At 57.9% G+C, this 270,191-nt stretch overlaps 16 protein-coding genes and 1 long non-coding RNA gene across 29 annotated transcripts in view; 6 read left to right on the forward strand and 11 right to left on the reverse strand.

Annotated features, from left to right (window-relative positions):
- Nucleotides 1-520: 520 nt before the first annotated feature.
- KCNH2 (potassium voltage-gated channel subfamily H member 2) lies at nt 521-32,812 on the reverse strand. The gene is made up of 15 exons (XM_047096044.1): nt 32,737-32,812; nt 29,744-29,974; nt 14,986-15,150; nt 13,456-13,899; nt 12,474-12,685; nt 7,714-8,142; nt 6,872-7,259; nt 6,375-6,574; nt 5,680-5,932; nt 4,355-4,548; nt 3,978-4,077; nt 3,097-3,369; nt 2,836-3,022; nt 2,335-2,512; nt 521-1,037 (listed from the first exon to the last, which is right to left on the reverse strand). Exons 1-15 carry the CDS (start codon nt 32,810-32,812, stop codon nt 888-890), a joined length of 3,480 nt encoding a protein of 1,159 aa, XP_046952000.1. The 3' UTR covers nt 521-887.
- A 12,832-nt stretch (nt 32,813-45,644) lies between these two features.
- On the forward strand, nt 45,645-63,683 carry NOS3 (nitric oxide synthase 3). Of its 3 annotated transcripts, none has more exons than XM_047096753.1 (26): nt 45,645-45,808; nt 47,116-47,221; nt 47,567-47,715; nt 47,925-48,087; nt 49,355-49,446; nt 49,543-49,684; nt 49,882-50,021; nt 50,130-50,304; nt 50,794-50,895; nt 51,501-51,695; nt 51,807-51,880; nt 52,064-52,208; nt 52,471-52,575; nt 55,947-56,014; nt 56,411-56,527; nt 56,637-56,811; nt 58,164-58,296; nt 58,410-58,488; nt 58,793-58,980; nt 59,569-59,741; nt 60,011-60,221; nt 60,308-60,395; nt 61,596-61,717; nt 62,478-62,626; nt 62,989-63,183; nt 63,293-63,683. In XM_047096753.1, exons 1-26 carry the CDS (start codon nt 45,645-45,647, stop codon nt 63,452-63,454), a joined length of 3,612 nt encoding a protein of 1,203 aa, XP_046952709.1. In that variant the 3' UTR covers nt 63,455-63,683. The 3 variants fall into 3 exon arrangements, with proteins under 3 accessions (XP_046952709.1, XP_046952711.1, XP_046952708.1); XM_047096755.1 differs by having other exon boundaries at nt 47,119-47,221; XM_047096752.1 differs by having other exon boundaries at nt 45,645-45,796; nt 47,083-47,221.
- Nucleotides 55,452-59,474, reverse strand: LOC124524467 (uncharacterized). Its single transcript, XR_006965244.1, has 3 exons — nt 58,778-59,474; nt 58,362-58,468; nt 55,452-56,464 (listed from the first exon to the last, which is right to left on the reverse strand). It is a non-coding gene; the product is annotated as an uncharacterized LOC124524467 (long non-coding RNA).
- Nucleotides 63,684-63,777: 94 nt separating the features above from the next.
- On the reverse strand, nt 63,778-71,794 carry ATG9B (autophagy related 9B). Its single transcript, XM_047096756.1, has 14 exons — nt 71,254-71,794; nt 71,091-71,134; nt 70,860-70,924; nt 70,501-70,662; nt 69,822-69,963; nt 67,504-68,258; nt 67,164-67,317; nt 66,768-66,947; nt 65,943-66,179; nt 65,640-65,773; nt 65,366-65,462; nt 65,041-65,164; nt 64,813-64,954; nt 63,778-64,649 (listed from the first exon to the last, which is right to left on the reverse strand). The coding sequence occupies exons 1-13, from the start codon at nt 71,792-71,794 to the stop codon at nt 64,827-64,829; spliced, it is 2,763 nt and encodes a 920-aa protein (XP_046952712.1). The 3' UTR covers nt 63,778-64,649; nt 64,813-64,826.
- A 2,604-nt stretch (nt 71,795-74,398) lies between these two features.
- Nucleotides 74,399-90,420, forward strand: ABCB8 (ATP binding cassette subfamily B member 8). 2 transcript variants are annotated; one of them, XM_047096632.1, is made up of 16 exons: nt 74,399-74,565; nt 78,478-78,790; nt 79,159-79,314; nt 79,392-79,486; nt 79,620-79,725; nt 80,526-80,687; nt 80,787-80,872; nt 80,988-81,085; nt 81,373-81,478; nt 84,492-84,525; nt 84,727-84,863; nt 85,026-85,120; nt 85,298-85,431; nt 86,215-86,362; nt 87,722-87,972; nt 88,606-90,420. In XM_047096632.1, the coding sequence occupies exons 1-16, from the start codon at nt 74,471-74,473 to the stop codon at nt 88,729-88,731; spliced, it is 2,142 nt and encodes a 713-aa protein (XP_046952588.1). In that variant the 5' UTR covers nt 74,399-74,470; the 3' UTR covers nt 88,732-90,420. The 2 variants fall into 2 exon arrangements, with proteins under 2 accessions (XP_046952588.1, XP_046952589.1); XM_047096633.1 differs by lacking the exon at nt 78,478-78,790 and having other exon boundaries at nt 74,422-74,565.
- A 2,525-nt stretch (nt 90,421-92,945) lies between these two features.
- On the forward strand, nt 92,946-96,879 carry ASIC3 (acid sensing ion channel subunit 3). 3 transcript variants are annotated; one of them, XM_047095290.1, is made up of 11 exons: nt 92,946-93,533; nt 94,273-94,423; nt 94,667-94,794; nt 94,951-95,152; nt 95,246-95,302; nt 95,404-95,551; nt 95,854-95,945; nt 96,092-96,171; nt 96,269-96,340; nt 96,512-96,570; nt 96,680-96,879. In XM_047095290.1, the coding sequence occupies exons 1-11, from the start codon at nt 93,000-93,002 to the stop codon at nt 96,813-96,815; spliced, it is 1,659 nt and encodes a 552-aa protein (XP_046951246.1). In that variant the 5' UTR covers nt 92,946-92,999; the 3' UTR covers nt 96,816-96,879. The 3 variants fall into 3 exon arrangements, with proteins under 3 accessions (XP_046951246.1, XP_046951248.1, XP_046951247.1); XM_047095292.1 differs by having other exon boundaries at nt 96,703-96,853; XM_047095291.1 differs by lacking the exon at nt 96,512-96,570 and having other exon boundaries at nt 96,703-96,879.
- Nucleotides 96,880-97,921: 1,042 nt separating this feature from the next.
- On the reverse strand, nt 97,922-102,157 carry CDK5 (cyclin dependent kinase 5). The gene is made up of 12 exons (XM_047095293.1): nt 102,043-102,157; nt 101,298-101,386; nt 101,138-101,205; nt 100,909-100,969; nt 100,753-100,809; nt 99,945-100,040; nt 99,719-99,793; nt 99,458-99,554; nt 99,219-99,288; nt 98,503-98,563; nt 98,320-98,400; nt 97,922-98,193 (listed from the first exon to the last, which is right to left on the reverse strand). The coding sequence occupies exons 1-12, from the start codon at nt 102,077-102,079 to the stop codon at nt 98,107-98,109; spliced, it is 879 nt and encodes a 292-aa protein (XP_046951249.1). The 5' UTR covers nt 102,080-102,157; the 3' UTR covers nt 97,922-98,106.
- Nucleotides 102,158-103,980: 1,823 nt separating this feature from the next.
- On the forward strand, nt 103,981-119,455 carry SLC4A2 (solute carrier family 4 member 2). 2 transcript variants are annotated; one of them, XM_047095286.1, is made up of 23 exons: nt 103,981-104,111; nt 106,328-106,441; nt 108,127-108,292; nt 108,431-108,672; nt 108,753-108,871; nt 110,230-110,507; nt 110,599-110,741; nt 111,755-111,935; nt 113,879-114,014; nt 114,108-114,273; nt 114,426-114,540; nt 114,671-114,855; nt 114,968-115,193; nt 115,337-115,552; nt 115,633-115,781; nt 115,906-116,100; nt 116,960-117,214; nt 117,322-117,411; nt 117,611-117,777; nt 118,164-118,417; nt 118,513-118,682; nt 118,935-119,108; nt 119,215-119,455. In XM_047095286.1, the coding sequence occupies exons 2-23, from the start codon at nt 106,391-106,393 to the stop codon at nt 119,293-119,295; spliced, it is 3,759 nt and encodes a 1,252-aa protein (XP_046951242.1). In that variant the 5' UTR covers nt 103,981-104,111; nt 106,328-106,390; the 3' UTR covers nt 119,296-119,455. The 2 variants fall into 2 exon arrangements, with proteins under 2 accessions (XP_046951242.1, XP_046951243.1); XM_047095287.1 differs by having other exon boundaries at nt 103,983-104,111; nt 110,275-110,507.
- FASTK (Fas activated serine/threonine kinase) lies at nt 117,713-123,883 on the reverse strand. Of its 6 annotated transcripts, XR_006965008.1 has the most exons (13): nt 123,714-123,883; nt 122,508-122,930; nt 121,836-122,015; nt 121,570-121,709; nt 120,869-121,082; nt 120,605-120,764; nt 120,280-120,371; nt 120,060-120,195; nt 119,872-119,986; nt 119,659-119,762; nt 118,956-119,083; nt 117,944-118,345; nt 117,713-117,804 (listed from the first exon to the last, which is right to left on the reverse strand). XR_006965008.1 is itself a non-coding variant. In XM_047095288.1 (11 exons), exons 1-11 carry the CDS (start codon nt 123,793-123,795, stop codon nt 119,074-119,076), a joined length of 1,656 nt encoding a protein of 551 aa, XP_046951244.1. In that variant the 5' UTR covers nt 123,796-123,883; the 3' UTR covers nt 118,711-119,073. The 6 variants fall into 6 exon arrangements, 2 of the variants coding, with proteins under 2 accessions (XP_046951244.1, XP_046951245.1); XR_006965010.1 differs by lacking the exon at nt 117,944-118,345 and having other exon boundaries at nt 117,727-117,804; XR_006965007.1 differs by lacking the exon at nt 117,713-117,804 and having other exon boundaries at nt 117,819-118,345.
- A 314-nt stretch (nt 123,884-124,197) lies between these two features.
- TMUB1 (transmembrane and ubiquitin like domain containing 1) lies at nt 124,198-126,696 on the reverse strand. The gene is made up of 3 exons (XM_047096757.1): nt 126,597-126,696; nt 125,296-125,714; nt 124,198-125,013 (listed from the first exon to the last, which is right to left on the reverse strand). The coding sequence occupies exons 2-3, from the start codon at nt 125,682-125,684 to the stop codon at nt 124,662-124,664; spliced, it is 741 nt and encodes a 246-aa protein (XP_046952713.1). The 5' UTR covers nt 125,685-125,714; nt 126,597-126,696; the 3' UTR covers nt 124,198-124,661.
- Nucleotides 126,697-129,848: 3,152 nt separating this feature from the next.
- On the forward strand, nt 129,849-183,706 carry AGAP3 (ArfGAP with GTPase domain, ankyrin repeat and PH domain 3). The gene is given in 19 exon segments (XM_047096459.1): nt 129,849-130,013; nt 130,015-130,180; nt 155,443-155,501; nt 155,769-155,856; nt 156,060-156,145; nt 156,290-156,431; nt 156,818-156,952; nt 157,122-157,249; nt 158,837-158,995; nt 162,540-162,632; nt 167,230-167,334; nt 173,646-173,814; nt 177,572-177,685; nt 179,397-179,534; nt 181,231-181,385; nt 181,477-181,567; nt 181,714-181,936; nt 182,603-182,858; nt 183,000-183,706. Coding segments are annotated over 19 exon segments (2,679 nt in total). The 3' UTR covers nt 183,207-183,706.
- A 1,882-nt stretch (nt 183,707-185,588) lies between these two features.
- GBX1 (gastrulation brain homeobox 1) lies at nt 185,589-204,919 on the reverse strand. Its single transcript, XM_047097371.1, has 3 exons — nt 204,379-204,919; nt 187,127-187,822; nt 185,589-185,861 (listed from the first exon to the last, which is right to left on the reverse strand). The coding sequence occupies exons 1-2, from the start codon at nt 204,917-204,919 to the stop codon at nt 187,269-187,271; spliced, it is 1,095 nt and encodes a 364-aa protein (XP_046953327.1). The 3' UTR covers nt 185,589-185,861; nt 187,127-187,268.
- A 6,623-nt stretch (nt 204,920-211,542) lies between these two features.
- ASB10 (ankyrin repeat and SOCS box containing 10) lies at nt 211,543-220,407 on the reverse strand. The gene is made up of 5 exons (XM_047094974.1): nt 220,137-220,407; nt 219,074-219,341; nt 215,852-216,371; nt 212,009-212,122; nt 211,543-211,728 (listed from the first exon to the last, which is right to left on the reverse strand). Exons 1-5 carry the CDS (start codon nt 220,405-220,407, stop codon nt 211,543-211,545), a joined length of 1,359 nt encoding a protein of 452 aa, XP_046950930.1.
- Nucleotides 220,408-222,834: 2,427 nt separating this feature from the next.
- Nucleotides 222,835-235,200, reverse strand: IQCA1L (IQ motif containing with AAA domain 1 like). Its single transcript, XM_047095672.1, has 19 exons — nt 235,190-235,200; nt 234,198-234,525; nt 233,416-233,535; nt 232,908-233,093; nt 231,674-231,745; nt 229,917-230,122; nt 229,305-229,389; nt 228,722-228,847; nt 228,504-228,579; nt 227,990-228,096; nt 227,123-227,206; nt 226,979-227,034; nt 226,112-226,194; nt 225,848-225,955; nt 225,056-225,255; nt 224,593-224,679; nt 224,126-224,303; nt 223,497-223,735; nt 222,835-222,936 (listed from the first exon to the last, which is right to left on the reverse strand). Exons 1-19 carry the CDS (start codon nt 235,198-235,200, stop codon nt 222,835-222,837), a joined length of 2,454 nt encoding a protein of 817 aa, XP_046951628.1.
- A 1,684-nt stretch (nt 235,201-236,884) lies between these two features.
- Nucleotides 236,885-239,398, reverse strand: LOC124523789 (histone H2B type 2-K1). The gene is made up of 2 exons (XM_047095673.1): nt 239,123-239,398; nt 236,885-237,155 (listed from the first exon to the last, which is right to left on the reverse strand). Exons 1-2 carry the CDS (start codon nt 239,252-239,254, stop codon nt 236,919-236,921), a joined length of 369 nt encoding a protein of 122 aa, XP_046951629.1. The 5' UTR covers nt 239,255-239,398; the 3' UTR covers nt 236,885-236,918.
- A 2,514-nt stretch (nt 239,399-241,912) lies between these two features.
- On the reverse strand, nt 241,913-257,321 carry ABCF2 (ATP binding cassette subfamily F member 2). Of its 2 annotated transcripts, XM_047095671.1 has the most exons (15): nt 257,237-257,321; nt 256,378-256,575; nt 250,764-250,976; nt 250,083-250,265; nt 249,820-249,991; nt 248,342-248,437; nt 247,412-247,514; nt 246,128-246,223; nt 245,837-245,956; nt 245,662-245,751; nt 245,187-245,297; nt 244,471-244,533; nt 244,142-244,270; nt 243,250-243,453; nt 241,913-242,543 (listed from the first exon to the last, which is right to left on the reverse strand). In XM_047095671.1, the coding sequence occupies exons 2-15, from the start codon at nt 256,532-256,534 to the stop codon at nt 242,406-242,408; spliced, it is 1,875 nt and encodes a 624-aa protein (XP_046951627.1). In that variant the 5' UTR covers nt 256,535-256,575; nt 257,237-257,321; the 3' UTR covers nt 241,913-242,405. The 2 variants fall into 2 exon arrangements, with proteins under 2 accessions (XP_046951627.1, XP_046951626.1); XM_047095670.1 differs by lacking the exon at nt 257,237-257,321 and having other exon boundaries at nt 256,378-257,000.
- Nucleotides 257,322-264,690: 7,369 nt separating this feature from the next.
- CHPF2 (chondroitin polymerizing factor 2) overlaps nt 264,691-270,191 on the forward strand; it is a 5,757-nt gene continuing 256 nt past the window's right edge. The window contains exons 1-4 of the mRNA XM_047095504.1: nt 264,691-266,483; nt 266,919-267,483; nt 268,092-268,274; nt 268,984-270,191. The exon at nt 268,984-270,191 is cut by the window's right edge and continues 256 nt beyond it. Of these exons, the coding sequence (XP_046951460.1) occupies nt 266,197-266,483; nt 266,919-267,483; nt 268,092-268,274; nt 268,984-270,191 (2,243 nt within the window). The 5' untranslated portion in view covers nt 264,691-266,196. The remainder of the gene's footprint in view (nt 266,484-266,918; nt 267,484-268,091; nt 268,275-268,983) is intronic.

Here is a 270,191-nt window from a genome sequence, read left to right on the forward strand (position 1 = left end):
GGTCGAGGTAAGGCCAAGTCAGGGGGTTGGGGTACATGGGCCAGAATTAACCAACGCAGCCCCAGGTTAGGGTCAGTGTGGGCTGGGTTCATGAAGCGTGTAAGGGGACAAGCCAGTGTATGGTCAGCTCTGGGAGCCAGTATGCCACCCAGCGAAACACGACCCTGAGGGGCTGGACCCGGTCCTGGCATCGCATGAGCACTGCCTCTCTATTCACAACACTCCAGGCAGTGCTTGGCTATCGGGAACTCCTTGTGGGAGTCAGGAGGCCTTGGAGATGCCCCACGGCAGACCCCAGGGAACACCTCTTCTGCGCACGCTCCACCCCCAGGTATCAGGGCAGCCCCTGCAGACCCTGCCCACGCAGACAGATACGCCCAGAGTCCCACGGAGCCCGGCGCATGCGCACATGTGTGAATGTGAACGCACGCTACAGCCGGCCCAGGGCCGCACGGTCCGGCACCCTGGAGCCTCCTCAGGATAATTATTTATTATTCATAGTCATCAGCATCTTCATTAATTATTCATATGATCCTTAATTATTATCCTTAACAATAAGAGCAGTAAATAGCAGAAAAGTCCTTGAGGTGCCTAAGGCCCAGGGCCGGGTGCCTCCGGGCAGTTAGACCAGCTAATGCCCCCAGGGCAGTGGGGAGACCACAGACCCCCGTCCACTGCCCGGCCCTGTCCCTGCCCCTGCCCCTCCTATTGGGGCCCAGGGGACTGCAGGAAGAGATGGGCCCAAGGGCTGGGTGGGGGGGGGGCTGTGCCTTCATGTTCCTCTCCCCTTTCTTGGCCAGGGCCTCCCGGGCAGGGCCTCTGAGGGGAGCGGCCCAGGCAGTGCGCTGAACCCTGGGTGAGCCACGTGTCCACAGTGGGCAGCCCCACTAACTGCCCGGGTCTGAGCCATGTCTGTGCAGGGGCTGGGAGGTGAGGGCCCCCAGCTGGCCCGGCAGGGAGAGGCGTCGAGTGGGGCCGTCTTGGGGGAGCTCTGGGGTCCCCGGGGGGAGCTCCTCCAACGCCATGAACTGGGAAACCTGCAGAGAGAACGCAGTGTGAGCAGACGAGGAGCCTGTGGAAGGGGAGTGAGGGGACGGAGGGGGCTTTCGGGTGAATAGAGAGGAGGGTCAAACGACAGAGAGGGTCAGGAGAATTCGGTGACAGAGGACTGGGGAACAGAAGAGGGCCCAACGGGACAAGGACAAGGGCCGAGCCACACAGGGCGGGACCTGGAGCACAACAGGCAAGCGCTGGGGTTGGAAGAGGAGAAATGCACTCGCAGCGGGCAGGAGCCAAAGCGGGCAGCCGGGAGCCCTGGGAGTGGCCCCTGACACAGGGGGAGCCCAAGGCTGCAGCCACTCCCCTCTTCCCCCCAGGGAACATGGCAGACGAATCCAAACCCAACCCAGAATAAGGGGCCCTGAGTGGGGACAGGAAAAGAAACAAGGCCCCTTCCTCCAATCTAGAAGGCACTCAGGGACCTAGAAGCAGAGGCAGGCTGGCGGCCAGGCCCCGGAAGGCCGGGGAGAGTGCCAGGGCAGGCGGGAGGGGTTTGTGGATGCTGACGAGCATGCTGGGAGAGCTCCGCGGGGGAGGCCGTGAAGGGAGACTGGCACATTTGCTGACGTGGGCCCTGGTGTCTGCAAACAGGAGCAGGCAGCATATGGGAGGGGGAGCGGATGCCAGAGGAAGGGGGGAGCAGATCCCAGGCCACCTCTGGGAGCCAGAAGAACCCCCTTCTTGGGGCCCAGACGCAGCTGTCTTGTCGGGGGGCCGGGAGCGCACAAGTCCACTCAGGAGAGGACGAAGGGCAACAGAGGCCCTCTCCCGTGGGAGGGGAGAGATGCGGGCCAGAAGCGCCACCTTGGGGCTCAGCCAAGGCCATCGCGACAACCCTGCAGAGTGGCTGCCGTGAGAGCCACAGGTGGGCAGCGGAGCCAGAGCCGAGCAGCGGCTGGTCACAGCAGGGACCCCGTGCCGGGGGTGGACTGGCACGCAGCACCCACCACCAGGCCTCGGAGACCCCTCCTGGCCATGACACAGTCCCCCTGAGTAGATCTAGCCGTTTAGGTGACCCCTCTCAGCCCGCTGGTTTCCTTGGTCCTGCTGTTTGGGGGCTTTGGTTTGGGGGCTCTCCTGCCTCGCCCTGTGCCTGCAGCTCCCGAGGCAGTCCTCCTCCAAAAGTCCAGCCCGGGACGAGGGCAGAAACGGGGGTGGGAGGAAGCTGAGGCCCCGCGTTTCAGGAAAAGGACGGCAAAGCAGGTTTGAGTGGGCCGGGGGCAGAAACGGCAAGGGCTGGGGTGCCTTGGGCAGGCAGAGGGCTCTGGAACTTACCTGAGAAAGCGAGTCCAGGGTGAGGGTGGGGATGGGGCTGACGGGCAGCAGAGAGGAGGTGGAGGGGGGGCCGGGCCCCGGGGTGGTCACAGCACTGTAAGCAGGTGGGACCAGCGTCATCTGCCTCTGCAGCAGCTGCAGGACACTGGCCATGTCTGCACTCAGCCGGGTCTCCAGCCTGGGGCAAGAAGGAGGAGGATGCTCTGGCTCTCGGGGATGTGGAGACGCCGGGTGATTTCGGAACCACCTTACGGACCAGCCAGCTGGTCCACCCCAGGCTCCCTCTCCATTCTATGTGTGCGGTCCCTCTCTCAGCACTGAACGGGAGGAGGGGGTCAGGGTGTGGCCCACACGGACAAGCCCACACGGAGCAGACACCCTCCTTTCAGGCTATAATACTACCAGAAACCAAAGATCTGGCGCGCGCGCGCGCGCGCACACACACACACACACACACACACACACAGGCCCCGCCCCCTCGACACACAGAGCCGCCCTCACCTGTTGAGCTGCCTCTGAAGGGCATCCAGCCTGCTCTCCACGTCGCCCCGGGGCCTCCGGCTGGGGCTGGACAGGGGGATGTTCAGGAGGCTGGGGGTGGGGGCAGGGCAGCGAGGCAGCTCCTGGTACTGGCGGCCCCGACTGTCCCCCCAGAAGCTGAAGATGTTGGACACTCCTGAGAAGGCGCCTGGAGCCAGAGAACTGGGTTGAGGCCAGGTCAGATGCCACGCCCCACCCACCTGAGCCGGGCCCCCACCCTACCTGACAGCGGGTTACAAGTGTCACTGCTCTTCTCCCCTTCCTCCGTCAGCGGCTCCCCACCCGGCGGCTCTCCGGGGGGCCTGGGGCTGGAGAAGGGCACCAGGCGGAGGGGGCTGGAGCTGCGGCCTGGGCCCTCATCCTCACTGCTCTCAGGGCTGGAGGGGCCGCTGGATGGGCTCTCCCCCCACGGTCCCCCTGGCCGGCCCCGGCTACTCGGCCCTGCCCCCGCCCGGCCCGGCCCCAAGGCCGACACCTCCCCTGGCTGTTCCGGGTCTGTGGGAAACAGAGAACGGGCCTCAGAGAAGGCAGGAGGCACGGAAGGGGAGAGGAGGGGAGGGGACCGAGTAGGCCTGGGAGAGGGCTGCGCCAGGACGTCCTGGTTTGTCCCCGGTTGTTTCCTCCGCTCTTCTTACCCCCGGCCCCCTCCAACCCCGCCCCCCCCACCACCCACGCTCAAGCGGAATGAGAACCCCCGGGGGGGGAGGGGGACCAGGTCGACTCTGACTGCTGACTGCTGGGCGGGGCTCTCTGGGACCCCCTGCGCTGGCCCCCTCGCCCTCCTTTGTCTTTCTCTTCTGCCCTCATGAGTTCAAGGCAGCGCCAAGCCGCCAGCCGCTTGAGGCCCAAAGAAGCTTAGGTCGGCACCCAGGAGGGTGGAAGAGGGCCTCCCGGAGGAGGTGCCAGTTCAAGTGGGCATTAAAGGGAAGTGGACAGCGTTGGGGCAGTAGGGGCGAGAGAATGGGGAACACTGAAGGTAGGGGCACGAGAGTCTGCAGAGCTACGCGCAGTTACCGCCCGCCCCCGCGCCCCGTCCCCCTCCCTTGGACCCTGCCCTCCCCCCCCCCCCCCGCCCCGCCCCGCCCCCGCCTCACCCGCCTCACCCTTGTCGGTGCGCCGGCGGAAGGACAGCTTGCGCCTGCGTTGCCTGTTGAAGCCGCCCTCCAGCTCCGCGCTGCCGGGAGACCCAGGGATCATGTTGGTCTAGAACCAAAAGCGGTGTCAGGGCCCTTCCGCGCCCACCTGCCCTGCCAGGGTCAGCCCCAACCCCCTCGTTAACGCAGAGAACGTGGAGCCCGGAGCACCCGCCGTGAGGAAGCTTTCCCCGCGCAGATGCTCTGCTCCGCCAAGAGAGCTGAGGCCGGGCCTTTGACCTCCTCCAGCTCCGATACGGTTTGACAGGCAGGGAAACAGGCCCAGCGAGGTCACCCCAGTCGGGGGCAGCCACCAGGGTACAGCCTCCTCAGGGCAGCCCACTCACGTCCCGCAGGTTGAAGGTGATTTCCAGGCTGGACCAGAAGTGGTCCGAGAACTCGGGGTACATGTCCAGCACCTCCAGTAGGTCATCCCGGTGGATCTTGTGCAGGTCGCAGTAGGTGAGGGCCCGCACGTCCCCATTGGACTTGCCGGGCCGAGCATACAGGTTTAAAGGCTCTCCAAAGATGTCATTCTTCCCTGTAGGAGGGACACCAAGAGTAGGGGCTCAGCCCCTGCGCAGCAGTACAGGGAAAAGGCATCTGTCTTCCCGGCATTCTCAGCCTGGGCTGGGGGCTGGAGGCTGGGGGCCTCCCCTTGGGCTGGCCACCCACCCACCAGCCCCAGCCCCCAGAGCCAGGGAGGGACTAGCCAGCCCCATCTCCCCGCTGCTCCCCAAAGCAGGATTTGTTCAGTATGGCCATCGGTGCCGTGGGGGCATAGAGGGCTTGGACCTCCTTGCCTTCCAACAACTGGGACCGGCCAGCGGGACCAGCCTGGATACACCCCTCTCTGCCCATGGCCCTGGCTTCCTTGGGTTCTAAGTCCACTTTTACCCCCCTCCAAACCCTATGCCCCAAACACCATCCTGGCCAATCACTGCACCCTCATAAACAGGGCCCTTCAAGCTATAGGTCATAACACAGCAGCGAAACAAGACCAGCATTTTTGTTTACCAAAAGAAAATAGGATAGCAAAGCTGATCACAGCACAGAAGACACCAGAATGTATCACACGCACTAAAGCTAAGTGTTACATAGTGAAACTTGGGTTGTCTGTTGTGTTCGGGCTGTTTGTGGAGTGAGTATAGGTGTTGACTGACCTGAGAAATAAAAATCTAACATGGCCCCCTGTGATGCATCTGCCCTGAGGCACATGGCCAAGGGAAGGACAGGCAGAGGACAGGAAGCCCCCTGCCCAGGCACAACTGGGAGGGAAGGAGGGGTGAGACTCCCTTTGCTTTGAAGATGGTGAGGGCTGGGCTGGGCTGTATCACCTGAGGCCGCAGGGAACTGAGTAAATTTCCTTAGTAAAATCAGATGCATAACCTCCCTCCACTGCCCACTTTGGAGTATCTGGATTTGGTCCTGCCTTCAGGAAGCAAGAGCGTCGCTGCCTGTGGGGAGAGCCTGTAGGGAACAGAGTCTAAGGAGCCTCAGAGTTCAGCAGCCCCGCCCCACGTGGGGCTCCTCTCCACTGCCCCCCCCGTGGAGGGTCTAAGCTTAGGTGAATTACTTGCAGGCAGGAGTGGGTCCACGGCCCCAACAACCGTGTCCTGAGAGCTCTCCAGGCCTCCACCTAGCACCCGGTCCCCCGCACCTAGCCCCGTACCCAGGATGGCCACGACAACGTCGCCCCGCAGGATCTCAATGGAGCCCCGGGAGATGAAGTAGAGGGCGGTGAGCAGGTCCCCAGCATGCACCAGCGTGTCCCCTGGCGGTGCATGTGTCGTCTTGAACTTCATGGCCAGGGCCCTCAGGCAGCCCTTGGTGGCCGCTCGGAAAGGCTTGCAGTGCTGTAGCAGCGAGCGGTTCAGGTGCAGACAGATGTCTGCCTGCAGGCACTCGGGGAAGCCTTTCAGCACCTGGGGGCGTTGGGCTGGCTCAGCACGCTGTCTTCAGGCCCCGCACCCCCCACCCCGAGACCCTGAGAGGAGCATCAGAGAGTCCACCCCTTCTAGCTGGGCGCCCTCGCTCGCCCTCCGGGAACGATGCTTCCCTGCTCTCAGCCTCCATTCTCTAGTGTGAGGTGTAGAGACCAGCTCCTGCCTGGGGCCGTCGTAAGGATTAAATGCTTTGCCTGTACGGAAGGGCCTGGTTGGGCCCGCCCCACAGTGAGAGTTCTCCCAGTCCACGAGCTCCGCTATCAAAAGCAGAACGTACTTCTCGGGGTCCTTCTAGGCACTAGCACCGTGACCGCCTGAACCAAAGAACGTGATGCCGTTGGACGTGCTCACTGCATCCAGGGAAGTCTCACTGTGACCCTGCTCCCTCCAGCCCACCACCGGCGAAGCCGAGCGGCCTCACCGCGTTCATATCGATGCCGTTGGTGTAGGACCAGGCGTGCTGGAAATACTCCTCGAGACGCTGGCGGAGGGGGTTGGGGATTTGGTGGAAGCGGATGAACTCCCGCACCCGTAGCATCTGCGTGTGGTAGCGGGCAGTGCCGGAGTACAGACGCTGGATGATGGCCGACACGTTGCCGAAGATGCTGGCGTACATGAGGGCTGGGGGCGGGGTGAGTGGGGACATCAGCATCGAGGGACCCCGCCCGCCCCTGCGCCGGGTCGACGACACACGCAGTCACATCTCAGTGGAAGCACGCACGAGAGACGCACAAACACAGAAGCCCAGGTCCACGTGCCCTTGGGCTCTGCCTTGAGTCTCCGCCTGGTGTCCCAGCCCCCACACATGCTCTGCTCCTGGTCTCAGGGCTTCCCCCCACCGCCCCCCACCGCCCTGCTCTGGCCCATCTCGGGCTCTTCCCAGACTCCGGGCCACCCCGCCCCCGAGGACACACTCACAGCCAATGAGCATGACACAGATGGAGAAGATCTTCTCCGAGTTGGTGTTGGGGGAGACGTTGCCGAAGCCCACGCTGGTGAGGCTGCTGAAGGTGAAGTAGAGGGCCGTGACGTACTTGTCCTTGATGGAGGGGCCTCCCAGGCCGCTGCTGTTGTAGGGCTTGCCGATCTGGTCGCCCAGGTTGTGCAGCCAGCCGATGCGGGAGTCCACGTGTGGCTGCTCCATGTTGCCGATGGCGTACCAGATGCAGGCCAGCCAGTGCGCAATGAGCGCGAAAGTGCACATGAGCAGGAAGAGCACGGCTGCCCCGTACTCCGAGTAGCGGTCCAGCTTCCTCGCCACACGCACCAGCCGCAGCAGCCGCGCCGTCTTCAGCAGCCCGATCAGCTGCGGGGTGGGGGACAGACGTTCAGTGCGGGAACAAGGGAGGAGGGAGGGGGCACTGGAAGTAAAATCCCCAAATACCTCCTCCCAGGGCCTCCTAATGACGGAAGCTCCCATTCCCTAAGCCCGGCACACAGTCCCGTTAATCTCTGTCCCAGCTTTGTGACAAAAGGGGGGCTCACGGTCCCCCCGGTGAGAATGGGGCTCTGGAAGATACAACACCCACCCTTAGGCGCCCGCCTAGAACCCCCACGAGTTCCCAGGCCACTTCTGTGTGATTAGAACATGGCGGCCTCTTTGGACGGACAAAGACAAAAAGGCGGCCTCTCTGGCCCTCTGCCTGGGGAGTGGCTCACCTGGAGAGGGACAGTGGCCAAGGGGCAGCTGCCCCCTGTACCCCCTCACCTTCTCTCCTTTTCCCGGTGCCCTCCCGGCCCCGGCCTCCCTGCCAACTTGCCTCCTCAGAGCCAGAGCCAAAGATGAGCAGGTCGAAGGGGATGGCGGCCACCATGTCGATGAGGAACCAGCCCTTGAAGTAGTGGACGGCGATGCGGCCGGGGTGGCTGACCACCTCCTCATTGGCATTCACGTACGTGGTGCGGAAGTTGATGAGGATGTCCACGATGAACATGATGTCCACAATGAAGTCCACCACGGCCAGCGGCTGGCAGGCGTAGCCACAGTCAGGGGCCGTGGAGCCCTCTTCCGTCTCCTTCAGCAGGAAGGCGGCCGAGTAAGGTGTGAAGACGGCCGTGTAGATGACCAGCAGCAGGATGAGCCAGTCCCACACGGCCTTGAAGGGGCTGTAGTGCAGGATGGTCCAGCGGTGGATCCGAGGCGCCTGCAGCTTATACTCTGGCAGCACATCAGCCCCCAGGGACAGGACCTGGACCGGTAGGGAGGGTGGGGGGGCAGGGGTGAGGAGATGACGTCCCACCGGAGTCCGGGGCAGGGGAGGGCGAGAGGTCTCCAGGGTGGCAGCAGACGACATCTCTGCTGGGCCTCCAGGGAAGAGACCAAGCAGGGTAAGGGGGAGAGCCGACAAGCTCCAGTCGGAATGCCCATCCCGTGGCCACCTCGTGACCCAGGCGCTCCACTTCCCCACGGGGCACGCGGACCTGCTGTCTGGATACCTGAATTCGGAGCACCATGCAGTGATACCCAGACGTGCTACTCCCCACCAGCTATGCGCACCCATAGCTATGGTTAGAACTCTACCGCGTGACCTCGCCCACTGCCCCCAGACACCACATATACAACACACACACGCACACACACGCACACATCACTCCCCAGACCCAGGGCAGCCCTCAAGCTCTGCCTTCCCACACACCTACAAAGGCCCACGGAAGACCTAACCCAGCCATACTCATGCCCACGCGTACACAGAAGGACACGCACACAGGCAAATGTTCAGAAGTGTCACACCCAGTCCTGCACAGGCTCACCTCACATCCTGCCCTCTCAGAGGCAGGCCTGCCATCCACACCAGGTGGCAGCAGCCGTGTCGTTCTCTTCCCAAGCCAAACTAGGAAGGACTGAGGCCAGCCTTCCCACAATGGGCCAGGAGCCTGTCTGTCCCCCGTTGCCCCCTCCTGCCCCCGAGAATCCTCTCTTACGGACATCCGACTCAACCCAAGAGCCCCCCCACTAGGCCCTCCAGCCTTGGCCCTGCCACCCCTAGGGAGCCAAACCCAAGGCCTCAGCCAGCCCCTTGAGAACCAAGGTTACTGGCCCTGTTCCAAGAAGCACTGAGTGCTGGGGCCCCACATCCTCAGGCCTCTGGGCTGGGGACAGTTGGGGTGGATGGAACCCCCAAAGATTCCCATTCATACTCAAGCTGGGGATCCCCTGGGCCCACCATCACCAGATGGGCTGTTTGGAGACCATCCCCTTAGAGGAAGTAACTGGAAGGTAAGACGGGCCGTGGTTAGGGGTTTGGCCACCCTAAAGTAGATATGGGCAGCTCCAGAGACGTATGATGTGGGCAGGGGGGAGCAGCTGGGGGCTGGGGGACGGGAAGAAGCATGTGTCTTGCCCTGCCTTCAGCCCTAGCTGCTTTGCTCCTTAAGGCAGAGAGCATGAAGCAGTGGCCTTTCATTGGTCACATGAGGATTGAAAAAATGGAACCAGCCAGGGCTCCCACAGACAACGGGTGGAAGAAGGTGCCTGCCCCTGGATGGGGCTCATCCCCAAGCCTCAGAGGCCAACAGCAGTGACCCTACCCCCACCCCAGAGTCCACACATAGCAAGGCCCAGTGCACAACCGCACACACACGGGGCAAGCCTGGGACTCACGGCCTGGACCCACACCTTACAGGGGCCTGGCCTTGCTCTGCAACCACCAGCTTACCATACGGCCTTGGGCCAGGCATGTAACCCCCCTTGACTCGTGGTCCCACAGAATACTGAAGCTTATTTACGCCAAATCCCGGGTCCTCACCTGTGGGTGGGCTTCTTCCCCCCCACACCTGCTCCCCTGCTGGGAGGAGCCCAGGACCCAAAGCAGAGTCAGGTGCAGGTGGTGGGTGGGATTCTCAGCCTCACTCCTCAGCCGCCTCCCACTGCCCTGAGCCTGCTCCAGGCTGACAGAAGCCCCTGGGGGCAGAGAGGTGACTCCCAGGAGGTGCCTACAGAATCATCAACCTGGGGGAAGACAGCACAGCCACCAGCACCTCAGGCTGCCAGGGAAGAGGTGATCCAGGTGGTTGAGTTCCGGTTGCCCTCACCGCCATCCAGTGGCCTCTGACCCCCACCCTCCTCAGACCCTTGAAGCAGCCCAAGCCTCCCTCCCCCACCTCAGGGCCCACCCCGGCACACAGTGGGGAGCATTAGAGCCCCAGGGCCAGGCCGCGCCGGTGTCCCACCGTGCTCCTCTCCTCCTCCTCCCCCTTCGCCCACCGTCATCGTCTCTGGGCACCCATCTCATTCCTCTTCTCCCTCTCCTCCTTTTGCATTTGGAGTCAGGACCGTGGGCCAGGGAAGCCATGGCAGAGGGAAAGCCCTGGCAAGAGAAGCACTGTCCACCCGGGCACAGCCGGTCTGGAGGAGAGCGAGCAAGGGGCCAGCGGTGGGCTGAGCAGAGCAGCAGCCCCCACGGCTCCCCCGAACCATCCTGCTTCTCAGAAGCCCTCTTCCGGCCCGGCCCCGGAGCCAGAGCCTTCCAGGCCGCACCCAAATTGCCACCTCGCCACCGCCTGCCTCAGTGCCCCGGCCCGGGGAAGGGGGGGAGTGGCTGGGGGGGGGGGGGAGGGTCACCTACCTCCTGGGCCACCAGGCTGGAGATGCGCACGGCCCGCCTCACCCGGCCTTTCTGGGCCCTGGGCTGCAGAGCCCCTGTCCCGCTCGCCTTCCCTGCTGGGGCCGCCATGGAGGACTGGGCTCCCCCCAGCCTGCCCGCCCTGGAGCCCGAGGGCCTGGCCAGGGCCCCACCTGCGCCCCAGCAGCAGTCCCAGCCCAGGCTGCGCCCCAGAGGCTGGCGGCCTGGCGCCCAGGGCCGTCTCTGGCATGAAGCCAGGGTCGCTGGGGCTGGGCCCCGGGGCTGGGGTCACCCTGGCAGTGAGTGTGGACAGCAGCCTGCCTGGCTCGGGCCGCCCATGGCCCCCCGGTGCGGGGCCCCCCGCTGCCAACGTGCTGCGCCCTGCCCGCCCGCCAGCCCAGCAGCAGCTCCGCGGTCGGAACCTCGGCTCCTCGGCCGGCCCCTCCTCCCAGGCCCCCACCCCCACCCCCGCCACACTGGGCTCCCCCGCCCTGCCTGGGCTGGCCAGCGGCCCCCTCCCCCGCGGCCCGATCCAGGGCTCCTGCTGCAGCCGCTCCCGCAGCCCGCGCCCCTCCCCCTCCCCCCGGCAGCCAGGCCTGTCACCGCAGATTAATGGTCTCCCCGACACCCCCGCCCCTCCGGTCCAGTGCCCAGCCAGCCAGACTCAGACCGACACCCAGAGATGGAGAGACCGCCCGGTGACAGGCAAAGCCAGGAACACACACACGCACGCTGCCACATATAGACCAAAAGCACAGACCACAACGCGACAGGCACAGGCTGCGGGCGCAGGAGCAGGGCAGACAACCGGGGCTCCAGGTGGGAACGAGAGGCAGAGGCAGGAGGGGGAGAGGGGCAGGCAACCAGATATGGGGCCTGGGGTGAGGGGGAACATTCTGGAGTCAAGGCCAAGGGGCTGGAGACCTGGCAGGGACCCAGAGAGCCAGAGGCAGCGGGAGCAGGGCCAGGAGGAGGGCCGAGGAGGCTGGCAGCGACAACAGCGGGCGAAAGGGGGCAGCTCCCTCCCTCGGGCCAACTCAAGGAGCTGCCGAGGAAGGCGCAGGAGGGGGGCAACAGAGACTGGGGCTCAGCAGGTGCGGCCCAGGAGCCCCCACCATCCCGGGCTCGTCACCTACTGCAGGCATCCCCACTCAGGACCCTCTCCCCCACCCCACCCCCAAGGCCAGAATATGAAGGAGTTGGCATGGACCGGGCGGTGGGGGGTGGTGCCAGCAACCTTGCTACCGGGGGACCAGGAGACCAGGCTGGTCCTGCCACAGGACGGTCTTGGGCAGTGCCCCCAAAGGCTGGTGGTCTTCTCTGGGACTTAATCCCTCTGTATCAGGGCACCCACCATCATACCCTCCCCTCCCCTGTCCCGTGGTTTGGGGACAGGGATGCATACCTCCAAGCCGTTCAAGCCCTAGCACGGGACCCCCCCACCTCCCTCTAGCTTATCACGTCGGCCTAGAAGAATCAAGACCCCTGACCTTGACCTCCGTGGCCCCTTCTCATTTGAAGTCTCTTGTAAGTTTGCCCCTAGCCCACCCCATACCTCCTTCACCACACCCAGTGAGCAGACCCCATCGCGTCCCTGTGGCTGCCTTCTCCAGCCCACCTTGTCTCAACTGCCTTGTCCCTCCCGTGCCCCATCAACCTGTTCTCTGTATCTGCCCTATCCCAAGGTCCCTTCCCTTCCTCTCTCTTTTCCTCCCCTTCTTTCCCCTCCCCTCTTCTCCCCTCCTCTCCCCTGAAGTCTCTCGTCCTCAGGACCTCTCAGACTTGTCTCTCACCCCAGCTCTGCAATCCCCCACCCCACCCCCAGCCAGGGGGTCTGCCCACCCTCCAGAGGCCCTCACGGACCAGGCCCCTCCACCACCCCCCTTTGACCACAGCCCACTCCCACCCCCTCCAAGCTCCTCCAGGGTGAGAGGAGAGCCAGGGAGCTAGGCACGTACCTGGGTGACCTTCTCAGTGACATTGTGGGTCCTCTCCTTTATCTTGGGTGCTATGATCTCCCGGTCACTGGTGGGCGAAGCCAAGAAGGGGTCCCCCTTGAGGTCCACAAAGTTGAGGGTGATTTGGGGAATCTTGCTAATGGTACGGTAGCGCACGAGGTCGGAATCTGACGTGGAGTTAAGCAGGCCGCTGCGCAGGGGGTGCATGGCCCCTGGAGTGGAGGGGAGAGCCGGGTCAGGGTGGCAGGGAGGGGTGCGTGGCCCCCGGAGTGGAGGGGAGAGCCGGGTCAGGGTGGCAGGCAGGGGTGCATGGCCCCCGGAGTGGAGGGGAGAGCCGGGTCAGGGTGGCAGGCAGGGGTGCGTGGCCCCCGGAGTGGAGGGGAGAGCCGGGTCAGGGTGGCAGGCAGGGGTGCGTGGCCCCCGGAGTGGAGGGGAGAGCCAGGTCAGGGTGGCAGGCAGGGGTGCATGGCCCCCGGAGTGGAGGGGAGAGCCGGGTCAGGGTGGCAGGCCGGGTGTGGACTAGGCCGTGGGGTACAGTGAGTCAGTGAGGCCAACTCAGGAGACAGGCAGTCACTGAGAACAAGGCCAGAGTCCTTGCCACTGTAAGGAAGCATGCCATGGCACAGCAGTGAGGTGATGGAGGAAGATGGTCCTCCGTAAACGTCTGTTCAGTGGGCCCTGGGCACCCGCCCGAGGGCCAGATGGTAGCTGGGACCCAGAGGCCTCTCCTGCCCTTCACACTCCCCATGGCCGCCCCTGCTCCGGGCCATCCTGGGAGAGCGAGCTCCACCAGCCAGCAAAGGCTCTGCCAGTGGAAGAATGTAATGGGATGAATGGACATTTAATGGAGTAAAAGGCCACTTAATGGGATTAAGTAAGTGCTTAATGGGATTTCCATCTCCCAGGCGCACAGGACCAGGCTGAGAGAGAGGAAGCTGAGGGCCCCGAACGGGGCAGGCCCGGCGGGTGCTGCGGCCCTCACCGGTGCTGGCGTGGCGCGGCGGCGGGGGCAGCCCGGCGCGCATGGCCTCGATGTCGTCAGCGGACGAGGCGCGGCGCACGCTGGCGCAGCTCTCCCGGGAGCGCGTCCGGGCCAGGCTGCAGCTGGAGCCGGAGGCGTCGGGGTTGAGGCTGTGCGCCCGGGGTGAGGGGTGCGTGTCGGGCGCGCAGGCAGGCGATGAGCTGGGGCCCACCAGCGCGCGCCGCTCCTCCGCTGGCCCCAGCCCTGCCACGTGGTTGTCCATGGCCGTCACCTCGTCCAGGGCGAGCGACTCGCGGCTGGGCGCCGCCGGCGTCAGGTCCACGTCCACCACCACGGCCCCCGGGGCGCCCGCGCCGCCCCCGCCGCCGCCGGGCCGCACCGATGACTCCCGGGCCGTCAAGGCCAGCAGCGCGGGCAGCTTCAGGCGGAAGGTCTTGGCTCGGCCTGCGGGGAGAAGAGAGGCGGATGGCCACGGGGGATGGGGGGGGGGGGGTAGGGCAGCCGGGAGGCAGGGAGGCCTGGGAGCTGGCGCCACAGCCACCGAGGGGAGGGAGGCGGGGAGCCCCAGGCAGCCGGCACACCTTCACCCCCACTCCCGCTGCACAGAACTCAAGTCTCAAACAGCTTGCGGCATAGGATCTTATCTAAGGCTCTGACAATAATAAACTACCGTTTCTTGAGCCTCACAGGTCACAGTGGGCTCCACATACACTTTGCCTGACTCTCACAATGCCGGTGGGTATCATTATCCCCCGTTTAGACTTGAGGAAATTTAGGCATCCGTGAGTTGTGCAACTCACAAGTCAACGGCAGAGCCTGCATTTGCATGGAGGAGCGATGCCTTCCGGCCATGCCCCGCCATCCTGCAGACAGTACCTGCAGAACAGGTAAAGCCAGGGTTATTAACACTGCCTTCCCAGCGCTTGAGAAGCCAAGAGGTGGAATCTTTTGCCAGGGGGAAAAATTAAAATGAAACCCAAAAAGGACATCATGGAGAAGGGGGGGAGGCTTTGTGTTACGGGAGCACGAGGTGAGGCCTCTGTGTCTCCAGCCATGGTGAGCATTCCCTTCAAATCCTCAGTCAGCCAAGGCCAGGGCAGGGAGCTGGCCAGTCCAGGATCAAGGCCCAGGGGGCAGAAGCGACACAGAGAGGGAGTTGAATCCCTGAGAGACAGGGCCCTTCTGATGAGCAGGAGAGCTGCTCCAAGATGGTCAAGGCCATGTGGGAAGGGTGAATCCCTCATTCCTGGGGCTGAAGAGAGGACCACTCCCAGGAGACACTGTGGTAGGAACCCAAGCAGGTAAGGCTAGGAAACCAGGTACGTCCTGTCCCAAAGACCTGTGAATCTGGGCTCAGTCTGTCACCCCAGCCCTGTCTGTCCATCCTGAACCAGATGGGCCTAGGCCAGATCCTTGGTGTTCTTTCCCCAACCTCTGAAAGGGGCACCCCGACACCACTTCCTGCAGAGCACTGACCTTGGGTAACCTCAAGGCCTCAGGAAAGGGACCTGAGAGTATGGTTACACTTACCCGGGGCCAACCAGCTGGTGGGGGGTCCACGGTGATTGGTGTCATGGGCCGGGGACCCCACCACGTCCTTTTCCATCACCACCTCGAAGTTGAGGATAAACATGATGACAGTTCCATCTTCATTCTTTACGGGCACCACGTCCACCAGGCACAGGAAGCAGCTCCCTGCAGAGTGGAGGACGTGGCCACTGTGACCCCAGGGCCCCTCAGGTGGGCACAGCAGAGCGGGACCCAAAGGGGCCAGTCCATGCCTCCCCCACGGCCCTCAGCCACATTTCCCGGCCCGTCCTCTCCAGTGTCTCCTGCGCCGACCCCTCCTTCTGCCCTGGGCCTGCCATCCTGAGCTCCCTCCCTCAATCTGTCCACTCCAGCTCACTGCTGCTTTTTAAAAAAAATTTTTTAACATTTATTTATTTTTGAGAGACAGAGCGTGAGTGGGGGAGGCACAGTGAGAGAGGGGGACACAGAATCCGAAGCAGGCTCCAGGCTCTGAGCTGTCAGCACAGAGCCCCATGCGGGGCTCGAACCCATGAACCGTGAGATTACGACTCGAGCCGAAGTCGGACGCTTAACTGACTGAGCCACCCAGGCGCCCCGTGCTCGCCGCTTCTTGTGGAGCCCTCTCTCTGTCTCCCTCCCTATCCTCTCGATGTATCCTTGCCTTCCCTCGCCCAAGGCAGCCCGGCACAGCAGGTGAGCCCGCAGACTTCAGGCCCAGGATCTCTGCATCCAGCTTCCAGTTGTTTTGTTTTGTTTTGTTTTATCTTTAATTATGTAGCCTCCTTGTGCCTCATTTTCCTCACCTATGAAATGGGAATGATAGTAATTCCTTTCTCACGAGCTGTAAAGAGGAAGTAAGTCAACACGTGCCGAACACGGTGAGGGACTAACAGGTACTCTGACTCTGCTCTCCCTACATGAGTCCCCAAGTGCTATGCCGACCCACAAGCTGCGTTCACCAGTCGAGGGCAAGAGTTTCAAAACCATTACAGCAATGTGGGGTTCCCACAACGTCCACGCGTGTGATTTTGTAGTTCACAAAAGGGCTGGTCTATGACATGTAGACATAAAGGAAAGTAACCCTTTGGCAGAGAGTTGAGAAGCGTGGCCTCCAGACCTTTCCTCTCTGTCTCTCATTGTTCTCTCTGTCCCTTGACTTTTGTTTTCCCCTCCCAATCTCTGTCTCTCTGCCCACCAGAGCCCCTACACCAGGTGAGGTCAGTGCACCAGGCCCAGTGTACCCAGTCCTCCTCTGCTCCTTGTCCAGGGCACCACCCCTCACCCTTCTCTCTCTTCATTTCTTTTTTTTTTAATTTTTTTTTCAACGTTTTTTATTTATTTTTGGGACAGAGAGAGACAGAGCATGAACGGGGGAGGGGCAGAGAGAGAGGGAGACACAGAATCGGAAACAGGCTCCAGGCTCCGAGCCATCAGCCCAGAGCCCGACGCGGGGCTCGAACTCACGGACCGCGAGATCGTGACCTGGCTGAAGTCGGACGCTTAACCGACTGCGCCACCCAGGCGCCCCTCTCTCTTCATTTCTGAGAGTGACCACTCTCAGCCTCTGAGGCCCAGCTCAGAACTCCCACCCACAGGAAGCGATCCTGGATGAAACAGGAAGGCGCGTAAACACTGTTCCTCCTTCTTTATGGACCCAACAGGGACCAGACGCGTTCCTCATCTTCCTCTCATTCTGGGTCAAACTTCTTTCCTTGCCTTGGCTCCCCCGTGATCCACCTGTCTTCTCTGAACTGCAGGGGCCTACCTAACTCCCCACGGTAGGTTGTCCCCTCTGAAGGGCCTAGCACCTAAAACAATGCACCAGAGAGCAGGCCCCGCAGCAGGTGTGAGGGATGGGGGAGTGCTGGTGGTGAGGGTGAGGTCAGGAAGGAGGAGGGTGGAGAGGAAGTGTGGGTGGTGAACTGAGTCCAGGAAGAAGCCAACAAACTTGCCCCCCCACCCCACCCCACCCCCATCCCCGCAGCCTCCAGACTTGGACTTGGGCTAGTGCTAGATGCCTGCCAACAAGGCCCTGAGGGCTGAGCCTCCGGCAGGCCAGGTACAAAGGGCCTAAGTCCTGGGAGATGCTCCCGGTGTGGGGAGGACTTGTTGGGGACAAGGCCGGGAGAGGGAGACAGATCAGCACTCCTGACGCCATCCTCTGAAACCAACCGGAACAGGACAGCACTGGGATAAGGGGTGGGGGGGTGGGGGAGAGCTGGGCCAGGGGAAGTGCTGGCCAGGAATTCTCCGCACCCCACCCCGAAGTCCTTCCACTCACCGCATCCTTGCCCTCACGGCTCAGCCTGGGAGACCTGAGCTGAGGGCTCTGTCTGGGTCTCCCTCCAGCAGCTGTCCCCTGACCCCTGGCCTCTGACATGGCCTGGCTGAAGCCCCACTGCGGTGTCACGAGCCGCAGGGGGCCGGGCCCAGCTGGAGACCGTTTGGCACCCAGGCAGCCCGGCTAGAGTTTATGCCCTAATATGGTGATGGCCGGCGGCCTGAACAGGGACTGGTCCTCATCAGGACTAAGGAGAGGCCAGAGACCAGGAAACCTGAGCCCTCAAGACCCCCGACACCCATACCTGGGACCCCAGTAATCCAGGCCCCTGATTCTCATTCCTCGGTTCCTCCGGGGACACTCGTCTCAGAGAAGTCCAAAGTCTGAAATGGAGATGAGCCCAACCCTTCGAGAATGGCCTGGGGATTCTGCCCCCAACACAGAGCCTCGGGAGTCTGAACCCAAGGCCTCAATACCCCACGCCCACTCAGTTCAGGCTTCTCTGCAAGAGAGGCAACCAGAACTGCATGCTGTCACTCAGGTAGCCCAGGACTGTGGCATCCCAAATCGCCACCCCACCGCCCGCCAGGCCGCCGAAACTCCAGATAGAAGCCCCTTCACAGTACAGAGCCGCTCCCCGCTCTAGACAGACATCGACGACGTGCAGAGCCCCCTTGGCCCTCTCCCTTGGTCGACATTCAAGGAATTTTTCCTTTCAAATAACCCTGTCAAAGCCCTGGTTATTCCAAAAATGTGAACTGGAGCCCTGCCTGAGGGCTGCGGGGATGAGGGTGAGGAGGGAGGCTCCAGCTGCTGTTTTCAAGGGGACAGGGAAGGAAGGAAAGCTAGGGGCCCCAAGTCAGCCAGGGCTCTCTGAGGCTCCACCTTCCTCCCACCACCCTGCTGGGCTGGCTGGGTCTCCCACGGGCTGTCAGGCCGCCCATTCCCCAGCTCTTCCGCCAGATCTGCCAGCGATCCCCATCCCATCACGGGCTGGGATTATGGCGAGCGTGCGTCCCTCAGGGCGGCTGAGGCTCAGACAGGTCAAGGGCTGGGCCCAGGGACAGCCCGAGCAAATTGCAGCCTGTGGGTGGTGGGGCTCTGACCTGCACACAACTTCCCAGCAAAGAAACGCAGAGAGTCCACGGCTCAGCTGCCTCCAGGGCTGGCACTGCACACACAGAAGGGCGCCCCACCCTCCCCTAGACCCACTCCTACCTACCCCTGGACCCTGCACTTCGCTCCTCCCCCGCTTCCAACCTTGCCCTGCCGCCAGGGCAGCTCCCCCTGGAGCAGAGGCTGACTTGGGCCCAGAGCCGGGCCAGGCTGCAGTTCCGTGGAAAGCCACTCTGTGGCAGGCACGGCCAACTCTCCCGAGGCCACCAGCGCGGAGCGCTCCGGGAAGGGACAGCCTGGAGGGGAGCAGCAGGAACCCCACACTGCCCACAGAAAGGCTGTGAGGTTCCCCAGTGCCAAGGAGGGGGGGCGTTGCAGGCTGTGAGGTCAGCTGGCCTTTGCTCACTGCTCCAGGATGACCTTGGGCAAATCACCTACCCTCCTGGAGCCTCAGGGTGCTCATGGGTAACACGGCGGGGGGGGGGGGGGGATCACGCCCACCCCGCAGGGCTTGAGGGATGAATGAATATCCCATTCACCACCACCACCCCCCACACACAACCCCCAGCCCCAGCTGAAGATACTTGAAGGCTGGGTGTCCAGCCTTTGCCTACCTCCCGGAGCTCGGGGCACCCCGGGCCCTGTGGGGATGGACACAATGAAAGCGGAGGCCACGGCTGATTAATAGCCATACACTGACAGGTTCCTCTGTGCCTCGGATCCTAATAGCCAACAGAGGTCATGCAGCTGATGGCAGGTCACTAAGGAGGGGAGAAAGGACAGGCAGGGGGCAGGGTCCTGGGGGAGAATCAGGCCTGAACACATTCCAACTTCAGCAGGTACAGCCCCTCCCGACCCCCTGCTGTCTTCCACCAGAACACATGGCCCGGCCCACTTTCATCTGGTGCCAACCACACCCAGCCGGGCAGCCAGAGGCAGGGTCCCTGCCCGGCACCCCAACCCAGCCAGGGACCTGGGACCCCACCCACAGTCCCGAACTGCATCTCCCACCTCTGGGCACCCCTGGCCTTGGCCGGGCTCCAGGCAGAAGCCATACTCAGCTTCAACAGGGACAGGCCTTATCTTTCAGGGCAGCCCCCAGCAGGCAGAGAAAGGGAGGGCTGAGGTGACCCGGAGTGTCCTTGGGCAAGCCCCTCAGGTCAGAGTCCCCAGATGCTCATCCGTAAATGAGATGTCATCACTGCTCCTTTGAACGTGTCTCTTCATTCCCCCACGAACATTCACTGAGCACCCACATGATGTACTGGGGGCACCGTGCACAGGACAGGCCTGGCACCTGGCCTCACTGAGCCAAGGAGTCAAAAGGACCCCATTTGAGAGCCCAGCGTGAGGTGGAGGAAGAGAGAGTAACGCAGGCTGAGGGAAGAGCCTACAGGGCTGAGCTGACCTGCCCCAGTCAGCTGGAGAAGTGGGCAATTGCTGTGTGGCTGCAGGCAGGCCACCCACCTCTCTGGGCTTCGGTCTCCCTGTAAGTACTGCAGGGACAAGTGATTCCTGCCCTGGGGTGCCAGATGAAATGACAGATGGCCTTGTGGAAGCATCCAGAGCTCTAACGAGGCAGGGTGCCGGGTCCCTGCAGGGAAGGTGACCTCGGGGAGGCAGCCATCCTCACCCGGATCACCTCCCTGCCTGGCTCTCGGCAGGAGGAGCTGGGCCCAAAGTCACACTGAGGGCAGGAGGCTGGGGCTCCAGTCCTCCCCGTCCGCCCCCAGGCAGAGAGGCTGTCTCTGTCGGCGGCAGCCCAGGGCTGTGCAGTGTCAGGTTATATTTAGCCTGGTGGCGGCGACAGGAAGGTGCAGCAGGAACTGCTCCTGGCCAGGGGCCACCGTGTCGCTAACACCGCTCTCATGGGCAGCTGGGGGCCCAGGGAAGGCCAGGGATATTGCAGGCTAAGGGGACAGAATAGGGAACCCTGAGAGGTCAGCCAGTGAGGGGGCGGGGAGGGTCCTCTGCCCCTGACTCCCTCCAGGAGCTGAGCAATGCAGAATGTATTGGGCAGGAGCTGGGAAGCCATGATCCGGCCCCCGACTCACTCAGAAAGACCATCTCCCATCTCCAGACAGACGCCTCCACCAGCCTGACACCTTCCCAGGGATTTATAGGGTCATTTATAGGGCCCTCTGGGGCCTTCTGTGCTGCGAGCCAGACTACCACCCCTCCCCCGCAAACCCACTGCACGGCCAGCCTGTGCCACCTTTCCCCAGGGACAATGCAACAGCCTCAGGAGAAGAGTTCTTTCTAGACAAGCCCTGGGTCCAAGCCCCATCCACCTCCAGGGACACAGCCACGTGTCTATGTAATCTGGAAGCCACGACCTTGCCCTGCCCCCAGGAGCCTTGGGAAGGTGAAACAAGGCCATGTTCACGTGGGGAAGGCTGCTCTCCAGTTCCGTTCTCATTCCCCTCCTCCAAGCTTTCCCTTCCCCCTCCTACTTCCTGGAGTCTGCCCCCCCCCCTTGGAATCCTCCGGAATCCCTGATCCCAACCACCTCAGACCTTTCAGCCCGCCCTCCCGGGTGGGCCTCCCAGCCTGCCGGGTCCCGGGTGCTCCCTCAGAGCCCCTTCAGGGCACCCCAGCTTCGCCTGGTACTCCAACTCCACAGCCCCCACCCCTCCTCCTGCCAGCTCCTGCCATCCCTCCAGGACCTGCAGGACTCCCCTCTACAAAGATGTTACTGACTGCTCCCTCTGGCCCACGTGATATGTCTCTTTGAGAATTTCTAACACTATATCCCTAATGTAGGAGGTAATTGTGCACTGGCTTCTGGGGTGAGCTTCCTTCTTTCCCCCCTACCCAAGCTGGAGCCCTGAGGCCAGGGCTGGGCTGGTTTCACAGGAAGTGCTGGGCAAGCAGGTGTCAAAGGACTGGTCGTCAGGGTGGTGACCTGCACTTAGGTGGGTGCAGACAGGGCCATCCCCCCTCCCATCTAAACTCCCTTTCAGATCCCGGGGGGCCAACTGGCCTTTCATGATAGAATTTGCCCATTTCAAACCCGTGCTGAGTCGAGACAGTTGTTGGAACCACCATGAGAATCGAGGTGTCTTTTCTTGAAGTGCTATTAAATCTAATCAACAGCGTGGAACATAAAGGCCGGCAGCCCAGGAACCAGGGCAGGGGACCAGAGCAAGAGCCGCAAAGGCACGGAGTTTCTGAGCCTCAGACCCCTACCAGTGCTCTTTCCTGTGACTCCCGCACAGCCTGCCGCTGGGCAGCGAGGGCAAACAGCCACAGTCCACCAGGAAACAACCTGGGGTCCCTACCTGCCTCCAACTGTCTGCAAGCCCCAGAACTACATGCCCACCTTAGCTCCCAGAATACCCCAGAGAGCCAGGGGATGCCTTGAGAACACCCACCCCAATTCCAGCACGCTCATCGATCGCCCAGGTGGCCACAGCTTCTCAATCATTAAAGCAAGAGCTGTATTCCCTCCAGGACTCTCCCAGTTCACAGGACGCTGGGACGCTCCAAAGAACAAATGCAGGTACAAATGCAGACACCCGTGAAGCCTCCTGAGGAGTCAGACGGACCTCTGACCATCAAAACACATGGCAATGACCCAAACAAAGACATAGAAAACGGGCATTGTCTGCAGATGATAGGATCATCTCCCCACGGAACCAACAAAATCAACAGAGAAACAATTAGAACTAATAAGAAAGCAAGCTCAATGAGGCTGCCAGATGCAAGGTCAGCCCCAAAATGGACAGTATTTCTCTCCGCCAGCACAAAACTATTAGAACAGGTAGTCAATCAAAAACAAGGTCTCTTTCATAATAGCAACAAAAACTATAAAGTAACTAGGAATTGATCAAAAATGCACAAGACCTCTGTGGGGAGGCGGGGGCGGCGGGGGGGGGGGGTACTTAAAACTAATCAAGAGTACAGAAACAATCTGATAAATGGAGAGATAGTCCAGCCTCTCGGATGGGACAGATATTATACAGATGTCAATTCTCCCCCAAATTGATCTGTAAAACTAATCTAATTCCAATCAAGATTCTAGTATGGGTTTTCTTTCCAGGAACTCGAGAAACTTTCTCTAAAGTTCATAAAGAAGAAGAGAGGTCCACAAATACCCGAGTCAATCTTTAAAAAGAAGAAGAAAGACGGAACATGCGCCTTTCCAGATACTAAGACGTACTAAATGCCACAGTTGTTTTAGTGTGGTTTTGATGCAAGAAGAGACAAATAAATGTTTGGAACAGAACAGGGAGCTGCAAGACAGACCCATGGATAGATGGGAAATTAGCTTACGATCAAGGTGGCCCCACGAATGCTGGAAAAGAACAGGCTGTTTACTAGGTGTGTGGGGAAAATTGGCTCACTACACGGAAAAAAATATAACTTGATCCCCACTTGACACCACAGAGGGAGGCTCAGGATGGATGAAAGCCAACCGAGAGAGGTAAAACAATTAAATTAATAGAAGAAAACGGAGCCCTCTGCAACCTCAGGGTGGTGAACAATTTCTTAAACAAAACTTCAAAAGCACAAACAAAGCTAAAAGTCAGTTAATTTGTATCAACACAAAGTGTCTTTGTCGGATAAAGTTGAGAAATAATTGAACGGGAGAAGATATGTGCAATATCTCCATCCAACAGGAATGAATGTCTGGAACCATATATTGAGTATTTAAGTGTAAGCATGTGTATTTCTAGAATACCCAAGCAACTCCTGCAAATCACTAAGAACAAAAGACAGTAGCCTCATGAGAAAAGTGAGCAAAGATGGGCGCCTGGGTGGCTCAGTTGGTTGAGCATCCGACTTCAGCTCAGGTCATGATCTGAAGGTTCTTGGATTCGAGCCCCACGTCAGGCTCTGTGCTGACAGCTTGGAGCCTGGAGCCTGCTTTGGATTCTGTGTCTTTCTCTCTGTCCCTCCCCCGCTCGTGTTCCGTGTCTCTCTCTCTCTCTCTCTCTCTCTGCCTCTCTCTCTCAAAAATAAATAAACATTAAAAAAAGAGAGAGAGACAGAAAGAAAACTGAGCAAGGATATGAACAGGCAACTCACAGGAAAATCGACACAAAATGCAATGGAGCCTAAGACATTCCAGGACTCACACAATATCAAACAAATGCAAATTTAAGGCAGCCAGTTATCACTTTCACCTATTAGGTTGGCCAAAATTATAAACGTGGATGACGCCAAGTGTGGCAGAGATATGAGGGACTAGAAATCTGGTACCCTGTTTAGGCAAGTGGTGATGGGGGTAGCTATGCTGGGGTACGGTCTGACAGTGCTTAGTTGAATTAAGTGTCCACAAACCTTGTGGTCCAGCAATCCCATCCCTGCAGATACATCCCAAAGACATCCTCACCCGAGTCCGGAACGGACCATGGCTGAGGATGTTCACTGCGGCATTATTTATGCGGGAAATCTGGAGATGGCTGCCCAGGAGGGCGGGCAGGTAAACTGAGGTGGGTACACACCACAAAATACAAAGCTACAGACTAGATGTGAAGTAGCAACCTGGATGGACTGAAAGGCATACTCTTGTGCAAGTCAAGTGAACACCAGAATATAATATATAGCACATATCATTTACATAAATTAAGCCTGTGTGTATCCAGACAAAATACACATTTTGCAAGAACATATGCAAGCAACACATTCACAGTAAGTACATCTGAATGGTTGCCTAAGGGGAGGGTAATGGGGCTGGAGAGTGAGATAAAAAGGAAAATGAAATGAAAGAGAAAGAAAAAAAAAAAAGAAACATGAACACAAATACGGTTTCAGTGATTTGAGGGAGAGGCAGAAGCCTGGGAAGGAGGGGGAGAGGCGAGCAGGGGTTGCGAGCAGGGCACAAGGCAAGGAGGGGAGCACCGTAGGGGACAGAGATGCTGAGGCCCTGGGTCAGCTCACTTCCCCCGGCTGGCCAGGACCTGGGGACACATGGCCGATGGCCAAGCAGGTGCAAGTCTAGCTGAGCCAGAAATTGTTCCAAGTCATTGACTCCGAGTATAGGGCTTCTACAATACAGCACACTGCCCAGCCCTTCCTCCCTTCCTTCCTTCCTTCCTTCCTTCCTTCCTTCCTTCCTTCCTTCCTTCCTTCATGCATGCATTTGTACCGAGCTCCAGTGTGGACTAGACACAGATACCACAGAGAACAAAACAGACAGGCTGCTCTCTGCCCTCGTGGAGCTTATGATCTAGCGGGGGAGGTCAGACACGGCAATCTCATCCAGAACTGGGAAGGAGGGAGAATATGGGCCAAGGAGAAGACACTTCTTGTCTGGTAGACAGATGACCAAACCAGAGAGAGGCCTGTGTGAGGCCACCCACAGTCCACAGCATGGAGAGCTTTATGGCCCCTAGATTAAAGCCTGCAGGGGATTTGGGGGGGCAGCGGTTCATCCAGAGCCTCTCCCATTCTTTTTTTTTTAAGTTTATGTACCTATTTTGAGAGAAAGGGGGGGGGGAGGGACAGAGAGAGAGAGAGAGAGAGAGAGAGAGAGGGCAGAAGAGAATCCCAAGCAGGCTCCATGCTATCAGCACAGAGCCCGATGCGGGGCTCAATCCCATGAACCGTGAGACCATGACCTGGGCTGAGATCGAGAGTCGGACGCCTAAGTGACTGAGCCACCCAGGTGCCCCGAGTCACCCATTCTCGTCTCGTGTCCCAGGTGTCCCACCATGACCACCTCTTCTAGCCCTGCTCCCATATCAGGGAGGAAAGTTTCTGTCAAAGTCCATCGCACTAAAGGGCTGATATTTCCACATTCCCCCCTACGTGCAGGGGCAGGTGATGAGAGAGAACATGTTTTTCAAAAGCAAGGCTCATTCTCCACCCAAGTAAAACTTTCCCTAGTGGAGGCATCTGGGGCATCCTCAGAGGGGATATTTAAGTGCAAAAGGGCTTTCTTGGAACCTCTCAAGTCACATCGCCCTGGAAGCCACCTCTAGGCAGCAAAGAGGCTGAGTCTCACCCCATCTCACACACCCATGCCGGACCTCCTGATGCCCACAGCCCCCCTCCCCGGAGCCCAAGGCCACCGTCAAACTCTGCTCTCATTGTGGACGAAGGCTCTGCACAAATATTTACATAGCTCCTCTCCGGGGGCTACAGCAGACACAACACGGAGGAGCCGCCCTCCCAACACTCTCCAGACCCCAGAGCGGGCCAGAAGTGGCTGACACCCTCAGTCTTGGCAGGCTACCTCACCCCTGGGTGGTGCTGGGACAGGAAGCTCCCAAGCAGGCCAGGGCACCCTACTCTAGCTCAGGAATGACCCTTCCCTAGCAGCCTTGCAGAAGAAATGCTGGCTGGGGGCAGCAGGGCCCCCCAGGCCCCTGGGCCCTGCTCCTGGCTACCGTGCAGGGGCACATGCACGTGCTCTCACATGCCACGTATCCGAGCCACCCAGGCCCTGACTGGAGGCCCAAGGTGGAGGGAGCCCCCGTGAGGCTTCCGCCCTTGAGACAGGTGCTGCCTGCGTCTAAATTCATTCCTCCAGGAATCGCTCTGGTGTGCTCCCATCTCAGGGACACAGGACACACCTGGACCCCCACCTCTGTCTCACCTGCCTGCCTGGCCTCAGTATACCCAGGGGCTCCTTCACCAGCAGCCCGATTGATGAGGGTCTGGGCGCCTGAGGATCGCGACCTGGGCAGGGACACAGGAGGTGGGCGTCTGAGCTTGGGCAGAGGTCGGCCACGATGGAAAAGGGAGGAGTCTCAGAGTGTCACAGTGAGGAGTCTGATCAGGGGACAAGGAGGAAACGGGGAAGTGGCCCGGTATATATGGAGGGTTGCTGGGGCCCAGTGTCTGCCCAAGCACCTGAGACGCTGTAGTCTGAGTCTGGGAACCACCCAGCAGTGGGTGTGAGGCCACCACTGGGGCTCTGGCTCCCCGTGGGCACCAGGGACACCGGGGAGCAGGCTGGCCCCATGGTCCCCACCCCTCCCCCAGCCCACAGCTCAGCTGTTGCAGTGGGGGCCCTCTGACCCTGTCGCCATGGCAACCAGCCTGCAGCTGGAGTGGAGAAGCCGACTGACTCTTCTCTAGAGACACCCCCGTCCCCCACCCACGCACAGGCCCCCGGGGACACAGGGACGTGGAGACCAGGCCAGAACAGGCAGAGGTATGGGGAGCCAGAGAGAGAGACTTCCAGATAGAGCCCAGAGGGGCAGAGGAAGAGAGGCGAGGAGGAAGGCTCAGGGGTGCTGGAGGGAGGGAAGAAGGGAGACAGGTGTAAGGAGGAGGAGATAAAGACCAAGGGGACAGGAGTCGGCAGGGAGGCCACCTTGGGAGAGAAGAGGAGCAGAGTCCCTGAGCAGAGGCTGAACTCGGTGGGAGGCGGGGCGCAGACAGATGAAAACAGAGAGCAGAGAACAAAAGGGACAGAGAGCAGGGGGCCTCCCTGAGGCCTGGCAGAGGACAGAGCAAGTGAGGAAGAGCCGCCAAAGGACCCACAACCCACCCCTCCAACCGTGGAGGGACACAGGTGTGCACCAGCAGCACCTGCCGCCAAGACGTGGCCCCAGGGCCCCCCAGGCTGCTACTGCCTGCCGACCCCAAGCTGCTGGCTCTACTCCCAGGTCCGTCTTAATCCTGGGCTTCGTGTTAAGGGGCACGGACACAGGGCCGGCGAGCCCTGGCACCTCGTGTCTCTCCCTCCAGCCCGCACCCACCCCCCGCCCCAAGTCTGGCCTCCCCACCTCCCAGCAGTCCCAGCACCTAAATAATGGGGCTGTCTGGCTCCAGGCCCTGACACTGCACAGAGCTAGGCTTGAGGCACCGACACAGCACAGCTGTCCGCAGTGGCGCCTGCCAGCAAAAGGCCCCGCCTCCTTCCCAGCCACCCACCTCCCTGGAGCTGAAGCCCGGGGACCCACTCTCCGGTGGCTGGCCCAGGCAGAGACCCAGAAAAGGGCCTGGACAGAAGCGAGCGGCGGCACTGCCCTTCCTCACCTCTGCCTCCCTATTCATACACATACACGGCATACACAGCACGGGGCAGGCCACAGGCCTTTGCCCGAGGGACTAAGCATTTCAAGGCAGAGAGAAGGGAGGCAGAGGAGATCTGTCTGCATCCTGGGCCTCAAGTGCCAGGACAAATGGGGACCCATAGGACCCGAGGGTCAAGGCCAGCCTGTTGGCCAACAGGAGAAACTAGGTGAGAGCAGACAAGAGGGCAGGCAGAGAGGACTGGCACACGATTTTCTGGATGGCATCCCCATTTGGAGAGTAGCCGGAGGGAGGAAAGAACGTGCACTTGGGCAGGGGGCCTGGGTTCTAGTCCCACTTCATCCGCTGGTTAACTGGTAACTGGACCTCTGCTTCTCAGCTTCTCCATCTGTAACTCAAGTGGGCTGGATGAAGTGATCCTCAAGGTCACCAAGATTTCCCGATAGCACCTCAGAAGAAGGGGTCCCATGGCCATCTTCTCCCAAAGGAGCCATCTTGGGACGAGAGGGAGGGCCAGTTCCCCGAGCACCACGGGGAAGATGGAAGCACCCAGGCCCCCGTTGCCAAGGGGCTGCGTGAGCACCTTACCCTGGAAGCAGAAACAGGCTCAAGGCAGGAACCAAGTTCTCAAGCTACCTAATTTCTGGTGTTAGACCTGATCCCAGGACTTTCGTGTCAACATTCTTTTCATCACACCAATGGTTTGCAAACTTTCAGAATCAAATTGTACACAAAGTCACGTGCAGGATACAGATATGCCTGTACCTATGTGGGGCCATTTTTAATAGGTGACAGCAAAGCAGGACGGGTCGGGCTCGGATCAGACAGACAGAGCTCCGTTCCCAGCTCTGCCACTTTCTAGCTGTGCGACTTTGGTGCAATTTCTTAATTTCCCTGAACTTCAGTTTCCTCATCCATAAAATGGAGATACAAATAGTGTCTACCTCCCAGGGCTGTTGTGAAGATTCCATGAGATAAGCTAAGTGAAGCATTTAGCCCAGCGTCCAGCACATAGAAGCCACCCACCAATGCGTGCTAGCACTAGATGGCCCGGCAGGTAGAAAAACGGATCTGCTCTGATTCAGGTTCTGGGGAGACTTCAGCGAAAAAACAGAAGGCTTCAGAGTTTGCATCTACTCTCCTGGCCCCTGCCTCCCAGCCAGAACCCCATTTTCTATAAGCAAACTCCCTTCCACAGGACCCCAGTGAGAGCGCCCCTTCTAACGCGGTCCAGTGATCTCACAGGCTGTGCACGCCTGCAAAAGCGGGGCCATCGAGAGATGCAAGGCAGCTTCGCTAGACTCTGGGCATGCAGGGGATATTCCAGGGACAGCGCCAGGTGCACACAGGACCGCTGGCTCACTCTGCCTACCCACAGGGGAAAGCGGAGAGTGCTATCTACAGCAGGTAAGCTCCCATCTGGCAGTAACCTCATCTGTCTTGTTCACTGAGCTATCTACAGGACCCTAGCACTGCACCTGGCTCACAGGGGTTCAGTAAATGCTCATCAGATACACACTAGTGAGTAGCAGAGTTTGGGCATCCATGGCCAGTCCAGTGGCACCTTCTGGAGCCACCTCCCCAGCCCTCCAATACCTGCAGGCCTGCCAAAGCCCTGTTTCACTGCCCTCCTTGAGCAGAGCCCAGCCCACCAGGGCAGGCACAGTGCGAGAGCCGCCCCGCCCAGGGTTCTGTTTATCCACTGTCCGGAAGCCCAGAGCAGCTGGGCTGGGAGGCGGTGGCTGAGCAGAGACACCTGGCGAAGGAAGGGGTGATGGGTGATGGGCGGGCACTCAAACCATGAGACAAAGGGAACGGAGGTTGTGGGGAGAGGCACGCACCTCCTGCCAGGTGCAGCCTAAGTACAGGAGAGAGAGGAGCAGGAGAAGGACAGCAGAGAGCCAGAGTCCTGCAGGCCCCCTGCCTCACCCTCAGTGACATCTCCCCAGACCAACCACCTGGCAGGGGCTGCCCTAGGGGAGCTAGAGGCCTGGGCCGGAAGTCAGTGCCCAGCCACCAACCTGACCTTCTGTCAACTCCTTCCACTCACCTGCCATCCCGGTCCCGTCAAACTCCAGCCCACCTACCTCAACCTGCCCACGTTAGCCCAGGGAAAGAAGAAACCAAAGGCGCCATACCCACAGCCAAACAGCCCCTTGGTCACCCCGAAAACCATCCCGCCAGAACGAATGAGGTGAAGAGACCCACTCCGTCCGGCAGCCCCAATGCCCAGCCGGCGCCTGCCACCTGACCCACAGCAGTGGCCCCAGTTGGGGGTCACACACCGCAGGGCACTCGCCGGGTCTCCCGCCACGCTCCGGCCTCGCCCGATCCAGCCGTCCCTACCCCCACCCCAGTCCCTCGCGGCCCCGCCCCCTAGTCGCGACCACGCCCCCTCGTCGCGGCCCCGCCCCGGCCCGCGCCTACCATCCTTCCGGTAGAAGGCGATCTCCACTTTGCGCTCCTCCGCGCCCAGCAGGGCCTGCGCGATCTGCGCGGCCGCGCGGCGCTGCGTGCGCGGCCCGTGCAGGAAGTCGCAGGTGCAGGGCCGCTGCATCACCTCGGCCCGCGAGTAGCCACACAGCTCGCAGAAGCCGTCGTTGCAGTAGATGACGGCGCAGTTCTCCACCCGAGCGTTGGCGATGATGAACTTGCGGCCTGGGGGGGCGGGGATGAGCAGGCACGTGAGCAGGGACCCCTGCCTCGGGGGCCCCCAGCCCTTCTGCGCATTCTCCTGTCACACACAGCCACCCGCCGGGGGACTCCCCGCTCCAGGCAGCACAGCGGCGACTGGGGACCCTAGCAGGGGGCGAATGCAGCTGTGTGGCCCGACACAGGTGCCTCCGCCGGCCCTGCCCGGCGACGCGCCCCCTCCCCCGCCCGGCCCGCGGGCTGGCTGCATGGCTTCCCCCGGGCAGGCTGCCAGCGGCCCCCCGCCCCCTCCGCGCCCGGGGCCGAGGCCAGCCTGGGCGGGTGTCAGCAACGCGTGTCAGCAGCCGCGGCGGAGGGATAAACACTGGGCCTGGAGAGGGAGCCTGGGAAGGGCCAGAGATGGCGGCTAGCCTTCCCTTTGCATCAGGTCGTCCGGCTTCTCTTCCTGACCTCTGCTCTCTAGACTGGGGGCGGGGGGGGGGGGGGGGGCGCACACTGGGCACTCCTTACCCCGGGGATCCTTAGGATATCACTCCCCCAAGTACCCGGGGACCCTACCAGGTCAGTACTTCCCGGGACTTACGCGCCCCTTAAGGGCAGTCAGGGGCTGGACAGTGGGCACTCTAAAGGGGACGAGGGAAGTACCACGTGAACACCTACGATGCCCTCTCTCATTTAATACTCTGACAACCCCATAAGATAGGCATCATTAGCTTTGTTTTATAGATGAAGAAACTGAGGCTCAAAAGAAGTTCAGAGCCATGCCCACATCTTGCAGCTTGTAAAAGAGCTAGCTTTTGAACTTAGGTCTGACAGAAGAAGGAATAAAAGGAGGATCACAGGCAGAAGCCCAAGGTCATAGGGAGCAAGGAAAGGGACCTGAGGCTTCAATCCCAGAAAATACCGGGAGCCAGGGATGGACCTGAGACAGTGGCCCGCTTGTAAGAAGACAGACCCAGGGAAGGGAGGCCTTCTTCAGTTTGACCCCGTCAAGCTGAGGTGCCCCAATGGACCCATTTCGGCTGGACGTGGGTCACCCGCTCCACACCTGCCCCCAGGGCCCAGCTAGCTGGCAGGTGAGCCGCAGGCAGGCGGCAGACCCAGCTGGTGCCAGGGAAGGTACTCGGGGATAAGAGCTTTTTATAAACACAGAAGTTTCCGGCCACTTTGGCCTTTAATGCTGGGGCTTTGGGTAGCAGTTGGAACTCTGCCCCCTCGCCTTCCAGCAGGCACAGCCCTCTCAGTCTGCAGCTCTGGGCAACCCCAGGGACAAGGCCCAGGCTGCTGCAGCAAGGGCTCCCCGACACAGGCTGCCTAAAGCCATCCCTTATCCTGTCTCCGGGAAGTTAGTTTTTGAAGTTGGGTCATCTTTAGGTCAGTTCACCAGGCCTCCACAACTCCCAGGCAGCCATCAGGAGTCAGGGTTCCTTGTCACACGAAAAGACCCCTGACTTGGCCTCCACCTCCACCTAAGCCCAAGGCAGTCCAGAGTGCCAGCCACACACACCAGCTTTGGAGAAGAGAAACCAGCTCCCAGGCCCAGAGAGAGAAGAGCGAGTTTCTTCGAAGGCAGGCCCTACCCCCACCCCTTCCGAGCTCCTGGAATACACCACAGAAGGGATCTGAAAGGCTCCTTTGGCCACCCCCTCCTTTCCAGATGTGGAAACTGATATTCGGAGAAGGAAGAGTCACTCAAGGTCACATGGCAGTCAGTGGCAGAGGTGGGGCCAGAAGCTGAGCCCCCAGATCCTAGCCCAGGTTCTTTCCATGCAGACACAGCCTCCGGGAGCTTTTGAAAAGGAAAGACCCCACCTTGTGGCCCTCCACCGTGTCAGTCTCCTCCCCCTCAGGATCATCTTGTTCCTCGGCTTCAGACAATGCTGCCCGTCAAACTGATCCCTCCCTCCCCCCCACCACAGTTACAAGCACGCGTTGTCCTGTGCTCACAGGGTCATGGGCAAGGAATGTCACCCGCTCCCTGCTCCCAGGGCCCTTGGCAGTCACACCCACCATGGCACATGCAGCCTTGGAGAGAGACGCACACATGCTGGGAGGATAAAACACCCACACCAGAACATTCACCTAGCCTGGGACACTTCTGGAAGCCTCCCCTACTGGACCAGGCTTAGGGGTGCTGTAGTCCCCATAAAGGGGCTCAGGGCAGGAAAATCAACAAGACGGGGGCACTGCATTGAGCCTGTCAGACCCTTAGAGCCCAGTCTCAGGCCATGACACCCTGTCACCTGGGAGCCCACAGTTTGCAGCTCTGTCCAAAATACCTCCCCACTGCCCAAGCAGGGCCGAACTCATGGGTGACACACACACCCCAGGAGCAGGTTAGGCACTGACTCTAAGTGCTTGGCTCTCAGTCTCTCAAAAACACAGTCAAGACGGCTGAGACACAGTACTTAGTGTCTCACAGTTTGGACCATACATGTTCTGTCCCTGCCCCCACACAGCCCCATCCACATCCAGGCACCGGAGTTAGGGATACCTGCACACTTGAGATGTCACACACACTCCGGATCCTGGAAGCCTGAGCTGAGCCTCCAGCCCCGCGCCCCAATACAGCCCCCTCGGCTCCAAACCCACGGCCCCCAGCACCAAGCCTTGCCCTCGAGACCCCTGGCCAGCGCCTTGAGGCCACCAGCCCCCATTGACTCGCACCAGCCCGAAGCACACGGCCGGGGCACGCCCCTCCATTCACACTCGGGAGCGCTCGGCCCGCCCCCAGAGCCCCCTCCCCGCCGGCCCCCTCCCCCACTCACTCTGGCCCTCAAACTTGCGGATGATGGTGTCCAGGAAGGTGTTCTGCGGCGCGACATGGCCCCTCCGCACCGGCATCCTGAGCCCATGGGCGGGCCGGGCGGGCCCCCACCCACCCCGGCCCGGCCCGGCCCGACACAGGCTTCGGGTGGCCCGGCCCGGCCGTGATCCCCGCACCCCGCGGCCAAGCAGACCACGGGCGGGGCCGGGACTCGGTTGCGGGCGCGGGGTCCCCGCTCGGCTCCCGGCTCCTGACCGCGGGCCGGGCCTGGAGCCGCCTGAGCTCGGGCCGCCCGGCCGCCCGCACACCTGTCTGCCGGCCCCCTCCGAGCCACGGGCCCCGCTCCGCCGCGTCCCCGCGCTGCGCTCCGCCCGCCCGAGCGCCGGGCTCCCGGCTCCCGCCCGCCGCGCCGACAGCCGCTCCGGCGCCCGCGGCTCCGGCTGCGCCTGCGGCTCGGCCCGGCGGCGGAAGGGTTAACGCGGCGCGCGCCCCTCGGGCTCCGGCCCCCGCCTCCCGGCCCCCTCCCGCCCGCCGCGCGCCCGCAGCACCGCCCTCTTCCCCCCCCCCACACACACCCCGCGCGCCCGCCCTTCCCATTGGCTGAGCAGCGTCAAGGGCTCCCCCACCCCAGCCCCTCGCTCAGCCCAGGAGCCCCCGGGACTCGCGCGCCCCAAAGAGGGGGAAGGGGCCTCTAGGTAGGGGAACAGTGAGGGCAGGTGTGATGACCGGCCTTCAGACGGCCAGGGAGGGGCCTGGGGATTCCACCCCCGACCCCCGGACTGGAAGGACTGAGAAACCTGACTTGGAGAGGTCTGGTCCCTTATGCCCTTGTCGCCCACCACTCCAAGCACATGCTGGATACACACAACAAGCGCCCAAAGCCCGCTGTAGGTGACACGGCCGAGGCCTGGGCCCTGGGAGGATGAACCCAGGGTCAGGGGAGGCAAGCGAAACGTGAAGGGCAAGATGATCTGCAGGCCCCGGGTGGGACGCGATTTGGAATAAGGGTGGGTGAGATTTAGGAGGGGCACGCACCCAGAGCAGGGGCGACCCCCCCCAACACACACACACGCGCGCGCGCGCACACACACACACACACACACACACACACACACACACACACACGGCCCTCTCTGGGGTTATTCGGCGCTCTCCTGAACAGAGAGGTAGAAAGGTACATTTTGACACGGCCTCCTAGCTGCGGGATCAAAGATAGGCCCCTGAGCGCGAGTTTCCAGCCTGGGGATCCCCTTGTGCGAGTGGCCCTCCCTCCCTCTGCAGCGCGGGCCAGCCTTGCAGGCCCAATCCGCGGAGGGCTCGGGGCCCTGCGGCGCTGCGGCGGCCCAGCCCCTCGGAAAACCCAGGCCCAGCCGCAGGCCCCTCCCCCCCGGGCCAGCTGGCTCGCTCCAGCTGCAGCTCCCTTATTTAGGCAAGGAGGCCCGAGGATGCTCAAGGGCAGGCAGGGTGTCTGCCCGCCGCCTGCCCACCGCCTGCCTGGGTCTCAGTGAGGGTCTCTGGGGCACGGTGTCCCCGGCCTTCGCAGCCAGGCGGGGCCCTGCGAAGGCCAGGGCAGGGAGGCCGAGTGTTGACAGCTGAGCTGGCCGGTGGGGAGGAGTCGCCAGCTGAGCAGCCAGCCTCGGGTCCCCTCCCCTGCAGCCCAGATCTGAGGCTCCGCTAGATGGATGGGGCCATGTGGGGGCCCCTGAGGGCTCGCAGCTGCCTCTGTCCTTGGAGCAAGGGGGTGGGTCTTGTCACCGGGGAGAACCATCATGGGATGTAGGGGGAGGGGAGGAACAAAGGGCAAAGAAGGAAGCGGAGTCTGGAAGGAGAAAGGCCCGGAGGAAGAGGTCTTGGTGAGACCACCCTACCCAGACTCGCACCTTCCACCCAGGAGCAAAAAAGATGCACACACCGGGGCCAGATGGGGCCACTGGCCAGCAGATGACACCTCTTTTTTATTTGCTGGTGGGTGGGCAGTGACTCAGGGAGGCAGCCAGTGGGAGAGAAGGAGGTGGCTCCACCAGCTGATGCTAAAAAAGACCAGAGGCTCTTGCCTGTACAGTCATTCCTTCGGCCCTCTCCACCTCCGGCAGCTTCCTCGCTCGCACTCCAAGACGCCTGGGGCCTTCCTTAGCACAACTCCCCTTCTTTTGTGACCTGGTGTCAGGCACAACAGCCCATCTGGGTACTACTGCCCAGCCCCTCCTCCACACCACCACCACCACTACCTACCCCCTGCCTCCCCGACACTGGGTTGCCTGCCCTAAGTCCAGGCTGATTCAAATTGGAGCTGGGTGGCTTCCCCTCCAGACTGGGGGGTTGAGAGAGTCAGGAAGGGTTCACAGTGTGGACAGGCACCAGGAGAGAGGATATGGAGGAGGACATCTGCGGCGTTCCCTTCTCTCCAGAACTAAGGCTGAAGGGAAGGGAGCTGGTCACTTGGCCTGGCCAGCTGTTCCCGCTGCGGTACCCGTGTTCCCGGGACAGGCCTGTGCTCTCATCCCATGGGAGGATGAAGAAATCAGAGGGACCCTTGATCCTCCCAAAAGAGAAAAGACCAGGCACAGAGTAGCCTTCCTCCTGGGCACAGATACAGGTGTGAAGAGAGCTGTTCCCTCAGGCTAAGGAGAGGCAAATCTCTCTCTCTCTCTCTCTCTCTCTCTCTCTCTCTCTCTCTCTCTCTCTCAGAAGTCAAGCAGAATGCAGGTTTCTGACTTCCTGGAGGTTGAGAGGAGAGTCTGAAGGCAGTCCCACTAAGCCACCCCCACAGCCAAGGATGGGGATGAGGAAGGGGAGCTGTGAAATGGGGGTGAGGTGTCTCCAAAGACATCCTTCTTGGGGCCACAGGTACCAAGGCATGTAGAGGTATAGGGCAACAGAGAAGCTGATGAAGATGCCTGCCCCACCTTCCCACCCCCATTACCCCCAGATTAAGGAGCAAGAGGAAAGTGCCCAACCTTAAAACCCAGAGTAACCAGAATCTACCCATCCTACTTTGGGCTCACAGAGCCATTTGCAAAGAGGTTCCAGGGAAGACCTCTCCCCGAAATCTGCCTGTGACTGAGGGAAGGGAGAGGCTGTATTGACAGTGGGACACATAGGCTCCTCCCAGCTCCCAGAAAGAGACAATTTAGGGAGAAAAGTCTATGGAGAAAACATCCTGCCCATCCCACTTTGAGCTCCTGCTCAGTTTGAGGGAGTCAAGCCAGGGCATCCTGGAACGAGGCAAGAAATTGAAGTCTGTGCTTGCTGGTGGACCCCCAAGGAGCAGGCCAGGCAAGACAGAGACAAAATAGGACCCAAGAGAGCAAGTGACAATCACAGGGGACTGGGAAGCAGTTCCAGTCAGATGGGCGCAGGCAAGACAGCTTATGGAGGAATGATTCCTCAGAACCCCCCCCCGGGGGGGGGTGCAGGGAAGAACACAGTGAGGTCCCTCGTTGTGCAAGGGGAAGTTCGGGCTGCATTTTGTGGTCTTATTTTTCTGTACAACTGAGTCCTGAGAAACGGGATGTTTTCAAATATGAACTGGGGTTGGAGGGGAATAAGGTCAAAGAAGCCCCTCCAGAACTGGGGCTCAGGGCTTGCTGAAAGCAAGGAAGGAAGGGAAGGGAGAGTCAAAGGAGGGGAGGGAGGGCAACCCACCTCAGCCCCATAGCAAAGGAGCAAAGGAGCCAGAGCTCCCTCCAGTCACTGCCATCTACAAATCCCCCTGTCAACCCCGCCCCATAATCAAGGTCTCCCACCAACCTGCTACCAGCTGTCGGTGGGACTTTTCCACTGCCATGGGGGTATCAAAAGAAGCAAGGAAGGTGCTGGACACTAGGATTCAGGAAACCTGACTTCTGATTCTGGTTCTACCAGTCACATCCATACATGTCCACTGGGGGCTTCTGACATTCTGGGCCCTAGGTGCCAGACACTGTTGGGGGGGGGGGAGGTGGGGAACAGAAGGGATAAGCCAGGATCCCTCATCCAGGGAGTTACAGTCTACTGAGGCTTGAGAAAGGCAGAGGGCAGAAAGAAACAGTGCAGTCTGCGTTAAGTGCTGTGGGATTACAAGGAGGTGTGTTCACCTTCAACTGGGGGAGTCTGGGAGGGAGGACCCTGCAAGGGAAGGAGGTTTCAGAGCAGGTCTTTGAAGATCGAGATGGGGCAGGGCAGGAGCACTGCAGGTGGAAGAGACAACAATGAGCAAAGGCATCGAGACTGGAGAATAAAGAGTAGGTCTGGGGACAAAACAGTTTGGCGTGGTGTCATTGGAGCATTAGACGAGAGCCATTAGCACTAGACTGAGGAGTCTGGATGTTATTCTATGTGCACAAGAACAATGATGGCAGCTGAAATGTATGGCCCACAAATATAGAAATCATATCTGTCTTTGTATAGATCCTAACATATAGTCGGTATCTGATAAAGGTCTGTTGAATTAATGAAATGTGTATAACAGTTTGGAGAAACTGAGGCAAACATGAGGTGTTTCAATTACTGATTGCTGCCTAAGAGCCATCCCAAACTCCAGGACTTAAATCAATGACAGTGTTTATTTTGTCCATGTCTCTGCCATTTGGGCAGGTTCAGCCAGGACCACTTGGTCTGCGCCACTCATATCGGGACTAAAAAGCTCATTTGCTCACATTTGGTGGATGATGCTGGCTGTCAGCTAGGGTTGGGGCCAGAACACCTAAAAGCCTTTCCTTGTGGCTGCCTGGCTTCCTCACACCATGATGGCTGGGTTGAAGGGTAAGTGTCCCAAGAGCGGTTCAGGCAACAGCTGTACCCCCTTTAATAACGTAGCCTCAAAAGTCACATAAAAGAACTTCTGCCATAATCGTGGCTCATCAGATTCAAAGAGAGGAAAAAGACCCGCACTTCTCAATGGAGGAGTGTGACTGACATATTATAAGAAAAACATGTACGATGGTATCTATTGGCACCACCATCTTGAAAAAATATAACCCTCCCCAGCAAGGTACGCAGTAGTCCAGGGGAGGGATGTCAAAGACTTGAACCAGGTCAGAGGTGATGGAAAGAGGCCTGTTTGCTGTGTAACTTTAGGAGGATCACTAAATCTCACTTTCCTTACCTGTAAAATGAGGAGACCAAACAAGCTGATCTCTGAGATCCTTTCCAGCCCCAGCAGTGAGTGATTCCCTTAATTCTACACAACTGCACTCCCCACCCATCAACAATTCCTTTATTTTCCCCCAGCACCCAACTCCAGCTCCACCTCCTGCCTTTGTTTTCTAATCCAAGCTCCCTTGAGTCCAATGATGGCCCCACAGATAGCACCCTGGTCCATCCTACGTATTTATTTCGAACCAAAAATAAGTGCAGTGGGGGACCCACAAGGGTAGGTGAGAAGACCCTCAAACCCATCAGCTATGGTACAGACTCCACCTGCAAGGAGTTCATAATCTAACTGGGGAGGACTAATGAGCATGAATGTCATGAAAACAATCTGGTGTGACACTGTATTACTGATAATAGGTGCAGGGGAGTTCAGAGGAGGGAGGGCTCTGACTGGGTTAGGGCACCAGGAGGACTCCCTCGGAAGGCTGGGTCCTCCTGGACGGGCAGCATTTTCTTGGGTACCCAGAGGGAGGGAGTGAACATTTTCATTAAGCAAAATTCCAATAGGAGTCAGATGTGGAGTTCTCCCCACCGATCTACTTACTCCCAAATGACAAAGAGGGGAGGTCAGCTTAAATTTCCTCTGCCTGAGAACCTAATAGCCATCTGTATTTTTTATTTAGGGATGGAGCTCAGCCTCCTCAGACACAAGAAGGGGCTTAAGCAAGGCTCCAGAACTTATCGAATAGTAGAAGCTCCAGAATTATGATATAGGAGGCACTGATGGGGAGAGAGAACCTGATTATAAAAAGGCACTAAGATACTGGTCTAGAGGCTTAAATTTCCACGTATTCCTTTAAAATAATTATTTGCTAAGCACCTATTATGTACCTGACACTGTTCTAGGATATAATTGTTGTTGTTTTAAAGTTTATTTATTTATTTTGAGAGAGAGAGAGAGAAAGAGAGAGAGAGAGCAGGAGAGGGGCAGAGAGAGAGAGAGAATCTCAAGCAGGCTTGGCCCTGTCAGTGCAAGCCCAACGCAGGGCTCAAACTCACGAACCATGAGATCATGATCTGAGCCGAAATCAAGAGTTGGACGCTTAACCAACTGAGCCACCCAGGCATCTCATTGTTGTTGTTTTTAAATAATGCCCTCAGAGTTTGCAGAACCAGTGCACTGTTTGACATAGATTGGGGGGTTATTTTTGGGTGTTCTGAAGGACTAAAAAATATTAAGGAGCATATCACGCTTTGATGCCACCCTGCCAGGGAAGCTGGCCTGGCAAGAGATCCCAAGCTCTCTTGGCTGCACAGGTCCAGCTGGGCGGGAGCTCTGTCTCTGTCCAAGGTGCTGAAAGCCTTCCATGCCAGATTCAGCAGGAAACCAGGGAGGGCAGCTCAGGTGAGCAAAAGAGGGGCCCTTCTACGGACACAGTGAATAAGACAGTCACCCCAAACCATGAAAATGCTTCAGTAACTGGCCAGTAGTTCCAGGAGGCAGCATACGGTGAAGCAAGAGCTGGCTTTGCCAATTGGTGCTAAGAAGCACCACTTCCGGTCTCACTTACGTGTGTCCAGAAAGTGCCTTCCTCCCTCATCTCCACCCAAGTCATCAAGGAAAACATATGAATCCTCCCCTGAACTTTACATTTGAAATTCCTTGGCTTTCCCTTGGGGTTTGTGTTGCCTTATGAAATATTAGAGCCAGAAGGGAACACTTTCATACTTTAGATGAGAAAACAGATTCAGAGCAGTGCAGATTTTTTCTCAGGAATGTGCCACAAGTTAGAAACAGAGCTGTACAAGAAGCAGCTCTCCTGGTTCTTAGTTAAGTGATTTCCCACCCCCGACACCAGACCAGGTCAGGGATTATACACCACATATAACAAGAGCTGAAAGAAATCAAGAATTCAAGATGTCTTTGCGTGGGTGGGAGGGTGTGTGTTGGGGGGTATGTGTATGAGAGAGACAGACTGACAGAGAAGATACAAGACCCAAACAACTCCGGATACAGAGGTGGCTTTGTCAGTTCTTCATAACTATTCCCTGTTCATTCTGCCAATCTCATCAGGCAGAATTCAGAGCCTACCCCAGCTTGGGTGGGAGAATGAGCATGAGAATGCTAACCCCAAACTAACTCCACATCCTGAAGGGTAGCTACCCCATCCCATGAGTCATCAACCAACATGAAGGACTAGAAAAGAGAACTCAGGTCCCACCAGGTCTTCCTCTCCATCATCTCCCCAGTCTACTCACAAATAATTACCCCTCACTTTTCATGTGTTCCATGCTGTGAGAAAGCCCTAGAGAAATGCAGAACATAAAACCCAGCCCCTGGATCTTGAAAAGTTTGCAATTAGTTGGGAAGAAAACATGCTCACATGTGAATAGATTATATATTACAGGAACTAAATACAATTAATGGCATCCAACAAGAGAACTCACATGGTCCTAGATCCCATGTGGCAAGAAGTGGTACAAACAACGAATGCTTTGACTTCAGAGTAAGGAGATATGGTTTTAAGGCTAGAAAGGGAAGGGAAGGGAAGGGAAGGCTTTACAAAGCAGGGGTTAGGGAGAATTTGGCTGAGGGCTCAGGACACCTCATAGCTGTCCCTCTGGGTAATTAGCAGTCCAGAGTGGGGCCTTGTTGTAGGAAGATAGAGCTGATGAGGGTGTGAAGGTGATAGCAGAGGCCGATTATGCGCCGGGGCCCCAAATGTCCAGCAAGAGAGGATTCAGTTTTTCTCCCCTGAAAAAGAAAGGGATCAGGTGCTCCCTCTTCTGGATGCTCAGGGCAGAACAATATCTAAATTCGGATCCTCCAGGAACTGAGGCTGGCCAGTTCCTACAGCAGCCTAGGCTGGAATTTAGGAAGCCAGACAACAGAATGGGAACCCCAAGAAAGGACTGGATCATCATCAACAGCAGGAATGTCTAGTTCTATAATCATGGGGAGTCAAGGGACTTATAATCCAGTTGGGAGGGCAGGAAGACAACATAATGTCTAAAGAAAGGAGTCTCAGGGTTTGGGATCAGGGTCTCTGTATTTCACAAATCAGGCTACAGGATCCATAAGCTTCTCGTCTCATCCTGGGTTGGAGAGAGGGCCTGGTCCCTCCCTAGAGCACCTTAGAGGCAGGGAGAAGGGGTTCCGCCTAGCCAATCCTCGTGATGGTTGCTACGGAATTTCCATGCTGGGCACACTTGATGTTCAAAGCCACAGTTCCCAAGAGACCCAGCACCACAGCAACCACACCAGGAAACTGGGCCAGGCTGAAGGATTGGAGGAGACAGAGAGGAGGAGGGTGGGGGCAAGGGGGCAGGCCTGTCAGACCAGTCCCTGACAACTGTGGCCTCCTATGTGGAGGCCCTATGGCCTGAATCAGGGGCCCCCATGATCGTCATTCAGCCTTCCTCAGCTTGACCCTTAAAAACTCTTCATTTTCACTCTGGATCCCAGGAACAAAGGGCAATTTCAAGTCCCCGTGGATGTGAAAACATTCATATTCATCTTGATGTTCTTAGTCCAAATTAGCGTTGAAGGGTCAAGGACCAGAAGAGGAGGCAGGTCAAGGAGGAAGTTCCAGGAAACACTTGCCCAAGGGCACATGCATATGTGTGTTTACACATATACACACGTACACATACACATACATATACACACTCACGTACATACACACTCCTGCTTACACACATGCACACACACACAAACACACACACACAATCTTTTCAGGTCTGTGGTTCAGAAGAAACTGTCTAAACCTCAGAGAGAATCAAAGCCTGGAGATACCCAGGTTTCCCTCACAAAGATAGCGCCAACTCCCCAGGAGCTCCCAAAAGCTGACCGTCACGGGTCACTCCCAGAGTAAGGTCTTAGGAGTCTCAAAGGTCTCTCCACCCCCTGACTTTCCTATTAGTCTGAAAGCCAAGAGACATGAGAGTATCCAGAACAGGGTCAATGTGCCCTAGGGAGCCCACCTGTGCAACTGAGGCAGCATCTACAAGCGTCTACGAAGGGAGGCCCCAAACTCCTTCCCCCAACTCTCACAGCTGCTAGAATTGCCTCCTCTCTCAGGAGCCCTGGCACCTGATGTTCATGCCTCCAGTTGTGCTAAGCGTGGCTCCCTGCACCTTCAGTTCCCCATACTGGGATGGCCTGTGCAGAAGCAGGGAGGTTTCCCAAGAGAAGATACCCCTGTTCTCCCAGGGTGGGCTGGTCACAGAGCCGTCATCAGGAACTTCAGGCTTTATGCAAACAAACCACTTCAAGATTCCAGAAGATTGATGTGGACGTGCACCCCAGATGGGCCCAGAGGTGTGTGCCCCTGGCCCTTGCTCATCCTGGGTATCATAGACCAGGGGTGCCTGAGCCCAGGCGGTTTCTCCAACCTCTTCTCTTCAGCTCTCTGCTGCCCTCATGTGGCTCCCTCAAGAAGGGCTGGGGCGGCACGATGGCTCCACAGTGCCAGCACAGGAGCCCCCTTTAGACTGGCAACATCTCCCACTGCTTGAGCCCTAAACACCCCAGACCCGGCCCAAAGCCCCTCCGCCAAGCATCCAGCCTCCACCGTATAATCTGGAAGCTGAGCAAACCTCTCTGCTCCCAACCCAGCCAGCATGAGTTACATCAAACGGAGGCTCCTAGCCGAAGAAGGGTGCTCCCCTCCCTCTGCTGGGTTGCCCCCCTTCCCTTCCCTTCCCTCCTTTCCCCTCCGTTCCCCACCCAGGCCTTGCCAGCAGGCAGGAAGGAAGCTGCTCATAGTGGGGAGGGTGGGGCACTTCCAGCTCACACTGAACAACTCCGGGTTGGGCTATAAAGAGTCAGGGCCTTCCGCTCCCGTCACCCGCCACCCTCAACAGCCCCCGCAGCCCTACGCACCCCCCCTCAAGGCCGGAGCCTTCCCTCCCCCAAGGTCAGGGCATCCCATCTCAAGCCCTGCCCATTGCTCTGCTCTCAAGGGAAGGCAAGAACAAGGTTTGCATCCTTCTCAGGGAGCAGGAGGAGCCACAGGCCTGGCTACCTACCTAAGAAGGGTCTGTCACCTGCACGGACCGGGGCAGATGGGGGTGGGGTCTGGACCAGCCTTCTCAATGGCAGAAAACACAGCCACTGCCGGGGATCCAGGGGTTGGGCTCCCAAACGGATTCTCTTCAAAGACCTTCCAGCTTAAAGTCCCACAATCCAAAATTAAAAACTTTCCTATCAGTGGAACTTCAAGCCTGCAGGTCTTGAAGTTTTTGTCTTTTCAGAAATTACTCTTTAAAATGCACCTGCTAATAAGAGCAACGGTCCACTGAGCCGCATAAGCCTTAATGCCCTAGCAGGGATGACTGACAAAGAGCAAAGTGGAAAAAGACATGACTGGGCAGGGCCCTGAGGAGGGAAGAGAAAGGCCCCAGCCCACGGGTGGGAAATTCGGGAAGGCCAGAGTCCCTCACCGGAAGTTAGGACCCACAGGCCAGTACTGGCCACAGCCCCAGGAAGAGTGGGAGAGGAAAAACTTCCCTGTGGCGAAAGATAAAGCCTTTCTCTGTCTTTCCTTTGACGCTTTCTCCTCTTCCTAAAACCTCTGCCATGGCTCCCTCTGCCCGGATCAACGTCAATATAGCCATCAGCGCCACCGCGCCTCGTGACCAGAAAATGCCCCTCCTTGGGACCCATCACCTTTCACAAGACTGACGCTTTATTTCGGTTCATCCAAACCTGTCCTGCCTCAGCCGACCCCTTTCTCGGTGGCCCCCTCTCCCCTGCCTCCGGAACACAGCTTCCAGTCTCTAGATGGCTGCCCACGCTCACAGCTAAACAACCAATGTTCGTGAAGCATATACCTGGTACAGTGCACTCAGGCCCAACAGGATCCCAGATGAGAAGAACTTGACCTGGGTCTTCCGGAGCACACACGTTCATGGGGGAGAGAAGTCAAAGACAGACAGCAAAGCTGCCCAAGAGCCACCCCCGGGAAGAACCAGAGCAAGAGATATTCCCAGGGCCTGGAGGCAGGGGAGACAAAGAGTGGCCTGGGGGGGTGGGGCAGCACAGAGAGAGGGGGTGCTGAGGGAGGCCTCACAGAGGAAACATACTGGGGCTGTGTGGTGGTCAGGTCCTTCAGGAAGCACAGCAAGAAGGAGCTAGAAGTCAAAGACATCCATTGGGAGTCACGTCTGTGAAAAAGAAAGGGAAGGCAATGGAAGCTTCCAGAACAAGATGCAGGTCTGGTATCTGTGAATGGAGAGAAGGAACAAGGATCCGCCAGGAAGAGGCTCAGACCACAGTGAGCTCTGGGAGGCTCTCTGCCAGGCCAGCGGGGGCTCTGCGTAGTGAAGACCCAGCAGAATGGGAAGCAGAAGCGGAAAGGGGCCTGAATCCACCTCCTGCCTTGCTGGGAGAAGGGGGCGAGTGGGGTGGCGCCTCGGGCTCCGGGGCCCTCGGGGGCGGGTCTGGATTGGGCTTGGGCCTTGTGCGTCTGCCTCCCACTTGCCCCTTTGCAAGAGAGCGGGAGCAAACCCTCCAGGTGTTCAGGAGCTGAGGCCACTTTGTGTTTACAAGGTCCCCTCACCCACCTCCCCCCAGGCTGGCAGACCCTACCTTCCTGGTGTGACCCCAGAGCTCACGGTACAGCCTGTTCCTTCCGGCTGATCCGCCTGCCCGGCCCCCACCCAGGCCCACCCCAACCTTACCCTCCACTGCTTTTCAGAGGAGCCCAGCCAACACAAATCTCCGTGTTTGTTTGTCTGCCTGTCTGCCTCTCCCAGTCTCTGCCTCTCCCGGTCTCTCACCTTCCGTTTCTTTCCCACAGCTTCTGTGAGTCTCTGTGGTCTCATAGCCACGAGGCTCTGACCCCTAGACCGGAGTGCCCCAGCTCAAAGCCTCTCTCCAGCCCCCCGCCAACCCCGTGGCTTAGAACTACAAACCCCAGTTTGCACGACGGCCCGAGGGGCCTGAAGAGGGCTGCTGTGCACCTCCTGCACCCTGGGTATTGTAGTTTCCCCGTCCCTGCACTCTTGCGAGATCTTCCCGGTGGGCAGGCCCTGCCTCAGCACTGACCGCTGGGCCTATCCGCTGACCTACCACCCCCGGGGAAGCGTGCGTCACTGGATGACAGGGTGGGGGTGGAGGCCCTGGATGGCAGCTTCCTGCTCTTTTGTGTCCCCCATTTGAGTCATGGGGGGCGGGGGTTCCAGGAAATTGGGGCTGGGAGGGGAAGGGATACCCTAATGCCAGACTCAAGGACAAAGGGTCACTGAATCCTTGTTGAGCCTGTATCCCCAAGGAGCCAAAGGCACTCAAAGGTGGGGGTCCAGGAGGGCTTAGCTGTAGACAGAGTGGGGAAGAAGAGCACCCGGAGGGACCCTAGGGGTGCCCGTGGTCACTAGGAGTCCGGGAATCGTCCCCTGCTACTGACACAGCGTTCGCCTCCCACCCAAGTCCTCGGGGCAAGGCCAGCAAGGGCAAGGGCCAAGTCCTCCACTCTGCCAGACAACACTGACAGGCCTCTCTGACCCTCTGGTTGTCCACCCTGCCGACTCCTCCCCTAACCCCTACCCCCTCCCTCACTCCCACCCTGCCCCAGGGCTCCAAGAACACCTGGCTTCCCACTTATCAGTCCTAGTCCTTTGAGCGGAACCCAGGCGTCCGGCCCCCCACCCTCTGGGCGGGCTTGGAGCCCAAGGCTTTAGAGCCTCCCAGCCTGCCTTGTTCCTGTCCCATTGTGTGTGGGGCAGGGGCGGGGCAAGGGCCAGCACCGGAGAGCCCCCTCCCACTGCCCCCTCCCCTTCCTAAGGAAAAGGCCTGGGCTCTGCTCAGAGTGCCAGAGCGGAGGCGAGGCTGACATGGGCAATTTGAAGAGTGTGGGCCAGGAGCCGGGGCCTCCCTGCGGCCTGGGGCTGGGGCTGGGACTGGGCCTGTGCGGCAAGCAGGGCCCAGCCTCCCCGACAGCAGAGCCCGGCAGGGCACCGGCACCCGCACCCCCACCCCCACCCGCGCCAGACCGCAGGTAAGGGCCCTGGAGGCGGCGAGAAGCAGGGGGCAGGCGGGAGGGTGTCAAGCCCTAAAGCCCCAGGCTGGGAAGGGCTAGAGCCCGTAGCCCGGCCAGGAGGACCAAGTCGCCCGCACAAAAGGGCTACCTACCGGTGTGGATAGAACAGGACAATCAGGGAGGTTCGGAGAAGAGACCAGGGTCAGGACCAGCAGGCAACAGGTGAGAGCGGGAGGTAAAGGTGCCAGTTTACCAGGTTTGAATTGCTACTCTGCCGCCAAGAGCTGTTTGACTTTGAGCAAGTTACTTCACCTCTCTGAGCGTTTATACACAATAGGGATATAGCAGTAATTACTCCATGGGATTGGTGCGGGTTTCTGGCTCGCGACAAGCCTCCAACAAACGGTGAGGATTATTTAAGAGAAGAAAGGGGCCGGGGAGGGTAGTTACAGGGGAGTGAGAAGGCAATCTAGAAGGGGAGAGAGTCGGCCCCCGGGAGACTCAGGACCTTGGCATGGGAGGCTGAGAAGAGAGCAAACAGGCCGCATTCCTCTCCTCCAGGCCCCACCTCCTAGCGGCTGTCACCCCCAAACTAACGTGGTACCTTCAGCCCCGAGAAGAGAGAGAGGGCGGCTGAAGGCCAGGTGGGGTGCCAGGCCAAGCAGGGTGGCAGGGCCGGAGGCAGCTCCACGGGGAAGGCTCCGCACTGGCGCACCCAAGGTCCGAGGCCCTCCCTTCCTCCCCTCGGCTGGCCTCAGCCTCTGGGAGGAAGTGATAAGGCCTCTGAGGCCTCCTTTCACACAACAGTTACTGTCAGCAGGGGGTGACTGGGGAGGAAAATCTGGGCTGAGGAATCCCAGGGTTTCCCTCAGCTCAAGGGTGGGTTCCATGCCCCTCCTGGTAGGGTTCATCACAGCTCCGGGGGGGTTGGACCCCCCCCCCCTGTCCAGAAGGGGTGAGGTGGGCCCTGAACAGGGATGAGACTCAGCCTTGGGCCAGGGGCTCGGGAGCTCAGTGCTCGCAGCCCTGGGCAGCCCAGGGTCTGACGACTTGGGAGACAGGTGGGCCTGGGTTTTAAAGGGACCGGTTCTTCCCACGTGGCCCCTGGCAAGATTCCTAACTTTTCTGAGCCTCAGGTCCCTCCTCGTCTGTAAATGAGGACACAAATATATTATCTACCTCCTAAGGTTTTCGAGGGGGCTGACAGAGAAAGTGTAGGAAAGCACATGGCAGGCAAGCAATCAATCACTGCGGTTCTGAATGTTGTCGGAGGGGTCTCTGGGGGGAAAAAGTTCCTCCCCCATGACCCCTCCCCTGGGTCCCAGCAGTCCCCCGCTCACCAAGCCCCCGGAGGGGCCCAAGTTCCCTCGTGTGAAGAACTGGGAGGTGGGGAGCATCACTTATGACACCCTGAGTGCCCAGGCACAGCAGGTAAGGCCAGGAGCCCTCCCCGTCCCCTGTCAGGGTCAGGGGGGCGAAGGCCAGTCCCCTCTAGAACTCGCCCTTTGGTCTCCAAAGACAAGAGAGACTGGGAAGAGCCAGAGGAGATAAGGGACGCCCAGGGGACTTTGGTGACTCCCGGCCTCCCGCCCTTGCCCCAAGTCCTACCATAACCTGGCACAACCTCACCCCTACTTCCAGTCTCGGTCCCAGCCCTGAACCCACACCTGCCCAGACCCACCCTCCCTCTGCCCCCTCCCCTGCCTCTGCACCCTGACCAGGTCCTCACCTTTGTGCTCCCTGCTCTCTCTGCCTCTGCCCTCCACCCCAACCCAGGAGGGGCCCTGCACCCCTAGACGCTGCCTGGGCTCCCTGGTTTTTCCACGGAAACTGCAGAGCCGGCCCTCCCAGGACCCACCACCCACTGAGCAGCTGCTGAGCCAGGCCAGGGACTTCATCAACCAGTACTACAGCTCCATCAAGAGGTGACACCGTGCCTTGAGACGCACGGCCCACCCTTGTCCTCTGACCTGGGGCCCTGGTCCTGCCGAGGCCTCGAAATGATGATCACCTTCCCCAGGAGCTGCCCCCTATCCCACACCCTGACACCAGCCTCCCCCCAACACCCACACAAAGCCTGGGGAACCTCTCCCCCCACCCCTCGCTGACTCGACTTCCTTCTTCTCCACCACAGGAGTGGCTCCCAGGCCCACGAGCAGAGGCTTCAGGAGGTGGAAGCCGAGATAGCAGCCGCAGGCACATACCAGCTTCGGGAGAGCGAGCTGGTGTTCGGGGCTAAGCAGGCTTGGAGAAATGCACCCCGCTGCGTGGGCCGGATCCAGTGGGGGAAGCTGCAGGTGTGGCTGGCTAGCAAGCACCCAGAATGGGGACTGGGGGACACGAGAAAGGAAAGGAGCAGTGAGGGCAGCCCCTGAGGCTTCCCTGGGGGGGTCCCAAGCAGTGGGGACTTAGAGATCGGTACCCCTGGGGAGCCCCCAGTCCAGTAGCCACCACCTGGTTGTTAAGTCCAGAGGCAGTGTCTTGACTGGCTGCGAGGAGAAACACCCAGATACACTGGGTCAGTGAGGACAGCTGAGCCGTGGTCCCTGGGCGGTATCATCAGTTCAACAGAAGCAGTCTTCTGGAAGAGGCCCCTGGCTGTTTCTTCCGTGCCAGCCTCACCTGCCCAGCCCAGCCCTCTAGTGCCTGCCTGGGCCCCACAGACTCCTTCACGCTCCCACCACTGGAACAGCCTAAGAGAAACGAGCTGACCTGCAGGGGAACTTAACCCATGACCTTGGCCTCCTCAGCTGTAACTGGCCACCAAAGAATTTGGAATAAAGCCACCTGCTCAGCAAATGCCAAAGAAGTCTCGAATAAAAGAACCATCCTGTCTGAACCTTGCATACCCTTGAAGTTGTTCAAAGCTGAGCTTTGAACCCATCAGACCTTCCAAATGTGATCACACTCACTGCTACATCCCTCCCGTGGCCCCAGGCCAGCCACTGCCACCCCCTGCTTCGGTCACTAACACAAGCAGGAAAGGGATCTCCCGGCCCCCTGCGGGCCCCCCCCCCACCCTCAGCCAGTCAAGATGGCTTCTACTAGCATAGGAGTATCAGGACAGGCAGACTCCCGGACGGCCACCTCGTGCAGCCAACCCCCTTCCCATCAGCAGTGTGCTCAGGGACAGTCTGATGACTGGCTGGGGTCACCCGCCTTTGCTTGAGCACCACGAGGTAACGGGGAACTCACCACCCACACCCTTAGGTGGCCTCCCCGTCAGTTGGCACCCCTCCCTGGCCGTCGGGTTGGTAATGACTGGGTCCCTCCTCTGTGGCAGGTACTGAGTCAGCTTCTGCAGGGGTGGGGAGATGTCCCAGCAAGGAGATAAAGGCAGACAAGGCTGCGTTGGGTGTGTGGGGCACAGGGCAGGAAGGGCTCAGTGTGCGTGCACGCGGTCAGGGAGGCTCCTTGGAGGAGAAAGAACCATGACGAGTAACACCTCCAGCCTTTGGAGGCCTCTCAGGAGGTGGCGACACCCTCCCCTGCCTCCTTACCTTCTCCTAGAGCTGATACTCAAGACCCCTGTGTCCCCCTGTCCCCCTGCCTTGGCTGGCTCAGGTGTTTGATGCCCGGGATTGCAACTCTGCCCAGGAGATGTTCACCTACATCTGCAACCACATCAAGTACGCCACCAACCGGGGCAACCTCCGGTGAGTGCCCCCCCCCCACCAACGCCGTGCCAGATGGCATCCCTCCCCTAGGTGCCAGCAGAGGTGGGGCTCTGACAGCTGTCGTCCCCATGTCAGCTCGGCCATCACAGTGTTCCCCCAGCGCGCCCCAGGCCGCGGAGACTTCCGAATCTGGAACAGCCAACTGGTGCGCTACGCGGGGTACAGGCAGCAGGATGGCTCCGTGCGGGGGGACCCAGCCAACGTGGAGATCACTGAGGTGGGCACAGAGAGGCGGAGAAGTGGAGGCCGGCCGGTGAGGGCTCTGCGATGGGGCACGGGGTCCAAAGGGTGGGCGATGAAGCAGGGAGGGGGGACCCTCACTGAGATGACGGAGGGAGATGCCGATGAAGGGGGTCCCTGAGGAGAGTGGGGGGTTGGGCCCCTCAGACGCCCCTCTGGCCCCGCTCCCCGCAGCTCTGCATCCAGCACGGCTGGACCCCGGGAAACGGCCGCTTTGATGTACTGCCCCTACTGCTCCAGGCCCCAGATGAGCCCCCGGAACTCTTTGCCCTGCCCCCCGAGCTGGTCCTCGAGGTGCCCCTGGAGCACCCCACGTGAGCGTGGCAGGGCCTGGGTCAGGTGGTGGAGGGGCTGCCCGGGGGTGGGGTGGCCAGGCACCGAGGCTCCACGGGCAGCTCAATCCCACACCCCGACACCCCCAGGCTGGAGTGGTTTGCGGCCCTGGGCCTGCGCTGGTACGCCCTCCCGGCGGTGAGCAACATGTTGCTGGAAATCGGGGGGCTGGAGTTCACCGCGGCCCCTTTCAGCGGCTGGTACATGAGCACTGAGATCGGCACGCGGAACCTGTGTGACCCGCACCGATACAACATCCTGGAGGTGAGGACCAGAGGGTGGGGAGGGGGTGCGGGGGGCTGCCCGCCCCATCCCCTCCGGGCTGGAGCCTTTGACGCGCAAACGGATCCACAGACTGTCAGCAGCTGGGAGGATCTAAGGTCCCAGCTGCCTCTCAGATTAGGACTTTGGAGGCTCTGGGACCACAAGTTTGGGGCAAAGGAATGCATGCGTATTGGCACAAATATGGAATTGTGTTTCCGGGAATAGGACCTATGACTCTATAGCTTTCGTCAGATTCTCAAAGCAGATCTTGCAAAACAACGTGAAGACCCATTTTAGAGACGAGAAGTTAAGACCCGGGGCAGAGAAGTAACTGACCCAGGGTCCCTCTATGTTTTGGGGTGCCTTTGCAGGCAAGGACCTGAACCAGCCCCAAACTAAGCAGTCAGGCCTCTGGCCACCCTCGCACCTTCTACTCCGTCCTCTCCCCTACACCTTGTCCCTACCAACGCTATGCACCCCTGCTCCCAGGATGTGGCCGTCTGCATGGACTTGGATACCCGGACCACCTCGTCCCTGTGGAAAGACAAGGCAGCCGTGGAAATCAACTTGGCCGTGCTGCACAGTTACCAGGTACGCAGGCCCAGACTGGCCAGGAGGGCAAGGGGCTGGGGCTGGAAGAGAGGGAGGCACCTAGAGACGGGGTAGGAGTTGGAGACAACAGGAAGAAGTGCCGTAGTCCGTGAGGCACACTGGGCCTGCAGGTCTGGGGACACAGCAATGCAACTCCGGTCCGGGGACACAGCACATGCGATTCCGGGTGCCGCGGTAGGATGGTCTGGTACGCCGGGAGCCCTGCTGACCAGCACATGCTCAGTAACGCAAGCCCCCGGGGCACAGTGGGTATGGTGGTTTGTGGGACCCGCCAGCTTCTGGGAATACTAACTCCAGGATTGAAGGCCTGCTGAGCATTGTTGTTCGAGGAAACTGCCTGCTGAGGACTTGGCCAGAGTTTAGGATGTTTTGGTTGCGGGGGCAGGACATCCAGATGTGGGAGACCGGAGCTGCTGCTACTGAGCCTCGGGGGTGGCCGTGCACGCTGCACGCGTGCAGGGGTGACAGCATGGTAGGGGGACACGGCCTGTGTTAGGTGTGGGGTGACCCAGGACACAGCGGTGGTCAGGGTGACAAGTGTGGGTCTGTAGGCTGAGTCTAAGCCCCTGCCTCCCCGACCCCAGCTGGCCAAAGTGACCATTGTGGACCACCATGCTACCACGGCCTCCTTCATGAAGCACCTGGAGAATGAGCAGAAGGCTAGGGGGGGCTGCCCTGCCGACTGGGCCTGGATCGTGCCCCCCATCTCCGGCAGCCTCACCCCTGTGTTCCATCAGGAGATGGTCAACTATGTCCTGTCCCCTGCCTTCCACTATCAGGTGCCCACCCCGCTAGCTCTTGCCCGCTGTCAGCAGCCCCCAGGGGCCTCCAAATTTTTGCTTTCTTTACTTACCTCCTCCTCCTCCACTCCCCCCATCACTCCCCTGCAGCCAGACCCGTGGAAGGGAAGTGGGTCCAAGGGTGCCGGCATCACCAGGAAGAAGACCTTTAAGGAAGTGGCCAAGTAGGTGCCCTAGGAATGCTGCTGTTCCCCCACACCCAGGGCACCAGCTTTAGCAGTGGGAAGGCCCACCAACTCCCACACCCACCACTCAGCGCCCCAAGACCTTGCTTGGACCGTGCACCGGGGGAGGCCCTGGCTCCGTGTGCCTGGGACCCCCCCCTCACCCCCCCCCCTCGCCTGCAGTGCGGTGAAGATCTCTGCCTCACTCATGGGCACCGTGATGGCAAAGCGAGTAAAGGCAACAATCCTGTATGGCTCCGAGACCGGCCGGGCCCAGAGCTATGCACAGCAGCTGGGGAGACTCTTCCGGAAGGCTTTCGATCCCCGGGTAGGGCTAAGCCCAGAGGGGTGGGGACCTAGAAGGGGCGGGGGGGGGGGGGAGTTGATCTGTATCTTCAGATGTGCTCTGGAGGACAGGAGAGGGTCACAAGTCAGAGCCCAGGAGGAACCCCGGGATCCGAATGGATTCAGGGATTGAGTAGGGGCCTGAGTCAGGGTCGGAATTGTGCCCTGCCTCGAGAGACCAGAGTAGAGGTACGAGGGCAGCAGAGACCAAGTCCCTGGGACATCTGTCTTCTCCTTGTCCACAGGTCCTGTGCATGGATGAGTATGATGTCGTGTCCCTCGAGCATGAGACGCTAGTGCTGGTCGTGACCAGCACATTCGGGAATGGTGATCCCCCAGAGAATGGAGAGGTGAGACCCAGCAGTAAAGGGGCCACTGGGAATGAGGGAAGACTCAACATGGAGTGGCTGGGCAGGAACCCCATCCCCACGAGGGAGAGTGGTGATGCCCTGAGAGTCCCCCAGAGTGCGAGTGTGGACATTCCACTGGGACCCCAGAGCCTGCACAAGCCATTCTCCAGGTCACACAGGGGCTGCCCCTGACACACACACACACACACACACACACACACACACACACACACACCTGCTTCAGTGTGTCCCCAAGTCATTTCCATGATCAGTAAAAGCATTTAACACATGGAAGGCACTTCTGGGCTGACTGACGAGGTTAGACTGCTCTCAAGCATGGACAAATTAGAAAAACAGCGATACTCCGCCCGCTACACAATGTCGGCTTTTCCTTTTCTTCTTTCCTTGACGAAAGAAAAAGAGATGTCAACAGAGATCAGGCAACTTCGCTTTCTGAACAAATCCTTAAAGAAGCGAACTAGAGCACCGCCACAGAACACTTTATTATTAACCATTATCTTTCCAGCTTCTCCGTCCCTGGAGGCCCCAGCTGCACTCATTTCTAGGGCTCTCATGTTTCAGCATCTAGGCGATAAATGCCTTCTTAGCACGAAGTACCTCCTCAAGTACCCTAAAGCAGAATTCCGATGCAAGCCTTCCCCCTGCCGTGCGGTCCATGCTGGCCCCCATTCTCATCTGCATTGCAAAGGAAGATAGAATCACTTACTCTTTTAGTATAAGAGTAGTGTTTGCACCCGTGTGACCCACGAGCCGATGAAGACCCAGCACATTTCCATCACCTGGGCAGTCCCCTTCGTCAATGCCTCCGGCCAGCCCCTTCCCAGGCCATCCCTACCGAAGGCCAGCACCCTTCTGACTTCTGTCACCTTAGTTTCGCCCACTCTAGGATGTCATAGAAAGGGGAGCACACGGTAAGTGTTCGGCCTGCTTTTGAGGCTCACCTCACCGTGAATGATTCAGCACCTCATTCCTTTCGACCGCTGAGCAGTGCTCACTATGTGACTACAATGCGTGTTTCTCTGCTCTCCTGCTGACGGACACTTGGGCCATTTCCAGTGTTTGGCTATTATGAATCAAGCTGTCATGAACATTCTTGTGCAAGGCTTTCGTGGGCCTATGTTTTCATTTCTCTTGGATGAATACCTACGAGAAAATTGCTGGGTCATCGGGTAAATGTGTGTTTAACTTTAAGACCAACAAACAAACAAACAAAAGAAAAACCCTGCCGAACAGCCAAATGGATTGAACCGCACACTACAGTCTGTGCATTTCGATGTATGTAAATTTTATCTGATTTTTTAAAAAATGGAGCAAACCTAGGAATACGCCCCATAGAAAATGGGGTGTATTCGCTAAAGACACTAACAAGAATGTGTATGGCAACATTGTTCATAACAGTCCCAGACTGGCGACAATTCCAATGACAATCAACAGTAAGAATGGAGAAACACATTGTGGTTTTATTCAAAGTCTATACAGCAATGAGGGCGAACGGATCACAACCACACGATATAGATGAACCTGACAAATGTAACGTAGAGGGAAAGAAGCCAGACACAAAAGAATCAGACCACAGGGTTCACTCTGTATTCAGTGCAGAGAAGACAAAACCAATTCATGGTGACTTAATCAGGAGAGTGGTTGCCCTCGCGGGGTGGGGGGGGGGGGGCTGGTGACTCAGAGGGGTAAGGAGGTGAATCCTAGGATTCTAGCGATGTTTCTGGAGAGGATGCGGACTACGTAGGTAGGTTCAGTTTGTGAAAATCTAGAAAGCTGGACATTAAAGACCTGTGTGCTTTTCTGCATGTGTGACCCTTCAACAAAAGGTTCAGAAAACAAAATTTAGGCAGTATTTGAACCTAGAGACCCCCACAACCCAAATGCATCTACAGTTAATGCTGAGACGTCCCAGCCTTGGCGCATTTCTGGCTTTTGCTGCACCAAGATGTTCCGTGTAGCCCATAGCTATCTTCACGGCAGAACATGACGTGGCTCAGCCTTCCAGAAGACGAGATGGAGGCATGGCAGGGAGTCTGAGGGCTGTTCTCCCCCTATCGAGTTGGCTGAAACATCAAGGACTGGCCACATCCAGTGCTGGCAGGAGTGAGCAAAGAGCACTGCTCTACCTGGTTGCTGGGGGACGGTCTGACTCACCTTCCTCATCAGGTCTTTAAATCCTCTGACTTGGCAACTCCACTTTTTTTTTTTTTTTAATTTTTTTTTCAACGTTTATTTATTTTTGGGACAGAGAGAGACAGAGCATGAACGGGGGAGGGGCAGAGGGAGAGGGAGACATAGAATCAGAACCAGGCTCCAGGCTCCGAGCCATCAGCCCAGAGCCCGACGCGGGGCTCGAACTCACGGACCGCGAGATCGTGACCTGGCTGAAGTCGGACGCTTAACCGACTGCGCCACCCAGGCGCCCCTTGGCAACTCCACTTTTAAGGGCGGCCCTACCGAAACACGCAAAAGAGGCAGCAGGAGTGTATATACGCAAGTGCTTGGGCATCGGTCATAGACCACCCAGAGTTCCTGAGTCAGAGGGAAGTCTCCTACATGTAGTACCTGCCAATGAGGGGGCACTATGTAGCCATTCCAAAGAAGGAGAGGTCGGGGGCACCTGGCTGGCTCAGTCAGTTAAGCATCTGACTTCTGCTCAGGTCATGATCTCGGGGTTTGTGAGTTTGAGCCCTGGGTCAAGCTCTGTGCTGACAGCTCGGAGCCTGGAGCCTGCTTCGGATTCTGTGTCTCCCTCTCTCTGCTCCTTCCCTGCTTGGGTTCTTTCTCTCTCTCTCTCTCTCTCTCTCTCTCTCTCTCTCCCTCCCTCCCTCCTTCCCTCTCTCTCGTTCCCCCTCCCTCCCTCCTTCCCCCTCTCTCTGTCTCTCTCCCTCTCTCTCCCAAATAAATAAGAATTTTGAAAATTTTTGTTTTTCGAAAGGAGGTCATTCTTCATGTGATGACCTGGAAGGAAGGACATCCATGATATATCCATGACAGGTTGTTAAGAAAAAGCAGATAAATATGGTGTGGCCCCATTTTTACTTTTTTAACAAACTATAAATACAGATACATTTCTGAGTACAACGAAACAGAGCTCGGAGGTTAAACACCTGTCAACAGGGCCCCTGCCTTGGGGGCCCGGACTAGAGGGAAGGTAAGGTAGATTTTCCCTTTTATCATTTTATGGTTCTGTCATGTTTCCAGAAAGCCGCTACCTGGTTTGAAATTTTCCAAACAAAATCACAATTTACAGATAAGAATTCTAAGGATCAGCCCAGTACAGTTTTCAACTTCTGTGTGGTTTGAAGTAAAGCAAAACTAACCACGATAACCACGCTTCCCCTCGCCAGAGTTTTGCGGCGGCCCTGATGGAAATGTCTGGTCCCTACAACAGCTCCCCTCGGCCAGAACAACACAGGTGAGTGGGGGTGGGACTTTGGGGGGAGGTGGAGGGAGGGCAGTGAGGCATCTGGAGACAACGAGAAAAGGGGGGCTGAAATGTTCCCCCTCTGCACCTCCACAAGCTGGAGGGCAGAGGTGAGGGGGCCCGGACCCCATCACAGCTCAGGATGCCCTCCTCCCTTGTGACCTGCCCACTCACAGTCTGGCCAGTCCTGAGGTGTCCTTCAGAGAGAACAAGGGGGGCACGCAGGGCCTGAAGGCGCAGAGATCCCTGGGAGACAGAGCCCAGCCCGAGGACAGGGCCCTTCTTACCCCAGATGTAGACACCCTGAAGCTGTCCCCTGGCTGTGTCTGGGCCCGCACCGAGCCTCCAGCTCCCTGTGACGGCCCTGTCTTGGTCTTCTTTTGCCAGGAGTTACAAAATCCGCTTCAACAGTGTCTCCTGCTCAGACCCGCTGGTGTCCTCCTGGAGGCGGAAGAGAAAGGAGTCCAGTAACACAGACAGTGCAGGGGCACTGGGTACCCTCAGGTCTGGGGGGGGCTGCAGCGAGGGGAGGCGGGGGAGGGCGGGCACGCTGTCTGGGCACGCGTGGGGCTGGAACGGGTGTGGGCTCCAGTGACGGCTCCCTGCACCCCAGGTTCTGTGTGTTCGGGCTGGGCTCCCGGGCGTACCCCCACTTCTGTGCCTTTGCCCGTGCGGTGGACACACGGCTGGAGGAGCTGGGTGGCGAGCGGCTGCTGCAGCTGGGCCAGGGAGACGAGCTGTGTGGCCAGGAGGAGGCCTTCCGTGGCTGGGCCCAGGCCGCCTTCCAGGTGAGCCCCTGGACCTGTCCCCGCGTCTGACCCAGGCTTCCGCTCCCACCTGAACACCCAGACTAACAGAGCTGTGACTTTCTCAGCCTGGGCTTCCTCCGGGGGCAGCTCTGCCTGGTCTGGGGGTCATGCCTGAAGCTGGCCAGGCTCCTTCTCCCATTCCTGACGCTCTTTCAGGGCAGGGCTGGCCCAACCAAGGTTCCCAGAGTTAGCAGGTCTGGGCTGACGGAGAGGAGGAGGACATCCTTGGAGGGGGGCTGTGGGGGCACCTGGCGCAGGCAGAGGGCTTGCTGGGGTAGAGAAAGCCCAGCTGGAGAAAGAGACAGGCTCAAGTTGGAGGAGGAGGAGAATGGAAAACAAGACTAAAGAAACCACATGAAAGGGAGTGCCTGGAAGCTAGGAGTGGGACAGGAAAAGCAGGGCGCACTGTGAGATTTTAGGGACACCACTTTAAAGACGTGAGGTCAATGAGAGGAACATCCAACTAGAAGCAGGAAGGTGCTGAACTAACTCACTAACTCCGGCAGCAGCAGCGGTGGGGGTAGGAAGGAAGGGAGGGGGCCACGGAAGGAAGGAAGAGATATAAGACTTTACACACACAAAAGAAAGATTAACAAGACTGGTGACACAGGTCGGAGGAGAGGGAGCAGCCAATCACAGAGGGACCCTGGATTTCAAGGCGGGAGCTGGCCAAGCAGTTTGCAGGACTTGTACCTGAACAGAAACAAACAGAATATGCACCCTCCCAGGGGTCTTGCCCCAGGGGCCCCCTCCAGCCTTTGTGAGCCACTCAGGAGGGACAGACCAGCCAAAAACCCTTTCCACCGCCCCCCCACATGCAGGGTCCTGCGCCAGGAGCGCTCTAGGGTTTTACATAATCTTCGCCAGAACCTAACGGGGTGTAAAGATGGGGTCACTGAGGCACGTGGAATTTAAGCACAGGAGTCAGGGTTTGAACGCAGGTCTGAACGCACAGACGCACCGTGCGCCGAGCGCCGCGCTCCCTAAGAGATGAACGCTCACCAGATTTAGTAACCAGCCGGTGTGACCCGAATGAGTGGGTGTCAGGGGAGAGCTAGTGCAGTGGCCCAGCCACGAAATGGGCCGAAGAACGAGGCACGGTCGGCCTCAGCCTCCATTTCGATCCCATTCTCCGTCCCGCCGCCGGGGCCGCCCCCGCCACAGGCGTGAGCCGCGGCAGGGCCCCTCCACTCCCACAGTCCCCGGAATGGAAGGCGACAACCGGACACCCAGCAGGCCAGCTCGGCCTCCCACCTCAGCCCCCCTGAGCTCCTCTCTGCCCCGGCCCTCCCCGGTGGCCAGAGGCCCTCAGCCCCCACCTGGCCCCTCAGGCCTCCTGTGAGACTTTCTGCGTGGGAGAGGACGCCAAGGCTGCCGCCAGGGACATATTCAGCGCCAAACGGAGCTGGAAGCGCCAAAGGTACCGGCTCAGCACCCAGGCGGAGGGCCTCCAGCTGCTGCCAGGTGAGGCTCTGGCCTCCCCCTGACCCTGCCGGCCCCCCCTGGGCTCCCGGGGCCCCAGGACTAACTCTCAGGGGCCGGGCCGGGCTTCTGGCTGAGTCTCTCTCTCCCCCCAGGCCTGATCCATGTGCACCGGAGGAAGATGTTCCAGGCTACCATCCTCTCAGTCGAAAACCTGCAAAGCAGCAAGTCCACGTGAGGACAACCACTCCCGCCCCCACTCACACCTGTCCTGGCCTCTCCCCCGCCCCCCACACACACATACCTGTCCTGGACTCTTCTCCCCTCCCACATCTGTCCTAGCCTCTCCTCCCCCCCCCTCCAAACCTGTCCTGGCTTCTCCTCCCCCCACACACCTGTCCTGACCTCTCCTCCCCCCCACACACACACCTGTCCTGGCCTCTCCTCCCCTCCCCACCCCGCCCCGCCACCCCATCCCAACACCCTCCTCCCAGGTCCTCCTCGCTCCCCCTAACTGCCCTACCTCCTCACCCCCCAGCCGGGCCACGATCCTGGTGCGCCTGGACACTGGAGGCCAGGAGGGGCTGCAGTACCAGCCGGGGGACCACATAGGCATCTGCCCGCCCAACCGACCGGGCCTCGTGGAGGCGCTGCTGAGCCGTGTGGAGGACCCGCCTCCGCCAGGAGAGCCCGTGGCCGTGGAGCAGCTGGAGAAGGGCAGCCCTGGTGAGAAGGCGTGGTCTGGGACATGACAGGGACAGCCCGCCCTGTCCCCCTGACTTCAGGGTCCCCTTGAGCTGAGGGCCTGGCAAGAAGCTTCCACCTCCACTCACGGCCATAATGCCTGTGCTCGGAGCCGCCTGTGCCTCCTCCTGTCAGGGTGACCTTGCTGCGGGATGGTCCACAGAGGGTGGCTTTCCCAGTACCTGCCCCCCATGCCCCCCAGAAGGCTGCCCTCTCCCTCTGAGCTCCTCCCAAAGTCTCCTCCCGACAGCCCAGCCTGCTCCATAGCTGCCGTCGGGTCCACCCTCTGCCACACCAGTGCCTAGGGTTAAAGTTGGTGGGGGAGGAGCAGAGCCCAGACCAGCCCAAACCAGCCAGGGGCCCCAAACACACACACACACACACACATACACACACGTACACAGGGGCTGCCCAGGCAGGTTCACCACCACTGTTCAAAGGCAACGTCTCCAATAAAGCGCAAGACATGGATGGTCAGGGCTGGTGTTACCCCCAAGCAACCATCGCCTCAGACCACGCAGTTCCAGCTGGCCTCTTCCTCAGACCTCCCCTGTACACCACCCCCCCCAGGTGGCCCACCCCCCAGCTGGGTTCGGGACCCCCGGCTGCCCCCCTGCACGCTCCGCCAGGCTCTCACCTTCTTCCTGGACATCACCTCCCCGCCCAGCCCTCAACTCCTTCGACTGCTCAGCACCCTGGCGGAAGAGTCCGGAGAACAGCAGGAGCTGGAGAGCCTCAGCCAGGTGCAGGGCCACCCCGGCGGGCAGCAGGGGCTGGTGAGGCAGGACGAGCTGGGTGGGGAAGGGGAGGCACCCGGCTCACGTGTCCTGGGGCTTAAGACCCAGCCCCTGAGTCACTAACTCATCGCCGAGTTCTCGGCGCCCCAGAAACGTTTGTTGGCCCCAACTAAGGAGGCAGAGACCCCAGGGGGCTCAGTTCAGGAGGAGCGAAGAAGGGAGGTCGGCAGGCAGGGTTGGGAGGTTCCAGAGCCGTGACGCCCCGCCCCCACCAGGACCCCCGGCGCTACGAGGAGTGGAAGTGGTTCCGGTGCCCCACGCTGCTGGAGGCGCTGGAACAGTTCCCGTCCGTGGCGCTGCCTGCCCCCCTGCTCCTCACCCAGCTGCCCCTGCTCCAGCCCCGGTACTACTCCGTCAGCTCGGCGCCCAGCGCCCACCCGGGAGAGATTCACCTCACGGTGGCCGTGCTGGCGTACAGGACCCAGGGTGAGGTTGCGAAGGGCCGGGGCCAGGGCCACACGGGGACCCGGGGACGGGCCCCTCACCGGCACCCTCTCCTCCCCGACCCCCAGATGGACTGGGCCCCCTGCACTATGGAGTCTGCTCCACATGGCTGAGCCAGCTGAAGGCCGGAGATCCCGTACCTTGCTTCATCAGGGGGTGAGTGAGTAGTTCAGGGACATCAAAGGAGAGAGTGTCCATCCAAGCAGGGGTGGACAAAGTGCCCCGGGGACGGCCGGGGACAGACAGAGGAATCAGCAGGTGGTCGCACAGGGTGAGGGTGGAAGCTTTGGTGACTGGGAGCAGGGAGGACCGACTCAACACGTATCAAGGATGGGGTGTCCGCTCAAGCGACTTCAGAACTTCGACGAAGTTTTGGGCGCTTTACTCATTGGGACTTAGCGTCCTGCCCCGAAGCTTCCCCTCCCAGAGACAGGGCTGGGATTCGCCCAGCAGCTCCTGCTGCACTTAGGTACACTATGTCCCCTGCTTATTTGGCTTTTTTGAAAGTTGTATTTATTTGTTTGTTTTTGAGGGGGGGGGGGTAAGAATCCCAAATCCACAATGTCAGCGCAGAGCCCAACGCGGGGCTCAAACTCACGAACCGGGAGATCATGACCTGAGCCGAAATCAAGAGTCGGATGCTTAACCGACTGAGTCACCCAGGCGCCCCATCCCTCGCTACATCCTCGAGGTCAGTCTGACTGGGGAGGCAGTCAGGCACTTGGGAACTGTGTCCTGTTCCAGGATTAGTCCTCACTTAGTCCAGGGAGAACTAGTTAAGTTACCAAAGTATCAGTAAGGACTGGAAGAAAGTTAGTCTTCAGGATGCCCTTCCTGCGTGCCGTGTTCAGAAGTCTCGCCCCACCCAGCAGCCAGGACCCAAAGTCTCAGGGGGGACTTAAAAGAGCTTCCAGGATGGGCACCAACTAGGTCCCGTCACCCAAACCCATCAGGAGGAATCACACACTGTGCCAATCTACTGAATACGATCCAAATACCCATATTAAGGCTATGACTGAAAATGAGTGAACTCGTTACGAGCCAAAAGCTGTCCTTCCCTTCCCATGTTTTGTAAATCTCTTAAACTGAGACATCAGAACACTCTTCACTTCAAATTACATTGTATTTCCTGGGACCCAACCTCCAGAAGCACAGGTCCAGGGAGTTTCTGCCTGCAGGTAGAGTTCTTTCCATAAACACATCGTGCTCTCTGTGAGCGAGACTGTGTCGAACACACGTGGCAAGTATTATCCCACTTATCAGTGGAACCTGAGTTCTCTTCTCTCCCCTCAATGGAAGATGGTAAGAATCGGGGGAGCTGGGAAAGCACAGGGGCCGACAGCGTTTCTCCACTAGGGCTCCCTCCTTCCGGCTGCCGCCCGATCCCAGCTTGCCCTGCATCCTAGTGGGCCCTGGCACAGGTATTGCCCCCTTCCGGGGATTTTGGCAGGAGCGGCTGCACGACATTGACAGCAAAGGTGAGACTGGGGGCCAAGGGAGTGACTGGAAGGCAGGAGGGGGGAAAGGGACAGAGACTGGAAGACAGAAACCTGGAAGACAGGAAGGAAGGCAAGGAACAGGCCACAGAGGTGAACAGAAACTTAGTAGATCAACCAGAGGGCGGTGCCCTGTTCACTTGGCTCCCTGGTGCCAGACACAAAGTAGGCAGTCTAACCGGATTAAAGACAAGGGTACAGGGGGAACTGGAAGTCTGGAGAGAATGGGGCTAGGACTCAAATGGCCAAAGTGTACTTGGGACTGCCCCAGAGCCCACCCAGCTGTGTCCAAGACCCAAGGAAGCTACAGGATGTTCAGGTTGGACATGGGGTGTGCAGGGCACCCGGTAAAACAAAAGGAGGGGGCTGTGACGGAGAGGAAGGCAGAGAGTGCGGAAACTGAGGGTGTGGAAGAATATGGGGTTGGAGCAGGGACCGTGCTAGATGGGGGCTCTTAGAACTTCCGTGTCAGATGGTGCCAAGGGCGTCTGAGCCAGAAGCCCCACGTTCTAGCGCGATGCCACCGCTGGTCGTTCCACCCGAGGCGCCACCACCTCTCGTAAGCTGCCTCCCCGTGAGCGTCGTCTCCGTAAACCAGGGTCGGGCAAGGTCTCTGTGAAAGCATTCCGCACTCTTCTGGAGGCCAGACACCAGAGGCTTGGGCTGTCAGTAGCCAGTGGGCGAAGTCGCTAGGGCTGCGCCCCTGGGAGGGGGCTCTCCCAAGCCGCAGTGCTACTTGCAGGGCTGCAGCCGGCCCCCATGACCTTGGTGTTCGGCTGCCGATGCTCCCAGCTCGACCACCTCTACCGCGACGAGGTGCAGGATGCCCAGCAGCGAGGGGTTTTTGGACGCGTCCTCACCGCCTTCTCTCGGGAGCCCGACTGCCCTAAGGTGCGACCCCCTGAGGCCGTGGTAACCTGAAGCTAGGGGCCGGGGAAGCGCCCTCATGCGCTCCAGCAGGGCGCCCAGGCCCAGGCCCGACCACGCCCCTCCGGTGCGCGCCCTCCGCCCCGCCCCTCACCTGGCGCCCCGCCCCTCGGCTGGCACCCCGCGGCACGCAGGCCCCCGCCCCCACTCGGCCCCTCCCGCGTGCCTTTTGGTCTCACCCACCTTCACCAAGCCCCGCCCCTTGTTTGGCTCCACCTCTCTAGGCCGCAGAGCCGCGCACTTAAGCCTCGCAGGGCCCGCCCCTCCCCCGCCCCCGGGACCCACGCGCGCCTTAGGGCACGCCGCTTAACCTCCGCCTCCCTCAGACCTACGTGCAGGACATCCTGCGGACGGAGCTGGCGGCTGAGGTGCACCGCGTGCTGTGCCTCGAGCGGGGCCACATGTTTGTGTGCGGCGACGTCACCATGGCAACCAGCGTCCTGCAGACGGTGCAGCGAATCCTAGCGACGGAGGGCGACATGGAGCTGGACGAGGCCGGCGACGTCATCGGCGTGCTGCGGGTGCGGGGGGCGGGACCATGCCGGGGCGGGGCGGGGCCATCCCGGGGGCGGGGCCCACTCCCGCTTAGGTCCCACTCTTGTTCTGATCCGCTGCCCTCTTTCCCGGCAGGATCAGCAACGCTATCACGAGGACATTTTCGGGCTCACACTGCGCACCCAGGAGGTGACTAGCCGCATACGCACCCAGAGCTTTTCCCTGCAGGAGCGGCATCTGCGCGGCGCAGTGCCCTGGGCGTTCGACCCTCCCGGCCCAGACACCCCCAGTCCCTGAGAGCCCCTCTTGCTTTCCATCCCAGTTCCAGGAGAGGGGCCGTCGGTCTACTCTGGTTCTGCCGCTCTCCTGTCGGTGTTACCAGACCAGCCACCTCTCCCTCCCCTCCCGAGGTGCCGTCCCACCCCTATCCAGAGACTGCCCACGTATTCCAGGGGATGAGGGAAGTGTCTCTCTCTAGGTCTGTTTACCTGCCCCAGGTCCGGAGGGTCCCTCCCAGCAGTGATATTCCCGGGCCTACTGTCACCCCCTTTTTGTGTTCATTAGGTGAGTTTTAGGTTCCCCTTACCTTCCTCGGGAGTATCTTATCTCGAATCCTAATCTCTAAATCATTAAAATATTTATTATTGAAAATTCACCATAAGAGACTGGACCCGATGTTACAAGTGCTACCAAGACGCCTAACCCAGCCCCATCGATTAAAATTGCAGAACAACAAGCTTTGTTAACTTGTGCAGCTGGAGGGCGTGACAATTCTTTGACAGGGAGTCCTATCCTACACACTCCACTCTGACCCAGCGCTCTGGAAATGCGGCTTCCAGCCCATCACGGGCAGTTCTGTGTTGCTTCCTTGCTCTTGATTGAGAAGGAGGTACAGCCCTCCACCAGGAGTGGGGACGCCAGAGACGAAGGTCACAAAGAGGTGCAGCAAGCCATGAGCAACCTTTACAGCCGGTTTCAGACAGGATGAGGATCCACACCCACTTCCGCAGCCAGCGCTGCCAGTGCTCAGCTCCAAAACCACCAGCCCTCTGTAGAGTCTTTCCACTCACAAGTCCCCAGTGGAACGTGAAGGCCAGACAGGCTTGGAGAGCCCACTGCCATCCAGGTCCCGTCCCTCACTGTTTCCCTTGCATTTAGCTAGGCCTCCACCTTGGCCCCGTCCTCCACCCTGAGGATACCTGGGGATTTCTTCCCAGGCAATTGCTCGAGGACAGTTAGTTGGTGTGGCGTCCCCTTAGCCCCTTCAGACGGGGATAGTCTCTAACACTGTCTCCAGATGCCTTTGGCATCTCCTCTCCTACCCTTTCTCTGCTCTCTTGGATGAGCTTATCATTAACCTCCCCCAAGTCCTGCCCAACTAAAACATCCTGAGATCTAAAGTCAGGGGGGCGGGGGTCTTTAAAGATGGCTCGGCATCATGCCCTTCCACTCGGCCTTGTCTGATCTCCTACGGCTGGAGAAGCCAGGGAACCTGGGGGAGGAGAAGGCTCTTGGCAAGCAGTCGGAGGTTTAGATTCCAAAGATGACCATCCCTATCACCCTGAATTCCCACCACTGCCCCCATCCCTCCAAGTCTGGCTCCACCCAACTTTCTCTTCATTCCCCAGCTCCCACCCCAGTTAGACAATACTGACCCTGAGGAGCCCTCTCAGTCAGTGCTAGGGGCCTGGCCAGGCTCCTTCTGGGCATCTGTGGTCTCCTGAAACCTTCCGGGGAGCAGATTCTGGGTTCTCTGGGTTCTCCACTGCTGTCTGGGGCTGGAGGCAGGACTGGAGCCTGGTGAGATGAGCCATCAGCTGGGCAGTGCGGTGATGCCCCCCGTCAACCCAGGGTCTGTCCCCCGCACACCCTGACCACCTCACCATCACTTGACCAGGACGGCTTCTCCTCATCAGGCGAGAGTGTCTGGGAGGGGCTGGACCAGGGCCTGGACAGGGAAGAGGCTGAAGCCTCACCCCACAGTTCCTGCTGCTGCTGTTGATGGAGCTAAATGGAACGAAGAAGAATGATGGGCTTCCTTTCTGCCCCTCAGTGTGAAGCACAGCCCCTGGACTAGGTGCAGGGGGTTTTAAAACCTCCTCTTCCAGCTCCCATTGTGTACCTCCTTACACTCTACCCCACGCTCAGTCTCCATTTCATTCAGCTGCTTTCTCCCTACATGTCTCTTTCTGGCACCCTTCTGCTCACCTGGTGCAGGTAGATGGCATGCAGACTCATCTCAGCAGAAGCAAGCTCTGGGAGCTGGGCCAGCTTCTGGCCCCCAGTGCCTCCTGGGGACACACAGCTGGAACAGAGGGTGCAGTAGTCCAAAGACATGCCCCCCCAGGGCCCCCAGGGAGGGCCAGACTTGATCTCCCCTTCCCAATCACCCCCAGTGCCCCTGCATCCTCCTCCTGGGGGATCAGCCCCGCCACCCATGCTGTTCTCCATCTCATCTCGGGCCCCCTCCACTCCCCCTCACCTCGGGTCCTGGGCAATGCGGGAAATGGAGGCCAGGAGGCTGGCTGTGGCTGCGGCTGGGCAGGGGGCTGTGGGGCTCAGGTCCCGCGGGGGCAGGAGGGGGTGCACCAAGAGGTTGGCCAGGAAGGCCTCAGGCTGGGAGCAAGAGAAGAGGGTGTCAGAAGTGAGGCCAGAAGGGGAGGGAGGAGGTCTAGGGAAGGCCCGGGAGCAAGCTGGACCAGGGAGCAGGTCAATACAAACAGTGAGTTGGAGGGGAGAGCCTGGGGGTGGTGAGGGCAGAAGAGTAGTCCAGGCTGCAACTCACCAGAGGTGAGGAAGAGTCACTGAGCACCCCCGGGGTGGGGGGACTGCGAACAGAAGTGGCGCCCCAGGCTGCTGCATCTTGTTGGACCCTGCCCCGAAGGTGCCCCAGGAACTTGGAGCTGTGCCCTGGGGGGCGCCATTGTGGATGCACCAGGGAGAACCTCATCAAGGAGAGCTCAGTCTTTCCATCCTCCGCACGCTGAGAGAGCGAGGCCTCTGTCTGTCCTGCCGAGAGCCACTGAGAACAAGAACAGTGCATCGTTCACATCCTGTGGACACTGCTTTTATAGCTTCCGTGGGAGCCTTGCGGGGTAGGCGTGACAGGAAACACTAGCCCCGTTTTCCAGGTCAAAGAACAGAAGCCACGATGGGGACTTGCTCAAGATCAACCAAAAATACAGCGGCAAAACAGGACCTGGGTCTACAGCCAGCACAAGGGTAGGGCGCAGGCTTAATGTTTTGCCAGCATGTGCACGATGGACCCCAGGGCTGGCTGGCCTGACTGCCTTATGCCAGCCCCGTCTACTGACCAGCTCATTTCTCAGCCTCTCTGATGGTCTCCGCTCCTGTTTACTGGACTTACAATGTGCCAGGAACCCTGTTAGGGTACTGCACACATCATCTCATGCAATCCTCACAGCCCTGTGCATTGGCTACGGTCACCATCCTCATTTGACAGATAAGGACACTACCACATGGCAAGTGACAGGCTCCAGGTCACAGGTGGTCAGTGGTAGAACTTGGGGTGGAACCCAGCTTTGCTTTAAGTGAGGCAAGCAAACCCCTATCCAACCACAACCCCACACAGCCAGGGATGGGCTCTAACCTGAGGGTGACCGTGACGCTTCACATCCATCAGGGCAAAGGAACAGATGTCCCCAACTCCAGCCACATCCACAGTGAAGTGATGAAAAAAGTCAATGATCTCCAGGGAACGGGGGCAAAACCAGAACAGTAGAAACAGCGGAGTGAGGAGAGGAGACAGGAGCTCCTCCAGGAGGGAGACCTGGGGAAGCAAGGTGAGGCTGAGAAACAGTCGTTGAGGGGACTCGTGATCAGGACAAAGAGGTCTCCTAGGACGCCTGCCAGGGCCGGAAACCTCCAGAGTCACTTGCCGGCTCCCGGGATGGCCAGCCCGGAGCCCGTTTGCCCCACGCCCTCCCCCAGACCAGACGCCGGCGGCTCTGGGGTCTCCGCGGCCCGCTTCGGGCCGGACCCTCACCGCTCGGTACTGAAGCAGCCGCGCCATCTGCCGGTAAGCGCTGGCCTTGCCGGCAGGGCCGGGCTCCTCCGGGAGGTAATGCATGTGTGCCAAGGCCGCCTGCAGCAGGAACTGCGGGGAACGACCCCGGCCCTGTTCTTCCGGAATGAAAGACCTGGAGATCGAGATGGGGGTGCAGAAGGGGGCCCGCGGTTAGGAGGACGTGCGGGTGGGAGGCAGGGCCGGGGGAGAGGGGGCGCCCAGGGCGGGGTTGGGGGTGGTGGTGGTGTAGGGATTCGCGGGAGGCTCGGCCCCGGGTCAGAGGAATGCCCCCCTCCTTCCCGGGCAGCTCCCCGAGCACCTGGCCACGGTGGCGGTGACCCCGAGCGCGGTCATGGCGGTGAGCACGTGCTCCACGGCCAGCACGTCCTCGTCGTAGACGGTGAGCACGAGCAGCGCGGCGAAGAGCGCGCCGGCGAAGAAGACGAGCTGGCGGGCCAGCAGCGCGAGCAGGGGCGCCGGGGGCGCGGCGGCGCGCAGGAAGGCGGCGGCGGGGCGGTAGGCGCGCGCCAGGCGCGCGCGCAGCTCGTGCGGCAGCTCGTTGAAGTGGCGCAGCTGCAGGTGGGCCAGGCGGGACCAGCGGCGCGTCCCCAGCGCCCCCGGCTCGCGCCGCAGCAGCTCCGCGTGGCTGTAGAAGGCGTGCAGCACCTGCCAGGCCAGCACCAGCGGGCTCAGCGCCAGGTTCACGGCGGCCAGCAGCAGCACCGTGCGCCGCCAGCGCGCGGCCAGGGCGCCTCGCTGGTCGCTGCGCTTGTAGGCGTCGGGCAGCTCCCAGCCCCCGCGGAAGAGCGAGAAGGGCCCGCGGAAGAGAAGCAGGTCGACGTTGAGCGCCAGGCCGCGGCTGAGGAAGGCCGCGCTGCCTCCCCAGGGCAGCGCGCAGCGCGCGGGCAGCAGGCCCTTGTTGGCCAGCGCCACCTTGTAGTTGGTGTAGCGCAGGATGCGGTGGTGGACGTCGAGCTCGGTCAGCGGCCGCGGCTGCACGCACAGCCCCCCGCTCTTCTGCAGCGCCAGCAGGCGGGACTGAACCTCGGCCCAGGGCACCGAGCTGAGTTCCTCCTGAGGAGAGGGGGCTGTTGAGCGTCAGCTGGGTTCCTCGGCGCGGTGATGCCCAAACTCACCTTCACGGAGCTACCTCTCTCGTCTGCCCTCTCCCCACCTTCCTCACCCAGTGTCGTTCAAGGGGCGAAACCTGTCGCCTTTCCCGTTCTGCCCTCTCTTGGCCTCCTCTAACCTTGTCACTGACCGGGGCGCTTATTTCCCTTCATTGTCTCCTGAATTGTGTTCCTCCTGCCCCTGCCACTCTCAAGGCCATGAGTCTTGTGCTTCCCAGGGACACCTCGTAAGTTAACTTCTTCAGGTATTTGGTCTCAGCTTCTCAGGAGCAGATTTTCTGAAACCTCCCCGCCCTGGTTCTTCACAGAGGGCACAGAACTGCTGCTGGGACCTGGGAACTGTCTCTCCTTCCCAGCCCTAGGGTGCAGGCCAACACAGGACCTGAAGCCTCACCACCTCTTATCTCAGCATGCTTTGAGACCGACCCCCCGCCCCCAGCCCCATCCCACTCCACCGCCCATTAACCCTCCTAAGACACCGGCTGTGTCCATGTCTGGGTGGGGTGCTGTCAGATCTCACTTGGGTCTCATCTGCAAACCTCACGTTAGCCCAGTTTCACCCAGCTGCCCCAGTCCGGCTTAGTCAAGTCCCTCCAGGCCAGCCTCTCCAGTCCATCCCAGGCTCTCCCCTTCCCCTGGAAGGAATGGGGGAGGGGGAGAAAGAAGGGAGGAGGAGGAAGAGAAGGGTCAGCAGCCTCCTGGAGAAGCAGTGCTCTAACTCCTGCCTTCCCCTACCGGTGCTCCCCTGGACCTCTCCATCCTCCCTGCACTCTGTCTGTGCTCCCCCACTCGAGGGGCCGTTTGGAAACCTCTCCCCTTGGCCCTGCAGGAGAGACATGCGGAAGGTTCTGCGCTTCTGAGGGGAGCAAGGGAAGCAGGCTGCAGAAGACAGCCTTTGAGCTGAGCCTTAAAGAACGAACCGGGGAACAGAGTAAGAAGGAGCATGAACGAGATGGGGAGGAAAGAAAGGGCAAAGCATGAACTAGGACAGTGAAGGGGCCCACACAGTGGCTCACTGCAATCGTGAGGGAGGCCAGAAAGTGGGGGGGGGGGTATCACCCAACGGGGCCTGACCACTCAGTTGCGGGCTGGTGGGTCCACTCCTCACTGCTGCCCACAGATGCTCACCACCCCCCCACCTCCTGCGTCGGGCCTTGGAATGCCTTCCCACCTCCTATCCTTCCCAGCCCCACCCAAATTCCTCCTGCCCTGTAAAGTCGGATGACCGCCCTTCCTCTAAATATCCACTGTTTGGAGCACAAGCATGTGACCCTAAATCATCAGCTGTAATCCAAGTCAACAAAACTCCACTCGGGTAAGGACCAAGCCTTAGAAGTAAGTGGTGGTACCTCTTCTCCTAACATTACTCAGGGCCTGGGCAGGTGTCAGCGAGGCCTTCTGCCTGCTTTCCAGTGGGCGCTTCCATCTGTCCAGCCCCCGCTCCTCCCTATTCTCTGTCCCCACCCCTGACAAGGCACCTCTCCACAGACACGCCCGCCCAGCTCACCGGGGGGATGTGCAGGGCCTCCCTGTAAAACACCTGGATGTCCCAGTAGCTGAAGAGGTTGCAGACTGAGCGAAGCAGCTGTAACAGCCAGAAGGCTGCCGCCAGGATCAGAAGGAAAACCAGCAGGGGGCTGGAGCGGATCCTGTGTGGGGTGGGACAGATAGCAGAGAGAAAGTGGGGGCCCAATAGAAAGGGAGACTAGACTTGGGGAGCGAGGGAAGAGTCACAGAGAGAGGGACCCAGCTCCACCAGCAGCTCTCAGCGTGTGGGCCCTGGGAGACCCTGAGGCCCTTACAAGTGTCGGCAAGGTCCCAACTTTTTTCAGGTAAGACGAAGGTTTTCTGCCGTTTTCATGCTCATTCTCTCATGAGCATACAGTGGACTTTTCCAGAAGCTACGTGTGTGACACCACATCGGCAGCTGATGGAACGTGTGCTGGTGTATTCTTAGATTTTAAAGCTATTCTCAGCTTCGGTCTCGAATGAGGTAAATGTACCTCATAAACAAATGCTCTTGGGCGTTCTTGATCAAGTTTTAAGTGTATTCAACGTGTGCGGAGACCAAAAACTTGGGAGTACTGCTGATTTAGACCAAAGGACAAAAGGATGGGGGGGGCGGTGCTTGTCTGCTTGTCTGCTCGTCTCCCCCTTCCACGCTCCCCCCACCAGCTGTCACTCACCGCTGGGCACAGTGGGAGGAGGACAGGATGGCATCTGCCAAGGTGACTTTGCCGTGGAGCAAGCCAGGTGTCGTCCTGTTGTTCGGTTGGTTGGCGAAGAGAATGTTGTAATCCACGCAACGAAGGAGGAAGGTTGTGAAGGTGACAATGAAGACAAATTGTCTGGGAGACAGGGAGTGCAGTGGTCAGGCCTGAGGGCAGGGCAAGCTCCTGCCCCAACCTCCAGGTCAGCCCTGAGGGTCCTCCCCTCCCTGCCGAGCCTCTGGGCTGCTTGGGTGGGGTGCGACACGGACTAAAAGCAGCAGGCACTGCTGAGGGAGCAAGGTGACAGAGTCTGGGGCTTGGGACAAGCATCTCACCCCAGCTGGAAGACATCCTCCAGCAGGATGCAGGCAAAGCCATTCCTCTGGTGGTAGCTATAGATGTGGCGGTGCGTCAAGAAAGAAGCCTGAGGCACGAAGGGCCTTTCTCGAAGACACCCCTCCCTCACTTCCGCAACCCACTGCGCCCCGAGAGCCGCCGGCCAAGAATGGCACCAGCACCAAAGGGCCCTCCCACGCCAGTGCTGCCAGGCCGAGCACAAAGGATATCTTGGTGAAGAAGCTGTCCAGGTTCTGGATGTGGTGCCAGGAGCCTGGGCACAGAGGGGAGAGTGTTGGGACTTGGCTCTCCCCTGAGCGCCCAGTTCACATCCTCGGGGGCCCCCAGGCCCTTCCCAGCATGCTCCCCTCGCAGCCCCACACCCACACTCACCTCGGAGCCCTTCGGGCACATGGAGCAGGGGCTGCTGCTCCTCCCCGTGGAGGGGTGAATCTTGGGACCCCTCGGGGTCACAGTCCTCCAGCCGCTCATAATCCTGCTCAGGGATCAGAGGCCCTATCCGCAGCCCAGGAGGGTCCTGGGGGCATCGGTGCGAGGGAGGGGGAGTCACTGGGGCCAGGGGTGGGGTGGAGTGGGAGCCCCAAGAGGGGGGAGCAGAGCTGGGTGTCATCGCGGGCCCTGCCTGCGTTGTTGGGGTGGGGAGGGCACTGTGGGGAGGCTGAGAGCCCCCTGGGGCCTGCATCGCTGGGCAGGGGGGTCCCAGGGCCGGGGGAGGGACCGAGGAAGGGGAGCTTCTTGTGTGAGGGGCAGGGGACAGAGAGAAGATGGAAATCCGCCCTCTGCCAGGCCCCCGACATGGAGGAGGAGGGAGAGGGGGCAGCGGCATGGGGAGGAGAGGCACTGATCCAGGCCCCAGGTCTCCCCACCGCCCCAGCCGCCCTCGGTTCCCCCCCCAGCCCACTTGCCTCACCATGGGGCCAGTAGCTTCTCCTGAAAGCTTGGACGGATGGGAGCTGCTGCCGTATCCACAGAGGTCTGGGTTGCTGAGCAGGGACTCCGGCAAGGATGGTGACAACAACAGCAAGGTGACTCAGTCAGGGCAGGCCTCAGGCGTCCAAGCCGGCAGTCACCTGTCTGACAACTCACACCCCTTCCAGGGCAATCTGCGGCCAAACCTGTCACGGCCAAGCCTCTGTGCCTGGGAGGAGCACAAGCTGGAGAGGCAGAGGCGGAGAACATGCAGACCAGAGACACCTACTGTCCCCTCCTCAGACCTGGAGTGGATTTAAAGGGAAGGCCAGAAAGTAGCAGCCAAAATAACAAAGCCAAAAGAAACTCCCACCAAACGATTCTAAGGCTATGAGGCTAAGATGTTACATCTTTGACTTCTTGAAACCTGGTCTCCTCTCTCTACACATGCACACAGGGATCCACAGAGAAAGGCTTTAAGACCAAAAGCAAAAAGAAGAAAAAACAAAAGAAAAGGCTGGTGTTCTGTTTGCCTGCCAATAGGAAGGGGAGGGGAGATTGCCAGACTGGGCAGCCAGGTTGCAGGAAACTGAGGAAAGGGAGGAGGTAAAGAAAGGAGAGAGCTATTCCAGAAGTGAGAAGTGGTTTGGGGAGCTTCGGTAGAAAAAGGCTCCTTGGGAGTTCCGTTTTGTCTTCCTCTTTATCTTGGGAAACACCGAAAGTCTCTTCCCCAGTCCTCATCCAGTTTGGGGGGCCCCCTGAGAAGCATCAGAGCTGAACCAGCAGAGGGCAGCTGGGGGGCCAGGATCAGGAAGGAGAATTTGCATACCCAGGGATGAGCTGGTTGAGTTCCTTTCTGCCACCTCAAGGAGGAGAAGGAGGCAGCTGGTTTGTTGGCATGTTCGACGCCATTCCTGGGGCCCTGAATCACCAGGTTTGCTACTAAAGCCCATTCCTGAGGTGCTGACTCAGCTGCCCAGGTGTCAGGGCCTGCAGGGCTTGGGCCTGAGGGCTGTCTTAGGGGACAGTATCTGTGAAACAGAGAGAGGAACAAAGTGCTTCCTAGAGTGTGTTCACTGGAGGAATGTGGAGGCAATCATGGAATTGCTCACAAAACACGAGACCAGATATGCCTGTTTTTCTCCTTCTGTGCTGCCTTCCTGGGACAGGAATTGTTAAAGTAGCTCGGGGCTTGCATAGTTTTATCCCTGAGCAGGAGGCAGAACTCCTAGAGGTGGCATCCTAGTGCCCAAGATGGAATCCCACATTGCAGAGGGGCTAGGAAATTCCCATATCTTAGAGACATCTGCCAAGACATCTGCCTACAGGTTGTGTAGGGTTTTGCCTGATCTCTTTTCAACCTCCCTCACCCCAGTATTCCACCACATTCACATTAGGACCCCTCCCATACACCCAGCCCAACCTCAAGCTAATCTGGCACATTTTCATACCCAGTATCCCCCCTGATTCATTCATTGACAGCTGCCCTACCAGCACCCCAATTCAAGTTAATTTATTATAAAGGGCACTTTTCTCTATCAGGCACCACTTGGAGGGGAAGGGAGTATGGATGAATGAGCCAGAATTACTACCCAGAAAGAAGTCATAGACCGTGGAGGGGCGGGAGGGGGGGAGGGTAACTATGCAAATTACACGGAAGAAATAAATAAGTGTTTAACGGAGGTGCAAAAGCTGGGAGGTGGGGTCCTTAGACAAGTCACCCTGACTGCGGTAAGAAGGCATCTGTGGGAAAGAAGGATCTGGGGGGGGGGGGGGCGCGCCTCCATAAGCTATACGGGACCTCCACACTAGTGGTTCTCAATCGTTGAGTAGGCGGAGTGTATCAGAATCACCAGGATAGGGGCGCCTGGGTGGCGCAGTCGGTTAAGCGTCCGACTTCAGCCAGGTCACGATCTCGCGGTCCGTGAGTTCGAGCCCCGCGTCGGGCTCTGGGCTGATGGCTCAGAGCCTGGAGCCTGTTTCCGATTCTGTGTCTCCCTCTCTTTCTGCCCCTCCCCTGTTCATGCTCTGTCTCTCTCTGTCCCAAAAATAAATAAACGTTGAAAAAAAAAAATTAAAAAAAAAAAAGAATCACCAGGATAATTTTTTTCCCAAATACACGTGGCTGCCATCCCTGGCGCTCTGATCTGTCTGGGAGAAAGGGATGCATCACATGGAACGCGCACATGTTTTGAAAAAATTCCCCAGGCCCCTTTGGGTCCCTTCGTCCCCTAGGACCAACACTCTATACTCCTTAGAAGTCCTGGGACATCTAGAGTCCGCCGGCAGCACCCATAGACCAGCAACCCCGAGGTCCCGGGTAACGCTGGCGCGTTACTATGGATAACCCCCGCGGTGGAGGGTCGCACGAAGCACACGCTGCTAAAGTCACCCCAGGGCTGGCCCGGGCAGTAGGCGGAAAGCAATGCCCCACTTGCTCGGCCCCGCCCACAGCCGGGGGCGGGCGGATAGTCGGCTCTGTCCAATCACACTTCCGGAAGGAGAAGGACCGAAAAGGCTTTCTTCAATCACAGCTTGCGACGAGATTGATGCGTCTTTCCGCCAATCGTCGCCGAGGCGCGAGGGGGTTGTCGGGATGGGGGCCGGCGCCAACATGGAGCCCTCAATGGGATGAGGGTGAAGCTGCCGTTGCCGGCTGCTCCTGTGTTCACGTCCCATCATGTTGGTGCACTTATTTCGGGTCGGAATTCGGGGTGGCCCTGTCCCAGGCAGGCTGATACTACCCCTCCGCTTCCAGACATTCGCGGCCGTCAGGTAAAAAGTGACAAACCTACTGGGAGCGCGGGCCGTTGACCGGCTGGCGGGGCGTGGGGCCTGCCGGGACATGGAGTCCCGGGCTCGCGCGAGGCCTGCTGGAAGTTGTAGGCCGGCCCGGGGGTAGAATGTCACTCCCCAGGGATTGGCTTCAGTTATTTATAGCGAGTACCTAGGTGCCCGCAGGAGACTCGGCCCGTCTGTATCCGCCTGTGGGCTGCGCGGAGGGAACGCTCTAGGTCGGTGACCACACCGGGTCCGTGCTTCCCACCAGAGGGCGCCAGGTGTCGAGCCTGGGTGCTGTTCCTGCCCCCTCCCTGTCCTCTTTCTTGGAATTGGTCTGGCAATTTGGACAAAAACTGTTAGTGTCCAGAGACATTTAGTGTTGGTGTTGCTCCCAAGATTCAATATGAGCTGAACAGAAATTGTTCCTAGATCTGGATGTTTTCAGCAGAGATTAAAAAAAAAAAAAATCTAGAAACACGTACATGTGTGTTTTTGTGTGTTTACACACGTTGGTCCTGAGAGAGAGAGGCAGGTAGGAAACCAACGTGGACCCTGAAACTGCAACTCCAGTGTAACTGCTTTTGAGAAGGGACGGATTCCTTTCTGATCCTGGAGTGAATAACCTGTGGGCCAGGAAGGCAGCAGATTGGCAGGGGTGAGCTGATAGGGACTTGTGTCATTTTGAAAGCCCATCTGATTGAAAGAGGAGAAGAGCTGGGCCAAGCTGGAGCTAGAAGTACCGTTGCTGGGAAGCAATTTGCCAGTTCTTGGCAGTGACCAAGCCTTGCTTAGAGTCTTAGTTTGGAGGAGATGAGAGAAGCTGGAAAGTAACCATGGTAAATTATTAAAATGCTTGAAACACTCCTTAGGAAGAGAGTAAGGGTGTTGATATCATTTAAACCAGAGAGAAACCCGGAGAGAAACCTCAGATAATATGCAAGTATTTGTGTACCCACGAGTGCAATGTCTTTCAAATGTGCAAGTCACAACACAGTAGATCAGAAAATGAACGTAGTGCGTAGGATCATGTAAACGTGAATGTAATAGAGAGTGCCTAGTGAGCATGTGACTCTTGATCTCACGGTCTGAGTTCAAGCCCCACGTTGAGTGTGGAGCCTACTTTTTAAAACAAGTGAATAGAATAGAATACCCGCTTTAACATTAGGGAGAGTATTGTTTTGTGAAGCATTTCAATTTTGTGTGACCTGTGTTTATTGTACTGGGTGGCAATTTACAACATACTTCTTACTGTAGGCCTCAGTAAGTCTACAACTTGCAAACAATGCAGTAACAGGACAGGTCAGATTTTTCCCTTCTGCATTTCTTTTTTTTTTTTTTTTTTTTAATGTTTTTATTTATTTTTGAGACAGAGACAGAGCATGAATGGGGGAGGGTCAGAGAGAGAGGGGACACAGAATCTGAAGCAGGCTCCAGGCTCTGAGCTGTCAGCACAGAGCCCGACGCGGGGCTCGAACTCACAGACCGTGAGATCATGACCTGAGCCGAAGTCGGACGCTTAACCGACTGAGCCACCCAGGCTCCCCTCCCTTCTGCATTTCTAACAAGGGCATGCACTCAACAAACATAACCATAACCGTTTGCTGAATATCTGTTATGTACAAGAACTCTGCTAAGTGCTGGGGGTGAATGTGGATAAGATAGAGCTTCCTGCCCTCGAGGAATATAAAGTCTCATGGGGAAATTGGACAATTACACTGGGCAGAAGGAAGATGAGCTTCTCTAAAATTTAGGGTAGACATAAAGTACACAGTGGAAAATGAGACATAAAAGCCAGGCATGTGGAATGGGGTGGAAGGAGGCATAACAGAGAGGACCCGGGCCTCCTTGAAACAAGGGAAAAATTAGGTGGAGTCTGCAGTTGGGAGCATCTGAGAACACAAAAGACCATCCGAATAAAGAAAAACCTCATTCTATTTATTCCTTTTTTTTTTTTAATGTTTATTTATTTTGAGAGAGCGAGTGAATGCGTGCAAGCAGGGGAGGGGCAGAGAGAGGAGAGAAAATCCCAGTGCAGAGCTCAATGTCATGAACTGTGAGATTATGCATGACTTGAACTGTAATTACGAGTGGAATGCTTAACCCACTGAGCCACCCAAGTGACCCTTTTTGTGTTGTTGGGTTTTTTTTTTGTAATGTTTATTTATTTATTTTGAGAGAGAGATTGTACGAGGGGCAGAGAGAGAATCCCAAGCAGGTTCCACGCTGTCAGCGCAGAGCCTGATGCAGGGCTTGATCTCACGAACCATGAGATCATAACCTGAGCCAAAATCAAAGGCCAGACGCTTAACTGACTGAGCCACCTAGGCGTCCCCGTATTCGTTTTTAAAAGCCTCTCCCCATCGATAACCTCATTTGAATCTTTGAACATCCCACCATTTACTCTTGGCCAAATAACTTCTGCTTGTAACAGGGTCCCCGTAGCCAGGCTTGCCCTTCTCCAGCCTTCTCCCCTCTGCTGTGATCTTTAAGATGCAGATTTGATTATGTCATACCTCAGCCTAAAAGCCACGAATGGTCCTCATTGCCCTCTAAAGTCCAGCTGTCCTATAAAAACTTCGATGCCTGTCCTGCCCATGTCTCCTCTCCCTTGTATTTCAGGTTCCAGCTCTTCCTTCTTTCGTACCTGCACATGTCCCAAACACGCTCCCTGCTGCCTACAGCTCTCCCCCACTTTATCCCCACCACCTTCACTTAGCCAGCTCCTTCCCCTTCTCCCTCGGGTCTGGTCAGGAAGGCCTCTCCTGATGCCCTCACACAGGGAATTCGTGGTCTGTGCTCTGAGCACCTGCCGTTCCCCTTTTCACACTCAGCAAGCTTTGTCATTAGCTGTTAGTCCTTCCCACCGTGAGGGTAGTTACATGGTCTGTTCTGTTTACCTCTTGTTCCCCGTGCCTCACAGCAGAGTGTGGGCACGCAGTAGGCTCTCTACCCGACATCACCGCGTATCGATGCAGAAACCGCAGACCAGAGAAGGTGATTTGGGCCGGTCTGAGATGACGAGATACATTATTTGGATTGTTAATTTCTTTTTTCTCCCTCAGTTGATAGAGAGGGAGTGTGTCACCGTTTTTCTCCATACACTGCCACATAAGCACTCGGGGCCTGGGAGGAGTCTGGGTGTTGGGGTGCAATGAACAGTGACCAGGGGTCAGAAGACACGGGGCCGGTCCAGGCCCTGCCACACCCAGCCTTGGGCACAGCACACGTGGCAGACTAGAACAAGCCTGGATTCTCGAGTCACACAGCAGGGTTCCCCTCTTGTCCAGGTTCTGCTGCTTGGGGACAAATTATTCCAGCTCTCTCAGTCCCCGTGACATTCTCTTCCATCAAGTGAGAATAAGGGCGTCTCCCTCCCAGAGAAGGGAGGATCAAACACAGCCGGACCATTGACTGGCAACATGGGGACCACGTGAGCCAGGCATCGCCACTGCAAGCCAGCCCAGTGCCGGGTGTGGCCCGGGGGCACTCTCCTCTTGCCTCTCTGAACCAGACTCACTTAGGACCTCTGCTTCCTCAGCTGTAAAAGGAGTGCCTGCAGACTAGCTGCCGTCCAAAGTGATGTCCCATGATCAGAAAGCACGTGGGTTGGAGATGGCCCCTGTCCAGAGGGGTCCCTGGAGGCTGAGGGGGCCCAGCTGTCTGATGGCACGGCGAGAGGACCTTTCCGACTTGGTTACCGACTATTGTCTTGCTCCTCAGCGACTTGGCCTCAATGTGTTTCTCTTAGAAACTGAGGTGCTAAAGAACAGCCCTGGGAGGGGTCGCATAGGACCCTACGAAGGAAGAAATGCTGTCCAGAGGCCTCAGCCCAGAGCCGGCCTGATTGATTGCTCCCTTGAAGTTCACTCGGGGCCGTGAGCCATCGATGCCATTGTCTCCCTGCAGGTGCTCTGATGGCCGCCACGGCTCCTACCTCCTCAGGGCTGTGGCCCAGCTGCGCTCCCAGCTCCGGGCTCGCCTCCTTCGAGCGCCTCCAGCTCCCAGCCAAAGACCCTCTGCCTGGCGCTGGGTCGGGGGCATCCTTCTGGGCCCCGTGCTGTTGAGTAAGTGCCCCCGCCTCTGCCTTGTGGCGCTGTGTGAGGCAGAAGAGGCCCCTCCTGCCTGCTCCAGACCTTGTGTCGGGGATTCCCGCTTTAACTGGAAGCTCTTCTGGCAATTTCTGCGCCCCCACCTGCTGGTCCTGGCGGCAGCCATCGTGGTGAGATGCCCCTCCCCTTTCGCCCACACCAGGGACAGGGAAGGACCCAGCCAGGGGTTTGCAGAAGCGCCAGCCGGAGCTGCACAGGGGCAGCTTGTCTGCCTCACCAAGTCTCAGGATAGACCTCAGGAAGCAGCAAGGGCTGGCTGCCTTAGGGACTGGAAGCCAAGGGATGCCAGGCGATCCCGCACAGGGCAGCTGGGTGTGCAGGGTACAGGAATCCCCAGGCTCTGGCAGCCTGGGCTGGAACTCGAAGAAGCACACAGTTAGCCAAACATGAACAGCTGCAGGAGAGGGAGGGCCAGGGTCAGGGCCAGGGATGGGGAAGAATATGGCCCCCTCTAAATGTCTGTCCCTCCCTCCCCAAGCTGGCACTGGGTGCGGCCCTGGTGAATGTGCAGATCCCCCTGCTCCTGGGCCAGCTGGTGGAGATTGTGGCCAAGTACACAAGGGACCATGTGGGCAGCTTCCTGACTGAGTCCCGGAATCTCAGCACCTACCTGCTCATCCTCTATGGCATTCAGGTACAACAGGAGGGAGGGCCTGGGGGCACCCAAAGGAGCCTCCTGGGCGCCCCTGAGTGCCCCGGCCTCTCTCCCAGGGCCTGCTGACCTTCGGGTACCTGGTATTGCTGTCCCGCATCGGCGAGCGCATGGCCGTGGACATGCGGAGGGCCCTCTTCAGCAACCTGCTTCGGTACTGCCAGTGCAGGGTGCGGGCAGGGGGAACTGCTGGCCCCAGAGGTCTGGACAAATGTAGGGGCAGGGTCTTGTCCTCAACTAATGTCTCCTCTTCTTCCCAACCTACTGTACCCTTGACCTACCACCAGACAAGATATTGCTTTCTTCGATGCTAAAAAGACAGGGCAGCTGGTGAGCCGACTGACAGCTGATGTGCAAGAGTTTAAATCATCTTTCAAACTCGTCATCTCCCAGGTCAGTTCCCCAGGCCCCCCTGTGTGTATACACATACACACACACACACACACACACACACACACACACACACACACACCAGTGTAGACACATCAGGCCAGCCCCACCGCCTTGCTGTTGGGCTCTGAGCCTAGGCTCGCACCAAGTGAGAAGCCTGCTGTCTGGTGAGGGTGTGGATGAGGGAGTGGGGAAGTTCACGGAAGGGAGGTACTGTGGTATCGTCCAAGGTCAGGACAGTCTGTTTCGCTCCTGTTCTGAAATTCTACCTCCCCGGAAAACCTTCCCAAGGACTCAGACAAGAGCCTTTCTTGGACCAGCTTGCCAAGAGCAAAATTACCCTGGCCTGCCTTACCCCCAGAACGCCTGGCATGCTGACAAGTGTTAACGAGAACGAGTAAAGGCTTTTTACTGCATTACTGATGTCCTGTTCTCATCCACCCACATGGTCACTGTGGCTGCTGGGTCATGCCTCACACTGGCCCATAGCAGTCCCTGGGTGACGTTCCTGCTCAATTCTTTTTTTTTCAGTTCCTAAAGCAAAAGCCAAAGCAAATTGGGATTTGTCTGGGGGAACGAGGCTGTGGTCCATAGACATTCTCACCCAGGCCTTTCGTGCCTGCTAGGAGAGAAAGGGTCATGCTTTATGACTGGGTGGACTGCCAGTTGGCCTTCCAGGGTCAGACTCATGGCCTTGGCCTTGGGAAGCGGCCTGGGCCGCTGTAGCCAGTGGACCCTTGGTGAAGTCCCCGTGTCGTGGTGCTGATGCCAAACAGCCTTCCTGCGTCCCTTCTCTCCCCCAGGGACTGCGAAGCTGCACCCAGGTGGCTGGCTGCCTGGTGTCCCTGTCTATGCTGTCCCCCCGCCTCACGCTGCTGCTGATGGTGGCCACACCCATTCTTATGGGAGTTGGCACCCTAATGGGCTCAGCTCTCCGAAAGTTGTCTCGCCAGTGTCAGGAGCAGGTACCAGCATTCCTGCCATCCTTGCTTTCCCCGTTTCTGTCTGCCCCGCCATTCCTCCCCGTCCCCAAGCCAGCCGCCTACTTCCTGGACTCCTTGCAGATTGCAAGGGCGACAGGCGTAGCAGATGAGGCCCTGGGCAACGTTCGGACCGTGCGGGCCTTCGCCATGGAGCATCGGGAAGAGGAGTGAGTCCCAGACGGAGAGGAGCATGAAGCAGGGAGGACTCCCTGAATGCACCCCAGCAGCCCTGCACCCCAGCCCGGCTGCTTCCTGACAGCCGGGCTTGGCCTCTCTCCCCAGACGCTACGGAGCAGAGCTGGAGGGGTCCCGCTGTAAGGCAGAGGAGCTGGGCAGGGGCATCGCCTTGTTCCAGGGGCTCTCCAACATTGCCTTCAACTGTGAGTGAGCAAGTCCCCACCCGGGGTGTGGGCGCGCCCCGTCACGGCTGGGGATGAGCGTGGAGCAGTGAAGGGCAGGTCCCAGCCACGCAGGGGAGGGGCGGCTCTCCACCTGCTTGATGTCCTTCAGACATCTGTAGGAGTGCCAGGTGCATGAGCTCCACCACCACACATGCACACGTGCGCACACACACACACACACACACACACACTCGTTTACACACGAAACAGGTAGACGCTATTCCAGGCAGACGCCTTCCTGACCGTCTGTCCCTTTCCACACGCAGGCATGGTCTTAGGCACTCTGTTTATTGGGGGCTCCCTCGTGGCTGGACAGGAGCTGACAGGGGGAGACCTCATGTCCTTCCTGGTGGCCTCCCAGACGGTGCAGAGGTGAGTGTGAGGCTGTCCCCGTCCTGCAGGAACCCTGCTGAGTGGAGGGACAGGGGGTGGTGGCCCGCCCCGGGGGCTGGCTGGGGAGAGTGCCCCCGTGCCATCCATGAGCACCCTGTAACCTGATTCACTGTCCGTACGCTCAGGAACGCAGCTGACATCTTCGGCCGCCTAAACGGCTCCGAAATTTCCGAGACAGCTTCTTAAAAAATTGGTCATTATAGCAAAACATACGTAATGTCAAATTTACCATCTTAACTGTTTGTAAGCATAGAGTTTGTGCATCCGTTACCACCATCCGTCTCCCGTCCTTTGTGCTGCAGCACTGAAACCGCCTGTTAAATGATGAGCCCCCACAACCCCTTCCCTCAGCCCCTGACAACCTCCACGTCTGTGATTTGCCCACTTTGGGTGCCTCACGTAAGTGAGATTGCACAACGTTTGTCCTTTCGTGACGGGCCTGTCTCACTCAGCATAATATCTTCCAGGTTCGTCCATAGCGTAGCCTGTGTCAGTTTCCTTCCTTTTTAAGGCCGAGTGAGATTCCACGTATGGATAGACCGTCTTTGACATGCTCTTTACGAGCTCGCCTGCCATCCTCTCTGACATTCCCAGGGCTGAGCGGCTCAGCCTGTCCCCTGCCCTTCCCAGCCTGGAGCTCACTGTGTTTGTTGTTCTGCGATCTACCTGCCCCACTGGACCTGTCTGCCCGGACCTCTCGGCTCCCTTTGCTCAAAACCCCCAAGGCCTCCCCTTTCCTTTCTCTTCTGAGCTAAATGCTAGCAGTTCCTGCTGCAGTTTCTCATCATCTCCCCCCACACCACATATGTGAGAGCACGTAAAGTATAAGTAGATGTCGTGATGAATAACAGGAGCAAATATGCTGTAATAAATCATTGAAGAGCAGAGACCCGAATTACTGTCAAGCACGTCAAGAGAACAGACTCTCACCCCAAACACCCCTCTGTGCCCCTTCCCCATTGCTTCCGACACCCGTGGCCAGGCTCTGCATCGTGTCTTACTGCCTGTTTCTTACAGCGCCCCTCGTCATCAGCCTTGTTATTGTCCCAGGCAGACTGGAGCCAGTCCGAAGATGGGTTGGTAGAAAGGACTCCCATCCTTGGCCCCATTTGTGTCTGGTGCTCCCGTACCTGGGCCCGTTCACACCTTCTCTGAAGTTCAGACCCTGGGTGGCCTCATCCCTCCTCCAGCCTGGGAACTGTTGCCTGGTAGCCTGGGGACCGAGAGGACTGTTGTAGAGGTGGGACTTGGCACAGACCCCAAGCTGGGCCCTGGCCTCGTGCTCTGGTCCTGAGGAGCCCGATAAACCCGCCTGGTTCCACGCACACAGTCATCATATGGCCCTCCACAGGCAGTGATGGGAAGGTCTCCCTTTCCCTACACCTCCCGAGTCTGGCCCTCCTCCATCAGGCTCCCCTTCGTCTGGGCCCCCACTTCCCTTTGTGGCCTGAGTTCCGACCCTTTCCTTTCCTCCCCACAGCATGGGCTAGCCAGTTAGCAGAGCTTTCTTACAAACAGAAAAGCCTAGGAAGTTCATCTATGCTGTCTCTCTCTCTGGCTGCTACACGGAGCTGCTCCCACAGCCACGGGCCTTAGGACTATCCTTTGTGGGGGGCCCTCCCCACGTGGAGATCCTTCACCACCCACCTTGGAGGAATTCGATCTATTTAGGAGGCTGATGTATTTCCTCCTGGGGTCCAGCAGGGCAAGGGAGGGGAGGGAGGCAGCCTCAATCTTTAGACCCCATCCTAGGTGTTCTTTTTGTGGCACTGGGTCTCTGGAGGAGACGGAGAGGTACCCAGACAGACCACAGTCAGGGCCAGGCCGCCTGGTCTACATCCAGGTCTGGCCTCACCGGGAATGGGCCGCCCAGCCCCGCCAGGGCTCTCAGGGCTGCCTCCTGAGCTGTCTCTGAGAGCAAGGTCATCGCGCACCAACGAGTCACATACATCTGCTTTTTGGTTGCTGCCGGGCACCTCCGCCAGGCCCTAATGGCCTCCAGATCTCTTGTGGAGGATGTTCTCCCTTGTCGTCCACAGATAACTCACTGTCCTGGCTCTTCCTTGCTCGGTGCCTCTCCACTCACTCCGTCCGGCAAATGCCAGTAACTCTCTGAGCCTGCCAGAACCATTTCCTTGCAGGCCCCTCCCCTCCTCACCCCTGGCGCTAGAAGAAGTGACTTTCCCGTTCAAGGCACTCAGTCTTTTCCACTTCAAGGACCCACATGCACACTCACAGACACGCGCACTGTCGCGGACTGGCCAGCCCGGTCAGGGGCCGGTGACTGAGAAGCATGACTCTCCATCTTCCAGCAGCCGACAGCCTTGCACGGCAGAGGAGGTGACCCCCCTGGACAGAGACACACTCGCACCATGCCTTACACAGGGCAAGCCCGCGCTAGCGTCTCTATGGAACTTTGTTTTGGGGCCCATCCCCCACCCCTCACGTGCTCCAGGGTCTTCGAGTTCCTTCTTTCTCTGAAAGGATTAACATCCATTTTCCACCTTAATTAGCCCTTGCTCCCCCAGGAGTCCACCGCACTAGAGCTGACCTTGCCCCGTGGGCCTCGTGGCCCCGACCTGTTCACGGTGCTGGCGCTCTCCCTCGTGTTGTTGGTGCAGGCAGGCAGCGCAGAGCCCAGCTCCCCCGAGCCCCGTGCCTGCTTCCTGCGCCCATCTCCCCGGAGCCCCCCGGGCCTGAGGTGGCAGACAGTTGTCAGCTTCATCTGGCCAAGGAGAGAACAAGGAGATAACGTGGTTCCAAGGAGAAGCGACCTGCCAGTGAACTATCTGGTGCTGCTGGATCCCAGGGCTCCTGCTGTCCCAGATTTCAGGAACATCCTCTGTGTTCGCCTCCAGGCTGCCCGTTTCCTAGCCTCACGCGCCACGTCCTCTCCGCCCCCATGCAGCTGAGACCCATACCCTTCCCTCTGGCACCAGCCTTCTCTGGGGCTCCTGTCCCCACTCTTTGAATCTTTCTCTCCTCCTCACAGGTCCATGGCCAACCTCTCTGTCCTGTTCGGCCAGGTGAGTGGCAGTCAGGGGGCGGGCCCCGTGGTGTGGACATCGGATCTGGGCCGGAGTCCTGTCAGCAACCAGCATCACCTGTGTGCTGCAGGAACCAGGTGTCAGGTGGAGGGGGGTGTCAGGAGATGGGGCTGCACTGCCAGCCTTGCCCTCAGACCCCACCCCTCCCTCACCTCGGACTTTAATTAACCCCCTCCCCAGGTGGTGCGGGGGCTCAGTGCGGGTGCCCGGGTGTTTGAGTACATGACTCTGAGCCCGTGCATTCCGCTGGCTGGGGGCTGCTGCATCCCCAGAGAGCACCTGCGCGGGGCCGTCACGTTCCACAACGTCTGCTTCAGGTCAGCGGCGTCGGCGGGTGGGCACGGGGGCGTGAGGCCCTGTGGGTCCGTGTCTCCCTCTAAACGAGCCCCGCCTCGGGGTACAGTGAGACTCGAGCAGGGGCCAGGGCAGAAAGGGGCCAGGACCTGGTCTAACTAAGGATCTCCGTTGGCTCCTTCCAGTTACCCCTGCCGCCCCGGCTTCCAGGTGCTCGAAGACTTCAGCCTCACGCTGCCCCCTGGCAAGATCGTGGCCCTCGTGGGCCAGTCCGGCGGAGGTGAGAGGAACCCCCCGCCCTCCCACCCTAGGACCTTCCTTCCTACGGTAACCACTCAGAGTGGGGTGGGAGGAGGGGCCCCTTCACCTGTCACCGGGGGTCCCTCTTTCCTGGCAGAGCCTCCAGAAACCGTGCCGCCTCCCTGACCGCCCCGTGCCCCCAACCCCAATTCCCCAGGAAAGACCACGGTGGCTTCCCTGCTCGAGCGCTTCTACGACCCCACGGCCGGCGTAGTGACCCTGGATGGGCGGGACCTGCGAACCCTCGATCCCTCCTGGCTCCGAGGCCAGGTCATCGGCTTCATCAGCCAGGTGGGAAGCGTGTCTCCGACTTGCAGACGCCGTCTGTCTTTTCTCGCGGTCCTTACTGCACCTGGGCCTTTCCCCTTCTTCCTCCCTCCCGCCCACTTCACCCCTGCTCTCTTTGTGGGGCGGGAGTAGGGGGCTGAGGCCGTCCTGACTGGCTCCCCAGCGGTCATGGGATCTGGGGCTTGCCCTCCCCGGCCCGCCGCAGCTCTGCCCTTGCCTCCCCGGGGCAGGAACTCTGCTCCTCCCTTACTGTCATCCAACCAGGTGCAGTGGGACCCTATTTTAGGACCCCTGGGTCCTCTGAAAAATGTGTGGTGTTCAGAAGGTCTAGAGACCCCTGCCCCTGACTAAGCAAGCCCCCGCGGCCCCACCCTGAAGCCCTCGGCCCCACTTCTTTCCTTCTGTGTGAGGCGGTGCCCCCCAGCGAGGGTCCACCCTCCTCCCGTGATTGGATAAAGAGGGCACCCGCACCAACCCACCACTGCAGAGAAAGCTAGAATGAACACCCCCTTCTTCCCCATCTCTCCCAAGAAGAGAGGCTTTGCCAGGCCAGCTGGCCCAGCCACCTCCCCATCCCACTCCTGAGGGACCCTGTGCCCTGCAGGGAGCTCGGCCTCTCCCCACTTTGACGGATCTCTCTTTTCTTATTGGACTTGTAACTTTGAATTGCCCCTACCTGCCTTGCAAGAGGCCAGTTCCGGTGTGGCCAAAATCGCCTTTTTGCCCCCCTCCGGGGTTTGGGGCAAAGTCAGAATGTCCCATGTGGACCCACCCCGCCACCCGCAGGAGCCAGTCCTGTTCGGAACGACGATCATGGAGAACATCCGTTTTGGGAAGCTGGGTGCCTCGGATGAAGAGGTTTACGCAGCTGCCCGGGAGGCCAATGCCCACGAGTTCATCACCAGCTTCCCCGAGGGCTACAACACCATAGTCGGTGAGTCCCGGGGACAGTGTTCTGCTTGGATCTGCCAGGCCTGCGTGAACATGCCACAGGGACACAGGCCTGGCATCAGGGAAGGCTAGGTCCGTGGCCGAGGGGGGCAGACACAGGTCTGTGGTTCAACCACACGCAGGCTGCAGAGACGGGGATGCCTCAGAAAGTGTAGGCGCAGGACCCGGCCAGGGACACTTGCAAGGGGTCTGTGGTGTCAGGGACCTTCAGAGCTTCCCAGCGGCCTCCACGTCCTAAGACGGGACCAGAAGCACTGGACCGCTAATCTTCTCGTAATTCCTTGTGCTTCAGGCTCCTGTTTCATTCCTGCCCTTTTGTTCCTTAATTTAAAAGCGTTTCCGTCTAGTTACCCACAGGGATTGATGTGACTGAACAGGTCTCCCTTCTGACCTACCCAGAGAAGGGCTTTCGTGGTTCTGGGACGTTGCAGTGTTGCGGCCTCACACTAGAATATTCACATCGCGGCTCGCGGCTTTGTGCATTCACAAAGCGGTCGTTTTTTCAACCTCTGGGGCCATGTTTATCACCCCCAGTCCTTGGCTGTGTTGCAGAATGTTCTGGCACGTCTCAAGGTGTAGGCATATCTGGGGTTCTTGGCGCATCTTGAAACTTAGGCCTCAGTCTGGCTGAGCTTCAGGGGTGGTACCACCCCTGTCTATAGCCATCATCCACTCTCTATCACTGATCCAGCCCATTCTGGTCACCACCCAGAGTCCACACTCCCCCGACTGGAGGTGCTGTGCCCACACCTCTCGAGAGGCACCTTCCTTGTACCTCTGACCCCAGCACACTAGCAGGCTCATCTGGGGCTTTAGTCTGCCCTTGCGGACCTCTGACCACCGTCCCCATGGTGCTGTTCTTCACTCCCAGGCTGCCCCCTCTGCTGTTTTCCTGTGAGCATGGTAGACCCCAAGTGGGATCTTCCCAGAATGCCCCATGGCAGGCCGTCACTACACTCCAGGGCCCACATCTGGGTCGTGGACGTCCCCAGGGTGGCGGAGACCCAGCAGGCCAGGAGAAGGCAGCTGGAGCCACAGGCCCAGGCATGGCTCTGAGACCCCACCCCGGTGTGGGAGGGGCACCGGGTGTCTCCAGGGTGCACTGAATCCCGAGTGTGCGCCCCTCCTGCTGTCTGGTGTGAGTGCACGTGTGCGTTTGCACAGGGTTATGGGATCAGGATGCTGACCCATCCGAGGCAGGCGAATGTGCATGGTGCAAGGTGGTGAGCCTGAGGGACCAGATGGAAAGTTCCAGACGGCCCAGGTGCCCCTTTGTAGGGCCGCCCCCAAGTGCAGAGCTGAAGATCGCTTCAAGGCCCTGCCCTGTCCCCTTCCTCTCCAGGTGAGCGGGGTGCAACCCTGTCTGGTGGCCAGAAGCAGCGCCTAGCCATTGCCCGTGCCCTCATCAAGCAGCCCACGGTGCTGATCCTGGACGAGGCAACCAGCGCACTAGACTCAGAGTCCGAGCGGGTCGTGCAGGAGGCCCTGGACCGTGCCAGCACTGGCCGCACGGTGTTGGTCATCGCACACCGGCTCAGCACCGTGCGTGGGGCCCACCACATCGTCGTCATGGCCCACGGCCAAGTCTGTGAGGTCAGCTGGGGGCCAGTCAGTGGGTTGGGACAGTTTCAGCCGTGGACGCAGTGGAAAGAGTGGCTCAGCTGTGAGGGTCTGGCCTGGCCCTGGGAGCCTGGGGCGTATTCTGGAACCAACACCCTGTGTGGATTCAGGAATTCTTGCCCTGGCCTCCCAGGGCCCGTTTCTTCCACTGTCCCGTGGGGTAGTAGAACTACCTCATGACTCCCAGAACCGAAGGGAAGGGACTCAGAGAGAAGTGTGGAGCGCTAGGGAGAAGGGGCCTAGGGGCTGAGGTATAGCAGAGGCAGCACCAGGGACCCTGGAGAGGGGCTGGCCAGGAGCTGTTCTCCACAGGCTGGTCTGCAGCAAGGCCGGGAGGCTGCATGAGGCCCAGCCCCCAGCTCCCAGCTGCTCACTCAAGTGAAAGCTGGAGTCTCTGGGTTCCATAAGGGAGATGTTCTTCCAAAACCCAGCTAAGCAGGGAGACGGCGCTAGCGAGTTCAAACGTGCCGGTGCTCTGGGGTCATAGTGTCTCCAGGAGGGACGATGGCTGAGAGGACAGTGAGCTCGATGGCTGATAAGAAGCCAGCCCTCCTAGGGCTGTGAACTGGGTTGGGGTGACCATCTGCCCCTCCTTCCTCTCTCCAGGTGGGAACCCATGAAGAGCTCCTAAAGAAGGGTGGGCTCTATGCGGAGCTCATCCGGAGACAGGCCCTGGATGTCCCAGCTCCCGAGATGCCCAGAGGCCCCAGGAGCCGCCACCCCAAGTCCTGAGAGCAGCTGTTTAAGGTCTGGTTGCCGCCGAGCATCGGCACCCAGGACTGGGGCTCGGCTCAGGGGAGCTCCCAGGGACCAAACACCCAGGAAGACCAGTGTGCTGGGGTGTGGGCTGCTGCTCCCCTGCTCACAGTGCAACCTGGGACTCTCGCTGAGCTGGAGGCAGGGAGGTCGGGACCACTCCCTCCGCCCCCCGCCCCCATTTCCCCCTCCTGCCTACCTCCCTCCTGCCAGAGCCATGAGTCATTAGGCTGCACAGAAGAGGCAGAGTCCCCAGCCCCCTGCTCTGTTCCCTCCCTCTGCCCAGATCCTCCCAGCCCCTCTCAGGAACCCTGCCAAGTATCCCCCTACCTGATAGCCTAAAGGCTTCCGGCCTCACCTCTGTACAAATCAGGGGTTCACACTGGGGTTCCCCATACCCGTGCCAGGACCTCACCGTCCTAGCCTGACTCCCCTCTCTCCTCCTTCCCAACTGCCTCTCTGAGCCCTGGGGGAAGGAGCCCGCCCCTTGGGCCAGCCCCTCGAACCCATAGTCCCCATCCTGAGAACAGCTTCTCCTCCTCCCTGCTCCGTGAATAATGGCCCTTTTTCTAGGTTTCATATCCCCCTCCCACTCCCGTCCAGCGGAACAAGTGCCCCACATGCCTCCAGCCCGTGGGAAGGGGGAGAAGGGGCAGGGCATGCCATGGTCTGTTCCTCAAGGAGCTTCCGGCTCACCAAGCCATCGCAGCCCTGCCCTGGCCCCGTGCACCTCGTCTCCGTCACCCTGTGAGATTGTGGACAGCCCCCTTACATGAGGACACCCAGCCCTGAAGGAGACTAAGGAGGAACCGACATACCCCAGGCTCCAGCCACAGGGGTCATATGGTGCTGGCGGTCACCAAACCTCTAGGGAGAAGTTGATACTTTGCCCCCAGGCTGACAAAACACAAAATCAGTTGGACAGGCAGTGCCCTGGGTCAGGGGCGGCAGCCGTGCGTAGGACCAGCAGAGCCCGCTGTAGCCGGAGGCCAGCCTGGAAGAAGCAGCAGCGGCTCAGGTGTGAGTGCAGAAGGCCCCGCAGCCTCTTCTGGGTGTGGCTTAGGAGCAGATGCTCCTCTGGGACAAAGCACCTGAAATGTCCCCAGGCCACAGCCACCCTGGTTTGATACCTGCTTCCTTACGGATCAGAGGTCACTGCGGGGGCGGCCACAGCCCAGGGGGGCAGCACGTGGGCTGGCTCTGGGTTGCTTTGCCGCTAAACGCCCACCCAGGAGGCACAGCCCAGAGCCAGCCTCCGCTCCCAGCCGGGTCCCCTCCCAGGGAGAGAGAGCAGACAAGCTCCTGCTCCCCCAGCCCCAGCCCCCCAGAGACCCCTCCTGACGCCAGACTCCGGTCTCTCCGGACCTCTTCAGGGCGGCCTCTCCAAATCCCAGCTCCCCCACCCCCCAACCCAGGGAAGTAGTGAGGTCTGTGGCGGGCCTTGAGCCGGAAGGTTGTGCGGTCGGCCTCACGCTCGCCATGTGGCCTCAGCCTCAACCTTGGCCTCGGCGACTGTTCAACGTGGGTCGTAAGCCTGGCGGTACCTCATCCTGAGTTTGTTATAAGAGTTGAAATGGGATGATCTGTGGTAAAGTACTTAAAACTCCCAGTGCCACAGCCTCGAGAGCTGGTCACGTGTACAATAAACTGTTGTTCACTCCCTGCTTCCAAGATCCGTGTATCATGTGCCGCACGCCTGCCATGGGCGTGAGGATGTCCCCGCCCCCCCGTGAAAGTCTTGTCGGGAGGACAGACAGGTGGACAGGTGACGACAGCACAGCGTGATCGTGGTCTGTTGGCGCACTGTGTTTCTTCCACTCACGGCCAGGAGCCCGCCAGTGTGAGCCCGGCGGCCTCAAGCGAAATAAGCTTCAGTAAACAAATTAGTGGAGGTAAACCTGTGTTCTCCCAGGCCTACCGTACAGCGTCTCCCCATTCCCGGTACACAGGCAGGTGAAAATTTACTTCACCAAATGCGGGGCTGGACACCAGGCCCTGGCCATCCTCCTTGGGGGGGGTGTCTGGGCTGACCCCACCCCTACCCCCCACCCCCAGCCCTCAGCCACCAGGCTCTCCTGCTGTCCTTTGTCCCCATGCCTTGGATCAGCACGACACATTTGGCCCACTGCAGGCCAGTAGGTACCAGCCTTTCGGACCGCCGCTCTACTTCCTGGAGGTGTCTGTCCGCTCCAGCTGCTGGGAGTCCTGCCCTGGCCGCCCCATCGTCTCCTCTGGGTCATCGGCAGCATCATCAGTCAAATGGACCAGCTCTGCCCTCTCACGGCTGGCATTGCCGTGCCATGCTGAGTACTGTGGCCCAGGGCACCCCAGCTGGGTCAGGGGCACTGTATCTCTTCCTTTAGAAAAGCCCCCCTGCAGGGGCACCCAGCTGGCTCCATGGGTAGAACATGTGACTTTTGATCTCAGCGTCATGAGTTCAAGCCCCATGTTAGGCACGGAGCCTACTTAAAAAAAAAAAAAGAAGAAGAGGGGCACCTGGCTGGCTCAATCAGTTAAGCGTCCAACTTCGGCTCAGGTCATGATCTCATGGTTTGTGAGTTCGAGCCCTGCATCGGGCTCTGTGCTGACAGCTCAGAGCCTGGAGCCTGCTCCGGTTTCTGTGACTCCCCCTCTCTGTGTGTCTCCCCTCCCCTGCTCACCCTTTCTCCCTCTCTCTCAGAAATAAATAAACATTTAAAAATTAAAAAACTGGGGCGCCTGGGCGGCGCAGTCGGTTAAGCGTCCGACTTCAGCCAGGTCACGATCTCGCGGTCCGTGAGTTCGAGCCCCGCGTCAGGCTCTGGGCTGATGGCTCGGAGCCTGGAGCCTGTTTCCGATTCTGTGTCTCCCTCTCTCTCTGCCCCTCCCCCGTTCATGCTCTGTCTCTCTCTGTCCCAAAAATAAATAAAAACGTGGAAAAAAAATTTCAAAAAAACAAAAACCCCGCCCGCCCACTCCTGCAAAACAGGCACACTGCCCACTATGATACAGGTGTGCAAAATGGTAGAATTCCCACAGTGGGGAGTTTTGTGATATCTACCAAAGTATCCATTCAGCTGCCTCTTGACCCAGCAGTTCCATTTCTGGGAATTTACAACCATGCAATGGTATTGAGAGCACCATTGTTTACAATGGAAGACTGGAAACCCCCAGTGTTCATCAATGGGAGTGTGTGTAGATAAAACTTGGTCCGCCCACATAGTGGAATAGAATGGATCCATTTAAAAAATGGGGAAGCGTTCCAGGTACGAGGTAATTCCAGTCTCCAGAATGTTTTTAAGGGAAAAAAAAAAGTGAAATTCTAGGGCACCCGTGTTCCCCCAGAGAGTGCCGCAGTCACTGTGGCAGAGGCCAGCCTCTCAGGAGGGCCTCGGCGTGGGGAAGTGGGAAGAGGACACTCAGACCACTCCGGGACTTGAGACCTGCAGAGACTCTGGCCACGCGGCGTAGGCTGCTGGGGGCTCGAATCTGCCGACGCCAAACTTCCCACCACTTTCCAGCCTGGTCAAGAGCCAACTCCTCTCTTTGTGAAGGAGCAAATTATCCCAAGTGAGGTTAGTGGGAAGGGAGGAGAGACAAAAGGAGGGAGGGACCGGGCCGAGGGTCAGCAACTGACCCTCCACCCAACCGCAAGGGCCGCAGCTGGGAACCTAGAGGGCCATTAAGGCACCCCCAGCCCCGACATCTCTCCAGACTCCCCTCAAGCCCTACCCGGGATTGCTGTGGTTTTCCGCTGGCGCCTCTGGCCTCCACAGCCACGCCCCTTCCCCCCAACACGCTGCACTAATGGCTCAGCCTGGGGCCCCAGGGACCTTCCCTGCCCCCCAGACTGCTCCGCGGGCCCCCTTGCCCCCTCACTGCTGAAACCCAATCCTCTGCGGCAGCCCTGGCTCCGCAGAGCAGCCTCCGGCAGAGCGGCCCCTGCCTCCCAAGTCGGCTGCGCCCTACCTGGCCTCTCCTGCCGAGCCCCCGGCCCAGCGCTGAGCCTAGTGGAGCCCCGGCTGGTTCCTTCGAGACAGCCGAGCCGAGCCGAACCTGCCCGGCCAGTGCCTTCCCGCTCCTTGGTTTGGGCCCCTCTCCCCGCTCTCCCCTCCCCTCTCCTTCCCTGCAGTGACCCCTGCCCGGCCCCCCAAATCCTCAGTCCCTCCCAGTCCTCGGACTGACCCTCTTTCCTCTCTCCAAGTCCCCGCAGCCTGATCGCCAATCCCCAGCCCTCTCAGCGTCCCCCACCCTGGACCTCAGCCATGAAGCCCCAGCCTGGGCCAGAGGAGGCCCGGCGGCCAGCTTCGGACATCCGCGTGTTCGCCAGCAGCTGCACGATGCACGGGCTGGGCCACGTCTTCGGCCCTGGGGGCCTGACGCCTCGCCGAGGGCTCTGGGCCGCAGCCGTGCTCCTGTCGCTGGCTGCCTTCCTCTACCAGGTGGCTGAGAGGGTGCGCTACTACGGGGAGTTCCACCATGAGACAGCCCTGGACGAGCGCGAAAGCCACCGGCTCACCTTCCCCGCCATCACCCTGTGCAACATCAACCCACTGCGCCGCTCGCGCCTCACGCCCAACGACCTGCACTGGGCCGGGCCCGCGCTGCTGGGCGTGGAGCCCGCTGAGCATGCCGCCTTCCTGCGTGCCCTGGGCCGGCCCCCCGCGCCCCCCGGCTTCATGCCCAGTCCCACCTTCGACGTGGCTCGACTGTACGCCAGGGCCGGACACGCCCTGGAGGAAATGCTGCTGGATTGCCGCTACCGAGGCTGGCCGTGCGGTCCCGAGAACTTCACCGTGGTGAGCTGGCTGCCGGCCCGGCCTACCAGGGACCCGGCCAGTCCCTGCCCAGGACCCGCAATTCCCCCAGCCTTGCTGGCCCAGGCTCCTCCTAAGCTAGGGGACCTTCACACCTGTGCCGGGGATCCTTTCCTTCCCAGCCGGGCGGCGGGCTCCACACCCCACCAGTGCCTTTCTGTCCAGCCCAGGAGACGGCCCTCCTTGGGGACCCCTGCCTGCCATTCGGCTGGACTGCAATGTACAAGGTCATGCCTTCCAGCACAGGGCACTCACTGGGGCTGGCTCTGGGCCCGAGCTCTGGTCTGTGGAGCCCCTGCCCCTGGGGCCTGGGGGAATCCAGTGGGGCCGTTCTAGAGCAGAACGCTCTCCTGCCTGGGGGAGTGGGCTTGTCTTCCTTCTGCCTCTCCGACATTCTGCCAGTCCTGGAGGAGGGCAACTGAGACCCACTTCCTTTCTTGCCATTCTCTGAAGACACACTTGTCCTACAGGCTGTGCCCTGGGCTGGGGGGCTGGGGGGCTGAGGAAGGGGGAGGAGGGGCTGCGGTGATGGGAGCCCACAAGGGTCCAACTAGCTGTGCTGGTGAGTGGGAGGGGCTGGGGGCACTGAGATGTGGGTTCCGTGTTCAAAGAGACCACATAGAGGATGGGGAGGGGAGAGGTCTCATGCTTGCCTGGGGGAAAGAGCTGGCCGGGCTCCTTGTCCCCTGGTGAGCTCTGTCCCCCGTCTGCTCACCCACAGATCTTCACCCGGATGGGTCAGTGCTACACCTTTAACTCCGGCGCGGATGGGGCAGAACTGCTCACCACTCCCAAGGGCGGCATGGGCAACGGGCTGGAAATCATGCTGGATGTGCAGCAGGATGAGTATCTGCCCGTGTGGAGGGACATGGGTATGGGGGCACCCGTGTCAGGCTGGAGGGGTGGCAGAGATGGTGTACAAAAGGCTCTGGGAAGGAGACGAGGCGCTAGGAAGGGCCCCAGAGGAGTACATCCTCTCCTGTGAAGTCGGTTGGGCGGGGGGGGGGGGGGGGGGGGGCGCGGGCAGGGTTGGCCCGTCACAGTCCTGGGGCGAGCCGTCTGCAGCAGGGGGGGCTCCTGGGACACAGGCGTCAGGGTCCCCCTTTCCCCTGCAGAGGAGACCCCGTTCGAGGTGGGGGTCCGAGTGCAGATCCACAGCCAGGAGGAGCCGCCCACCATCGACCAGCTGGGCTTCGGGGCAGCCCCCGGCTACCAGACCTTCGTGTCCTGCCAGCAACAGCGAGTATCCTCCCGGGTTTTTCCAACCCCCTCCTTCAGCCGCAACATCTCAGACCATCCCAGGGGCCTCCAGCCCTCGGCATGCCGTCTCGGTGACCACTCACATTGCACCTGGTCGCCCCACTTCTCCCCGAAGCCTCCTTAACCCGACCAACTACAGCTGAGCTTCCTGCCACCACCCTGGGGTGACTGCAGCTCCGCACCTCTGGACCCCGACTTTGAGCCGGAACCTTCTGGTCCCCTAGGTCCTCCCAGCCCCAGCCCAGGCCCCCAAGCCCCCTATAGTCTGATGGGGTGTCGCCTGGCCTGTGAGGCCCGCTATGTGGCGCGGAAGTGTGGCTGCCGAATGATGCATATGCCAGGTAAGGAGCTGGTGGGGGCGGAGGCGGGGGTCCAGGTACGGCGAAGGGGCCTGGGAGCTGCTCCTGAAGCGGTCTCCTCCCCCACCACGCCAGGCGGGGCGCCAGTGTGCAGCCCCCAGCAATACAAGGACTGCGCGGACCCGGCGCTGGGTAAGGGGCAGACCTCCCCCGCGTCCCCACCCCCGCTCGGCTCCGGCTCCCGGACTCGCCGGCCGGGTGGCCCTGACTCAGGTGACTGTGGTGGCCCTTAGACGCCATGCTGCGGAAGGACGCGTGCACCTGCCCCAACCCCTGTGCCAGCACGCGCTACGCCAAGGAGCTCTCCATGGTGCGGATCCCGAGCCGCGCCGCCGCCCGCTACCTGGCCCGGAAACACAACCGCAGCGAGGCCTACATCGTGTGAGTCGGGCCACCCGGGACCAGACGGGGCAGGGTGGGGGGAAGGGCGGGGGCACCCTCCCGCGGGCGAGCCTTCGTGCGCACACCAGGGTGCAAGCCCAGCTTGTACATCATCGCGGGGCTCCTGGGACTCTGGCCAAGCTGTTTAACCTTTGTGATAGCATCTTTTCCGCAAACGGGGCCGTGACACCCGTCCCGGGGCTCTTAAGAGGAGTCACAGACGGGAGATCGCGCACCTCTCTCCTGCCAGCAGCTATCACCTGGGGGTGTCCAGCGAGCTTTCTTGGCCTCTTTTCCTCCAGAGAGAACGTGCTCGTGCTGGACATCTTCTTTGAGGCCCTCAACTATGAGACCGTGGAGCAGAAAAAGGCCTATGAAGTGTCAGAACTGCTCGGTGTGTGTGTGTGTGTGTGTGTGTGTGTGTGTGTGTGTGTGCGCGCGCGCGCGCGCGCGCACGCGCGCATAGAGGTCATCCAGAAGTCTGGGGAGGTGTGGGCTTGGCAGGTGGCTGTGAGCTGATGGGCAACCTGGTCTCCACAGGTGACATTGGGGGCCAGATGGGGCTGTTCATCGGGGCCAGCCTGCTCACCATCCTTGAGATCCTGGACTACCTCTGTGAGGTGGGCCTGAGCCCCAGCTGGGGGAGGGGGAAGGAATCAGTGCATAAGATCCAGGAGAAGGTGTGTAATGGCCACTTCCCCCACTGCTTGCCCCCAGGTGTTCCAAGACAGGGTCCTGGGATACTTCTGGAACCGGAAGCACTCCCAAAGGCACTCTAGCACCAATCTGGTAACAAACGCTTCTTCCTTCGTTGCCATCTCCAATGTCTTCCCCTGAAGCCTAGAACACCATCCCTACCCAGCTGAGGAAAGAATGGTGGGGGAGGAGCGTGCAGTGACTTTGGCTGGTCCTGGGAGGGAGGACTCCTCTCCACCTCTGACCCTCTCCCTCCTCCCACAGCTTCAGGAAGGGCTGGGCAGCCATGGAACCCAAGTTCCCCACCTCAGCCTGGGCCCCAGGTAACAAGAAATGGCTCCCTATTTCAAGGGAGGAGGGGCAGGTCCAGTCTAGGGGGTGACACCGAGGTTCAGGAGGGGAGGGCAGTGGGAACAAGGCCTCCTGTCCCAGCGCAGTGGTCTGGGTCTCACCAGGCCCCCCACCCCTCCCTGTGCCGTCACCAAGACTCTGTCTGCCTCCCACCGCACCTGCTACCTCGTCACACGGCTCTAGACCTGGCATCTGTGTCTTCCGGGCTGCACCTTGACATCTTGGACTGGCCCAGCCTGCACATGTCTCTGCCCTCTTCACCCCAAATAAAGTTCTAGTGCGTCAGACTCAGCTGTTTCTCTCACAGCCAGACTAGTCAGGCTAAGGTCAGAGAAGACCTCCGCCCACCAACCTCCAGTGGACGGCGTCTGAGATGCAGGTGGGTCCCAGTCAACCACCACAAATCTCTCTGGGCGAAAAGAGTAGTGAGAGGGCGTCCTCCCGTTGCACCTCGGCATGAAGGAGTTTATCGAAATGACATCTCAGAGAGAAAGGAGCCCAAAGCCAGGTATCAAGGCAAAGAGGACTCAGCGGGAGGACAGTTATGTTCGCGGCACACAAGGGAATAGTTGAAGAAGGCTCTGACCCAGAGCCTGGCAAGAAGTGGGGGGCAGGGAGAGGACAGAGGGTGTGTAGCCACTTCCAAGAACACAAGCTGCTGTCCGCCTTAGATCATGACTCTTTTCTCACGTTTGGGACCAAGCACCAGCACGCCACCTGTCTCCATGGGAACTGCTCTGCGTCTCCAACCTTCCCAAAGAGCAGAAGGTCCCAGCTTGAGATGGTGGAGGGAGGCCTTCCCTTCCCACTCCTGCCAGGAAGAAGACATCCTGGCCCCAGCTACAGCCCCATCCTTGCTCTTTCTCTGTACCTCAAATATTGGAAAACTGACAAGGGAGCAGGGGAAGGGATGTTCCTCGTCTAACCACATCTTTGCATCCCTGCTGTCCCAGCCTATCAGCCTGGGCCTGGGGGGTGGGGATGAAGGGAAAGATGGGGAGGTACACGTGGGGTATGGAGAGCCGTGAAGAAAGGCCCCGCCCTTTTCTCCCCATTCTGGTGCAGGCCCATCCTTACTCTGACACTGGCTGCCAGCATAAACACATGTGCGGGGGTGGTACTGCCCCGAGCCCAGCCGTCAGGGGTGGGGGGCGGTGCCCCCAGCCCCCAAGTGTCAGGCCACTCAGAGTAGCGGAGCAAAGGCTGGACCACTGGGCTGGGTCTGAGCCAGAAGCAAGGCCGGAGAGGGCGGTAAAACAGAGACCCCTGCCCAAGCCCACCCGCCTCTCAGAGCCACTCTACCACATCAGCCAGACTGTGGGAAAGGAGCCAATTTATGAAATTAAATAAAGTCCACGGAGGGAGCGAAGAACACGGGCCGGGGCACCCCCACCCCGGCCGGGCCCAGCACAGCTGGAGCTCAGCACCCCGTGCACCCCCGGCTTTTCCTCCCCTCCCGGGAGGGGGCTTAAATAGGCCAGGCCCCAGCCCGGCCAAGGTCCTGGAGCCTACGGGGGGCAGAAGTCGGAGAAGTAGGGGTGTTGCAGGGCTTCCTCTGCCGAGATGCGCTGGACGGGGTTACATTTCAGGAGGTTCTGAAGGCGCGAAGAAAGGCGCGAAGAAAGGCGGGTTCAGGCTGGGTTAACTGCCTCCGGCCCCGGCCTCCCCTAGACCTCCTGACAAGTGTCTGGATCCCACCCTCGGCCCCTGCCCTCGGTCACCTGTAGAAGGTCCCTCCCTGTGGCATTGAGCTTGGGTACGACATTCACCAGGGACGTTGTGGCCGGGTACATCGGGTAGGGCTGTGGGGGTGGGGGTGCAGGGAGAGTCAGACCAGCAGTGCGGGGGCCCGGAGGCTGCTACAGCTGGGAAGCAAAAGGGACCCCCGCTATTCCCCGTCACACCTTATAGTCTGGCAGCTTGGTCATGGCAGGCCACTGCTCCTCGGTTGGTGTCCCCAGAAGCGTGTCCATGGGGTCAAGGATCACTCAGGTGGAAAGGGGCGGGCGAGGGGCTCTTCCCCTCCTCGGGGGGGGGGTTCTCATATACCCACCTCCACACCCCTCACTTTATCCCACCGCTCATGCCAGAGGCAGGACCCAGCACGTGCAGGGTGTTCCCGGGGCGCGCCAGGCACTTTACAAACGCTCACTCCTCTGACCTAAATAAACCCCGATGTCTGTTGCTGATGAACCAGTCGGCCTTCTCCTACTCCCACATCTACTCCCCCCCCCCCCCCGCCGCTGCTTTTGGTTCCTGCGTCCTAAGGATTCACTTCTCAGCCGGAGGAACACGCTCACGGCTACTCCCCCAAGTGAGCCCTCCTTGTCACAGGTCACACACTCTCCAGCAGACGGCTTCAACCCCGCCCTACCGGGGTGTCCGCCCTCCATCCCCTCGCCCAAAGCCACCCCCTCTCCTGGCCCAGCCCATGCACTCTGCGCTCCACAGTCTCCTTACTCCCCTTCGTGTTTTTAAAATTAAACTTTACACCCAACGTGGGGCTCAAGCTCGTGACCCCCGTGGTCGAGAGTCGCACGCTCTACCGACCGAGCCTGCCAGGTGCCCCCTCTGACTCCCCTTCAGAGAGCTCGAGGCAAAGGGAAATGTCGAAGGATATCGGAAGATTCTCTTCAACTGGTCGTCTACGTCATTGCCCGGGAAAAGAGGCCGCCCCGCGTTGGCCAGCTCTAGGGGGTGCAGTGGGGTATGAAGAACCCCTCATTCCCATGGCACCCTCTGTGTGTCCTATCCCCAGCCCCAAGCGCCTCACTCCCTTCCCCAGAGGGGCCACTCCAGACCCAATCTGTCCACTCAGATGGGAGAGACAGTGGCTCCGCAGACCCCCAGGCATGTCACCTGCAAAGATGCAGCCGGCCGACCACATGTCGATGGATGTGGAGTACAGCTTGGCCCCAAAGAGGACATCCGGTGGGCGGTACCACAGCGTGACCACCTGGAGAAGACCCCACCCACAGCGACCCCCCTGCTTAGAGGACTGGGGAGGAGGGGCTCGGTGAGGAGGGGAAACAATTGTGTGGGACCTGGAATAGGAGACGGAAAGATGCTCAGAGGGGACCCCCTCCCTCACCCCCATCTCCCACCCCCCCTCCAGCTCACCTCAGCTGAGTAACAGCGAACTGGGATCCCAAAGGCTCGAGCCAAGCCAAAATCGGCCAATTTCAGCTCCCCGTTCTGAGTGGAGATGGAAGGGGACTTTGAGAGGGGTTTTCAACAGTCCCAGGGCAGGCCTCCTTCTTCTGCCTCCCAGCCCAGCTCCCCCCATCACTTGTGCCAGCCAGTGACTACAGCCTCCCTGACCTCCCACCTTCTCCCCAGGAGGTACCCTGTTTATCAGCAGGTTCTGGGGCTTCAGGTCCCTGTGCAGTACATTGCGGCTGTGACAGAATCCCAGGCCTTTCAGCAGCTGGAAGAGGAAGGACTGTGGGGTGGAGAGGGGTGGCAGGGGGAGAGCATCAGACCTTCTGGAAGGAAGCTGCAGCCAGTAGTGGGTCACGTTCCCCTCTTCACCCTCTGCTAGCCTCAAAACCCCACCCATCTTTCAGCAACCTCATTGCTTTGCTACGGAGGACCTGCTTTGTACGGTGGTAGGTATTATATACCCATATATATAGGTATACATGTGGGGGCCCTGCTCCCCACCCTTCTAGAACTTACAGCCTAGTGGGCCTTCCCCCCCTCCCACTCTGATCTCTCCCCTAACTGGCCTTAGGTAAGCACACACTTGTAGCCATCAATATATATGCTGTGCTGTATTATCATTCAGCGCTGCTTCCCCTGGGACTGGGGCCAGGCACTCGGGCCTAGCACAGTGCCTGGCATACAGCAAAGCATCCAATAGGTGTTTGTTGAATGAATGAATGAGTGAACGAACGTATCTCTCTGACTCTCATTTCCTCGTCTTTCAAATGCAAATCGTATCACTGATATCAAAGTATTACTGTCAGATCAAAGAGACCATGTCAAGATGCTTGCTCAGACAGAAAGCTCCTGGAGGGTAGAGACAGGGTTTTCTCATTCCGACACCCCAGCGTGTCCCCGCTCAGGCCCTGAACTTGGTGCTCAGAGAGTGCATACGCTGAAGACAGAGTGCCACTTGGCCTCAGTGAGTCTCCAGGACACTAGCCCCTCACCTTTACAATTTCAGGATCTAGGTCACCATTGCAGCTGTCGAAATACTTCTTAAGGTCCTAAAAAAGGATGGGGGTGGGGAACGTGACAGAGTTTAACCTCAGTCTGGGCCCCTATACCCTCCCCCAAGGCTACTGGCCCCCAAGTCCCCCTGTCACCTGGTCACAGAACTCAAAAACCAAAGTCAGCTTCTTGTCGCTATGCAGGACGTCATGAAGCCTAGGGAGGAGGGAGGACTCAGCGGGGCAGGTCCACGAGTTTCAGCCTCAGGTCCCCAAGGGATCTGTATCAGCCCAACCCTGGTCCCAGCATCAGCCCAGCCCATCTCTGAAGCCCCCCTCCTCCAACTGACCACACAGCCAAGGAGGACCCTGCCCATCTACACACCTGACGATGTTCTTGTGCTTCAGCTCTTTGAGTAGGCAGATTTCCCGAAGGGCTGAGCTCGGCACTCCCTACACATGGGAGGGGGCCGGGCGGGCAACAGTCACATCCCACCCAACCTGGGCCCTCAACCCCCTCCCTAGCCCTGATGTCCCAGTCCTACCTCATCATCGTCATCCAGCCTCACCCGTTTCAGAGCCACAATCTCATGGGTCTCTCGGTTTTTGGCCTTGAATACTGTTCCATAGGTGCCTACAGGAAGGTCAGGGGCGAGGGTAAAGATGGGACACCCTTCCTACCCCAGGAAGTCCCTGTCAGGAGAGCAGGCAACGCAGGTGTGCGTTATTTCTGATGTCTGGACGAGTAAGGGAAGAGATTGAGGGTGAAAGGCTCAGCATTTGCAGAGCTTTGTAAGTGACGAAGGGGCAGAGAAGGTGCCTGTAGATAGATGGCTCACGCGTGTCTGCAGCAGGGATAGGCTGTGGCTGCGAGGGTAAGGAGGTCTATAATAAAGGCGGTGCTTCCGGAGGGTCTGGGGATGGTGGCAGGTCTGGGAGAAAAGTGGGGGTCGGCAGAAATGTTGAGGTTGGAGGTCTGCATCGAGAACTGAGGCTGGGGGCTGGGTGAGGTTTTGCAAATGGTGCTGAGGCTACGGGTGGAAGATGCAGGAAGTGTTAAGGTCGGCAGGTGGGTCTCCAGGAAGTGCTAAGGTTGGGAAGGGGCGTCTGCGGGAAATGCTAACGGGAAGGACAGGTGTCCGCAAGGAGTGTGGAGCTCGGGGCCAGGGCTGCAGTCGGGGCTGAGGTCGGAGCCTGTGGGTATTGCTGACGGTAGAGGAGCCAGGCTGCAAGGAATGCTGAAGGGTCTGTAGAGGAAGATCTTGCAGGAACATCTCGTAGTCCCATTACCTTCCCCAATCTTCTCGAGTTTCTCGTATTTCTGCATCGCGGCAGCCGCGGGGACCCCTACGGGCCCTGGGTTCTAAGACTCCGGCCCCGGCGTTGCAGAGGAGGCGGCACCCCAGCCTCCGGCCCTGCCCCGCCTCCCCCCTCCCCTCCCGCCTGCGCAAGGGCTTCTGGGCCGTGTAGTACTAAGGGTAGGCAGGTTTCCCAGCAATGTCCCGGGCATTAGGCAACAAAAAGACTACAACTCCCAGCAGGCTGCGCGAAGGTTCTCTGCAGTACTCGCTTCCCGGGGCCCCGGTTCGACCGCGGAGGAAAACCTTGGACTTCAAGTCCCAGGAAGCATCGCGTGTCCGCTTTCCGGGCCTCACAGCCGTCGCGCCACAGCTCCCAGTGTGCCCTGCTCTCGTTATTCCTTTCTGTGATCACAACCTTCTTTTGAAAAGGGTTTCTCTGGGACTACACATCCAGAATGCAGTAGGGTGGGGGTGGGGCGCTCTCTGGGGTTTGGGGTTTGGCGGCCCGCATCCCCGGCCCGGATAGCTGCGCTCTGACGCGACTGATGGTGTCGAGGTTCCAACGACCTCCTGACAATCGCGCTACGGATTTCCACCTCTCCCCAGGCCATCTGGAGACCTCAGGATTGATTGGGGAATGGCTCCGAGCCATGTTTTGGTGATGACTTCACAGGGACCAGCTGAACCACAAGGCTGGGAAGAGAGGCAGGTGTGCCCCTGGATTTAACTTACGCCAGAGACCCCTCTCTGCCCTCGGCCCCGTGTGTCGTCTCGGAGCCCACCCGAGTCCAGCCGTTCGCTACACTGTGACACCCCAAGGCAAGCTGGCTGGAACACTGGGAGTCCCCCACCCCCACCCCCCCATACCCGTCTGGAGAGCCCGGGCCCACCGGAGTCAACCAGGGTGTGGCCGAGGACTGGCAGGTCGGCTACCGCCCTCAACAGACAGAAGCACAGACAGATGCTATACTTGCAGCAGCCTTGACCTCATCCCTTAAGGAGTTGATTATAGATTTTCTTGCTCTCCTCTCTAATTGTCTCATGATTGCATTCTTGAGGGCTGTGAACTGGACAAAAACGGCCCCAAACAGCACTCCTCAGCACCCAAACCATAGTTGGTGCTAAACATTTGTTAATTAACTCGTTTAGACCAGACCGTTTTCGGCAAACACAATGCTGTGCTTCACCTGGTGGCATACTAAAAAATATAAAAATTTTAAAAAGAAAAGTATACTCCTCCTCTGGAAGAATTTATCATCGAGTTGAGAAAACCAGAAATCCACAGAGCGATCTTTAATGGCAGGGGATGATTATAATAGGGTTCGAGGAGGGAGGTCGCCACAGGGAAATCTCTCGGAGGCACAAGTACCCGGTTGGAAAAGTCTAGGTCAGCTCAGGGTAATAGGAATCCAACCTCCAGCAGCAATCACCCCTATCGCCAACCCCCTCCCGTCCCCCAGGCAAAGACGCGGCCTTTCTTGGAGGCAGTGGGGATTACTGGGGAGGGGGTGGGGAGGGGGGTGGTAGGGGGAGAATCTTGACCCCGATGCATTCTATTTCAAGTTCCTCCGCCCGGAATTTCCCGATCATTTTTGTGTCGCCGTTTTCCTGCCTGGGATCCCCAGCGTAAGGCGGGCTCCCTTCCGCCCCGAGGTGCCTAATGCGGCCAAGAGACGGCGTCCTCAGGGTGCTCAAGTCCCGTGCCGGGAAGCCCGGGCGGCGGCCTCACGGGACTGAGCCGAAAGAGAGAGGGTGGCCGCTGGGGCGCCGGGCTCCCAGCGCGGGGCGGTGTCTGGAAGCGCGCCTCCGTCCCGGGTCTCGGCCCCGGCTCCCCGCCTCCCTACCCGCTGCGGCGGGGCCGCGCACGGTGCGCCGGGGGGGCGCGCACGCAGGGGGCTGGCCTGCCCGCGGCGCGGGGGAAAGTTGAGTTGGGAGAAGTTGGGAGCGGCGGGGGTGCGCCCCGAGGTGGGCACTAGGGAGTCGTCGGGAGCGCGCGAGGGCTCCGGAGAAGGGGGAGAGACCCCGAGACCCCCGGGGCACGAAGTCCAGAGCAAGCGGGTAAGCGGAGAGGTGGCGGCGGAGGAGGGCCAGGGCCGCGGAGGGAGGAAGGGAGGGGGAAGGAAAGGGGGGAACTCGGGACTCAGCAGGGAGGGAGTGGAAGTGGAGGAAGGGGCGGAGACTGGGGCGCGGGGAAGCGAGGTCTTGGGGAGAAGGATGCGGAGGCGCGCGGAGTGTGGGTCGGGAGCGGGATCTGGGGTCCGTTTTTTAGAGTTACCTAAATCGAGGGTGCCGCGCCCCCTGCCACCAGGAGAGGGTAGTCTCTGGGAGGCGCCGCCGGCCTTCCCAATTCCTGGGCGAGCTCCAGACGATACCCCCTCCCTAAGACCCCCTGCTCTATTCTTAAGGCCCGTCCAGGGTGCCTTAGCCTGGGGGTCGCCCCAGGCCGCTACCCCCGACCTCCGGGCTAGGAGGCGGAGCTGGGAAGGGAGGGGGTGTCGGGTCAGGTCAGGACAAGGGGTCAGGCAGAAGAGGGAGCACCTGGGTGGGGATGGGAACGATGAGCCTGGAGAGTTGGACCTGACTGGGGGGGGGGGCCGGCTTGTCTGGGTGGGGAGCCGGTGCTGAGTGTGGGGGCGGCGCTGCCTGAAATCCACTTTATCCTCCTCCCTCCGCCCCCACCCCACCCCCACCAGCCACACGTCGAAGAGCTGTGGAATGTGCGAGTTCACTTGGGGGGTGGTTAATGCCCAAGTGGGGGTCCGGGGTGCTAATCCCTTGGGCAGGGGTGGGGGAGATGCTAATCCTCCGGGCCGGTCGGGGCTGGTCCCGGAATGTGCCCCCACCCCGGATTATCGGCACCGATGCTCTGGACAGAAGCTGCTTTGTGTTCTGGGATGGCGGGGAGGGGGTGGGGGGCGGGGGGTGGAGGAGTACACTGAGGGCACAGCCTGGAAGTGGGAGTGGGGCACCTGCAGGTGCCCAAGACACCACACGCCCTTCTCAGGCGGGGGTGGGGGGGGCCTCCCTGTGCCCCTCTCCCCCACACCAGACGTGATCTGGCTGAAGGCCTGCTAGGGGGAGGTGAAGAGAGCGTCAGCTGAGTGGGAGTGCTTGCCAAGAATGTGTTGCTCCCGGCTCCCCACCCTGGACTGACCCCCCAGATGTATATTGTTTGACCCTCCGCTGACCTGTCTTATGCCGAGTTTGCCCTAAGTGGGACACTGTGTCCCCTTCCCCCCCCCCCCCGCCGCCCCCAACAACACACTGGGGAACTTATTAAGTACTTTACTTTGGAGAACCTTGAGTGCCCCCCCACCCCCCCCTCCCCCACTAGGAATGAGTACCCTGGTTTGCACTGGTCAGGTTCCTTAACCACAACTGTTCTGCTTCCCCACCACACACAGTGCCCTCCCCAGACACCCCTACAGTCACAGTCAGGAGGGCGTCAGCCCTGACACTCATATTTTCCTGGCTCCCGCCTAGGGGAGGGGAGGGATCAGGACTGCCCCTTAGGGCAGAACCTAAGGGTTTCTGTGCCCACCCTCTTCCCAGTCCGTCACGTGCCCCTCCCCCATTATAAAGCTCAGTCCTGCCAGTGCCCGCTGCCCGCTGTCTTCCCTTCCTCCCTCCCACTGAGTGAGTGGAGTTGGGCTCCTGCCCCTCCCCCCAGGGAGCAACTTCATCAGGGGAGGGGGCACAGTCCTGTGTCTCCTCCCAGCCCTGGGTCTGGTGTCTCTGCCACCCCCTTGCTTGCTGTTTGGGGCTCCCTCCAGTCTCTCCTTTTCCTTCTCCCCACTCTGCTCCACGGGGTGTCTGCCTCTCCCCAGGATACTCTTCTCCTGGCCAGCCCCCATCGGGTGCCACCAGTCACTGCTCCTGATTCTGCCTTTTCAGCCTGTCTTTTCTCCCCCTCTCTCCTCCACTCCCCACCCTGATTTCTGCTGCCTTCTCTGGAGGTCTGGGCCTGGACTCCCTTAGTCACTTGGCCTTTTGTGGCCTCCTTGGCCTCAGTCCTCTCCTCTCTGTTTTTCTCATTTCTTCCTATAAGTAACTTTTTTCTTTGCCCTCCGGCCTCTAAGGGCCACCCTAAAACCCTTCCTAGTCTAGAGGATCCTGAGCCACAGGGAGACCGGTCAGTGCCAGCTGGCGGGAAATCCCTGAGACCTGTTTTCCCCCCCTCCCCGGGCGGGGTGTATGTTGGGGGGCTGAGCAAGGCCGGGGCACTTCTGCCTGGAGGCCTGCTCTCACGTGATCGGTCCTCTCCCCCTGCTCAGGTTATGCCGCCGCCTTGTTGCCCTGAAAGCCGCAGTGACAGTGAAAAGGGCTAAGATTTGGCCATGAGCAGCGCCCCCCGGCGCCCCGCCTCGGGCGCAGATTCTTTCTGTACTGTGAGTATTGCCCAGCCCACCTCACCGCTCCTCCCACGGCCACAGGTGCTCTGACGGAGGGTCCACATCAAACGGGTGTGTGCGTGTGTGTCTGTGTGTGCATGTGTGTGTGTAGGCAGACTCTGGAGGAAGGGGAGCCTCTGATGGATTGGGGAGGGGCGCTGCCATCCCTCCCCTGGCCTTATTGGGGTCTCTGGGGTCTGGGATGCGTATTGGTTGGAGGGGGGTCATGCTACTTCCAGTCCCGTGGAGGGAGTGGAGGCTGTCTCCTGAAGACCTGGGAGGTTCTTTAGCCTCAGAGAGAGAGGAACTTTGGGGACCCTGGGTCTGTAACCTGGCGACCCCCTCTGACCCAGCTTTAGAGGCAGTAGCGCCCTAGCACAGTGGTCCTGGGCAGTTTGCGGCAACAGCCCCGCCCCTGGCCCCACGTGCCACCCAGGCCCGCCCTGCCCCGCCCCACGTGGCCATCGCCCCACGTGGCCCCCTCCTGATTTTCCTGAGGAGTGTAATGATTAACCCCAAGTGCCATAATCAGCCCCTTATTGGTCATCTGGCCCAGCAGGGCACGTGACCGGGAAGGGGCACGGGCAGGTCCCCTCCCTCTCCTTCCCGAGTTCACCCCTGCCTGCCATGGACTTCCTCCTGCGGCCTCAGGTGCGAGGGGCTCTTGACCCCCCTGTTCCCACCCTGGGTAGCTCCCTGTGCTCACTCGCTTCAGCCACCTCCTGCCGCCTTCCTCCTGCCGCTAATTCTGGTGAGAGTGGAGCCCGGCGCTTGGGGAACGGGCTAGAGCTGCCGAGATGGGCGGTGGCGGGGCAGGGGGGGGCGGGGAGCAAGCCCCCCGACCCCTGTATCTTGTATCCAGTATCCCTGCCACTCCCTGCTGCTCCTGTCCCCACCTCGGTGTCTCTCCAGGACCCGCCTTCTTCTTAGTCCTCCTCCCCTTGCTCTGGCCACTGGCACCGCCACGGAGGGGGCTCCATACCCCGCCCTTGGAGATCCCGATGCCCTTGAGGTCCAGAAGCTCTAGAGCAAATATTTGGCGGTGCTTGGAGCTGAGACTGGCAGGGGTGGTGGGGGCTGGACAAAGACTGTGGCTAGGCAGCAGGCTGCTTAGCTAGGCTGAGCTCTCCAAAGCATCGCCGCCACCGCAGTCCGCTGCTCCTCTCCTGCAGTATGACTCAGGTGGGGGAGGGGGTGAGAGGCGGGGCTAGGAGCCGGCTGAGGGGCCCTGGGCTCGGTGGGGTGCCGCTGGGGTTGGTGTGGGGGGGGGGGGGAATTCCTGACAAGGTGAAGCGTTGCATTCCTATCCAGGGGCTTGGTTTCACTTTGACTCAGAAGAGTCCCGGCCAGTCAGCTTGGGCACCTCCAGAAGTTACTTTTCAGGCTCGATAGTTGGATAGTTGTTCTCCAGCCGGAGGGGATTTGTTCACCAGCAGCCATGTGAACTGGCCAGTTCACACGCCCTGCCCTACCTCGGGGCTGGATCCACAGGATTCTGCCCCTGCCCTAGAACGGACCAGAACGGGCACAGGCACACGTGCCAGGCGCGGATAGTCCCGGCCTTTGAGGGGAAGGCTGCTGGTGGGGGGGGTCCCGGATCCCCAGCTCAGCACAGGGTGGGGTTTCGGGGTACGACCCTTGGTGAGCCCCCGCGTGTCCTCTCCACCCCTTCTTCCCCACAGCCAGAGCCAGAGAGCTTGGGCTCTGCAGCGCCTGGGTTCCCCGAGCAGGAGGAGGATGAACTCCACCGCACCCTGGGTGTGGAGCGGTTTGAGGAGATCCTGCAGGAGGCTGGGTCTCGAGGAGGAGAGGAGCCAGGCCGCAGCTATGGGGAGGAAGACTTTGAATGTGAGGGGGCAGCGGGGGCACTGGGCTCGACTGTCCAGCAGGGGAGGGGCTGGGGGGGCCTAGTGGGAGGAACCAGGGCGGCGGGGGAGGGGAGGGATGCTGCGCCTCGCCTGCATCCAGGCCCCCTCCTCCCCGTAGACCACCGCCAGTCCTCCCACCACATCCATCACCCTCTGTCTGCCCACTTGCCTCCGGACGCCCGCCGCCGCAAGACCCCCCAGGGCCTGGGAAGGAAGCCTCGCAGGCGCCCTGGAGCCTCCCCTACCGGGGAGACCCCCACCATTGAAGAGGGGGAGGAAGATGAGGATGAGGCCAGTGAGGCCGAGGGGGCCCGGGCACTTACCCAACCGTCCCCTGCCTCCACACCCTCTTCGGTGCAGGTGAGTGGGGGCAGGGCTCCTGGGGGTGCCTCCGGGATCCCTAGCCTGGCCTCACCTGCCCTCATGGATTCCTGTTCCAGTTCTTTCTCCAGGAGGATGAAGGCCCCGACCGGAAGGCAGAGAGGACCAGTCCATCCCCTCCTCCACCGCTGCCCCACCAGGAGGGGGCTCCCCGGGCCAGCAGAGGAGCCCAGACTGGGTAAGTGTCCCCAGAGACCTCCCCTCCTGATGTCAGTGAGGTGATGTAGGAAAAAAGAAAAGAAGAAAAAAGCACCAGCCTCAGGATCCTCAAATCCCAGCCCTGCCCCTTTGGGCAAGTACGACCTCTCTCAGCCTCAGCCTTTCCGTGTGCAGAAGAATAGAACCTCTCTCGCAAGGCGGTTGCAGGAATCGAAGGGTGGTGTGAATGAAAGTTAAGTGTGGGTTGGCCTGGCACAGAACAGGTGTGCAGGCTAAGGCCGCCCCCCACCCCCCACCCGCGTCTCCTGCACCTGTGGCTTCGGGTAGAGCAGCGAGCACTGGATCAGGGGTTGGATCCGTAACCTCCAAGTATCCCCTGGGGCTCCAAAGATGCGAGAAGACGAGGAGAAGCCCCTTTCGCTCCTGGGAAATGGCACCAGAAAAGTTACTGTGCTGAAGGGCAGATTTAGGCGGTATCAGCGGGGGATTGGAGTTTGGGGGTGTCAGCCCGAAAAGGCTTGTTGGAGGAAACCACTTTGCCCTGGGTCTCAAGGTCACCACTATCACGGACCTGTTGTTTTCTGGGTGCCAGGCAGTGTGAAGGGCTGCGGGGAACAGAAGGGCGTGCTCCACGACTCTCTGAGGCTGCAGGCAGCACACGGGCCGTGTGCACGGGGGCACAAGCTGGCGGGCAGCCCAGGGGCCGGTGGGAGGCGGAGGAGCCTCAGAGAGAGCGTAGCGTTGGAAAAGTAGGTCAGATTTGTGGGCAGGGGTGCAGACAGAACCGAGAGCCCGGGGGCGAGGGGTGGGTGGATACTGGGGGAGAAAGCCTGTCGGGAGGGCCTCGTTCGGCACCTGGGCTCGGGGCTGGGGAGGAGCCGTTTAGGATGATGTGGCAGGGCTTGGGCTCCCTGAAAGTGGCAGAGAGGAAGGGGGCATCCTGATTTGGGGGACAGGAGCAGAAGCTGGCGCCTGTAAGGACAAGGCGTTTGTGTTCTCATGACCTCCAGGGAGCCGTCTATACTTTTAAAGGCCCGTTCTTACGTACCTGACTCCATTTGGTTAGGAACTTGGACGCGTGACCCTCTTTGGGTCCATGGCGAGGGGTGTGCTTGGTGGGGGCGGGGGGCGCTGTACTAGGTGCGTTTCCCGGCACCACCTTGCCCCACACCCCGGGAGGCTGGCCCCAGCTCTCTTTTGCTGCTGAGCAGTTTATGTTTGGAGGGAGCCGGTGTGATTGCTCCGGCAGCACGGCCAGGAGAGGGTAGGGCCAGATTTAAACGCTGCATCCGCTCCTGGGATCTTTGCTCTTCCACGCCCACACCCACCAAGAGCGGGGAGCGGGAGCAGGAGGTCTGGTTGGACTCCCCTTCCCAGGATCCTGCTGCGTGGCTCCCGCTCACGGCTGCTCTGTCGGTCCAGAGCCCCGGCGGAAGAGGTGGCGGCTGTGGCCAGTGGCGCGGCAGGAGGTGATGACGGGGGAGCTTCCGGGCGCCCCCAGCCCAAAGCGCAGCCTGGGCACCGAAGCTACAACCTGCAGGAGAGGAGGCGTATTGGAAGCATGACTGGGGCTGAGCAGGCTCTGCTGCCCCGAGTCCCCACAGACGAGAGTGAGGCCCAGACGCTGGCCACCGCTGACCTAGACCTCATGAAGAGTGAGTGCTGGGCGCGGGCCATGCCCCATGCTGGTGGGAACGGGGCGTAAGAGAAAGGGGGAGCCCGACACCGTTCCTCTGCCTCCCGCAGGCCACCGGTTCGAGGACGTTCCTGGAGTGCGTCGGCACTTGGTGCGGAAGAATGCCAAAGGGTCTGGGCAGGGTGGCCGGGAAGGGCGAGAGCCTGGCCCCACGCCTCGGACCCGGCCCCGGGCTCCCCACAAGCCTCACGAGGTACTGTTCTCTACTTCGTGCTCTTCTGTCATCTCCCTGCCCATCTTCTCCCCACAGCCGCCCCCCGCCCTCGCCCCAGGAATAATTTCAAACTCCAGGACTGCCATCTGCAGTTGTGAGGCTTGTACACTGCGCAAGAATCCTTGACGTTGTTGAGTCGGGTGTTAGGATTCTGTTTCACGTCTTAGACCCTGTTCATTTCTATATCGTGGCCGTTTCCTGGCAGCTGGCAGTGAGGAGCTTGAGGACCCTTTGGGCCAGAGGTGGCTCTGTAGAGCCGTACGCGTCATTTTTCGGAATCCAGTCACCTGTGCTCATTTGGGCCTTCCACACCTGTGGAGATGACAGCCCAGCTGGCACGAGCCATCAATCAGGGGCAGCGATTGGCCAGGATCACTGTTACTTAGTGACGCTGTCCGTGTTAGGCTCCAGGGCTCTGGTCTTGAACCCCACCCCTTCCAGTGGATTTTTTTTTTTTTTTTTGACCTTTTTATTGAGGTCTCACAGCATACAGGGAGGTGCGCTGGGGCTGACCGTACAGCTCGGTGATTTTTTTTTTTTTTGCACACGGAAACACCTGGCTAACTCTCCCTGGACACAGAGCATTTTCCGCACTCGGTTCCTTCACGCCTCTGCTCAGTGCCCTCAGCGGTGACTGCTCTTCTGTGGTTCTCAGTCAGTTTTGTCAGTTCTTGAACGTGTAGACGTGGAAGCATAGGACACTCCAGTGTCGGGGGGCGTGGGTGGTGACTGTTCATCAAGCGTTTACTACGTCACGTACGGTGCCGAGCATTTTGTGTGTACTTTTTCTTTCGATCCTCATACCAGGCCTTTGAGGTGGGTATTCCTACTCCCGTTTTACAGAGGAGGGAACGCCGTACCTATGTACCTCCGTGCCCGCGTGCCATGCCCCGTGCCGGGTCACACGCCCACCCTGACACTGATTGTCTTGGAGAACAGCCCCTGGACTCCGCCGGCTCTGACCTTGTCGTGCCCTTTTATCTTATCCCAAGGTATTTGTGGAGCTCAATGAGTTGCTGCTGGACAAAAACCAGGAGCCCCAGTGGCGGGAGACAGCGCGCTGGATCAAATTTGAGGAGGATGTGGAGGAGGAGACGGAGCGCTGGGGGAAGCCCCACGTGGCCTCCCTGTCCTTCCGCAGCCTCCTCGAGCTCCGCCGGACCCTGGCCCATGGTAACCTGCCCTGCCCCCCCCCCCCCCCCCCGGCCCCATCCTCATCCCAGGAGGTAAATCTTGTTGACTGAGCCTGTTCTCTGAGGACCAGAAACCCACAGATTTATCTCTTTTTTTTCCTAATGGTTATTTACTTATTTATCTTTATTATTTTTTAGTTGCGGCGTGTTATTTTTTTAAATATTTTTTTAAGCGTATGTAATTTGAGAGAGCGAGCGCGAGTGCGGGAGGGGCAGAGAGAAAGGATCCCAAGCAGGCTCCGCACCGTCAGTGTGGAGCCCGATGTGGGGCTCGATCTCATGGACTGCGAGATCATGAGCTGAGCCAAAATCGAGAGTCGGATGCTTAACCAGTTGAGCCACCCAGGTGCCCCAAATGTTTGTTTATTTTTGAGACAGAGAGGGAGACAAAGCACAAGCAGGGGAAGGGCAGAGAGAGAGAGGGAGACACACGATCCAAATCAAGCTCCAGGCTCTGAGCTGTTAGCACAGACCCCGACGTGGGGCTCAAACTCACAAACTGTGAGATCATGACCTAATCAAATGCTTAACCGACTAAGCCACTCAAGCATACCCCCGCCCCCCTCCCCCCCCCCCCCCCCCCCCGCCAAATTTGTCTTAACCAGCACAGTGTATGATGTTACCAGAGCTCAGGACAGAGCCTTCTCTTCTCATGATGTCATATAGCCTGTCACCTCTTGGGCTCTGTCATTGGTGATTGCAGGGCAGGATTGACACAACTCTCTGTTATCTGGGATTTTTAGCAAATGGCTTCTTTAAGTGATGTTTTCAGATAACTGAAGCTGGTATGTTTGGGATGCTGACATGTTCTTAAAGAATTTTGATGGAAACTTTTCTGAAATGATCTAATCTATAGGGCTACGTGAATTTTCTTTTTCTTTTTCTTTTTTTTCAAAGATTTTTATTTTTAAGTAATCTCTACACCCAGTGTGGGGCTTGAACTCACAACCCCAAGATCAAGAGTCACATGCTGCACCGACTGAGCCAGTCAGGGGCCCCACAGGCTATGTAAATTTCACTAAAAAAATAAGATGCAGGAGTCTTGAGGTCTAGGTCTGATATTTCTGCTCTTTGTTTGCTCCTTCCTGTTGGGGAAGTCACTCCCGGTTGCTGTCAGAAGGCCTATTTGTATGCAGCTGGGGACTCAGAAACCTTCTGTCAGAATTATTTCAAAACCAGGAGTAAATAGGCTCTGAGCGAGGCTTGCAGGCTTTGTATGAGGTGCCACAGTGCAGGTGCTTTATCACAGGACTTTGCAATCCGTTTTGGCTGCTCAGGGGTCTTTGGTTCTGTCCGTTCTTTGGTTCTGTGTTCCTGCAAGTGACCTTGACAGATGACCTGGTCGCTTTTGAAAGGACTTCCATTTCTGTATCAAATAGTCGTTCACAGCAGTGACTGGGAGAAAGATCTGGAAACTGTCCTGTGAGCAGCTGTTGGACTTGGGGAAGTCGAGGAGCTCGGGGCGGAGGGTGACATATTCAGGTGACTCAAGGCCACAGATGGGCTGTGTCACGCTCAGAGGGCAGAACTAGGACCCTAGAGTGGATGTTAGGGGAGGCAGAGTGGGGCTCGCTGAAAGGAGGAACTTTCTAACAACAAAAAAAGTGGCCCTGTCTGAGTGGACGGCTTGGGGTGCCCCAGTTGAGGCTGTGCGCTCCTTGGAAGGGGCCTCTGGGAGGGCCCTGCCTCGGTGGCCTCTGCTGAGCCCCACGATGTTCTTGTGGGAGAGAGTGCTGGAAGGAACAGGTCAGAGAGGTGATGGGGCTGGGGCCTGGAGCCCTGCTCGCTGATTTCTGGGCCAGCGCTCCTTCCTGGGACCATGCTTACCTAGCTGGCCCCTTGTCCCTGGTTCTTTCTCCCTTCCGCCCCCTGGCTGCGTTTCTTGCCTGGGGATGAAGGCCCCTCTGTGCCATCCTGTTCCAGGGGCTGTGCTTCTGGACCTGGACCAGCAGACCCTGCCTGGGGTGGCCCACCAGGTGGTGGAGCAGATGGTCATCTCTGACCAGATCAAGGCTGAAGACAGAGCCAACGTGCTGCGGGCCCTGCTGCTGAAACACAGGTGAGACACCCCCCCCCCCCACTGCTGCCCCTGCCTGCCTGACCCTTGCCCTGGCCACCGCTCTCCTTCCTTCACCGCCCTCTGCTCTTCTAGCCACCCGAGTGATGAGAAGGACTTCTCCTTCCCTCGAAACATCTCAGCCGGCTCCCTGGGCTCCCTGCTAGGGCATCACCACGGCCAGGGGGCCGAGAGCGACCCCCATGTCACTGAGCCTCTCATCGGAGGCGTTCCCGAGACTCGGCTAGAGGTGGAACGAGAGGTGAGGGGGAACGGTGGCCCTACCTGGTTCAGGTCCCAGCCACCACGGCTGGCCGAGGGACTGCGAGCGAGCCCGGTGTGAACTCGCCGGGTGGGGCGGCGGGGTGGGGGCTGGGGCCGGCAGGGCTGAGCTCCGTTCTTCCGTGTTTCCAGCGGGAGCTGCCACCTCCAGCCCCGCCAGCCGGCATCACTCGCTCCAAGTCCAAGCACGAACTGAAGCTCCTGGAGAAGATCCCCGAGAACGCCGAGGCCACGGTGGTCCTTGTGGGTATGTGGGCGAGTCTCGGGGGCAGGGGTGTCGGCGGCCACGCCTGCCTCGGTGCCACCCTGGGGCTGGGGACTAGGGGCCGGGGGGCGGCCCGTGCCCTCTCCTGCCCGTGATGGCACCGTGCCCTTAGGCTGCGTGGAGTTCCTCTCCCGCCCCACCATGGCCTTCGTGCGGCTGCGGGAGGCCGTGGAGCTGGACGCGGTGCTGGAGGTACCCGTGCCCGTGCGCTTCCTCTTCCTGCTTCTGGGCCCGAGCAGCGCCAACATGGACTACCACGAGATCGGCCGTTCTATCTCCACCCTCATGTCCGACAAGGTCAGGCCCTCCCCAGCGCCCGCCGGAACGCCCCCGGGGGTCTCTCCCAGCCCTGCTCCGGGCCCCTTGGCCTCGCCCCGTGCCCTCAACGGTCCCCGGCCTGCTTTGACAGCAATTCCACGAGGCAGCCTACCTGGCAGACGAGCGGGAGGACCTGCTGACCGCCATCAACGCCTTCCTGGATTGCAGCGTGGTGCTGCCGCCCTCGGAGGTGCAGGGCGAGGAGCTGCTGCGATCCGTCGCTCACTTCCAACGCCAGATGCTCAAGAAGCGAGAGGAGCAGGGCCGGCTGTTGCCCACGGGGGCGGGACTAGAGCCCAAGTCGGCCCAAGATAAGGGTATGGGCCAGTGCGGGCCAGGGGCGAGAAGCGGGCTGCCCGCGGGGGCTCGGGGGCTCCGGCTGGGGTCCGTGTGTACGTGGAGGAGCGGGGTGAGCACGGAGGGGCCGCGGCGGGCGCCCTGACGGAGGCCTGGGCTGCAGCGCTCCTGCAGATGGTAGAGGCGACAGGCGCAGTCGAAGACGATCCCCTCCGGCGGACGGGCCGGCCCTTTGGGGGCCTGATCCGGGACGTGCGGCGCCGCTATCCCCACTACCTGAGTGACTTCCGAGATGCGCTTGACCCCCAGTGCCTGGCTGCCGTCATCTTCATCTACTTCGCGGCCCTGTCCCCTGCCATCACCTTCGGGGGGCTGCTGGGTAAGGAGAGGCTTCGGGTGGGGGCAGGGCACGCACAGGGCCCTGGTTGCCAGCTCCTGAGCCGCTCCCTGCCACCCCAGGAGAGAAAACTCAGGACCTGATTGGGGTGTCAGAGCTGATCATGTCCACGGCGCTCCAGGGTGTGATCTTCTGCCTGCTGGGGGCCCAGCCGCTGCTGGTGATCGGCTTTTCCGGGCCCCTGCTGGTGTTTGAGGAGGCCTTCTTCTCGGTAAGGGCCCGCAGGCTACCTGGGGGCTGGCTCTTCCTGCCCCGCCGCAGCTGCCCCTCCTGTTCCCCGACACGCCCGCCTTGTTAGCCCCCCGGGCTCTGGACCTGACCGGTCGCCCCCCCAGTTCTGCAGGAGCAACAACCTGGAGTACCTGGTGGGCCGCGTGTGGATCGGCTTCTGGCTGGTGCTCCTGGCCCTGCTCATGGTGGCCCTGGAGGGGAGCTTCCTGGTGCGCTTTGTCTCCCGGTTCACCCAGGAGATCTTTGCCTTCCTCATCTCCCTCATCTTCATCTACGAGACCTTCTACAAGCTGATTAAGGTGAGCAGGCCCTGCTGAGAACAGGGCTGGGAGGGGTGAGGCCTCGGGACCAGAGGGAGCCAGGGCACATCCTGCCCGTCTCTCATTCTCGCTTCCGGGTGTGAGGTTCCAGGCTGTCCGAAGCTCCCCTGGGCTGCTGTCTGAGGAGCCCACAGAGCACGGGCTGGTTCTTCCTCCTGGCCCCTCGCCACCCTCCCTGTCACCACCAACACACATACTGGAGCTGCACGTCAGTCTTAAAAACCCACCTGTTTTTGTTTTTTTAATTATCTTTTTATTTATTTTTGAGAGAGAGAGTGTGAGCAGGGGAGGAGCTAAGGGGAGGGAGACACAGAAACCGAAGCAGGCTCCAGGCCCCGAGCTGTCAGCACAGAGCCCGCCGCGGGGCCCGAATTCACGGACCGTGAGATCATGACCTGAGCCGAAGTCGGACACTCAACCGACTGAGCCACCCAGGCGCCCCACTCACACGTGCTTTAATAACAAAAGTAATACGTCCTTTTGTTGAAGTGGCAAACAACCCAGAAGCATAAAAGAGAAACGCCCCCAAGGTGACAAAGAGTCCCGGCTTGGGCACCAGACCCTCGCCTGGGTCAGGCTTAGGAGACTGCCACTGCGGTCCTCTGCGCCCCGCACTCTGCCCCTCTGTAGTCCGCAGCTGCCCGAAGTAGACGAGCCCCTCTCTTCATGCCCGGTTTCCCTTGCTCCCAGCTGGCGACTTCAGCCATTTTCTTGATCAGCAGGACAACCCCTGTGAGGCCAGGCCCACCATCCCCTATCCCGTCTGCCCCGCTCAGCATACATCCAGGCCCAGAAATCTTGCCAGTTGCACTGATGGAGTCCTTTGTCCTCTCCCCAGATCTTCCAGGAACACCCCCTCCACGGCTGCTCCGTCTCCAATAGCTCTGAGGCAGACAGCGCCGAGAACACCACGTGGCACGGGGCAGGAGCCACGCTGGGGCCGGGGAATGGGAGCTCATCTGTGCCAGCCGGGCAGGGGAGGCCCCGGGGCCAGCCCAACACGGCCCTACTGTCGCTGGTGCTCATGGCCGGCACCTTCTTTATCGCTTTCTTCCTGCGCAAATTCAAGAACAGCCGGTTCTTCCCTGGCCGGGTGTGTGGGCTGGAATGCCGGAGGGAGGTGGAAGCGGGGGGCCAGGAAGGGTGACTGAGTCACGGCTGGAGGGAGGCGGGGGGCCTGAGCACGGTGCTTGCCCACAGGTGCGGCGGGTGATTGGGGACTTTGGGGTGCCCATCGCGATCCTCATCATGGTGCTTGTGGATTACAGTATTGAGGACACCTATACCCAGGTAAGGTGGAGCACACGCAGCAGGGAGGGGGTGCTGCCTGGCACCCGGCTCCAGATGTTCTCCAGCCCAGCCCCTGCCTCTCAGCTGGGCACACACCAGGCCTCTGCCACAGCAGGCCCTCGGCATTCACCCTGCCTGTCGCAGTTCAGGGCTCTCCCTCCAAGGTTCACCGACCCCCAGGCCCACCTCTGTCCTGCAGAAGCTGAGCGTGCCCAGTGGATTCTCCGTGACAGCCCCAGAAAAGCGGGGCTGGGTCATCAACCCTCTGGGGGAGAACAGCTCCTTCCCCGTGTGGATGATGGTGGCCAGCCTGCTGCCCGCCATCTTGGTCTTCATCCTCATTTTCATGGAGACTCAGATCACCACGTGAGTGGTCCCAGCCAGGAGGGCGCCCTGTGGACAGGAACCACATCATTCACGGAAGGGAACCCCAGCCGGCCTGGGAGATGATGGGGGCACTGGGTGGGGGGAGCCCAGGATGCCTGGCTGGCCCCTAGAGTTTATTTTGTAGACAATAGAAAGTTCCACTGACGTTTGCCGGGATGGGCGCGGTACGGACCGGAAGCTGTCCTGAAGGGCAGGGAGGGTGGCCTGGGGAAGGCTCAGCCGTGACAGAGGTCTTATCCTGACGGGATGGGCAGGGACCACCAGCTTCCAAAAACAGCCAGAGGCTACTGGCTGGACGCTCTGGAAAGACACGGCTCTGTGCCAAGCCGGTTCCAGGGCGTCAGTGGGTGCCTGTCCCCACTCAGGCTGATCATCTCCAAGAAGGAGCGGATGCTGCAGAAGGGCTCCGGCTTCCACCTGGACCTGCTGCTCATCGTGGCCATGGGAGGCATCTGTGCCCTCTTCGGCCTGCCCTGGCTGGCTGCCGCCACTGTCCGCTCCGTCACCCACGCCAACGCGCTCACCGTCATGAGCAAGGCCGTGGCGCCTGGGGACAAGCCCAAGATCCAGGAGGTCAAGGAGCAGCGGGTAACAGGGCTGCTGGTCGCCCTGCTTGTGGGTACGTCCACCTCTTGCCCCCGCCCTTCCCAGACGGGTCTCTGAGAATGGGGAGCCCTGGTGCCAGCCGTTCCTCCCTCTCCGCCCCCCCGCCAGGCCTCTCCTTGGTTATTGGGGACCTGCTCCGGCAGATCCCCTTGGCTGTGCTCTTTGGAATTTTTCTGTACATGGGAGTTACCTCCCTTAACGGGATCCAGTTCTACGAGCGGCTGCACCTGCTGCTCATGCCCCCCAAACACCACCCAGATGTGACCTACGTCAAGAAGGTAAGAGCCCGCTTTGAAGAGCCCCGTGCCTCTGCTCCTCCGGGTCCGTGGGCGGGGGGGGGGGCCCCTCCGGCACCCCACCTGCCCACTTGGGCCAGCCGCCATTGAGTCTGCACAGACGCAGCTCTGGTAAGCACCCAGGAAGGCACTTCCATCCCCACCCCTGTGCAGGGAAGAATGCGGCGGGCCGGGTGGCCCTCCGAGGCCGGGGAGAAGCCTGGGCTCACGTGTCTCCTCCCGCCTCACCCCCAGGTTCGGACCCTCCGTATGCACCTGTTCACAGCCCTGCAGCTGCTCTGCTTGGCCTTGCTCTGGGCGGTCATGTCCACAGCCGCCTCCCTGGCCTTCCCCTTCATCCTCATCCTCACAGTGCCGCTCCGCATGGTGGTGCTCACCCGAATCTTCACCGAGCGAGAGATGAAATGTGTAAGGCCTCCTGCCCCTCCCCACCAGCCCCGCCGGCGCCCTCTGGGGTCGTCTCCTTCTGGCTTGAGGTCAGGATCCACCTTCTTGATTCCCTCCACCCCCACAGCTGGATGCTAATGAGGCGGAGCCAGTGTTCGATGAGCGGGAGGGTGTGGACGAGTACAATGAGATGCCCATGCCTGTGTAGCCGCTGCCTGGACCGACAGCCGAGGGACAGACGGACAGAGGGAACAGGGGCTGGGGGGTGCTCTCCCCCTCCCCTCCCTCATTTTTATTTAAGTGAATAATTTAAAGTCCCCTTACCATCCTCACCCCCCCCCACAGTAAAGTGCTTCGGCCCCCACCTATCCTTGGCCTTCTGTCTCTGTATGGGGAGGGGGCACGGATGGGAAAGAGGTGGGGGAACCCAGCCCGCTCCCTGTCCCAGAAACAAGATGCAAGATGAGGAAGGAAAGGGATTTTAATGAGAAACCGAAACAGAGAAAGCCAAAGTGCAAATCGTCCACCCCCCATCGGAGGGTCATCCTGAGCCCCGTGTGTGCCCCCTCACCCCCCTTCAGGCCCCCAGCGGAGGCCCAAGGCCTGGAGCTTCTGCCTCAGGTAGCTCTTGAGCTGGGGCAGGCCTCTCTGTGACTCCAGTTCCTCGAAGGGCAGCTGCGGGGGGGGGGGGGGGGGAGGACAGCTCGTTACCCACAGGGCCCGTGGGCTGAGGGGAGAAAGGACGGCGTGGAGTCTCTCCCGGGGCGAGGCAGGGGCCGCTCACCGGCAGGAGCTGGTAGCCCATCAGGCCCAGGTGCCGCTCCCGTAGGGCCCGCGAGCCCAGCAGCACTCGGCCGTCGCGGCAGAAATGCCAGCGCTCCCGCAGCATCAGCACCACCCTGGAGGGGGCGGACCATAGCTCAGGGCGCTGTCCACAGAGGCAGGGGAGGCTCCTCCGCCCTCTCCCCTTACCTTTGGGCCGGGTCGTGGGTCGTGGGCTGAGAGGCAGCCTGGCCCTGGGGACAGGACCTGGGAGGGTATGGTAGGAAGGGGTCCTGGGTCCTCACGGGCAGCACGGCACCAGAGCTGCTGACACACAACAGGAAGTCTGGAGGGAGGAAGAGAAAGGGCCGCTGGCTTCCAGCCACGGCTCTGTATCCCTGCGGGCTGGGCCACCCCACCTGGGGTTCACCTGTGCAGTAGCCTGGAGGCACGGTCAGGTCCTGCCGGTACTTCTCTTCCCCCAGCAGCTGGCGCAGCCCCTCCGCCACTATATCCTTGTGACTGAGAGGGGAGGGGGAACACCGATATGGAAAGGCTTGAGAGTCTCCTCCTAAATCACTCCTGTACGCTTCTCCACCCTGGGCAAATGCCTTCCATGTCCCGAGGCCCGTTTCTGTCCCCTCCCGTGACCACTTAGGGCGCACGAGCATGGACAGTTCAGGGTCCCCCTGGCTCCTCTACTCTGTGCTGCTTGCAGGCTGGTCCCCTCCCCTCCCCCAGGCTGCCCCATCCACCTGTACTTGCAGCGGGCACGGTCAGTGATGAGTGGCTGGGGGAAGATGGGCACTTGCTGCCTTCGGGGAAGGCGGGGACCCCGGTATCCTGGAAGTTCCAGCTCCACGGCTGCGTCCAGCAGGGAGAGGTAGCGCCGCACAATCAGGGCGTGAGGGGTGCCTGTGGGAAAGCAGGCCGGAGGCTCGCTGGGCTGCGGGGCCCCACCCCCACTCGCCCCTGCCCGCTGGCCCTCGGGGACCCAGCCAGCCCTCCTGTCCGCGCACCACTGATGTGGTTGATGAATCCTGGGGAAAAGACAAAGTGCAGGGCCCTGAAGGGCAGGCACCGCAGCTGGCACAGTGACATCAAGATGTTGACAGTAGCCAGGGGAGCCACCCCTGCTTCCCGAGCCAGGATCCTCTCAAGGCAGGGCATAAACTGCTGTTCCAGGGGCAAGTAGTTCAGCCGCCCAAAGGGCAGGACCAACTTCTGTACCACCTGTGAAGGAAGAGCAGCCCTTCACCCCGCACGAAACGGTTCTCCGGTATCCGCCACAAGCTGAGCCTCGGGGAGGCTTGGCCTGCAAGCTGCTGTCTCTGTAAAGGCAGAACGATCCCTCTACCCCGGCGTACACACCAGAAGTTTGACAGCGTAACCAGTGTCTTGAGCCCCATGTGATTAATCAAACCAGTGGAGGAGACGTCGCTGTGGGGGCCGGCCCTGAAGACTTAGAGGAGTGGGCTCAACGAAGCTAAGACAGCGCCGAGTGCTTGGAGAACTGCAGAGAACCAGGCATACACGCTGGGTAGGTGGACAAGCCAAGAGGGTGTGAGCAAAGACGAACCCCCAGGGGCCAGAGCAGAGAGCCTAGCTGGTTGTCTGCGGCAGGAAGCAGCAGCCGGCCAAGCTGCATGGGGGGCTGGGCCTGACACGGTGCCTGAGGAGGGCTGGGAGAGGAGCATGGCAGGGCGGGAGGTAATCCCACCTTGCTGCTGAGCTGCATTTCCTGGACCACCAGGAAATGGGCAATGGCTTCCAGAAGCTGGGGCTCCCGCAACCGGTGCCGGGCCAGGTGCTGGGCCAGGAGCACCATCACGTGGGGTGTCAGTTCCTCCGGCCTGGCCTCTGTGAAAAACGGCCTATTATGCTGGACCCTCGGGCCAGATCTGGACGACGCCTTTTAGCCCAGACACCACCACCTGCCTCCTCTTCGGCCCCTCCCCGCCACCTGCCTTTAGTCCCCTCCAGCACCTGCCAGGCTGCGGATGAGATGCTGCCGTGGATGCCTCAGGAAACGAGGGCAGCTCAGAGCAGCTTCCAATCTTTGCCCACCGCGAAGGACAGGTTGCAGAGAGGGAGGTGGCTTCGGAGGGAGGCGGAACCTTCTCTCCTGCTCCAGGGCACACATCAAGGGCCCATCTGATGGGAAGCCTGAGAGGGAGAGGGTCAGAGGAGGCAGTCCTGGTAACGAAGAGCTGCTCTGTTCCAGTCCTGGGTTCAGTGGGTGAATTCCCAACCTCTCACGTCTCCACGTTCTGGACTGGAAGGGTTGCTACAGTGTAAGTGGAAACACTGGAGAAAGGTGAAACGCCATGTGAACGTATGGTATCAGGACGGTCTGTGGGGAAGGCCTTATACAAAGATGGCAAGTGAGTTCTCATCTCATGCCAATGGTGACACGCTATAGTGGCTTTCTAGAGCACTGTATTGGAAGGAATCAGGGTTGGCACCCTAGCTAAGCTGGAACGAAGGCTGCTGGACTCCTGGTGTCTGCTGTGAAGACGGGAGGGGCAGCAAGCGTGCCAGGGTATGCGCCATTCCTGGCAGAGCCTGAGAGGTGAATTCTGTCAGTGATCTCGGGTCTTCTATGCTCTTTCTCTACTCTTCCGTTAACACCCACCCACCCCCAGACACCCTCCTCACCAAGTAAGACTGCAAGGTGCAGACACACGTGGATGGTGTGAATATCAAAGGAGGGGCAGTTTCGGATGATGAGCTGACTCAAGTCCTGTAGTGTGGCCTGCTCCACAGGAGGGGGCCGTGGCTGAGACCCCAAGAGCTGGCCCAGACGACGAAGTGCCACGGGGTAGTGATGGGCGCGCACCTTGGTGGGGTTCTGGCCCAGCCAGCGCAGCAGCTCCCCGGGGCTCCTCGCCTGTTCCAGAAGCCGCTGTAGCCCCTGCACGGGGCCTGCATGGAGGCCTCCTCCAGGAGGCCAGTCCCCCCACTTGCCGGGCCCCAGACAACAGGGCTGTACTGGCGGGAGCAGCAGCAGGCCAGAGAGCCGAGCAGCAGAGGCCTGGGCAGAGAGCAGGACTCGAAGCATGGAGTTTGGTGTTGGAGACCCTGAGGGGCAGCCCAGAAAAGGGGGTGAGGTTTTCTCCAAAGGGGAGGAAAACCCGCTATCTTACTCCTTACCTCGCTCCCCAATTCAGAGGGCCCTGGGGTCGGAGCAACCCAGACTCATGTTCACTCTTCCTGGAGACTGCTCTAGTCTTCCCCACCCCGCCCCTCTCTGCCTCCTTCCATCCTTTGAAACGGCACCTTCGGTGTACGCGGCACAGTGATATTTACAAAGCAATTCCACATGCATTGCGTATCTCCTCTGGTCCTCTACACACGCCTATGAGGTGGTAGGCAGGGCTGGCACTACATCGATTTCACAGGTGGAGAAACCAAGGCCCAGAGAGAAAAGGCAGTGAAGCCTGAGGTCACGAATCGGGTCAGTGGTCGTGCCCAGCCTGGAGCCCAGCTGGCCCCGTCGATACGCCCTCCCGACCACCTCCCCCTCCCGCAGGAGGCGGCAGCGGCGAGGAGGGTGGAACGCGGGCTCCGCAGCCAGCGGTCCTGGGTTCCATGCTGGGCGCTCCCGCTTACCACCGGCATGACCTTGGACAAGTGGCTTCGTCTCTCAGCCCAAGCCTCCTCACCCGTGAAACGAGAACGCAGCGCCCACCTCGCGGGGCGCCCGTGGAGCCCGAGCGCGCGGCTTTGCAAAGGTGCGGAGTCGGCCGTGTCAGGGACCCCCACACCCACCCGAGCCCGGGGACGCCAGAAGACCGTGGTCATGGTCGCCAACGCCAACTCCCGCCGCCCGCCCGCAGCCCGCCCCGCAGATGCCACCCCTACATGACTCCCCAGGCCCCGCGCAGGTCGCTCCCTCAGTCGGTCTCGGGGCCCGGGAGCCGGGCTCCCTCCGCGGCTTCCTCATCGGCGGGCCACCGAGTCCGCCATCTTCCCAGCAGCCCCCGGATCGCGGCCCGGACGCCAATAGCGGCTCAGTCCCCGACCGGGACAGACGTGGCTCCCGTCAGGCCCTGCGCGCGCCGCCGCCGCCGCCGCCGCCGACGCGGCCGCCGCGGTCGCCGCGCGCCCCGCCCCCCGCTTCCGGGAAGCTGCGCGCGCCGAGTCTGGGCGGTGCCGGGGGCGGAGCCAGAAGGCCCGGCTCTGAGGCTCCGGCGAACAGAAAGCGGAAGTCGGCGGCGGGTCGTGTAAGGTTGGTTGGACACCAGGAGAGCTCAGTCCGGTCCCTTCGCTCCTTTTCTCCCAGTGGGCAAGGGCTCCCCGCCCAACACCCCCGCGGGCCCGCACACTCAGAGACACACACGGAGAGTGAAAACTTCACAGTTATTTAATCTGCACATGTTCCAGAGAAGCCCTCTGCCCCTCCCAGCTCCCCTTCACCAGCGTCCCGCAGTCCTTGGGTCCCCAAATCAGCCCAAGGAGCTCTGAGGGACTAGAAGTGGCTGGGTCCTCAGACAGAATACTAAGATGGGCCCAGGGGTGTAGCCTGGCTCTGCCCAGGGCCAAGGCAGTGACAGCAGCTGCCTGACCCCGAAGAGCTGACTGTCAATGGGGGCTGAGAGCCAGCAGCCCCAGGAGGTGGCCCAGAGCCATGGAGGTCACAGGGAGGGGCCTCGGCCGACTCCCGGAGCGCTCTGCTGCGCAGCGCTGGGCTCCAGGGTAGTGGGAAGAGGCAGGCGGGAGTGGTGGGCCTGGGCAGACAACAACTCCCACTGTGTCGTGGGGAGCAAGGTCCGGAGGGGCCGGCGACACTGCCGAGAGCCCGTGGAGGCACTACGGGCGGTACATGGCAAAGGCCAGGAGGCTGAGGAGCAGGGTGAAGCCGGCCAGACCCAGAGTGGCGGTCAGGGGAAAGAAGGGCCGGTACTGGATCTGGCAATACCAGAGCAGCAGCAGCAGCAGAAGCAGGAGAGGCAGCAGCAGGCTGCCTATTTCCAGCCCGGAGGGGCCTGGCTCTGACCCCGGTGGGCAAGGGGGATGTGGGGGACCCACGCGTGTGGACACGTGGCAGTGGAGAACGCAGTTGGGTGGGAGGTGAAGGCTGCCCAGAGTCTGGGTGTCGTCTCCTAGCAGTTGCCCTTGGTAAATGAGTCGCACCTGCTGTTCCCGGCCGGGAAACTGGGTCCTGAGGAGAGAGGGACCTGGGTAAGAGAGCAGGCCTCAGGCAATCCTGGTCCCTTGCCCAGAACAACACTCACCTTTGCCTCCACCCACCACCCAGTTGGTGGCCTCTAAGGGGGTCCCTTCCTGCTATGGGGGGACAATACAATGTGCCATGTGGGGACCTCAGTTCCCTCCTCTATAGACTGAGGGGGAGGTCTCCGATCTCTCTCGTGGCCTCTCTGGGTCTGTGATCATTGCCACCCCACTCTTTAGAATTTTCTTTCCTGTCCCCATCCCAGCTTACCTTTTCAGGGAGCCAATGGTATCGTGGGGCCAGGCCCTGGCCACCTGCTCTGAATCGTTGAGGAATTTCAGCCGGAGCACTAGGGGCTCCTGGGGGGAGTCCGGGGTTGGTGACGTCGCTGAGAGCCCCATGCCAGGCTCTGGCTGTGCAGCCTGACCTCTGTGTCTCAAGCTGGGAGTTTCGGCTCCTGGGGCCTCCCCTCTGATGCTGCCGGTGACCGCCATGGCTTCACTGGGCTGTGCTGGTGTTGGAGTCCCTGATGGCTGGGGCAGTGGGTCGGCGCCCTCCGCGGTGTGTGTTGAGACCCAGGCGAGAGCCAGCACCAGAAGGCAGGCAAGCACCGCGAAAAGGATGGTCACCTCATCACCCACCCCTTCAATCAAGGCCATGGCACCTGCCTTGCCTGCCACGCTACTGAGCTGGAGAGGCACAAAGAACCCATGAGGGGCTGGATCGCTGGCCAACAGCCCTCTGAACTTCCACAGGCTCCTGAAGCCACCCCACCAAACTCTCCCACAGTCTTTATCCCTCTCCCGCTTGCGCAAGCTCCACCCTAGGGCACATTACTGCTCTGAAACCTGATGTCCCAACCTTGCTTCAAGGGCCCCTTCGCATCACCAAATCCCGAGTCCTAACTTGCTCTAAACTGAGTTCTAGGTCTTCAGCCCGCTCCTCCATTCATCCAAACACTCTCCCGACTTAAGGGCCTTGACATTCTAAGCAACCTCTTCCCTAAATTCAACCCACACCGAACTTCACCCCAAAGCTGACCTAGTCTCCCATCACTGCCCCAGAGTTTATCTACTCCTTCGTCTATTTCATCCCAACGCTCATCTACTCCTCCATCATTAAAGGTGCTCCAGGGGGATAGAAAATGGGTTTCTTTCCCCCGCCCCCCGCCCCGTTATCATTTAACCAAACGCCATCCGCGGATGGGGACTGTTTCCCAAGGCTTCCCCACACCACACGTCAATCTCCGCCCTTTGGCAATTCGGAGCTTCCAATGGTTGCCATCCCCCGACCCAAATTGGCCCCTCCAGTCTACTGAAGGCCCACCCCGTGGCGGCCCGACTCCGCGCCTCTTCTGGAAGCCTCTCCAAACCCATTCCGCAGGCGGACCCCAGATCCCGCCCAGGAATCCGGACTTCGCCCTCCCTACCCCCAGCTCTTCCATCACCCCTCCCATCTTCCCGCCCCCCCGGAGCCGCGTTAGGGCAACCGGAGAACCGGGGGCGGGACGAGAGGGGGCCAGCTGGGGCCCGGGGCGGTGGGGTGGGCGCGGTCAACGCGCGGGGACTCACCGCCCGGCTCCGCCAGCTCCATAGCGGACCCTCGGGCACTTCCGGGCGGGAGGCGCCGAGGTCGCGGACACCTGAAGGCACCCCCTCCTTCCCTGCCGCCGCCGCCCGAAGCATTGTGGGACTTGTAGTCCTGCGCGGTGCGCATTTCCCGCCCTCCACCCTGCGGACCCACGTGCGGGGATCTGCAGGATAGTCCTGGTGCCCGCAAGACGCTGAGGGGCCCGCGGGGGCGGGCTTGCTAGTCCCCTGAGGTTTGGGCGACAGTAGGATCCGCCCCCTCCCCTGCTGGCATCCAGGGCATCTGTCACTCCAAAAACCAACGTCAGCTAGAGCACGTCAGAGTCCCCGTGTTAACAGATGCAGTGACTGGAGAGCTCAGGTGGCCCCTATCCCGGTCTGCTCTTATGTCAGAGTGAACGCCAAAAGGCACCGTGGGCCCCCTAAATTGACTCTTTGGCTCAGAGCCCAGTCCCCATGGGCTGTCTCATCAGGTTGGTTACGCACCCCTCCCCAAGGCTGGCCACGGTGGCTTGTGCTGTCTTGTTTCCCTCGTCCTTTCCCCTTGCCCCTGTAACACTGTGCAAGAAGCATGGACCTTGGAGCCTGGCACAGATGCCGATCGATCTCTTATCCTGTGTTTATCACCTGTATAACCTTGGGTGCGCTACTGAATCTCTTTGAATCTTAATTTCTTTGTTCCTAAAGCATAATTTCATAATGAAATTCTAAGGAAGAAATTAGGTTTTATTAAATAAGCATGAAAACGATGTAAGGGATCTGTTACACAGTAGGTATTTGTTCACCTAGTACTGGTACACTCTCTCCACCCAGATCTGGGCTTGGAAACTGGGTCCTCAGAGTGTCACTGTGTAGAGGACATTGAGCCCCAGCCTGGCTTGGGTCAGCTAATTATGGCTTTCCCCTCCTTCCTCTGGGCCACAGAGATCTCATGTCTGGGTTTTATAGGCCAGTCTTGATGAAAAGCAATGTACCCTACAGTTTCCATTCATGCTTACTTGTGGGAGCAAGGACCCCAAGTGTTGCCTTGGGAAAGCCAGTTTAGATGTATGACAGACAGACCTGACTTCTCTCTAGTTCCTTCCCTCTCATTCATTTATTCTAGAAACATTTTTAAGTGTATTTATTTTGAGAGGGGGGAGGGGAAGAGAGAGACTCCTAAGGAGGCTCTGCACCGTCAGCACAGCCCCGACTCGACTCGGGGCTCTATCTCATGACCCTTGAGATCATGACCTGAGCCATAACCAACAGTCGGATGCTTAACCGACTGAGCCACCCAGGCACGCGGAACATTAATTAAAGGTATACCAAATGCCACACACACTGCATGATGCTGGGAATACAATGGTGAATCACGCAGGTAAACTTGTCCCTGCTCTCATGCGGCTCATATAATAATAGGAGACAGACATGTAGACAAGCCCACGAGTCCTAACGAAGATCTGTTAGGCTGCTGGGGCAACCCATTTGAGATACTCTTTACTCTCAGCATCTCTCCTGGGAGGTACCTGGTGCAGATTCTTACCGTCCTTTCTAGTTAAGCATCTAAAAGACGTCTTTGCTATTGCTTTTAGAATTACACAGTACGAGAGCTAGGTGTTTTGCTCAATTACTATATTTTGCCGATGAAGCATGGAGAGGGTACAAGACATCAGTAAGGTCAAACACGTAGACAGAACCTGAATCTTTCAGGAGCTAGGGAGGCCCCGGGTATTGAGTAGCTTGTGCCTGGTTCTTTGGAAGGTACAAGACACTTAGGTGACTGCCTTGGTGACTGGGGCAGAGTTATGTGAACGGCCAAATGGGGTCAACTGTTTGCTGGGAAAAGACCTAGCTTGGCCTGGGAGGTGGAAGTGTGTGTATCGAGATTGACATATGTCAACTGTCCCAGAGGACATCGGGGCATGGCCCTGGATTGGCTGGGGCCAGTGCCCTGCACATGCCCTCTCTTACACCTTTTAAGAAAGATGGGGGATGGAGGTGGATTAGCAGGACTGCTGACGGCTTTGGCAATGGGGATGCAGAGGAACTGAGACATTGAAGGGAGCTCCCTGTCCCTGGAAGGAGCGGACAGGAACACAGGGTGGGCGAGGGGGTGACAATTAAGAGAGCCTTGTGGGCTCTGGTGAGTCTCTTGAATGGGATGAGAGGGGAGAAGAAAGCATAATATTGGATTCATCTCCCTTCTTTGCCTGTGTACCAGCCGGGACCAGGGTGGTGGCAGTCAGTGAACCCTCCCGGTCCCAAAGGAAAGTCTTTTAGGGGAAGGTTGAAGATGAGTGGGGACTGTTGTTTAGAGTGTCATTTCCAAGGGCCCTGCTGATGAAGGAAGCTCTCAGGGAGAACTGGAAACGGAAGCAGGGAACCCAGATTTCTAGGCTCTGTGCCTCAGCCCCCAGTCTAGAGTCCAGGGGAGGACCAGAGAGAGAACCGTGGGGACAGAGTGGTCCCTGGGGATGATCTCGGACGGGAACAGGGGGGCTCGTGTCGCACTAAAAGGCAGAACTGTGTAAGTGAGGCACAGCCGTGCCTGGGCCGGAGGCCCTTCCCGGCCAATCTGCCGCGTTCATCAGCACCCTCGGGCGCAGGGCACCGTTTCGGGCACTGCCCAAAGATCGGACACCCCACCCAGACCAGAGCAGGGAGGCGAACGAGAGAGCCGGGGCCGGGAGGAGGCCAGAGCGGCTGTCCACTTCGGGCTGGTGGCCCTCACGGCGGGTGTGGGTGGGGGCTGGAGAGGAGGCGGAAGGGCCAAGGCTAGGTGGGAGGGGCCCGGGCGCCGGGGCTGGAGCGCGCGGCTTGGGGGTGGAGGCTGCAGAGCCAGCTAGCGAGCGAGGGGCGGGGGCGCTGGGGCCGGCGCGCAGGAGGGGCGGGGGCGGCGGGGAGGGGGGCTCGGGCTGCGTGTGCCGGAGCTGGCGGGGGCGGCGGTGCGTGCGCATGACGCGGGGGGAGGGCCCGGGCCGCGCGCTCCCGGTCCCGTTGTTGTTGCCGCTGGAGGCTGCTCCGAGGCAGCGGGATCGCGACGCCGAGAAGCGCCCTGCAGCGGCGGCCACAGCGTGCCCGGCGGCGCCTCCCGGCCTCGGCCCCCGGCCTCCGGCCTCATGCGCTAGCCCCGCGCCGCCGGCTCCTTAGTCCCGGCCCCGCCAGCCCCGCGCGCCCGCCCGCCACCGCCGCCGCCGCAGCGCCGCCCCGGGCCCCGGCCGGGCCCGCCTCGGGCCCCGCGGCTCTAGAGCCATGAACTTCCAGGCGGGCGGGGGGCAGAGCCCGCAGCAGCAGCCGAGTCTGGCGGCGCCGGGGGGCGGCGGCGGCGGCGGCGGCGGCGCGGGGGGCGGCGGGCAGTTCGGCGGCGCGGGGCCGGGGGCCGGGGGCGGCGGCGGCCCCTCGCAGCAGCTGGCCGGAGGGCCCCCCCCAGCAGTTCGCGCTCTCCAACTCGGCAGCCATCCGGGCCGAGATCCAACGCTTCGAATCCGTGCATCCCAATATCTACGCCATCTACGACCTGATCGAGCGCATCGAGGACTTGGCGCTGCAGAACCAGATCCGGGAGCACGTCATCTCCATCGAGGGTGAGCGGAGCCGGGGTCTGCGGGAGCTGGGGCGCGGTGGCCCGGTTCGGCCACGCTCTCCCCGTCTGGGGTCGTCGCGCGCCTGAGGTCCTGGCCACGCGGTTTTGCTGATCGCCAGCGCTGCAGAGCGGTCGTCCAAGCTTCGCTGTATCTCGTCCGGGGACACTGGGGCTCGGGGCCGGTCCCGTGCCAGGGGACACGTTTTCCGTTCTTAGTACCCCAGGGCGTGAGGGTGGTGTCGCCCCGGGGACAGGTGCGCTCAGAGCCGCAGAGGTGCGGGAGGCTGGGGCCGGAGCTGGCCAGGCATGCCTTGGGAGGGTGGGCGCCGCGGAGGGCCTCGGCGGGCCGGGAGGTGGGGCTGCTGCCCCGGCCCGGCCCTGCCCCGCGGCGGGGCGGGGGAATCGAGCCTCCCGTTAGTGGATGGCAGCCTTCCCGGGCCCAGCGCCCGCGGGCCCCGGAGGGTGGCGCTCGCCGCGGCGCCCTTTCCCGACGCACACCCCCCACGCTGCCGCTGCCAAGGCGGGCGCAGGCCGGGCCTGGCGCGGGGCTCCGGCGGCGCGACCGCGTGGGAGGCACCGGCCGGTACATCCGCGCTTTCGTCCGGTCCCCCGCGCACCCAGGAGCCGCTCGGGAGGCGGGCGCGGGACTGCGGGGCGCTGTCTGACCTCCACGGACACGGCGCTGGGCGTCAAATGCCAGAATCCCGGGCCACTGCCCTGCCTAGCACCCTTTTCTCTAGGCTCTTGAGCCCGGGAATTTGGCTGCCACGTAGGGGGGGGGGGGCGCAGAGGAAGTGGGTTCACGCTGTCGGCACATATCCCACGACCCCTGATGTGTCGGGGGGGGGGGGCACCACACCCACAGATTCCCTGGTGGCACCGTGACCTTTGAGCATCCAAGGGGCAGATGGGCCTCGCCCTGGGTCATCTCCTTCCTCTCTGGCTCCATTGGAAGGGGGACGCCCAGCAAGCAGGTGGTGGGTTCAGCTTTAGCGGAAATGCAGGGCTGGTTGCGAGGTGTTTTGGCGATGACATGGAGTTGTGGGCAACGGCCTGTCCACTTCTTGGGCCTGGCAGTTAGGGCCACACTCCCACCTTCTCCTCCTTGTGTAAGGCTCCAGGGCCCCTGTGCCTGAACACTACTCCCTTCCTGCTTTTGGACGTCCCCAGAGCTGAGGAAGGAGCATTCAGTGTTTTGGGAGCTTCAGACCCCATTTAGACCCAGAGTCCTGCCTTCTTCTTGTCACACTCCAAGCTGACTTCCTTCTGTCCTTTCCCCAATCCTCTGTTACCTCTTTCCTCTCAAGGCTGAGTTCACAGTGAACTAATTAGGCGACGGGGAAAAACTCATTAACATGGATTCAAGTAAATGGCCTGAATCACCGTTGTGGCTGGGGACCAGGAGATGGCATTTGTGTGAGCCCGGGGCCCCAAAGAGAGGAGATGACCAATTTTTCCTCCTCGATCTGAAACGGGTGGGGCAGGGAGAGTCGCCATTCCCCAGAGCGACACTGTCCCTCTGGGGAAGTAGAAGTTCAGGAACAGCTCTCAGATACCCCCCCTCCCCCCAGCTCCTTTTGTCCAAGAGACTTGATGGACTAGCCCGAGGTAGGGGCTGAGGGAGGATGCCTCCCTCAGAGCGCTTCCCAGAGCAGGGAGAGGCAGAATCAGCTGGGTTCCCATCCAGCTCCAACTTCCTTAGCAGTGGCTTGTGACCACCCCCACGCCCCCCCCCCCCAGCCCGGACTCAGGAGGCCTCCAGCTGGGCATCTTCTGTGCCACGAGGATCGTGATTCCCGGGACGTGCTCAGTTTTCGTCCCTGTCTTAAATTCAACGCGCTGGGCGGAATTTCTCTTCGTAGAGCCCTCCCCCGTGACCAACTTCCCCATTGCGGTTTGGAAGTACCCCATGTTCTGTCTGCTTAGCCTGGAAGCTTGGTATCGTGAATCCCGGGACCCGATGTCTCATTGTCACCAGGCCCAGCTGTTCCGCACACTGCATTCGCAGCTCTCCTGATCCCCACTTCCCTGCTCTCCCTTGGCGGGGCCTTGCACCTCTCTCCTCCCGCTCCCCTGTTTTGTCCAGCCTCTCTCCTGGTATCCATCTTTATCACCCACCTCACCCCTGCTTCCCCACTTTTGTCACATAGATTTTCTGCCCTGGGCAGGCAGGGAAAAACAAAAAACAAAAAACAAAACCAAACAAAAAAATACCCCCCCCCCAAAAAAACAAACCAAAAAAAAAAAAACAACCCAGAAAACTCCTTCTCCAATTTCTGCCCTATATCCTTTCTTGCTGTAGAGCCTCCATCTGCCAAACCATATTGCTGCTGCCTTGTAAAGCAGTGTCCCCACCTTCTTGCTTGGGGGAGGGAGGAGAGCAGCTTCTTGGGGCGTTTCCTGGCTCCCTGTGAGCCTGGCCGAGCCCCCCTGCCAGGGCCCAGCATCAAACCTGGGTCCAGGCGATATTGTTACGTAACACATCCGTAGCCGGGAGGCCGGTCTGTGTTTACTAGGGCTGAGCCTCTTAGTGGGAAGGGATGACATTTTCCTAGCGTATAATAAGCTTCCGCCTCACTCTGGTAATACTTCGGTGAAGGATTTATTTGTTCCAGCTCTGAAGGTGACCCAGGAGACGCAGTCGGAATCCATTTGGGACTGAGGGAGCACCATGGCACCTTGCCCTCCTGTCTTCTGCCTGCTTCACTCAGTCACCTCAGACCCCTGCAGCCAGGGTAGGAGGAAGGAAGCAGAGGAACATTCCGCTTTCCTGTCTCAGGACAGGATTTGAGGGGAAGCAGGCTGTTTTTGAAAAGTTCCTTTCCCACCAAAGGCCAAGGAAGGAGAAAAGGGGTCCATCCGGCTGTTTTAAGGCATGAAAGCAGTGTACCCGGCAGGTGGGGGTGGTGGGATGGCAGGCTCACCGTGTGCAGAGCCTCTGAGCCAGGCTCTTCTCCCCGGTGGGGAAACTGAGGCTCGGAGAAAGGAGGGATCCACGCTGATCAGTCAGGGCTTGTGTGGGGCCTCGGGCAGGAGCTCTCGGGACTTGCTTGGTCTCCTGGCTGTGCCCTAGAAAGAGGGCCGCAGAGGAACCGGCCTCAGTCCAGATAGGGGACAGCCTGGGCACATGGAACGTGCAGATGCTGGGCCAAGTAAGCCAGGAGCCAGGATGAGTTCCTGCAAGAAGCCGCCTGGGGTCCCAGCAAGTGGCCAGGAAAGGCAGGCTTGTCTCTGAGGAGATGTGAATCCCGGGAGGTCTGCCCCAGGGGAGTGCAAGCAGGGGTGGGCCCTGTGGGCCCACAGGGAGGACCAGGAAGCCGGCCTTGGCCACAAGTATGCCATGTGGCTCCTACTTGGGGAGGAACCGGACTTTGTCAACTGGGTGACTTGTCGCCCCCTTTGTTTTCCTCCAAAATTAAAAAAATATTGTTTTTAGTATTTATTTATTTTTGAGAGAGAGAGAGAGACAGAGTATGAGTGGGGAAGGGACAGAGAGAAAGGGAGACACAGAGTCCAAAGAAGGCTCCAGGCTCTGAGCTGTTAGCACACAGCCCGCTGCGGGGCTTGAACTCAGGAACTGTGAGATCGTGACCTGAGGGGAAGTCAGAGGCTCAACCGACTGAGCCACCCAGGCGCCCTGTTCTCCAGCATTTTTTTTTAAAACGATGAAGTGCCTTTGAGCATTCCCAAAGTGGGCTGATTCGTTCTCCCTTCCACCTCGCTCTTCAGGGTGAACTCAGGATCTGCGGGCCTGCCACCGTGGGCGCAGGCTGGGGAGTGTTCGGGACTGGGGTAAGGAGGTACAGGTGTTCCCGTTGTGTTTGAGCCTAGGCTGGAGAGGGAAGGGGGCCCTGAGCTGAAGGCAGAGGTGTTGGGGAGGGCTCAGAAGGAGCTCACGGGCCTGCCTGGGGGTTTGAGTCCGCCCTGCTTTCTCTGTGTCCTGTGGTCCCGACAGCAGCCCCATCGTGCGGTGAGGCAGGTGGAGGGCAATCATAGCCATTTTGGAGACCGGGAAACTCTCCCGGTTGTTCCCCAGCCTGGCAGTAACATTCACTTGGGGGACTTGCTGAAGTGCACGTTTCTGAGGCTTCCTGCAAGGGATCTGATTCAGTGGGTTTGAGATGGGGGCCCAGGGATCTGGGTCTGTCACTTACCCTGGAGTTCTGGTAATTAGCTGGTTTCGGGAATGAGTGCCTGGTGGTGGCCTGGAGGCTTAGGTAGGACTTTGCACAGATGAGTTCTAGGAATTCTGAAAAAGAGGATATCTGGGTGGGTGCTAGTGGCCTGGGAAAGCTGCGTTTGTTCCAGATACATTTATTTAGCTCCTACCGTGTGGCCCAGTTGCATGTAGCACAGTGGAAGGCAGGGGGGGAGCCCCGCCAGCATGCTGGACTGACTGAGGTTGAATGGATCCGCCTGCAGATGCCAAAGCAGGGGTTGGGAGGGGTGGGAATAAAGCCAAGATTTGAACACAACCAGGGCAAAGGTTAGAGCCTGGGGAAGACTTATCAAGACCCCTTTCTTCAAGGTCACAGGAGAGGGATGGATAGACTACCTCCTCCAGGCTGCAGGGTGGCCCCCCTCCCCCACCCCCCCCATTCAGTCCTCTGTCCCTGAACTTCTGTTCTCTGCCAAGTGGACGACACCCTCCGAATAAGACACTTCTTGCTCCTAAGTACCCTGGGGCTAGCTCATGCTACATACTTTTCTCTACCTTTTTTTTTTTTTTAACTTTTTTTGTTTTGAGGTTTACTTATTTTTGAGAGAGAGAGAGAAAGCAGGGGAGAGGCAGAGGGAGAGAGAGAGAATCCCAAGCAGGCTCTGCACTGTCAGCAAGGAGCCCAATGGCGGGCTCTAACTCAGGAACCATGAGATCATGACCAGAGCCGAAACCAGGAGTCGGATGCTTAACTGACTGAGGCACCCAGGCGCCCCTCCTCTGCCGTTTCTTTCTTTCATGGAACCTGTATGCCAGGCATGGGGCTCCAGGAGACTTTCCCTGCAGAAGGAACAGGTTTGCAGAGGCAGCAGGGGCGGGGCGGGGGGGGGGGCTGGTGAAAGTATAAGGTGGTATTCAAGGAGCAGCAGGTTGGTCTGTGTGGCTGAGGCATTGAGTCTGGAGGGGACGGGCCAGGGGACCCCGGTTTGAGCATCCAAGGGAGCAGTGGCCCCAGGGAGACCAGGCGGGAGCGAAGATGACTTTCTTGAAAAGCAGGCTTAGGGGAGCTGAGGCCTGGAGCAGGGGCAGGCTTGGGCCCTGAGAACTCCTGTGTCCTCATTCAGCATCCCCTGAACACCCATCCGGGGAACCTTCCGCTCACCTCACCCTCATTCTCTTTTTAATACGCAGCTAACTTGAAATTAGTTTAACCGGATTGCCTTCCTCCTGACTTCCAGGCCAAGGGGTAAAGGGGAGCTAATTTGGGGGCATGGAGCTGAGCCCTAGGGTTATGGAAGCAGGGGAGGGCGGTAACCTGGAGCACCTGCTTTAAGGATGTGGGCACTGGCTGGTACTGCGTTGCCCTGGTTACCGTTCCCCGCCTGCCCGCTGGAGATGGTCATGGGCTTTTGCAACAAACACTTGGCAGGTCTCTTTCTAGGTATGCAAGTATCCTCTCCATTTTGCAAAGCCTGGGACCTGGATTGAGTAACTCTCCCAAGGCCGTACCAGACACTGGTCTTCCAGCTGCGGGGCTGGTGCTCCCTCCCTTGGATGGATGGACTAGATGAGCTCTGGCCAGTCAGCCTTCCTGTGGCGCCTCTCAGGGAAGCTTTTTGACCTCCAGTTTAACCCGTGGAAACTTTTAGGATGTAACTTAGGGGGAACTCAGGGCTCCTCTCTCTTGCTGTAGTTTTCTTCTGGATGTTATGAATCCCCAGCTGAGTGGTGGCTCTGGGAGGTGTCTCTCCCCTCCAAGAGCAGCACAGAGATTGCATATAGCACAGAGATGCTTGCTCAGGAAACACTCAGAAATATTGAAACACTGCGGGGCACCTGGGTGGCTCAGTCGGTTGAGCGTCCGACTCGTGATCTCGGCTCAGCTCCCGATCTCGCGGTGTGTGAGTTCGAGTCCCGCGTCCCTCTCTGTGCCGACAGCGCTTGTACCCGCAGACTCTCTCTCTCTCCAAAAATAAATAAATAATTTTTTTTTTATCATTTATTTATTTTTGGGACAGAGAGAGACAGAGCATGAACAGGGGAGGGGCAGAGAGAGAGGGAGACACAGAATCGGAAGCAGGCTCCAGGCTCTGAGCCATTAGCCCAGAGCCCGACGCGGGGCTCGAACTCATGGACCGCGAGATCGTGACCTGGCTGAAGTCGGATGCTTAACCGGCTGAGCCACCCAGGCGCCCCACTTGGCTGCTATTTTAAAAGGCTGCAGGATGGGGCGCTTGGGTGGCTCAGCCGGTTAAGCGTCCGACTTCGGCTCAGGTCGTGATCTCGCGGTCCGTGAGTTCGAGCCCCGCGTTGGGCTCTGGGCTGACAGCTCGGAGCCTGTTTAGGATTCTCTGTCTCTCTGTCTCCAAAACAAATAAACAAACTTTAAGAAAATATAAAAAAAAACCATTAAAATGCTTTTTGTTGTTGTTGTATTTCATATTCAGTTGATTACTAGTGAGAGCGTTAAAAAAATTTCTAGGTCATTTGTGTTTTGTTCGATTCTGTTCGTATCCTTTGTTCATCTTCCTCTTGGTTCCTTCCTCTGTTCATACTGTATGTCAGATGGTTTTAATCTCTTAATGGAGATTTTTCTGAAGTGAACGTTTGTGTGCCTCCATCTCTCAGGCAGCGCCTGGGCCCCCCGCCCCAGACCCTGAGCCGGGCTGACCAGGCTGTGCTCTGGGCGCTGAGAGCGGCCCGACACCGCATGGCTTCAGAGGGACGTGCCTCTGTTTTTGCGCCTGTTCATAGCGGGTGTTTTTCTTTCTCTTTCTTGTCAGTCGGCACCCCTCCTTGCCACTGTTGGTGAGCCCGCCTCCACCGGTTTCTCTTTTGCCTTTTAATTTGATGTTTTGATGGCTTGCAAACCCAGAGCCCAAGCTCACAGAGTGGGATTCAAGCCCAGCCATGGCCTCTCAGGGCGTGTGTGACTGTGTGCGTGGTGGGGCGGGCGAGACCAGGAGGTCTGGACCCCACTCGGGACTCCCTCTCTTCCCTCTGCTGCTGGTACGTACCTTCCAGGGAGGGGCCGACGAGCTTCCCGGCCGTGAGGATTTTTTTTGTTAAACAGGCCCCCTTGGGTGTGAAGGGGCCCATGTGGGGCACAGACCTGGTTCCGGAACCACAATGCCTGGATTTGAATCCCAGGCTGAACCAGTTGGTAGCTGTGTGACCTTTGGTGAGTCTCTTAACCTCTCTGTGTCTTGGCTTCCACGTTGCCAAAATAAGGTTAACAGGCACCCGTTGCGTCGTGTAGGTGTGAGAAGGAAGTCGGTTAATGCCTGCAAAGCTTTTAGAGCGGCACCATTCCCTTGGAAGGGCTCCTCGAGTGGCAGGCCCCGTCACGATTTCCGGGGTGGGGGTGGCGACTAAGTGAGGGCACGAGAGTGAGTGCACGGTGCGCGGTGCCCGCGGCCTGGGGCTCCTCCTGTAGCTCGGACTCTGGAGGCGCGGAGATTGGGGCGAGCTGGTATAGCCTGGCAGGCCCCGGAGTGGGGAGCCACCTCAGGATTTGTCTGAGGCTCTGGCTGAGGGGTCCAGACCCTGGACCGCAGTTTGTCACAGTGAGTGTCACATGGCCATCCAGCATGGCCTTCATCAGGCCCCACATCAGGCTCCCCAATAACAGCGCAGCACCTGCTTGGGATTCTCTCTGTCTGCCCCTCCTCTGCATTCTCTCTCTCTCTCTCTCTCTCTCAAAATAAATAAATAAACTTTAAAAATAAAAGGTAAACCCCCCCCCAAGGTGAAGTTAATTTAATACTATATTTTATTGAACCCAGTATATTTGAAATAATAATCATTTCCACATGTGATCAGGATGAAAAATTATTAATGGGGTATTTTACATTCTTTTTTCGTCCTGTCTCCAAGCTCCACCCTCAGCACGGCTTCATTTGGACAGGCCGAGGGGGGAGCGCTCAGTAGCCACGAGGGGGGGCCGTGGCTGTGGTGTTGGAAGAACATCTTGAATTTTAGCCCATAATAAGCAAAAGAACACCTGTTTGTTGTAAAAAGTGAATGCAGAGGGTATATCCTTTCGGATTCAGCTTTCTAAAGCATTGTACAGTAAAACCTTGGATTGCGAGTAATTTGTTCTGCGAGTGTTCCGCAAGACAAGCAAACATTTCTGTTAAATGTTAACTTAATAAACGAGGGATGTCTTGCAATACGAGTCGTATGTGACCCCGAACGTTTCAGGATCACAACTGAGCCAATGGTTCTTGAAATGCGCTTTGATGTGCGACCGCTTTGGATGACAAGCATGTTTCCGGAAGAGATTATGCTCGCAAACCAAGGTTCTACTGTATTTAAAACTTTCAAGCAGCCAGTCCACAGGCACGGACTTCCTGAGCACCTGCCACGACCCCGATGATTGATCGACAACAGATCCACTGAGATCGCAAACAGATCCTACTGGATTTGCAGTAGGTTTTTGTCGCTGTGCGTTTTTCTTAAAATCTCAAGTGGCCTGCTGTTGTGGGAGCACCACCACAAGCTTTTTCTTGTCACGGGGTCTCACGCACTCCTGCGGTTTTGTGCAAGAATGGAAGGGGGGGTGTGAGCCCAGGCCCCCCTCTTGCGAGATAAATGGGTGCATCGGGGGCCCCTGGTGGGCAGCGCCTTGTTACCGGTGGGTTGGCCGCAGGCCTCGGTGTAGCTCACGTCACTTTGGTTTGGCCTCCGCATCCCATGCGGCTGCTGCTTGGCCCTCCTTGCGTCCCCTCTCAGCCCCTTGCCTCTCTGTCGCCTGGACCTGGAGGGTAATCCTGAATTTCGGGTGAGGGAAGAAAGGCGGGCGGGGAAGGGCCGTGACACTTCCCCGGGCTCCTTCCGTCTCCGCAGGACGGCCCGCAGGTTCTCGAGTGCGGACTGGTGAGCTGCTGGTGGACGGGGTCACGTGAACGGCCCAATCTGTGGACTAGGTGGCCTTCTGCCTGTCAGCTTTACACAAGGTCAGACGGAGCGCCTGCCGGGGAGGTGCACCCAGTCAGGGAATAGGGTGCTGATTGCGCGGCCTGGGGCACAGTTGGAGAAGGGTGAGCCCAGTCTTGATGCCTTGCAGGCCAGGAGGGCGGAAGCCACTGACCCAGGATTCAAGGTCACTGGTTAGCAGCCGGGCCCGGTTTGGCCTCCAGGCTTTTTTGCCTCATGGTGACCTCCTTCCAGCTCACAAGAGGAGAGGTGGCCTGGGCCATCCTGCTCGTCACCTCCCCTTCAGCCACGACCCATGGCGGTGGTGCCAAGATGCTACACGGAACCAGCAAATGTCACAATATTCTTTTCACCGTGTCTGGCATTTTAGGCAGGGGCTGTTTTTGTAGGCTTTCCTGGTTTATGTTTTGCCTTTAATTTATGGTTGTGTGTGTGTGTGTGTGTGTGTGTGTGTGTGTGTGTATGAATAGCGGAACATATATATTCTAGCAGAAACTTTGTAAACGTGTGTGCAGTTGGAAGACGTGTGGCACAGAGTAAAGCCCCCCATTAGCCCATAGTTCTCGGTTGGCTCCCTTGGTCTGTCTCAGCCCACTCTCCTCCTGTGGAAAGGAGGCGCCCCCCTGCTCCCTGCTCGGGGGTGAGGTTATCCTGGATCACACCCAGGAAGGTGTATCCCGTTTATTGCAGCAATAAATGCTAGGTTCCTTTTACTCCTCTGTTCTTCTAATGGCAGGAAGGGCCTGGATTCTTTGTCCAGAGAGCCACTAGGGAACCTGCGGATGGGGTGGGCTGGGCATCCCTTTGTGATAGCTTCGATGGGACACCTCCGAGCCAACCCAAGGAGACAGAGGGTGTCATCTCGTAGGCCTCTCATCGTCCCGAGCCTCGGCACTGTTGGAAAGGAGACCCTGTCCTGAACTAGGTTAATAGGTTCTCTTGTCATTTCCTGGGCCCCAGTCCCCCTGCCGGCTGGGGCCTCGGGGCTCTGCACCTTTCCCCCTGGACCCCGAGTAGTCTTGGGAAGAGAGCCTCATGGAGGTGCTCGGCCGGCTGGGGTCTAAACCTGGTCTGTCCAGCTCCAAGGCCCACCCTTCCAGTTTGAGGCCCTCGATCCTCACAGGGCCTAGAGCGGTTGGTGTTCTTACCCCAGCTGGCCTGTGTCATAAGCTGGTATCTGCTTCCCCTGTGGGCACAGAGCCCTGCTGTCACTTCCAGAGAATGCTTGGCCAACAACCAGGGGGCCTCCCTGCTCTGTAGCCAGCCCAGGAGCCTTGCTGGGCACTGGCGGTCCTTCAGGGAGTCTCCTACCTGTATCACTGTGCTCTGTCCCGCTCTGGGGCCATGGTGCTGCCCAAGGGGCCCTCTCCTGGCCGTGTGGGCCCCTGCTGGCCTGAGGAGCAGGGCCAAAAGTTGGGAGGCCATTTATGGTGGGGGCCAGGTGTCCTCGTTCTGAGGCCTGTGTCTTCTCTCTGGCAGGAGGGTCGGGAGGGGTCTCCCACTGGAGTCTGGGGAGCTGGCTCTCCGCTGGCTTGGGCCTGGCTCTGGACCTTCGTGGAGTGATATCGGGCGGGAGGAGGCATGCCTGGTTCTCTGTCCTCCCTCTTGGAGTTCACGCTCCTCCCCGAGGGGTCAGAGCTGGGTCAGAGCTGCGAGATCACTGAAAACACGGGTGTCGTGCTTGCTCTGTATGCTTCTGACGGGTCCGCTGGCTCAGGCCTGAAATGCCATTCCTGTCCAGTAAGGAAGCTTCCCTGGGAAGTATGGGAGTGTGACCCTGCCTCCATCAGGCCCGTGCCAGGCGGAGGTGGGGAAGGAGCCAAGTACTGGCAGAGAGATAGCCCTGAACTGGCCCACACTGTGTGACCCTCACTGGTGGGTGGCTTGACAGGGTGACCGTGGGTGAGGCCCCGAGCAGAGGCCTTCCCTCATCTCAGCGGCCTCGGCTGTTCTGTTGAGCCGCCACCAAAGAAAAATTGTGTCTCCTGCAAGCGTGCGTGCCTCGGGCCATGATGGGGTTTGTGCACAGTGACCTGGTGTGGAAGGGCGGCCGAGTGGGTACCAGGCAAGCCTGGCTGCTTTGATAGGCACGGCGAGACACTGTTTTACTGGAATAGTGGTTTGATTATGAAAATTGCTGGCGTAGTGTGTTTTTAAACTATTCAAATGTGCCACCCCACACTCTGGCACTTTGTGTTTGTGCTGCAAACGCGGCAAGATTGACGGCTCTTGCAGCGGTGCGGGGAGCTGCAGGGTTCTATGGGGTTCTACGTTAAGGGCGGCAGGATCAGATCTGGGATCTCGGAAAGAACGGTACTGAAAAGGTTAACTGGCCAATGGTTCTCCTTACGTGCCAGGCACCGCCCCGCGCGCCTCCTGGTCATTCTCTGGACATCCCGACAGGGTGAGTGTGACCCCCATCCTGCTGGTGGGGGCAGGGAGATGGAAAGGCATGTGCCCAGCGTGGCCCCCAGATGATGGCGGAGGCGGGACCTGACCCCGGAAGGCTGGTCTCAGAGCCTGTGCTCTCGGCCAGCATATGCAGCTGCGCCATGAAACGGAGAAAAATTTTACAACACGGGAGGGGGTGCCTGGGTGGCTCAGTTGGTTGAATGACTTCGGCTCAGATCTCACGGTTCATGGGTTCGAGCCCCGTGTTGGTCTGTGTACTGACAGCTTAGAGCCTGGAGCCTGCTTCAGATTCTGTCTTCCTTTCTCTCTGCTCTTTCCCCACTCACCCCCTGTCTCTCTGTGAAAAATAAATAAACGTTAAAAAAATAAATAAGTAAATTTAAATAAAACACGGGAGAAAATTTAAAGAATATTATCTCTTCTGGGGATAAGAGGGATCCTCTTAAGCCAGATAGGAAACCTAGAATTTATAAAGGAAAAGACCTGACAGACTTTCCCCCCAGCTTTTTATTTTGAAAAATGACCACCACAAAAGGCATCATTAACATTTTAACACGTGTGCAGGGCGCCTGGGTGGCTCAGTTGGTTCATGGTCTCACTGTTGGTTTCCGCTCAGGTCACGATCTCGCAGTTTGTGAGTTCAAGCCCCACATCAGGCTCTGTGCTGATGGTGTGGAGCCTGCTTGGGATTCTGGCTCTCCTTCTCTCTGCCCCTCACCTGCCTGTGCGCTCCCTCTCTCTCTCAAAATAAATAAACTTAAAAACAACAACAACAACGTACATTTGCTCCTTCCTCTCTCCTCCCCGCCTCACATTCTTTTTGGTGACGGGAGCGGTCAGCAGCTGTCGACGGGGTGGTGCTTCAGCTGGCATCTCCTAGCGCTGGCACATTCTTCCACGTCACAAAATACCGGTGTCCTACCCGAGAGAATGAGCAAGAATTGTCTGACATCACTTGAGAGCTCACCCATAACCAAATTTCCTCAGTTACCCCCAGATACCTTCCGTAACCTTTTTGTCTTTCCAAATCGGGATGGGATCAGGATGGAACAGAATCCATCAAGATGCTTTTTTCCCCACCACGCGGCCTTTGAAGAGGCTGGGTTCAGATTTCTTGTAGCGGGTCCGGTCCGTGCCCCGGATTCAGATGCTGTTGTTAGTTGGCCGTATCGACGTTCTTCCTCTCTTCCCCGCCTGCCCCCGCCCCTGCCCCCTCGTGCCGCCCAGGACCTGGAGTGAGGTCTGGGGGTTGATGAGATCCAGGTTAAACCCTGTTGACAGGGTTACCCCCTATTGTGTCACATCTGGCCCTGCTGTTAGTGATGCCGAGGAGGGAACAGTCTGGAGGGGCCATTTCCTCCCGTCCAGTAGTTGCAAAGTGGGCTGGGGCTTGAGCACCTTGGAAGTAAGCTGCCTGCAGGGACCTCACCCTCTCTGGGGCTGGTTCGCAGGCACCAGCGATCCTCGCCTGCATCGGTTGTGTTAGGGTGGCCACGGGCTGATTTTCTCAGGCGCGTGTTCCTTCTGCGAGTCCTAGCTGGCATTAATCTTCGATCGAGCAGAGCTTCGCCCCAGCCCGCCTCTTTTTATGATCGCTGTTTCACGGATTTTTGTTGTTGTTGTTGTTCAGACGTTCTAATAGAATCCATTACAAAATTAACAGATTTAATTACGTTTCTGTGGACTAGAGTAGGAGAGTTTGCTTGCCGTGTCCATATGCCAGTTAAATGCTTACGATGCCTGTGATACAGAGTTCCCGCGAACCGTTAAGAAAAAGATTTTTGAAATTCCAAAGACAAATGGGGAGAGCACGGGGCCAGAAAGACACTTCAGAGAAGAGGAGGTGAGCGTTGTTGGTAATCATGAAAAGATGCTTAACCTCATGAGTCATCGGGGACCCAGATCAGAAGAGCGAGGTCCTGGGCTCCCCTGTCTGACAGCAGGCGGCCAGCGCATAGCCATCGATGCTGGCCAGAGGGCCGCTGTCGGGCCGCCTCGCTCGTAGGAGATTGGGTCGATGAGTTGCTGTTTGGAGAAGCCGTCAAACACGATCCATTTACACGAAAAACTCATCTGCCTTTGAACACAACTGTCCTACTTTTGGGCCTGTAGCCCATGGAAAGGAGAAGCTTGTAGTGGCTTAAAAAATTAAAAAAGGAAGCCACCAGGATGCCGTCGAATAGGGGAATGGTTGGATAAGGGTGGTGAGTATGCGCCGTGACACGTGAAGGTGGTAACAAACCAGGGTGAACGAGAACTGAGTCCACAGCGGGGGGTGGTACAAGAGCATTCTGGAAGCCGCTGGCACAGTTCGGTGCAGGGCTGGAGGCCCAGTCCTTTTGAGGTAGTGGGGGGCTGGATACTCATTCTGGAAACTTCCCCCCGAAGGAAAGGGGCAGGGGGCCAAAAGCAGTTTTTGAGTGTGTTGTGAAAGCGGTTTTATACCCTCAAGTAAAATTTTAAGGGGCGCCTGGGTGACTTCATCTCAGGCCATGCACGATCTCACAGTTAGTGAGTTCGAGCCCCGCGTCGGGCCCTGTGCTAATGGCTCAGAGGCTGGTGCCTGCTTCGGATTCTGTGTCTCCTTCTTTCTCTGCCCCTCTCCCGCTCGTGCTCTCTCTCTCTGTCTTTCTCAAAAATAAATACACGTTAATTTTTTTTTTTTTTTTAATTTTAAGAAGATGGAAATGGTACATTTGCTATATGTACTAGCCCTAGCTCGCTTTCTTATCTTGTGTCTCACCCAGAGCTGGGCTTGGAGGAAGGCTCTCGTGAGTCCTCGTTAGAATGCGTGGTGACCCCAGGGCAGCTGCAGATGTTGAGGCTGGGGGCTGGCCAGAGCAGGGCTTTGGGGGGCCGAGCCAGCAGCCAGCAGAGCGCAGACTCGCCTGTGTTTCTGGTGAACCGGCTTTCCTTTCCTCGTGCAGCTCTGACCCCCAAGCGTAACAGCCTTCTGGCTGCTTCCGTTTCATTTTCCTTTTACAAAAGTCGTGTGCTCCCTGTAAACGTTTTGGACAGCAGAGTGAATAAAACAGACATTTCGCAATTTTTTTAAAATGTTTTTATTTATTTTTGAGACAGAGATAGAGCATGAGCAGGGGAGGGGGGGGGCAGGGAGAGGGGGAGACACAGAATCCGAAGCGGGCTCCAGGCTCCGAGCTGTCAGCACAGAGCCTGACGCGGGGCTCGAACTCACGGAGTGTGAGATCATGACCTGAGCCGAAGTCGGACGCTCAACCGACTGAGCCACCCAGGCTCCCCTGTTTTGTTTTGTTTTTTTTAATGTTTATTTTTGAGAGAGAGTCTGAGAGCACATGCTCATGAGCGGGCAAGTGGGGGAGGGGCACAAAAAGGCAGGGACAGAGGCTCGGAAGCGGGTTCCATGCTGACAGCAGAGAGCCCGACTCAGGGCTCGAACTCATGACCTGAACCGAAGTTGGACACTCAACCGAGTGAGCCACCCAGGTGCCCTGTTTTTTAAGCAACGTTTGTGATATTAACCCATTGACACGGTCACCTTGTTTCCCCCCCCCCCCCCAGGTTTGATTTCCCTTTAATTCTATTTTTCGTTGGGTACTTAGAATTTGTAATTGCTCTGGATCTTGTATTTTTACGTAGTTGGACCTATTGATCCTTTTTCTGCTTGGAAATCCGACAAGCCTTGCTGCGTATTGCTTCCTGCCTCCCCCCTTCCCCGCAGCAGTAGCTGATGGGCGTCCCCTGGCTCCCCCCTTCCCCCCCTGCCTCCCCCGCCCCCCGCACTGTCGAGTGTGGGTAACCAGGGCCTTTGGGCGGCGAGGGGCGCGAGGAGGGTACGCAGAGGCGCCCCGTGTCCCTTCTGCATGTGGGCTGGCACGGGGCTTGGGCACCACCGTCGGGTGTGGGCAGAAGCGAGGCAGCAGGCACCCTGCAGGGCAGGTGGGAAGTAAGACACTCAGCTCAGAAAGCTTGCGCTCCCCCAGGGGAGGAAAGCGTCTTCAACTCGGGAGGGTGTTCTCATGGACTCGTCTCCTTCCTGACCCGCAGCCCCAGCCTCTCTGTGGCTCTGTCTACGCGGCATGAAAGTCCTATGGGCCAAGGGCTCATCAGCCCCAAACAGCCTCCCTTTGCCTGTTAGAAGTAATCATTCGAGGCGGCTTTCTCCTTTGTAAGTGCCACCTCTCTCTCTCTCTCCCTCCCCCCCCCCCTCAGAGGTGTAGCTCCAGAGCCTGGATCAGGCAGGCAGGCTCTGACTGAGGCAGTGAGACTGGGGCAGGAGTTAGTTTGGAAGGTAGGGAAGGAGGAGGTTGGGGGGTCTTTCTGGAGGGAGGGCCCTTGCTAGGGAGGGCAGGGCTGGTCTTGGCTGATGCGAGGACCCGGAACGGAAGACAGGCAGGCGCTTCCCACAGGATGAGCTCTGGGCCCAGGTCGGCCCGTGTCTGCAGAAATCTGGCCGGGCCACCCGGCTTCGGGGCCAGTCAGAGGGCCCGGGTTGGAATGCCAGCTTCAGCCACTGCTAGCTGGTGACCTCAGGCTGTGTGACGTCTGTGCCTCAGATTTCACATCTGTAAGTTGGGGAGATTAACTACCTTTCCCAGAGGGTTGTTGTGCGGGTCAGTGTGTGTGAGGTGCTCAGTGTGGCTTACTTGTGTTCAGTAAGTGGCTCTTATGATCAGGTGACCGGTGGTGTCCCATGTGGCTGCTGCCTTGGGTGTAGAGGGTACCGAAGGTGGCTCCACTGTCTGCAGGGCTGGCCTGTGTATGTCCAGGAGCCCAGGACCTGGTGAAGTGGGAGCAGATCAGATACTAGCTTCGACAGCAGAGACAAGTCCAGCTAGGGATGCTGAGAGACGGCTGCAGGGTCTGGGAACTGGCAGGGGTGGAGGGAGGTGATCTCCCTGTCCAGGCCCTGCTTTCAGTTACCTTTGACGGGAGCCCATGCAGGAACCCCGCCCCCGCACTGGGCAGGTGTGGCCTTGGGAATGGGGTAGAGCCTGGGTCTCAGCATAGGCCCCACCCCCTGAGGAAGTTACCTGCCCTGCCTTCAAAATCTGTAAGGGGAATTCAGACACTTTTAAACTTCTGTTTAAAACTGGCCTCTCGGGGCACCCGGGTGGCTTAGCCGGTTAAGTGTCCATTTCTTGATATTGGCTCAGGTCATGATTTCCTTGTAGTGGGATCGAACCCCTGTCGGGCTCTGCACTGAGCATGGGGCCTGCTTGGGGTTTTGCCTCTCCCCCTCTCTCTGCCCCTCCCCTGTGCATGCATGCGCCTGTTCTCGCTCTCAAATAAGCATTTTTTTCTTTTTTTTCCCCCAAAATGTTTGTTTGTTTATCTTGAGAGAGAGTGAGTGTGAGCTTGAGTTGAAGGGCAGAGAGAGAGAGAGAGAGAGAGAGAGGGAAAGAAAGAAAGAGAGAATCCCAGGCAGGCTCTGAGTCATCAGCACAGAGCCTGATGCAGGGCTCTGTCCCACCAACTGTGAGATCATGACCTGAGCTGAAATCAAGAGTCGGAGGCTTAACCCACTGAGCCACCCAGGAGCCCCAGTATATAAACATTAAAACAAAACTGGACTACCCAAGCCTTTCTTTTTTTTTCCCCTTTACGGTACAGTACCCCGCAGCCTCCTTTCCTTTGGGCCCTGAACTTACCCCTGTGCACCTGAGCTCCCTGGGTGGGGTCGGTGGCAGTGGGGCACCTGCTAACAGTTCACTTTCTGTGGCGCTTCCATTTTGGAGCCGAATTTGTGCAATTATTATACTTCATCCGTTCTTTCCTTTAGTAAGATACATTTTTCTAATTTTTTAAGGTTTTATTTATTTATTTTGAGAGAGAGAGAGTGCCAGTGCACATGCACAGGAGGGGCAGAGAGAGAGAGAGAAGGGGGGTGGACAGCGGATCCAAAGTGGGCTCTGTGCCGACAGCCGAGAGCCCGATGCGGGCCTCGAACTCACAAATCACGAGATCATGCCCTGAGCTGAAGTCTGGCGCTTGACTGAGCCACCCAGAGGCCCCAAGATATTTTTTTTAAGTTTTTTTTTTATTTTCTTTTATTTTTTTTTAATTTTTGAGACAGAGACAGAGCATGATTGGGGGAGGGGCAGAGAGAGAGGGAGACACAGAATCAGAAGCAGGCTCCAGGCTCTGAGCCATCAGCCCAGAGCCCGACGCGGGGCTCGAACTCCCGGACCGCGAGATCGTGACCTGGCTGAAGTCGGACGCTTAACCGACTGCGCCACCCAGGCACCCCAAGATATTTTACTTTTGTAAAAATCGGGTGAACACAAATAAGCCCAGGTCCTGCTGCTAAGGAATGAAGATCTCATCAACTGACTGCCCTTGGAAGCCAGGGGACTGGAAGAAGCAGATTTTTCGCTCCTGGGACTTGGGCCAGACCATTGCTCAGTTCTGAAGGAAGAGAACACTTTGGAAGACACGTGAAATGTAGGAAACGTGTCAAAATTGGGATGGAAAGGCAAGGAGCCATTAGGAAGCACACGCTGTGGTACGTTGTGAGTCTGGAGTCCCCAGTGTCCCCCCCCCCCCCCCAGGCGCTGGAACAAGGCAGCGAGGCAAGTGCCACGCCCCTGCCCCCGCAGGGTCACAGGGAGGAGACGAGGTGATATGGCACAAGCACACTGGTTGGAAGGCAGAGGACTTGTCTGGGCAGAGCGCAGCGTGCTCGGGGCCCACGGTCCTCAGACAGCCCTGTGGCTCTTTCTCGGTCTGAGCGGGGGGAGCAGTATCTGTCTGGGTCTCTCTTAGGGTTTTAGGATGTGGCCAGGCAGAGAAAGGTCAGGAGGCTGGTCCGGGAGGTCAGGAGGGCGCACAGAGGTACTGAGCCTCGCGCAGAGTTTGTGGACAGAAAGAAAACGAGGAAACTCCTATCCAGTAGCTAGCTGGGTGCTAGAAGGCCATTTCCAGGCTGGCCAACTGCCCCGCAGGGGGTGGTCTTGGGTTCCTCCCTTTGCCCCCAACCCCCACTCGTCCCGTTGATCCTCTCCACTTCTCCACGGGGTGGTAGGGGAACGCAGCCACCGGTGAGCTCCCTGAGACCCTGACCTTGGGCGATGGGGGCGGAGCTCCTAGTTCCTCTGTGCAACCCTGGGAGGGCCTGGGGACAGGAGCTGGCTTCTGTGCAGTCACACCTGCCTGGGCCCCTGGAGCCCACCGTCTTGGGTCTAGCTCTTGTCCGTCTCCTGGGCTGCCGTCACACGGCACCACAGCACATTCATTTTTATGGTCTGGAGGCCGGAAGTCTGAGATGCGCGAGTGGGCAGGCAGGGCGGTGACTCCTGTGATGGCACTCAGGAGGGTCTGTTCCAGGCCTCTGTCCTCTCCTCAGCCTGTAGACAGCCGTCTTCCTCCTGTGTCTCTGTACATCGTCTTCTCTCTTCATCACCGCCCCCATGTCCATGTTTCCCCTATTCGTAAGAACTGCAGTCATAGGGGAGTTGGGACCCACCCTACTCTGGTGTGACCTCATCTTGGCTAGTTACATTTGCAAGCACCCTATTTCCAAATAAGGTCACATTCCAGAGCACTGGGGGTTAGGACTTCATAATACAAGTGGGGGGGGGGCAGCGCAGCCCATGACAGCTTTCATCAGGTGTTCAGAGAAAGACGGGATCCAGCAGGGCCCCGGGGATCTCCGAGGTCTGCATCTTGCGGAGAAGAGAGAGAGCGAGCTAGCAAACGGACGGGCCTGTGCTGATGTGTAACTGCTGGCGTGTCCAATTAGGTTCCCGAGTGGAAGAAAGCTGGCACCAGTTGAAATTGTGCCTGCTTCCGACAGGACTCTCCACGCTGTCACTCAGCCGGCAGGAACGGCTTCCTTAACCGATCACCTGCTTTGCGCCAGGCACCGTGTCGGACCCTCCGCAAATCACAGCACTGGTCTTCTATTCTAGCAACGTCAGGGGGCAAGATGGGATTACTCCTGGTTCATAGACTAAAACCCGAGGCCCAGTGAGGTTCAAGTGACTGTGGACAGACGCAGCCAGCAGGGTCCAGAGGTTGAATGTGAACCAAGTTCTTTCAACTACAGAGTCTGTGTCTTAGTGCACCCCACGTCTCTCGACCGGCAGTCTTTGCAGATGATTTGGGCTGTCATTTATCTCCTTAGCGGACTGTCCCAGCCAGGGACCGTCTAAGTCTGCCTCCCTCCTCACAAGGAGAATGAAAGTCAGGGTATGCAATTCGTGCTTAGCATGCATGCATGCATGCATTCATTCATTCATTCAACCATTGCGTGTCTCCCGCGTGCCGGCCCGAGGTCTAGTGGGGGAGCAGTAAACGCAGCAGAAAAGCACCTGAGAGGGATGAGTGTTCCACGCACGCAGTGACGAAGCTGTCGCTGTGCGTCTCAGTGGACAGTTCCTGACCCTTAAAGAGGGCCGTGTCCCCCATTACGGTGGGAATGGTGCGTTGTTGGGGAGGCCGTGGGCCAGCCTAGTCTAGAGTGTCCCCCTCTTTGCGGCCTCCCCAGCCCCCCACCCGGAGGCCCGCTCAGAGGGGACAGAGCTTTGCCAGAGACCATCCAGCCGCCGCAGCTCTGGGTGTGGCCCTCGCCGCTGTCCTCCTGCGGCCTTGCTCCCACCTTCCTGGGGCCTCCCTTCTCTGCGGCGCCCAAGCTGCAGGAAGATGTTTTGCTGCCACCTTGTGGACGAGAAGAGCGTGGCCGATGTTGGAGACACCAGGGTGACTCTCGGACCCCTCCGGCCGCCGGAAGGAGCCCAGATCACTTCCTCCACTCACGTGCACCCTTTGGCTTTGAGCAGAGAGCTAGCCCTTCCTCCTCTCTGAGAAGGACGTCCTCAGACTCTCTCTGGCTGGGGTGGCCTCAGCCGGGCACGGCTGCCTACTTATCACTGGGTCACCCCTAGCAAATATTTGAGCGGAGACTAGGTCCAAGGTTGTGTGGGATCCTCAGGCTGGAGACTGCCCTTTCCTCACACCAGTGTTCGGTTCCTGTGCAGTGCCTCCCAGGTCACGCCGTCACAGGGGTCTTTCTCTTTCCAAACCCCGGCTCCCCGGGGTTCGTAATGTCGCAGGCCCAGGCCGGTTTACCTAGTGGGTCCAGCCCACCCAGCTGTGGATACATGTAGAGTCGGCTCTTTGTCCTTCTGATTTCCCCGCTCGTTTTCCGTACTGTCTGCTTCCAGGTGAAGTGTATCCATTCTCTCCCCCACCCCACCCCCCTGCTCCCCGAGTGCACACCGCAGGCATCCAGGCATCCTGCGAAATTGTGTCTTTAATTCCCCCAGAAATTGCCACGGACTGCCTCACCCCTCAGCAAGAGTTAGCCTGGTGTTTCTGATGACCTTAGGACTCTGCGAACTCAGGAGGGCCAGCGTCGCGGGATTTCAGTGCTCTTCCCGTGACCCCAGCTTGAAGCTTTTTAGGCGGGGCCTCATTTCTTTGGGGCTGTGTTTGCCACATCTCTTTGGAGCAGGATCTTGTCAGGCAGAACAGAGACTTCGTCTTGACCGGGGGCTGACGCCAATGAGAAAGGGAGGTATGTGTCCGTGCCCCGTTCTCGTTCCTGAGATCTTCGGCTGGCTTGGTGTCCCAGCGGTATTTATGTGTAGGCAGGTGTCCTTCTCTGGGTCCGGGAAGGGGGGATAGGAAAGAGGCAGCCAGGTGAGGATGAGGACGCTGTTGCAGGTTTGGGAACTGACGCAGGCTGAGCATTTTGCTTGGACTGGATTCTGCAGGTGCCGTGGGAGCCAGGAGCTGGTGCATCCTCCCAGAATGTAAGATGTTCTTTCCCTTCTCGGGGAAGCCACTGCTGCCTGTGTCCCCACAGCACGTATGCGTGTGTGTCTGTCTGGGAGCCTCTTCCCCTTCATGCTGTCCTGCTCCTCTCCCACGGAGACAGCCAGTGGGGTTCTACAGCAGCCCTGTCCCTTCTCAGTCCCCAGGCATAGCCGCTGTCTGGTGTTTGCAATTTCACTGGCTTGGGGGGGACGGTTGGCGATAAGCAGCTTTGGTCTTCTGGGGAGGGGTAACTCCCCGGGTGTATGTGAGAGGGAGGGCAGACAGACAGATAGGCAGATAGGGAAGTTGAGTGTGGGAGACTTAAATGTGGAAAAGCAAGTCAGGGTTCCAGGGCCGTGTTCCTGTCTCCATGCCTGAAGGATCCTGGGGAAGGTTCCTCTGTGGAACCATCTATTATCTGGGGGCTATGCATCCCGGAGAGGGAGAAGCCATCCCCATCACTGTTAATAACTAGTCCCAGGAAAATAGGCAATCACCCCCGGGGCTCTCCAGCCCTGGGAGATCCAGCCCGGGACTTGAGAGTTTCCAGCTCTGGGTTCTTCGGGAGCACCTAGGGTGGAGAGGCTCTGCCTTCCTTAGGCATTCCCCCACCCCAGCCCCCTCAGGAATGTGCCACTTTGCTTCTAACCGGGAACTTGGAATTCTGAGGCTGAGAGGGACGTTGGCAGTTGGGCCGGACTGGGGGTGGAGGAAACTTGGGAGTATTCTTTTAAAGCGCGTGTGGGGGCCCCCCTCATCCTTGTCGCTGCCTAAGCTGGTTTCTCTGCGTGCTCATGGTCCTTGTGGATTCTGGTAAACCAGCTCATGGCCGGGGCCTGATGTTTAAAATGCGCCGGAAAGTACAGCGGGCCAGCCCCCTGCCCCTGGGTGAGCGATGCACTCAATGAGTCTCTGGTGCAGCCCACACGCGCGGACAGGAATCGGAGCTCCGAGGGAGTGAGCGTCAGGCCCCAGCCAGTATTGAGGGCGAGCACTTCACCTCGGCAGGCCAGCCTCTCTGCACAGCCTCTGAGCAGGAGGTGCGACCCAGCAAGCAGGACACTGGAGACCTCAGACCAGAAATGAGTCGTTTCGTCCAGAACTGTGTGGCCCCGGGCCCGAAGGTTTTACCCGTTGACTCTCTGCTGCCCTTAGGCGGGACACTTAACCCAGTCTAGACAATGTTCTAGTCTCCGAGGGAGAAGATCACCTCAGCCACTAACGGAAGAGCCAGCAACTCTGATTCTGGAGTTTCCCAACCTCAGAATGTCTCAGCCCCAAACTAAGGATGACCCCAGTCAGGCCCACCATTTTACAGATAAGGAGGCTGAGGGCCAGCGAGGGCCTATGACTTGCCTCCTGACTGCTCCCTGAAGCTTTTCATCATTCTGGGCCCCGTGGTGTATCGCCTGTTTGGTGCTTCAGAGAAAGAGCAAATGCCCACTTCTGTCCAAAACAGGGCCCGGTGTGTGGCTTGCTGAGGACTGTTATTTATTTGGCCCTGCTGGTAATGACGGCTCCTCACCTACTTGCCCCAATCCGAGGAGGAGCCCTGGGCTGGAATTTCCTGTTTTCTGAGGGCTCCGGGGGCTGCCCCAGCAGGCCGACTCCCCTGGTGCCGCCGTTCCAGGGTGTTCCAGGCCAGGCTTGCCGCCTCTCCTTGCGGGGCTGGCTGCAGGCCTCTCCAGGTCTGGGCTTGCCGGCTGCGAGGTGGAAGCGTTGAGGGACTCCGTCGGCCCGACACCAGGTGCCCAGAGGCCGGAGGTCCGTGCGCCCCGGCCGCGGCCCCGGCCCGGGCCCAGCCCCGCGCCCCTCGCCATGGGCCTGGCCCTCGCCCGCGGGCCCTGAGCATGGAGCGGGGCTGGCCGCCCGGGGACAGTTGCAGCCGGGAGCGGCCCGCCGCCTGCCGCCGCGCCCTCAGCGTCTGCGACTCGCTGGACCTGCACGGCGCCCCGACCGGCCGCGCCGCCGTCGCCCTCCAGGCCGCCCTGAGCGCCGCGCGCGAACAGCCGGCGCGGCCGCGGAGCGTGTGCTCGGGCGGCCCGGGGCCGCCGCCCGCCGGCGCCCGCAGCCTGCTGCTCGGCCTCCTGCGCCCGCGCCTCGGCCGCCGCGGCCCCGCCGACGGCCGCCCGCAGGCTCCCGGGCCCGCGCCTTCGGGGCTCCCCGGCTCGGCCGCGCCCAGCCCGGCGCCCAGCCCCGCGCCCAGCCCCGCGCCGGCCCGGCGCAGCCGCACGCGGGGGGCCCAGGAGCCGCGGCCGCGGCCCACCAGCATGACGTTCCTGGAGGTGAACCGCCTGGAGCTGGCGGCGGCCGAGGGCGCGGGCGCGGGGCTGGGCCGCGCGGGCAGCGCGGGCTTCTTGCGGGGCGCCTCGCTGTGGAGCAGCCAGCGCTGGCAGGTGCTCCGCGGCGGCGGCGGCGGCGGGCGCGGCGCCCCGAGTCCCCGGCGCGGCCTGTCGGCGCTGAGGAAGAGCTTCAGCTTCCGCCTGCGCCGCGGCCAGGAGATCCGGCGCGCCGAGTCGGGGCTGCTGCCCCGGGCGCGCACCCGCAGCGACGGCGACGCCAGCTCCCTGGGCGCCTTCCCCAGCCGCCGCGACCTGTTGCTGGGCGCCGAGGCCCCGCGCGCCGCGCCCGAGCCCGGCCGGCCCCGCACCGCCGCCGGCCTCTGGAGACTGCTCACCAGCCGCTTCCGCCGGAGGGAGCCCGCGCCCGCCGAGCCGCTGTGGAGCCGCCGGGCGGCCGCGGCCCCCGGGCTCCTGGGCGCGCCCAGCGGTAAGGGAGAGAGCCCGGCCTGGGAGTCCTCTCTGGCTGGAGCCCCTTGTTGAGAGCGGGGGTGAGAACAAACCGTGAACCTGCCTGGGAGAGGTGGGTGTGGTGTGCGGGGCCAGGGACCAAGTGAGATGGGCGCCCCTTTGGGCTCTGGGTCGCTGATGGGCCGGGGAAGTGGCCGTGGCAGAGGAGGCCTTCCGGGTGCGTGCAGTCGGGGTCGCCCGCCGCCGGGTGCTACCTCTGGCCCGTGGCCTGGTATGGTAGGAGACGAGGTCCCTTCCTCACTTTTGGCACCTGCAGAATTGAGGCCCAGGAGGGGCGGAGGCTGAACGAGTTTCTAGCTTCAGGGCGGGGCTTGAGCCCTCCCGGCTGCCTGTGCAGATGAGCTGAGACTACTTGTGGACCCGAGCGGTGGTGGTGGCTACTCTTTGAGACAGCCTGGGGAGGGCAAGCAGGCAGAGAGGCCCGCCCAGGCCAGGGCCACCTGGAGCTGGCTGGAGGATGTCTGTTACAGTGCAGAGTTTAAAGAACCCAGGTCTGGCCGTGGGGGTGAGGGGGACTCTGGGCAGCTGGAGGCTTCCCTTCCCCGGACACTGCCAGAGGCAGGCCAGAGCTGAGAACTGGAGCCCAGGCAGCCCAGGAGGCGGGTCCCTGGGGAAAGAAAGGGTGGTGGCCTCCCAACTAAGGAGGAGCTTGGGGAGGAGGGCCAGTTGGGCAGGCTAGATAGCTCCCCATTCAACCTGCCCTTCACAGAACAAGGCCAGGTAAGGGCTCCTCCCTCTTCACCCTGCCTAGGAATGTGGTGGGTGGCCCCACCCTGTGAGGGTGAGCTGTCCCTACTCGCAGGAGGCTGGCCCCCCTGCCCAGCTGCCAGGCGCCCAGCCCAGCTTGGGTCTGAGCTGAGACCTATTGGAGAGGCCTCTCATCTGGGCCCTGGTGGCACCAGGCCGGGTGTGACAGCTCAAGGTGGGAACTGCCTGCTGGAGCAGTAGAGGTCAGGAGGCCCAGGCGGGGGGACCTGGGCTCACACCTCTCGGGGTCCTCTCCCCTGAGGACTATCATTCTTCCGGTCCCCTCCAGAAGAATTTTCCTGCCGCTCTCTAGGGAATCAGGGGTGAGGGTTGGGGTCCCATCAGGACCGTGCTGTTTTCTGGCCTTGGCCCAAGAAGGGGCAGTGTAGGACACGGCTGGTTGCAGATAGCACAGGTGTGTGCCACCTCGGTCCTGATGGGTGGCCTTCTCTTCTGCAGACTCCTTTGTGAACAGCCAGGAGTGGACCCTGAGCCGCTCGGTGCCGGAGCTTAAAGTGGTGAGTGAGCCCTGTGGGAGGCCCAGGCCGCCCTGGGGCTGGGTGGGTACAGGTAGAGCAATGGGCCCAGGCTCTGCTGCACCCCACCCCCTCGCCCCCGATGCCAGGCCCTTCCTTTTCAGGTCTTGGCCTCTCTCCGAGGCCCCTTGCTTCTGGTCCTTTCCTTTCTGGCCCTTAGCTCTGGCCCCTCTCCTTCCTAACGTCATCTGCCTTTCCTGCCCCGTCTCTTCCCTCTGACCGCTGCTCTCACCCCTTCCTCTCCCACAGGGCATTGTGGGGAACCTGTCTAGTGGGAAGTCGGCCCTGGTGCACCGCTATCTGACAGGGACGTATGTCCAGGAAGAGTCCCCTGAAGGTGAGCGTCATTGGCTTGCCTGGGCTCTGAGGCTGGCCCCTCTGCCCCCTTCCTCTCTTTGCTGTCGTCTGTGCAAAGGGGGGGCTGGAGCCCCTTGTCCTTCCAAGTCCTCCCGTCTCCTGTGTTGCTAGCTGTGGATTTCAGAATCGCTTGGCCCCCGTGGGCTCTCTCAGTTTGGGGCCTGACCGTGCACTCTGTCCTAGGGGGTCGGTTTAAGAAGGAGATTGTGGTGGATGGCCAGAGTTACCTGCTGCTGATCCGAGATGAAGGAGGCCCCCCTGAGCTCCAGGTGACGCTCCTGCCCCAGCCCCGGCTCGTGGCGCCCCTTTCCCGAGGATCTGGTTGGGGCTGGGCAAAGCTGTGTGTGTGTGGACAGGGGCGCGGAGGTTGCCCGTGAGCAGGTGAGGGTGGTAATTCTGCTCCGTCCCCCTAGTTTGCTGCCTGGGTGGACGCGGTGGTGTTTGTGTTCAGCCTGGAGGATGAAATCAGCTTCCAGACCGTGTACAACTACTTCCTGCGGCTGTGCAGCTTCCGCAATGCCAGCGAGGTGCCCATGGTGTTGGTGGGCACGCAGGGTGAGCGGGCCCGCGGGGCTGGCACGGGGGAGGGGCGGTCCCGGGTCCCTCCCCTCTCGGTGCTTCCTGAGCCCTGGCGTCACCCCAGAACGGGCAGCACCTCCTTACCACGCGTGCGCACGCTGGATCACCCCCAGCTAGACCCTCCCACCCGTGTGACGATCGCGCCCGTGTCTTTTGAGACGCGGGAACAGAGCAGCTGGCCCATTTCTCCTCTGAGTCGGTGGCAGGGCTGGTCTAAGGCCTGGAGGCCCTTACGCTTGTGCTCCGTGTCCCCCGCCGCCTCGGCTCCCCGCCCACCCGCCCTCTGCCCCAACGACCCTCCCCGGCCGTGGCACCTGCTTCTCAGCCGGCTGAGTAAATTCCCACCCTCCCGCCTCCGACAGACGCCATCAGTGCCGCAAACCCCCGGGTCATCGACGACAGCAGGGCCCGCAAGCTGTCCACGGACTTGAAGCGCTGCACCTACTACGAGACGTGCTCTACCTACGGGCTCAACGTGGAGCGCGTCTTCCAGGACGGTAACTCGGGCGCGGGGCGGGACGGCGCCCCCCCGGAGCGCGGCGCAGGAGGCTCTGCGGCCGGCGGGGGGGGGGGGGGCCGTGGGCCCCGGTGGGGGCGGGGGACGGCTCTAAGCCGGGCTTCTCCCTTTCCGCCCAGAGGGGTAACTGACTCTGCTGTCCCCTGCAGTGGCCCAGAAGGTCGTGGCCTTGCGGAAGAAGCAGCAGCTGGCCATCGGGCCCTGCAAGTCACTGCCCAACTCCCCCAGCCACTCGGCAGTGTCCGCTGCCTCCATCCCGGCCGTGCACATCAACCAGGTGCGGCCAGCCTCCCCGCCTCCCGCCATGTGTCCTCCCCACCGCCCTCATCATCCTGTCTGTCTGCCTGCGTGTCCCCACCCCGTCTGCTCTCGCGCCTTGCGGATCGTGTGGAAGCGCTGGCTTGAGTCCCCCATCGCCTGCACGCCTGGCCTGGCCTCATCTGTGCCCCGTGGTGACCGCCTCCCCGTAGTGTCCATCCCTGCAGCCACTTTAGCTGAAGCATCCTGAGCGCTCGCTCAGGTCGGTGCCGATAGAGCCGTGTCAGGAGCTACGCCCCGCGGAGCCACACCCGGGAGGCGCAGAAGAGTTCTCTTAGGCCCGCTTGCCCCTCACCTGTGGGGCCTGCCTTTGGAAGGACAGCACGGGCCCCACAGGGACCAACGGCCTTTGTGCCGTGAGGGGCGTTAGGGGTGTTCCGAGCCAGGTCCCGCCCGTACTTTTCCCGTAATGCCCCTCGGATGCCTGCCCGCTCGCTGCCTACCGCCTGGTTGTTTCCTGGCCCTTGGCGTTTGGGTCTGGCCCTTCCTCTTGCAACTGTTTCCCCGACTCCATGGCCGGCTCTGCAGAACGCCCTGGGTCGTCACAGATGAGCCGCATCGAGTGGTCAGGCGGACAACCTCCGCTCTCCTTCCGCCAAGGGCTGTTGTCTTGAGGGCCCGCCCCGGCCCACCAGCTTCCTGAGGACAGTCTGGTGGCTTTTTCCAGAGGCCCCTCCTTTAGTGTTTAGAAGACAGACAGTTTAGTTTCCCTGAAAGCGTCCCCCACGGAGAAGAGGTCTGTCTTCACTATCCCCGAACCGCTGCGCCTCAGCTGGCACACTTCAGGGCGTGTACATCTCGGCTCTGCGCGCGGGCCCTGCCGGGTGGCTCTGCCGGCCGAGGGCCAGCGTTGTGCTCTTTGTGCGCAGGGGAGGATTCGAAGAGGCTGTCAGGGCGGGACACCTTCTCTACCCAGCGACCATCTTACGGGCAGGCAGGGAGCAGGCCTTGGGCCGTACGTGTTTCCCGGGTCCCAGGGCAGTCACTGCTGTGCACTCTCTGTCTCCATCCTGTGATCCCTTCTGTCTCTCTTCCTGTCCCACCTCTGTCCCTCATCCGCTTACTCTGGTGGCAGTCTTTGCTCTGGTCTGCTCTCGGGCCTCGGCTCTCCCGGACCCCTGCCCCTGTCGCACACACTGTCCAGAGGCAGGCCTCAGGCTCCCCTGGCCCCCCTGAGCCCCACCCTGGCCTCCTGCCTCTTAGGCATAGGACCTGGGAGCTCATCCAAGGTGACCTCTTGCTTCGCGCCAGACCCACCCGTGAGATAAGACCCCACAGTGCGCTCACCTAACTCTCACCTCTGTCACTTAACTCTGGCCCGCGAGCGCTGCCTCTGATTCAGCTCGCTGGTGGGCACAGAATCACCCCTGCCGGGGCTCTCGGGGGGCAGCCCCGTGCAGTAGTGACTGCGTCCCGCCGGCCTCCAGGCCGCCTCTGCTGCCCCGTGAGTCCCAGGCCAGGTCCCCATGCCTCAGGGGTTCCCAGCTCCCACCTGCTGCCTGCCCCTCACCCCAGAGCAGCCCTCAGCAGCCCTCTCTGTCCTTAGGCCACGAATGGCGGCAGCAGCGCCTTCAGCGACTACTCATCCTCAGTCCCCTCCACCCCCAGCGTCAGCCAGCGGGAGCTGCGCATCGAGACCGTGGCGGCCTCCTCCACCCCCACACCCGTCCGCAAGCAGTCCAAGCGGCGCTCCAACATCTTCACGGTATGTGCCCCGAGCCCTGCCCTGGCACCTGCCCGGCTGCCTTCACTGAGTAGGCGGGGCCCAGCCCCCAGCTGGGAGGGAGCAGGCAAGAACCGCAGACGGCCGGGCCACGGGGCAGCCCGAGTCAGGAAGATGCCACCCGCAGGCTCTCCATCCGCACAGACACACACAGCTTCCGTGGGCCCCTTACCAGGGCCCTCGCGCACATCCAGACTCTTCCAGATTGTTCTTCCATGCCCACAAGGGCTTTCCCGCAGCGTATCCACACATACTGTCCTGCCTCCGCTGCGTACACTCACGCCCTCTCCCTGACCCTTAGGTCTTCTGGGCCAGCTTAGCTTGAAGGATCTTTGGACGTGTCTGTCCTACCTGCCCGCTCCCCCCACCCCCTGCCCGACGCTCTTGATTCCACAGCTGTGAACCGAGCCCCCTAAGTTTTTGGCCCAAGGCTGCACGGAGATTAGCTGGTGGAGCCAGAACGGGGGGCTCAGGCCTCCTTGTCCACACTCTGTTTTCTCCGTGACCTTACGCTTCCCGCCCGCGCCTGCGGGTCCCCCAAAGGCTTAGACAGCTTTCCCCAGGCCCCACCTCCCCACCTCCAGCCCTCAGTCAGGCTCCCGCCCTCACAGACCTCACACCAGGGACCTTCCACTGCCTTCCACTGCTAGGGGCCCAGCCCCTCAGCTCTTAGGTGCCCCCAGCATCTGAGACACAGTGCCCCCGGCCCCTCACCTCCAGCCGGGACTTGGCTGGGTCATTCTGGGAGGCTTGGGTCAGACACAGGTGGCTGAGCTGCCCGTGTGGATCCTCGGGACATCGCTCTGTACTGCCGCGTCAGTCCGTGCGCCTCTTTCGGACCATCAGGGCTTGGTCCCCAGCCTGGTCCCGCGGCCGGCCGGCCGGGCAGGCCCCGCCAGGCTCTCGGGAGCCCCGCCCAGACAGAGCCAGTGCCCCCAGGCCTTGTTCATTCATTCTCGCCTCCGCCCGCCGGGCACACCGCCGCTCCCGGTGTGCCCCGGTCCGTCCGCCCTGTGCCTGCCGTGTGCCCCCTCCTTGTCCATGCCGACCAACCCTTCCTGCTGACAGCTGCCGCCGCATGGCACTTCCCCAGCCCCGGCCCTGCCTAGACCTGAAGCTTTTTGTTTCTGTTCATGCCCATTGAGACACACAGAGCCCTGGGCTGCCTGCTTGTGCCCACGCCCGCTGCTGCCGCTGCCGTAGAGCCCTCGGGTGCCTGTGTTTGCAGTGACCGCCGTCTGCGCCCTTGGCATCTGCTGTCTGACACCCGCTCCCTCAGCACCATCCCGAACCTCCCACTTCCTCCGCTGCCAGGCCTGCAACACCCCAGGGCACGCTCTCCTCCCTCCGCCCCCCCTTCTATCCACCGTCCGTGCGCGGCTCCGGCCTCCTCGCCGCGGCCCCTCGTGCCCCCTGCCCCGTGCTCTCCGCTGCCTGCTCCGCTGTGCTGCCTCCGCCTGCCATCCTTGCTGCGCGCGCCCATGGCACAGCCTTCCCTCGGGCCCTTTCATTCTCTCCATCTTCACTGTGGCGACCTTAGTTTTTCTTTCCATTGTTTCCATGGTGACCTCACTTGCGCCATTGTCCACGAGGAGGCCTCGAGACATGTCCGTCTCCAGGAGTGCATCTCGGGACCTCCCCCTCTCATCGTTGCTGTTGGGGCCACCTCCCCGCCCTCATCGTCCTCCCCAGCAGAGCCACGCCTGCTCTGTGGCCTGGTGTCCTTGTGACCCACCCCCCTGGATGTGGCCATCGATGTCCCCAGTCTCCCCCATGACTTCATGTACTCATTCTGTTGCCACTCTTGCCCCGGTTCCCATCCTGGGTGGGGGGGGGGGGGGCGGGGGCTGCCCCTCGGGGCTCCCAGGGATCCTCCGGTGGTTGGGGGGCCTCCTGGCTCACCAGCCTGGCTGGGGCAGGCTGCACCCCCCCCCTCCCAACCAGCTCTTTGCTCCGGGGACCCGGTGGCGGCGGTCCCCATCCACCTTCCTCCTCCCTGGGCCGAAGGGGCAGAGGCCGTGGCGCCCAGGAGACGCCCCAGGCAGGTGCTGATGGTGGAGCTGCGGGCAGCAGCCTCTGGCCCGATTCTTTCTGCTCCCTCGGTTGACACCCCCCCCCCCCCGCACTGCATTTGCAGTCCTGTGCCCTGTGTCCTCGGCTCCTGGCGGCCTGGGACAACAGGAGGGACAGGGGCCCCGGCTGCCCAGTGGCGAACATTCCCCGATGAGATGGACTGCCCAGCGGCCTCTGCCGCCACCGCCTCCTCCTCCTCCTCCTCCTCCTCCTCCTCCTCCTCCTCCTCCTCTTCATCCCGCTGCCTCCTCTCCCCAGGCACCTGGGTCTCTGCCCTCACCAGTGCTGACCGACTCGTGCGGGGCTTGAGTATAACTTGCCAAAATCTTTATTCTTTCGATATTTGCAGATATGTGCCACTGTTTCCAACTTTTCATCAACAAAAAGGCCTTTCCAACTCCTTCCAAATTAGAAGACCAGGTGGTGACACACAGCACCTCTGGACATTCTCCCCTGTGCGGGGCCGGAGGCGGGCCGGGCCTTGGGACTGCTCTCAGATGAGAAGCGGCCGCCGTGCTCCCCACTCCAGAGACCCACAGGAACCTTTGTAACTAACCCCCACCCCCAGGGAAGGCTAGGAACGCTGGAGCCCGCGGCTGGGGGCTGCCGGGGGACCAGGCCCGGCTGGACGCGCTGCGCCAGGCTCGCTGCATGGAGAAGAAGGGAGCTCGGCCCCACGCCCGGCGCCCCGGGCCAGCGCAACGAGGCCCCCGAGGGGCGGGGGCGTCCGAGCGCCCGCCCCGGCCCAGCTGCTCCTGGGGGGAGCTTTCCCGCCCCTCCCTCCTCTGCTCCTTCCTGCATGGACTCCTGCCGTTCCTGCTCCGCTCCGGACGCCACGCCCACGCCGCGCGCGCTTGCCTTTCCCCCTCTTGGCCCCTCCCCGTTTCCTAGGATCCGCATTGGGGCGGGCTCTGCCCCAGGAGCCTGGCAGGGGCGCAGGGCCTCTTTTGGCCTCTCTCCTCTCTCTCTCCATCCACTGTGCCCCTCGGGCCTCGCCGACCGCGCTCGGTGCAACGTGCCGTGTGGTGTCTGTGCCGCAGACGGGCCCCTGCCCGCTCACTTCTGGACTTGGCTCTCCCCGGTTCTCGTGCCCTGTGCTCCCAGCCGTCCCTCAGCCCCACCGTCCACCTCTCCTCGCCCCTTCCCTTCTCTTACGCCCCAGCCCCCTGGGCTGCGCGCTCCTTGCGCCCTCGGTATTTCGTGTCCTTGCTCTTTTGTAAGGGGCGGGCCTGGCTCAGTGACCTGTGCTGCTCTGTATGGTGCCGTGTGTAAGAATAAACCCGTTGGAATACTCGTGGTCTCAGTTCCTTCCCGGTCCCGCCGCCCCGGCCCCGCCCCCACTGCTAGGGCCTGCCCAGGAGGAGGGAGGAGGGGAGGGCTGGGGAGTCCAGGCGGGCAGCTGTCCCCCGTGGGCCCTGCGCCCCTCTAACACGCCTCTTCTTTTCTCTTTCAGTCTCGAAAGGGTGCCGACTTGGACAGGGAGAAGAAAGCCGCCGACTGCAAGGTGGACAGCATCGGGAGCGGTCGGGCCATCCCCATCAAACAGGTCAGCAGTCCCTTCCCCTGTGGCCAGAGAGCAGTGGAGGTGAGGGATGAGGCCCAGGAAACGCTGGAGGGCGGCGCTCTTCAGCGCCTCTGGGGGCTGGTTACTGTAAGGCCAGCACTGCCCCTGCCGGGCCTGAATCCTCAACGAGAGAGCGGATCGCCTGGTGAGGGCAAACCCCCCTGGGAAGAGAGGCTACCGGGCGGGAGCTCGGCCGCGTCCTCCTCATCACCACGGGGGGGCAGCAGAGAGCCACCTGCCGTCCTCAGCGGCTGGCCCGCGCGGGCTGGCGCTTCTGGAGCCGGGCGACCTGGCCCACCTCTCCCAGTCCCAGAAAAGGGATTCACAAAAGGGTACCCTGGGAGGGCTGGTCCTACCCTGGGTTCATTGGTGCAGTTCTGTCCACACGAGCCTCTGTTCGCTGGTAAAGGAGGAGCTGAGTTGGGCTGCCCCCTCCTGGCCCCCCTTTTTTTTCTGAGTCTCTGCCTGGCAGGGCTGGGCCACTAGACAACCCGCCCCCCCCCCGCCCCCAGAGGGGTCCCCGTGCTGGAAAAAGACATTGAACAATGGAGGGCGTCCTTGTGCAAAGATGGCAGTGTGTCGAGCAGGGTTCTTGAGCTGCTGAGCTGGATGGGGGTGAAGCGAGGAGGTGTCCGTCTCTGAGGTGCCCATGAGGTTGGGGGCAGTGGCTTGGTTGGTTGGTCTGCTGGGCCCGGCACGGATCTTGGGACCTGGTGGTGAGACGCGCCGTGTCTACAGGGGCCACGTTGTCTGTCGGGTGTTGACCACAGAGGAGACTGGTGTGGCCAGACCACCAGAGCTTGGCCAGGCCCGGGCCCTGGGGTCGGGTTAGTCCTCCAGGCTGGGCCTGCTGGGGCCCGTGGGCAGTCTGACCAGAATTCCTATGTGAGAGTGAGATTCCGACCCCACAGTGAAGGTTATTTAGAATGGAGACCCCTGGAAGCGTCAGGGTCCCAGAAGGCAGGGAACTACCCGTCACGTAATGCCTCTGCCCTCCCCTGAAATAGCGTCACACCGAGGCCTGGCAGAGACCAGTCTAGTGGGGCCACCTCCGGGGAGGCCACGTGGAGTGGCTGAGAGAGACGTGTCTCTGTGTGTGTGTCTGGGTGCAGAATCGGACCCCACAAACCTGTTGGTGATGTGATCCCGTGTCTCTGGGACTCTGCAGACCGACCGCCCCCTTGGGGGCGGTGGGGGGGGGGGCGCGAGCCGGGCACCGTGGATGCGTCTCACAGAGGCCCGTCACTGTCTGCTTTGGGGGCGGGTGCATTCTGAGAGGGTGTATTCGCGCACACAAACGTTGAATAAATACAAGAGAACACTTTCTCCAGGGCCTTTGCTCTGAGATAAACGTGGTCTCAAATGCCTGCGTCCTGTTTGGGGTCCCATCTTGTTTGGGGGTACGGGCTAAGGTATCTGTTCCCTGAATCCCCCACAGAGAGGGGAGGGGAGAACTGAGGGGTGGGGGTGAGGCCCTGTGAACTTGCACCCGGGTTTCGGGCCCAGCCCCTGGCCGGCCTAAGGGGTGGACTAGGCCACTTGGTCGATACAGGCCACTAAGCCTCAGGGACCCCCTGCAGGAAGGAACCTGAGCGCTGATCCGCTGCGGGATCTCTCGGGGCGGTTAGGGTGTGCCTGCGCTGGGGTTGGGGGGGTGCTCCCTGCTCTAGTTTCCCAGCCCCAGGGGCTCATCCTCGGGTGACTTCCCCCAACCTCCAGCTGCCCGCCCGGGCCGCTCTGGCCCCTTCCCCACCCTCGGGTCCCTTCCTCCCCATTCCACTCCTTCCCCCTCCCCGCCCCCCCACTCCTGCTGGGAGTGGAGATTGCATTTCAGTTGCCATTTGCATTCCCAATCAATCCGGACTCCGCAATTAAGCCGGCTGGCGGAGCTGGGAGGGAGGCGGCGGCGGAACGGGTCCTCTGGGGCTGGCGCCTCCGCGCCGCTCCCATTCCGCCCCAGATTGCTTCCTGCTCCGCCGTGCGCAGCCGGGCCGGCCAGGGAGGGGAGCAGGAACCCCTGTAGCTCGTCTCCCTCCTCGGAAGGCAGGACTCGAGAGGGAAGGAGGCGCCGGGTAGGCAGGCCTATCCACTACGCGGCTAGCCCAGCCTTTGCCGCCTGCTCTGCGTCTGGGCCGGGCTGGCGGGTGAGAGGCGGGCTGGAGGCGCGAGTGGGTGGCAGGTTGAGGCCCTGGCCGGCTTTTCTCCATCAAGCCGGGCACTCCTCCCACACCCCTGCCGGTGAGCTCACTGAGCTCATTAGCGCTGGTCCGTGGCTCCTTCCCGACCGAGGCCCAGGTGAAGGAGGGGAGAGAGTTCTGGGTAGAAAAGGGCCTCCCTCCTTGGCATCCTGAGTCCCGGTTCCGTGCTGGGAAGAGGGAGGAAACCTCCATACGTGAGTCTGCGCTCCCTATCTGTGGAAACTGAGGCTCAGGCGGTCACTTGTTTGATGTTAGGGGCTAGCTGGCGGCAGAAGGGGGAGCGGAGTCTGGCTTCCCTTTCCCTCGACCTGACCCGGAGCTGGGACCGGGCCCAGGAGGGAAGGGCTCGGCCATGATAGGGAGGAAGGGTCAGGCGAGGGAGGCCAGGGCGGGGCCTGGGAGGACTTGAGAGCAGAGGCTGGCGTGGACTCTCCCACTGGAGGCTGAGGAGGTGTGGAAGAAGGAGAGAGGAGGGGCAGGGGAGCTGCCGTCCCCCCAGCGCTTCCTGAGGGCACCGGGTGAGACTGGGGGCTGCCTTGTCCAGAGTCTGGCTGTTGGGTCTCATGGGTGTTGTCCACAGCCCGGGGACGGGGAGCAGCTTACCGTTGCCTTGTTCCTGGCTGTGAGGGGGTGGATGCCACGCCCAGAAGCAGGTCACTGAGGCTCCTTCATGGACCCCTGGGCAGGGGCCTGACTGCCTTCCGGAATGTTCCAGCCACCCACTCCAGTGAAGGTCCCATTAATACCACTCGTCTTCAGATGCTCCATGTGAGGATAGGGTGTCTGGTGCTGAGGGGGACCGGGTGGTAGAGCGTGTCCTCAGATGGCCCCGGACGCTCCACTGAATCTCCCCGCAACGGCATCTGCCTTTTGGGGGCGGCGGGAAGAAAGACAGAAAGGAAGGAGTGCTAGTGGGGATGTATTGAAAGGTGGCAGACTTTCTCAGCCCCATCTTGGTCCCTCGTGAGGAGGTAGATCGGGCAGGAAATTCCAATCGCCTGTTGGCTAACCTCCTCCCTTTAGGACTGAGCCTACTCTCCGGAAGAGCTTAGAGAGGAGGTGTGAGAGAATTGGGGTTAACCTCCACCTTTGGGCCCCAGAACCGTAGGTGATACTATTTCCTCATACTTGAATCTCTCTCTCTTTTTTTTTTTAATGTTTATTTATTATGAGAGAGCACGTGCAAGCAGGGGAGGGGCAGAGAGAGAGAATATGCCAGGCAGGCTTTGTGCTGTCAGCACAGAGCCCGACGTGGGGCTCGAACCCACGAACCGTGAGATCATGACCTGAGCCAAAGTTGGACGCTTAACCGACTGAGCCCCCAGGCGCCCCCACACTCGCATCTCTTAATCCCGGTTTTCCTGCTTGTCTGAGAGCAGGGCCCTCCATTCCTGAGGGAGAAGGCCTTGTGATCAGGGCCACATCTTTGAGCTCCTCCTCTCTGGTGCCCACTGCGGTTGGGCTCCGGGTGCTTCCCCTGCTCTCCTAGGCCGCTGCTGATCCTGACTCCCCGCTTGAGCCCCCTCCTGGTGGCTGTCCCCTTGGAGTTTTGTCCGGGAACCTCCAGGCGGCACTGCCTCTTGTCGGCCCTCCTGCCTTCGGTTGATGCTGGTCCCGAGAACCTGCCACCGGGACCTGTTGGTGGCACCGTCCTTCCCCTGACCCCCGCTCCTCTCCTCAGCCATTCCTTCTCCTGTGATGACTGTCGTGTCGAGCAGAGAGCCAGAGGCGGGTGAGGGCCTCTTCAGGCGTTGTCCTTAGAGGAAGGTGGAGGCCGTTCTTGGAGTTCTCTGCAGGCGTCCTCCCCTTTCAGCATCTCTGGCGGCCACAGTCTCAGCTGGCTTCTTTCAACCCACCCACCGGACGTTCGCCGAGCGTCTGCCGTGTCCCAAACACTGTCATGGTGCTGAGGGTGTGTCAGTGAACAAAACACACGGACAGGCTTGCAGGGGAAATTTGGTCGCTGAGCTCTGTGGCCAGGGCTGCGCCTTGGGGAGTCTGGAACATTCTGGGGGCGGTTAGGGGATTTCTGCCCTATTCACCCATCCCTGGAGACACACGGGCAGGAGCGTCACTGCCAGGAGGCCACCTGAAACCCTGCCTCCTGCTGCTGGCACGGCCCCACGACTCCGGGGAGGGGGGCGGCCCCCAGGCTGCTTGCTGGTGAACCGTCAGGGAAGCCCGAGTTCCGTGGAAGGTCCCGTCTAACTGGCTTCCCCCAGGTCGGCTCTGGTCCTTTACAGCCTCTCTGCTCAGAGGAGCACAGTGGCCCAGGAGGACGGGCGACGGAGGACGGTGTTCCCTAGTGCCCCCGTGACCTTCTCCGGGCCCCCCCGACGTGCGGGGCTGCCACCTGTCTCTGATCCCGCCTCTGTCCTCAGGGCATCCTGCTGAAACGGAGTGGCAAGTCCCTGAACAAGGAGTGGAAGAAGAAGTACGTGACGCTCTGTGACAACGGACTGCTCACCTACCACCCCAGTCTGCACGTGAGTCTGGGGGAGGGGTTGGGGACCCGAGGAAGAGTGACCCGAGTGGAGGGGGGCGCTGACTCCACGACTGAAGGGAAGCAGGCCTCAGTGGGTTCAAAGGCACCTGCCCTTCGGAAAGAGCCTCACTTTGGTGGCTTGGGCACCACACCACCTGTGCGGCCGAGGCCAGGGCCGAGCCCTTCATTCTAAAGTCTGACTTGTGGCTGCGCCCTTGGGAGGAGACTCCCCCCCGGGGATGGCTGCCTCTAGGCGAGGCTGCTCTGTGCGGTCGGGCCCCACGTCCTGGCCCCCGCTTGTGGAGAGAGCGGGATTGGGCCCCACTTACCTGGAATTGCTCAAGCTGGGGATGCCGGTGTCACCGCCCAGTTGTCTCTTGGGGAGCCATGCGAGCACGGGAGTCCCTGGGTTCCCGGGCCTGGGGTGATGGAGAGCCGGGGGGCAGTTGAGCCGGGCCTGCGGAGAATGGCACGCGTCCTCTCGGGGAAAGGGAGCGTGGGGGTGGCGATGATGGCGGGTGGAGGGGTCTGGGGGGGGTGTGGCCTGTGCCCCGGTGAGGGGGGCGGTGCGGTGACTGTAGAGTGGCCCCCGTGGCAGCTCTCCCACCCTTCCCGCCTCCCGCCTCCCCTCACCGCGTGGCTCCGGCACACAGCTGTCACCAGAATCCATCTCTGTCACCGCCCCACTGTGGGGCTAATGAGTTCTCCCGTGAACCCCCTCAAGCACAGCACGCGGGCCGGCCCCACCCCCGGCCCAGGAGCCCAGGGCCTGCCTCCGAGGGTCCCTTGGCTGCCTCTGAATCTGCACAAGGTGTCGGGGAGGCCCGACCCAAGAGGCGCCGGGGATGCGCGGTTCTGGCCGTAACCCGGTCCCGAGGGCGCCGCCCAGGCACGAAAACGCACGAAGGCCTGGCTCGGGAGGAGCGGGCGGGCGGTCTGCTTCCCATCAGGCCGGAGCCCGGCCTCGCCCTCCTGGGTTTCTCCGTATCCGATTCCTCGGGCACTAACTGTTCCCCTTAACTCGGGGGACGCCGCTACTTAGCGTTTCCTCTTGGCGTCTCATCCTCCACAGGGTGGGAGCCGGCCTCAGGAGACTGGGGGGTTGAGGACGGGCCACACCAGGTGGCCTTGGGGACTTGGTAGAGGCCCCTCAGCACCATCCCCTCCCCTACTCCAGCGGCCGCCTTGTACGCAGACCCGGTCCTGCCGCTGAGCCCGTGTGAGGCAGCGCGACACAGGTGTCCTAGAAAGTCACGGGGCCTCCTGCAGGTACAGGGCTCTGTAGCACAGAGACGGCAGAGCTGTGGCATTTCCCAGCCAGGCCCGATCCTAGGCCAGTCTAGCTCCTCCTAACTCCCAGGTGCTTGTATTTTCACCCCGGCCGCCCCGGCCCCCAGGCAAGATGGACTCGCTCTCCTCAGGCGGCGTCTTGCCAGTGGAGCTGGGAACTAGCCTCTCCGAAGCATCCTGGTCCCCCCTACACCCCTCCCCGCTCCGTGTGGGGGTGGCCTTGGCGTTCCCCTCTGTGCACCCTTACCTGTTCTTTCTGCTTTGTGCCGCCCTAGCTGTGTCTGTCCCCTTAGCCTGTCCCCACGTCTCAGATAATGGAGGAAGCCCGGAGAGGGGGAGGGGGACCGTAGAGGGGTCCCGGGACACAAAGGAACGTGTGGGGTGCTGTGTTTGGTTTGGGTTTAGGAAGGGAAGGTAAAGGCTCGCGAGAACTCTGGTTTTACACTCAACCAATTAGAGAGCAGAAGCTTGGCGGGGCCGGCTGGATCGTCATCGGTCACCCAGCCCCTGGCTGAGCTAATAATACTTGGACCCATGACTTTGACTCGGAGCATCACCCGGAATTTTCTGCATGTGCCGAGAGCAACTCTCTTCGGGGCTGGCTGAGAAAGTTCTCGGAGAGTTAACATCCGGGCAAGTGTTGCCTAGACTGTTGTCAGGAAGGGTGGAGGGAACCCATGGGCCTGCCTGGGCCAGGATGGGTGCCTGAGCTTCTCCGAGTCCCTTCCAGCGCCTCGCCTGTTGAGCTCTGTGCTTCTTGGTGTGTTCAGGGGCCTGGGACGGGATGTGGGTGGCAGGGGCTTCCAGCCCCTTCCTTGCTTTCCTGCAAGGTGAGTCTAAGAGGCAGGCGGCCCTGCTGGCCTCTTGTTCTCTGGGCCACGGGACCTCGTGGAGAGGTTGAGCGAAAGGCTCCTCTGAGGGCACAGGCTCTGTGTCCGCTCTTCATCCATTGACTCTGGGATCAAAACCTATGTCTTCCTCCCACGCCAGCATCCGGGGGGGACTGGGCTGTGCAGATGGCAGCATCCCTGGCCTGTGGGCGCTGCTTTTCTCACTCAGCAGACACGAATCGGGGTTCAAAACGGAAGCCGGAGTGAAGACCAAATCAGGGGTCGTCACGTGCCGCCGCGTGACCGGGGTTTGCGTCTCCTCCTGGCTAAGGCCGCCCGCTCCGTCCACCCCCCTCGCTTCTTGCTTTCCTTCCTCGGTTGCAGCTCTCAAGTGTTGCCGGCTTACCTGCCTCCGTCTCCCCTTTGCCGTGTTTCCCAACCTGAGCGAGCGTCTTAGTTGACCGCCATCCCCGTGCCGAGGGCGGCCCGTCTCCCGGGAGGTTCCCTCCCGTTCGGGCGCCGTGCGGCCGAGGGGCCTTCCGGTAACCCCAGAGGGACGCGCACTACTCTGGGCCTAGGGTGCTGCCGTCTCAGGGACCAGAGGGCGGCCGTACCGGTGACTCACCTGCCGACGGAGGCCAGTGGGGCTGGAGGGACTGGAAGGGCGTACAGAGGAAGGGCTGGTGGGCAGGCCTCAAGCCTTACGCCCGATCCTTGCCTGGCCCAAGAGAGCCCGCCACAGCCTCCCCCATTTTGCAGCCAGCGGAGCCATTCACACAATCACCTTCTGTTAATTCTATCTGCAACATCAATTAAATTGTTTGTAGAAACTAATTGAATGTGGCTTAATCACACATCTTAATAGCTTTCCACGCTCTGAACTCGTTGTTAATTCCAGTAATAAAACGAGATGAGAACGCTGGCTGGGTAATTAGCGAGGAGGCTGGGGAAGAAATTGCTGTTTGATGGTGGGTAATAAAGGCAGCCGTGGTGACCGCTCTCCTGAGCAGCCGCTGCCACCGCCACCGCCGAGCTCCCCGTTCTGCTGACGGAGGGAAACGCTGTTGCTCTGCCCCTCGTGTCCCTGTCCCTGCTGCTGCTCCTTGCGCTCCTTACCACACTGTCCTTGGGCTGGGCCCCCCTCTCCTAGTCTCCTAGCTCGGTCCCGGTCCCTGAGCGGAGCGGAGCGCGAGGCTGCAGGCCTGCCCTGCCACTGGCCACGCCCCCTGGTGTGGCCAGGGAGCCCGCGGGGGGGGGGGGGGGGGCCGGGCCCCTCAGGTTGGTCTCTGGCCCCTGGGCCCAGAACAGAGTCCCTCCGTGCAGCTTCTGTCCTCGGCATGGGGTCCGATTGTCCCACGTCCCAGCCTGGGCGTCCCAGGGCCGTCGTGGGGCCTGAAAACTGTTGCAGCTGCTGTGACCTCCTTGTGAACTAGAGCAGCCCGAGCCCCTCCCCCAAGAGGGGGACCGCAGCTGCGTCTTCGGCCCAGCCAGCTGTTGACAGTTGTCTGGAGCAGCCAATCCGAGATGTGAGGCTCTGTGCGGGGACCCGCGACGGGTGCGTGCAGAAGCCGAGTGGACGCTGGGCTCCCACCAAGGAGGGCTCGAGACGGGCCGATGCTGGGCTCTGGGCTGAAAGCAAGAGCTGAGGGCCAGCCGTGGCCGGATGGGCGTGCTGAGTTTGCCGAAAAGTGGAAGCATAGAAGGGACACGGGGCGGGGGACAGGAAAGGGGCTCCTGGGTTTGTCTCTCCCAGCCACCGTGGCATGGCTCAGCGCTGGTGACAGAGAACCCTGGGGGTGAGAGGTTGTCACAGGGGTCCCCCCGTGAGTGAAGACTGCTCCTCCTGACTTCTCTAGTGTCGTCCTGTGGTTCTGAGACCTGAAGCCGACCCCCTGGGAGCCGGGGGGGCCGGGCACCGGGCACTGTTCCTAATGGGGGACCAGGTGGTGGCCGGAGGGGGTGCACGCAGCCCAGAGCTGCGTGGAAGTGAGCTCCTCCCTGGTCACACGGGGAGGAGCAGGGGGGCGCTCTTCCTCTGTGCCTGACGAGGCCCCTCTGTCCTTCTGAAGGGCCGTGTGCCTGTGAAGGTGTCCGAGCTTCATGGAGAACAGAAGACATCTACAGGCCCGGCCGGGCCTCACCGCCGCTGGTGAGGCCACGGTGCTCGCCTCAGCGGCGCCCCTCCTTCCCACGGCCCTCAGGGGTCCCCTGCCCTGATGACCCACCTCGGAAGTGAGGTGCAGCCTGAGGCGGGAGCCTGGTATCGGGTGCCCTTTCTTTTCTCTTGCCCCTCCTCCTAACTGGAAACTCGCATGTTCTCTTGGTTCCTTGGGGCCACGTGACTGCTTTCCGCTCGACGTCTTGGTCGTTCCCAGAGCAGGGGCTGCTGCGAGCCCCTGGTCAGCCCCTGCCTTTTCCTTGTCTCCCAAAAGGTAGCATTCTCCTCCTGCGCTTTAAAACAGAGGACACCGGGGGCACCTGGGGGGGCTCAGTCGCTTGAGCCTCTGACTTCAGCTCAGGTCACGATCTCGTGGTTCATGAGTTCGAGCCCCGTGTCGGGCTCTGTGCTGACAGCTCGGAGCCTGCTTTGGAATCTGTGGCTCCCCCTCTCTCTCTGTCCCCTCCCCGGCTCATGCTGTCTCTGTCTCTCAAAAAATAAAGAAACATTAGAAAAAAAAAAAAAACTGAGGACACGGTCCCTTTTCCCCGAAGCTAACGGGTGAGAAGGCAGGAGAGCCGCCAGGTGACAGGAAGTCTGAAGTCCCAGAGCGGGTGAAGGTACGAGGGGCTGGGGGCTGTAACCACAGGGAGACCGTGTCTCAGGGAAACTCTGTGTACCAAGCCCCCCCAGGGTGCTCCTGAGGGGGGAAGAGCAGGTTGGAGTCTGATCGGTGGGATCCCATCAAAGCTCCAGCTGGCACCACCGGCCTGATCCTGTTCCCTGGAAGGAGTTTTTTTGGCCACATTTCACCGGGGACGTGAGGCTGGGACCTGCTGCAGACCTTGCCTTGCCGGTGACGGCAGCGAGGAAGTGGGAGTCGGCCGTCTGGAAGGAGAGACCAGAAGCAGTGGGCAGAGCTCGGGTCCAGCCAGGCTCGGGTCTAAAGCAGGAAGCTAGAGGCCAGGGGCCGGGCTCTGCCCTGTGGCCCCCAGGTTGTGGCTCCACCACGGGACTCTTAGGCCAGTGGCCATACGGTGAGAATGGGTGGGGGCAAGGAGCGGCTCTCACTCTCTGGTTGCTCCCCACTCCTCCCCTTCTGGGGCCCCTTGGGTGCTGACTTGAAGTCGGGGGGAGTTCCTGGGCCGCGGAGGTCTGCCTTCAGTGCACTGCCTTGGGAATCTGCAAAGGCGGGGCCGAGTCTGGTTCTGCCGCCTTCTGATCATGTGACCTTGGGCAGATTAACCTTCGTGAGCCGTTTCTTCAACTGTAAAGTGGCCCTGGTAACACCCCCTCCTATGTCCTTGTGAAAATACAGGAAATATAAGCTGTGGCCAGAGTGCAGGGAATAGCGGGGCGTATGAGTGGGCAGGTGGGGTGGTGACAACAGTTACTGTTATTTCGCTGGTACCCGTGAAACCGTGGACCTGTCTCTGTATTCCTAAGAATGGCAAAAAGAATCAAAGGCTTCTTTTTGACTGCTCACAAATATTTATTGTCAGACACTGTTGTAAGGAGTGAGGGACTGTTCGAGGCTCTGAAAGTTCCCTGGGCCCCAGTGGTGGCGGAAGCTTCTGGAAACAGGGCCCAAGTACTCGGTGGCTGGCCACCCAGAGCCTGGAGCAACCCGGTCGTCTGTGTCCTGGGGAGTTTGTCAGTTCCTCTCCTGGCCACGTGGGCCTTCTCTTCCTAAATTCCGCCTTGGTCCGGTGTTTGGCCTCATTTGTGTTGCCTCCTGAGCTGTCTTTCCTCGAGGAGCCCCGCGCCTCAGCTCTTGCTCCACGCCCTTCTTTCCCCCTGGACGCCGCCCCGCTCCTGGCTGAGTCCCCCCAGAGCTGCGCTCGGGTGTCGTCCAGAGGTGGAGATCGGTGGGCTTCCCGGTCCTGCTTTCTAGAACTTGGGCTTTCTCCTCTCTCTTTCCGTGTCCTCCGGCGCGGGCAAGACCTGTGAGTTGGCGGGTCAGCGTCAGAGACCAAGTGCTGCCGAGCAGTGACCCGTCCTAATGAATCTTTGTTTTGTCCACGTGGCCCTTAGGATTACATGCAGAACATCCACGGCAAGGAGATCGACCTGCTGCGGACAACAGTGAAAGTGCCAGGGAAGCGCCTGCCCCGAGCCACGCCTGCCACAGCCCCAGGCACCAGCCCCCGGGCCAACGGGCTGGCCTTGGAGCGGAGTAACACGCAGCTGGGCGGGGGCACAGGTGAGGTGGCTGCCAAGGTGAGGGGGGTTGGCGGGCACGTGGAGAGCATTGCTTCCTTTCTCTAGAAGAGTGGAGAGTGTGGCGACGGAGGCCTAAAAAGGTAGGCGGCTGTGGGGCCTGTTTCGCAGCCTGGGTCCTTAGGGCTCCAGACATGCCTGCCACCCAGGGTTATGCTTCAGGATCGGCTCGGCCAAATGCATTTGCCAAAACGCTGCCCTCACGGAGGTGGCAGGGGTAGCAGTCGGCATACAGCCCGGCGGGTGGTTTGCAGATGGAGCATAGGGCCCGACAGCCTCCTGCCGACAGGTGCCGTCAGGGGTCCTGGGACCATGTGGCCTCGTCTGGAGCCGAGGCTGGCGACGGTGGGACCTCTGGCATGCGTGTCGTGTGGGTGGGGAGGGAGGTGGACGGGGGCAGAGCTCCCTGGGGTGCCCCGGGCAAACGTCCGTGGGGCTGCAGTGAGAGGTAGGGTCTTTGCTCAGAGAGGACGGAGTTTAGAGGGAAGCTAAAAGCCGCGTCGACTCTGCCGTGTGTCTGGCGGTGCGGGAAGAAGGACTAGAGCCTGAGAGTGTGGACTTGGGGCGTGGCGGCTTTTCCTTGACCGGTTCTTACCTTTCCAGATGGTACCCTGAGTTCAGGTGAAGGATGCTTACGTTCCTCTCTGTCTCCGGCTCTTTGTGCCTCCCGAGGCCTCTGTGGCTCCTAAGCCACACTGCTGTCCCGCCCGCACCGAGTCCCCTTGCCCCAGATCCACCTTGGCTTCTGGGCCCTGCTGTTGTCCTAGATGATTGGCTCTCCTTGTCCTTGGACCCAGAAACAGCTGCTCACGACACTCTCCCGCCCTCCCAGTTGCTGCGAGGTGCCCCTGTCCCGGGGGTGGCTCTTAGTGGCACAGGTGTGCTGTTCCCCAGAGGGCAGGGAGACCAGGGGGTGCTTCTGCATCATAGCACTAGGCCGCTGTGGGCATTCAGTGGACGGAGGGGTGGGTACTAAGTCCCTGGAGTCGGACGAAACAGACCCCGTAGAACCGCCCCCCTCGGGATGCCGATAGGCCCGCAGGAGCGACTCCGGGTTCAGAGGTCAGAGCGTGGCCTCCTGCGTGTCCTCCTTGTTTGGGGCAAGTGGGCACGTGGCACCCCCGCCCCGTGGCATTTGTTCAGTCCCCGCTGACCAGGCTGGAGGGACTGCCACCTGCCGATCGACAGGTGCCGAGCGCGGCAGCTCTACTCTGTCGGGCCGCGGTTTCGCAGCCCTGGGAAGTGGAGGTCATCCTCCCCGCTTTGCGGATGAGGAAACAGAAGGCTTGGCGAGCTTAAGAAAACTTGCCTGTAAAATCCCACAGTAAGTGGTAGAGCTGCGGTTTGAACCTAACCGTGCCTGACTCGAAAAGCCACGCTTCCCCAAGCCACCCCGAGCTCGGACGGAAGCCCTTGACCGTGCAGAAGGGGAACTCTAGTAGACTAAGGAAAGGAAGGAAGGGAGGGAGGGTGGGAGGAAGGAAGGAAGGATGGAAGGAAGGATGGGTGAGAACGGCACCGCCCATCACGGTGGGGTGCCGAGAGCCCCCTGGAGGGGTGCACTAGGGGAAGGGTTGAATGGCAGAAACAGCGGCGGGCCACGTGCTCTGCCCGGAGAGCCAAGTGAGGGCTGCTGGGAAATCGCTGGCCTGCAGGGGCAAGGAGGGCTGGGGATCAGCCATGGCCCTAAGCGCTCGGGAGCTGCACGGAGGCCATGCGGGAGGCCATGCGGGGCAGCCTCTCATCGGGCTTGGGGGGGGCGTTCTCCTGTCATACCAGAGGATGAGGAAGTGTCAGGACTCTAGGGGGGGAGCCTTTCCTTGAAGTCAGGTAGCCAGGGGAAAGCTGGGCGGCTTCCTCAAAGGGAAACAGTGGGACCCCCTGTCCTGATAGCCTTCCCTTGGGGAGGGGTGCGCCTGGACGAGAGAGACACGGCACGCTCACCCGCACGATTCCCGGCACCCACGAGCACCGGCGTCCCCAGAACACACAGACGGGGCATTTACCCAAGCCTGTGTCCCCTCCACCGCACGCCGACACCGACCTCGTGCACACTCACACATGTCTCGCGCTCACCGGGCGATGTTAACATCTCATTATCTTTGTTACTGTAATTACATTATCCGCTGCTTTATGCAGAATTATCCTCCGAGGACTAATTGATGGCTCCATGTTTAATTCATTAATCATTAGCATCAAATTCGACAATTACAGTGCACACTGATTGTGGGATTGCAGGCGTAATGAGGGGAGAATTAACAAAGAAAAGGGAAAGCACTTTCCCTCCCTCGGGGGTTTTGAGTTGGGTTTTGAGTTGGGGGGCTCGGGGAGGAAGTTGGGCCTGTGATGTCTTTGGGTGGGGCTGGGGACGAGGCAGGGGTAAGATTTGGAAGCCAGGAGGGGACGGGAGCGGGAGAGGGGTAGGGGGAAGCGAGGTCTCTGAGAATTTAGGAACTGCCTATGCTGCCCTGGAGGGTCTCCTGCCAGGGAGCGAGGGTGCCCCGGGAAGGGCCCTTTGCAGGGAGCTGTGAGCCCAGAGTGGCGGGGGGGGGGGGGGGGGGCGGGATTGTGAAGAGAAAGTACCGGCATGTTGCCTCGAGGGGATGGGGGGGACGGGGAGTGGGGCAGACCGGCAGGCAGTGTTGGCACCACACGTATATTAATAGGCACTTACTGAGCGTCTGGTCCTGCCTCGGGTGTCACGACGAATACAAGAGAAACACAAAACTTGCCTTCCGCCTTTCGGCATCGCACCGTCCCCAGAGCACGAGGGGTGTCTGGCCTGTTTCTTTACCTTCTAGTGGCTTCAGCTCAGAGCTTCCCATCCCTCGGCTTCCAGAAACTCCGCCCGTGTGTTCCCGGGACTGGTGGAAGCCTTGACTTTTGACGCTTGCTCTCCCACCGTGTCCGGCCCCCGGGCCCTGTCTCTGCCTCCTTACTAACCTCCAGCGCTCGGCCGCCTCTGCTTTTCCAGCACCTCGGGCGTGGTCCACCTGTCCTCAGACTTCCCGTCGCCATTGCCCTCTGGCCTCAGTCCCCATGCTTAGGTGGCCTGAGGTGAGAGGGCAGCGGAGGCCCCGTGGCTGTCCCCGCGGGCTCTCTTTGAGGGACTCCGCGCCGAGGGAGTCCGGCGGGAGTTGTGAGGGCATGCGAGGCCCTCCTGCCCTGGCCTTGGACTCCTGAGCCTTTGGTTCCCCTTGGCTCTGCCATTCCTCCCTGATGGGAAACGAAAGATTAATTTTCTCCAGCCCAACAGGATAATTACTAATACTAATTAGACATAATTACTTGAATTTGATACACTTATTTCTCGTCGGAATGGCACCAAAGCTGAGGCAGAGCAAATGGCACGTGTGGACTAGAATGCAGGGTGCAGGGACCCGGTCAGGAGGGAAAGGGGGCCGGGGCCGGTGGCCAGGCGAGGAGCACCGTGGTCACGGGGGTGTGGGTACCCCGTGCCCCGCTCTTCCGGCTACAGGAAGCAGGCAGGGGCGGACGTGCCCTTCACGGAGAAGGGGTGTGAAACGTGGGACCAGCTGCCTCCCGAGCTGTGGAGGGCCCGGGTGAGGCCTCTGGGTCTCCAGCACGCCTGGCCCGGTACCTGGCAAAGCCCTCATTTACGGTCAACATTCTGCTAGAATTTCGCACGTTCTGCCCTTAGCCCTACTTCCAGGAAAGTCTGTGTGCCCCTTCCCCAGCCTCCCTTCCCAGTCTGACCCTTCCCCCCCCCCCACCCCCAGGTGCCCCCTACACGGCCAGCAGCCCGGCCTGGGCTGGCCCTCGCCCTGAGGGGCTGCACCAGCGCTCCTGCTCCGTTTCCAGCGCCGACCAGTGGAGTGATGCCCTGCCCCCAGGTACGCAGGACCCTGTTCAGCGACACAGAGGAGGGCAGCCAGGCAGCGTCTGCAGCCTGGGAGGCTGTGTTGGGATGGTGCCCAGGCCAAGGGGAGGGGGCCAGCGCTGGGTGGTCTGAGAAACGCTGTAGCCCTTCCCTTCTCCAGCAACCAAAGGCCGCTTCGTGCCCGTTTACCCCTTTGCTGCCCCCGGGCCCTGCCTGTGGCTGGCTGGTGCCGAGACCTTCCCTCTGCAGCTTGTCTGCCCACCCACCGCTGTCCCCAGGCAGCGCCGGTGGCGCCTCCCGCATCCCCATCAGCCCCCCGCGCAGCCAGCTCATCAGCCTCACCGCGGGGGGGACAGGGAAGCGGCGGCGGAGTAGGGAGTAGGGAGGTCGGAGGCTGGGGGCTCTGAACGCGATGGGAAGGCGGCAACTCTCCTACCACGGAGAAGGGGGTTCCCAGAGGTAGGATCCAGGATCCGGACAGTTTTCCCAGGCCTGCTGCTGGACAGGCTGAGGCCCCATCCTGTGTAGCCGGTCAGAAATTCGGCCTTCTCTCTGCCATCCCACCCGCCTTCTACCTTCCTTCCTTTCCTTCCCCTTTTGTCCATTTTTGTGCCTTGCTCACATCCCGACTCTCCCTTCCCCTTATTTCTTCTCCCTGCCTCTTCAGTGAGCACCACCCCCCCACACACACACACACTGCCCTTCCCCCCTTTCCTCCCCCAATTTCTCTCACCCGTATCCTAACCCTTCGGTCACAGCTCAGCAGTTCTGCAGATTGAAAGGGAGATGGGCACAGGGCTGCCCTCCTTTCCCAGGTAAGGGTGTGAGGGAAGCAGGACAGTCCAGGGTGTTCCCTGTCCCCTCAGAAGCCCAGGCAGAGCTGTTCCTCCCACTTTGCCTCAGGCGGGGCAGCAGTGCCTGGCTGGCCCAAGGCCCATCAACTCTTTTCCCCACGTGCCTCCCAGGAGCCCCTCACAGGCTCCCATCCCCCTCGAAGCACTGACCCCCTAACCCCCGTCTGAGCTCTGACGGCAGGAAAGAACTGGGTGCTCACAGCACAGGGGATCTCCCCCACCTCCTACTCCAAGTGCAAGCGCCCCTGGGGGCAGTGACCACGGAGGGTTGGAGAAGGGGAGCTGAGGGCGCTTCCCAGAGTCACTGTCCTGACGGCCTGGGGCCCCTCTGTTGAGTCTGGAAGGAGGAAGGCAGGGAGGGAGGGAGCGTGTCTGCCTCTAATGAAGTTTGACATTTAGTGGTGAGCGCCGGGCGGGGTGTGGGAGACGGGAGCTTGATTAGCGCGCTCTAATTGACAGTAATTAGGCAGCTCCCTGATTGTTTCTAATTCTGCTATTAATTGTGAGGAGCGGGGAGTGTGATTGAGGATAAATTTGGTGCGGAGCTGCTGGGGCTTCAGCTCCCTGTGAGTTCCCTGGGCCGCCTTCCACCCCTCCGGGCTGCCAAAGCCCTAGCCGCCCTGCCCTAGACGACGATGCCTCCTTGCCTTTAATCCGAGTTCCCCACACTCTTCTCCTTTCACCTTCTCCTCCTTCAAGGCTGGGGAAGCTCTGGGATTGGGACCGGCCGGCAGTCCCCTCCCCGGGGCTCTCCCAGGGTGGTCCAGCTGCAGTTCAGGGTGGAGCTCCCAGTGGCACGAGGCAGGTCTCACGCTCTGCGCACCCCCCTCCCTCCCTCTTCCCACACTTCTCCAACTCTCCCCTCACCAGCCAGTGGCCCAGCTGAGGTGCTCAGTTCCAGCCCCAAGCTGGAGCCTCCCCCATCTCCCCACTCCAACCGGAAGAAGCACCGGCGGAAAAAGAGCACCGGGACCCCCCGACCAGACGGCCCCAGCGGTGCTGCTGAAGGTTAGGGGGACCTAGAGGGAAACTGGGGCACAGGAGGTGGGCTGTGGGATTTGGGGATAGTACCCTAAAAGCAACACCATTCTTAACATTTTTAGAGTAAGCATTTTGTAATAATAATTAGCAATAACCATAGTTCCACAACTTCTTTTGGTAATCTAGACCCAGAATCTTAGAAAAGCGCTTTCTTCTGCCTAATTTAAACCCTTTCTACTAAAACGTGAGCTTCTCTTTTATTCCCTGTAGAAGGTAAAAGACGGCAGGCGGCTACTCCAATAGCCCTTCCAAGACTCGTGGGCAGGACCTATGCTTTCTGTGTCTCTTGTATCAGCCATTGAGTTTCCTGAGTGCTGGGCACATAACTGGTGCTTGATACGTGTGTCTTAGCTGGCGAGGTCTCGCCTTAGTCGTCTTTAAGCTAAGGAATTCCAGCTCCTTGAGTGTTTTCCACGGGGCCTTTCTCATAATTTGGCGTTGATCATGGCACTTCTCTGATTTTCTCCCAGAGTATCTTCAAAGTGTTCCTCTTCTCAGTGGTTGAAGTCTCTTTGCTCCCAGATAAGTTGAACTTCTCGACGCTTAGTGGCTCATTTCTGCTCCGACTGTCAGGGATAGGGGTGTGGGTGGAGATCACCTCTAGGGGAAAGAGCCACCCTTCCCAGCCTACCGTGGTGTAGCGATGCTTAGCACGCGTGGCAGGGGACCCAGGTACCCGGGAACTGAGCCCCACAAAGGGCCGAGTTTGTGCAGTTCAGAGGCTGTACTGAGAGCAAGGTGAGGTGGAATGGCGGAGCCTGGGGAAGGAAGGGTACCAGCGTTCTTTTTCTAGGAGGCAGTTTCTGTTAGAGGTGTCCTTAGAGCAGGAGCCCAGCAGGAAGATGTCCAGGGAATGTGTGTCACTGAGGCGAGAGGCTGCCCCCGGGGCAGAACCTGAACTCCGGCCTTGGGCCTCCCCACAGGTATCTGAGTTGTCTCTCCAGCCCCCAGGACACGTTCAGTCTCGGTGCTTGTTAGGAATCGTTCACCCGTAGGGTGGTGACCGCTGGGAATGAGATTTGTGTCGCTGTCTTCGGTTGGCCGAGAGGAGCAGAGCTTGGAACAGCTTCACCACGGCGCTTGGGGTCGCGGTCCGGCCTACAGAGCGGGGCACCACGGCTGTCCTCAGGTCCCTTTCCGCTCACACATCCCAGTTTGTGGGGACAACCTCGCCTCTCCCCATCCACTTGTCCTTCCTGCCTCTCTCTGCCAGGGTAGCGGGGGAGGGGCCCGGCTCCCAGGAGCCCCACGCTGACGCCGTCAGGAATATTGGGTTTAATGAGCTGCAAAATGAGGCGGCTGCAGCTGACATGTACGGATGGTGCCCGCACCCGCCTTCCCCCACCCTCTCCCAGCGTCGCCTCCTAGCACCCGTCGCATCCTTCTCCAAACACCCCGCTCTGCTCCGGGAAGCACCCTGCTCCGAGTTCCAGGCCCATTCCTGGCAGTGCCAGCCAGGGACGCGAAGACCTTGCACCCTGTCTTTACCGAGGCGCGACAGGTGGTCGGGAAGAGGGATTTGAGGGCTGCTCCGCACTCGTGGGCTTGGCCTTGGAGGCTGGGGTGGGGGGAAGAGGACGAGAGCCAGGCAGGCAGGAGAGCAGATGGAGGTGTGGCAGCGGGGCGCCCTCCCTGATGGTGGCAAATATCCCTGTCCCCACAGAGGCGGAGGAGTCCTTCGAGTTTGTGCTGGTGTCCCTCACCGGGCAGACGTGGCACTTCGAGGCCTCGACAGCGGAGGAGCGGGAGCTGTGGGTGCAGAGCGTGCAGGCCCAGATCCTTGCCAGCCTGCAGGGCTGCCGCAGCGCCAAGGACAAGGTTGGCACGGAGGCCCGGTTGGGGTGGGACCCAAGGTGGCCTGGTGACTGACCACCCCCCCGCCCCGCCCCCGGTCTCTCCCGCTGTGCAGACTCGCGTGGGGAACCACAACGCGGCCCTGGCCGTGCAGGCCGTTCGCACCGTTCGCGGCAACAGCTTCTGTATTGACTGCGACGCCCCCAGTGAGTGTGGAGGCCGGCGGGGCTGGGGTCGGGGTGGCTTTGGGAAAGCCTGACGAGAGCCTTCCGGTGGGCCACCAGAGGGGACCTCCCTGGTGGTCTCACGCTGGTTGCCCGTGGACTTCATGCTGCTTCCTCTCCTCGCCTAGATCCCGACTGGGCCAGCTTGAACCTGGGTGCCCTGATGTGCATTGAGTGCTCAGGGACCCATCGACACCTGGGGGCTCACCTCTCCCGCGTCCGCTCCCTTGACCTCGATGACTGGCCACCCGAGCTGCTGGCTGTCATGACCGCCATGGGCAATGCCCTGGCCAACAGTGTCTGGGAGGGGGCCCTGGATGGCTATGCGAAGCCTGGGCCCGACGCCTGCCGGTGAGTGGATGAAGGGGGGGGCCCTGCGGCTGGCCAGAAAGGGAAGGGACGGTGGTGCCCAGGTATGGGGAAGATCGGGATGGTGCTGAGTAGCTGCAGCCGTGCTCCAAGGGTTAAAACTGGCTGTTGCTCTGCTCGGCAGTTGGCCCCTTGGGGTGCCCCTCCCCCTCCCCGCCTGTCACTCAGGCTCCTCACAACAAGAGGCCCTTTCTGAGCCTTATCAGCAGGTCAGGGGCCAGCAGGAGGCGCATGCGCAGGGCCCTATCGCTCTGTGGCGTGAAGGCCCTAGCCTGAGCTCTGAGATGGGGAGAATGGGTGGGAGATAGGATAGCGCACGGGCCCCGAGTGTAGGCCCCCCACCCCCTTTGTTCCAGCAGGTCCAGATAAGCTACCACGGGAGCCCTGCCTGGAATCTTCCTGCCCTCTCAGCCCCCTACATCCCTGCTGCCCCCGAGGGGCCTCTCTTCAGTGTTCCTCCCTTTCAGCCTCTTCCACACCCTTTGCATTACCCACTCTGTGCCGTCCGTTCCTTAGGTTTGTCTCTCCACTGCCCCGTCCTATGCCTTGTCTCTGCCGATTCCCCTTTCGGGGTGCTCCTGCCATTTCCTGACCACCCTCCCCAGCCCCCGCCCGTTGGCTCATGCCTCGATGGACCTGTGGTTGCAGAGAGGAGAAGGAGCGCTGGATACGGGCCAAGTACGAACAGAAGCTCTTCCTGGCCCCGCTGCCGAGCTCGGACGTGCCGCTGGGACAGCAGCTGCTCCGGGCCGTGGTGGAGGACGACCTGCGGCTGCTGGTGATGCTTCTGGCCCACGGGTCCAAGGAGGAGGTGAACGAGACCTACGGCGACGGGGATGGGCGGACGGCTCTCCATCTCTCCAGCGCCATGGCCAACGTCGTCTTCACACAGCTGCTCATCTGGGTGAGTTGTGGGCTCCCTCCTTGCCTTGCCAGGGCCACCCTCGAAGGTTCCTCTGACCTACCTGATCTCCGTTCTGCCCCCAAGAACCCACACCTTCCTTGCCATGTCGTGCCAACTGTGAAAATGTGCTTCCTTCTGCAGTATGGGGTGGACGTGAGGAGCCGGGACGCCCGGGGCCTGACTCCACTGGCCTACGCCCGTCGGGCCGGTAGCCAGGAGTGCGCGGACATCTTGATCCAGCATGGCTGCCCTGGGGAGGGCTGTGGCTTAGCACCTACCCCCAACAGAGAGCCTGCCAATGGCGCCAACACCTCTGCTGAGCTGCACCGAAGTCCTAGCCTTCTATAAGGCCCAGGAAGAGGGCACAGGGGCCAGAAGGACTCCATGGCCTGGGGCCCCTCCTCCCTACACGCACTGGGGGGAGCCAAGACAGAGAAAGGAAGGAGGAGAGGAAATGAGGAAGAGTCAAACAGAAGAAGAGCCAAATGAGAAAGACAGAGGGACCAGAGGAGACATCTGGGATTTGAGCTGCAGCAGAGGGGGAGTGGAGGTATTTTAGCCCTCTACCCCACGGTGCCACTGAAAAGGGACAGGACCCTTTGGAGGTACCTGTGAGGAGAGGGGAGCAGGACCTCTCCCTCCTCCAGATTCCTACCTTCTCCTGCCAGCCCCCTGCAAGCCTTCATCCTAAAACGGAGCCTGGACGGATAGGGCACAGGTTGGGGGGTGCTGGATGAAAGAGACGAGGGGGTGATCTGTGAGTCCGTGTAAATTTGTACATTGGAGTATTTATGTTTGTGTACATATCTGGTGTGTGTGATGAGCCAGTAAACCAGACTGTGTGTGGCTTTGTTTTCCCCTTTTATGTCTCTGCCCTTCCAGAAAGGTCCTTCAGCCCTACTTCTTGGTGCTATCTTCGGTCTGTACTCTGGGACTTCCTCCTCTCTCAGTTGGCCTGAGGCCCTGAGGTCTCTGCTCAGGCCACTACATGCGTTTCCTTTGGCCCTTTCCTGCCAGCAGCGTAGTTGAGTTTGTGGGTAACACTGGCTTCGAACCCCGAAAGGAGGTACGGAGCTTTGTGCTTCCTACTGGAGGCTTTCTGCTGCTTCCCCTCCTCACATGCCCCACCCCTACCCTCGGAAAGGTTTTCCGGCTGGTCTCCAGTAACCTCATGCCACACCTGGTGCTGGCCAAAGTGCACCCAGAAGGAGGACAGAAGCGTCGTCCTCCTTCCTAAGAGTCTGGGAAGTAGCTCACACAGCCAGACCTACGGGGAGACGCTCAAGGCGCAGAAGAGTTCTGAGGAAGCCACAAGGGCAAGTGGCTGGACTTTACTAGGGCAGCACTGCCGCCGGGACTCAGACCTCGGCTTTGCTTTTGAGGAGAGGCGAGGAGGTAGGTCACTGATGGCAGAACCACCACCTGGATTCCCACCAACATCCTGCCAAGCTGGGGGCAGAATCCCGAGCTCCTGTTTCTCCCTCTATCCCTCATCCTAGAAAGACCTGAGGGAAACCCCTCTATACCTATTCTTGAAGGATGAGAACTTGCAAAGTTAAGGTCCCTGCTCTCCAAGGAGCCCGTTTTCCCATCCCTACAACCGCTTTGCTGGTGGCCCCGTCTTTCTCCAATACTTGATGAGTGTACACTGGGTGGGGGGGGGGGATTGGCACTCTGATGGGAACCCACCTAAGTGCAGGTAGATAACTAAGCAAATGCTAAGTAAATGCTGTTCAGAGAAGAAACCAGATTGTATTTTCTTGGTCCGCAGCCCTTTTGCAAGGCTGATAAGAGCCTTAGGCAAAGATCAGGGTAGAACAGAAATAGGGCCTTTGGTATGTATAAGAAGGGGCTCCTGGGCTCAGAAACATACTAGCAATAATTAACTTTCTTATTTTCCCTAAGGAAAACAAGCTGCTTAACTGGCTGAGTACTGTCCAGTATAGTTTAGGAGGCTTCATAGTAAATCCAGAAAAAAGTGGCAAATCAGGGCCTCGGTTTCCCCCCAGCCTCCTTCCCTCAGGCACAGCACCAGAGAACGTCTGCTCTAGCCCTAGACCTGTGGACATGAATTCCCGACCGCCAAAGTGACAATAGCGCCTGTGATCCTCAACCACTGCCTGGCCTGGCCCCTAAAAAGCATCTAATCTTGGGGCGCCTGGGTGGCGCAGTCGGTTAAGCGTCCGACTTCAACCAGGTCACGATCTCGCGGTCCGTGAGTTCGAGCCCCGCGTCGGGCTCTGGGCTGATGGCTCGGAGCCTGGAGCCTGTTTCCGATTCTGTGTCTCCCTCTCTCTCTGCCCCTCCCCCGTTCATGCTCTGTCTCTCTCTGTCCCAAAAATAAATAAACGTTGAAAAAAAAATTAAAAAAAAAAAAAAGCATCTAATCTCATAGGTTCCCTTCGTGGGCAGAGACAGCCTCAATCTAGATCGGGAATGGGGCTGGTCCGCACTACTTTTTTTAACCTAATTTTCAAGCCTTGCTGGATTTTAGCCAAATAGCAGCCTGGACCCCTGCATCCGAGCTGGGGAACCGCGACCCTGTTGCGAATAACCGGTCACAGCCCCGGCTTGCTGTTTGGTTGCCAAAACCAGCTAGGAGAGAGGAACTGCCAAGGAAAGCCTGTCTTCATCATACGAGGCGCTCAGCAGATGTTTGAGTAAATACTGGTTGGCCTGCCATCCTAGGAATCAGGAGCAGCAGCAGTTTTCCAAGGAAGGTGAGGGGGCCGGCCAGGCATTTGAGCTTGTATTTCCCTCCCTGACCTTAATCTTCTGAGTGTCCTAGCCTCACTCCTCGCTCTGCCCATTTTTCTTCTCGGCGGCTCTGTTCTCTCCCCTAGCTGTCCTCCCAGATCAGTGCAGGTCAGGTTTCTTCCCAAGAAGCCCCGCTTACCATGATCCCAACTTCAGCTGGTTTCTGTAATAATCCTCTTTCCCCAATGTCTGTGCAGGCGTGTCTGTGCAGCCCCGCTCCACAGTTGGTACAGGATAGTAGCCCTTCTGTGAAGGTGGGGGAAATGGCAAATAGCTTTAGTTTGTCTTCTTTCGCTCACAGGATACCCGGTTTCTTGCAAGTGCCCCTGAAGTCTCTTATCCTCACGTTTACTTGGTCCCCCTAACTAGCTCTTAGAATCCCAACCCCCAAGCTCCCAGGTCCGATCTCTGTAGCTTCTCCTATAGTACACACGTCCAGAACCATCATTCCTTCCTGCCTCATCCGTTTTGCGGGGGGGGGGGGCCCTCTCAACCAATGTCGTTTCATAACAGAAGAGGATTTGGTACCCCAACCTTGGTAAAACACGCGATGGGGAGGAAGAGACACCAGTTAACGCAGTACGAACAGAGAACCAGAAAGGAGTCGTGCTCCGGGCCCTCACATCTGAAATACCAAAGCGCGGCAGAGATGGACGAAGCTGCTGCGTCCTCTGCCGGGAAGAAGTAATGAGCTCGCGGATGATACCGGTGCACCCCCCAAACCGCCCTGCCTAGTCACTGACGGGACTGCCAGCGTCTACCTAGTTGGGGCCTGGCCGTACGCCAGCTAAATAAACTAGGGTCAAGTACTCATTTCCCCTCGTCACGCAAAAGGGAGTGGATCTTCTGTTCTCAAGTCTGCCAGCTCTTCCAAAGAGAAGAAAGCAGAGATGAAGAAGCTTGCCTGTTTAATGGGTAAAGAGAAAAGAAGTGTTGTGCTGGGAACGTGAGGCCTAGGTGCGGACTGTGGGAGGTACCGGGACGGGGAAGGACAGAAGTGAAGGTAGTTTACATGGGGGGAGATGGTGCGAGCCGGAGGTTTTCTAAGGAGGCTGGTGACAGTTTCATTCTGTTTCTTTGCATGCCCTTGCGCTACAGACAGGCCAGACCGCGCCCACAAGGCAGTAAGAGGGAACTGAACTCTGGCTAATGATGACGGAACATCGAACTTCCCCAGTCTCTCTCAGGGGTGCAGACAGACAGAGGCAGATAGCTCCATATATACAAACTTTACAGAAAATAAATAAGGAGCTGTGATCAGCTTGGCTAGGCATCACCCTGGATTCTTTCCACCCCTGTGAGCAGTAATCCCAGGGCATTAGTGGGAAGCTTTCAGGCCCTTGGAGGGTGAGAACCCACCCCCTCCCCAGGAGTCCGTCTCCCCCCCGCCCCGCAACAGCTCCGCAGTGATGAGGACTCAAGCCCCGTTATCTCTGAAGCCCCCGGTCTGAGGATCCCTGGAATAGGCTCAGGGCCAGGGGCCCAGGTCTCAGGTTGCCAGGAGAGCGTACCTAGCGCTAAGTTAGTTGCCGACGGAGCCCTCTCCCAGGGCAGCATCGTAGCAGCGGCCCCGCTGGTCCGCAGAACCCTAACCCAGTCTCAGAGCAGACTCGGGGACAGATCGGCTGCCCTCCAGGATCCTTGGGAGCCCCTTCAGGGCCGGGCGCCCTGTTCCATTTGTTGGTGCTGGCTCCGTACAGCAAACCTGTTGACATGCACAGGTATGGGGACAACAATCTTGGGGTTTCTCACGGGCTCCCCGGAACGGCTGCTCACGTTGCCAGCTTTGATGCGCTTCCACTTGGCCCGCCGATTCTGAAACCAGATCTTGACCTGCACCTCACTGAGCTTGAGGGCGTGGGCGATCTGGGAACGCTCTGTCAAGCTCAGGTATTTCTTGCAGTGGAACTCCTTCTCCAATTCCAAAAGCTGCTCACTGGTAAATGCCGTGCGGCGCCGTCGGCTTTTGCCCCCAGGAGCTGTGACTCCAGCTGCCACTGGTGCCCCCTCCTCAGCTCCAGTCCCCAGGCTTCCCTTTAGCTTCGGTTTAGGTCCCAGGAGAGCCCCTGGGCCCCCTGCAGAACTGTCCAGGAAACCGTCGTCCTCGCTGTCACCGCCTGAGCCCTCTTCCTCCTGTTCGCTGCCTGCCGGGTCTCCTGCTGGTGCCTCCAGCTTCTCCTCATCTGAGCTGTACACCTTCCCCTCTGCTGTGGGGAGCGAAAACCAACGGATGGGGAAGGAGCAGGCAAGGAAAAGGCAGACAGGTTGGAGGAGGCACGTGGAACCAGGGCCGGGCACGGACAGGATGACGGCAGGAGGGCACGAGACGTGGAAGGGAGGAGATGGGGAGGAGGGGAGACAAGGACGGCACATCCAGGACATGGGGTGGGGAAGAGGTTCAGGGAAGACAAAGAGATGGAAAGAGAGCTATTAACCAGCACAGATTTCACTACAGCAAAGTGGGGGGAGGCAGTAAGTGCATATCAAAGGAATGTCATTCCCAGGACTGTGACCCAGCTTTACCACCCGCCCCCCCACCTCTTTCTCCCTACCCACTACCTTCCCAGCTTTCTCCAAACCCAGACCAAGCACTTTCCACTCCTTCACCACCCCTCCAGATCCAGACTGCACAGCCTCAGGCCCTAGAATGAAGCAGTGTGGGGCCCGGCCCAGGAGCCTTTCCGTTACTATGGGCAGGAGGAAGCCGTGTAGAAGGATGCGCTTCTGCAGGATAGAGGGGGGACATCACACTGCGGCCTTTGTTACTCTCCTAGGAATCCTCACCCGCCCCAGTGCTAAACTGTCTCCCCACCTTCCCTCTTCCCCAGATCTAGAATCTTAGAATCTCATTTCCAGATGGAAACCTAAGGGTCATCTGATTTCCCATCCCCACCGATCCCCAAATCTGGGCCCAAGAAATATTATCAAAGGATTTCCTTACCCCAAAGAGGTTTCCTTACCCCTACTTCTAATTCTTGACCAGATCGTCCAGCCCAGAACGGGGAGCCCTCCCAGGGCCACCTTATCTGTGGCCAGATTTTTCTTCCAATCGCTTAGCCCTCTTAGTCCCCTTTTCATCCTTCCCCTACTCCTTAATTATAAAATGATATCTTCTCTTTCCCACCTTCCCTCTTTCCCAACCAAGGATGCTTGAGCAGCATAAACACCTGCTTTCTGCTCAAGTTCAGAATCCTGAGGCCCCTGAGCTTGACATCAGCTGGTGGAACTGGAGGGAATATGGGAGGAGACGAAGAAAGAGAAGTGCAACAAGGGAAAATACAGATAGGAAAATGGTAAAATAAATTTTGGCTCATTTAGTAGATTACTGATTATTTGTAATCAGCCATATGAAGCATTTCAAATCCGTGTGTAATTCTAATACTTAATCATTGGTTTTACTCCTGCCCACTGTTTTGTCAGAACTGCAAAGAACGCATTACAAATATTTTCAGTAGTTGAGTTGTAAAACTGCCTTGTTTGCTGCCCAAAGGGCCAATAAGCAGTGAAACAAAAACTCAAAAGAAAGCCAACCAATAGGAAAGAGAACAAGAGTAAACTGAACAGTCAGCTTTTTACCATCCGGTTGATGTGTGAAGAGGGCAGGATTCTGTAAGTGCCGGAGTGCATCTATCTATAACCACCACACATCACACGGACACGCAGAAGATCTGAGGTGGAAAATACGGCCCGAAGTAAAATAACTTCAGGGAGCGGTGAAATGCTTTAAAGGGGAAACGTGTGTGCAGGTGCCTACGGGGCTAGAACACCTTCCAGCACACCTCCCCACCTGCCTGTGCTCCAGAAGGAACTTCTCAGCGTCTCAAGGACCAGCCCAGTAACTTTCCCCTTCCCCATCCCCAGGGTCGTCCTTTCCCTTGCCTGACGCAATCAATCTACGCTTGTTTCTTTTCCTTGAGAACCATGTTTACACTCTCCTTAGAGGCCAGAATTGTCAGCCCACCTCCAGATTACCCACCACCGTCACAGTCAGCTGCTGCGCATCTCAAGGGCATTTTTATCCCCAGGCCCTGCCTTTTCTTCCTTTCGTGCTTCATTCTATCTGACTTCAAAACCCGTGTGGCATACCCTAGTTTAGGCTCACCCAGCCTTCCCATGTTCCTCCTGTTTGTTGCTTTTCATTAGCAAGGATGCTCTATTCTCTTTGGCTGCTGGTCTGAGCTTCTCAGCACCCGCTCCACGTGGTGTCTCGATATCCCTCCTCACATCCTCCCCTCTCGGTCCACACTTTCTCCCGTCCCTCCTTCCTGGCCAAGTACGTTTTGTTTTCTGCAACAGTCACATCCTTGGCTTCCTCCTTCGCGTCGCCAACGGTTCCTCCTCACACCCCTTTCCGTTTCCACGCACCTCAAACTTAACATGTCCCAAACTGAACTCCTGACCTCTCCCCCAAACCAGCTCTTCGCCATCTGCACCCATGTATTTCCCGGCTTGGTTAATGGTAGTTCCGTCCTCCTTGTGGTTCAGATCAATTCTTCACTCCTCTCTCTCACAACCCATGCCCGATCCCAGAGCCTGCCCTTCTCACCACCTCCTCTGCGACCACTAATCCAAGTCAGCATCATGTCTTGCCCAGTTCATCGACCTTTTCTCCAAACTGGCTTCCCTGCTTCTGCCTGCCCTGCCCTCCCCCTCCGCCAGCTTATTCTTCTGTTCGGAATACTAGGCCCTTCATCTAGATTTTTGCGCTGGCTCATTTCCTGCCTCCTTCAGGTCCTTGCTTTACCAAGGAGATGTTCCCTGATCATCTTTTAAAAATGACAACTCCCTAAACAAACAAACAACTCCCAGTATTCCTATCTCCCTTTTCTGCTTTATTTGTTGCTATAGTACATGTCACCAATTTTATTCGTTTATTTTATTGACTGTCTTTTCCTATTAGAATATAAGCTTCATGAAGGTAGGGATTTTTAATACATTTTTTTCACTGCTGTATCTTCAGCATCTAGGAAATCAACTGCACAGAGTAGGCACCTAATAAATATTTGTTGACTAAATAAAAACCTATTCCCAGCACTTTCTCCCTTCCTCCCTCTCTCCCACTTCTATTTATTTATTTATTGTTTAATATTTCTTTTTAAAATTTTTTTTTTCAACGTTTATTTATTTTTGGGACAGAGAGAGACAGAGCATGAACGGGGGAGGGGCAGAGAGAGAGGGAGACACAGAATCGGAAACAGGCTCCAGGCTCTGAGCCATCAGCCCAGAGCCTGACGCGGGGCTCGAACTCACGGACCGCGAGATCATGACCTGGCTGAAGTCGGACACTTAACCGACTGCGCCACCCAGGCGCCCCTAATATTTCTTTTTGAGAGAGACAGAGCTTGAGGAGGGGAGAGGCAGAGAGACAGAAGGAGATACAGAATCTGAAGAAGGCTCCAGGCTCTGAGCTGTCAGCACAGAGCCCGACACGGGGTTCGAACTCATGAACCACGAGATCATGACCTGAGCCGAAGTTGGACGCTTAACCGACTGAGCCACCCAGGCGCCCTTCTCTCTCCCACTTCTATCTCTGTTCTTCCTTTCCCAACCCTCTCCTAAAATATTCCCCACAACTCCACCCCATCCAGTGCCCAGAAGACATCCTTTCCATGAGTATGATTCTATCCACTTTTCAGTATGCCCTCTGATCTCACATTGGCTGGAGAGAAAGCCATATGCAGTGGGAATCTATAGGGTCTTATGCTAAAAGAAAGGAGGGGAAACCCCTCATTACTATATACATCATTACCAAATACATGAAGATGAAGTGAACATACATCATTACTAAATCCTTGAACTTGCAATTTTTAAAACATGGTTTGTAGTAAATAACAAAAAGAATAAAAGCTTGTAAAAACGCAGCCCAACACTACAATATTTTAAACAGCTGCTAAAAAGGCAGAAACTGGATTTCAGGGCCTGAAGGGTGAAATCATTTAGCACAGCTCCGAGCACCCAGGGGGCGTCCCATAAATCTAAACTGATGGTGATTGAGACGAGGCTCCCAGCTTCCTTGATCTGGCAGGGCCCCCTGAGATCATATCATCTATCCCTCTGTCTTCAGACAGATTCCATAAAACCAAGCCCACATAAGCAGGCCTCCCTCAGGGCTGCTTTTAAAGCCATACATGGGGCACAGGTTCACAACCTCTCTTGGTTACTCGATCCCGGTGGGATGCCGAGTGACAGGGGCCAGAGTTTCTCTCTGAGCCTTTATAATCATGACATCGAGGGCTCTGATAAGGAACTCTTGGAGGCAGCTGGGGGCGGGGCAATAGGAGAAAGCCACGGGAGGGGGAAATACAGCTTGCCCCTCAAAGGAGAAGGTGCAGGGCAGTGAATAACACTGAGAAGTGAGAAAGAAAAGGTAAGGCCAAAGAAGGCAGAAAGAGGACTGGGACAAGAGAGAAGTGGGGTAGACGTAGTGGCAGGAGAATGAAATGATGAATCGGAGAAAGTCAAAGGGCTGGAAAGTCGAAAGAAGGGGTAGAAAATAGGGGGGAAAAGAGCAAAACGCTTAAAAAATCACACCCCTGCCTTTCTCCCCCCAAACATTGCTGCATCTGGAGCAAAACAAAACATTTTCACCCTGCCACATGTTCTTTGCTCCACTAAGACAGAGCACTTTAAGAATCACTGCCCAAAGTGAAGGAGACACATTCAAAAGAATTGGGTGAGGCAAAAAGGGAGACCAACCCTTAACAATGTACCAATCCTGTGGCACCGAGGTGGCATCCACTTCGTGAGTTCTGCTCAGGTCATGATTTCGTAGCTGTGGGACTGGGGCTCCACACTGCACGTGAGCATGGGGCCTGCTTAAGGTTCTCTTGCTTGCTCTCTGCCCCTCCCCACCTTGTGTGCACGTGCACACTCTCTCAAAAACAAAACAATATAGTAATCCTGAAACAGCTTACTCTTTTCTAATGGATGAGCTACAAAATAAATGCAATCTATTTTATTTTATTTGATTTGTAATGAATATTAATGGTAAACATAATCAAACAAGATAAAACAAACTGCACGTAGAAAAACGTGTTATTGACTAAAAACTGACAGAAGCAAATCTTTTTAATAAAATTTCTAATTGCAAAATTTGATTTAGAATAATTGGGCTTGGTAGATATAATGTCCATAAAAGTAAATTACTAATTGCAGACGCTATAACCGGTTGATATGAACAAAAAACTTGATCCATAAGATAAGACCTCATTGAAAATTTTACATGGGAAATAATGATTCTGATGAGAATAATTTCAGCAGAAGAAAAAAGTTTTAATTGGAAACAATCTGACTATGTACATAGCTAGGTCAAACAGAAAGGTTCTGTTCTTTGCGTATGAAAGTGATGTTATTGGTGACATAAGAGGATGCTGAGTTTTCAGCTTACTCCTTACGTGTAAGCCTAGGATCAGAAAGAAGTGCGGTGTCTATCCTATGAGTGTGGGGCAGATCAGTTACGAGGAAATATCTAGAGTTCTTACGAATTCTCACGGTGGATGTGATTATCCTAAGAACCAGAAATCAGAAGGTTTATGCCACAATTACTTGTCAAGTCCATGCCGAGAGTATACTTCCCACTCCAGAGAGCAGTATTCAGGCTCCAGGGACACATCTGTGTGGGGCCTTCCTTCCAAGAGGGCACCAGAGGTACAGAAAAGCCCATCTTATGAGCGCGTCTGGTCAGGCTGGGGAAGAAATCAAGGGCCAAAGAATCCCCGGTAGATACTCTCCAGGAGAAAAAATAAATAGCACCAGACTTGCACCATCTAGAGCTGTGGTCACCAAGAAGGGTGGGCTGGGCCTGGGCTGTGGTGCAGACAACCACCCAAGGAGTGGAAAACCACTTTAGACCCCAGCTATGGGAACTCACAGAGCCCCTGTGCTGTCCCTCATCCATCCTGTTCTGTTTCACCTTCTATAAAATCAACAGCCTTTATTATTCACTGAAGAGAAGTCTCTCTCTCATGATACTCAGTTCTGACTTCCCTCTACTTCCAAAACAACTACCCTCACACACCCCGAACTACTGTCAGGGTAGTAAGTCTCCTCCCGAGTCAACTACTCAGCTCCCTGAATACAGAAACAATTTTGCGTGAGGTCAAAAGGTAGAAAGAAACTCAGGTCACCCCTCAAAAAAAGAGGTATGTTTGCCACCATTCTCGTTTCCAACTCTTCATCATGATGTCCAGCACGGAATTATTTCTCTGTTCTTTGTGGAGACAGTACTTTCTCTCGTCATTTACGGCAATTAGCTCACTTTCAATTTATTTTTCACTCATCCCCTTTCATGCCACCACCCCTTCCTATAACTTTTGGTGCAATAAGGAAAATTCATTTTTACTTTCTGTCTCTCCACTCTCCCATGACCCTTCAGCACTCCTTACTCCAAATTGACTTGAGAGTCTTCTCTACACCACTGTCGTCCAGGACCCCTCCCACCTTCATGATGAGCTCAGGGCAATTTCCCCACCACTCCAAGCTCAGAGTTCCTCTCATGGCATACCAACACTGTCATTGCCAAGGGCACCCTTGTAAACGTTGATGTTCCAAAACATCTCCACGCTTACTGTTTACCTTTAAGCAACTCGCTGAAATAGAGTAGACCTATTAGTAGCACTAATGGAGGGCTTGGCAACCTTATTTCAGGTGAAAACACGGAGTTTCAGAAAGATTAAATGATTTTCCTAAGTCACGCAGCTAGAGATAGATTAATGTCTAGAACCTTGGTCTCCTAAATCTCCAACCAATGCTCCTTCTATCCTTTCCAGCAAAATATCTTCTTTTCCCTTCGCACTTGAAGTAAATGCCCAGACGCCTCATCAGATAACCTTCCCACCAAACCTGGTTTTAGTTAGATCTCATCCCCTTCACTTATCACTGCAGAGCTCCAGCCTCATCATTAATATCTTCCCTTACCATGCTCAGAGAAGGCTCTTACACTTGTCATAAGAGAGGCCTCACTTACCAAATTTCACCTTTGTCCTTAATAGGCTATTTCTCCCATCATTCCCCAAGACAAAATTCCTACCAGATCAATTTTTTCTGTCCTTATTGTTTGTATGATGTAATCTTACCAGTCGGCATTCCTTTTATTTAGAAATGTATTCTTTCATTAAAAAATTTTTTAAATGTTTGTTTACTTTTGAGAGAGAGACAGAGAGACGGAGCACGAGCAGGGGAGGGGTGGAGAGAGAGGGAGACACAGAATCCAAAGCAGGCTCCAGGCTCCGAGCTGTCAGCACAGAGCCCGATGTGGGGCGGGGCTTGAACCCACGAGCTGTAAGATCATGACCTGAGCCGAAGTCAGACGCTTAACCAACTAAGCCACCCAGGCACCCCTGTATTTTTTCATTTAAAAAATAGTATCACCAAATTATGGAAACAGTTTTGTTTTACTATCCATTTCTTTTTCTAGCTTCTAGTTTACAAATATCTCCATCATCCCTCAAGTACAGCTCTTTCTTGTACAGGACTCAGCCTCACTGAGGAATAGACATTTTTCTACCGTGCCCATCTCTCCACCTCGTTCATTACAGAGCTCTCTTCAGCGCTCCGCTCTCCCTGTCTCTTCCCTCACTCTTAGGAGTACTTAGTGAGCCAGGGAGAAGGCTTTCCTCCCTAATACTGGAAGGGAGTTAAGGTAGATTCTTTCTTTTGGGTTGAGGTAGACATCTGTTTGGGATTTATTTTTGTCTGCTCAGCACCCGTCCCTCCCTCCCTTTGGGCACCGCTTTTCATCAACTACCCAGTACGGTGACCTGTCCGTCGCATTTCCCCGCCTTCACGGCCATGCAGCACGTGGCCTGGATCTGACCAATCCTAACATCCCATCTCTCCCATCTGCCAGGAGACTGGACTCCAGTGAATTGGTCACTCTAGAATTTTGTGTTAGAATCCACTGGGGTCTCAAGCTCGGACTGTAAAAATTCAGAGCTGCTTATGCTTGTGCCCTTTCTCACCTCTCTTAAAGACGGAATGTGGCAAAGCCTCTTTCCTTCAGCCAAGTGAAAGGAAAAAAAAGATCTAACAGATACTGTTTGCATTTTCGGATCCACTCAACTCCTATACTTAGAACCACGTGAATCCATAAATGCCCATTTTAGCTTAGAGTTGAGCTACTGTCACCTGCAACCCAAAGAGCTCTGACCGCACCCCGTGCTGTAACTGCAAGTGACAAGAATCTCATGACTCCGGGGAAAGTAAGCCTCTCGCCTCACTCCACAGCAATCCCATCCAAAACAGTGTTTCCGCATTACCTGAAATTATTCATAATAACGCCACCTAATATTCCACCAGTTTGAAATTCATGTGGACTTTAAAAAATCTCCTTAATCCATCTGAGTGTGAATTACTTTAATCCAATAGCTTTGCTCTTAACGTCAAGGCGAGATCAGACATATGAGGGAACAGGAATTCGGGTGAGGAAAGGAGGAGAGGTGTTTTTTAATATACACACAATGTAAAGAAAAGAACAGGCTCCGGTGGGACACGGAAGGAAGGTGTTGGGTAGTCTTGGCTTCTACAGAGAATGCCGAAATGTGAGACAGAGACATCAAAGGAGGGGGAAAGAGCCAAAGGAAAAAATGGGACATCTACCCTCATCCGCTGCATACATTGGTTCTCTCCCAGCATTCACTTCTCAGGATACAGTGCTATTTCTAGCATTACTTCCAGACTTATTTCTCCCTATCAGCACAAAGGGTGTCACCTATCCTATACGATTCTAGTAAAGAAGTCTTCCACAACTTAATTCCCAGGTAGGCTCCCCATCCGTTTCCAGTACACGGACGACACCAGGAATTTCTTGCACACCTATTACTTGAGGATGCTGAACAACATCTTCTCATCTAATCCTTAACTCTGTGAGGTTAAGTATCGTTGCCCCATTTTGCTGGTGAGGAAACTGTGACTGAGTATGCTGCTGTTAATATCTGTCTCGCGAAGAAAGGGTAGCACCGAGATCTGTATCCAAAGCCCCTGCTCGTTCCGCTGTGCAGCACCACATCTCTTTGTGAACACTGGATTGCCGTGGCACCCTAGCACAAACACTGTACCAGCTGAAGACGTAACAGAGAAGGCCAGGAAGGGGCTCCACAACACGGCTTCTCTTTTTCTCACTCCCTCACGGGCACTCCTTCCTTCCTCACCAGGTAAACTCAGGCACAACTGATCCCCAATTTTTTAAAGTTTTTTTTTGTTGTTGTGTATTTATTAACTTATTTAGAGAGGGAAGGAGGAAGGGGGAGAGAGAGCGCGAGAGAATGAGAACAAGAACGGGGAAGGGACAGAGGAAGAGAGAGAATCTTAAGCGGGCTCCAAACCCAGCACAGAGCCAGATGCTTGGTCTCACAATCGTGAGATCGTGGTCTGAGCCGAAATCAAGACTCAGACGCTTAACCGACTAAGCCACCCAGGGGCTCCCATCCCAAATTTTTTTGGCCTTGATAAGATCACTCACCTTCATCAGACGTTTCTCTGACAACTGTACACAGCCATAGCTCTGATAACACCTCCCCAATCCCAGAGGACAAGACCTCCACTATCCTCAAGCCCAGCCCCGATTTCGCCTCAAGATGTACATATCCCAGCCTGCCTCCTTTTCAGCGGCCACGACAATTCAGCACTGAGAAGTACAGAATTTCCCCCAACCCCTTTGCTCAGGATGCCTTTTTTCCCCCAAAGGAAACAATTAATTAATAAACGTATCCTTACAGATAAAACGATTGTAGAGCTGGAAGTGACCTTGGAGATCATCTAAGTCAAACCCCTAATGGTACTGATGAGGAAGTTAAGACATAGACGGTGTGAGTTGGCCAGGATCCCTCAGTCACACGTTTCTAGTATCTACGCATAACGTGTAGAAGGGCTGTCACCAATTCCAGCACAAAGTGCTTCTTACCTTCACTCTCAGGATAATTTCGTCTTCCTCCCTCCTTCTAGTATACTTCTGCACTATACTTCTCTTCCCATTGCTCCCAATACAGACTTCCATTTTCTCCATTGCTTCCATTGTAATTCCATCTCCTCCGTAATCCGGTCAAGAAATCCATCTCCCTTCACCCCCAGTTCAGAAGCATTTTTTTCTGCTTCTCCCATGCTCATTTTTCACACAGTGCTCTTTCCTCCTCATAACCCTAGTCTCTCTGAGTCCCTGCAGCCCCCTTGCTTCTAATACAGATTTTTCATGTCATCACTTGAAGGTTATTCCTTTCCCTTCCACAATGGGGAGGGAATGAAGACATTGCTTCACAACTAGTTGTAGTACTGTGTTGTCTCTTCCTACCACAACTCAGTTCAACTTGTGTAAGTCCGCTGTTCCATCACACCAAATTCAAGCATCTCTTCTCCCCACACTCTTCCTCCCAATTAACACATCAGTGTTTCTAAGCTGACAACTTGCTCCCAGCATGACCGTATTGCCAACGAAAAACCCAAGCCTTTTCTCCATCACTCCCACATCCAGACCTCTTGCCTCATCATCGCTACCACTGTAGCCATGAGCACCACCACCTGCATAGACAGTGCCATCCTTTCCATTGGTTCGGGGTTTCTTCTCTCCTACCCCAGCATGGGGCATTTTCCTATTCCCTCTAGATAAAAATCCTCTCCCACCAACCCCTTTCCCTGCCATCAGTCCTACTTAAGTTTCTCTTGTTGCACATCTGCTCCATCATGCTCGTTTCCATTTCCCAATTCCCAGCTTCGGTTGAGGCAAAGCTCCTTCTTTCCCCATTACTTTCAAGGCAAAATTCTTGCCTATAGCTTCCCATCGTGACATTACTCTCAATGCAAAGCACTTCGTTCATCATGTCATGTTCCTCCTTTCCAATTAAAATATTTCCCCTTCATTATTCCAATTACTTCCTTGCTCCCATTATTCCCAGTATAGACTATTTATGCCCATCATTCTGAGTATAAGAATTACCCTCCTAATCATCTAAATATATATCTCCATATTTACATACGCCACTGCAGAGATCCCCCTTCTCTATTCCAACCCTCCCAAGTGTTACTTGCACAATGGTATAAGGCACCTCAATATCCCATTCTAATCCTCCGGATACAATTTTCCTCTTGTCATTTCTAAGATCTCTGTCCCTCAACTAGGGGTTCTTAACACTGTTTGTGCCATGAACTCCTTGGCAGTCTGATACAACCTGTGAATCCCTTCTCAGAATAATGTTTTTTAGGTGTATAACATAAAACACATAGGATTACATGAGAAGCTAACTATATAAAAATGCAGTTTTCAGATATTTAAAAATGCATTTGTGTTATAATCATATACGCTTGTTAATTCTTTGAACAAGATGCCTCCAAAGACTATATAAACTTACAAGAAAGCATCTGTAATTTCTATTGATGACAAAAATCTCAGTTACTGCTGAAACTACTATCGTTTCTGGCCTACACTCGTAATTAAAGAAAATGCCAACTTTTAGTTAGGAATAAAGTAAAAATAAAGATGTAATTTTTCCCCTACTAATAATTAACGGATCCCTTTACAAGGGGCCCATGAAACGCACTGAAGCTAGAAAAACAAGCTTTTATTCTATGGAATTGACAGAGACATTAAAACTAATCTGGGGGCGCCTGTGTGGCTCAGTCGGTTGAGCGTCCGACTTCGGCTCAGGTCATGGTCTCACGGTCCGTGAGTTCGAGCCCTGCGTCAGGCTCTGTGCTGGCAGCTCGGAGCCTGGAGCCTGCTTCCGATTCCGTGTCTCCCCTCTCTCTGCCCCTCCCCCACTCATGCTCTGTCTGTCTCAGAAATAAATGATTAAAAAAAAATTTTTTTAAATAATCTAAATCAAAACTTTTATGTTTCAGATGAGGAAACTCAAGCTTAGAGAAGTTATAAGACTTGACTCTCCCATAGTGTCTTGAATATACTAAGCCCATAATAAACACACAATAAATGTTCCCTGAATTGAAGGCAGCAACTTGCCAAAGCTGCACAACTAATAAGTGACGAAGCTGAGACCTGAGTGCATGTGTCATGACTCCTAAATAAATGACCCTTCGATCACATTAAGTTAATGCAACACTTGCCTTTCTATAAATGTCAGCGGAGCAAACACTCTGTGTGCTCAACATTTCTAGGAAAACATGCATCTCCATTGCTTCCAAGAAAAATTTCCCTCCTAATTGTAACAGAAGTCTCTGATTCCATTTCACCTTATCATTTCCTGTTTTTCTCTCATGAGTAAATACATCTTGACAGTCATAATGGGCACCTATTCAAAAATTGGTCACCTAAAATGTTCTCTAGCTACAATTGGGTGCTTAGCGCATAGCAATCAGCCCTCAAATATCATGCTCCTAGAAAGTTTCCCTAGTCTCCTTGCATGGTTTCTGTCATTATTGCCAATCTCTATTCAGAAATCAGCAAATTTTTAATTTAGTTTTTAAAAATAACGTTCACTACACTGTCATCTCCCAGTTGGTCCCAGCATATTCTTTTTCCTGTATCATCTCAGTGTTTTCTTCTCAAATGTTTTCTTCTCTTCACCATGCTCCATACTGGCATTATCTTCCATGTGAATCTCTCACTATATGTTTATCATCCATCCAACGATTATATATGGACTCTCTGCCATCCCTCACTTAAGTCTTTGTTTTCAAGCAATCCAATTCCTTTCTCCCGGAATCATTGCTGTAAGCACCCCCAATTTAAAGTTTTCTTCTGTATTTCTACCAACGGACAGCTCTTTCCATCATTCCCCCGGCACACAGCATCACCTTCACCCATCGTTTCTGTGACGCGTATTTGCACCACGTCTGCAAGTCAGCTGGGACCTACTCTCGGTCAGAGCTCACATGCACCTTCACATACAACAGGATCACCGCTGCCCAACCCACTCCCTTTTCTCCTTTTACGGTTTACTTACTTAGAGTTTGCTACTCTCTTTTCTGCATTATTCCTAACACAGAGAAGACTTCACTATCCACCCCAATTCAAAGCTCCTTGCCCCCATCACTTTCACATGACTCTGTTCTCACGACTTTTAGATCAGTTATGTTGAGTAAAAGTCACCACTGCCCACATGAGGCTACTGACCACTTGAAACACGGCTGATGGAACTGAGATGTGCTGGGAGTATAACATACACACTGGAGACGGAAGGCAATATGGAAAGAGGATATAAAATATCTCATTAAATATTTTTATATCGATTAATGCTGAAGTAGTATCAGACATATTGGGTTTGATGAAATATGTTATTACAATTAATTTCATCTGTTTATTTCTACCTTTTTAATATGGCTAATGATTTTTTAATTATATAAATGGCTTGCTATTCTGGGCTCTTCTGTTGATTCATACTTTTAAATCTTCTCCAGGAATCCAAATTCTCTCCTCTTTTAGCACTTCCACCAAGATACCTTCCCCAATTATCCTCACCGTTGCCCACACTCTAAACCCAGAATTATTTTTAATCTACCATTCTCAATACCTTTTCTACCCATTATTTCTGAACACTGTGGTTTTTTTTTTTTTTGCCTGCTAATAGAGCTTCTACCCCTGCACGCAAATCGTAATAAAGTTCTGTTTTCTTCATCATCAATTGTAGTAAGGTGGTGTCTCTCTTGAAGCAAAATTAAAAAAAAAAAGAAAAATAGTAATTCCCAAGAAAAAGAACTTCACTCATCATTCTCCAAACTGGCCTACCTTCACTATAATTTCACTTAACAGGGCTAGTAACTGTAAAATGCTAAACAAATGGAAATTAATTTCAGAGCAATGTTACCCATTCACACTGGGAGAGGAATTCCTCCTCTGTCATTTTAATGACAGCATTCTTCCTCCAAAACTCTTCTAATGTTGAGGTTTCAATCCCATTATTCAGGCAAAAACTCTCTTATTTCATACTAAATATTCTAATACAATTCCCCAAATACCCGTTTTCCCATTTTCAGCAAGGGCCATGTGTCATCACTCCCCACACTGATTCTACGTTTAACATTTCTGGAATCTCCTTTTCTTTTCTCAACTACTTAAGGAGAAAAATGAGGGCTGGCCAGGGGGATGTGAGTGGCCTGGTGAGTGATAGGAGGTGGCAGTCACAGATAAAGATCTCAGTCTCTATCCTCTGAAATCTCTCCTTACTGCTCTGCCCCACAAGCCCTACTATAAACCCTTTTTGTATACCCCTTCCCAATATGACTGATTACCTTCACTCTAGCACCTCTCAGAATTCTTCCTCTGTAGGGTCTCCTTCTCATCATTCTTAGCCAAAAAAAAAAAAAAGTCTTTTTTATTAAAAAAAATTTTTTTTAAGTTTATTTATTTTTGACAGAGACAGAGTGTGAGCAAGAGCTGGGGAGGGGCAGAGAGAGGGAGACACAGAATCCAAAACAGGCTCCAGGCCCCGAGCTGTCAGCACAGAGCCTGACATGGGGCTCGAACCCACGAACCATGAGATCATGACCTGGGCCGAAGTCGGACACTCAACCGACTGAGCCACCCAGGCACCCCCCCCCAAAAAAATTGTCTTTACTCAAAGAACAAGTGTCTTTTTATTGCTTCCAACATTTTCCTCAGATGATGATCTCTCCTTGATCATTCTCTACGTATAAATTCCAGTTTACCATCACTCCCAATATTGAAAAACCTTTTTAAAAAATTACTCCTAGTGTTGACACTTTTCCCCATTTCCTACTAGAACATTTATTTAGTTCGCTCCCAAACCTCTCAAAACAGAACTCTTTCACACACACACACACACACACACACACACACACACACACACACACACTACACTTCTGGTCCAGAGACTCTGTTCACTATTCTTACAGCCCAGGCTAGAAATCCCTTGTAACTATCTCTTCCAACAGACAGACCTCTTCTGTCTCTTTTCTCTTTGGATAATCTGGGGACACAGCACATTTGTTGGTCCTTCCTTTCCTCTATTCCTCTTTCCTCAATATTTCTTTTCAGTTCTTTTCCTCTGCTTACTCCTCTCATTTCCTCACTCACTGTCTGCTTCTACAGCAAATATTCTATCTGCTTCAGAAAAGAGCCTCCATTCCATAAATGGGTGAAAATAACCGAGGGGACCTGAAAGGGTAGGACGAGTCTTCCCAGGGCTTAGGCAGATGCCTCCCTCAGTTCCCCTTCCCCGGGCTGCCTCCCTTTCTCCTCCCCCTCAGCTCACCTCTTCCTCAGGTATCTGCTTATTCTTCCAGCTCCTACTGCCCCCAAAGCCATCCCTCTGATGGCCCGCCTTGCTCTTTTCTACCTTAGGACTATCCTATTCTGAACATCCTCCTGATTCATTCTTCTTCCGAATGGCGTCCTGCCAGCTACTTTTCCCCTCCCCTCTGGGCCCTTTAATTTTGTGGACATTTCCTCCCACCATCCAAGAGCTGCTCTATCATTTCCTTCTGATCCTCCTTAGAAGATGCTGCTCAGACTTCAGCCACTGGACACCGCCCCCCCTCCCCCGGCCCAACCAGGTACAAAAACAACAACTGGATCCCCAAAGCCAAAATGCCCAGGGGTCAAGGGGAAAAGAAGAGGAAGACAAGCCCTGTAGCAGCGCTTGGAGTCTGGAAGGATGACGAGACCTCTGGACCATTTCAAGGAAGAGCCTAGAAACCTATCACCGGGAATTGTCTTCTCCTGGCAAAGGACAAAAGGACTCTTGGATCTCCTTCTTGCCTCTGCTAGAGTCAGCCTCCAGGCCTCCTGAGGTCACTTTCTCCCGCCAAGCTGATGTGATGAATGGTTAAGCATAGGCGGATCCATCCTCAGGCTAAAGAAGTTCAAGCTTCAGGAACCCCACACCTGCATGCAGCCCCTCTTTTCTTAAATAGAGTCTACTAAATCATATAAGCTTTGGATCTCCTCACACCTGGATTTGCCCCTGGATAGGGGAAAGCTGTACTGGCTTCTAGGGGTTAAGGATTGACCAGGGAGGTCAGGAGGGCTCAGAGTAGTTTCATTCTAAACCCGGTTCAGCTTAACACGCCCTGCCTCCGTTGAGAGGGCATCTTCCCATGGAGGATCCAGGGTTCCTGAATTATCTCTTAGCTGAAGCTCACTGGTTCCAGAATCTTAGCTAGATTCTTGACTCCAGGCATTTGTGCCACACCCAACCCAGCCCAGCCTTTAGCCTCTCTCTTGACCTCCCAGTCAGTACTGGTCAAGCAGGTGCTAGGCCCCTTACTCAGTTCTTCAAGGCTTATCTCTAAATCTGCCAATTCAGAGGTGACCTCTACTACTAAGGCTGAACCGGGTCACCAAAGTGGTCGCCACTGCTTTAAGACTCTCCCTTTGCCCCTGCAATCACAGAGCCCATTTGGGGTCAACAGAGAAGCCAGAATCGCCTTCCCCTTACTGAACTGACAGCTGTCCCAATGTACCCTCACCCTGGGGTCTTGCGAGTGTCCCCAGGAATCCCACAGTTGCAGCTTCTCTATCCTCTGCAGAGAAGAAAAACGAAGGGATTCTTAAAAAGAGACATGGGAGCCAAGGCGTGAGGAGTAGAGTGCTGGGAGAAAAGGCACTAATTTGGAAGGGAGTACTGGGAAGTCTTTGGTGAGGCTTCAGGCACTCTGGAAGACAGAGCAGGGCAGCGGTTCTGGGCTCTAGAGGTGCCGTGTTTGGAACAGAACTGGAGGTGGTTCTGCAGAACCCAGCATCTGGGGGTCTGGGATTCCAGGGCTCCAGGCAGGTGCTGAGATTCTGAGCCGGCTGCTGTCTGGGATTTCCAAGTGAACGAGCCTCCCGCCCGGCGCCCTGGTCGGCCCCAGCACTTACCCGGCAGACTTGGGAAAGTCTCTGAGAAGTGCGGAGGCGGGGGCGGTGGGGGCTCTGCCACTTTCTCCCGGGCGGGCATCAGCTCCTCGGCTTCCAGCCCACCCTCGGGGCGTCGGCCACCCGGCTCGGGGTTGTTTCGGGCGGCAGTGGCGGCGGCGGCAGCGGCGGCGGCGGCGGCGAGCTCCTGGGGCCCGTAGAAGGCGTCGGGCGGCTCCGCGAAGCTGGGCAGCGCGGTGGTCAGCGCCACCATCGAGGGCACGGCCTGGCCCAGTCCCGCGCAGAACGTGTTGGTAAGACGGCCGGCAAAGGAGGCTAGTGGGGCGAGAGGCGGGAGGCCGGCAGGCAGCGGCGCAGGGGCCAGCGCCTGCGGCAGCACCAGCGGCCGGTAGGGCATGAACATGGGATAGCCGGTGTAGAGCAAGTGGCCGGAGCGAGGCGGCGGTGGCCCGATCAGGGAGTCAATGGAGAAGGCAGTGCCCGGGCCCCCGCCGCTGCCCCCGCCGCTGCCCCCGGGGGCACCCCCGCCTCCGGCTCTCTGCATCGTGCCCGGAGCTACGGCCGCCCCGGGGCGCTCCCCTCCGGGCGCCGCCGTGCGCCCCGCGGCTCGGGCGCCCCGCGCGGACACGCAGGGCTCGCTCCCAGGCTCCCGGGCCGAGGTGGCGGCGGGGCGCGGGCTCGGCGCAGTGTGGCTCCGGCGCCGCGCTCCCTCGCTCTCATAAGGAGGGAGGGGGCGGGCGAGCGGGCGGGCTGGGGGTGTCGCCCTCCGGACTCATCCATCTTCCTCAAATTACGCTTCACTTCCTCCCTCCGCCCGCCGCCGCCGCGCCCGGCTCCGCTCCCTCCGCAGAGCCCGTTCCCAGCGGCCCGGCCGGCCGGCCCGGGACCCCGCCCGCCCCCCGCGGCCCAACCAACTATTATTAATGGAGATTGATGAGGCCGGACACGCCGCTTTGTGAAAGTTTGCGGCCGACGAGAAGGCGGCGGCAGCTGCTGGGTCGGTGCCCCTCCCTCCACCCAGCCCGCCCCCCCCACCCCCACTCAGCCCGCCGGGGCTGGGCGTGGACGCGGTGAGGGACGCCCGGCAAGGAGGGCACACCGCGAGGGGCGGGAGGGCGGCGGGGCCGGACCACAAAGCCCCAGGCCCCGGCCGCCGCCCGCCGCAGGACCCTGGGCCAGTCCCCGGAGTGCCTCCCGGGCCGCCCCAAGAGCAAGCCCCTGCGACGCGGGCGGGACTGGACCGCGGCGCCCCCTCGGGCGGCGAGGCGGGGACGGCAGGGGGCGCGCTCTGCCGCCGGGCGCCGCAGCTCAGGGTCCTCGTGTAGGGGCCCCTTTCCCCCTCGGTACTTTCTTCCCAGCCCCGTTCCCCTCTCCCCGGGTCTCTGTTCTCTCGACAGGGGCTCTTCCCCTTCGTCCTCGCTCCCTCCTCCGTGGCGGACTACCTCAGTTCCTCACTGTAGTCTCTGGAGGTAATTTCCTCGAGTGCCCACACTATGCCAAGTACTTACCATTCCTCTCACCTCTCCCCCTTCCCTTACGTGCTCTTCCTTCCTCCCACTCTTCCCTTTCCTGCCTTCCTTTCTATCCCTATTCCTGCCTGATTATTCCTATTTCTCATTCCCTATCCCAGTTGTTATTCTATTTTTTCTCATTTCTCACCTCTATCTGTATCTCTTGTCTGTCTGTCCGTCTATCTCTGTCTCCCTCCCTCCCTCTCTCTCTCCCTCTCTCCTGCTATTAATTTCCCTGATTGGCTCCCTGGCTCCAGCACCGCTGATGAGCCCTATTCATTCCTGGGCCTGACACTCTCGACCTGCCCTAGCTGATTGCTGGGGGCTGGCCCCAGGAGCGCTGATGAGCCCCAAGGGTCAGCAGCGCTAATTATTCGCTAATTGCAGATGACTCTACTCACCTCCCCCATTCTCAGACACAGAAATGGTAGCGTCTTTTGCCGCCCCCACCCCCAATTCCCGGCAGCGTAGTTGTCAATCTAGAGGCAAAAGTCATGGGCATTTTTGCTTGATAGGAGCCTCAGGTCAATGGGCAAGAAAGACTTAAGACAGGCAAGTCAACAGAAGAGTGACCCGAGCTTCAGGATACAGAGCAAGCCTACCTCGCTAAAATGAGGGTCACCTGGTCACTGGGAAACTGTTGGGGGCGGGGGGGGGGCAGGGAGAGTCAAGCTAGTTAAAATTAATAGCAAAGCCAGGCCAGTTTAGGAAGATGCAGTCTAGATAGGGGAAGTTACTTGGCTCAGGTAAGCGTTTCTGAGCCAAGGCAGAGCAGGCAAGGGGAGAACTCTGGATCTCAGTGACGCTTGTTCAAATCAGGAGTGTCGTGGTGACCTAGTGAACACCACTGATGTCAGACCGAGGTATTAAAAAACAGTACCCTGAAAGACACCGTCACCAGAGTGGGACAGGAAAGGGGGGGGCAACCAAGAAGGGAGCTTTCTTTGGTTACGCTTGATTGACAACTCGTCAGAGTGGAAAAGGGAGAAGAGTGTGGTTTCCACGCGGTCCTGATCTATCTCGGGCTCTACATTAAACTCATGAAACCTCTGAGAGACAAGCCTAGTGGGAAGATGTCGCCACGGAGAAAGAAGAGGTGCCTCACCCTAGGTCTGCAAGCCCTACCTCACTACTAGCGTACTAGGATGATCTTTGTACATCCCTCTAAAGATACTCTTCGGAACCCTTTGTTGAAGTGACCACGCGCCTCACGGTACCAATATGGAAGACCAGGTTTCAAAAGTGTATTGTGCTTTGAAGATGAGAGGTCAGTACTTGGCTTGATGGCTGCACAGTGTCGGACACACAACAGAGGCTCACTGCCTTGATAAATTATTGAGGAGACTTTGGCTTACAAGCTCTGAAATTAAAGCTGAATGAGCAGTAACACCACCAGCGAATGAAGCACAAAGGAAGAGACATTTTTAAAAGGAATGGCACTCCATTTTTTTTTTACATAGGTAATAAAATTGCATAGTACAAGATTCCAAAAGCTGAAATGGGTATATATCGACACCTCTCCCTCCGACCAGCAATAAGACCTGGAGTGAAGGTCCTGTTCTGACCCCTCACTGAGCCACGTAACCTTGGCCCTTCTGACTTAACTCCATCTGTGAGAGGAAGTGATTAATTTCTACTCTGCCAACAAGCCCATGCAAGGGTCAGACATGAAGAAATCCCTTTCAAAATACCTTTCCTTCCTGTACTAAATGGACAACGAAGAGCAGAGTGGGCAAGGATAGAAGCCCCCAGGCCAGGGGCTCTCCTTTACTTTGCTATCAGTCCCCGGGAAGAAGCCGTCACTCTCAAATCTGAATAGAGCTGGCTCCTTTCTTTACCAAAGGAAAACTCTGTGCTTCTCTTACTGAATCCCTGAACAGGCCCATTGTGGGCAAGCACTTTTCTCACTGTCTCAAATAGCATTCTGCTTCTTTAATCGTCCACATGCTCGAACTTGTCCCCCTCTCACTATATTCCACCTGTTGGGTAAAGGCTCATACAGAAGAATGCTATTTTGAATCTACCCTCTCTGCTTTCGTGCCTGTATCGGACCTCACATCTGCCCTCCCCCCGCCTTTCATGGTCTGGAAGCCAGCACGTAGGGCGCTAAGAACGAAGTATTCTGAAGTCAAAGCCGACGTATCTGTACCTCCACGTCACTTATTGGCGGGAGAGTCCACTCGCGATGGGCAGCGTCGGGCCCTGCCCGCGGATGCCCTCTGGTGGCGGCAGCGCGCAGCTGCGTCACCGCGAGAGAAGTGCGGAGTACTGCAGCGCCCCCTGGCGTTGGTCTAGGAGCCGTGCGAGGGCAAAGGAACCCAGCCAGGTGAGCCTTCCTAGGGCGAGCGCGCTGGGCGCTGCTGCGGGGTATTTCAACCGTGAGGACACTGGTTGGGCGGGGCGGGGACTGTACCCAAGAATCTTCAAGTCTAGTATGCACGCGTGTAGGTTCAGGTACATTTTTTGTGTCCAGTTACTCGACCCCTGTGTGTTGTGTAAGATGCGTGCCGTCTGTGTGTGCGCACGCGTTGCACGTGGGTAGGTTCGTGGCCGGGGGGGGGGGGGTGTTGGAGGGAGGTCCGCGCCTCCAGTGCAGGGCGGAGTCCTCACGGAGGCGTGAAATTGGTTTGGAGCAAACACATTACGGAAAGCAATTACCGGGGAGAGGTTCTGAGCCCGCGGGACCCGCAGCCAGGAGGCTGGGGAGGAAGCTCCCCGGCTTGCAAGAGCGGCTGTGGATGTCTAACCCCAGAAAGGACCTTCCTAACACTGCCTGCTAGTGGGAGAACGCGTGGGGTTGGGCAACAGCCCCTCACATTGGCCACTCCGCATCACCTTTCTCCCCTTACCCCCGCCCTCCTTAAAAAGGCATCCTGCAGAGGAGCGTGCACGCTCAGACACGGCCGGAAATCCTTCCCCCTTCTTACCACTTTCCTGTCAAGCCTTCCCAAGCGCCTGCCCTTTACTGCTCACCTTCCTCAAGCCCCCAGCTCTTGCTCCCACGTGCCTTTTGCATGCACTGCATGGTCCCTTGTACTTGAACTAGTCATTCACACGCTTGCTTTTCAGGCTAGATGGAAAAGTCACTGCGGGCAGGAAGTGGTCTCCTTCACAGCTGTACATGAGTGACTAAGACCTGGGACTCCGGGAAGCACAAAGCGAATGACGCGGGTGGTCTTAAATAAAATTTCCATCAAAACGCATAAACAACGCTCAGGAAAGCCATCCCCTTGGGAGTCGGGATTCCCCTAGAGCACTGAACACCTGCCACATGCCAACAATCCCATTTATATCCCCAGACCTGACCTTGCCCCTGGTCTCCAGACTTGTAGATCCAAAGGACCTTGTAACACAGCCTCTTTGAGACGTGTAATGGGCAGCTCCCACTTCTAGCTCCCAGAGAGATCAGCCGATTCCTCCACCCCTTGCCCGCTTCTCACCCTCCCCACCTTAGCAACGATCAGCACCACCCTCCGCCCAGTTGTTCAGCCCAAACACTGACAGGCACCCTGGGTTACGTTCCCCCCCCCCCCCGCCACGTCCAGTCCATCAGTAGGTCTCCTCGGAGTCTTCCAAGAAGGGTCCCAAGTGTCGCCTACTGCTTCCCCATCTCTGGGGACGACTCTGGACCTCAGCAGTGGCCTCCTGCTGGCCTTTGATCCTCCCCCGCCTCTCCCCAAAGCCATTCAGCAGCCAGAGAGAGCTTTCCAAACCTAAATCGGTTCATGCCACCCGCCCCCACGCCCTCCCCCCCCCCCCCCCCGTCTCTTCCCACTCCATTCCCATGGCTGGCTCCTCCTGGTCACGCAGGCCTCAGGTTAAATGTCACCCAGTCTCCAACAGCACTCTCTGCCAATCAGCGTTGGGCTTATCCCCCTGACACTGTTCCCTCCTCACTAGAAAGTTCACGCCAACAGGGACTAGGAGCCAGCCCCCACCCCCGCCCGTGTGCGAGGCCCTGAACCCTGGTTGGACGGACGAATGGGCACCCCCGCACCCCTCCCCTCCCACCCCGCTCCCGGGGCACCCGCACCCAGTGAGCCGAGCTCGCACACGCCCAAGCCTCGCGGGAATTGCTTCCCGACCCGGCACGCGCGCAACTTCCCCCTCTGCGGTGGGGCCGGAGCCCTCAGGACCCTGGGGGGGGGGGCGGGGCTCCTCAGCCGAGAGGCCCGGCCGCGGACCCTCCCGTCAGGCGGGCCCGTCCCCCCCCCCCCACCCCGTCGCGCCCCGCCTCTGGAAGGCCAAACTTCCTTCCAAGCGGGAACCCGGGCCCACTCACCTCGGCGCCGACCCTCCTGGGCTTCTCTCTCGGCTTCTCTCTCGACGCCCTCTCCGGCCTCGCGCCCTCCCGGCCCCGCCCCCACCGCCTGCGTCCTCCAGGCCCCGCCCCGCAACCTGCTGCCCGCAGTTGGCGGGAAAAAGCGTGAACGCCGGCGCCTGCGCCCTCTGGGGCCCTGGGAAACCTGTCCGGCGACCCTTGACGTCACGGATCACGGTGCATTTGATTGGCCGCTGGCGGGGCGACTCTCTCTTCCTACCTGCGCTTGGGTACTAGCTGTGGGTTCTTAAAACCCTGGCCCTGCAAAGGCCTTCAGGGGCTCTCTCCTCTCTTGTTGCGCAGATGCGGCAACTTGAGCCCAGAGAGGGGAAGAGACTTAAGATCCACAACTTAATGCAAGAGTTGAGTCTAGAACCCAGGACGTGTGACTCTCAGCGCCCGCTGCCGCGAAGCTAACGCGAAGGAAGGAGCAGATAGAGACGGGCGGGCGCCACGTGTGCGTCCCGTTCTCCTTGACCCACAGGGCAGGCAGTAGGTAGAGTTGTTTGCTTTTTCCAAACCCGAATCTTTCACTCTCACCTGAACCACGGTTACCCTCTTTGATGGCCGACACCTGCACCCACCTTCTCGCTGGCCTTCCTGCTCGCCGCCTCACCTCCTTGCCCCAAGGCTCCCTTTGCCGTCCTCCCTCCCGACCCAAGGTTGTTAGCTCACCCACCCTCTGACGCTATCTCGCCTGGTGGCCCTTGTGCCACATCGTGAACCAGAGGGGCCAGTCTGCCTGAGACTGCTCAGCAGCTGGTAGATTCGAAAGGGGGAAGATAACACAGCTGGCGCCATGGGGCAGATCCAGGGCGGCCCCACAAGCCTGCCCATCCTGAGCCCCTGAGTGACCAGCTGGGAGGAAGGCCTGCAGGAGACAGCACCCGACAGCACAGGCCTGCAGATTTTTAATGCTCATACAGGGTCTGGCCGGGCTGGAGGGATGCCTCGGGAGACCACCAAGAGGAGTGTATCACTTGCCATGAGTCCCAGCTCTCTCTCCATCAGACATCCCCTGGCCGCATGGTCTGTGTGCCTCTCTCCCTGGTGGGAATGACAGCATCCACAGGGCCACCTCGGCCTGAACCAGCTGAACTCCGTCCCAGGCTTGGGGTGCTATGAGAGGCAGACCTGAGCCCCCTGGGGACTGGGGCACCGGCTTCCAGGTCTCCCAAAAGGCAGTGGACACCTGCAAGGAGAGGCGTGGACTCAGAGAGGTCACACGGTCCAGGGGGCTGGCCGGTTCTGGCCAAGGCCCTGCCCCCAACTCTTCTCTTGCCTCCTACCCGTCCTTCTAAATGGCTGGGACTGCCCAGAGACCCCAGGACTCACCTAGTAGAGTACGTCCTCAAAATCCAGCTGCACGTAGCGGAGCAGGCGGGGTGGCAGGGGAAGGCGGGGGAGGGCGTGGGGCAGGCAGGCTGCCAGGTGGGCACGGAGGGCACAGCGGCTCAGGTGCTGCAGGGATCTGGGCTGTCTCACCAAGGCGAAAAGGGACGAGTAGAAACGGTGGTGCTTCTGGGGACAGAAGGAGGGGCTCAGCGAGGCAGCCTTGGACAAATGGCACCCACTTCTCCTAAAGCGGGGAAGCTGGGGGCCAACGGGTGTCTACGGGAGCCTATAAGAAGAAGTGTTTTGGGTGTTCTCTCTGTGGGTTTTCTTCTTCTGGGATGTGAGCAGGTCTCTGGTAGTTTCTGAGGGGCAGGGTGGGGGAACCGACAGAGCTTCCCTGTAGGAGGTGGGAGTCTCTTGGGGCCGGGCTGAGTGACTGCGTGTTTTCAGGGTCCTGGAATCTGACCTGCAGAGTTTCAGGAGGCACCAGGGCCATGGCCTCCTCAGGAAGCTGCGTGATGCTGTAGGTGTTCATCAGGACCTCGATGGTCCTCGGAGACGTGCACCAGCGTTCCAGCACCTGGAGGAGGCAGAGACACATCAGTGCTCCTGGGGTTACCACACACTGTAGGCTCCCCAGCCAGGCTGCACGGGATGACCAGACATCCCTTGGTGTCCCAATAGGACAGCTGCCATGGGTTGAGTTGTGTCTCCCCATCCCCCTCCAACACGTTGAAGTCCTAATCTCCATTAGAAATCCCCTATTTAGAAATAGGATCTTTGCAGTTGTGATCAAGTTAAAATGAGGTCATTAGGGAGGGACTTCAGAGAGAAGGGACAAGGCCAGGAGAGGCCTGATGAAGGAGCGGTGGTGGAGTCCAGTTGGATCGAGATTTGTTCTTTCATTTCCTCGTTTAGTAAATATTTACGGAGGGCCACTATGGGCCGAGCACTGGGGCCCCAGCCATCAGGATGACGGACAGGTCCTTGTCAGCTGGGAACTCCTATTTCCGTGGGAAAAAACAATAACCACATAAATAACCACTTACAGCTAAGCCGCCACCATGAAAAATAAGTAGGCGTGGCGACTGAGTGTGGTTGGGAGAGTGCTGTCCTAGATGGGTGGTCGAGAAAAGCCTCTCTGAGGAGGTGACCTGATTGGGTGAAGAGTGAGCCATGCTGGGAGAGCAGCCCATGCCAGAGACTGCCCACAAGGAAAGAAAGACAGCCGCACTCGGCCTGAGCGCACGCGCGCACACACACACACACACACACACACACACACACACATGCACACACCATCATACTCACCGGGGTCTGCCCGGACTATCTGGAAACATTTGTTTCATTCATTCCGTGTCTTCTGCCGTATCTCAAGCTATAGGCAGTGGCCGCAAACCCTTTGTAAAATCTGAGAACAGCTAAGTGCTATCTCTCTGGCGGCGTTCCTGTGCATAATACCCGTCTCCCCCCACACACTTACATGGAACATCGGGGGCTTTAAAACCCTTCTGCCTGGCAGGCTGGGAATGCGACATGTGCCTAGTGCTGCTGGGTGGCGGGAGCAGGGCCCCCGAGAAAGCACCGCACACACCTGAAGCCCTCTGCTTCTCGCCCTGCATCTTGGCAGTGCTCTCTGGAGCCCCATCCCATCTGCCCAGAGCAGGTCTCTGACCTCCTCCTCCTTAGATCTAGGAAAGAACAGTCTGGTCACATCTGGCTCTCCTGCTCTTACCTGCTACTCCTGTCTGCTGTTCAGGCGGGGCCTCCCAGCCCACGCTGGGTCCTGTCCCTGCGCTGCCTGGAATGCCTGGGCCCTCCTCCTGCATTTCCAAGCCCTACCCACTCCAAGTCCCATCCCTTCCAGGAAGCCTCCTGCGGCCGTTCCGCCTGAATCTCTCTCCCTATATTGGGATGATGCCCAGCAGCTTTCTAGAGCTTTTCACACATTATTTAACTTAGAACAGCATGAGCTAACAGGTGTTGAGCACCGACTCTAGGTTAGGCCCTGTCTAAAGGGCTTTTTTTTTTTAAGCTTATTTATTTTGAGAGAGAGAGAGAATCCCAAGCAGGCTCCATGCTGTCAACACAGAGCCCAACTTATTGGGGCTCGAACTCCTGAACCGTGAGATCATGACCTGAGCTGCAATCAGGCGTCAGACACTTAACCAACTGAGCCACCCGGGTGCCCCAACTGTCTAAAGGGCTTTATATGGGAGCGCCTGGGTGGGTCAGTCGGTTGAGTGTCCGACTTCGGTTCAGGTCATGATCTCACGCTCGTGGGTTCAAGCCACGTAGGGCTCTGTGCTGACAGTTCAGAGCCTGGAGCCTGCTTCAGATTCCGTGTCTCCTTCTCTCTCTGCCCCTCCCCCACTCACGCTCTGCCTCTCAAAAATAAATAAAATGTAAAAAAAAATTTTTTTAAGGGCTTTATATGGATGAAACTCAGTTCTCATACTGAGCCTAAGAAGCAGGCACGTTCTTCTGTCCTTGTTTTACAGATGAGGAAACTGAGGCCCAGAGAGATGAAGCAACTTGCCGAGGGTCACACAGGTAGTACGTAAGGCTCCAGAGCCTGCATTCTTAGTCACCACCTACTTCAGAGTTTGTTGGGAAAACTGTCGGGAGGAACCCATGTAGCAGGCAACACACTTTAGAAAGTGTCTGGTGGTGGTTAGGGCTATGCTCACTCCTGTTAATCCGCGAGTCTCCTATACCTATAGCTTTTTATCACTGGTGGGTAGGACACTGTATTACATGCAAGGAACACGCGTTCAAAGAGTTCCAGTGACTTCCCTATAGTCACAGGAACAAGCATGGATGCCAGGTCTCCTGAGCACTCAGTGGCTCCTGGAGAGCTGGCTGGGCCTGGCAGTGATCACAGATGACTTCTTTCGGGGAGACAGGGACCTCTGGCAAGCGTGGGGCCACTGAAGATCATAGGAGATGGAGGCAGACTCCTTCCTGAACTTTTTGATCACCTGGGGCGAGGCGCCCAGAGGAGGGGAGGAATGGGGCACTTGGTTGTGCCCGCCCCCTTGGTCCTTAAGGCAGGGCAGAGCAGGGCGAAGAGGCAGGAGCACTGGGGTCCCAGGAAATCTGTTTGCTGCTCTGCGTCCTTCTTCCAACCCCTCCCTGAAGGGGAAATCGTTAGCTGTCAGAGCCACCGTCAGATTACAGGGAATTGCTTGTCTCCTAATTATCTGGTGTTAATAGGAGATTAATTAGTGTTAATTGTTGATTTTCTTGTATTTTCCCAAAGGGGAGACCAATCTGCCGAACTCTCGGGCTGTTTAATTATTTGGTCTTGCTTAGGAATCTAGACAGACGCTTCTAGGTTTGTGAGTGAAGGGGAAAGGCAGGGCCAGCAGAGGAATGTCCAGGACCAGGCAGGGCTGGACAGTTCAAGCCCAGAGATGGGGCAGGGGACCTGCTCCCAGCCTGCTACTCTGTATCCATTCTGACTGGGCTCTTCAGAAGTGGGGGGGGGCAGTCCCTGCCCCAGGCCCAGCACCCTCTGTGACATTACACAGCCCCCTCCAGACACGACACGGCATGGGACAGGGCCCCCTGCCAGGACATCGGTAGCACAGATCTTCAAGTTGAACCCACTATGGGAACATTTTATGTTAATAAGATAAGATACAGACAGGAAATTGGCAGTGAAAGGCTTTTCCTCCCGTGCCAGGATAGCAGCTGCTGGTCTGGGCGATGCATGTCCTGCTAAGCTCTCAAAAACAGGGACCATGTCTGTCTGCAAAAGGTCAGGAGGCTTTGAACCTCACGACCCAGGCTCATCGCTCTGCTCTGGGGAAGCCTCTCCTGGGCACAGAATGTCTCACTGAACGGATCCCACGGCCAGGCAGAGCGGCCTGCACGATTCTTTCATTGGCTTGCCCCCCCGGATGAAGAAAGGACTCCCTGAAGCCCACATCAGTCCTGGTTCCCGTCTTTTCAGATGCATGACAATCTGGCCCCCTGCCCCCAATCCACCTCCATCACACACGTGTGCATGCACACATGCATGCATACACATTTATGCACACGCACGTGTATACGCATGTGTGAGCACGTGTGTGTGTGCACGCACACGCACACACGCATGACACACACACATACACCCCTCCTGCTGGTCTGCGTCCTTGTCTTTGCCCCCTACTGGGCTTTGCTTGCTTGATGAATGAAAGATGATGAACTGAGTCACGTGCTCAGATGTGTCAGGCTGCATCTAGAGCAAGTGGGAACACAGGTCTGAGTCCCCCCATCCCCTCCCCATCATGGCCCTCCCCCTCGGGCCCCAGCCCCATACCTTGGGGAGGGCCCCAGGCCAGACGCGGACGGCACCATGGTTAAGCAGAGCTCGCACTGCGTGCTCTGGGCTCTGGGCCAAGGCCGCAGCTGGGCCCTGTAGAGCGCAGTGCAGGGGCGTGTGTCCCCCATAGTCCATGGCATTGGCACTGACACCGCAGGACAGGAGCAGCTCCACGACGGCCGCGTGACCACGGCGACAGGCCAGGTGCAGGGGCCGGCGCTTGTCCTGGTCGGCAGCATCGGCCTCGGCTCCAGCCGACAGCAGCAGGTGGCACAGCTGGAGGCAGCGGGCGGTGGTGGCCTCGGCCTCGGCGGAGGATGCGCAGCGGATGTCACAGGCAGCCAGCAGTGGGGTCCAGCCTTCGACATTCCGGGCATTCGGGCATGCCCCCCGTCTCAGAAGGAGTTCCGCCAGTTCCACGTGGCCCAGCCGGGCGGCCACATGCAAAGGGGTCTCCTCCTCCTCCTCAGACCGGCCATCCACTTTCGCCCCAAACCTCAGGAGCAGTTCTGCGCACCTGGTGAGGGCGAGATGGCAGTGTGGAGGAAGACAGGGCCCCGCGCTCCTACCGGTCCGAGCAAAGCAAAGCAGGGGGGAGGGGCGTCTTGATGGATCAGGCGGGCTCGTTGTATTCTCCGGCCCACGTTCCTGTGTGTTTAAAATTCTCCATGAAAATTTTAAAAATACTTCTGTTTACTCGGGAGAGGAAAGGACCATGATCACTGGGTGTGATCTCCGAGAGGCTGGACTAGAACACGACCAGCAGTAACAACGTGGGCTTGTATAGAGCTGTGCTGTCCAGCCACGCACAGCTATTGAGCCCCTGTACTATGACGCCTCCTAATTGAGACGTGCTATTAGTAAAATACGCACCCAGCTTGAGGACTTGGTACAAAAAAGAGAATGTAAAATATCTCGTTAGTTTTTTTTTTTTATATATATATCGAGTACATGTTGAAGTGACAACATTTTGGAGATACGTGTTGAATAAAATATATTATTAAAATTAATTCCTGCTGTTCCACAGATATTTGTATGCCCACATTCACAGCGGCGCTATTCACAACAGCCGAAATGCGAAAGCAAGCTAATCGTTCAGCGGCAGATCAATGGATGAAGTGCAGTTATCTACAGGGGTTGCCTGGATGGCTCAGTGGGTTAAGCATCTGACTTCGGCTCAGGTCATGATCTCACGCTTGTGAGTTTGAGCCCTGCATCGGGCTCTGTGCTGACAGCTTGGAGCCTGGAACCTGTTTTGGATTCTGTGTCTCCCTCTCTCTCTGACCCTTCCCCCCCCGTTCATGCTCTGTCTCTCCGTGTCTCAAAAATAAATAAACGTTAAAAAAAAAATCTTTTAAAAAAGTAGCTCATTTAGGGGCGCCTGGGTGGCTCAGTCAGTTAAGCATCTGACTTCAGCTCAGGTCATGATCTCACGGTCCGTGAGTTTGAGCCCTGCATCGAGCTCTGTGCTGACAGCTCAGAGCCTGGAACCTGCTTTGGATTCTGTGTCTCTCTCTCTTTCTGCCCCTCTCCTGCTCACACTCTGTCTCCCTCTCTCTCTCAAAAATAAACATTAAAAAAAATTTTTTTTAAAGAAATGGTTAGGATGGTAAATTTTATGTTAGAAGTATTTTACCTCACTTAAAAATTTTTAATTTCATCTATTTCTTTTTTTAAGATTTTATTTTTAAGTAATCTCTATACCCAATGTGGGGCTCGAACTCACAACCCCGAGATCAAGAGTCATAAGCTCTACTGACTGAACCAGTCAGGCTCCGCATTACTGTTCATCTTTTTTTTTTTTAAGTTTACTTATTTATTTTGAGAGAGAGAGGCAGAGGGAGAGACAGAGAGAATCCCAAACAGGCTCCTCACGGTCAGTGCAGAGCCTGACGCGGGGCTCGAACTCACGAGCCATGAGACCACGACCTGAGCCGAAATCAAGAGTCAGACACTTTACCGAATGAGCCACCCAGGTGTCCCATATTTCATCCTTCTGATAAAGCTACTAGAAAATTTTAAATTGCATACGTGGCTCACATTATATTTCTATTGGAACACACTGGTATGGAATATACCTTCAACCATAGTAAGTCAGTGGAGTCTGCTGAAGGATAAATTAACAGGAAGGAGGTTCACAAAAGGAATAAAAATTTGGCCTCATTCAGAAGCAAGATGTGAAATCAGTAGAGAGAGGGCCTCTATTGTATGTACAGTTCGTTCATGGATTTGCCAAGGCTCCGATTGCCAGGATTCCGTGCTCATCAAAAAATTGAGTGATGGGGCGCCTGGGTAGCTCAGTCGGTTGAGCATCCGACTTCGGCTCAGGTCATGATCTCACGGTTCGTGAGTTTGAGCCCCGCGTCGGGCTCTGTGCTGACAGCTCGGAGCCTGGAGCCTGCTTCGGATTCTGTGTCTTCCTCCCTCTCTGCACCTCCCCCACTCACACTTTGTCTCTCTCTCTCTCTCTCTCTCTCTCTCAAAAATAAATAAACATTAAAAAAATTTTTGTTTTAATTGAGTGAGGACTCATCCCCCAATGCTTCCTACACGTAGGGCACAATTATTTGGGTCGCAGTAAAGGAATTTTCCGCACACGAAATAATACATTGTCACATGGGTATGTCCATCGGTTTCTTGTGAGTTTAGTTAGTTGAGCTTGGTCCCTAGGCCCATTGTATCTGAGGGTATACCTGCCAATAGGGAAATGCCAGACCTGCCAAGGTAGGACGAGACCCTGCCCACAGGGATTGATGCGTGCCCCAACTGGGGGCTGCTATCCTTTACAGACTATCCGGATCTCTCCTGGACGGTCAGCTCTCTGAGGGCAGGGTCAGGCCTCAGTTCCTGCTGTACTGAGCACGGTGCCTGGAACGTTGGATAATCTCAGAAAAACCAAAACTTCATAGTATACCGCCTCCCCACAATGGATCTGGACAACTTCCCCAGCAAAGGCTCCGCAGCTGGGTCCCCGCCACAGCCCTCCGACACCCCTGGGGAAGCAGCAGCTGTCCCAGGTGCAGGCCGGTCCGAAGTTCCAGGGCCAGCTGGCAGGACGGTTTGGGGAGTAACCACATCCCGACTCTCCACCTGAGCCCCGTCTCCTCTAGCCCGACTCACCAGGCCTGCCAGCCCCCAACATGTTCGCTCATCCTCCCCGAGGTCACCTCTCTGCCTGCCCGAAGAGTGGAACGGGGGTTGGGGCGAGGGGTCACTCACTCGAGGGTGCCAGCCCCCCGGCAGAGGTGCAGGGGGAGTTTGCCGTCCTGGTCAGGGATGTTGGGGTCGGCTCCTGCCACCAGCAGTACGTGGACACAGGCAGCGTGGCCCGAGGCACAGGCCTCGTGCAGGGCGGTGCGGCCCCCGGGCGCACTGTCGGGCCTTGCCCGCCGCCTCAGCAGCAGCCGCAGAACGTCCGTGTGGCCCCGGCTAGCTGCCACGTGCAGCGGGGTGGTCAGCTCCTCTTCGTACGTCAGAGACCAGAGTCCTAGGGAGAGAGGGACATGGGCCTCAGACCCCGAAGACAGGCAGAGAGCAGCAGAGGAGGTGGGCAGAGGCTGGGAAGAGGGAGCTCAGGGCTCTGTCCCCAGCCTCCCCGCTCCCGCTCAGACCCCCCCAGTGCCCCTGGCCCGTACTCAGAGCCCGGATGTTGAAGCGGAAATCCCTCCATCGCTCTGGGTCGCTGGTGTCAAAGACGGAATCCGGAGCCAGGCCGGTGCTGGAGTCGGCGAGGAGGCGGGAGACAGAGCCCGCGTCCCCGGCCAGCACTGCCTGCCAGAAGGCCAGGGCAGGTCCCGAGGCCGTACGGGTGACGATGGGTCCCGAGCCAGACTCTGGACGCTCTGCAGACCCTCCGTTGGGCCTCTCCACCAGCCTGGCACAGAGGGCGTGTCTGTCACCGGGGGGTTCCCCCGGCCCCCTGCACTCTTCTGGGGACCAGCTCATGAGGACAGAGTATGAGCTTGTGGGAAGAGTTGTAGGGGGAGGAGGGGGAGGGAGGGGGCAGAGGCAGAGAGAGAGGGAGAGGGGGAGGGAAACGCGGAAAGATGGAGGGAGAGGGTCTCTGTGTCCCCGAGCTGAGCCTGACCCGGCCACGCGGTTCAGCAGAAGCTATTCTGGGCTCCGCATGACTTCACTCCTGGGCCAAGGCTTAGGCGAGCCTCTGGGTAGGAGAGAAGTAGCCAGGGGCTTCTCCTCTTCCTCAAGCACTTGATGTCTCTGTGCCTGATGGGGTTAACCCCGGCCCCCGGTCCTCAGCCCTCCACTCCCGGCAGCCCCTCACCCCTCTGGTGACTGCTCCAACGAGGCTCGGCGGCGCGGTGCTCCAGGACCAGGTCGGCTGTGCTGTGCGGGGGAAACAGCTCCTGCAACCTCGCCAGGTCTCCCGTGTACAGGGCGTTCTGCAGGGCCATATCACGGCACAGTAGAGGCGACGGCCGAGTCGGCTCCCGGGCTGGGCCGGACCGGGACCCCCAGACCCGGCAGGCAGGGGCCGAAGGACGGCTCCCCAGACGGTGTCCCCAGGGGGGAGGGGAGCTCCTTCTTCCAGGCATAGCCAGTTTCTGGGAGAGAGGGAGCCAAAGAAGCAGGCCTCGGGACGATTCCACTGGCTGACGGGGCCTGAGCCAGGCCGAGGCCTGGAGTGGGAGGGGCAGGGGAGCACACGCAGGCCATACCATAAATAGCCCCGGCTGTCCTAGCTGTCGGTCCCAGGGAAGGAGGCTTCAGGCTGGAGTGGGAATTAGGGAGGAGCTGGAGGGCAGAGAGGGGATCAAGCCCCCCGACCCTGAGTTTCACCCTGGAGTTGACCGCTGTCAGGGTTGAAAGGGTCACCCAGATCGTGGGATCCAGCCTGCACTTTCACAGGTAAAGGAAAACGGAGCCCACACGTGCCAAGTGCTTTGCCCAAGGTGTGAGTTTGTTGCAGATCCGGGACCAGAATGGGGGCGGAGGGCGGAGTGGGGGGGCTCTCAAGCTGCCATTTTCATACCCTATCTCATCGATCATGTGCTTCACCAAGCCAGCCTCCAGTGGCCTGGGCTCTGATCCCAGAGGGAGGGCATGTGGGTGCCAGGAAATTCTTCCTGCCCTCCCAAATGTCACCAATTAGCCCCGCACACCCTTCCCCCCCAAACCAAGGAAAGAGTCCACGGTAGTGACACATGGCAGAGAGCACCCTACTCCACGAGGCACTCCTTCTAGGGGCTCTCTAGAAGACAGACCTGGGGCGCCTGGGTGGCTCAGTCGGTTAAGCGTCTGACTTCGACTCAGGTCACGATCTTGCGGTTTGTGAGTTCGAGCCCCGCGTCGGGCTCTGTGCTGACAGCTCAGAACCTGCTTCGGATTCTGTGTCTCCCTGTCTCTCTGCCCCTCCCCTGCTCATGCTCTGTCTCTCTCTGCCTCAAAAAAAAAATGAATAAAAACATTAAAAAAATTCAAAAAAAAAATAGAAGACAGACTTCCGCCTGGAGGATACCGCCTGGAGGATAGAGGCTCGGTCCACAGGCAGCAACAGAAACTCCCAGTGTCCACCCTAGGTGCTGCCCCCCTCTGGCCACCCCAGGTCTGACCCTTCCATCTCCCTGGATGTCTCCTGGATCTCCCATGTCTGCCTGCCAAGGTTAGAGGGGCCTCAGTCGGGGGGTGAGAAGGAGGAAATGGGTTTCAGGATAACAAGACTACTTTCATTTGGAGAGATAAGAAGGAAACCAGGGAGAAAGAGAACTCGAAACCCATCCCCGGGCAGCCCCACCGCCTGCCCTGGGCTTGCTCCTCGGGTCTCATCTCGTCTGGCTCTCATTGGCCTCCATGAGCGGCAGAATATACCTTGACTTCTATTCACACACTCTTTTTTTTTTTTTTTTTAATTTTTTAATTTTTGAGACAGAGAGAAACACAGCCTGAGCAGGGGAGGGGCAGAGAGAGAGAGAGGGAGACACAGACTCCGAAGCGGGCTCCAGGCTCTGAGCCGTCAGCACAGAGCCCGATGCGGGGCTTGAACCCACGAACCGCGAGATCATGACCCGACCCGAAGTTGGACGCTTAACCGACCGAGCCACCCAGGCGTGCCAAATTGACACACTCTTTATGCTGCTTCCTCTGAGAGAGCCCGGGGCTCTCAGCCCTCAGTGCCCCCAACTGTTCCCTCCCCAGCAAGGGGGACCCACAGATGAACTTCCATCCAGGGGCGCGCGGCCCTGGGTCCCATCCTCTGGTCCCACCGGCCCCCTGAGGGACAGGCTCTGGGTCAGAGGAAGAGCTCGGGCAGGTGGGCAGGGGGCGTTTCAGAAAGATGTGGGGACCACACATTGTAGAGCCAGCGCCTACTACACCTTTTCTCCCTAGAACCTTCCTCCGCCCCACCCCACTGCTGCCTAAGAGTCCTCACCACCCCCGACACACTTTTGCAGAATAATCAAACCCTAGAGCACCGGGGACCTCGGAGGGTGGCTGGCCAACCTCTCCTCGCTTTACACGTAAGGAAACTGAGGCCCAGAGACCGGAGGGGGCTGTGTAAGATCACACAGAGACTTAGTACCGAGTGAGGCGAGGACCGGGGGCTGCCGACAGCCACATTTTTTTTTTCTTTTTCCAGACTTAGTGGAGACCCTCCTTTCTCCTGGCTCTTTTTCTTTTCCTATTGTTCTCTCTTAACACCCCCCCCCCCAGGGAGGAAGAGAGCTGGGGAGCCAGGACAGGAAATGACAGGAGATGAAGGCCTGGGTGGGGTCAGAGGACAAGGACCTGGGACACGAGCAGAGAAGGCTATGAGTGGGCGAGGACTGAGGACCAGGAGGGGTGCGGTGTGAGGGGGAGCCTGGGCACAGGCAGGGGGCACAGAGAAGGGGCGGGAAGCATGGAGATGGACAGAGAGAGCTGCTCCCCAAGCCGTGTGGGCGTTTATGTCTCTGCCCCCGGCCCTCCACCTGCGGGCACCACCCAGTCCCCCTTGCTAAGCCCGGGCGCCCTGGCCTCAGCCATCACTTCCTTTTCTTCTCCTTTGCCAGCTTGGCCTCCTCAGCATCCTGGTCCTTGCTGAGTTTTAGCCTCTTCTTGCCCAGTGGGGTCTTGAAGTACCAATCCTGGGTGGGAGGAAGAGGGGGAGGGCAAGTGCAGCGGATCCACCCCTGCTGACCTGCCTCCTGACCTTGCCCTTCCCTAGCCACAGACGTGTCCTCAGCAGCCTTTTCTCCTCTCTTCCCGGAGTCAGGCGTCCTGCTGGAGTCCTGGTTTCCCTTGTTCACCCCCCCTCCAACCCTCCGGGCCACAGGGTCCGTCACTGCCGGGGCGAGCCCTCTGTCCTGTCCTCCCACGGCCATCCTGCCGCCCCGGGGGCACCGGTGGGCACTGACTGAGGTGGAGAAAGTGAGTGTCACCTGGTGCCAGGGCCAACCAAGGGCTCTTAACACCCAGGTGGCACTTTCAGGCTCCTGCCCTTGAGGAAACCGGGTGAGCGGGTCCTGCCCATGTTTCCGTCCCTGAGATTTCTTGTTCCCTGCCCAGCTCAACTCCATGGGGGAGCAGAGGGAAGGATCTAAGGGGTGCTGTGGGCCTGGGGCTTCAGGGGGCTGACCCCCTGGTTGTGCTGGCCCGAGACCCTCCCTCCTCCCCCTCCCCGCTCCCCCCAGCCCTAAAACCTCACCTTCAGGGACTCCTCCTCTTCCCGGTACACCGGCTCCAGCTTCGCCAGATGCCCCAGGAACTCCGAGGCCACCAGGGGCCTCTTTGACAACTGTAGGACCCGCCGCTCGGTCAGCACTGATTGGACGGCTTGGTGAATGTGGCCGGGTGTGTACCCGTCAGATACCTTGGCCAGGGCACTGATGTCCAGGCCCTGGGTCACGTGGACTCTGTGGGCCTCTATCATCTGCCTCCAGAGCACTGCAGACATTGGGGGAGGACACAGGGCAGGGAGGGGCAGTGAGTACCTCTGCCTGTATTCGGAACCAGGCTTCTGGAGAGCAGCTCTCTGTTCATCGCTGCCTCCCCTCCCAGGAACGGGAGCATCATCGTCTCCGCTGAACACGAGGAAATGAGACGCTGAGGACTTAAGTGGCCGGCCCAGGACCTCGGAGCTGGGCCAGGGCCCGGGCCACTGGGCTGCTTGTCCAGCTGCCCTTCCAGGACATCTGGCCATGGAGGCGAGGTCTCAGAACAGCTGTGGGGATGGGAAGAAGGGCGAGGATGCTTTGGCGGGGGCGGGGGCGGGGGCGGGGGCGGGGGTGGGCCCCGATCCCTCGTCTGGCCTGTCTCCACGTCACAGGACCTCACCGTAGCGAGAAGCATAATCGGGCCGCGGCACGAGGAGGATCCGTTCGTAGGTCCGGCACAGCCCCTGCATCTCCGCCAGCTGCGGCTGGTTGGTGGTCCCGATCAGCATCACACGGTCTCCCGGGTGCAGCAGTCGCAGGGCCTTGGCGAGATCCTTCTTTATTCGCTTGGGTTCCATCTGCTCGGGGTGAGAGGCCAGGGTGGGGGGTAAGGGGAGGGGGTTGAGACCTGGTGACTTCTAGGGGCTTCTGAGTTCTCTCAGAGGACACGCCCACATTCAGCCTCACATGGGCCCCGGGAGGCGGCCAGGAGAGGCTCTCAGGCCTGCTTTAAGGATCAGGACAAGGCAGCGGGAGGACAGGGAACCTGTCCAAGGCCGCACGGTGAGCGAGGTCTGGCGCTGACGTGAACAAGCCCGGGACCGCCAGCCTTGCCCGTGGCTCACGCGGCCACCCGGGTCCCCGCACCTCCTTCTCTCCTTTTGGGACCTTCTTATAGAAGTTCTTCTCGGCATTCCCGATCCAGATAACAGAGGGCTGTAAGAGTTGAGCCACCTGGACAGGTCAGGGAGTAAAAACCTGACGTCAGATGTCCCTGGGTAAGGGTCACCTACCTCCCCATCTGGACCAAGAGGGGGTCAGGGCTGGCCTTGAGTCTCCAGCCCCCACTTCCCACACCCTGCCTGCCCCCCCCCCCCCGTCTCGGCCTGTTGCACTGTCCATCACAGCTCAGTGCGAACACAGCCCTCCCCCCGCTGCCACCCCAGGGCTTCAGGTATCCGCAAGCTCCTAGCAGAGGGTGGGAGGGCAACCTCACCGGCTCCTGAAGCCACACCAAGTGGGCAGATGGGTGGCCTCCTAAGCATAAAGCCCACCCCGCCGTGTCGGCGCGGCCTGAGAACGAGAAACGCCCAAGTCGGGGGACCCAGACCTTAAAGACCATATGCACTATCATCTGCGCCCCGGTCTTGCCAGGATATTTGCCCTGCAGGTTGTCAGGTGACAGGTCAAACAGGTTGGCACCGGTTTCTGTGCACACGGCCTTGACCAACATCTTCTTCCCCGTGCCAGAGGGGCCCACCAGGAGGATGGAACGGATGAGAGGAGCCATGGAGTGTATATCTGGGGAGCCTGAAGGAGGAAACAGGGGCCAGAGGCTGGCGGTAGACCGGCAGGGGGGTGGGGGTGGACCAACTGGGTAAGGTGAGGCCAGAGGCCGCAGGCTGGGTGGGGTGAAGTTCAGATCCTGGCTGCATTGCCTTCCCCAGGTTTCTGAGCCCTTGGAGGCCTCGCTGAGAGAGGCAGCCGGGCTGGCCTCCAATGGCCTGCGGGGTCAGGAGGGGGCCTTCTACCCCTGATGCCCACCCCCACCCCTCCCCGCCTCGACGCCCTTTCTGTTTTCTGTACCGTCTCTTCCTACTTCTGGATTACGAAGGGATGGAACTAAAGGGCACGTGACCCACCACTTCAGAAGGATCCTGGTCTTCCGGGAACGGGACAGACTATGGGAAATCACTTGGGGTCGGCTAAGGAGCCGGAAAAGTGGTCTCCTCGGTAGGTCAAGGGCCCGCATGACTTCTGGGGTGGCCCCATCTGGGTGCAGCCTCCAGCATGGGTCCACGGCACGGGGGACATGCCCACCTCAGTCCCCCTAACCTGCACCCAGTCTCCCCCTCAAGCCACCTGCCAGCATTGGCCCTTCCCTCTCCGCAGGGCATCTCACCAAGCCGAAGGACCGCGTACAAGGCCACGTTCTGTCGTATGTCAAACAGGGAAGGCATAGGCAACTTATTTGCCAAACTCAGCGTGGATCCAAGATAGAGGTAGTCCCCTGGGGGCGGGGGGGGGGGGACAGGCAGCCACCTGGTGAGTGCCACCCACCGGGGCATTGCCGAGAGCCACTTGTGGAGAAGGCTCGCTGCACAGTGTGGTAGCTGGCTATGGGAAAGGCCGTGGCCCGGGAGGAGGCGCTGGGAAGGGGTCTTACCAATGTAGTCTTTCAAGGCCACAGTCTGACTCTTCCTTAGGAAGCCAGAGACCACAAGCTCTTCAAACAGAGAGTCCAGGGTCCTGCAGAGGACAGCACAGAGGGGCCCCCGAGGACAAAGGGAAGTGGAGACAGAGACGAGTGGGAGGTGCTACAGGCTCGAGGAAACAGGTGGCAGTGGCCTCGCACCCCATAGCTAGGCTCAAAGATACCCACGGTGCCACTGGCCAGCCGGCACACGAAGGAACAGCACCAACCCGCTGGCCCAGAAGGCAGCCGGCCCACAGCGGGTGCTCTGGGGGTTGAGTGGGGTGCGAGGAGGCCCAGGGCCCTCGGAGACACTCCCTCCGTCAGCCTGCTCACGGCCCAAAGTTCCATCACCAGAAACCCAGCGGTCTGGGCGACATATCACCGTCTTCCTAGAAACCACACTTAAGACGTACCCACTCCCGTAGGCACTAGGGCGGCTGACATCAATGTACCTGAGACTCATTTCACCCAAGACGTGAGTAGACAGGGGCCACTGACAAGGTGGAGGCCGGGGGCAGGTGGCTTTGGCAGGGACACAGTTGACTACGGCAAAGGTGGGAGGGAGGACCGGGAAGGAGGGAGCGCCGAGGACACTCTTCCACTCACACCTGCCTCTGCGTCATCCTGTTCAAAGCACTTTCTCATGCTTCTATTTGATCCTCACGGCTATCCCGTGAGTTTGGCAGGGCAGGTACTTGGTTGGGGAGGACAGGGAGCCAGACAGGTTAAGTGACTTTCTCTAGGTCCCGCAGCAACAGAACCAGGCCCGGAAGTCAGTCCTGTCCTGCACCGGGGCTTCCCCCTGCCCCCCCCCCCCCCACAGTAAGGGTCTGCTACCTGTTTGGGGTCAGATCTTTTTCCTTCTTCTTCCCAGTTTTCTTCCCGGTCTTTTTCTGGTTGGAAACAAGCACACAGGCAATTGTCCTCTGTTCCTTGCCTCCCCCGCTGTGTGCGTGTCCTTGTCTTAGCCCTCGGTCTTGCCTTCGGAGCCTTCAAGGCTCTCTCCTCCTCCCTGTCCACAGCCAGGCGCAGGTTCTTCAACTCTTGACGCATCAACTCATCCACCTGGGCGACAGCAGGGAGTGTGGGGGGTGGGGGGGGGGTGGGCAGCGAGGGGCTGCAGAGGACGGGTGGGAGGGCCGCACCGAGACAGGGGCGGAGAGGAGGAGGGCTGCCTCAGAGAAGAACGAGACTGGCCCCTGGAAGTCAGCTCGGGTGGCCACTCACAACCTTGCTACACACTCTTCTGGAACCTTCAGGCCTTGCGTCCCTCCCCCTGCCCCTGCCCCTGTCCCCGTACTGGTCCGCACCCAATCCTAACCCACATCCTGCTTACACGGGAGCCTTGCTCTCCAATGGGGAGACGCTCCAGGATGCAGTCAACTGGCTTTCAGTTCAAGCCCCAGACCCACCCTTTAAAGTCTGTGTGACTTGAGCGGTTGCATGTTTCCCGACGTCAGGAAAATCATGGCGCCTACCTCAGGGGTGTCAGAAAGATCACAGTATCCACATGGCAGGAACCCTTTAAGGGCTGATGGGCATGCAGGTGGGCGAGACCCCAGCTCAGAGCCCCTGCCATTCCCCCTCCCACCCCAGTCTGCATCTGCACCCCAGGGAGAGAGGGTCTGGAGAGACACAGAGACACAGAGGACGGTAGGACCGAGAGGGACCAAGGTGGAGCTAGAAGGATAGCTTCTAGAAAAGGCGGCGCACAGAGGTTGCTACAGAAGAGGGGCAGGGGCAGGCTGGAGGACGGAGCGGGGCTGAGGGGAAGCGCATGAAGCGTCCGGGGGCCCCGGTGGGGACACAGAGGAGGCCTGCAGGGAGGCCCCGAGCCCGCCCGCTCACCTGTATCCGGATCTCCTGCTCCACTTCCTTCCTCTTCTCCACCCGGAGCATCTCCGGGTCAAAACTCTGATTGGGGTATACGCTCTCACGCCGGCTCCTCCAGACAGCTGACCGTGGAGAGACGGACAGAGGAATGACGTTCAGAGCCCCGGGGCACGCACACGCTCCGGCACGCATGCGCGCATCGGCTCGCGCGTTCGCACTCGCGCGCACTTGCCCAGGAACCTGACCCCGGCTGGGACCTCCGTCCTCACGGGGCTGTCTGGCACCTGCTGCTACCCGGACCACAGAGGCCTGATCCCAAGGCCTCAGGATTCGGATCCAAAGTCATAAGGCATCGCCCACACCCCACACTTCTGTCCCCCTTCGGCATTCTCCCCTCGGCCTACGCCATTGCACCCCACACTGCCGCCTCAAGGCCCACACAGCGTATGTCCACTTTCCCCAGGACCAAGGGTCACCCCAAAGCCCTGACAAGGCCTAGACACTCCTCCGCAGCCCCTTCCCCTCTTACTTATATACTCCTCGTGTGCGGCATTAATCACAGGTATAAATTTGGATGGTGAGACTTTCAGTATTGCGTCTGCTTCCTAGAATAGAAACATCCTTTTATCTTGACCCCCCCCCCAAGATCTCTGGCCCTTATTCCCCTCAGACCAGCTTCTCACCAGGAGCTCCCTCAGACTCCCTTCCCCCTGCCCACTTGGTCCACACCTCCGGGAGGTGTCTTACCCCCTTCCTGGTCTTTGTTTCCTTCCCTTTCTTCTTCCTCTCTTTTTTCTCCTTTTCTTTTTCCTTATTTTTCTCTTGGTCCTTTTTTTTGCTCTCCTGGACCTGCGCCTCCAGTTCCATTTTCAGCTGTGATCAGGGACGGAAGAGGTTTCAGAGGAGACCAAGGGATTCGACGGGAGCAAAAGATCCCGGGCCGGAGACGGGGGTAGACGAGGGTCACGGGTGGGGGCCAGATAGCTGAGAGCCCAGAGATCTCACTGGGGTCCAGGGAAAAAGGGGCACCAGGTGAACAGGTGTTCTGATCCGAGCTGCTGCTCTTTCCTGGCCCATGGAGGCCGGGAGCCACAAAAGTCTCAGCAGACATGTTTTCTCTCCCTGGCCAAAGATGCCTTCTCCAGACACAGGCACCCGCTCCCCACCACGCAGTCTTGCTAGCTGCCTATATTTCCTCCAGCCACGTCTGCCCTCACTGAGGCTGACCTTTCCCCCCGACCCACCGCCACCCTCAGTTTTCACTCAGTAGGCTCTATAACTTCAGACCCCCGCTACCACAAAAAGTCTCCTGTCCCCACTTATAGGGTACCTGTTCTGGAGTCTTGTCTGCAAAGATCAGGTAGGATCCACCTAAAGACTCATCTGGATAATCAGGGAATCGACCAGTAAGGGCACTAAGTGAACATAAAATGGTCAGAGAGATGGACAGGTGAGTGGATGGACAGATGGATGGATGGGTGGACGGACAGTGGATGGGTGGGGGGATGGATGGATGGATGGACGGACAGTGGATGGGTGGGTGGGTAGGTGGGTGAGTAGAAGAATGGGTGAATGGACGGGTAGTTAAACAGAGGGAACGATGAGGAAAGAAAAAGGACTAGGGGGATAGAGAACAAGAGGGAAGGAACAGAGAGGTACAGATTAGAAAGGAGAGGCTCCTCAGGGGGCTTCCATGGTTGCTTTCCCCATATGGTTTTGGCATTTTCTCTTCCATCGGGGGAAATGAGAAGTCATGTGTAGAGATGGTCTTGTAGCTTGGGGGCCCCAGGTTGAAGTCAGGTGTGTACGCAGCGAGTGAGGGGGATGGGAGCGAGTGGAGAAAAGGGATCCGCCTGGACTAGAGCACAGAGCAGGTGTGGGGACGCTGTGCGGAGCAGGGAAAGAGGGATCGGCTGGGTCAGCTGAGGCTGGGGACACTGACCGGCACTCAATAAACCACTGTCGGATTTGCTCCTTCAGTTTCTCCTTTATGTCAGGCCCCTCTGTCTCTCTGAGAGAATCATGAGTCTTCACCATCGCCAGCTGGAGCTCCTCCTCCTTCTCTATCTGGCAGAGCCTCCGGACATCGTCCCTGAGGCCAGCCTGGAACATGATACCCAAGCTTTCCACCTTGTTAGGCGAAGGGAGCTGGCGAAGAGGAGAAGAGGCCCAGGGTGTCAGGAGTGGGAGGTGGGGGGTGGGGGGGGCGGGCCCAGCCCCTGGCCTCAGGCACACACACCTGCCCCCCTCGCTCCCCAGCACACCCGCACACGTGAGGCCTTGCATACACGCCCACACGGAACAACGGGCAGGCCTGCAGCAGGAGAAATTGTGTTTAGAGCCAAAACTCGCCTGTGTAAATTACTCTGATAATGAGTTCGCTAGATGCATCTGGGCCGGCCCCCCTGCCCGCTCCCCCCCCAGCACACCCTCCCCTGTGAGCCTCCGGCCCCAGCCCCCACCCACACCCCCGCCCCAGCGGCCCGTGTTGGCAGCCGCTCTCGCAGCCACTTTCCCGCCTCATTGGCTCCCAAATGTATTTTAAATATCACTCTGCGCAGAGACAATTACTGAAAACGCTGAGCTCACACTGTTGATGGGCCCGGGCGGCCAGGCTCATTCCTCACCCACCACCATGCCATGCCCCCCACCTCCCCCCAAGGCCTGACCCTGGCCTCCCCTCTGCCCGCTCTTGCCTCCCGGGGGCCCTGCTCTCCAAACCCCCAAGTCTGACCTCCACTCCCCTGCGGTGCCCTCTGGACCCTCCCTCCTTCTGAAGCCCCCAAGCCTCCGGGAAGAGCCACCCCAGGCTTTGTCTCTGATCCCTTTGGGGCCCCGGCCCCTCCCCAACTCCCTTTATCAGGAGGCCTTCACAGCCTCTGCACATTGCAAAGCCCACTCTCAGGAAGCCTCACCCCCACCAGGGCCTTCCTTTCCTAAGTCAGCAGAGACTAGCCCGATGTAAGATCCATCAGAGAGCGGAGGCCTCTCAAGGAGTGGGGCCTGCTCACCCTGCCTGTCTACACACGCTGGGGGCTGCCCCTGTAACCACCCACACTGCCCCACCGGGCACACCCTTTCCCATGTACACGGGTAACACTCAGCTCTAGTCCCTGCATAGCAGAGGAGAAGCCAGTCTGGGCCCCCGCAGAACAAGTGGGGGAGACTGTGGCCCGAAACACTGTGCTGTGAAAGGGATGTGGCCCCCATCCCAACTTGGCCCTCACGGTTCTCCCAGAGGCTGCAAGAGCCTGGGGCGGGGAGGGAGGCGATGCTCCCACTAGCCTCGCGGCCTCCTCCCTCTGCTGGGGCCGCTCGCGCCGCCTCTCCTTCCAGCCTCTCCTTCTGGCCAGGGGCTCAAACGAGAGGTCCAGGATGCTCCGTGCTGCTATCGCTCACCCCGCCCCACATTTGAGACCCTTCCAAGGGTTTTGGAGAGGGAAAGGTGGAAAGGGACCCGGCTCATTGGTGGCTTTCTGTTCCTTTGGCCTCTTTCACAAGCCCTTAAGGATCCCTTAACCAGGGTCTACAAGGCCTAAACCCCTCCACCCATGCCAACCACAGTCCTGAGTGGAGGGAGGTGTGTGGGCGGTGAGGGTCTATGCAGGGCTGCACTCTGACAAAAAAATAAGGGAGGGAACCCCACGCACCGGCCCACCTCGTGCTCTGGCCTGTGGCCGTGGCGAGGGGGGCACTTACCATGCCGATGAACTCCATCTCAGTTCGCCGGTCCTGCTGAGTGCGTTTCCTCTGCAGGTAACCCTTCCACACCTGGGGGGGACACAGGGGCCCAGACACTCCCACGCTGCATTTCTGCAGGGACGTGGCTCGTGCCATCAGCCTCCAGGGGGAAGCACCAGCCACTCCCAAGGAAAAGTCTGGTTGGGGAGCTTGGGGGTAGGAGGTGGGTGAGGACTGCTGGGGAGGACACCTCCCAGGGCGGCCCGCAGGCAAGCAGCGGCTGCCCAGAACATGGTGGGGCTGGTGTGCACCCACACAGTCCAGCCCCAAGCTTTTGCTCCCCCAGGGCCCCAAGGAATTCCCTCCTTCTCAGTCCCGCCCTCTAATCTGCCGTGTATCTCTTGACACGGACCTCAAAGGCCACCTTCTCCAGGAAGCACCCCCCGCTCTACCTCTCTGGATTCCCACCGCATTTGGAATACCTACTTGATTCCCCCCCAGGCACATAGACATCAGCGCTGGCCCTGATTAATTACTACATTTTTGACACAAGGAAACTGAGGCTAGAGACAGGATATGGCCTCTCTCGGGTCCAAGAGCCCATGAGGGCCGAGCTGAGACAGGACCAGGTTTCCTGACTCCTTGCCCAGGGCTCTTCTCCCAGGCCTCCAGCTGCTTGCTCACAGAGCCGAGGACAGCCCAGTACTTGGGGGGGGGGGTGCGCACTGGGCAGGGGGGAGGCAGCCTGTGCTTCACTTACTATGGATCCTTCTCCCCTAATTTTTTTTTAATGTTTATTTATTTTTGAAGGAGAGAGAGAGAGAGAGAGTGTGTGAGTGGGGGAAGGGCAGAGAGAGAGAGGGAGACACAGAATCCGAAGCAGACTCCGGGCTCCGAGCTGTCAGCACGGAGCCGGAGGCGGGGCTCGAGCCCACAAACCGCGAGATCTTGGATGGATGCCCAACCGACTGAGCCACCCAGGCGCCCCCTTCTCCCCTAATTTTAACGATCCTTCTGTTTCTGGGGCTTTTATGATATCCCACTACGAGTCCTTTGGGGGACAGAGGTGTAGAATAAATAATAAACAAACAAGATACACACTTATTGACTGATTAGGTCCCTAGTTTTAGGATCTAGCCGCGGGGCAACAGAATCCAAGCTCCTGCACCTCTGCCCTCGGTTGGTGAGCCAGGCAGTCTTCCTGGAAGAGGGGACTCTACCCGGACCTTCCTCCTGGGTGCTGGGGGATTACCTTCTGAATGGTGACGGCTGCTTGGTCCTGACTGAACTTGTGCCAACCTTCCTCTCGAATCTTCCGATCCCGCTCCTCCTCTTTCCGAATTTCTCGCATGAAGATGGCTCGGAGCCGGCCTTGCCTGGCCCGCTCAGCCCTTTGCAGAAGGATTATGGCCTCGGTCCGGCGCAGTTCTGGAAAACGCTGGCCAGAACATAGGCAAAGGCTCAGGGGGAGATGAGAGAGGGCTTGTATTCAGGCTGGCAGCTGGGAGACTGTTCGCCAAAGGGCATGCTGGGGACGTGATCCTCCCAGGGCACGTAAGTGCCCCAGTCCCGTCCTCTATCTTGGTGTGAGAAGGTTTCAAGGAGCACAAGAGCGTCCTTGAAGCAGGCCAGGGATTACCCAAAGAGCGCTCGGAGGCGGCTATAGGGCAGGGGACGTCCTCTCTGTGTCCTGGAGGATGGCATCTCTCTCCTGGGAGCGGGGTATGAGGGGAATCTGGGAGGGTGTCTCCCTGATTTACCTCCCTGGAGGTCACTGGCTCCATTCTCGACAGGATCTCTGCCAGCATCAGCTCCCGCTCCTTCAGAATGCTGGACTGCTCCAGCAGGAAGTATCTGGGGATTGGAACCTCCAGGTCTGCCTTTGGGGCGATAGCGGGGGAAGGAGGCTCAGGAATCAAAACCTAGGCCATCTGGCCGATCGGTCCCACTTTTCAGCTGCTTACACCGACCCTGGTGATGCTCTCCTTCATCCTAGAGCCCTGGGGTGGGAGATTTATGGGTCATGGGCAGGTCCCCCCCGGAAGGTCATGCCTCTATCCCCCTGCTCCACGGTGTAACCAGAGCTGAGTTCTGGAGGGTCACGATAGGTGATGGGTAGTGGTTCCAGTTCTGGCCGTGCGTCAGAATCGCCTGAGGGGCTTGTTCAAAGGCTCAAGCCGATCGGTGGGTTTGAGCTGTGGTCGGAGATTCTGCACTTCTAACAAACGCCTAGGTGGTGCCGCTGTGGCTGCTTCCAAGGACCACACTTGGAGAAGCAAGCCGGCAGGGGATTCTCTTCGCCGATCCCCTGTGGCTGGTGGGTATTCCCGGCCTCACGGGGCCTCCGGCCTGCCTCTTCTAGCCACCCCCTAGCTACTTGGTAGCGCGCACGCCCTCTCGCTGAAACCCTTCTCCCGATCAAACCCCAACCCGCTGATCTGCCCCACCCTCTTTCCCGGCCCCGCCCCCTCCTGCCCCAGGTGGGGGAGGCGGGGCTCGGCGCCGCCGGAGGCGGGCGCTGGAGTGGGCGTGGCCCGCGCACCGTGGTGAACTTCAGGTCGTGCAGCACGCGGTCCAGGCGGTGGTATTCGCTCAGGTCCGCGCGCACCAGGTCGTCCTTGAGCTCCAGCACGCGGCCGGCCACGCTGTCCAGCAGGCGCCGCAGCAGCCGCCGCTTCTGCGGCTGCACCATCTGGTCATGGAGGGTGTCGAACCGGCGCAGCAGCCCCAGGTAGTGCAGGTAGAGCGACGAGAGCCTGTACTGGAACGACTGCCGTTCCCGGTCCGGCACGGGCTGGAGCAGGGGCTGCTCTTGGTCCAGCAGCTCCTGCAGGGCCACGTGGGAGGTGTCCCAGAGGCGTTGGTACGCTCTGGAGAGGAGGGGAGAGGAGGCAGCAGGCGTGGGGCGATCTGAGCCGTGGAAGAGTGGGGACAGTGGGGGGGGGGTAGGGGGAGGGGCGCTGCCGTGCCTTGTGAGGAGTGCAGACTCGGGTTCCAGGGGTTAAGGTTACCCATGGGGCCAAGGTGGAGTTCGGCGAAGGGAGGAGTCGCCGGGGGGAGTGAGGTGGTGATTACAGAGAACTCATGCCCAGGCTTAGAGAAGGTGTGAGATTGGGATCACCGGGAGGGAGTCCGCTGGGGGATAAGCAAGGAGCTCCCAGTAAGGAAGGGGCCTCTGGGAGTCTGCACTGGGTCCCTCCGGGGAGAGGGTGCGGCCCCGCGGAGGCTGCAAGGGTCTAGAATGGTGGGTGGGAAGTGGGGGTGAGGGATGAATGTGGAGAAGGTCTCTTCCCCTGATCCTGGAATAAGAAAACTGGTCCGAGGAAAGGCTGAGGAGGGAAAGCTGACCACAGGCCGGAGCAGCCAGGGTTGCTGTGTGAATGTCCCAGGGGCCCGGCCAGGGCTGGCCCAGCACAGAAAGCCCTCTCCCCAGCATCCCTCCTCCCGGCCCACCTGCCCCAGCCTGATGGGACCAGGCGAGGCCCTTCGTTCTTTGCTTTCCCAGCCCCGGGTGCTCCACTCCTCCTCACTCACCCCTCAGACATGGTGCCCACTTCTCACACCGCCCTTGGTGAGCTGCTCATGCCATCCACACAACCTGTGGCTCCATCTTGACTCCACCCCACCCCGAAGGCCGGAACAGCCCGGTTTTAAGAGTTCTGTCCCATTGTCCCAGTGTTCTAAGGCTGTGAGGGGAGGGGACAGCAGGTGCAGGACTGGGGACGCTTAGGATGTTCTCGTCGCAAGCCTTGGAAGGCTAGAGCAGAGCGTGGGGTCAGCTGTGGCTACTTGTGAGACTCAAATAAAAGGGTGGTCACGATTTGAAGTCACCCCGTGAGCTGTGAGGCTCTGGCATTCGTCTTTCCAGCTGCACTTCTCAGCTGGAGGAAGCCTGTATTCCTGAACTCAGAGCCAGTGGTTCGTGTGAACTATGCCAGTGGAAAGATCGACATTAGAAGGAGTAGGTGAGACTCGGTGGTCTTTGGGGGCTCACTTTGAGCCACCTGCGGGTCACCCCATCGCCGTTACGGGCTCAGGAGGCCATTATTCGGAAAGTACAAACGGAGTCAGCTGGGGGTGACTTTTTTGATTCAGTGTTAAGTGGGGACTTACGAATAAATGCACGAGGCCCAGGGCCAAGGAAAGGGGGAGAAAGGCGACAGCAGCAAAGAGGAGCTAGGGACGAGGAGTTGTGGGGCTTTAATGTACATGCAAGTTACCCGAAATCTTGTCGAAAATTCCACGGTCTGAGTTGGGTCTCTGAGTCACAGGTTAGCAAGGTATGAAACACAGTGGGAATGGGGGACAGCGAAGGCTCAGGGGCCAGATGCCCTGGGCTCCCCCCCCTTTCTAGCTGTGGGACTAAGATGTGGGTGATGGGTTCTCTTTTCATGGCATCTGCACGTTAGGCTGCAACTCTGTATGAGAAAACGTGTGTGAAGTATGTAGGCCTGTGCCCCAACGTCAGCCATTCTTATGTGGCTGTTCGGTACGTGAAGTTGAAGGTGACAACCTGTATCTATCCAGTTGCAAAGGGGAGACAAAGGATTTTGGACTTGCTCGCTAAATGCAACCCCTCGAGCCCCAGGCCCTCCACACAGCTTGGGAGAGGATTGGTGGGCCGTATGCCCACAAGGTAGAGCAGAGGCCAAACGAGAAAAAGCAAGCGTGGCCGAACGTTCGGTGGTGAATCTCAGCGAAGGATATACAAGGGGCCGTTGTACTTTCTCGCAGCCCTTCGGCGGGTTTGAGATTTTTCGACGTAAAATTTGGGAAGAAAAGAGGAGCCCCAGATACTCCTACCAATTTGTTCTGAAAACACGAGGGGAAAATAAAAACATCCTATAGGTCCCGGCAGGTTATGGAGATGCCTTCCGTTTTATACCCAGGATTTGAAAAGTAGGCTTGTTCCAGTTTTTAGCCGTGAGAAGTGACAATGCCCTTGCCCCACATCACACCTCCCCTTTCAAAACAATTTTTTTAATTTTTTTAATGTTTATTTATTTTTGAGACAGAGAGACACAGAGCATGAACGGGGGAGGGGCAGAGAGAGAGGGAGACACAGAATCGGAAGCAGGCTCCGGGCTCTGAGCCGTCAGCCCGGAGCCCGACGCGGGGCTCGAACTCACGGACCGTGAGATCAGGACCTGAGCCGAAGTCGGACGCTTCACCGACCGAGCCACCCAGGCGCCCCACACCTCCCCTTTTCAAATGACCACAGTGTGCGGGAGCAGTTCACCCTTTATTAACGTTAGGTCCTGGGTCACTTGGAGCTGGTGTACTTGGTGACGGCCTTGGTGCCCTCGGACACGGCGTGCTTGGCCAGCTCCCCAGGCAGCAGCAGGCGCACGGCCGTCTGGACTTCCCGGGAGGTCAGTGTGGTTCGGCCCGAGTACTGGGCCAGCCGGGCAGCCTCGCCAGCCAGCCGTTCAAACACATCGTTCACAAACGAATTCATGATGCTCATGGCCTTGGAAGAGATGCCAATGTCAGGGTGCACCTGGGGAAGCAGCAAGACCGTTCTGTTAGCGAGGAGGCTCCGCCCGACCCCGCCAGCCCCAGCCCCGAGTTCGGGACTGCAGGAAGCTGGAGGCAGGACCGCGAGGCTGCCTCCCCAGCCTCTTGCCAGAGGCCCCGCCCGGGAGGTAGGGATTTGGTTTTTTACTACCACATCCGAGTGAAAAGTTTTTCCCACCGGTAGGACGTAACGCTATTAAGGTCCTCGTGTGAGCACATGGGAACATCAGTCTTTGACAAATGGGGTCAGTTACACAGCATTTTGCTTTTCTCATTTAATGCGTTTGCATAGGGTTACTCCTCGAGGTGACGTTCCCAGGGGTGCGACCTCCGCCAGGTCCAAGGGTCTATGCGCCTAACCTGGCGGACTGTCACCACATTACTTTCCAGAGGACGCACTCATGTGACGCAGCCTCAGCGCCAGACTAGGAGTTAGGACACCAGGGTTCTGTGGCCGGACCGTGAGTCACCGGAGGACCTCAGATTAAGGCACTCTCCTCTGGGCCTCAGTTTCCTCCTCTGTCACACCAGCTTTTGAGCTAGATGATCTCCAGTCAAACTGGCGGTAGGGGCCCGCTAACCACCCTGACGTGTGACCAGGCAGACACCAAGTGTTTCCCTGGGAGGTGGGAGAGAAGAGACGACCGGCGACATCCATCAGGCCGATGGAGGACACAGAAGCGGAACGCAGGCTCTCGCGCCGCCACTGGTTGCCACGGACAGCACAGCACGGGATCGGAGCCTAAACCCCTTGTGTCGTCATCACATCGTTTTCCCCTTGGGGCTGAGGGGGCGTAACAGTTAAGTTTCACAGGAGTGAGGGTAACTCACTCAGCAGCTCTCCTTCGCGCGTGCAATCCAGGGCCCACACTTGTTTTTGAGCCCCAAGGTCGGCTGAGCCGCAGGGCTCACAGACGCTCCCAGCCCCACTTCCTTCAGGGTGCCAGAGTCTGTCCTCCGCTGCCGCCCGTTTGGCCAGCCCACGCCAGTGTTGGTCCCACCCCACCCACCCCCACCTAGCCCCACAAAAGCATTCCCAGAGACCCGGGGCGTCAGGTCACCGAAACTGCTAACGGGATCTAGACTCTAGGACCTGCTCGGACAAAGCAGTGAGACTCGGGCGGGTCGGGGAGGCTCAGGGCAGGCAAGACCGCTGTGCTGCCTGCTCCTGGCCCCGCTGAGTGGGCCAGAGGCTTCGAGACCAGGGTGCCTCGTGTACTAGACACACTGTTGTTGGGGGCCCACGGATGCCCCCCTAATACCCGTCAGTGTGCAAATGCCGGAGCGGGTGCTTCTCCTGGGTGCTCTGGTAGGCCGCATGAACAGAGAGCATTCGGAGCACCTGGGGGTTAAGAGGCGCGACCGGCGGGAAGTACGCGAGGGGCCCGCTCAGGGCCGGGGGGCCTGACTGCCGCTGCTGTCAGGTCATGGGGCTCAGTCAGTGCTTTGCGCCTTTACGGACCTTAGTTCCTCATGTGTACAGTAGGCCGGTCCCTCAGCCCCTGGGAGACTGAGTGCTGTGGGGCTGGAAGGCCTTGCCCGAGACCTCAGCTCGCACGCACCGCTCCCTGCTCCGGGCCACCAACCACCGACTAGCGCCTCTGGTTTGTACCATGATGCGTGCGGCACGTGATCGTCCTTCAGCTCCACACTTTCGTACGGTCTTGCCTTTTACTTACGTCCCTCCTGACGCTCCGCATAAGCGTTTGGTCCGTCCAGAGCCCCGTAAGCTTCCGGACTGTGGCGGCGTGCTTTAAATGTCTCTGGCACATCACAGGTGCACGACAGATACTGGGAGGCTGCGGGGACCTCTGAGATCGAGTGCGGCCACTTCACAAGGGGCACGGTGTGCCTGAGGCCCCTCCCCTCAGTGCCAGGGGGAAACGGAGTACGACTCTGTCCGGTCGTACTCTGCACACACACACGCGCGCGCGAGCTCCCCACTCTCACCTGCTTTAGCACCTTGTAGATGTACATCGAGTAGGTCTCCTTGCGCCGGCTGCGCTTTTTGGACTTCTTGTCGCCAGAACTACGGCCCCTCCGGCCCCCCGACTGCTGCTGCTGTCCATGCTCTGCGCTCATCCTCCTGCCCTTCCTAACAGCCGCCTCCTGCTCCTTGGGGGACTTTTATGGGGTCAGCTGCCCACCAGGTGGGGCTGGGGGCCAGCACCTGGGGTGGAGGGGGTGGGCGGGGAGGAGCTTGGCCCATCCCGATCCAGAACATGCTCTGGGTTAATCTTGAAGGAGACTGATAGCTCCCGCCTCTCCCCCAAGTGATTTCCTGTCTCTGAATAAGAAGCCCTCCCCCCCCACCGTCTCCTCCCCCACCTGATCATCTCCCAGTGTATTACACACTTGTTAAGAGTTCACACACCACCAGACCACGCCACGAGATCACTCTGCAACCACCGTGCTCAGCTGACTCGAAATGCAGGGGAGTGTCAGGAGGGACACAGGGCACCCCCCCCCCAGAGCCCTGCAGTACAGCCAAAGAGGCAAGAGTGACTCGCATGAAACAGAGAAGGGAAGGACTAAAGAGGGGGTGTAGGGTCAGAGTTCAGAAAAGAAAAACGAGTGAGGGCTATAGGAGCCAGAGAGGGCTGCACGGAAGGAGTGGGGATTTGGAGCTGGCCTTGGAGGGTGGGCACAGTTTAAGTGGGGAGAACTGGTCCCCAGAAAGACAAAGCAGGGTGGAATCAATGCGTGCTGAGTACAGTGAGGCTTGGAAGGAAGGCAGAAATGGAGCAGAACCCGACCCGGACCAGATGTGGGCAGCAGGGAACCACAGGCTGGGAGGGCCCGGCAGGGAGCGGGTGGGGTGGAGAAACACTGTCTGCTCTCCATAAAGCAGGTGACGTGGGCTCCCTGTGGAGGTTAGCTGCAAAGGGAAGAAAAAGGCGGCTGTTAAACGGAGGAGTTCTCGCTTTGCCCCATGTGTGAGCACGTTTCGGGTTCTTAAGAGAACTTGTGATTACAGAAACCTGGTGCGACATGAGAACCACAGGCCGGGCGGGAAAGAGGGTTTTCCCAATCAAGAGGAGGTGGGGCAGAGGAGCGAAGACGAGCAGAGCATCACCTGTCAGTGGGCGAGAGAGCAAGCCTGAGCGGCGCCCACCTCACCTCTTCACCTACCTCCCAACATCCGGCTGCCTCTTGCACGCTAAGGTTTAAGAGGACCGGAGGGCAATTCACAATCCGCAATGAAGCACTACTTTTAGGCCTTGGTAGAGAGATTGTATACGGTGGGCTTTTTAAGCATCCTCCAAGTTTTTGAAACTTTGGCTTTTTTTGGGGGGGGGGCGGGGGAGAGACAACCTGTAGCCTATTTCGATTCCTCCACTTCTGAAGCCTCGGCACCTCAAGGCTACGGTGGAGACCCTGAGGGATTTCAAGGCGAGTTCCTGCCAACACACCCGGGCGCTCCCTTGGCCGAAGAAGCGGAAGCTCTCACCTCCGTTCCCCTCATTCCAGCAGCTCATTCTTGAGGCCATCCTCCCCCCTACCCAAGTCTCTGGATACTCAGGGCAGACAGACTTAGGCTATTTTGCTCCAGGTCCCACGAGAGGCATGAAGCCACAAAGCCAGGCTCAGGGCCGGAGGGCAGAGGAGGAGTCCTAGCCTCACCCCGGCCTCGGCCGTCCAGGGCTCAGCTGCGGCTTCTCACGTCACATTCACTCTTACCGTCCCTTTTCCCCAGGGACGCTCTTGGACTTCAGGGCCGCCTGAGGTCCTACTCACCTTTCAAGTTCGAGTACCAATCCTGCCTTTCCGGACTCACAAGAACTTCCGTCCCTTCCAAACCCTTCTGTGTTTCCCAACAAGTCACAGTTGAGCCTCTGATTTATGCCCGGTCTCGTTCGCTAGTCATCGTTGGCTTCCCATTAGATCGTGAGCTCCTTGGGGGTTTGGACACCACCTGGGACTTTGTTTTGGGTGTTTTACAGTCTCAGATGTACTGTAATGAGCACTGAAAAGTCACAGCTGTGTATGTTTCCCCACAGGGCCGGCCGCTGAGGCCTCAGAGGTGATGAAGCCACACCAGTAAGAAGGGGCACTGGTGTCCCTGGTGAACAAGGGCTGTGGATGCTTGTCAAGTTCAGACAGGCCACGCAGAGCTCTGGGTTGCAAGTAAATTAGATCATGCTAACAAAAATTAAGGCTGAGAACAGACAAAATAACAAAACTTCCTCATCCCACCCAGGAACGGTGGCTCACAAACCCGTGTGAGATGCAGACTCCCGTTTCGGCTCTCTCACCCACCAGATGGCATCAGTAGGGCAGCGCCCGGGGATCTGCAGTTTAACAGGCACCCCCACCCCCCCCCGCCCCAAGTGCTGTGGTAGAGGCTGCAGCAGGGGAGCCTCCAACCACCCTGAAAAACACGTTCCAGGAGAGCGGTTCTCAAAGTTCGGCCCCCAGACAAGCAGCATCAGCAGCTCCTGGAAGCATGTTGGAAATGTTTTACTTCCCGGTCTCACCCCGGACCTACTGAATCAGAAACCCTGAGGCAAGACCCGGTGACCTGTGATACCAAATGAGTCTTCTAGGTGGTTCTGATGTGTGTGTTGTGAGGCAATGGCCTAAGAAAGGGCAGAATTTCAATCAAAGGAAGGAGAGAGTTACTCCAGCCCTGCTTGCGTCCATTCCGCCAACTTCCACCCAAGCTCCTGCTGAGGGGATGTGAGTATTGGCGCTGAGGGGAAGAGGGAAGCGAAGGGCCCAGAGACCAGAAAAGGAAGGTAGGGACCATGGCTTCTTCTTTCTTTATTGGACACTTGGTAGATGTCACGCAGGTCTAAAAGTTACACTGTTAAATAATTATTTAAAAACCGACCAGGACTAAAGCCCTGGTCCACAGCTCCAAACCAGAAGCGGAAAGGAATGGGGGCGGTGGGCTGGGGGGTATTCCTCCAACATCACCAAAACCCAGAAAACGAGGACCCTAAGCTCTTTCACAGGCCAGCCCGGATGTGGGCCCTTGGGCTAACCCTCAGGGGCCTCTGGCTGCATCACCATCAGGTCAGTGACCAGCAAGGAGCTGGCAGAACAGCCAGCCGAGTCCAGACATGGACAAAAGTAACTGCAAGGACAGGAAACGGACAGGTACTGTCCAGCTGTAGATAAGATCGCAGAGTGCAGCTAAGGCAGGTGGGGACAGGGGCGGGGCTGGGGAGCGGTATTGCAGCAATGCAGGAGTGTGGCCCCAGAGGCCCGGCCCAGCCCGGGCAGGGGCTCACACATTGTGGGTCCTCCTGGTGAGCTGGGGCTCCTCGCCCACCAGCTTGGACTTGAGGTGCTCCTTGTAGGCCAGGATGTCTCCAGGCCACTTGGTGATTGTCTGCTTCTCACAGACCCAGATTTCCTGTGCAACCTAGAAAGGAAATCTGAGGCTCAGTCCTCCTGGCCAGCACTCTCCCCATCCCTGCCCAGAAGACCACTGTCAGGGAACTCCAGGAAGAAACCTCCACCGCCCAGTCCCGTATGCGGCTCACAGTTCCACTGTCTCTCTGTTCTCTGGGATGCCTAACCCAGGGGTACCGTAACCAGCAGGTTTGGAGCCTTCCAAGCCACAAGCTGCTCTGTCTCCTGATTTCCAGCTCCCCGGCAGGGCCTAGAACTGTTTAGAGGCCTCGCCCGCAGCTTCCTGTCCTCTATCCCATCTTTCCCAAAGCTTCAGAGAAATGACCAGCGGCCTTTCCACCAATGACTGGTGGTAGCCCTCTAGTCCAAATCCTCCTTAGTATAATACTACTTCTATGCTGAAGAATCTTGAGACAGTAGTAAAAGCACCCTATCCTCTACCCAACTCCCTCGCCAATTCTGGCTAACATTGCCAAATGCCAAGTAGGCTGATGTCTCCAAATAGCTACTGAAAAAATGAAAGTTTTCCATTAAGGCTTTCTCAGTTTTTCAAAGAGCCATAAAATCTGGTCCTCATCACCCTGTCTACACCCTGAGCTCTTTTCCCAAATCCAATAAACACATATTAAGTGCCCTCCACATGCCATGACTGTGTCCTATCCAACCATCTCCTGGCCGCCCTCCTCTCTGATTTCCACTCCAGCCAGGGGCCTCACCTGCTGAATGAGTCTGAAATCATGGCTGACCAGCATCATACCACCCTCAAACTCGTTGATGGCATCGGCCAGGGCGTCGATGGTCTCAATGTCCAGGTGATTAGTGGGCTCATCCAGGAAGAGCATGTGGGGGTTCTGCCAGGCCAGCCAGGCCAGACACACTCGGCACTTCTGCCCATCAGACAGGTTCCGGATTGGGCTCACCTGCGTGGAACCGCGACATTTACGGAACCTGGTGTTACTCCCACCACAGAGCATGACTCACTTTCCCCCCGCTGCTTCTCCATTAATACTGCCACAATTCTACAAAAAGGAAGACCCAAGATCACAGTGAGATGGTACCAGTCTCTCAAGGCCCGTAAGGGATAAATGTGGAAGCCGGAAGCACTTGCTACTCAGGCCACACCTCTCGCTCTCCCTTGGCACTTAAATCGTAACTAAGTGGAACAATGTGGTGGACCTCAATCGAGATCTGAGTCCAGGAACTCGTTTTCTAGGTTTCAATTTCCCTCCCCCTCAAGCATTCTGGTTTATCTTGCTAGTCTGGGGCGAAGGCATGTCAGAGACTGGGATGCTATCCCTGCCCCTTCCTCATAATGAGACCTGAATACTCCAATACATACACCTAGGCCAAAGGAAAGCTAGCGGGTTCTTTCAGACGCTAGAATCAAAGGAAGAGACTTTTCAGTACAACACTTGAATCTCAATCTCAGGGTTGTGAGTTCAAGCTCCACACTGGGCATGGAGCCTACTTTAAAAAAAAAAAAAAAGAAAAAGAAAGAGACTTTTGGGACAGCTCCCGAACTTGGGTCGCCAGGGCAGTGCACCCTGGCCGTGTAGCCACAATCTCCCAGTTATCTGGCGCTGTTCCCCCACATCCCCCTCTGCTGACCTGCTGCTTCCCAGTGAGACCATATCGTCCGATGATCTTCCTCATTTCTTCCTTCTCCTTGATCTCTGGGTAGCACTTCATCATGTACTCCAAAGGTGAGAGGTCTAAGTCCAGCTGCTCTTGTAAATGCTACAGGAAAAAAGGAATCCACTCAGATGTGACTGGTGTCCCACTTCAAAAGGAACCTCGCTGGGTTAACTGCTGAGTAACTCTCCGACTCTACCCAGGCACCTGTTCAAGATTCCAGGAGAAGCAGGCAAAAGCTGACTTGGTCACATGCAACCCCCTTTCCACACCCTGGGCATCTCCCCGGACCCCAAGGCCTGTACCTGATGGTAACGCCCTATCTTGACATGAGAGTGTTTTCGGATCATCCCGTCTGTGGGTAGTAGCTAGAAAGAAGAGAGTATTAGATGGAAAGATAAGCACACAGAAAGAGAAACTCGGTGAGAAGCAGACACAGACAGGGTAGGGAAATAAACATATGTTCACTGAACAAGACTCAGAACTTCCAAATAGAATCTACATCACTACCTCATAGACTGCTATTCTGGCCACTCTAAAAATATTTAGGAAGATATACTGAAACAGATGTTCTCAAGAGAGGCAAAGATACATACAACACGGTCTACTTAGTAGTTAAAGGTCTACTACAGAAGGTACCACCAGTAAAACAAAGGACTCGTATATATGTACAACATGGGTTTTCTAAAACAAAAACACGGCTCTCGATGCACAGATTTCCTCAAGATGCTCTAGCTGAAAACAGAAAAATGTTGAGGCACATGCATGTGCCCCCCTCTCTCTCTCTCTCTCTCTCTCTCACACACACACACACACACTCCCCTCCCTCCCTCTCTTTGAGAAAACAGCTCCAAATCTCAGCACTGCCAATGACAACATCCCCCACCCCAGAAGCTGGCTCACTCACCACCAAAGGCACTCAGGCGCCTTGAGGGCCTCCGAGAAGCCCCTCACACCTTCCCTCCTCAGACGCAGTAAACACCTACTCTTGGAAGTCCCATGCCCCAGCCTGGCACCATACCTCTCCGGTTAGCAGCTTCAGAAGAGTTGATTTCCCTGCTCCATTGGGCCCCACCAGAGCCACTCGTGTATCGAGATCGATACCAAATTCCAGATTGTTGTAGATGCAGGGCTGAGTGGATGAGAGAGATGAATATGAGGTTAGGTTACCAATCAATCAATCTGGCTGGCAGATTAGCCCTGTCATGTCCCCCATCGCCACCGGAGTAGGCGGGAGTATGGAGGAGAGAGAAAGCTCTCAGAGCAGACCCCAACCCACTGCCTCCACCCGCCATCTCAGCTGAGCAGTTTTCCAAGTACTTGAAGAGGGGCCACTCAAGTCCCTGGATGAGGCACCTAAGCTGCTGTGCCTGAAAAATCCCGTGCACCACACGGGTTAGCAGGTGTGTTGAGCAAAGAACCGGAGACTCTCCCAACCTGTTGACGCTTATCTTGTAAAATGTGTCCCAGCCTCCCAACCACACAGGAGGACTCACCCCGTCTTTTGTATACTTGAAGCTCACGTTCTGCACCATGATGACAGGCGGAGGAATCTTGCCACACGGTGGGAAATAAAATGACAGGGTCTAGGAGAAGGAGAGGACATTTTCCGGTTAGATCATGTCTCCTCCACCTCACCTCGGGCACTAACTCCACTCGCTCGGACCCCACCTTGTCACTCACGACCCTTTCTGTCAGTCCTGATGCCATCATTTTCTGTAGCGTTTTCTCCTTGCTCTGGGCTTGCCGGGCCAGCTTGGCGCTGCCATGACCAAACCTAGCGATGTAGTTCTGAAAGAGACCAGAAAGGGGGCTTGGAGCAGGGGCAGGTATCAAGCAACTCTCCTTAAATGCGGGGTAGATGCCAACGACAACGTCTTCCTGACACCCGGCACCCCGAACTCCCCACGTACCTTCCCCCAAGTCTCCACGAGAACGTGAGCTCATCTACAACTGCCCTACCTTCATGTGTGCGATCTGATCTTGCTCCCAGTGAAACCTCTTCATCTGGTTCTCTTCCAACTCCAGCCGTGTCTTCACATACTGATCATAATTACCCTGAAGAGAAGTATGCCAGGTAAGGCAGGCAGTTTTAGCCTCGGTCCCGGGTTCTCAGGGTTTAGGGGGATGCGAGATGGCATCGGACTTGGCCCTGGCTAGAAGACTGTGCAGTAGGGAAAGAGGAAGGACGTTGGCAAAGTAAACCCTAACCTAGAACCTGAAGTCTTTCCATTTGTGTGCCTCTCACTCTTAGCTTAGCCGGAGCAGGGCTCCAGATCAAATCCTCAGGTTAGCCGTAAAGACACCCACAGCACCAGCAGCAGCCCTGATCACAACCGTCATACGGACATCACGGGGCTCACAGCCTTCCAAGAGGACCTCCTACTACTCCCCACCCTTAGAGGCTCAAGCCCCATGCAGGCTACAGAAACTGCGCCCAGGAAGGAAGACAGCAGACCAATCAGATTTAGGACCTAGCAAATGCTGCACAATTGGACTGCCATGGTTTCTATCTGCAAAGAACTGGACTCGACCTAAATATTCATCAGAAAGGGTCTGACAAATAAAGGAGTGGATAGCTACACAATGAAATACTATGCAATTACTGAAAAGCATGAGATGGATCTATAACTATTCATATGAAAAGCGGCGCAAGATATATTAAAATGTAAAAGCAACCTACAGAAGAGAGTGATTATTAACATTACAGCTGTGATGTGTATACACAAAATTTTCTACAAATCCGTGCAAGTACACATAAAATCTCTGGAAGACTATATGAGAAATCATTAATACTCCCACAGGGAGTATAACTACGAATGAAAAGGACTCCTATTTTTTCTTTTTTTTAAATATGGATAATGAAAAGGCAAGGCAGACAAGTGGGCTGTTGAGATCCGGACTCCCAGTCTTCACGGAAAGAGAGGTAAATGGGCTGTCACAAAGCAGAGTTAAGCAGTCATTCAAGAAGGCGGGGATCGGCAGGGCCTGCCTGGGCACCATGCAAAGTCAACCTCTTTACCATAAGGCACACACATCACGTACACAGGCTGCCAATCAATGGCCTACAACCTGAGAGCAACTACTTTGAGACTAAAATAGAACAAGCGGCAGGACTCCTTGTCCACATCTTTTTATAGCAATAGGTAGAAAAGGGCTGCTAAGTCTGTTTTGTTTTTTTTAAGGGAGACCTTCAAGGAACTGGTAAGCGCTGAGGTTGCTGTGCAGACGCTGGGGCCTACTCACCGTGTAATACTTCAGTTTCTTGTTGTGCATGTGAATGATGTTGGTGCAGACACCATTCAGAAAGTCCTGGGAATGGGAGACGAGGACCAGGATGCGCTTAAAACTGCAAAGCCAGAGAACCAGTCAGGAAGGTGCTCCAAACTGTGACGGTCCACAGCAGGGGAGCTGAGAGGCCCAGAAAACCTTCATCCTTTCCCATCCTGAGCCCCCGTTAGATTTAACGGCCAACTCCCGGCTCTCAGCAACCACCTAGGCCGCCAGTGCACCATCTACCTGGAACGACACCTTGACCCCTTTCAGTCTGAGTTTTCTCCATCTTCCGTTCTAATTTTCAGCAGAATGGAGATGGTAGCTTAACAATGATGGTAAAAACAAGCATATGTACACAAACATATCCATAAATGTGTGTAATACTGTGGGTGGGAAGAACTGGAACAGGCGCAATAAAAATCACTGTAGTCCTCTTTTTGAAAGGTACCAGTCACTGCAGAGACCGCTAAAAGCCTTCCCTCAGAGTCGGTACAGTATTCCGGGTTATTCAGCGCTGCAGCCATACAAGGACCCTTGCCACATCAGCTAGGTTTCCTTTGCTACTGCATCATGATCTTAAGTGGGAATCCTTTCTTTATATGACGCATATAAATACGGTTAAGAGAAAAATACAGTCTTTAATAAAGGTGTCGTATTTTAAATGGAAGAACCAGAAAGTTAAAAAACTTCACACATTTCAGGCTAAAAAAAAGAATCAAACCAAATGGTCTCCCCTAAAGGTGCTTACTACTTTTTCAATCTGGCCTTCACCCGACCTTGCGTCAGTTCATTTTCTCATTGCTCTAGCATCACTGCGGTTTCCGGGCACCCATTTCCTTTAGATTGCTCAACTCCCCCTTCGGGACCTGCCCGTTCCCAACCCCATCCCTACCCCCTTACGTCTTTAATTCTTCTTCCAACCACACACAAGCATCGAGGTCCAGGTGGTTGGTGGGCTCGTCCAGCAGCAGCATGAAGGGCCGAATGAAGAGGGCTCTGAAGGACAGGAGAGGAGACAGAGCCCCTTCAGTCTAATGGGCGCTACACAGGAGGGGACTTGCCTGCTACCTGCAACCCTGGTCAGGCCTGGCTTGAGTCCTGAAACCAATTCTAGGTTCTACACCTGAGAGGAAAGGGGAGAATGAGGAGAGAAACGAGAGGTGAAGAGCTGAGATGAAAGGGCAGAAAACAGGGCTGAGAAGCAGAGGGATGGTGCAGTTTGAAGATAAGGTTGTAAAAGTCCTTACGAGTCTGCAGGTCTTTCACGCTGAAGTTGGTGACCGTCAGGAAGACAAAAGGATAGAGGAGATAAACTGCTAAAGCAAAATAGCATTCAAGTTAAATCGATGGGGTTGCCAGCCTTTAGCAAGGAGGGCAAAAAATGTTCTTTTCTGGGGCGCCTGGGTGGCTCAGTCGGTTAAGCGTCCGACTTCGGCTCAGGTCATCATCTCACGGTCTGTGAGTTCGAGCCCCGCGTCGCACTCTGTGCTGACAGCTCAGAGGTTGGAGCCTGTGTCAGATTCTGTGTCTCCCTCTCTCTCTGACCCTCCCCTGTTCATGCTCTTTCTCTGTCTCAAAAATAAATAAACATTAAAAAAAAAATAAAAAAAAAATGTTCTTTTCTTAGATGGAATCTCAAGACAGGAGACGCAAGGGGACAGCACTGGTTCCCACATCTGCAGTCACCACACTGCAGAGCTTTTTAGAAATAAAATTTCTGGGCACCAAATTCCAGTATTCCAACCACAGAGATATGAAGAAGAGGCTAGGAAATCTGTACCTCTGCAGCTCCCTAGATGAACGGAGGTGGCTAATCCTTGCACGTGGAACCACTGCTCTCGGCTCCAAAGCACACGCAGGCAGCTTTGCTAAAGCAGCAAGTGTCACCAATTCACTTGGCAGAGAACAGTGGAGTGAGGGAACCACCTACTTAACTGGGGACTTTCTGGGGGGACTGCTGAGGGAATGATGGTCTACACAAACTCACTTTGGGTCCAGCTCACAGGGGGATAAGGAAAGATCGCTTAACAGCTGTCTAATATTTTATCTTTATGCAGCAACAATTAGAAGGACTGAAATACAAAAAAGGATAGGATGGGAATCAGGAAGAAAGAAGAAATGGACCCAGTCTACCATTTTACCCAAGGCTCATCCTAGGATTCCTAAACACTGTGCCAGAGATCCAACAATGGTCACTTCAGCCAGGAGGCTCGCGCCTTAGCCCACGCATACCACCCCTCCTTCACACTGTTGATGTCGTGTCTCGTCTGGCACTTACTGACCCCTGACCTCTGTTCTACACAGTTCCGCTGGAGTGAGCATCCAACCCTGAAGGAAATGGGCAACTACAGAGGGTAGAGAAGGAGAAGGGAACTCACCTGGCGAGGGCAACCCTCATCCTCCAGCCCCCACTGAAGTCTTTCAGCTTCTTGCGCTGCATGGCAGGCGTGAAACCCAGTCCATGCAAGATCCGCGAAGCCCTCATCTCCGCCTTGTCGGCATCCAGCTCCTCCAGTCGCTCGTAGAGCTCCATGAGCTTCTCACACTCCGCTGTGGGCGGCATATGGCTCGTGAGGCTCCCCGGGCCTTTCCTGGGAGGAAGCCCACCCCCCAACCCCCCGTCCCAAGTCAGGAGCCCTACCATCCTCGTGAGCCAGCCGCTCAGCCTCCCTCTCCAGCATGGCCCGCTCCGTGTCGACTTCCATCACACACTGCAAGGGTGTCTTGTCACTAGGGGGCATTTCCCGAGTCAGATGGTAGATGTCAATGTGCTCGGGGATGGGCACTTCCCGTTTCCCAATAGCAGAGAGCAGCATGGACTTTCCTGAGAAGGGCAAGCAGAGAGTGGGCAGAGGACACTCGGCACAGTTCTGCCTGTCATTCCCCTGCATCAGCTCCTCCGCTCCAGCCAAACCACGACCTCACCATTTTGTGGAGCACCTTCCTTCCTCCCTTCCTTCCTTTCATTTGTTCAAATCCTACCAGTCACCCCCACCCCCCCCACCCCGGGGCTACCTTTCCAACCTTCCTCCAATTCTTGTCCCACCCCTCCTGCGTGAAGTCAGTTCGCCTACAGCGGCCTCGCACACCACCATTCCTGCCCCTCCCGCCCACTTCTCCAGCACCTACTGTCTGTAACTGCTCACGTGTTACTTACCACACACTGCTCTGTACTGCTAGTTCCTTTTCCCTGGACATATGTGGTCTCCCACCCATACTGTAAACTCCTTGCTTTGCATATAGCTGGTGCTAAGTAAATAGTTGCTGAGTGACAGACGAGCCAAGGAGAGACACCTCCCACCTCGCCTTCCAAGGGCCTCACCAATTCCATTTAAGCCAATGAGGCCATAACGACGGCCTGAGTTTAATTCCAGTTTGGTGTCACTGAGCAGCTCTTGACCATGAAAGGTGAGGGAGAGGTTGATAATGTGGGCATCAGTACTGTTGGGGTGAGAGGCAAGGACACCGGTGACAGCGCGAGCAGCAGCTTTCTTCATCTCAAAGTCCTCTAGCTCCTTGGTCAGCAAATCCACTTCTGGAGACAGAAAAGAAGTTTGAGAATAAGACAGACCGTGCTCTCGCACTAAGTCACGTCCTACAGCATTCAGACAGTTCAGTCAGTAGAGAATCCGACTTTTAAACTGAGGGTCCAGGGTTCAAGTCCCTGTTTGGGCATTTGTAGCTTTTGCCGCTTACTCAGGTTACCAAATGTTGTCATATCAAGCCCGAAATGCTGAAAAAGGCATGCCCTGTAGGACCTGGTTCAAGATCGAGTGGAGGTGATTCACATGTTTCACAAGCTTTCAAGAGTGTACAGATCTGCCCTAACACCCTTCTTTCACGGACTACTTTTCACTTCACAACTTGTTCTTTTTTTTTTTTTTTTTTAAACTTTTCTAAGACCAGTGGCAAAACAGACTTTATTTCTGTTTAGCTACTTATTGCTGAAACGTGTAAGCCAGGCCTAAAGAGAACATACAAAAAAAAAAAATAGAAAATATTAGAAAACATTTTCTGGCACCTTTTCAGATTTCCTAAGATCATGTCATTTTGGCATTTTCTTCCCATAAACACGACCAATTAAATCACAGCACAAAAGAGAAAAACATTGTGTCAAGGCAGGGCAATAACAAAACAAAATATCAGCTTCTTTAAGAAATGGAAATATACATACACAGGTAAATAACCCATAATAAGCAAAAGCCTCAATAGAATCACAACTTGCTCTTTTAATTCTAACCTCTCTTGTTCTTTTTTTTTAAACGTTTATTTTTGAGAGAGTGATAGAGAGAGCACGAGTAGGGGAGGGCAGAGAGAGGGAGACAGAGGATCTGAAGTGGGCTCCACACTGACAACAGAGAGCCCGAGGTGGGGCTTGAACTCACAAATGCGGGATCACGACCTGAGACGAAGTCAGTTGCTCAACCAACTGAGCCACTTAGGGGCCCACTTCTCTTGTTCTTAAATGACATAAACGCATGAGGGGAATGGCTAGAACTCTCAATTTTCCTCCATAAGTATGTGTTAAAGAATTAGTCCTAAAACCTAAAAGCAGACACTACAGAAGTGCCATTCTCTTATTCCATGACCTATTGAAATTCCATACTCCAGATATACTTCTCAAAGTTTTTTACTTATTTGAGAGAGAGAGAAAGAGAAAGAAAGAGAGAGAGAGAGAGAGAGAGGGAGGGAGGGAGTATACACATGTGTGTGCAAGCAGGGAGGGGCAGAGAGGGAGAGAGAATCCCAAGCAGGATCCACGCTGTCAGTGCAGAGCCCGAGTTCAGAGCCAAATGCAGGGCTCGAATTCATGAACCATGAGATCATGACATAAGCTGAAATCAAGAGTCAGATGTTTAACCACCTGAGCCACCCAGGTGCCTCCAGATATACTTCTGAGCAGCACAGAAGGGACCAGTGTGAGAAAATGCACAAAGGGATCAACACAGGCAGAGCCACGGCTGGGAAAACCAGGCGCTCCCAAATCTGGAGGGTTTAAGAGATGCAAACTGACCATGAGCTGTTGTGCCTTGGTGGTTTTTCAGGCATCACTACATCTTAAGCCTGGAAGAACTATCACTATTAATGGCTAAAAATGTTGAGTTTACTCTGTGCTACGCCATCGTTCTCCATCTATCTTAATCCTTACAACACGTAGGAGATACACACTGACAATCCCGGTTTTATAAGTGAAAAAGCCAAGTAACACAGCCAAGGTCGAAAAGGCTAGTTAGCGACAGAGCCAGAACTTGAACCAGGTGACCTTAACTATGTCACTGTACTACCTTTCCATAAAGAAAAGTGCCCATAAAGTATTACTGAAAGTGGGACAGAAATGGGGGTGGAAGGAGTCCCAGTAAGCTTCTTCGAAAAGAGTAAGGCAATTTATGTACGTTTTAAGGAAGCAGTCAGAAACTACACATGAGGTTCCACTACTATGAGAGTGTGCTGATTTTTTAAAATTTTAATGTTTATTCATTTTTTTGTGCGAATGTATTCTCAAGTTGGTTTCCATACAACACCCAGTGCTCATCCCAACAGGTGCCCTCCTCAGTGAATCTGCTGATTTTTTAGTCTTTGTTACCCTTACCTATGTTCCCTTAGTGACTTCACAGAATCCTTGGAATGAGAAGAGTGTGTGCTTGTCCACAGGAAAAATAAAGACAGGGTAGAGGGGTGAAGACTGCTGTCTCCTGGGGGAGAGCAACTCCACGGGAGAGGGTGTGTGGTGGTTAGTCACAGGTCTGAATACCTGAATACCCCATCCTGTGAGGTGATTACGAGCTGGTGCTAAACCTGCTCTGCCTTCAAGGAGCCAACACTTGGGCAGGGGCTGCCCCACTAGACAGCTGGCGGGCACTCTGTCCGCAGCTCTGGGTACAGTGTTAGAAATAAGTGCTTGATGAGTACTTTTTCAATGGAGATCAAAGTTTTTGTTTTGACTCGCATGAAGGAATTTTCAGTCTCTTTTCTACACGGTTGAGTTACCAGACTTCCCACAACTCCGATTCTTGCCAATCCCTATTCCGGATGCTGAGAAGACAGAGTAGGAAGAAGTTTATGATCTAGATCAGGAGTTGGTAAACTTTTTCGTGAAGGGCCAGATGCTAAATATTTTAGGGTTTATGAGCCAAGTGGCCAAATCAAGATATGTGAAATGTAAGTAACCACTTTAAAAATGTAGAAAACCATTCTTAGCTTGGGGTTGGGATGGAGGTTAAAAAAAAAGGCTGGCCAGATTTGGCCAACAGCATGTTTTTATAAAGTTCTATTGAAACACAGCCACACTCGTCATTTACATAGTGTCTAAGGCTGCTTTCACTACAATGGCAGAACTGAACAGCTGCAACAGAAACCACATAGCTCACGAAGCTACAAATATTTACTATCTGGATCTTTACAGAAAAAGTTTGCCGACCCCTAGTCTAGATCTCCATCTGCTCGGGCAAGAGGAAGATCAAAACTAAGGGAAAGCTAATATACCAGTTTCTCTTGATCTCTTCAAGTTGACAGCATTATGACCTAAGTCATCTCCTAAGCTTCAAAAGGAGGAGACTTAAACAGACCTCATTGTCCTAGCCTACAGCATCCCAGAAAACACTTGTCACTTAAAGACGAATGAACAGCACTGAATAAATGGAAAAGGGATTTTGAAAGAAACTTCATCACGGAGAATATTGTAGACTTCACAAGAAGTCTCTTTCTACTTACTTCCCAACAAGAGGACCAGCTGAACTCCAGTGCCTGTCTTGACGAGTCTCACATTCTAAAGTAGGTTAATCTGTCAAAAGTCACTTTCTTTGATATACATCTCGATCTTTCCATACCTTACTACCTAAGGAAGACTGTGTGGCAATGGCAATCAGTAAAGGTTGGAGAACGGTAACCTGTAGCATCACGTAATCTCAAACTCAGGAGAGAGGACCCAGTCTTGGGAGATGAAGCAGAAATGACACAGGTCCCTGGCAATAAGAAATGTTTTGAGGGGCACCTGGGTGGCTCAGTCGGTTGAGCATCTGACCCTTGATTTTGGCTCAGGTCATGATCCCAGGGTCGTGGGATTGAGCCCTACATTGGGTTCTGTGCTGAACACGGAACCTACTTAAGATACTCTCTCTCTCCCTTCCTCTGCCCCTCTCCTACCACTCATGCTAATAAAAAATTGAAAAATTGAAAGCCAGAAAAAAGTTTTGAGAGGGCTGGAAAGAAAACAAAGGTCACATTTCAGAACAGTAGCTCCCTGAGGAAGCAAGGTGAAAAAAACCAAAGATCTATTACTGAGATGGGGATTCCACAGCTGGGTTCCCTGAAAAATCCCATTTTCCAAGGAGCAAAGAAAGGTAAACAAGATATTTGTGATGGGAACAGTGGACAATAGTCTCAAGAGGGATTCACTTTGCCACCTTTCCGATTCAGCCGGAATAACTGATGACATACCTGTAGAGCTGATGACAGACATTGCTTAACCGTGGTTCCTGAGGGCCTAGACAGGACCGAGCCTCTCTAAAATAGAGGTCACAACTCAGCCTGCTCATCCACACTCCCGTTATTCTCAACTTGGCAATCCTCCACTACTCCAGCCAGGAATAAAATTTCCCCATGGCCTGACCTTACTGAACCAGCTTTCTCCCATAATTCTTATTTTGGAGACAATTCCTACCACTCAGCTCTCTCTCAATCACTTTTAACTCCCCCTTTTCTGAATTCCTATCTGTTATGACTTGTATTAGTAATTCCGCTCTCCTCTTCAAACATTTACATAGTATCTCAGTCTGCAAGGTTAGTCCTATCACCGAAGACACATGGTCCCTGCACTCAAAGGGTAAACAATGTAAAGAAACACAAGAGACAACATAAAAAGTAACACCATTGGGGCACCTGGGTGGCTCAGTCGGTTAAGCGTCCGACTTCGGCTCAGGTCATGATCTCACGGTCCGTGAGTTCGAGCCCCGCGTCGGGCTCTGTGCTGACAGCTCAGAGCCTGGAGCCTGTTTCGGATTCTGTGTCTCCCTCTCTCTGTGCCCCTCCCCTGTTCATACTCTGTCTCTGTCTCAAAAATAAATAAACGTTAAAAAAATTAAAAAAAAAAAAAAGTAACACCATTAAGACAGCATAGGGTTATAGTGAATGGTACTACTTTAAAGGTCAGGTTTGATGGGGGAAAGGTTTTGCTATCCTGAGCTAGGCCCTAAGAAAAATGTCAGATGTAGCTACTCGCACAAAAATCGTGGTATTAGAACTTTAGTGTAAAGGGACAAAAATGTGACTAGTGAAGGGACAGTGAGAGTCCGGATGGAGCGGGTCTGTTCAGGGAATCTTCAGAGGGACAGAAAAGGAGGCTGGGAACAGACTGTCAAGGGCCTGGAAAATTCTGTATCACACACTGCCACGTTTCCTGAGCTGGACCGTAAGTCAGCAGATGGTTCATCGTGCGTCGGCATGGAGCGCGGTGCCCAGCACTTGAGAGGTGCTCAATAAATATTTCCCCAAATATAAACAACAGGAAAGCATCTCTTTGCTAGGAAAACTCCATGAAACAGTTCCTACGTTTCTCTCTTGGGACAGTCACTACCCCTGGAAGGACAGAGGTACAACGTGGCAAAGAACCTGGCGCACTGACCACCGTGTGCAGAAATGCAGGAAACGGAGAAAAGGGCAAGGAAATGACCTCCTGCTCCCAGTGCAGCGCCCGGAGCAGCAAGGCAGCACAACACCCATAGATGTGTTTGCCACTAGCTACGTGAGAACCTTGTGTCCAGTCTCCCTGATCACTAACAAGAAGGCACCAGCTGCCACTCTAATTGGTTCGGTTCACTGCGAAAAGTTCTGCGGCACCAGACTTTATCCTCCAGGGCCGCCAGCGTCAGGACTCTGGCTCGGGCTTGGGGGATCCATCCATCCATCCATCCCAGGAGCCCACCTCTCCCTCCATTCACCTGTGGTCTCTCGGCCATTGGCCTCATTTTTCTCCTCTGCCACCTGTGGTTCTGTGACAGCGTCTCCGTTCTCTTCGTGGCCCCTCCTGGGCCGCTGTCGCGCTTTGGCAGCTTCCTTCTTTTTGGCCGCCTTCTTCTTGGCCAGGTCAGAGGGCATGGTGATGAACCACAGGGGGTACGAAACTGTTCTTAGGGAGCCTGCAGGGAGGCAAACACCCCCAAAAGTCTCAACTGGCGACGGAATGCCTGGGCCCTGCCCCATCCCGCTCGGGAATTTTCCCATCGAGCTGCCGAGCCCCAGCTCCGCCCATGCCTCGCCGCTCCCCATTTTGCCAGGGTCTCCCAAGCCAATTCTGGTCCCCGGCCGCTCTTCTAATCTTAACATCTCTTCCCTCAGGCTCCGTCCACCAATCCCCACGGGCTGCCTCGCTCTGGAAACGCTCCTCCTTTCACGGCCTCCAGTCAAGGACCAGGTTCTGCCCCCGCGGCAGAGATCCCCGTCTCCGGTTTCCCCACAACTTGGCGCTCCGCGCTCCAGCCGGCCGCCTCGCTCTGCCGGGCTTCCTCCTCCCGTCCGCCTCAGGCCTCCTCTCCGTCGTTCCCCCCTCCACACCACCTAGCCGTCGGGCCCAGCTTCTTCCCGGGACGCGCTCGGCTTCCCCTCGTGAGTCCCCTCAGGGTCTCCTCACTCACCATCCCCTGAACCTCCCCCGGCCCCCGCCCGTCAGCGTCTCTCCCTCGGCCCTTTCTTCTCCTTCGCAGCCTCCTCCATCTCGACCCCGTCCCTCCTCCTTCTCTTCTTCCCTCCCCCGCCTCACCGGCCAGCACCCTCCCCCCGGCGCCCCTTCCCCCAACTCACTGGGCCTCGCCGCTCGGCCTCTGTCGCAACAGAGCTGCTCCTTGGGCTCCTCCGCGTGCGGCCGGCTCACCAGCCAATCACGGCATCGCGCGGCTGTCGGCGCGCCGCCGCGCAGGATCCTGGGAAGTGTTGTTCTCCAGTCGCGGCGGCCGGGGGGGAGACCCCTCCTCGAGAACTACCGCCTGTGGCAGGGGCCTCCCCGGCCCGCGTGATGTCATCAGGCGGCGCGAGGCCGGCGGGGGGAGGGGGAGCGGGATTAGTGTCCGGGAACCCGCAGCCAGCCTGCCCGCTTCGGGCCCTGGAAACTGCAACTCCCAGACTGCTCCTCCGGTAAGGGGCTGGGCCTTCCAGGCTTTACCCCACCTCTCGAAAATCTGTCGAGTTCTGTGGAGGCACTGAGTTCTTAGGGCCGCACAGCCGGCCCAAACAGCAGGGCGACGGACTACACTTCCCAGCAGGCATCAGGCGGGAGTGGGTCGAAACAATGGGAGAGAAGAGGAGGGCGGTGGAGGGAGAAGGACGAAGAGTGAAGCGGCTGGGAAGAGGCGGCCCGGATAGGAGGCGCATCACTACGAAGATGATGCGAAGAACAGAAATCCCTGAAAGAAAGGCGTCCTCGTTTTATGGAACTGAGATCTTAGAGGCTGGTCTAGTGTTAGCCAAACTTTTAGAAGGTGCCGAACGTTCTTCCTGAACGTTGGCCGCTTAGCCTACACTCTCTAGAATTGTTAGATTCCCATCAAAGCCGTGTAAGTCTGGTGGTAAGAGCTCTGAAGTTAAAAAAAAAAAAAAAAAAAAAAGACCCATTTCCTGAGTTCAGCGGTATCATTGGTTAGACATGTAATCTTGCCCGTTAGTTTTCTTTTGAGTCTTACTGTTTAAAATCCCTCAGACTTCTCACCTACATTGTAACCCCCCAATTTGTAGCCTCATTTAAATACAAGGCAGGCCCTTTGTGACTGACCCTGTTACTTCTCCAGGCTTCTGATCAGCGGTGCTTCACCATCAGTGACACAGCTGGAGGGAGGTAAAATGAAGCTTTTACTCCTTCGGAGCACATTCTCCAAATTGCCCTGCCCGAGTTAAAAAACAAAAACAAAAACTCACTCCTCTCTCCAGAGAACTAGTTTTCCTCTTCAAACTTGATGCTTCAGTAGAATCTACTTGTATTTCAAGTAAGCCTTGCCATTTCATACCTTCATGCCTTTGAGCATAGCTTTTTCTGCAAGACCCTTCACCAATTAAGTGCCCACTGTGTGTTAGGCTCAGAGCTAGATGCTGGAGTTGCAATGGAAACAAGTTATTCCCTGACCTCAGGGAGCTCACGATTAAGAAGGAACATTTAAAGAGTAAATGGGTGGGGGCGCCTGGGTGGCGCAGTCGGTTAAGCGTCCGACTTCAGCCAGGTCACGATCTCGCGGTCCGTGAGTTCGAGCCCCGCGTCGGGCTCTGGGCTGACGGCTCAGAGCCTGGAGCCTGTTTCTGATTCTGTGTCTCCCTCTCTCTCTGCCCCTCGCCCGTTCATGCTCTGTCTCTCTGTCCCAAAAATAAATAAACGTTGAAAAAAAAAATAAAGAGTAAATGGGTGCCTCGGTGGCTCAGTTGGTTAAGCGTTGGAATCTTGATTTTGGCTGAGGTCATGATCTCGTAGTTTGTGAGACTGAGCCACATGTCTGGCTCTGTGCTGTCAGCACATAGCCTGCTTAGGATTCTTTCCCTCTGCCCCTCCCTGGTGTATGAGCTCTATCGCTCGCTCTCTCTCAAAATAAATATACATTTAAAAAATATTTAAAGAGTAAACAGACCATGACATTCAGGTGATAAGTGCCATAAAAGAAGTGACTTATGCATGCTGTTCGAGTATGTAGGTGGGGCTCACTTGACATAGCATAACTAAGACCATGAATTCTGGGGGCAGACTGCCTTCATTCAGACCTCTCCTCTATCATTTACAGTATGTGACCTTGGGCAAAATACACCCTCCTCTGTAAAATAGGAATGATGATAGTACTTACCTCATACAGTTGTTAGATTACAGTTTAATTTTTGTTAATTGGCTAATTATTACTTAGCTGGAGTTCTGCTAGCTGAACTCTGCTACTAGTAGAATCCTTACTTAAGTATGCACTAGATATTTATTTAATATATTTAACAAATATTAAACACCTACTATGGGCGAGAACATTGTTTTAGGTAAAGAATATAGACAATAGTTAACTGATTGCAAAGCCTTTCTTTATGGAGCAAAGAACTTATATATGGTTGTGGATCATATAAAATCACTCATCCAAGCACCTAGCCTCCTGGGAGCACTGTTGACCATATGCCTCCCTCTCCCAGCCTCATTAAAACACGTGGTTACAAGCAGGTTATAGGTTACAGAGAACTAACATTTATTATGCTCTTACATCTATGCTATCCCATTTAATCCCCCCAATAAATTCTGAGGTGGGTATTATTACCATTTTGCAGATTAGAAATGAAAGCACAGAGCTGTTAATAAAACAATACTGCTGGTAGGAGACAGTACCAGGATTTAAGGCTGGAATCTTCTGGTCCCAGAAATTCAGCTTTGTAAAATGGCTTGGGCTGGCCAGAGAGAGACAAACTAGCTACTTCTCTGAAGCCACCTGCATAGCAACCAATCACATCCATGATTTCCCATTATCAACAGTTGCTGGGCAGAGTCTCCCCCGGCACAGCAAGAGTGGTTTAGAAAAATTATTGGCCACCTAGGAGGAGTTCTGCCATTCCCATGGAAGGGCTGGATCTCTTTCAGGGAACAGACCTGGGGATGGGTGGGGGGAAATTGGGAAAATGGGAGGGAGAGTCAGAGAGAGATGTGGGTAGAGAGGAGAAAAGAAGAACTGCCAAGTATGAAATATCACAGAAGGTCAGTGCTGGAAGCAAAAACATTTGGTCAGACTCTCTAAAATACGAAGAAACAGGGGTACGTGCTGGCTCTATTTATGGAATGTGCAACTCTTGATCCTGAGGTCATGAGTTCCAACTCCATACTGGGTGTAGAGCCTGCTTAAAAAAATTGAAAAATAAACTATGAAGAAACTGAGACCCAACGAAGGAAATATCTCATCCAGAACTACCTAGAAACTTAGTAACTGAGAAGGGTCTGGAACTATGTTGTTCAATGTGTTAGACAGTAGCCACATGTAGCTATGGAGCACTTGAAATGTGACTAGTCCGAATTGAGATGTTCTCTAAGTGTAAAATGATCATTAATTTCAAAGAGCATGCGTGGATACAAAGGAGACAAGGATATGCAGTGGGGAAAAGACCGTCTCCAACAAATGGTGTTGGGAAAAGTGGAAAGCTACATAAAAAAAGGAGGAGGAAGGGGCGCCTGGGTGGCGCAGTCGGCTAAGCGTCCGACTTCAGCCGGGTCACGATCTCGCGGTCCGGGAGTTCGAGCCCCGCGTCGGGCTCTGGGCTGATGGCTCGGAGCCTGGAGCCTGTTTCCGATTCTGTGTCTCCTTCTCTCTCTGCCCCTCCCCCGTTCATGCTCTGTTTCTCTCTGTCCCAAAAATAAATAAAAACGTTGAAAAAAAAATTAAAAAAAAAAAGAGGAGGAGGAGGGGGAGGAGAAGGACCACTTTCTTAAACTATACACAAAAATAAACTCAAAATGGGTTAAAGACCTAAATGTAAGACCTGAAACCATAAAATTCCTAGAAGAAAACATAGGCAATAATCTCTTTGACATTAGCCATAGAAACATTTCTCTAGATAGGTCTCTTTCAGCAAGAGAAACAAAAAGCAAAACTAAACAATTGAGACTATACCAAAAAAGAAAGATTCTGCACAGCAAAGGAAACCATAAACAAAACAAAAGACAACCCACCGAATGAGAGAAGATATTTGTAAATGATATATCCAATAAGGGGTTAGTATCCAAAATATATGAAGAACTTACAAAACTCAACACCAAAAAAACCCCAAATCCAATTTTAAAAATGGGCAGAAGACATGAGCAGATATTTTCGCAAAGAAAATGGCTAGTGGACACATGAAAAGATGTTTAACATCGCTAATCATCAGGGAAATTCAAATCAAAACCACAATGCGATATCACCTCCCATTTATCAGAATGCCTAAAATCAAAAGGATAAAAAACAACAAATGTTGGTGAGGATGTGGAGAAAAAGGGATCCTCATGCACTGTTGATGGCAATGCAAACTGGTGCAGCCACTCTGGAAAACAGTAAGGAGGTTCCTCAAAATATTAAAAATAGAATTACCATATTATTTAATAATTGCACTATTGAGTATTTACCTAAGGAAAATGAAAACCCTAATTTGAAAAGATACATGCACCTCTATGTTTACTGCAACATTATTTACAATAGCCAAGTTATGGAAGCAATGCCAAGTACCCACTGATAAATGGATGGCTAAAGAAAATGTGATACGTACACACACACACACACACACACACACACACACACACACACACAGTGGAATATTACCCAGCCATAAAAAGAATGAAATCTTGGGGCGCCTGGGTGGTTCAGTCGGTTGAGCCTCCGACTTCGGCTCAGGTCATGATCTCACGGTTTGTGAGTGCGAGCCCCGCGTCGGGCTCTGTGCTGACAGCTCAGAGCCTGGAGCCTGCTTCCAATTCTGTGTCTCCCTCTCTCTGACCCTCCCCCATTTACACTCTGTCTGTCTCTGTCTCAAAAATAAATAAACATTAAAAAAAATTAAAAGAATGAAATCTTGCCATTTGCAACAACATGGATGGAGCTAGAGGGTATAATGTTAACTGAAGCAAGTAAGTCAGAGAAAGACACAGCATAGCACATGATTTCACTTGTGTGGAATTTGAGAAACAAATGATCAAAGAAAAAAAAGAGACAAACAAAAAACAGACTCAACTACAGAGAACAAACTGATGGTATTCAGAGGGGAGAGGGGTGAGTGAAATAGGTGATGGAGATTAAGAGTACACTTATAATGAGTACTGAGTAATGTATACAATTGTTAAATCACTATTTTGCACACCTGAGACTCATATAACAATAAATGTTAGTTATACTGGAATTAAAAATAAAACCAGAAAGATTGCATGTGAAAACAAATGTAAAATATCTCAATTTGTTATACTGATTACAGGTTGAAATAATATTTTGATCTATTTAACAATATATATTATTAAAATTAATGTCACTTCTTTTTGCTTTTTTAAAAAATGTGACTGCTAGAAAATTTAAAAATACATATATGGTTCACATTATATTTCCGTTGGACAACACTGGTCTGGAATCTGTATCTTCCAGCTTCAAGGTGAGCATCCCTACTCTGCTTCCCAGAGTCTATTCTAACAAATCATTCACTTACCATCTATTAAGTGTCAGTTGTTCAGGGGAGATCAAATTGCAGACTAATTGAGGAGAAAACTCAAAACAGTAAAGGATAACAAATGCTGGTAACTCCTATCTTATGTATTTCCTAGAATGGTGGTCCTTAACTCTACCAGCCCCAATGTTGCCTTTTAATAGCAAACTTTTTTAAAAAAGTTTTTATTTATTTATGTTGAGAGGAAGGGAAAGAGAGAGAGTGTGTGTGGGGGAGGGACAGAGAGACAGAGGGGGAGAGAGCATCTCAAGCAGGCTGCTCACTGTCAGCACAGAGCCTGATGAGGGGTTCGAACCCATAAACAGAGATCATGACCTGAGCCGAAACCAAGAGTCCGACGCTAAACTGACTGAGCCGCCCAGGTGCTTCACCATAACGGAAGAAAGAAAAGGAAATCCTTTCCAATAATTGTTATTTCAGTATGCTAGAAAACATAGTCATATATTTGTACCTGTACATAGGATCACCTTGAATGTGACAGTACAAATGCAGACAGAACACCATGAGTGATGTTACTGTGATATAGTTCTCCAAAACTGTAACTTTTTAAAAATATTTTTTAATGCTTTATTTATTTTTGAAAGGGGGGGGCAGGGGCAGAGAGAGGGAGACACAGAATCGGAGGCAGGCTCCAGGCTCTGAGCTGTCAGCACAGAGCCCAACGCGGAGCTCAAACTGACCAGCCTGGAGCTCAGGACCTGAGCTGAAGTCGGATGCTTAAGGAACTGAACCACCCAGGCGCCCCTCCAAAATAGTAACGCTTAGTAAATTCCTGAATGAAACAAAGTTCTAGCTTCTATTTACGTGATAGTTACATTGCTTGAAAATTCAGCACGTTACAACCCTGCAAAATCACTTTGTTCCTATATATAAAACACAGGCTCAAGGATTAATTATAACTTTTTTTTTTCACTTACATGAATCTTTAGAAGGACATTTGAAAGCTGTGTGGGACAGATGAATCATGCATGACACTGTCCTACAACGTTCAGCATATCTAGCACTCTTTTTTTTTTTTAATTTTTAAAGTTTTTATTTTTGAGAAAGAGAGTCAGCAGGGGAGGGGCAGAGAGAGAGGAAGACACAGAATCTGAAGCAGACTCCAAGCTCTGAGCTGTCAGCACAGAGCCCCATGTGGGGCTCGAACTCACGAGCCCTGAGATCATGACCTGAGCCCAAGTCGGAGACTCAACCAACTGAGCCACCCAGGTGCCCCTGGGATACCTAGCATTCTTGGCTCCCCCCCCCCCCCCCCCCCGCCAAACCATATGACAAGATTGTCCCCGTCCACCTGCAAATTGCCTATTAGGAATGTTCCATCCTGGTTGGGAACCCGCGGTGGTCCTTTGAAGGCCTTGCCTGCCCTCCGGCCTCCCCTGGCGCTGGCCTCCCCAGTTCTTCTCTACGGTACTAGCTTTCGTCTTTCAGCGCCTGTGTGCTCTGCTCTTTGCCCAGAAAACTCTCCACTTTTTGTCTGGGTAACACACTGACTCTTTGGATCTCAGCGTTCCCGAACTCCCAGTCTAATTTAATTCCTTTTGTCAGGCTTTTCCACTGGGCTCTACTTTCTGCAATGGTACCTGTGCCAGGTTGAGATTTCTACCGAAGCGCCTATTTTCGGTACGACAGTGTGTGTTTCCTGCCTGTCTCCCTCAACTCTCAGCTCCCTGAGGGCAGGGACCACGCCCACCTCTCCACCGCTGGTTCACTCCGTACTTACAACGACGGCCTGCAACTTAGTAGGCAGACAACAAACATTTCTGTAATAACGGAGAGAAGTCGAGGAGGAGGCAGGGGCGCGCCCATGGAGGAGGAGGAGGGCATTTTTCCCCCCAGGCAGGTAACAGTGGAGGTTGAAGACGTGGGGCACCTTCCAGGCCACTCGTATCGGCGTCCGTGGAACGCACGCTCGCTCTTGGGGGCGGGTGCCTGGCCGGGCGGACACGTCACCCGCACCGCGGCTGCGCACTGCGAGGAGTGGGGCGGGGAGACCACCGAGACGGCGGAGGCGGAGCGAGCGACCGGATGCGGTCACCATAGAGACCGGGACTGACGGCGAGCGGAAGAGGAAGGCGCGGGCCGGGCTGTGAGGTGGCAGCGGCTGCAGCGGCGGAGCCGGCGCCTCGGTTGGGCACTGGGGTTTGTTCCCCCTTCCCCGCCCTTCCCCCTGAGGGGGCCACAGGGCGCCGCTTCCGAGGACAGGAGCAGGTCCCACTCCCGCGCCCTCGTCCCTGCTCCCCCCAGGACGGTCCTGGCCGCGTGGACCACACCTGGGCCGCCTTTACCGGTCCGCCGCCTCCCCCCCCCGCCCTGCTGCAGGGCCTCCCCCGGCGGGCCTCGGGGTGTGCCTGCTCTCCGTCCGCTGGCGCAGGCAGGGCCTTTGCCCCGCCGACGGGCCTGGTAACGGGGTCTTTGCCCTCCGGTCCCAGCCGCGAACCTGCATTGCCTCCGCCGGAACAAACCCAGCCGAGTCCCCCAGCCCCTCCTCGACAGTTCCGTGACGCAGCCGGTTTTATTTCTGTTTGGAGACTAACAGCTAAAACTCGCTTTGGGCCTTCTTTCCAGGGCTGGAGCTGGTCTCTGATCGCTGAGAAGCAGATAGAGCAGGGGGTCTGGTCCTTGGCAGAGGTCACTTCCCAAGCCAGCCGAGCCTCCGTTTGCTTTTGCAGGAGCCGTGTGTTGTCTCTAGCTTCTCGTCTCCCCACTTTGGTTTGGCTTGGGGCCCTGGGGCCCTGGTAAAACCAGACATCGAATTGCTCTTACACAGCCAGAGTCACCGTCATTTGCTCGTCGTCTCTTCACAGAGGAAGGTGGGCAGCACCAGCCTCTCAGCAGCTGGGATTCAGAGAAGGATGCCCTGCAAAATGGCTCCATCAGCCATTGTGCTCCTCTGAGAGGCTCTCGGTGCTGATTCACCGTATCTGTCCACCTCACTTGGGTGGGCAGAACTGTGCACCATGCCAGTGGCTCCTGACCACTCCCAACTGGGAGGAGGGGTTCCTCTAGCTGTGTGTTTCCGTAACACTCAGGAGTAGGGTAGGGAGAGGCCCTTAACCCTTCCCTTGGGCTCGCCTTCAATAGCTAGTCGGCACCCCCTTTGGTACATTGAGTGAGCAACGTGCCCCCAGCCAGCGGCCCTTTGACAAAGGCCTACCGACGCAGGCTGTTGGAGTTGGGGCTGTTATTTTGATGGAGCATGCCCTTGGCCCCAGCCCCTTCTTTACTCGCTTCTGCTGTCTCCACTTAGATCCAGTCTACAGATGCACGTAGTCCTTCTTTCTGGGTTAGATTTGGCAGGATTGAGTTTTGTTTCCTCGTCATTCTGGAAGACAGACCATAAGCACATTAGTGGGTGAAATCGACTCTAATACTTACTGCCATTTAGACGAAGGGTTAAATCCGGCACCTTGAGGACTGAAGCCCAGGCATATGCTTCCTGGGGATGCTGGGCCTGGCAGCAGGCCTGGCAACCTTGCTGTGTCGTTGACCTCATTGACCCCAGGCTTCCTGGATAAAACCATAGGCCTACTACTGGCCCGACACCCATCAACCTACTGATTGATCCTTGAGGCGGTCCCCTCCGGGGCATGCACGTGGCAGGGCCTGCCACCATGCGCCTGAGTTCCCTGTTGGCTCTGCTGCGACCAGCGCTGCCCCTCATCCTCGGGCTGTCTCTGGGGTGCAGCCTGAGCCTCTTGCGGGTTTCCTGGATCCAGGGTGAGGGAGAAGATCCCTGTGTAGAGGCCGTGGGGGAACCAGGAGTGCCACATAATCCAGACTCCAGAACTGGACTCGACCAAAGTGATGAAGACTTCAAACCCCGGATTGTCCCTTACTACAGGGATCCCAACAAGCCCTACAAGAAGGTGCTCAGGTGAGAGCTATGTGTGTACGTAGCCCCCAGACCCCACTTGAGCGCTGCTCTAAGTCCTTGTCTCTGCCTTCGCTGGTTAATCACTGTTAGGCTCCCAGAGCAATTGTTTGCCTTATTACCCGTCATGATTTGTTTCTATTTTTCCCTTCTCAGGTCTAAGAAGGTCTCACTCATTGGTGTTAAGTTAGTGTTGGATGTGTTTTAAACGGGGCAGGAGTCACGTCTAGCCATCTAATCCATCCTTAGACCCGTCCCCAAATGAATTCCAGTGTCAGCGGACGCTCACTGTAGTAGCTCATTAATGTTAGCGAGGAGGTGTCTCTCTCCTCTTTTCTCAACCCCAACCCACTCATTACTAGAGGGATGTGTATGCTGGGCAGACTGGGCTCCTAAAGATATAAGGAGTTGACCCCTGGCATGCTGGTCCCTCCGCAGGACTCGGTACATCCAGACGGAGCTGGGCTCTCGGGAGCGGTTGCTGGTGGCTGTCCTGACTTCCCGGGCCACCCTGTCCACTCTGGCCGTGGCCGTCAACCGCACGGTGGCCCACCACTTCCCTCGATTATTGTACTTCACGGGGCAGCGGGGGGCCCGGACTCCTGCGGGCATGCAGGTGGTATCTCACGGGGACGAACGGCCGGCCTGGCTCATGTCAGAGACCCTGCGCCACCTTCACACACACTTTGGGGCCGACTACGACTGGTTCTTCATCATGCAGGATGACACGTATGTCCAGGCCCCCCGCCTGGCAGCCCTTGCTGGCCACCTCAGCATCAACCAAGACCTGTACTTGGGCCGAGCGGAGGAGTTTATCGGCGCCGGCGAGCAGGCTCGGTACTGCCATGGGGGCTTTGGCTACCTGTTGTCACGGAGTCTCCTGCTCCGATTGCGGCCACATCTGGATGGCTGCCGAGGAGACATTCTCAGTGCCCGTCCCGATGAGTGGCTCGGCCGCTGCCTCATCGACTCTCTAGGCATCGGCTGTGTCTCGCAGCACCAGGTGACAGCCCTTTCGAGTCAATCTTGGCCCCTGACAGTTGGTAGTGGCTGAGCGATTGGTCTCCGGGGTGGCTGCGGCTGGCTCCTTCCCAGCAGCACCTTGGGGTTTTGTCCTTCCTAGCCGCCGACCCTGGCTAGAACCCCGGGGCCATCAAAGGTGGCATCTTGCCGGGGACCCTCCGAGCAAGGTAGAAAGGTGCCCCTGCTCACCAGCTCCTCCCATCGCCCCCCCCCCCGCCCTTCGCCCCCCCCCCCCGCCCTTCGCCCCCTCCTCTGACACATGCACAATCGTAAACGATCTGGGAATGTCCTAGAGATGGCCACTGTCACGGGGAGTACAGTAAACCAGAGTAGTGGGAGTCCTTGCTGGCTCATGCCTTTCGTTCCCTGGAAGCAGTGGGGTCCTTCTTTAATTGCCTACCTAACATTCTTTTTTCCCGAATCCAGTAGCAAGACTAAGGCCAAGTTTCAGGGAACACCGGAATGAGCTCCTGCTCTCCTCCGTCGTGATGGCGGCGGTAAAAAGCATGAATGCTGAGTTCGGTTAAGCGTGGTTGGGACGGGCAGCCCTCCGTGTGTGGCACTGATTGGTCTGATTGGTCCCTTTAGGGGCAGCAGTATCGTTCCTTTGAGCTGGCCAAAAATAGGGACCCTGAGAAGGAGGGGAGCTCGGCTTTCCTGAGTGCCTTCGCAGTGCACCCTGTCTCCGAGGGAACCCTCATGTACAGGCTCCATAAACGCTTCAGCGCTCTGGAGCTGGAGCGGGCGTACAGCGAAATAGAGCAACTGCAGGTGAGCCCGGGCCCACGGCTGGAGGTCAGGGGGGGCTTCAGACGTCCAGGGTCACAGTGAGCGGGCAGCTGAGTGAGAGGGGAGGCTGGCGGGGTGGAAGCGTGAAACAACTCCAAGGAGAAGGGACCCTCGGGGACCCAGGTCACTCGTGAGATAAGCCCCTGGTTCGACTTGGATGTGGTTAAAAGTGTTTGCAGGCGAACTATGAGGAGCAGGGCTCAGTATAGCACTTAGACACGATCACTTCAGCTTCTCTCCAGTTGTGCCTCTCCACCGGAGGAGCGGAAGCCCAGGAAGCCCTAAATCTCTAGCACTGTCCTTCAAAAGCCCAAGGGTAGATGTGGAAGAACCCTCCAGTTGATCGTGGGGAGTGGGGGGTGTCAGAGGTGGCATACAGGTGAAAGCCAAGGTTCCATTACGAAGAGGACGTACTCTGGGCCTGGAGAGAAAGGCTGCGAGCTTTGATCTCTGCAAAAGCACATTTCCCACCGCTTCCTTCTCACAGCAGCTGTGTAAGGTGCGTTATGATCCCTATGCTTTCTGCGTTTCACAGACAAGGACGGAAAGAACGAGGAATTGAGCGGTTAGCCAAGGGGGCACCTCACTAAGTGTTGACAGAGTCAGGACAGAGCTCCAAAGCCAGGACGCTGGAACCTGGCTGGGTTCTGACGACCTAGAGGGCACTAACTGTGCATCCCTCCCACCCTAGGCTCAGATCCAGAACCTGACCGTGCTGACCCCCGAGGGCGAGGCAGGGCTGAGCTGGCCCATCGGGCTCCCGGCCCCTTTCACCCCACACTCTCGATTTGAGGTGCTGGGCTGGGACTACTTCACGGAGCAGCATACCTTCTCCTGCGCAGATGGGTCCCCCAAGTGCCCGCTGCAGGGGGCGAGCAGGGCGGACGTGGGTGACGCCGTGGAGACGGCCCTGGAGCAGCTGAATCGGCGCTATCAGCCCCGCCTGCGCTTCCAGAAGCAGCGGCTGCTCAACGGGTACCGGCGCTTCGACCCGGCGCGGGGCATGGAGTACACCCTGGACCTGCTGCTGGAGGCCGTGACGCAGCGCGGGCACCGGCGGGCCCTGGCCCGCAGGGTCAGCCTGCTGCGGCCCCTGAGCCGGGTGGAAATCCTGCCCATGCCCTACGTCACCGAGGCCACCCGCGTGCAGCTGGTGCTGCCACTCCCGGTGGCCGAAGCCGCCGCCGCCCTCGCTTTCCTCGAGGCCTTTGCAGCCAGTGTTCTGGAGCCGCGAGAGCACGCGCTGCTCACCCTGTTGCTGGTCTACGGACCTCGGGACGGTGGCCGGGGGGCCCCGGACCCATTTCTCGGGGTGAAGGCCGCGGCGGCCGAGTTAGAGCGGCGGCACCCCGGGACGAGGCTGGCCTGGCTCGCCGTGCGCGCGGAGGCCCCTTCCCAGGTGCGGCTCATGGACGTGGTCTCTAAGAAGCACCCCGTGGACACGCTTTTCTTCCTCACCACCGTGTGGACCAGGCCGGGGCCCGAAGTCCTCAACCGCTGCCGCATGAATGCTATCTCCGGCTGGCAGGCCTTCTTCCCAGTGCATTTCCAGGAGTTCAACCCTGCCCTGGCACCACAGAGATCTCCCGCGGGGCCCCCGGGGGCTGGCCCCGACCCCCCGTCCCCTCCCGGTGCCGACCCTTCCCGGGGGGCTCCCGTAGGAGGCAGGTTTGACCGGCAGGCTTCCGCGGAGGGTTGCTTCTACAACGCCGACTACCTGGCGGCCCGAGCCCGCCTGGCCGGGGAACTGGCAGGCCAGGAAGAGGAGGAAGCCCTGGAGGGGCTGGAGGTGATGGATGTTTTCCTCCGGTTCTCAGGGCTCCACCTCTTCCGGGCCGTGGAGCCAGGGCTGGTGCAGAAGTTCTCCCTGCGAGACTGCAGCCCCCGGCTCAGCGAGGA

The sequence above is a fragment of the Lynx rufus genome, unplaced genomic scaffold (genome assembly GCF_022079265.1).
Source record: "Lynx rufus isolate CCGP_SWC_20201006 ecotype Redwood Valley unplaced genomic scaffold, mLynRuf1.p SCAF_4, whole genome shotgun sequence".
Lineage (NCBI taxonomy): Eukaryota > Metazoa > Chordata > Mammalia > Carnivora > Felidae > Lynx > Lynx rufus.

Coding starts and splice junctions, on each gene's coding strand:
- ABCB8 (XM_047096632.1), top strand. CDS start 74,471: ATGTTGGTGCACTTATTTCGGGTCGGAATTCGGGGTGGCCCTGTCCCA. Junction 79,315..79,391: donor TCATCCTCTATGGCATTCAG/GTACAACAGGAG, acceptor CCTCTCTCCCAG/GGCCTGCTGACCTTCGGGTA. Junction 79,726..80,525: donor TCAAACTCGTCATCTCCCAG/GTCAGTTCCCCA, acceptor TCTCTCCCCCAG/GGACTGCGAAGCTGCACCCA.
- TMUB1 (XM_047096757.1), bottom strand. CDS start 125,684: ATGGCCTTGATTGAAGGGGTGGGTGATGAGGTGACCATCCTTTTCGCG. Junction 125,014..125,295: donor ACCATTGGCTCCCTGAAAAG/GTAAGCTGGGAT, acceptor CTCTCTCCTCAG/GACCCAGTTTCCCGGCCGGG.
- IQCA1L (XM_047095672.1), bottom strand. Junction 224,304..224,592: donor TCCCAAAAGGAGAGAAGGAG/GTGCGGGGACCC, acceptor CACCCCGAGCAG/ATGGAACCCAAGCGAATAAA. Junction 222,937..223,496: donor AAGAGGAGGAGTCCCTGAAG/GTGAGGTTTTAG, acceptor CCTCCCACCCAG/GATTGGTACTTCAAGACCCC.
- ABCF2 (XM_047095670.1), bottom strand. CDS start 256,762: ATGTTAAGATTAGAAGAGCGGCCGGGGACCAGAATTGGCTTGGGAGAC. Junction 247,515..248,341: donor TTGGAAGAAGAATTAAAGAC/GTAAGGGGGTAG, acceptor CTGGCTTTGCAG/TTTTAAGCGCATCCTGGTCC. Junction 242,544..243,249: donor ATTTCAGACTCATTCAGCAG/GTGAGGCCCCTG, acceptor TTTCCTTTCTAG/GTTGCACAGGAAATCTGGGT.
- GBX1 (XM_047097371.1), bottom strand. CDS start 204,919: ATGCAGAGAGCCGGAGGCGGGGGTGCCCCCGGGGGCAGCGGCGGGGGC. Junction 187,823..204,378: donor GACTTTCCCAAGTCTGCCGG/GTAAGTGCTGGG, acceptor CGCTCCCCACAG/CAGAGGGGAAGGTGTACAGC.
- CDK5 (XM_047095293.1), bottom strand. CDS start 102,079: ATGCAGAAATACGAGAAACTCGAGAAGATTGGGGAAG. Junction 99,555..99,718: donor TTCGCTGTTACTCAGCTGAG/GTGAGCTGGAGG, acceptor GGTCTTCTCCAG/GTGGTCACGCTGTGGTACCG. Junction 98,194..98,319: donor CAGGGAGGGACCTTCTACAG/GTGACCGAGGGC, acceptor TCGCGCCTTCAG/AACCTCCTGAAATGTAACCC.
- ASIC3 (XM_047095290.1), top strand. CDS start 93,000: ATGAAGCCCCAGCCTGGGCCAGAGGAGGCCCGGCGGCCAGCTTCGGAC. Junction 95,153..95,245: donor CCGAATGATGCATATGCCAG/GTAAGGAGCTGG, acceptor CCACCACGCCAG/GCGGGGCGCCAGTGTGCAGC. Junction 96,341..96,511: donor GGCACTCTAGCACCAATCTG/GTAACAAACGCT, acceptor CTCCTCCCACAG/CTTCAGGAAGGGCTGGGCAG.
- FASTK (XM_047095288.1), bottom strand. CDS start 123,795: ATGAGGAAGCCGCGGAGGGAGCCCGGCTCCCGGGCCCCGAGACCGACT. Junction 121,710..121,835: donor TCTCATCCGCAGCCTGGCAG/GTGCTGGAGGGG, acceptor CGTTTTTCACAG/AGGCCAGGCCGGAGGAACTG. Junction 119,763..119,871: donor TGGGCTACCAGCTCCTGCCG/GTGAGCGGCCCC, acceptor CCCCCCCCGCAG/CTGCCCTTCGAGGAACTGGA.
- NOS3 (XM_047096752.1), top strand. CDS start 45,645: ATGGGCAATTTGAAGAGTGTGGGCCAGGAGCCGGGGCCTCCCTGCGGC. Junction 56,528..56,636: donor GGGGCACTGGGTACCCTCAG/GTCTGGGGGGGG, acceptor CCTGCACCCCAG/GTTCTGTGTGTTCGGGCTGG. Junction 56,812..58,163: donor GGGCCCAGGCCGCCTTCCAG/GTGAGCCCCTGG, acceptor CTGGCCCCTCAG/GCCTCCTGTGAGACTTTCTG.
- SLC4A2 (XM_047095286.1), top strand. CDS start 106,391: ATGAGCAGCGCCCCCCGGCGCCCCGCCTCGGGCGCAGATTCTTTCTGT. Junction 106,442..108,126: donor GCGCAGATTCTTTCTGTACT/GTGAGTATTGCC, acceptor TCTTCCCCACAG/CCAGAGCCAGAGAGCTTGGG. Junction 116,101..116,959: donor CCTTCTACAAGCTGATTAAG/GTGAGCAGGCCC, acceptor TCCTCTCCCCAG/ATCTTCCAGGAACACCCCCT.
- ASB10 (XM_047094974.1), bottom strand. CDS start 220,407: ATGCCTGGAAGAAGGAGCTCCCCTCCCCCCTGGGGACACCGTCTGGGG. Junction 216,372..219,073: donor CGGGGGGCTGGCACCCTCGA/GTGAGTGACCCC, acceptor CGCCCTCACCAG/GTGCGCAGAACTGCTCCTGA. Junction 212,123..215,851: donor GGCCTGGGGCCCTCCCCAAG/GTATGGGGCTGG, acceptor TGCCTCCTCCAG/GTGCTGGAACGCTGGTGCAC.
- LOC124523789 (XM_047095673.1), bottom strand. CDS start 239,254: ATGAGCGCAGAGCATGGACAGCAGCAGCAGTCGGGGGGCCGGAGGGGC. Junction 237,156..239,122: donor TCTACAAGGTGCTAAAGCAG/GTGAGAGTGGGG, acceptor CTGCTTCCCCAG/GTGCACCCTGACATTGGCAT.
- ATG9B (XM_047096756.1), bottom strand. CDS start 71,794: ATGGTGAGGCAAGTGGGCTGGGGGGGGAACCGAGGGCGGCTGGGGCGG. Junction 70,925..71,090: donor TGGACAGCTTCTTCACCAAG/ATATCCTTTGTG, acceptor ACGCACCGCCAC/ATCTATAGCTACCACCAGAG. Junction 66,948..67,163: donor GGCTGCTTCAGTACCGAGCG/GTGAGGGTCCGG, acceptor TTGCTTCCCCAG/GTCTCCCTCCTGGAGGAGCT.
- KCNH2 (XM_047096044.1), bottom strand. CDS start 32,812: ATGCCGGTGCGGAGGGGCCATGTCGCGCCGCAGAACACCTTCCTGGAC. Junction 5,933..6,374: donor ACGGCATCGATATGAACGCG/GTGAGGCCGCTC, acceptor CAACGCCCCCAG/GTGCTGAAAGGCTTCCCCGA. Junction 3,370..3,977: donor CCGCCGGCGCACCGACAAGG/GTGAGGCGGGTG, acceptor TGTTTCCCACAG/ACCCGGAACAGCCAGGGGAG.